This window comes from Eulemur rufifrons, chromosome 14, assembly GCF_041146395.1.
Source record: "Eulemur rufifrons isolate Redbay chromosome 14, OSU_ERuf_1, whole genome shotgun sequence".
NCBI classification, from domain to species: Eukaryota; Metazoa; Chordata; class Mammalia; order Primates; family Lemuridae; genus Eulemur; species Eulemur rufifrons.
Window position 1 is genome coordinate 8,513,635 of NC_090996.1, and position 278,952 is coordinate 8,792,586.

The 278,952-nt window shown below is 52.6% G+C and overlaps 9 protein-coding genes across 15 annotated transcripts in view; 7 read left to right on the forward strand and 2 right to left on the reverse strand.

The window, feature by feature from the left end:
* Nucleotides 1-4,994: 4,994 nt before the first annotated feature.
* Nucleotides 4,995-21,771, forward strand: MDH2 (malate dehydrogenase 2). 2 transcript variants are annotated; one of them, XM_069486371.1, is made up of 9 exons: nucleotides 4,995-5,138; nucleotides 10,332-10,500; nucleotides 11,941-12,024; nucleotides 12,537-12,646; nucleotides 14,610-14,735; nucleotides 17,991-18,068; nucleotides 18,969-19,068; nucleotides 19,384-19,535; nucleotides 21,468-21,771. In XM_069486371.1, exons 1-9 carry the CDS (start codon nucleotides 5,073-5,075, stop codon nucleotides 21,597-21,599), a joined length of 1,017 nt encoding a protein of 338 aa, XP_069342472.1. In that variant the 5' UTR covers nucleotides 4,995-5,072; the 3' UTR covers nucleotides 21,600-21,771. The 2 variants fall into 2 exon arrangements, with proteins under 2 accessions (XP_069342472.1, XP_069342473.1); XM_069486372.1 differs by lacking the exon at nucleotides 14,610-14,735.
* Nucleotides 21,772-41,270: 19,499 nt separating this feature from the next.
* Nucleotides 41,271-92,997, forward strand: SRRM3 (serine/arginine repetitive matrix 3). 2 transcript variants are annotated; one of them, XM_069486625.1, is made up of 15 exons: nucleotides 41,271-41,452; nucleotides 60,609-60,880; nucleotides 66,824-66,925; nucleotides 73,814-73,942; nucleotides 74,025-74,105; nucleotides 74,753-74,782; nucleotides 75,219-75,281; nucleotides 75,405-75,440; nucleotides 76,782-76,832; nucleotides 77,362-77,466; nucleotides 77,831-78,008; nucleotides 88,300-88,661; nucleotides 89,197-89,421; nucleotides 89,526-89,663; nucleotides 91,422-92,997. In XM_069486625.1, exons 2-15 carry the CDS (start codon nucleotides 60,648-60,650, stop codon nucleotides 91,648-91,650), a joined length of 1,962 nt encoding a protein of 653 aa, XP_069342726.1. In that variant the 5' UTR covers nucleotides 41,271-41,452; nucleotides 60,609-60,647; the 3' UTR covers nucleotides 91,651-92,997. The 2 variants fall into 2 exon arrangements, with proteins under 2 accessions (XP_069342726.1, XP_069342727.1); XM_069486626.1 differs by lacking the exon at nucleotides 41,271-41,452 and adding an exon at nucleotides 90,066-90,144 and having other exon boundaries at nucleotides 60,648-60,880; nucleotides 91,422-91,565.
* Nucleotides 92,998-101,786: 8,789 nt separating this feature from the next.
* On the forward strand, nucleotides 101,787-103,240 carry HSPB1 (heat shock protein family B (small) member 1). The gene is made up of 3 exons (XM_069485805.1): nucleotides 101,787-102,295; nucleotides 102,763-102,826; nucleotides 102,930-103,240. The coding sequence occupies exons 1-3, from the start codon at nucleotides 101,929-101,931 to the stop codon at nucleotides 103,117-103,119; spliced, it is 621 nt and encodes a 206-aa protein (XP_069341906.1). The 5' UTR covers nucleotides 101,787-101,928; the 3' UTR covers nucleotides 103,120-103,240.
* A 12,005-nt stretch (nucleotides 103,241-115,245) lies between these two features.
* Nucleotides 115,246-145,535, reverse strand: YWHAG (tyrosine 3-monooxygenase/tryptophan 5-monooxygenase activation protein gamma). The gene is made up of 2 exons (XM_069486377.1): nucleotides 145,257-145,535; nucleotides 115,246-118,661 (listed from the first exon to the last, which is right to left on the reverse strand). The coding sequence occupies exons 1-2, from the start codon at nucleotides 145,341-145,343 to the stop codon at nucleotides 118,005-118,007; spliced, it is 744 nt and encodes a 247-aa protein (XP_069342478.1). The 5' UTR covers nucleotides 145,344-145,535; the 3' UTR covers nucleotides 115,246-118,004.
* A 19,897-nt stretch (nucleotides 145,536-165,432) lies between these two features.
* Nucleotides 165,433-174,139, reverse strand: SSC4D (scavenger receptor cysteine rich family member with 4 domains). The gene is made up of 10 exons (XM_069485758.1): nucleotides 173,974-174,139; nucleotides 172,481-172,516; nucleotides 171,939-172,244; nucleotides 171,181-171,258; nucleotides 170,262-170,576; nucleotides 169,061-169,138; nucleotides 168,416-168,490; nucleotides 167,989-168,300; nucleotides 167,121-167,198; nucleotides 165,433-166,455 (listed from the first exon to the last, which is right to left on the reverse strand). Exons 1-10 carry the CDS (start codon nucleotides 174,137-174,139, stop codon nucleotides 166,139-166,141), a joined length of 1,761 nt encoding a protein of 586 aa, XP_069341859.1. The 3' UTR covers nucleotides 165,433-166,138.
* A 16,817-nt stretch (nucleotides 174,140-190,956) lies between these two features.
* Nucleotides 190,957-198,755, forward strand: ZP3 (zona pellucida glycoprotein 3). The gene is made up of 8 exons (XM_069485759.1): nucleotides 190,957-191,281; nucleotides 193,104-193,222; nucleotides 194,135-194,238; nucleotides 194,315-194,492; nucleotides 194,593-194,710; nucleotides 197,890-197,981; nucleotides 198,065-198,201; nucleotides 198,550-198,755. The coding sequence occupies exons 1-8, from the start codon at nucleotides 190,970-190,972 to the stop codon at nucleotides 198,753-198,755; spliced, it is 1,266 nt and encodes a 421-aa protein (XP_069341860.1). The 5' UTR covers nucleotides 190,957-190,969.
* A 21,932-nt stretch (nucleotides 198,756-220,687) lies between these two features.
* On the forward strand, nucleotides 220,688-254,890 carry DTX2 (deltex E3 ubiquitin ligase 2). Of its 4 annotated transcripts, none has more exons than XM_069486388.1 (11): nucleotides 220,688-220,801; nucleotides 221,936-222,100; nucleotides 232,878-233,233; nucleotides 235,171-235,807; nucleotides 241,966-242,066; nucleotides 246,770-246,910; nucleotides 249,496-249,569; nucleotides 250,949-251,107; nucleotides 252,031-252,192; nucleotides 253,415-253,504; nucleotides 254,246-254,890. In XM_069486388.1, the coding sequence occupies exons 3-11, from the start codon at nucleotides 232,966-232,968 to the stop codon at nucleotides 254,471-254,473; spliced, it is 1,860 nt and encodes a 619-aa protein (XP_069342489.1). In that variant the 5' UTR covers nucleotides 220,688-220,801; nucleotides 221,936-222,100; nucleotides 232,878-232,965; the 3' UTR covers nucleotides 254,474-254,890. The 4 variants fall into 4 exon arrangements, with proteins under 4 accessions (XP_069342489.1, XP_069342492.1, XP_069342491.1 ...); XM_069486391.1 differs by having other exon boundaries at nucleotides 235,171-235,348; XM_069486390.1 differs by lacking the exon at nucleotides 246,770-246,910.
* A 2,486-nt stretch (nucleotides 254,891-257,376) lies between these two features.
* On the forward strand, nucleotides 257,377-261,221 carry UPK3B (uroplakin 3B). Of its 2 annotated transcripts, XM_069486393.1 has the most exons (6): nucleotides 257,377-257,540; nucleotides 257,716-257,865; nucleotides 258,149-258,374; nucleotides 259,464-259,543; nucleotides 260,342-260,471; nucleotides 260,935-261,146. In XM_069486393.1, exons 1-6 carry the CDS (start codon nucleotides 257,450-257,452, stop codon nucleotides 261,092-261,094), a joined length of 837 nt encoding a protein of 278 aa, XP_069342494.1. In that variant the 5' UTR covers nucleotides 257,377-257,449; the 3' UTR covers nucleotides 261,095-261,146. The 2 variants fall into 2 exon arrangements, with proteins under 2 accessions (XP_069342494.1, XP_069342493.1); XM_069486392.1 differs by lacking the exon at nucleotides 259,464-259,543 and having other exon boundaries at nucleotides 260,935-261,221.
* A 16,251-nt stretch (nucleotides 261,222-277,472) lies between these two features.
* Nucleotides 277,473-278,952, forward strand: part of UPK3BL2 (uroplakin 3B like 2) — a 3,946-nt gene continuing 2,466 nt past the window's right edge. The window contains exons 1-2 of the mRNA XM_069486400.1: nucleotides 277,473-277,557; nucleotides 278,875-278,952. The exon at nucleotides 278,875-278,952 is cut by the window's right edge and continues 75 nt beyond it. Coding sequence (XP_069342501.1) covers nucleotides 277,476-277,557; nucleotides 278,875-278,952 — 160 coding nt within the window. The 5' untranslated portion in view covers nucleotides 277,473-277,475. The remainder of the gene's footprint in view (nucleotides 277,558-278,874) is intronic.

Here is a 278,952-nt window from a genome sequence, read left to right on the forward strand (position 1 = left end):
GGTACAAAATGGTCAGTGTATGCAGGTGTGTGGGGCTGGGGTGAGGAGCATGTGCTAGGGTTGGGATGTGGTTTGTCCCCACCAAAACTCATGTCAAGGCTTGGTCTCCAATGTGGCAGCATTATGGGGGTGATGCCTTTAAGAAGTGATTAGGCCGCTAAAATGGATTAGTTCTCAAGAGAACAGGTGTTATAAAACAAGGTCGCTGTGTTTTGCCCTTTTACACGAATTCCCCTTTCAATTCTCTGCCATGTCATGACGCAGCATGAAGCCCCAGCCAGAAGCCACCCAGATGCAGCTACTCAACCTTGAACTTCCAGCCTCCAGAACTGTGAGCTAGATAAACTTTAAATAACTTCTTTTTTTTTTCTTTTCCTTTTTTTTTTTTTTTTTTTGAGACAGAGTCTCACTCTGTTGCCCAAGCTAGAGTGCCATGGCGTCAGCCTAGCTCACAGCAACCTCAAACTCCTGGGCTCAAGCAATCCTTCTGCCTCAGGCTCCCAAGTAGCTGGGACTATAGGCATGTGCCACCATGCCCAGCTAATTTTTGTCTATATATATTTTTAGCTGTCCAGATCATTTCTTTCTATTTTTAGTAGAGACGGGGTCTCGCTCTTGCTTAGGCTGGTCTCAAACTCCTGACCTCTAGCGATCCTCCCCTTAGCCTCCCAGAGTGCTAGGATTACAGGCGTGAGCCACCATGCCCAGCCTAAATAACTTCTTTCCTTTAGAAATTACCCTGTTTCAGGTATTCTGTTCTGGCACCAAAAATGGACTAAGACATGGTGTCAATGTATTTTACATTTCATATGCAGTGAAGAACAGATTTATGGTAATAGAAATCAGGAATCGGCTGTCTTGGGAGACTGGTGGGAAGGAACATTAGGGAACTTTAAGGAATGATGACAATGTTTTATAGTTTGTTTTGAGTGGTGGTTACAAGGGTAGAAATTGTCAAAACCAAACTGAACACTTAAGACTAGTATACTTTACTGTATGTAAACTGTGCATCAATAAAAAAAATAAATCCCCTGCATAGATCTATGTATGTATGTGTTCCTGGATGTGAATATGCAGGTGTATGTCCATGACCTTGGCATGGGGTCTGGGCTGTCAAAAACCACTTGGACACACAGCTAATACACACTGCAGGATGTCAGCCTGGCCCTCGCAGCCACCAGCTAATCGCTTTCTCGTTTTTCCTCATTTGCCCAGCATTTTCCCAGTGACCACAATCGTTATCCAAACCTTCTCAACCATCCTTGGAGCATCTTCTCTCATTTCCTAGCTCTGGCCTGGGCGTGAACTGTCTTCCCCCACCAACTGCTCCCTGGATGCTCTTCTGTGCTTTCTCCCAGACAGACGGATAAGCATCCTCTGACCTCATCCTCTCCCGCCTAATCACCTCCTCTTCTTTCGGCATCTCAAAGCTCTCCCCCTCTGTTAGCAACTTCCTTTCTGATTTCAAACATTCACAAGTCTCGGCTTTCTTGCATCAAGTCATGAAACCATAAGAAAACCCCTAGATTAGCTTAGCCTGTGCTCTTTGGAGCTTGTGCAGGCACAGAGGCTGGTGCTGGGTCCCGGGCTGGAGAAGTCTGCGGCTGGCCAGCTGTTAGCAAAGCAGTGAGAGGGAGCTGCACTCGAAATAACCTTCCGGCCCTACCCAAATCCACTGGGACAAAGGATGCCTACGTGTGAGTATAGACCCTATGTGGGCCACGCAGGAGAGGTGGCCAACTAGAAGCCATCTTAAAGGGATTTTGCCCAAGAGGGCCACCTAAAGGGACAATGGGCCAATCGCAGGTAGTGGGGGATTCTAGAATCCAGGGGCAGAGGGAGGAAATGAAAGCAGCAAGACAGATGGGCACCTGGGCAAGGAAACTGGTAAGAAAGGTAAGAAAGACCCACAAAAGCACTGCATGGGAGAGAGAGTCAGCCACAAACTCCCCAGCAAGCTCAGAATGTACTAAGGCCATATGACAAAAGGCACCTTTCTTGCCCCGTCTCTACTTTCTTACAAGCTCCCTCCACCCTCCACTGGATGGGTGAGAAGCCACAATCTGCCTGCGGTGGGAAGGGGTTGGGGAGTGAGGAAGCAAGATAAACAGAGAAGTCAGCCATTCTCCTCCCCAAATGTGGGAGCTCAAAGAAAGCTTGAAAGGGGAAAGGGACAAGCTTTAACTTTGAATTAAGTTCAGAGTTTTCATTATTAACATGAACTAGACTGTAGTAAGTTTGTCCTGGTAACCAGATGGAATCCAAGAGCAAGCGAAGGTTTAAAGAAAGAGTAAGGGTGAAGACAAGCTGTTTCATGATTGCATTCCGCTTCCTGCTCTGCTCGTTCACTGTAGCAGTTACCCTTGCAAAGCACCAAGCAGTCAGTGCCTACAACACAGTTCAGTGCTAGATACCGCAGCTGTTAAGACTATCATTAATGATCTTGGGATCTAGAGGGAGGCAGATAGATGAAAGTGAGGCGTTTCTAATAGTCATTTGGGAGAGCCCGAGTAGAGGACTTGGGAGGTAGTGAGTTCCTTCTCCATGGAGATGCTGACTCGGCAGGGATGTGGAGGGGATTGAGCACCAGATGTAGGAATGAGCCTGAGAATCTGGGATTCCAGTTTCTTGCTCATGGCCTCAACTCTCCCCTCTATAGGGATGACTTCAGCCCTGGATTTCAATCTTACATTTCCTCTTGAAGTAACTCCCCATCTGCCCACCGATATTCCTGTATGGACAACTCACCATCACTCCCAGTGTAGCCCATCTAAAATGGAGCTCATTATTTTTTCTCCAGCCAGCTCTCCTTCCACACAACCCCTGACTTCCCTCTTTTTATACACATATACTTCTCTCAGCCTGATTTTCCACATCCCTTTCATTCATTCCTCAAATCCAGATGGGCACAAAATCTTATCCACTCTTCCCTTGAGACCTGTCCCCCACTGGCCCCACTCTTTCCATTTCTGTGCCGCCACCAAGACTCAGATCTTTATCATCTCATAAGATAGCCTCCTGATCAGTCTCCCTGCCCTCCAATTTCCCTTAGGAATCCTTAACATGCGAAGTCAGTCTCACCTTCCTCAAACACAGCTCTCCTGGTGTCATAAAAGCTTTTGATAAACACTTGTTTCCCAGGGAATAAAATACAAACTTCACAACTAACATTCATAGGCCCTGCACAACCCAGTTTTTCCAACCTGCTTTTTCCAGCCTCCTCTAAAACCACTCAACTCTCCCAAAATTCACTGAGGCCCACTCTGGGACCGGTCACATGTTAGATAATAAACACAGAGATGAAAGACATAGTCCCAGACTCCAAAGTGCTCTCAGCTCTGGTGGCAAGATAACGGGGTAAATAATTACCAGAGACAGTGATAAGATAAAGGACACGGCTTGTTCTAATGTCCCCACTCTAACAGAAATGATCTCTTCACTGTCCCCCAGGCCCTATGCTTTCCTACCTCCAGGTTTTCTCTGGGCTCTTTTCTCCTCCTTTCCCCTATCTAAATATTTCCCGTTGTTAAAGGCGCATTCCTAGCACCCCTTCTCTGAGAACTCCAATTCCTAGGCAAGGGATCTCTCCCCCCTCTGGAGTTGAAAGTTCCCAGTGAGTGACACCTAGTCTTCCCACATGTCTCAGCTTAGATAGATCATTTTCTGGAACATCCTCTCTCACATGTCCCCTACTCACACCACAATTCTGGGTTAGATGCTCCCCACTCTGTGTTCCCACTGCACTGCACAATTCTACTGTTGCCCATATGGTGCTGCTTGCAATTTACCTGTTTCTTCCACTAGACTATGAGCTCCTGGAAGGCAAATACTGTGTGGATCTTGTTCACAGTTGAATACCCAGCTTCAAGATTGGACTGGCCTATCTCAGTAGCTCAATAAACACACCAAAGGGAGGGAGGAAACAGTAAAGCCGTCATCATGAACTCCCTTGTACTGGCACGTTCTTTAACACTTGTGCTGTTATTTTCACTCCTGCTTCCCCAACCACTGTCCCCAGGCAGAACTATAGTCATTGGTTCCCCCCACGGAATTTGTACGTTCTTTTATCAAGGCAGCAACGTGCAGCTCCCTCTACCTGCCCTGCTCGACTCTGAACATTTTGAGGGCAAGGACTGTGTCTGAGCCATCTCAGAAAATGGGGGGGGGGGGGGCGGTAATGAAGATTATAATTTATAAATTTAAATGATAAACTCTTTGTGAGCAGGAAACCCTCATCTCTACTTTCTGTTTGAGTAAACTCTGAGCAAATCCACTTCACCTCAGCCAGTGTCTTCGTTTGTAAAGCAGAAACAGTGGGACCGTGTTCACAGCATCCTCCCTAGACAGGTTTCTTCATTCGTAACACAGGGCTGTGCTCCTGTGAAGCCCACAGAACAGTCCCTAGCGCCGTCGGGGCCAGTATCAGCAGTGGTGTCTACAAAGCTTTGTAAACTAACATTAAGGGTCTCTGCAACTTGACGGACGACGCCACTGGCGGCTGCACGGAAGCGAACTGATGAGATGGCCCCTTCCTCCCACCCCACCCGGGGACTCTCAGCCTCCCTTGACCGCCCTTCCTTTCCAGAGCTCGGAGGCCCCTCCCGCCTCCAGGGGCAGGAGAGGTGGGTCAGGCTGGAGTCGAGGGCTTGGGACCGGGACCCATTCCGCCAGACCTGCTGCGCGACCGAGGCCGGGCTCCCTGTCAGAGCTTCTGTCTGGGGCCCCACCTGGAAAAGGGCTCCTCTAAGGCGTTTCCAGCCTAAAGCCCGTCCTCTTCCACCTCTCGGGTGCGGACTCTCCCTCCCACTCTGACTGCGTCTCCCCCACCGGCTCAGGGAGCAGCCGCGTTAAGACCCGGTTGCCAGGCGCACCCCCTGTCCTTCCTTCCCGTCCCCAAGAAGTGGCCTTGATATCGCGAGATCTGGGGGCGCGGGCGGGGCCGGAAGCCCGGCTACTCTCGCGAGGCCACGGCGAAGCGAAGCCGGGAGCTCTGTGCACTGTGGAGGTCGTAGGAGTCACTTGCCGGCTGCCAGCACCGTCACCTGCCGGTCCGCGCCCCGCCTGCCCCAGCCATGCTCTCAGCTCTCGCCCGGCCCGCCGGCGCCGCTCTCCGCCGCAGCTTCAGCACCTCGGCCCAGGTAGGCCCGACGATGGGCGGCCTGCAGGCGGAGGCCCCGGCCCGGGCCACGTGTGTCCCTGGCTCGCGAGCAGCTCTGACCCCTGGGCGAGCCTGGACCGCAGGATTGCGCGGCACTGGCCGGAGGCTGTGGTGCCCTGGGCCGGCCCTGACACCTGGCAGGAAGTGCGGGGGAGAAGGCCGGAGAGAGGGGCGAGGTGGCCCAGCTCTGGGGCTGGTGCACTTCGCAGAGCTCCCCGAGCTCGCCCCCCAGGTCCCCCGGAGGGCCTGGCCTTGGCCTGCACGCCTTAAAGATTGAGAAGCCACGGCTCTAGGTCTGAAAGGAACTTACCTTTTTATGTAGCTTTCTTTTGCTTTGACGAAACTAATCTTGCAGCATCCGTGTGAGTTGTCCGTGAATAAGAGAAATAATGTGTAATTTTTAACTCCATGGTACAAACCGAGGCACTGAGTATACAGCACTGGGCCAGGGTTACTCAGCATTTAGCCAGAGGATTAAAATTCACTCCTGACTGCGGTCAGTGGCTTTAGTATCAAGCCTCTCCTCTAAGAACCTGAAGACTCTGCTTCCTCTTTAGAACCTTCTTGAAGGATCTTTTCCGCTGTGGGCAGAACGAGCCTGCAGCCAGGTGTCTTGACAGTGCATGACTTGGCCCGAGACCACTTAAGCCTAAGCTATTTTTAGCCATCTTCTAGGCTAGTTCTCACACTGCATGCATCAGAATCACCTGAAAGCTAATAAAGAACAGAGCCCAGGGCTTGTTGAGGGAGCATAGGGTCTCCACCTTGGTACTTTTACCAGGTGCCCCGAGTGAATCTAATACAACCAAAGTTTGAGAACCCAGCAGGTGCCCACATTGCTTTTTAAGTCCCATGCCCAAGAGGGATATAATTATTAAAGAGAATTCCAAATTTATTGTTTAGGTTACATCCTCCCATTTCCTGTACATCCAGTTCATTTGAAAAATAAATGCAAATGCTCCTGATAGATGAATTGATTAGGTGATTAGGACTTAGGTTTTGGGGGAGGATGGTTTAGAGGTGGAGCTAAGTACCTAAGATAGTTAATGTAATGGGCAGAGAAGATGTTTGAGACAGCAAATTCATGATCTGACTGGGTGTCTGATAAGGGAGAAGGAAGAGGCAGAAGATGGTTCTACAAGTTTACATTTGGCAGAACTCAAGTGCCACTTGGGACCAAGGTTAGGCGGGTAGAGAGGATAAATGGACAATTGAGTTTGTAGGACCAGTGGAATGTCTGACTGAACTGGGAATACAAGTTGGACTTTGGGAGTCCCAGAGACCAGAAACAAGACGTGGGAGTGATAGTGAAAGATCCGGAAGTGGGTGTGATTGCCCAACCTCAGGTTCTGGGTTCATCTGGCTAGTTAAGTTTTCTGGGAAGTCAAGGGTCCCCTAATTAAAGCACCAGTAAAAATTAATAAAAAAACCAAAAGCCTGTTTGAATTCAAATCTTGGTTGTAGCGTATGCTTTTAGCATTTACTTTCCTAAGCAGAAACCCACTGTGTTTGGGGTTGTTTAGTTTTGTTTTTTTATAGTCAAAGCTTATCATCAACTAGCATCAGTTACTGTAGAATATAATGTGTAGTGATAATGTCAGGACCTGTTGTAGATGCCTGCCTTAGACAACCACACGCAGCACTTTGAGTTCTTGTGTCTATTTTCCCGGTTTGTCTCCACCCTCCATGGCAGCTGCCTTGGCTGCCTGCCAGGAATAGGCTCTCCTTCTCATTTGTGAGTTTAGATTAGAAACTAGCTCACTGAGGTTGGCTAGAATTTTGATTGGGCCTTGAATGAGACCTAGAGGGGAGGTGCTTTTGAATAATGGGAGTGAGCTTTAAGGTAGAACTTATTTTCTCAAAGACTTTTTCCTTTTCTTAAGCCCAAATTCACGAGTCAAATCGCCTGTGTTCAGCTTGTGCCCCAGCTTCATCACTTGCTATCCATGTGAGCCTGAACGTATTGCCACTTCTGTATGCTTCAGTAAAATGGGTCTGTTCATATTACATGATAGAGTTGTGAGAATTAAATGAGTGAAGACTTAGTTCAGTGCCTCACACAGAGCAGACCCTAATGTCAGCTGTGACCATTTTTCTGCCAGTGTTCCCAGTAAATGAGGTTGCTGACTCACTTATTGGATGACTTGGCTTTCATGCAAGGTATTACTAAATAATAAATTCTGTCTCTCCTAGGAAAGGTCACCAAGACACAGTCATTAAATTAGTTCTCAAAAATTGCTCGGGTGGAAGTGGCCTAAAGTGGCAGTTTTTCCAGGCTCTTCTTTCTCCTCCCACCTCTTAAATGCTGGTGTTCACAGGATTCTGCCCTTTGTTCTCTTCTCACTCTGTGTTCCCTTTTGTGCCTTGTTCATATCCAAGGCTTCAGTTAATCCCAGAGCAGACACTAATGACCTCTAGGCCAGGCCCTTTGCCTGAGATCTGGAGTCCTTTATCTTGGGACCCACTGGATACATGTGTGTGTCTAGATGTTTCAAGTGACTCAAACTCAACATGCAAAACTGAATTCAATCATTCTTCCAAACCCCTTACCCTTCCTCAGTTCCCTCTATTTAAAGGCAACATTATCCACTCAAGCCAGAAGTTAAGTCGTCCCAGATTCCTCCCTCAGCTCACCATTTGGATGGATGAGGAAGGGGAAAGGGGTTACCTGAATCTGTTGATGCTGTTTTACAGATCACTCATAACCCATCTACCTTGCTGCTGTTGCCTTTTTCGTACCCTGGAATCATGCTTGGACTATTGCAGTAGTCTCCCTGCCTCCATCTTGTGTCTGTCCAATCCTTCTTCAGCTCTGCCTCATATCTTTCTAAAACATATCTGGTCACGTTGTTCCAAGCTTTTGAGGCCCTTCAGTGGTTCCCCATTGCCGACAAGGACCAGACCTGCTGTGCTAGGCCTTCAGCTCTGGTTTCCTTCCTCCACATGTATCCATTGGTGCTCAAGTCATAGAGGACTGTTGGAACTGCTTGTCCTCCATAGGCCTCACTCTATCACATCTCCTCCTGCTCCCAGCATTCACCTGGTAAACTCCTACTCATCCTTCAAAACCCTCTCTAACAGTTTCTTCTCTCCTTTGTGCTGCTGCTCTTTCTAGTATCTGCCTCCATGGCATTCATCACACTAGATGCTATTTTGTGTGATGTGCATGTCTTTCAGTTTGCAAATCTTGTCAGTGCTGGCAAGTCAGTCCCAAATGTTCATCAGTGGATAAATGGATAAAAAAAGTGATATACAATTGACCCTTGAACAATATGTGGGATAGAGGCACCAACCCCCACATAGTCGATAATTTTTGACTCCCCAAATACTTAACTACTGATAGTCTACTCTTGACTGGAAATTTTACCGATAACAGAAACAGTTGATTAGCACATTTTGTATGTTATATGTATTATTATACTGTATTATTTAATATAGTATATATTATATATACTGTATGATATAAAATATATACTGTATTATATATTATATAATTTATATAAAATTATATAAAATATATACTGTATTATTTAATATAAATTAAACTAAAAAATGTTAAAATCATAAGGAAGAGAATACATTTACTGTTCATTAAGTGGAAGTGAATCATCTAAAGGTCTTCATCCTCATGGTCCTCACACTGAGGAAGAGGAGGGGTTGGTCTCACTGTCTCTGGGGTGGCAGAGACAAGAACATCCATACAAGTGGACCTGCGCAGTTCAAGCCTGTGTTGTTCCCAGGGTCATCTGTATTTTATGTTATTCATCCATGAAAAGGACTCGAAGCTACAACATGGATGAACCTGGAGTACGTGCAGGGTGAAAGAAGCTGGCCACAGAAGGCCACATACTATGTCCTTCCATCTACATGAAATGTCCAGAATAGGAAAATCCATAGACAGAAAGTAGATCAGTGGTTGCCGGGGGTGCAGGGAAGTGGGGAGTGGCAGCTAATAGGGGTGGGGTTTCTTTTGGGGGTGATGGTTGCACAGCTCTGAATATACTAAAAGCCACTGAATTGTACATTTTTAATGGGTGAGCTGTATGGTATGGGAAATACATCTCAATAAAGCTGTTTTTATAAAACAAAACAAACAATAGGATCAAGTGGTGGCCAGTTGTTAGATACACTTAATTCTGAAGTGCTTGTTGAAAGTCAAGTCCTTTGACTTTAGTTCCAGTAAGTTGACTAATACGTTGATATAAATTTTTCTAGCTCAGCCTTTTAGCTATTAATGAGGCCATCTAGTCTCTCCGCACCCACCCCACCCACCACCCTCCAAGGAATTCAACCTTATCTCTTTTCTGTTCCATGCCGAAATGCTGGCAGAACAAGCCAACTGCTGCTTGTTCTGATTAGGTTGGGTTGTAGCAGTGATTCTCAAACTCTGGTTGGTATCAGCATCACCTAGGGAACTTGGTAGAAGTGCAAGGGCCTAAACCCTGCCCTACTTCAAGAAGCCTGGCCCTCTTGGGTCCTCATTAGCACAGGAGGGGAATCTGACACACACCAAAGTTGGAGAACAGGTATGAGATCCTGGAGTCTGCAACAAAGGAGCCTTTTCAAATATACGTTCTCCCTTCCACCTCTTGCTCCTGGTCCTGCCTCAGGCCTTAGCCAAGAGCTTGTGCCTAGATAGGATCTTCCCTGGTTCCCCGGGCCCCCAGACAGTGGAACATGCCCCCTCTGCTCTTTCCCACAGGGCTTCTGTGACAGCTCTTTTCCCTCTACGCCTGATGCATCTGGTTATTTGTTCTCTCCAGAGCTGGCAGGGGTCTTCATTCCTGCAACCCCAGTTACAATGAGGGCGGGTTGCTAGGCACTCAGTAAACGTTTATAGTTTTTAAAGCTGCAGGTTAAAGATAAGGCTACTGTTATCAGTCTAGCTGCTTGATCGAGTAAAGCTTGTTCTTGATCTTTCAGAAGGGTTTTTGGAGTATGACCCTGAATATCACAACCTCTATAGATGTAAGTTCTCCCCATTTGAAACTGGACCTTTGGAATGAAGGTCCAGAGTTCTACCAGAAGGAAACTGGTAGAAGTATGGCGATTGTATCTTGCTTTGGCACCACTGCAGTAAAAGAGGCCCGGTGCGATATTTTTGCAGGATGCCATGTGGATCCTTTTAATGCTGACTTCATCCTAAGAGTTCTTTCTCTGTGCCTTTTTTTAGAAAAATGCTAAGGTAGCTGTGCTAGGGGCTTCCGGAGGAATCGGGCAGCCCCTTTCGCTTCTCCTGAAGAACAGCCCCTTAGTGAGCCGCCTGACCCTCTACGATATCGCTCACACACCCGGAGTGGCCGCAGACCTGAGCCACATCGAGACCAGAGCGACTGTGAAAGGTACTGGGCCCACTGACCCTGGAGACTTTACATCTCTTCTCCCCAGTAGATCAGGATCTGAGTTTTGAGTAAGATTCTTGGATGAAACTAGATGTTTAGAGACTTGGGGTTTCCATGTTAGTTTTAGAGTTAAATTCTACGAATGGTTACACCCTTTGGGACTTGGGTCTATAAAAACTTAAACAACTGTATCTTTTAGAAATACAAGGTAGCCTAATCTTGCCATGTTTTACTTTTCTAATTTGAAAAGTAGTATGAGGATGGGGGGGGTGTGTGTCAGAGCCTCTGATGGGGATTTGGGGACAATAAGATGTGTTATTCCTGGCGTGCAACTGGCTGCCTTTCTGCCAGCCTAGGGTTACCCCGACCAGCTTTTCCAAAGCACGGCCTCTTGGGAAATCCATAGAAGGCAGTATCTAGGCTATTTGGTAAATATATAAATTGTAATATCTTTATCTTTGCATCTTTTTCTTAGGATACTAAAAATAGAACTATTGGGTATAAATATTTTGAAGTTTTTATTATAAAGTACCAAATTGCTGTCCAGAAATGTACTGATTTCTTCCCCTACTGACAGTGTATGAGAATATCGTGTTTGATAGTGTTTTACATGAGTCTTCAACTGGCATAAATGGTTCAGGAGGCTGACTATCAAGTCATGTCTCTGTGCCTCCCATAGTTCCTCTGAATTGGTTTGCTCATTTTCTTTTGGGCTACATATTTGAGTTTCCGAAGGCTCCTGCAATAAGGAAAAAGTCAAAATCAAAGCAGATTTTGGGCCCAGTATGGTGGCTCATACCTGTAATCCTAGTGCTTTGGGAGGCTGAGTCAGGAGGATCACTTGAGCCCAGGAGTTTGAGGCTGCAGTAAGCTATGAATGTGCCACTGTGCTCCAGCCTGGGTGACAGAGCGAGACCCTGAAATGTTTGAAAACATATTTTTTTTTTCCTGAGATGATAGGAGTGAACAAAGTAAATACTAATGTTGAGAGTCCTTGTTTATCAGCACAGGGCCTTCAACGTGCCTTCTAATCCGACACTGTAGATCTAAGGGCTTTTGTTGGGATGATAGTGAAGTGGAACGAGCAGCTAATGCTGCTAATTCTAGCTGGAGGCCGGGAGTGACATACGGTGCCAGCAACAAGCAAGTGACTGGGCTTGGGTCGTGGAGACCCGGAGCGCCGAGCCATTCTACAAGGGGCCTGGGCAAGGAGAGGCTGGAGGAAGATAGTGTCCCACCACCTGGGATCTGTCAGCTCCCAGGGCAGTAATTGTCAATGGAAGGAAATCACTTTACAGGTGGGACCGGCTGTCCTTTCCTGAGATGTTTGATTGGCCTTGAGCCCAGCTAGGGCCCGTCCTTCCCAGGCTTTGTCCCACGGAGGTGGCAGCCTCTCTGAATCAGAAAGGGTGAGATTTCTCTTTGGGGTGTTTTTTCTAGGCTACCTCGGACCCGAACAGCTGCCAGACTGCCTGAAAGGGTGCGATGTGGTGGTTATTCCGGCCGGAGTCCCCAGGAAGCCAGGTGTGTCTGAAAGCCTTGCCCAGCATCTCCCCAAGTGAGAAGGTAGCTTTCCATGTAAAGTGAATTTAATCCAGTCTCTCTGCTGCAAAAAAATTCCACAGGCTCCCTGTTGCCTGTGGGGTAAAGATCACCTCCATTGTCCTGGCATTAAAGCCCTCAATGTCTGTGGTGTGTCTCCCCTGTCCCCGATGTCTTGCCATTCCCCGAATGTTTCACCCTTGTGCCTCTGTGTGTGGAGTGCCCCTCCCTCCGCCTGGCTCCCCCTTGGGCATTCTGATTAATCCTTGGCAATCCCTCTCAGATACCACCCTCCCTGCTCCACCCCCACAGACCTGTTCTGGCACTTGTCACACTGGACTGTTCTCCCTACAAGAGAGATTTACTTGAAACAGGGACTCTGTCTCGCTCGTGGTTAAATTTCTTATAACAAACAGCGAACACACACAGCACTTGGTACCTGTTTAGGAATTCGTTGTGTTCTTTGTGAACATCTTGCATTGGATCATTTCCAGGCATGACCCGGGATGACCTGTTCAACACCAATGCCACAATTGTGGCCACCTTGACTGCTGCCTGTGCCCAGCATTGCCCTGAAGCCATGATCTGCATCATCGCCAATCCGGTGAGTGTCGCTGGGCTCAGCTCTGACCGCTGCGGCAGGCGGTAGGTGCCGACGCTGTGGAAAGCTCACAGTTAACAGCAGAAGTCTGCAGCGGTGCTGGTAGGGAGCAAAAGCAGAGTGATGTGCTGAGATGGAGAAGTGGGGTGCACTAATAAGACGTCCTTACATTTATTTCCTAAGGATTCCTTCTGAACTAAATGAAAGTTTTAACCTGGTTCTTCCACCAACTAACTGTGCCTTTGGGCAAATCACTTCTCTCTGTATCTCGGTTTCCCTACCTGAAGATAAGTCCATTCTTGAGGCTTCTTTCAGCCGTGATTGTGGTAACCCATCTGCTCCTGTTTTGTTATACAGTAGTCTCCCCGTATCCTCGGGGGATACGTCCCAAGACCCCGGTGGATGCCTGACACCATGGGTCATACCAAGTCCTATGTATACTGTCTTTTCCTGTACAGACCTACCTATGATTAGGTTTAATTTATAAATCAGGCACAGTAAGAGATTAACAACAATAACTAACAATAGAACAATTATAACTATATACTATAATAAAAGTGGCTTTTTTCTTTCCTTAAGTCGAGAACTTTCACCTTTTCACTTAAAGGAAGTACTTTACAGCTTCTTTTTGTCGTGTCTAAATTGTCAGCGTCACTGCTCTTGTACTTTGGGGCCATTATGGAGTAAAATAAGGGTGACTTGAACACAAGCACTGCCGTAGGTCAACAGTCGATCTGATAGCCAACACTGCTACTGAGAGGCGACACTGCTACTGAGAGGCGGGCGGGCGGGTGGCGTACAGCGTAGGCATGCTGGACAAAGCGATGAGTCACATCCTGGGCGGGATGGAGCGAGATTTCATGCTGCTACGCAGAATGGCATGCAATTCAAAGCTTATGAATATTCATTTCTAGAATTTTCCATTTAATATTTTCAGACCACAGTTGAGCGCAGGTAACTGCAACTGCAGAAGGTGAAACCATGGATGAAGGGGGGACTATGTGTTTTCTGCTTGGGGATTGCGATTCCTGGTTCCCTGTTGTCCCCATCTGCTCACACTGAGACACACAGTCTAAGACACACAGCCACCGGGGCCCTGCTCACTGGTCTTTGCAAGTAGCTTATTCTTCCGCTCAGAAACTTCAAGCGAGGACAGCTGTGGTTCCCCGGCCTGACCTTGCAAGGCCTTGTGTTGCATTTAACAGCAACCCCGGCGTTCCTCCTCCTGGTTGAGTCTGGGTCCTGGTGTCTGAGTGTGATGAGGATCTGTGTGAAGGTGCGGTGACAGTGATGTCACTGAGGGACATTGCTGTTGATAGAGCCCAGAGCTTGTGCTCACAGCCTCTGAGAAGAGGATCCTGCCTTCCCTATGAGCAGTTGGTTAAAAGTAGATAGTAGCTGTTTCTTTGTTGGGGAGCTAACTAGTGCCCAATACAGACCTTCCTGTTTTGTTTTTATTATCTTCCTGTGCACCAGGTGATGTGTTAAGCACTTACCGTATGCTAAGTCATTTATCTTCACGAAAACTTCATGAGTGAGTTGTCTGTTTCCCCCATTTGTAGATAAAGAAACCAAGCCTCTGGGTTATTTGCCCAGAGTTGTAACACAGAGGGACGGAACTGGGATTCGACCCTACTTCATCTGCGCTTTTAGCCGCTGTGCAGGGCTCTTGTATCAGGGATGGCCATCCAGGTGTAGGCCCCAGCCGAGCAGGTGACCAGGGGAGCCATCATATTGATAGCTGATAGGGAATAAGCATCCCCGCAACGAGGGGTTTCTTTGTTTACATGGTGTGACCTGTCCTGTCTGGCAGGTGACTTGCCTGTACACGAAGTTATCAGGCAGGGCAGTTTGAGTTGGCACCTTTGGACTTGTTCATGGTCTCATGAAAAGATTTTGTCCTTTTGTTGCTTGGCCCTGCTCTCAGAATGCAGGGAAAAATATGCCTGTCTCTTGCTTTTACTAGGTTAACTCCACCATCCCAATCACAGCGGAAGTTTTCAAGAAACATGGAGTATACAACCCCAGTAAAATATTCGGTGTGACAACCCTGGACATCGTCAGAGCCAACACCTTTGTTGCCGAACTGAAGGTAAGGGCTGCATCAGGTGTGGCTTGAGTCTGTCCCTTGCTGAACTTTCCCGGTCCCCCACCCTTGCTCATTTGCAGGCATAGAAGATACCAGGGCACTTACAGGTCACAAGTGACTTCGGAGTTTTAAATGTTTTTATGGCTTGCCCGTTGGTGGAAGCAGCCCTTGTGTTTCCTTACGGACTTCATGCAGCAGCTCCCTGCGGGTTTAAACGCTGGCCAGCTTCTGTCTCCACTCGGCTCACTCTGTCTTTTACTTCTCCCTGGGAGTATCGAGAGTTCAGACGGTTCCTAGGTTTCTCGGTGGCTGAACTTGAATTATGCTCCCCCAGTCCTCCCCTTCTCACCCCTGAAAACTAGTCCTAGCAGGATTTGCCTGCTGTTCATTAGACACAGGTGATAAAACTAGGAAACATGAAGAACTTAGGAAAGTTCCAGAAGCGCTGAGATACCAGAATTGTCGGCCCTGGTCTGATTCTGACTCCCTTTTGGGTTGCCTGCAGTAGCTCGCCCCGGGGAGTCCCGGGCTGGCCAGAAGCCTGGCTCTGCTTGCGCTGCCAGACTTGTCTTGAGGCAGGGTTGGTTTGGCACCAGCGCCGAGCCTGGAGTCCTCGGTGCCTTTCACAACCTGCTTTCTAATTGTTTTAGTTGTGGATCCAGCGGAACCACTTCCTCTGGCCCCAAAAAGTGTCTTTCTGGAGCTTCAGGCCATTTTGTCTGGCTTTGCAGATTTGAGGAGGCTTCTCAGAAGCAGGCCCCGACTTGTGCACACGGCTTGGTGAGCAGTGCACGCGCAGGGCCATCGGCCTGTGTTTACCTCCCCTGCACACCAGACAGCTGCTTCAGGAGTGTCGGAGGTGCCCCACTGTCATTCGTACAGTTCGCACGGCAGCACATCCCAAGCGCCTGGTGCTCGGGGTCCGTTCTAGGCGAGGGCGTCACAGAGGTCGTAAGTAGCCCCAGGCCTCGGAGACTCTGTGGAGGGGAGAGAGACGCTTTGATTCAAGAGATGATTTAGGCCGGGCACAGTGGCTCACGTCTGTAATCCTAGCACTCTGGGAGGCCGAGGCAGGAGGATCGCTTGAAGTCAGGAGTTCGAGACCAGCCTGAGCAAGAGCGAGATGCCGTCTCTACTAAAAATTAAAAGAAACATCTGGACAGCTAAAAATATACATAGAAAAAAAAATGAGCTGGGCATGGTGGCGCATGCCTGTAGTCCCAGCTACTCGGGAGGCTGAAGCAGTAGGATCACTTGAGCCCAGGAGTTTGAGGTTGCTGTGAGCTAGGCTGACGCCACAGCACTATAGCCCGGGTAACAGAGCAAGACTCTGTCTCAAAAAAAAAAAAGAAATGATTTAATTGAGTGACCAGGTCAGCACAAGTGTGTGGGGTGTGGTAGAACCTGTCGGGAAGGAACAGGAGCATGCGATTGTCTCCGAGTCTGAAAGTGGACAGGACCGGCTGGCGGCGCTCCCTCCAGCCTGCGGGGGCGCGATTCCCAGGCCCTCGTCCTGCCCTGTGCTACAGTAGCCACAGCTTATGTGTGGCTATTGAAATTAATTCAAGTGAAATAACATTAAAATCGTATGCCCTCCGTTGCGTGAGCCACACGTGACTCCCATATTCTCACAGAAAGTTCTGTGAGGCAGTGCTACCTTAGCCTAGATGCTAGGCCCTCGAAGCTTCGCTGTTTGAGGTGGGGGAACAGGATCTTGGCCCTTGCAGAAAAGCTAGTGCTTGACAGGCTTCTGTTAAGTGAACTGCCATTACCTCAAGCTGCCTGACATTCTGGAAAATTCCCAAATTATCTCAAAAATAAATCTCAGTCCTTAATACATTAACTGCCATGTGAGTTGTATTTAACTCAGGCTAGTTTTGAGCCCAGGGCCCTGTGAAGCGTATGTAACTCCCACGTCTCTTTACCTTGGGAGCCGCATGAACTATTTTCCAAGTTGCATATAACTCACCACAGAAAACAATAAGAAATAACAAATTTTTCGTTAACTCATAAAGGATCATTGTGTTTTCAACGTTTTTATTCTATTTTTGTAATAAAACACCATGGCCCCAAGGAAAAAATTTTTTTTCTAATGCAGCAATGTGTTAAACTTAGCGTCTGGTTCCTCCCAGTAGTCTCCAGCCCTTTTGTGACACCCGTGACCTTCCTTCCCTTTCTGACCTTCCTTCCCTTGCTAAGTGGCTTGCAGCAATGTCCTGTCATTTGCGTGTTATGCCCTGCTTTCATACCCCCGTGGCTTTGCTCTTCTGTTCCCTTTGTCTAGAATACTCTTCCCTGGGCTGCCTCCTCCCGTCCCCCAGGAAGCCCTCTCCCGGGCCAATGCCATGCTCCTGTCTGAGCACATGGCGTTGGGACGTTAGTGTGCATCGGTCTTTCATGTTAGACGACAAGCTTCTGGAGAGCAGGGCTGTGTCCCTGGTGACCACACAGTGCCCGGCATGTGTGTACTCACACGCTTTAACCTCTCAGTTCTACGACTCCTGCTGTGTGAGGCTGATCCTGCCTGCCCTGCCCCCTCCTGAGGTTGACCCTCCCTTTCCTGGGCAAGGCTTGTTCCTAACCCAGGCCGGTCTCTTCAGCCATGGCGTTTGGGGCAGCTGGCATCCTCTTGGGAGCTGCTCGCCTCCCTACCATAACTCCTATTGGTTTGGAGTTTGGGGTTTTTTTCTGTTTTAAGAAATCCTAATCCACAGATTCTTCAGTTTAACAAATGAGTCAGCCTCTCCTAGCGAGTGCCACTAACTGGAACCATGGCGTTTGCCCCGTTACAACCCAGTTTTGTTCTTTCTGTCCCAATCACCGTTTCAGGTGCCAGACTTCTCACCCCTCAGTTTCCTAGAATAGGTTTGAATTTTGCTCTGCAATGAGGGAAAGGGAATTTGACTTGTTCTCTGTGACAGTGTGGGGACGTGAGTCTGGGCTTGTGCATGGGGAATGGCATTAGCTGAGAGGGTATCAGGCCGATGGGGGACTCTACGGAGGCAGTTCCGGCTCATTGTAGAGGAAGAACCTGTGGTGGCCTCTCCAGACAAGCCCGTCCTCACCACACCTGCTCAGCCACCTGGTGGGACTGTCATAGGAGAGCTGAGCACGGCTGGAGCAGGACGGTGTCTCTTCCCTGATTTCTTTGTTCCATTCTGAGTTCTGTGGATTTTCCCATATTGGTGTTTTAGGGGTGGCTATGACATGTTTTATACTCAGCCGGTTAACAATCAAGCTTTATACTTTGGTGGCCAGGGTTTGGATCCAGCTCGAGTCAACGTCCCTGTCATCGGCGGCCATGCTGGGAAGACCATCATCCCCCTGATCTCTCAGGTACGTGTGTGTGACGTTGCAAGAAGCTTCCAGATCGTGAGCCCCTCTCCCAGGAAGCCCAGCTTTGAGGCAGTCCAGACGGACCCGAGAAGACTTGGCTGTCCCCTGTGTTTTGAAAGGATTCCTGCTGAGGTCAGAGGTGCTCACAGCAGCCAGCTCTAGCACACAGTGAGGAGCCCGTTGGAAACATCACTGAATTCCCGGTTAGGTTAAAGCGGGTGGACGTGCTTTGTTTAAAGATGAGTGGAGACAAGGCAAACACCACGAGAATAAGATAGATCAGCTTGACGTCATAGCCCTTGACTATAGTGCACTGAGGAGGACACAGTATTTGTGGTATTCTTGTCAAAAGCATAACTTTATAAGAAAATCATGAAGAAGCATCTCACATATCCAAATTGGTGGACATTCTACGAAAGGAATGGTCAGCACTCATGACAAATGTCAGGAAAGACAGGAACCAACAGGAGACGGACTGAATGCAGGGTGGGGTCCTAGCTGGGCACCTGGAACAGAAAAGGGCCAGTGGTGGGAAAAGTGGTAAAATTTGAATAAGATCTGTAGTTTAGTTAATAATATTTATATTCATTTCCTGTTCTTCATGATCGTGCTGTGGTTGTGTGAAATGGTAGCATTAGGCTAAGCCAAGTGACAAAAATCTTTATACTAATTTTATACCTTTTCTCCAAGTCTAAAATTAGTCCAAAATATAAGAAGTTCTTTTAAAATGAGTAGGGGGCTCACTAAGCTTCCCAACAAAGTTGATTTGTCTTTGTCATTTTTCTATAAAGAAAGTCTTGGTTTCCCATGTGGTGGTGGTGGGTAGGGAGTGGTGGCCGGGAGGCTTTGGGGACCAGGACGAGCCAGCAGCTGCTCAGTGACCCACGGCTTGCCTTGTAGTGCACCCCCAAGGTGGACTTCCCCCAGGACCAGCTGACAGCGCTCACGGGGCGGATCCAGGAGGCTGGCACGGAGGTGGTGAAGGCCAAAGCTGGAGCAGGTAGAGTCCCCAAGGCCATCCCCTGGGCAAGAGCCTGGGCAGGAAGTGGATAGTTTTCTGTGTTTCGTTCGCATTCATTGGTAAGAAAGCTCTATATGAGAGGGCAGCTCCGCTTGCTTTGTGGGGTTAACAGGCATTTTTGAGGTTGGCAGGGCTAATTCCATGCCATTCGTGAACAAGTAAAATTAAGGGATGCTGGCCAGGATTCTGGACTTGTTAAGCTGGAAAACTTGCAGGTGCCTTCGCTGGCGGGGCAGGCTCAGCTGGACTTCACGGCTGTGGGGCCGGCGTGCTGACCTGCCTGTGCTCCCCCAGGCTCCGCCACCCTGTCCATGGCATACGCCGGTGCCCGCTTCGTCTTCTCCCTTGTGGATGCGATGAACGGAAAGGAAGGAGTTGTTGAATGTTCCTTTGTGCAGTCACAAGAAACGGACTGTGCCTACTTCTCCACGCCACTGCTGCTGGGGGTGAGTATCTGACCGTGGAAGGAGGGGAGTCACCGCTGTGTGGGATCCAGGAGCTCTTCCCTGCCCGCTTGCTGCGCAATTCAGATTTCCTCTGTGCAGGAGCTGCACACCCCTGCCTGGCGTGTGCTTGGGTTTTTGAAGGTAGAAGCACATCACAGAATTAAGAGCTGGGAGACGTCGCAGGCTGTGAAGTGCAAACCTCCCAGCACGTGAATGTCGTTCCCTGAGGATTTGACAGCAGCCGCCCGAGTGTGATCGCTGATCAGATGCTCCTTCTGTCTCAGGACAGCTCAGACAGCCCTAAAAGCAACAGCCTTCCTGCACCCACCTGAACACCATCACTGTGTAGCTTGTGTGTTCATTCTGTTTTATTTCAATAGATTTAGGAGTACAGGTGGTTTTTTGTTATATGGATGGCTTATATAGTGGTGAAGTCAGGGCTGCTAGTGTACCTGTCACCTGAACAGCGTGCATTGTACCGATAGGGATAGGTAGTTTTCGATCCCTCACCCCCTCTCACCGTCCCTGTATGTGTTGGTTCTTGTTCTGACTTCACATGCTACAAGGCCTAATCCCTCTTCCGGGCAGGCCTGCTTCCTTGTTCCACACCCCGCTGGCTTTCCTTCTTGGGATGTGCATCTAGGGAGGAACCACGTGGTCACCTTGCTGGCTTCGGCGGGCTGTTTGGGGTTAGCTGTCTGGTCTGGTTGACACTTACTGAGACTTCAGCAAGCAGAAACCCTTAGGTCTTACAAACCAGCCAGCCAGGTTTCCGTTTCTCAGCTGTGGGCAGCTACTGAAGTCGGGCACGTGTGTGGTTGGCTTCATCACATGTGCAGAAAGGAAGTTCATGACTTGCTGGGCTACCCCCAGGCCTTTCCTGTAGATGCTCTGGTGCTCAAAGATCCTTAGACAAGGCCCCTGGCCTTGGCGGAGAGAGACAGACGCTCAACAGTTTGGTTCATTGCAGGTGTGTGCAGAGTGTGGCAGACCTGCAGGTGAGGGACACCCAGGTCTGATGGTCCTAGAGCCAGGGAAGGCTTTAAAAGGAGGAGATGGCATTGAAACTGAATCTGAGGCTACTGGGGGACAAATGATGCTCAGTTTCAGGACATGAGACAGTGGCAGAGACACCTGTTGTTTTGCTAATGTCAGGCATTTATCTACTTAATTACATTTGATTCAAGTGAATATTAAAATGTTGGCCAGGCCCAGTGGTTCATGCCTGTAATCCTAGCACTTTGGGAGGCTGAAGTAAGAGGATCACTTGAGGCCAGGAGCTCAAGACCAGCCTGGGCAACTTAGCAAGACCCCCATCTTTACAAAATAAGAAAAATTAGCCAGGTGTGGTGGTGCATGTCTGTAGTCCCAGCTACCCGGGAGGCTGAGGCAGGAGGATCACCTGAGCCCAGGAGTTTGAGGCTACAGTGAGCTATGATGATGCCACTGCACTCCAGCCTAGGCAACAGAGTGAGACCCTGTCTCAAAAAAATAAATGTTTCTTCAGCCCTTTACCAACCTGAGAAAGAGGCTAGAACCCAAAAATAGGCTCCATCAAGGAGATGCTGTTAAGTGCTCCTGAGGGTTCAGTGCCAACCTCTGCCAAGTCGTCCTCATGCTCACTCGCAGCCTCCTTGGGGGTAGACGCTCATTAGGAAGCAGATTTAGAATGTAAGGAATCATCCAAGGCACATGCATAGTGAATGACAGAGGCAGGATCCCAGCCTAGGACTGTCTGACTCTGAAGCCAGAGCTCCCGATGGCAGCTCAGACCCACCCGTCCTGGGTCAGCGCCGCACACTCAGGCCGCCCAGAGCCTGCGGGTGTAAACGGTCTCGGCAGAGCTGACGAAGTTACAAGTTGGGTTTTCTGTAACAAATTCTTTTGTGGAAACTTCACTTTAAATTTTTACCACCTCCCTCTCTCCTTCAGAAAAAGGGCATTGAGAAGAACCTGGGCATCGGCAAAGTCTCCTCTTTCGAAGAAAAGATGATCGCCGAGGCCATTCCTGAGCTGAAGGCCTCCATCAAGAAAGGGGAAGACTTTGTGAAGAACATGAAGTGAGAAGCACTTGAGCAGCCAGTTTCCTTAATTTATTAAGGCATCATGTCACTGTAAAGCCACGTCAGATACCTTTGTATTTTAATTCATTTCGATGATAATTATTAATGTATCATCCCTTCCAAATCATGGGTGGGTCTGTTGGTGTGTCAATAAAAGCAGTCTTTGATTTCCATTTTCAAGGCCCCTTCTATACATGGTGCACTTTGTCCCCCATGAAAGCTGGCTTCAGTGTCTGTCACCCCTCTTCATTACAAATCAGAATTAGATATTACCTAACTATCAGACCGAAGCATGGTGGTTTCTTCGGTAGCTTCAAGAGAGTCTAAGATGTTTATTTCTGAAATAAGACAAAATATTCAGTTTCTCAGTCCCTGCCGCTCCCAGGCCCTCTCCCCGCACCGTTGCATCACTCAGGTGTGTAAACTGGAAGGGTCAACTCCTGAGTCCTTGTTGGGGTCGTTCACCCTCGTGGGGTCATAGTTCAGCAGTAAATACCCGGCAGCCATTTTCTGTCCCTAATTTTGGGTTGTGTTTTCTGGCTAAGCAAATAGCTGCCTTGGCTGACCTCTGACCCCCTCTGAATTTCACCTGTGACTGAGCTGCGATGTTCAGTGACAGAACTCACAGCCGGAGCTGCGAGGAAAGCGGGCGGGGCTGCACGCGGACACCCAAGGCTCGGAGTGCTGCGTCAGCGCTGTGCTATCTGCCATAGAAGGGGCAGTTTTCTTCAGGGGCCACAGAAAGGACTTTGTTGGACTGAGGGGTGGGAAATAGAGATTGGGCTCCCTTTCAGGGCAGTCTGTTCCCCAGCTGTGGCCTGTGGAGTGGAAACTATGCCTGAGAAGGAACTTTCCAGCGGCAGGTGGTGTATGGTGGAAGTGGGAAGGAGGTGGCGGTTATGCCCAGTGGATAGACGCTGATTTACCCACAAGAGCTTTTTTTTAAACTAAAACTGAGATGAATTTTACCATAAAGGATGACATTGTTGTTTTCTTATAAGAATAAACATGTTCATTGTATAAAACCTGAAAGTAGCTAAAAAAAAAAAAAAAAAGCAAGAAAGTAATCACTGCTAATATTATTCGACCTCTTGCATACTTCACTAGTAGAGATAATGTAGCCTGCTCTTCTGGTTAACTATTACTATGTAGCAATTTCCCCCTCCTTGATTTAGCTGCTTTCAACAATTTTTATCTCTGTACTGACAAGGCTCAGCTGGGTGGTTCTTCTCACCATGTGCCGTCAGCTGGAGGCTTGGCTGGCCTGGAACATCCAGGCTGATGGCTGGTGTTTGGGAGATGCCTGGAGAGCTGGACTTCTCCCCATGGTATTGGGCCTTTCATTCCTCCACAGCAAGGTGGATGGGTTCCTTGATGGCTCAGCGTTCCCGGAAGTGTGAAAGCAGAAGCTGCCAGGCTTTAAGGCAGGCTCAGAACTGACACAGCATCCCTCGTGCCACATTCTCTTGCTTAAAGCAAGTCACAGGGCAAGCCAGGTGCATTGTGTGTGGGAACCACCCACAGCCTGGCTACCAGGAGGCCTGGTTCTTTGGGGACCACCTTTGGAGAGGAGCTGCCACAACTGGGATCCCTTTACTGTGACTATGTAGTCACCCTCGTCACTTTTTCAGTAACTGGATAATCGTTAGGGTGAACATGTCTATAATTAATTCCACCGTTACTGGATAATTAGGCGATTTAGATTTTCACTACTATAAAGAGCACGACCCTGAACGTCATTGTACTTTAGACTGTTTCCTCCTGGTGGGTCTGCAAGCAAGGCACTGTGCCAGCTGTGAGGCGCACTTGCTATTTCATGGGATTTTTGTAGCAGCCCTAACAGGCAGGACACAGGACACAAGAGCCAAGTTGTGTCTTGGCCTAGGCTAGTCACTGCTCATCTCCATATATCAGGGTTACCACGCAAGAACCTCTCGAGGACTTTGCTCAAGGATTCTGGCCCCACCCCTCCAAAGTTTAGATCTAGCAGTCCTAGGGGAAGGGCGTGGAACCTAAACTATTCCAGATTCTTCCAGATTATGCTGAGGGGATGGGGATGCTCTTTTGACACTACGGGCCTGCTCCTCCCTTCTGGGGCTCACAGATGAGTCAGGGCTCACAGGTACGGGGACGTGAGAACCCGCAGAAAGAAAAAATGCAGATGAGGTACCATGCGACTCCAAAGGAGGATGGGGTTACTTCTGGATGTCTTGGCAGAGCAAGGATCAGGGAGGACTGCCCCATGGAGATACTCGGAAGGGAAGAGGGGGAGGAGGTGGCATTTGCACTGGCCATGCAGGCTGGGCAGGGTTTCAGCCAGCAGGGAGGCAGGTGGGCGCTTCAGGCAGCAGCAGGAGCAGGCTGGCATGAGGGGCTGGGTTCAAGTTCTGAGGATCAGCTGACTGACTTGCAGCCTGGGCCGATGCAAGGGGAGCAGGGCAGTGTGGGGAGAGTCTTGACTGCCAGGCTGAAGCTCTTGGGCCTCATCTGTGGATAGCAGGGACAGGGTGTCAAAGGTGCTGGGAAGGATGGTGACACGGTGGCCCCAGCTGCTCAAACTCCACCAACAGGGGTCTTGTTGCCACACACATGACCCAGGAGCCTAGGACGGGGCCCAGATGCGGCATTTGGGGCCAGCAGCACGCCACACTTGAGGGAGGAAAGATGTGGTGGCAGGGACCACTGGGGACGCTGAGGGCCAGAGGTAGGGTGGCAGTGTGGGCAGGGGTGTGGCAAGAACAGGGAGGGAACACATCAGCATCTTCAGCCCCCTTTCCGCCACCCCGAAGGCCACCAGCAGGTTGTCACCAGCCGGCTGTCAGAATGGGTCAAGCCAACCTCACCCCCCACTTCCGAGAGAGTTCCGATCATCTGATTATCGCCCTCCAGTGCACGCAGGGACTGCCAGCCCCACTCCCACCCCCGTCCCCCTCTGCGAGGAACAGAAGGCCAGGGATTGCGTGCATGGTGTTAATGACCAGAACGAGGTGGCTGAGGCCTTTGCCTGGGGAAGCTGAGAACCAGCCTTTGAAGAGCGGAGTGTGGGAGCAGCGGGGCGCCCGCAGGGAGGGCAATTAGGGAAAGAGTTAGTCCTGTAAAGACGCTGCCGCTAAGCCCTGGGTCGACACAGTCACGCTGAGTAATTACAAGGAAAGCGGAGTCTCTGTCCCCTCTGCGAAGGCGGAGGGGCTGAGCAGCTTAACCTAGAATGACCCTGACCTTCGCTAGCAGAGCCCGGCTGGCGGCAGGCCAAGCCTCCCTGCAGTTTCACCCACCGCCTGGAGAGGGAGCTGGAGGCTGAGGCTGCTCAGCGGCTCCTCTGCCCGCTAGGTCACGGTCAGGGGGTGAGGATTAGCATTCCCGAGCCAAATCCTGCTCCCCGCTCTGTCCGGGCGGGAGGGGGCAGCTGCCTTCAGACAGGGATGGGGGAGGTGGGAGTGGATCCAGGCAGGGCTGTGGACACCGGCTGCCAGGTTGGGACGCAGGCCCTGCAGGCACAGCATCAGTGCAGGAAGTGGGGTGGGGTGAGGTGGGTCTTGAGAGGACCCCCTAACCCTGTCAGCTGTGCCCGAGAGAAGCAGGGCACAGGCCCACAAGAGGAGCTGGCAGAGCAGCTTCCGTCAACCAGGTGACCTTGGTGTCCTGTCCCAGCGCCCTGCGTGCACAGCAAGGACAGGCCATTCCTGCCCACCACCTGAGGGTGGGGACTAATTACTACAAGCCCAGGGTGGCAGAAACTGCTGGGTGACCAGGAGGGAGGGCCCAGGCCTGCCCTGATGCCACCGTGGGCAGCTGCAGCACTCTGCGCAGGCAGGCGCTGGCAGCCCTGGTCTGGCCTCTGGCCCCCTGCGACAGGCCCTGCCGGGGGCTGGGGCTGGGGTCTCCCAGTGCTGGCCTCTCTGGGTTCCAGGTCCTAATCCGCTAGGGCTGGACACGGATCTCTTCAATCACCCACTTGAAGCGGCCACCCACACCCTGGCCCCTGCCCGTGTCCTGGCCCGGTGGACTCACGGCCTGGTGCAAACTCCCTCCAGCGGCCAGAGCTGACTGATCAGAAATTAATTCTTTTTTTCCTCCTCTTCATTTTCCTCTAGTTGCTTAAGTTTCCTCCCAAAGTTTAATGGGGTCATTCGGGGGCAGGCAGAACCCAGTGCTGACAGGTAAGACCAGGTGGGCCGATTTGGGGCTGGTTTGCACCAGGACAGCTCATCTGGTTGTGAGATAGAGAAATGTCGGAACCGGCTAGTCGGCAGCTGCTGTCCCAGTCTATGGCCCCTCCCCTGAGACCCTGGACACCCCCCATGGAAAGGGGGTAACACCTGGCAGCATAGGGTCTCCCAAATGGATTGGCCAGTGCCCAGCTGCTTCTGGTGGTTAAATATTGTAACACCCAGTGGACTGGCACCCCCTCTGCAGAGGAGCTAGAGATTGGGGGCCGAGAACAAGCTACCTGCCCCCAACTCTGCCCCCAAAGCCACAGCTACTAAACGAAGTACTGATCTGACACAAAAGCTTCTCCCCAGCCTAGCAGAAGAAAATAAGTGTGTATTATATTATTCCATATATGGGGGGAGCCTTCCAAAACTATTTGCGGTTGAATGTAAATGCATAGAAAAAGGTCTTGAAGGACAGTCTTCTAGAAAGGGGAAGGAAATTGCCTTTGGAATGTGTGTTGTGCTTAGGATGCTCTCAATTTTTTACTCTACATATTTTGTGTGATGGGTTGAATTGTGTCCCTAAAAATTCATATGCTGAAGCCCGAACCCCCAGTTCGTTAGAATGTGGCTTTAGTTGGAAACAGGGTCTCTGCAGATGGAACTCGTTAAGATGGGGTCTACTGGAGTGGGCTGGGCCGCCATCCAAGGTGACTGGTGTCCTTGTAAGAAGAGACAGAGACAGACACACACAGGGAGAAGGTGGCCATGTGACAACAGAGGCAGGATGGGAGTGATGTTTCTACGTGCGAAGGAGCACCAAGGATTGCTGAGACCACCAGCAGCCAGCACAGAGGCCTGGGACAGATCCGCCTCCGGCCGTCAGAAGGAACCGACCCCGCTAACACCTTGATTTTGGACTTGTAGCCTCCAGCAACGTGAGACAGTGAATTTCTGCTATTTAGGCCACTCGGTTTGCGGTGCTTTGCTATGGCAGCCCGGTAAACTAATATATTAAATAGTTTGTGTATTAAATGATGCACAATGAGTATTACTTGTGAAATTAAAATTCAAATATGTATCTTTAAAAAGCATGTCACCGAGCTAACCCCACACTCTAACACTGCTCCCCATACTTGTGTCTTGTCATTTAGTGCAGCAGCCATGACTGCCCCATGTTAGGGGCAAGGGCGACTTGCCCAGGCTGCTGGACTCCAAGCCCGGGGCTCTTTGTGCTTCCCGGGAGCCAAGCTGGCCTCTAACCCATCGTGCTCACCCACTGGCAGCTGTGGCAAGCACAGAGGCACTTGGGGTGCAGGGGAAAGACCCCTGGACTTGGAATCAAACGTTCCTGGATTCACATCCTGGCTCTGCTGTTTACACCTGTCTGACCTTGGGGCAAGCATCATCTCCTGCTGAGCCTCAGTTTCCCTGTCTTTGACCTCATGAAAAGCCCTTTGCAAGCTAAAGAGCTGTACACCCAACGGGGAGTTGTTGTAATGTCTCTGGTACCTTATCCTGATGTCACTTTCGGCTGAAAACAAGGCCAACTTTTCCTGACGGCAACGGGAAACCTCTGCTCCCTAAACCGTCCTCCAAATGTGGAAGCAGCGTCTCCCCGCCCAGCTGTGAGCACTGCAGCCTCCTTTCATGTCTGCTGAGTACTCGCTACGTCCCGAGTCCCCTGGAGCTGGGCAGAATAGTGCACCCGCCCCCACCCGAGATGTCCACGTCCGCATCCCTGGACCCTGTGAATAGGTGCCCTCATGTATACAAGGGACTTTGTGGATGTGATTCAGTTAAGGACCCTGAGATGGGGAGCGGCTCCCAGTGGCCCAGTGGAATCACCAGAGCCCTCATCAGACGGGGCAGGAGGGTCAGACGCAGGGAATGAGATGTGACGACAGACGCAGGTCAGAGAGAGACTTGAAGACATTGCACTGCTAGCCCGGAAGGCGGAGGAAGGGCCCGTGAGCGGGGCAGTGCGGGTGGCCCGCAGGAGCCAGAAAGGGGCTCTCTCGCCTCTAGAGCCCTGCCACCTTGATTTTATTATAGAACTTCTGACTTCCAGAGCTGTTAAATAATAAATTTATTACTTTAAGCCTAGTAATTTGTTGGTGGCCACAGGAAACAACTAGTACCCTCCCCCACAGTTATTTCCTTTAATCCTAGTCACAACCCTCTATAGTGGGTACTATCAGCATCTCCATCCTATAGCCAAGGGAGCTGATGCCCAGAGAGGTTGAGTTATTTGTCTGACGTCACACAGCAGGGAAGGGGAGTGGGATTTGAACCCAGGCAGCCTTGCTGTGGAGCCTTCCCACTTCGGCCAGGTGCTGCATGGCTTCGGGGAGCTCAGGGCTGCCTCTGGGCCTCTCAGTGCTTCCCTAGTAGCCCCCCACCATGAGGCAGCCCCCTGTGTGGGTTGGTTCTGGCTCCTGAGAACAGAGTGCTGGGTCCCTTGGGTTCCTGGCGCACCTGGCTCTGATGTCTCATATGTTTCCAAATCTTAGGACTGGGGTGGGAGCCGGTGGTGTGGGAGGGATCCTGCTATGTCCCCTGCTGGGAGCTGGCACCCTATAGAGGTGGGGGGTGACCCCAGATGGGGGGCCTGGATGGAGGGACCAGCCATTCACAGGGGGCTGCCGTGCCCCAGGAAGCCTCAGCCCTGCTGCTCCCAGGGGCCTGATGGTGCAGCCCCCCCACCCTCCGTGTGTGTCTGTCTGTCTCTCTGTGAGTGTTGGGAGGGGCAGTCAGGTCCCAACAGAGCCTTCTGCCCATTTCAGAGACATCTCACCCTCCCCTGCTGCCCCCCACCCTGAGCCCCCCCGAAACCCCACTGCATGCTCAGCCCAGCAGGGACAGCTTGGGCCAGAAGCCCCAGCAGGTCCCACTTTCCTGCTCTTGGGCCCTCCCTGACTTCATGGGAGCCCCAAGCTGGCCTGGTCCCTCTGGGGAGAGGCCACACCCAGGGTACCCTCTCTGTCGCCCTGACCTGAGTCCCCATCACTCCGTGAAGCCCCGTCTTCCCTGAGCCACCAGCTCCATGGCAGACCCCACCTCACTGCCTAAAAATAACTCCCCTGTTCCTGCCGGCTCAGTATCCTCCCGCCAGGCTGCGAGCCGGCTGCTGTGCCAGGCAGACTGTGCCAGGAATTAGGTTAACTCTGCTGCAGCCCCCAAGGGGGGGCCCCCTGGTGAGGCCAGAGCAGGGGGCATGGAAATGCTCCTTTCATGGGGTGGGGGTGATTCTGCGTGTGAGGCGTGTGTGCACGGGGCGGGGGGGGGGCGGTTTGGGGGCGTGCTCTGTGACAGCGGTGACTGATGCCAGGTGTACCCCAGGCTGGGCGAAAGGTCCAGCTCAGGAAGGAGAGGGCCTCCCAGCTCCTGCCACTGCCCATTTGGAGCAAACCTGGGGAAGTGCCTGCATGCAGACACCTTGTCCTTGCCCAGAATGTTCTATCCACCAGGAAGGTCATTCACCCCAAGTTACAAAGGGGAAAGCAGGGAGGGGCTGCCACAGCCAGCCGCGGCCACCTTCATGGGACGGCTACACTCTGGGCATGGGTGTGAGGTGGGGGTGGTTAGCAAACTGGGGCTTGGAGTGAGGAGGAGCCGAGGTCACAGGGCATGTGAGTGGCGGGTGGGACACGAATCCTCTCTGAGCCCTGAGCAGTCCCTGTCCCAGGGGGTTTTACCAGGGAAAGGAGTGGGGTCACCGGCCTGGCTGTCGGAGGGGGTGGGACTGTCCCAGCAGCCATGGGAGGGCCAGGCCTCTCAAGGGGAGCCAATATGACTTGGGCACATTTACCATGTGGATAATGAGTCATGTGTGTATCAGCCATGTTGGAAACCAGCCCGGCGAGCCCACCACTCCCCCGGCTGCAGGCAAGGGAAACACAACACGGGTAGGTTTAAAAACAGTTAAAGGGGAGGTACTGAGTGGAGTGAAGATGTGGACATAGAACATGAATTACTGAAGTTTCGTTATAAATGGCACCATCCTACATTATAAATTTGACTCCACGCTTCCCGGTGCAACAGAACCTTCCAGAAGGAAGTGTCCAGCTGGCCTGCAGTAGTGCAGAAGGACATCTTGGAAGATGAGGTCACTGAGGGCCAACAAGAGGTCACCTCACTGCAGACCCCAGACCTTGCTCTCTTCCTGTGGAGTGTTGAGGAAATTACCTAACCTCTCTGAGCCTCGGATTCCACACCAGTAGAATGAGATGGTCACGCCCATCCCCCAGCTTGCTGAGCGGATCACATAGACAAAGCACACAGCACATGGGAGGTGCTCAATAGATGGTGACTGTCCTTGTGATCGTCCTCACTTGGGGGCCTGGACCCCCCTGGGGCTCGAGGGAGGCTCCCACTGTAAGGGTGGGGGCAAGGGCTTTGTCTGAGCCGGCCTCTGGCTCAGGAAGCAAATCCAGCCTCTCCGGGGTCCTGGAGGAGTAATTAAGCAGGGCCAGTGGGGAGAAAGGGGCCCTGCCGCCGCCAGGGCGTTGGGAGGCTTTTTGCTAGCGTGCAATTAAACACACTGTATTTATAGCAGCCGTGCAGTGCACACCACGCGCGCGCGCACACACACATGCGCACGCACACACACACGGGCCTGTGCCAGGGACCCCGCTCACTCCCTGTCCCACATTCACAGCCTATCTCAAGCAGCCACCCTCTGCCCAGAACAAGGCTGCCAGTGAACAGGCCCAGGGTACAGTCCAAGGACCCTGGAGCCCCCCCGGGGCTCCCTCGGGCTGTCACCCCAACTGGGGCAGGGCCTGGGGCTCTGGCAAGATCCCGCAAGGACATGCAAGGACATGCATTATCTATCCCTACATGGAAGGGGGGATTTCTGCTGCTCAGGGAGGGCTTCTCTGGGGCCCCCTCGACAGTCAGGGAAGGCCTCACGGAAGAGATGGGGGCCCAGGCTAGCACCCCATGAAGGGACCCTCCCTCCGTTGACCCCTGTCTCTGGGTACCTGGGGCTCAGGGTCAGAGTGCGTGTGCTCCTCTCCCCGGCAGGCCATCTCCAGCTCCCTCTGTCCCGGGGTCTAATGTGTTGGTGGGTGTATTTGGGCATGGTGCACTTGTGTGGGTTGCCGTGTTCACGTGGGAGAGTGTGTGCGCTGTGTACCTGAGGAGCTGCGTGGGGTGGTGTGTGTCTGAGGTTTGGGTCTGGCAGGGAGAAGGAGGTGTGGGCGTGGTCCTGCAGGTGTGCGTGGAGGGGTGGATGCAGCGGGTGTGAAGAGAGTGCATCACAGTGGGTGGAGGGGCATGTAGGAGCATGTGTGGCACATATATAAGGTATGTGGCAGATGTGTGTGAGTCTGACACGTGTGTGTGTGTGTGTGGATGTGTGCGGTGGATTCAGGTGACTGAATCTATTCTGTTGGCAGACGGATGCGGTAGATGAAACTGGGTCACATTCTCCAAGGCTGCCTCAGCTGCCATCTCTGCTGCTGCCCTGTCCCCAGTCGGAACACGTGGACCCAGGTATGGTGCTCCAGGCCTCCAAGGAGAGCCCATGGCACACTCCTTGGGAGTGAGGGTCCCCAAGCCAGGCACCTGCCCAGTGGACCTGGACACAGTAGGTCCCCAGTGTGGGGTAAAGGGGCTGCAGTGGGCAGGTGGTGACCAAGGAAAGAGAGGTACACCCCAGGCCACAGCCATGGGTGAGGGGCAGAGCCACCCTCTGCCCTCTGCCCCCATTCCCTCCCATTCCCATCGTTTTCCTCTCCTCACCCTAACCTTCCCTCTCCTGGGTGTTTTTTGCAACTTTGATTGAGGTACATACAGAAAGTGCAGAAACCGTATATACAGTCCGTGAATTTTCACAAATTGAACACAGCCATATACCCAGCACCCAGCTCAAGAAACAGAACGTGACCAGCCTTCCCTGTGCCCCTTTTGGGCAGCACCCCCTGAGGATAACTACTCTCCTGACTTCAGACACTACAGATGAGTTTTGTCTGTGGTCATTTTTAACACCAAGCCCTGAGTCCCTCCCCCCTACCCGGGAGCAACATTAACTCCTCCCTGAATCATGACAGGGGAGAAGAGAGGGCTGTGAGGTGATGCTGTCTGTCCCCCCAGCTGGCAGGCAAAGGATGAAGGTCCTGATGGGCCCCGGCCACAAATGACTGTTGAGCATCTCCATAGCCCCTGCCTGAGTGATTTCTGGGCTAAGTTCCTTGGCCCAAGCCTATAGGGGACCTCTGCCCGAACACAGCTTGATGACAAATAATTAGTTTCTGTAAGTGTGTTACTTGGGGCAACACTAGCAGCTATAACAAATAAACCCCAACATTTCAGGGGCTTATCATTACATGTTCTTTCTCATTCCCTAGCAGCCCTAAGTTGATGCTCCTGGTCAGCAGGCAACTCTCTTCCATGTGATGACTCAGGGACCCAGGCTCCTTCCATCTTGTGGCTCCCCACCCAGCCCAGGGCCTTGGAGTGCACTGGGCCAGCAGCCTATGGGAGAAGAGAGAGTAGAGAAGGCATGTCTGCTTCCTAGGGGCTCTTCCAGGAAGAGGTCACTTCTGCCTCCATCCCATTGGTGAGAATTAGTCACATGGTCCATCTCCACATCAACAAGGCATGCTGGGAGATGTAGTCCCTGGGTGGGCATTCTCATCCCACTGACAACTCTCCTCTCTGGAAGGTGGACATGTCTGTCACAGTGGGCCTCATGGAGAGGGAGGGTTCAGAGAGGACATGGTCTCTTTGCTCCTGCCTCAGCCTTGCCTGGCAGGTGAAGTTCACTAACTCAATGCTTTTCACTTATTCATTTGAATGAATCCTCATTCATTCATTCATCATTCATTTACAAAATCATTCATAAGTTTATTCTCACTCATTTTTCCCCATGCCCCATGCACACACTGTGTCCACTCACCTGTGCACACACATTCATACACACACCTGCACCTCCCATGAGACCCATTCAAGGCCTAGGGGCCTGTGCAGAGTAGCTGGGCCAGCCAGGGTCACACACCCACCATGTGGACGGCTCAGGGGGGTTCAGGCTCCAGGGTTCCGAGAGGTCCAAGGAAGGAGGGGAACCTGCTGAGGAGCCAGGAAATTGGTGACCTGGTTCTGGGAGGTCTGTCCCTCCAGCAGGGCCCACTTATGAGGGCCTGGGTGGGTTCCAGGCTTGGGAAGGAGGAGGAGCTTTGTGCCCTGGTCAGGACAGGGGCCTGGGCTGCAGGCCTCAGGGAAGAGAGATAAAGCAGTGCAAGACCTCGAGACCAGGGGTTCAGGGGCAAGCTTGGCTTTGGGTCAGACAGATGGATCCTGGCTCAGTCACTGCCCAGGTCGTATATGCACTGGGTGACTGTGGACCAGCTATGAACCGTGCCCATCCTCAGTGTTCTCATCTGCAGGATGGGACAATGATCTTCACCTCGAGGGCTCACGGTGAGGGTTGGAGGTAATGAGAAGGAGCACACTGGCTGGGCCCGGCCTGAGAGGGGACTTGGGTCTGCAGGGGACTTGATTCCAGGCCCCCCAAATGGGTGAGGCCTAAGCTGCTGCAGATAGCCATCCCCCTGCAGCTAGGGTGATGTCAGGCTGGGATGGGGGCTGAACCACTGGGACAGTGCGAGGCCTTGGAGGTGGGTGGGGGGTGCGAGTAGGGGTCCCACGTGAAGCTCTGAGGCAGAAGTGGGCAGAGCCCACAGCCCTGTGCTGCCCCCTCCCCTCCTATACTACATCCCCAGATCCCAACAACAGCCTCCCTCCCTCACATTCCCACATCCCAAGGATTTGCACCCTTCACAAGGACCCTAATGAGAGCCATGCTGAACCCGGAGCCACAGCCCCTCACGGTGGATTTGCAGGCAAAGGAGAGAAGAGGGGAGGCTGGGAGGGAGGAGGGAAGTGCAGGGGGCGAGGGAGCAGGGAGCTGCTGCCTCTGCTCATTTTTTATTAAAGATCCACTTCAAGGTCAGTCCTGCCTGTCTGCCACAAGGGACTCCTCAATTTCCCAGGCTCTGCAGAGAGGACGAGAGATGTGCTGGGGGAGGGGAGAAGGCAGGGAGGGGGAGGCCTGGGTGGGCTCAGAGTGGGCCATCGTGGCCCCCAGAGCCCCCAAATACAGCGTATACCCAGCAAGGTGCTGAGCACTGAGGGGACACCAGGGAGAAGGGGGGCAGGCGAGAGAAGGGAGGCCGACAGCACTGGTGGGCCGGAGCAAAGGGGGGGCGATAGAGGTGTCAGGTCAGGGAGGGACCCAGAGGTCCATGTTCGTCACTCTCCTAGATAAAAGGCACCAAAATATCACTGACCTTCCACCTGCATCACCAAGTCCCTCCAGGCTATGACCGTGGGAGGATCTATAATAATTAGAAAAAGAGCCTTGTTTGCTGGGGGCCTCCTAACAGCCCTCAGAGACAGGTGTTATAAGCCCCATTTTACAGGTGAAAACTGAGGCTCAGTGAGGCTGAAATCATTTTCCCAAGTCCATACGGCTAATAGGCAGCAAATCTGGGCTCGGGGCCGGGTCTGCCTCCAGACCCCCTCCTCCCACGGAGTCAGCTGCAGCTTCCCCACTGTTTGGGCCGGTGTAGCTTGAGACGCTCCCTCCAGGAGCACCTCCCAGACTGCGGGTCCCATAGCCTCCTTGGAGGACGTTTTAGGCAACTTGATCCATCTCCCATGTCACCTGTGTCAGGAAGGCAGTGGCAATGCCTTCAGAGTGCCCCGGTCCACAATCAGCCAGGAAGGCATCAGGCACTCACTCATTGTCACTTGTTGGAGGGTCAAGGCCAGGAGGCCTCAGACCATTCCCTCTTGTCCTTGATGTGCCCTGATGGCTTTTGCACAAAGTTTCAAGGAACTATTTTTGCCTTGCAGGCTTTTCTCTGCAGTGAGCACAGGATCAAGCAATAATTCAACATCTACTGCGTGCCTGGTGCAGAATCTTTGGCAAATGCCTGCTGGAGGCTCATGCCTGAATCCTGCCATCCTCCTGTGTCATACCCACATGTCCCCACAAAAGTATCTGTGTGTAGCTTCAGGGAGGCTGGTGAAGGAAGGGGCCTGGCGAGTGACTGTTGGGGAACAAGACAGCATCTGAGCCCTTGGCGATGGGGCCATGCGGCATGCTGGCCAGCGGACAGCCTGGGCAGGAGAGCCTGGGCGCGAGGGCAGGTGAGGGCCAGAGCACTGCGTCTTCAACCTCAAGGAGTGTGATTCAGTAGGCACGGCAGATGAGACAGCCACCAACTCCTTGGCCTTCCTCCCATCAGGAAGTGAGATCTGTGTCCTCCACCTTTGAATACTGGTAGGGGAGCGCTGGGTTAAAGGGAGCGGGCTCTGCAACTGCTTTGACCAACAGAAAATGGCAAAAGTGTTGTCGTGCCAGTTTCTGAGCCTAAGACTTGAGAGTTGGTGACATCTACTTCCTCTCTTTTGGAATACTTGCTTTGGAGCCCTGAACTGCCATAGAAGAAGTCTGACTCCTCTACTGGAGATACCACATGGACAGGCTGAGACTCCCTGGCGAGGGGGAGAGATGGAGCGGAGCCCAACCCCCACAGCCACCCCCACCAGGGCCCTGGACAGGTGAGTGAAGGCACCTTGGGCCTTTCAGCCCACAAGCCATCCATGATCTGAATACCAGCAAGGGACTCCCATTTGACAGCATGTGGAGCTGTGGAGCTGAAGAGTCACCCAGCTAAGCCCTGAACAAATTTCTCTGTTTTTAATTTTTTACTTTTCTTTTTGAGACAGAGGCTCACTCAGTTGCCCAGGCTGGAGTGCAGTGGTGTCATCATAGTTCACTGCAGCCTCCAATTCCTGGGCTCAAGTGATCCTCCTGCCTCAGCCTTCCGAGTAGCTGGGACTAGAGGTGTACACCACCACGCCTGGTTAATTTGCTATTTTTGGTAGAGATGGGGGTCTCACTCTTGCTCAGGCTGAACTTTTAATTTCTGTGGATACATAATAGTTGTGCATATTTATGGGGCACATGTGATATGTTGATACAAAAATACAATGTGTAATAATCAAATCAGGGTAATTGGAATATACATCACCTCAGGCAATTATCATTTCTTTGTGTCAGGAACATTCCAATTCCACTCCTTTACTTATTTTGAAATATAGAGTAAAATGTTGACTATAGCTGCTGTATTGTGCTACTGAACACAAGATCTTACTCCTTCTAATGTATTTTCATTCCCATATAACCACCTCCTCTTCTTCCTCTGTTCCCACCACCCTTCCCAGCCTCTGGTTACCATCATCCTACCCTCTATCTCCATGAGTTCAATATTTTTTAGCTCCCACATATGAGTGAGAACATGTGATATTTCCCTTTCTGTGTCTGGCTTAGCCCTGCACAAATTTCTAACCCGTGAATGGTGAGATACCATGAAAGGGCAGTTGCCTTAAGTCATTAAGTTTTGGAGCACAATCGTTGTCACACAGCAATACGTAACCACCACAGTTAAGTCTCGGGGAGGCCCAGGCTCCATCACATTTCACAGGCACTTGAGGTGGTTCTGATGCACGGGCCCAGGAGACACTTTGAGAAGGCTGGGAAGACGAACTGACTCCAAGGCCAAGTGCCCCCAAGGTGCAAGTCTATATCACATCATACGGGAAGACAAACGGGAAGAGACAAGACAGAGCCAGAGAAAAAGACAGCAGAGTATATTGAGATGGAGGAAGTGGCAAAAGAGGGGAAAAAAAGGAGGGAAAGGACAGAGAACAGCTTGGAGGCAGAAGAGGCAGAAAACCCAACAACTCAATTCCACGAGCAGTGATTCTCGCCTCCTCTGTGCGGGTGTGGGAGATACGGAGATAGCACAAGCCAGCCCTGCCTTTGTGAAGTTCATGTTCTAGACACAGAATGGCACAGTGAGAGGGTGACAGAGGCAGGGCAGAAGAAGAGAAATAGGGCAGGGCCAATTCTGAGGTCAAGGCCAGCCTGGGCGCTCTGGCGAGTGAAGGACGCCAGCCCCACCTGGCCTCTCATCACAGGGTCTTTCTGGCTCTCCCCTCTGCATGAAGCCCCCCAGAAGGGGAGGTCACCCTGTAAGGGAGAGTCAAAGGACAAGGGACATAGAGAGAGGTGTTGCAGGAGGGGAACAGCAAGGACAAGGACCAGTGGGGGGTGCAGGGCTGGGGGGGAACAGACGGGGAAGTGGGTAAGGCCAAATTTAGCAACAGGTTGAAGGCAGGTGAGTCCAGGTATGGGGCAAATTGGAAAGCATGAATCTGCTCCAGGCATAGGGCTCTGGGTCAGAATCTGGGTCCCACATCTTCCTTGGAAACGCTTATTCGTGGCACTGTTGTCCTCGTAATACAAACGGCAGAATATGACAGACAAAATTTTGGCCTGGGGGGAGGCTAGGCAGAAGATGGTTTGAGAAGACCTCAAAGGAGATGTTTAGATATTCAATCAACAAACACTGATTACACATCTACTATGTGCTGGGACTAGGAATACAACAGTGAGCAAAGTCACTCGTGGAGCTCAAGGTCTAGAATGTGACAACAGAACCAGACCCAGAGGATGAGCAGTGTGACAGGTGGGGATAAGATGAAACTAAGGGCGGGGCCTCCCCAGGAGATAGACAAATGGCCAATAAGCACGAGAGAAGATGTTCAACTTGACTGATCATTAGGGAAAGGCAAATAAAAACAAAATGAGATCCTATTTCACACCCAGGATGGCTGTTATTAAAAAAAAAAAAAAAAAAACAGGAAATAACAAATGTTGGTGAGGATGTGGAGAAATTGGGACCTTTGTGCATTGCTGATGGGAATGCCCAATGGTGTAGCTGCTGTGGAAAACAGTATGGCAGTTCCTCAAAAAATTAAACAGAATTCCCATGTCATGCAGCAATTCTACTTCTGGGTATGTACCCAAAAGAACTGGAAATAGAGTCTCAAGATATTTGCACACCCGTGTTCAGAGCAGCATTATTCGCAATAGCTAAAGCACAGAAGCAACCCAAGTGTCCACTGACAGATGAATGGACCTTGTATGTATCATACGTGCAATGGGACACTCTTCAGAAATCCTGTCCTATTGGATACAACATGGATGAATCGTGAAGACATTATGCTCAGTGGAATAAGCCAGTCACAAAAGGATAAATACTGTATGATTCCACTTATATGAAGTCCCTAGAATAGTCAAATTCATGGAGACAGAAAGCAGAATGCTGATTGCCAGGGGCTGGGGGAAGGAGGAGATACATGGTATTTAACGCAGTGGTCCCCAACCTTTTTGGCACCAGGGACTGATTTCCTGGAAGATAATTTTTCCACGGATGTGGGGAGGCCAACAGGAGGCAGAGCTCAGGCGGTGATGCCAGTGATGGGGAACAACGGCTGTAAATACAGATGAAGCTTCTCTCACTGGCCCCGCAGCTCACCTCTTGCTGTGCGGCTCAGTTCCTAACAGGCCAGGGACCGGTACTTATCCTCGGCCCTGGGGTTGGGGACCGCAGATTTAACAGATACAGATTATCAATCTGAAGATGGATGATGGTGATGGTTACACAACAATGCAAAGTATACACTAAACTGTACACTTAAAATGGTTCAGATGGCAAATTTTATGTTATGCATATTTTACAATAAAAAGTTTTTTAAAGAGAGTAAGAGGGAAAACTAGCGCTGAGCAGAGAGATGCTGGTTTAGATGGCGAGGGAGGTCTCGGAAGGGTTAGCTGGTCAAGCGCCATCTGGGCAGAGATGTATGTTCAGAGGGAGAGTGACTGGGGAGGGGGAGGGCACTGGGCAGGGGTTCAGTACCTAGGCCTGGCCCAGGCAGACATGCTGGCAGTGAGGAAGAGGGGACAGTTCCAGGAGACAATGATCTGCAGGGAAAAGGAGGGATCTCATGGACCCACAGGGCTCCGATTTAGAGACCAGACTTGGGGGAGGGCAGGAGCATGGCTCAGGGACCCAGGATGGGGCAGACAGCACCTTGCAAAGGTTTAACTGAAGAGAGCTTGCTGAAGGGATGCTGCACAGAGGAGAGTGGACCAGCAAGGGACAGAGAAGCAGCCAATGACTTAAAATAGTGGGAAGCTGTTACCACCTCTAGGCCCCAGTTACTACAGAGCTGGGCCAGAAAGAGAGGGGCTGGAGAGAAATTCAGCAAGGGAATAAACACCTGACCGCCCTCACCCCACCTCCCACCCTCCATTCTCCGGGTGATGCCTCCCCTTGGATGACCCCAACCAGCCGCCAAGAGTAAGGGAGGCTGGGTAACCTGTCTATAGAGGCAGCCTCCCGAGGCCCAGAGCAGGGCAGAGAAGGGCGGAGAATGGACCCAAAGGAGCAAACAGAGAAAAACCAGCACAGATGGTGACACCATTTGTTGAAATGAGTAACACAGGGGAGGAACACTTTTTGGGAAATTAGCAGGCTGGGAAGGCAAACCAAGGTAGAGATCTGTCCCTATGAGCCAGGGCAAGGGGGTGCAAAGGGCAAGGGGGGATATTGGGACCGAGAGGTGGCCCAGACTGCCAGGGCTCCCCTATCCCAGGTCTAGTAGAATAGAGTGCCCCAAGGCCCCTGGGGGAGACTGCTTGTAGCCAGCGTGCAGCCCCACCCCCTTCTCCCCTGAAGCATCTCCCATTGTGAAACCAGGGAGGCAGGGGCTGTATGAGGGGAGGGCAGGGGGAGGTATGCCCAGCTGGGGCAAAGTGTTCCCAGGCACTAATTCCAAACAGAGTTGAGGCCAGGGCTAATTAGGAACCAAATCAATGTGGTGAGGTTTCATAAAGCCAATTGCATTTAAGGAATGGGCTTGGCTCTTTGAGATGACACCATGTCCCTGCACCTTGTCTGGTCTCCCTCCGTCCCTGCCACACATCCAGCCATGGCTCCTCAGGCCAGAGGAGGCCTGCAGGCCCCCAGGGTCTCTGTTAGCCTTGATCTGCCTACTCCCTGCTCTGCCGTGGGAGGCCCAGCCAGGCAGAGGGGCAGCCCTTCCCTGGAAGCAGAGCGACAAGACAAGCCGACTGGTGCTAGGCCAGCCCAAAGCCCCAGCAAATGAAATATTCATGCAGCCAGAAGGCAGGAGACCAGCAGAGGGCTCGCCCCTGGGGCTCTGGGGCAGCAGTGCTGGCAGCAGCAGCTGTAGCCCACCCCTCTCCCCTTCCTCTACCTTTGTTCTGCAAACAGTGCAAGAGCCTGAAGATCAAGGTTCTACACACACACACACACACACACACACACTTCAAAGACACGGGGAAGAGAGGAAACCGGGGGAAAGGAAGAGGGGAGGGGGTGAGGGCACACACAGTCACAGAGTCCAGAAAGACATGGACACAGAAGCAGACCCACAGACACATATACACAGATGGGTACATACACACATAAACCCACACGCAGACTCACAACAAACGTACACACAGACCCTGGGATGACTCTTAGTGTCATGTAAATGCTTCTTAAAACCTGCACCCCAGGGCTGGGACCAGTGGCTTATGGCTGTAATCCCAGTGTTTGGGGAGGCCAAGGTGGGAGGATGGCTTGAAACGAGCCAGGGCAACATAGGGAGACCCTGTCTCTACAAAAAAAATTTTAAAAACTTAGTCGGGTATAATAGCTGCACCTATAGTCCCAGCTACTCAGGAGGCTGAAGTTCAAGGATCACTTGAGCCCCCCTGCAGTGAGCAATAATTGTGCCAGAGTGCACTCCAGCCTGGGCGACAGAGTGAGACCCTGTCTCAAAAATAAAATAAAATAAAAAATAAAAAAAAAAAACACCTGCACCCCAGGCGTCTCATTTGCCTCACCCTCTGTCCTGCCTGCTCTGGCACTTCCAGCCCTGCCTCCTGAGACAGCTACCGGGACACCGGGACATCGCAGACAGGCTTGAAGCAGGGGCCTCCGCGCTCCTGGCTTCCAGGGAAAGGCCTCTGGGCTCCCAACCCCGGCCCCGCTCCTGAATTAATTTCCTCCTCTCAGCCGCTCACTGAAAGGACGAGGTGGGGGGGGGGGGCGCTCTACAGGACGGACAAGCTGCCCAAAGCCACCGAGAGTAACCAAAAGGTGACTTGAACTCCTGGCTCCAGATTCCCAACCCAGCAACATCGAAGGCCCAAGGATTCCGTTCTCGTTGGGATATCTCTTTCCCTGTTGGGATATCTCTCACCCTCTCACCCCTCCCTGCCCGGCCTCGGTCCGGCCACCGGAGGCACAATGACATGGGCATCCTGGGGTGTCCCCCAGCCGACTGACGCCCTCTTAGACACTGGCTGCGCGGATAGTGTCCTGGCGAGGACTCTGCATATTGAGTGTCCCTCCTAGATCCAAACTAATAACCTCCCTTGTCCCAGGCGCCTCCTAGGGCCGGCGTGCCCCCCGCCATCCGCAAGCTGGGGAACAGACGTCCCAGCAGTCGGTTCTTCCCCGACGCCCAGTCCCTCGCCTCCGCTGCGGGCGGCCCTCCAGGCCTGCGGAGGGCGCTGTGGGCGCCGGGGCCGCGCCGCTCTGGCCGGCGGGCGGACGGGGAGGCCGCCTCCATGGTGGTGCGCTGTCCAGCATTTCAGCAAGCGGCGGCGGCGGCGGCGGCGGCGGCGGCGCCCGCGGGGACGGAGGGCGCGGGGCCGCGGGGCCGCGGAGCTGCCCGGCCCAGCTGCGCCGAAGAGGCGGCCCGGACGAGCGGGACCGGAGAGCCTGGCTCCAGCGCCCGGCAGAGCGCGGCGGTCAGCGGGGAGGTGAGAGCCCCTGCTGGGGCGGGGGCATTTCCCACAGGGGCTGGGGCTGGGTGGAACCTCGGGCCTCCCCAGCCGAGCCGCCGGAGCCCCAGGCCCCGGAGCAGAGGGGCGGTGTTGCGGGACTGCTAGAGTGTCTGTCCGGGCGTGCGAGGCACCCGGGGAACAGAGATGAGGAACGTTATTCATTTCACCGAGAGGAATGGAGAAAGAGAGGAGCCTGCGGGGTCGCGGGCAGGACTCCCCTGGGCATCAGTGACCATGACCCGACCTATGAGGGTGCCGGGGAGATCCTCAACCACGGTGCAATTGCCCTCCCCCGCCGAGGAGAAGGACCTGCTCCCCAGGGAACGGGGAGACCGACGCAAGGACCCTGTGGAGATGCTGGTCACTGGTGTGGTGTAGGGAGCAGGCCCCCACCTGGATGCTGCGCCTCTGTCCAGCAGGGGGTGCCGGCATAGGGGACAGTCTGGCCTCTTTCCCAGCTGCCCAAATGCCCCTGGGGAGACAGGAGCTGGCAACGAGAACTGGGTCTCACACAGGATGGCATTTACTCTCACACTGGGAAGAGGATGAAGGACACAGAAGAGAAAATAGCTCCTACGAGTTTGGGGGGAGGTCTCTGCGGCCCCTTTGGGTGCCCAGAAAGAGTTTCTAGAGCCCAGAGTGGGCCCAGCCCCAGAGCGAATTCCTGGGGAAGAGGAGAGCTGAGGAAAGAGACGCAGGCTCTGCCTTGCATCCTCCTCCCCCTCCCTCCCAGGGCTCCTGCCTGGACGATGTTGAAGCCTCCTGCAGCTCCTGCTCGGTGGCAGGTCCACTGTGGGGATGGGCTTGGGGTGAGCAAGAGAAGGGCACGGAGGTCTGACCTGGTACTTCAGTGCCTGTGCCCTGTCCCAGCCGTAACTTCTCCCTCCCCTAAGGCCTCACTCACTCTGGCATCAGAGGCCTGAGCTGGTCTTTTGTCCCATGTCGAGAGAAAAGGCAGGTACACTACTTTGACAGAGAGCAGGGCAGTGGCTGTTGAGTGCCTCTGTCCGGGGGGCATCTTAAGGTCATGGCCCCAGCTTGTGCCAGATTCTTCCTCAGCCAGAAATAGGACCAAGCTGGTGAGGAAATTGCTCCCACACACTACCAGCGTTTTGGTTCCTAACTTGATGCCCCGTCCCACTCTCCTGTGGGGTGGAGGAGGTAGTCTTAAGGAGAGACTAAAGAGTCAACTGGATTTTAAGAGGTGGAGGTGGGTGGGCGGGGGGACCTCATGGACTCTGAAGTCAGAGAGACATGGGATGTGACCTCAGATAAGCCACCTGACCTTTCTGAGCCTATTTCCAAATCTGTAAAACAGGTAGAGTGTTAACAATATCTACTTCACGGTTGAAAGAAATAATCCAGGTAATGGATGGGAAACTACTTTTAAGCTATATAATTCTGGATGAGTGTTAGCAAGTAGATACAAGTAAGACTTTCTTAAAGAGGAGCTGGATAAAGGTGGACAGACAATTGTTCAGCAGTGTTTGAAGCACGTCTTTCTCTTCCTAGAGGACATTCATTGGTCGAGGGCCATGTACCAGGCTCCATGCTAGGCACATGCTACAGTTGGCTCAGCTAATCCTCACAAAAGCTTCACACTGAAGGTATCATCATCCCTATTTCATAGCTGAGAAAAAAGGCTTGAGTGACTTTCCAAGGTCATGAAGCCACTCGAGCTGTCTTCCCTGGGGCAGGAGTGTTGCGGTACCTGTCTCAGCCTCTTGATATCAAGGCCCAGTTAGGTCCCTGTGTCTTGATTCATGATGCCAGCTTTACAGGTGGGGAGCCTGAGGCACAGGGTGAGGTGTGCAGTGCAGTAAGAGGTGACTCCCCCAAGGTCACTGGGATATTTGGAGGTGGACTGTGTTTTGAACTGACCAGCTGGATGCCACCACCACTGTCACGCCTGCCAAACAAGGAGTCTGGGTCTGACGGGCCCATCTGCTCCCTGCCGCACCCTCTTCCCGTCTCCTCTGCCTGCCAGCCTCTCGCTGACCTCGGCAAGCCGGTGGCCTCCTGTTCCTTTCTGAGTGGTTAACTCTCACCTCCTGAGATGGCCCGTGCTGCTAGCACTGCTGGGGTCAGCCTCCCCCACTGACTTTTCTCCTCCTCCCCCCACGTCTTATTGCCCCCATGGACAAGATCATAGCTCTTCGTGTCCCAGCGGCCAGCCAGGCACTGAGGAGGAGGTCAGGGGGGCCCAGCCTCTTCCTTAACTCCTACACACACTCTGAGCCCCTGCCTGTGGGCCTGTCACTTCACATGCATGGTCTCATCTTATCTTCATGTTACCTGGTGCCAAAGGTGCTGCGGTCTCCCTCTCACAGAGGAGCAAAACAAGGCCTGGAAGTGTGATGTGACTTTCCCAAGGTCACAGAGCAAGGTCTTGGTGCTCCCGAAGCCCACTGCCTTGAGGGCCCAGGGTAGCTTCCACGACACCCCTCTGCCCTCAATTCTCCATGCTCTCCAGGGTGAGGGTCTCCCAGGGCACAGTGGGCCAGCAGGTGTCGGGGGGTGGCATGTGGTAGAGGCAGCTGAAGGACTCCAGGACAGGAGTTCAAGGACCTTCTTTCTGGGCCCTCCTCTGATTCCGGCTCCTTGTGTGACCTTGAACAAGTCCCTTCCCATCTCTGGGCCTCCGTGTCCCTAACCATGAAATGATGGGGTTTAATTAGATGACCCCCCTCACCTGAAGGCCCTGTAAGCACCACATTTTAAAATCTCTCTTCCCTCTAAGTGTTGGGAAGCCTGTGATTCCATCAGCAGAGATGGAAGTCACTTGTGGTGTTTCAAGCTTTGAAAGGTTAGTTGGAGCTAAGATTTCAAATTCACCTGTCCCTTCCACCTACAGACTTGGGGTCTTAAATAAAGGGGAAAATATGGCTTAGAGAGGCCCTGTGGCTCACCTGGAAATCCCAGGACTCTTTGGCTGAGCCAGGATTAGGCCCTGTGGCCCAGAATTTGAGGTGACCAGCAGGGACACTGAAGATGCCCTCCACACACCTCCCAGAGTTGTTCGCCAGAGCACAGGCCTCCAAGGCACGCACACAGGTCCAGGGAAGCAGCAGGGGTGCAGTGGTTGAGGCTGATTCGTGGAGTTTGGGGGAGAAGAAGGGGTTTTGCAGCTGGTGTTCTACAGAGAGGAGGCAGGGCCCAAAGGAGACTCGGGTCGGTATGGTAACTGGTCCAGCTGAGAGGGGAGGAGCGGCAAGACACGGAGGAGAAGTTCTTTCTCAATTCCAACTCCTTGGCTCGGTGAAGGAGAGGGCAGCTCAGCGAGAGGGCAGGGTGTGATGGGGGGAGGGGATGAGGAGGGCCTCACTGGGTGAGGCTCAGTGAGGAGGAAGGGGCTGGGGTGGGGGGTGGTGCTCAGAGGAGAGCAGCTTTCCTGTCCAGAGATGGGAGGAGTCAGAGGAGCGGAAGGCGTTTGGCAAGGGGGGGCCACTTGGTAAGGGGCAGTGGGTTCAGAGAAGAGGAGGGGGTGGTCAGAGAGAGAGGAGGAGGCCCAGAGGAACAGAGGGGCCTGTGACAGGGAGGGTCTCGTTACCAGCCACAACAGACCCCAGCCTAGCCCAGCCTATGTCTTCACTGTGGCTTAGCACCTGCTGACCCCTCCAGACTCCTGCCCCTCCACCCTCTTCAGGTCATGAGCACAGGAGGAGGACGCCTCCATCCCGAGGCTCAGCCCTGGGGGTCCCTTGTCCTCCAGAACGGGGGTATTAGGGGGCCTGGGCAGGTGATCCACTCCCAAGTTACCCAGGCTGAGAGTCAGAGAAAGGCCTCAGTGGCCTTGTGTGCCTTGGCTGCAGAGCAGCCCCCAAGCCCCAAGGACTCTCCCGTAGCCTAGAGCCGCCAGCCCATCCGTCTGCGGCGCTGCTTCCTGGGCAGTCAGCCTGGCCTCAGCCTCTGCCGCCCCCGCCCTGGCCTCCTGCCCACTGCAGAGCTGCTGTGCTCCCTCAGCATCCTGCCGGGGCCTCTGAGGGCTACTAGGACCCCAGGGACCAGGCGGCTTCCTCAGTCGAGGAGCTACAGCACTGAGCCCCCTCCCCGCCACCGTTCCCCAGAATGTCCCAGGTTGGAGATGGGAAAGACCAAGTTGTACTGAATTCTTTTGATTTCAAGAATGGCACGGCTTCACCGTACAAGGCTTGGGAGATACCGAAACCAGGGAGAAAATAAAAGCTCCATTGGTCCCACCACCCAGCGATGACCACTGTGACTCTAGTGGGGTGTTTTCCATGTGTTCACAGACGCATAGAGTTAAATAACCGGGAGCGTGCGGCTGGGGGTCTGCATCCTGTCTTTCACTCCGTCATGAGCATTCTCTGATGTCCTTAAAGATTCTTCAAAAAGCATCCTTTCAAATGGCCTTATAAAGACTGGGCATGGGTGGGGCTGCTTCCTGGGGAGCCAGTGAGAGCAGCAGAGAGCGCCTCCCCCTGCCCTGCCCCTCTTGGGCGGGCACACCATTGGGGTCTGCTGGTGTGGGATTCCCTTGGCAAGGATGGCTTTATGGTGGGGAGCAGGTTTTCCAGAACAGAGCGTGACATCGACCTGCTTCCTCAGTACCCCCTCTGCCAGGGGCTGAGGTGGGGCGTGGCCAAGGCTGCTGGGGAAGGAGGGCCTGAGAGTGTCACGTACCCCCAGGGAGGGCGAGAGCCTGGATCCAAGCAGACCCCGGGAGAAAGCAGAGCGCTCGGAGCCGGAATCAGGTGATTCCCAATCTCCTGCGCTGTCATCTCAGCTGGGCCCCGACCTCCACCCTCGGGTCTATTTCCTCTTCTGGAAAAGGGGCATCATAATACCTGCCTCCAGGTGTGATATGAGAAGTGACTCCGATTACGGGTTTGAAAGCACCCAGGAAACGGTAAAGCCCAGTGCTCTCCTGCGAGACAGCAGTCACTGTTTGAGTGGGGAAGACTGTACAATCGACATTTACTCAGTGCCTCCTATTTTCTAGCCCCAGTAGGAGCCCTGAGGACACACAGGAGAATCAGCCACTGATTCAGACCTTGGTGGGCTCCCGGACTGGAGGGAAAGGAAGGCAGTTGTGGGAAGTGACAGTGACGACCCACTGAGGTTCGGCTAGAACTAAGTTGTCCAAGGTAATGTTGCAGCCAGAAGAGGCTTCTGAGAGAAGTGACATTTATGTTGGGCCTTAAAGAATGACAGGGTGTCAGACAGAGAAGGCAGAGGATTGGCACTCCAGAGAATGGCACGAGCAACAGCACAGAGGTGTGAAATGCCCTGGCTGGATCAAGGGGATGCTGAATGATCTCAGGTGGACACAGCACAGAGGACAGAGGGTGTGCCGAGGAACGGAGGGCAGTCCAGTGGGAGCGGTCAGTGGGTCAGGCCTCAAAGGACTCTGAAAACCACTGTAAGAGCTGGGAATGTATTTGGAAAGCAGTGGGTCATAGAAGGCTTTGGAGCAATGTCATGAAATGGTCAGATTTGCTCTTCAGGAAACCCACTCCGGCTGCAGTGGGGTGGGTGGGGGAGGGGGAGAGAAAGAGACCAAGGGCAGAGAGGCCAGGGACATTGCATTCATCTGGGCAAGAGGTGATGGTGCCACTGAAGAGGGGACAGGTACTGGAGACGCACTTCTGGGAGATTTGACAGTAGAGTGTGTGTGTGTGTGTGCTGCAGGCTCGGCTCACCCAGGGAGACAGGGAGAGGTGGGCATGCCTGTCCCCAGCTGATGGCACAGGCCCTGTGTTGAACAGAGAACCCTAGGTTGGAGGAGGGGGCCTCAGGATCAGCAGGGCCATTAAGCCATTCTTTCCCCCATCAGGACACCAGGAGGGCTTCTGGGGAGGGAGGGAAGCTGGGACACTCAGGGTCCTGCCTCTAGGCAGTCTTGTGTTCCCTCCCTCTCTGGCCCTGTCTGACACATGCTTCTTGGTCCTTGTGACCCATTCATTAGTCTCCCCAGAACACCTCCTCTTCTCTGCCTCTTGGATGCTCTCTTCCTCTGTCCTCTGCTCTTCGGACATCAGAAAGTAGAGATGGTCATTCATTCATTCATCAAACACTTGCTCAACAGCTCCTCTGAACTTAAAATCTCCATTTGTATTGTCACCCCCAAGCCCTGTACTAGGCATTAAGAGTCGAGCGTGGTGGTGTGCACCTGTAGTCCCAGCTACCCGGGAGGCTAAGGCGGGAGGATCGCTTGAGCCCAGGAGTTTGAGGCTGTAGTGAGCTGTGATCGTGCCTGTGAACAGCCGCTGCTTTTGAAAAACGGGGGCGGGAGAGGGGTCGGGGGGAGCAACACAGTCCTTGTGTCTGAGCAGCCCTCAAAAGAGCAAGGCCCACAAACAGGGGATGCTTTGGGACAGACTAGGGGTCACATGGTGCATCCCAAGGGCTGCCCTGGTGGAAGGAAGGCCTGCCTGCCTGGCTGGCTTTGGAGCTGGCCTCGCAGATGGGCCTCACAGAATGAGTGCAGGTTTGCCAGGGGGAGGGACAAGGGGCAGGGCGTTTCTGGCAGGAGCAGAGAGGAGCAGAGAAGAGGAAAGAGCGCCAGGTACTGGGGAATAGGGAGGCTAGACAGTCGGGGCTAGAGAGAGAGGCTGGCTGGAGGGGGCCTCCGTGCCAGGCGAGACAGTCCGGCCTTTCTCCTGTGGCTGGCGGAGAACGCAAGGAACGTTCCCAGCAGATAAGCGCACAGCCAGGGCTGTCTCAGGAAGGTCACCCCGAAGGGCAAGCACAGTTGGACAGATGGGCCTGTGGTGTATTTTCAGGACAGGGGTCACACGGTCTGGGGCCCCTCCAGCCCGAACACCTAGAACCACTGCCACCACGGTCCCTAGGTATAGAATACCTGCTCCAGGACTTCTAGAATGGTCCATGAGACGCAGATCCTAGGACCCACCCAAATTACCGATTCTGAGTGAGAGGCCAGGGGTCTGTGTTTGTTGTATGTCCCAGGTGACCGTAGGTGTGGAGTTAAGAACCGGGGCCGAGTTGCTGTGCACACGCGGTTCCCTGTGCCTGGGTGTCCTTCTTCCCTCTGCCTCTACCTCCTTGAGCTTCAGGCTCTGCTCAAGGGCGACGCCTTGTTCCAAGCTCTCCCTTCTGTGTGCCCAGGTGCCCGGTGCTGCTCCTCTCTGGGCCCCACCTGCACTCCATCCTGACTGTCGTCACCCTCTGGTTCATGTGGCATTTCCCACGTGCCAGGCCCTGCGGCATGTATCAACTCCTTTAGTCCCCACGACCTCCTATGAAGTAGGCAGGTCGTAGCTGAGGAAACTGAGGCACAGAGAGGTTAACAATGTCACCCGCGTCACCCAGCTAAAATGTGGTAGGACCCCAGAGGCTGCACAGAGGTTCTGTAAGGCCCCTGACTAGATGCTTGTCTTTGAGGGCAGGGACCCTGTGTGACTCAGTGTTGCGGGTCACCAGTGCAAGCACAGGCCTAGCATCTAGTGGGTACTCAGTTTCCTCATCTGTAGGATGGGCTGAGGGTGGCAGGTCCCTCCCAGGGCTGCTCTGCAACTTGGGGAGTCCATGGCCCTGGGCAGGACTATAAAGCTATGAGGTGCTTGGTCTGGGGCAGGGTTAGGGTTAGGGTTGGTTGTTGCTGGTGGCAACAGAGACAGGGGCCCCTCTCTGGGACTTTGGGTGGAACAGTTTCCCAGACAGGAGGTCTTTTCACCTCCTCAGCTACCATCCCACAGAAATCAGACCCTCTCGACCCTGGCCTGGGGCCGGGGCTGGGCTTGCGAGTGGATGTCCCGATGAAGATTCCAGGGTGACGTGGGGCAGGGCGGAGACCAGGAGAGGCTGCTGCACGAGAAGCTCCCGCTCCCAGTCTGACCTTAAGGGGCTCACCCCCAGAGCAAGGAGAGCCTACCCCCTCTTTCCTGCCTCCCACCCGGTGTCCCTCAGGAGCCGTGGGTTATTGTCAATGATGTTGTTAATCAACTGCTTAATTAACTATTTAGGCTAATCAGATTAATTGACATTAATTGGCTACCATTTGTCAAGAACCCTGAAAAGCTGTGCTTCCCGGAGTTGAAGTGTATGACTGGTGCCGGGCAGGGGACTCGGGGAGGGGCTGTCACTGCACCGCAACGCACAGCTGGAGGTGAGCAGGTGGCAGGCAGTGGCAGGTCCAAGGGCACCAGAACTGCTGCCCAGTGGCTGTGCACCTCTGGGCAGCTCATAGGGAGCTTTGGACTGCTGAGTTCTGGGCCCTCGAACCTGAGAAGTATCTCACCTCTTCCTCCGCCTTGGTGGCACAAATAAGGGTTTCACAGATACCAGGGGAAGAGTAAGAAACTTTCCTTCGTGCATCTCCAACGGCTGTAAAGACCTCGGAGGGGGAGAGACCTTAAAATCCTAAATAAGCTATGCTATAAGTAGGTCAGCACATAACTACTGGGATGACGCTCATATGTTTAGTAAGAAAAAAAAAAGTGAAGATGAGCAGTATAAAGTAGATAAAAATATGCAAAATATTAAACTGTGATAAAATAATCAGATTTGCATTATTTAGTCTATTACAGCCCCCAAAACCCACACTACATTTTTATGCCTGTTTTAAAACACAACTCACAGTTTTAAATTATGGCACTTGAAACAACAACAAAAAAAAACTACTATGAAATGCATCCTACGTTTCAGGAGAAAAAAAAGCCAACCCACTCAAAGATGGGAGTGTGAATTTGTCTTCAGAGCCATTCTCGCAAGATCAAATGGCTCCCGCATTTAGTGCAATGCTGGGCTGGGAGTTGGGAGGCTGCTATCTTGTCTTGACTTTGGCACTGACCCTCTGAGGGTCCCTTCCCATCTCTGGGCCTCGGTTTCCTAAATGGTGACTCCCTGGCCCGTCTTCCTGAGATGGTGCTTGTATGGAGCAGGGAAGCGTGGATTTCAAGTATATAGGAGGCGCATACAAATGTGAGGAAGAAAGGGGTCCATTTAGGTGGGAGGATCAAGCCCCCCAAATGGGGGGTGCTTTCTGGAGAGAAGAGGCTCCTGGCTTGGTGACAGAGGTTTCTAGCTTGGTAAGGGAAGAAGACATGGGGAACGTGGGGTCTCTCCTTCTCCCTTTACTGCCCAATCCTGCGGCCCCTGGGGGAGGAAGGACAGAGAGAGACTGGAGGCTGTTGCCTGGCAACGAGAGGCGCATCTGGATCGATGGGAAAGGCAACGATGCTCCAGCCCCCAGCCCGGCTCTCTTTGATCTCAGCCGGCCCAGCAGAAACCTGGGGGGATGCCCCGGGCAGCCTGCCTGATTAGAGCTGAGTCAATAGAGGGAATTTTCCATAATGAGATTGTGTGGGCAGCGGAGGCAGCTGCCCCTGGCTTCTCTGTCACCCTCCCCAGTGGGTGGAAGGGGCCTGTCTGTCTGTCCAGCACACACCCTTCCTGCTGACAGGTCTGGAGGGGGACACATCACCACCCGATTTTCATTGTTCTCAATCTTAGACTACCAGGGACTCAGAACACAGCCCTACGCTGACCCTGCTAGGACCTGGGTCCCTGACACTTGGTCCAGATGAGGGAAACTGAGGCCCAGAAAGGAAAAGAGATCTGGTCGTACAGCTTCTAGCGCATCTTGTCTTCCTTCCCCCAGCTCCCTGGAGTGAGCCCAAGAGGGGCTGTCTGATCCTGGGGGGAGGAGAAGGAGGTGTTGGGAGCTGGGGAGAGCACACAGGCTCCTCCGACTTTACTGCAGGGTCAGCCCTCGAGACCAGCGTGGGAGGGTCCTTAGAGGACATGGGGTCCTGACACACAGGTGGCTTTCCCCACGACACCTCCCCAAGGCCTCCCCAGGACACAGAAATCACCACCTCCCCAGCAGCCCAGCCCATCAGTGACATCTCAGTGTGAGACTGCTCTTTCTCAGGCTGAGCGGAAGCTGCTCCTTTGGAACATCCCCTACCCCCACCCCAAACCTCCATCTAGCTCAGGCAACCGCAGGGACTCTCTTCCCCAGCTGGATGGCCACAGCCTCCTTGAAAGCCATGAGGACCCTGACAGGAAGCAGGTGGGCTAGGTGGGGGAGGGACTCCTCTGTTCCACTGGAGCACAGGGGAGGGGACACGAAAACACCACTGGCATAGTTGGTATCAGCTCTGGTCTAAGTATGTCTGTCTACTGGATTGAACTGGCCTACTAATTCAGCGGCCAGTATTACCTGTTCTGATCCACTCCGCCGGTCTGTAACACTGCTGTACAGGGTCCCCACTGTCCTCTGCGCATGTAGCCAGTCTGGGCTCCTGGTTTGGCTGGGTCTGTCCCATTTACAAGGTTCTGTATGGCCTGTCCTGGGCTAGGTCGGTCTGCACTGTTCCCACCTGGGCTGTCTTATCTACCTGTACTGTGGGCCTCTCTGCAGGGAGCAGACAGCTGAGGCCTCCTTGTTCCTGGGGACCCAAATCAGAGCCAACAGGGATACGGGCTCTGGGCTGCTGGACAGGAGCCTGGGGCCAGTCGAGTCCTGCCTGTCTGTTCAAAGACAGAGCTGGACACCAGGGCTTACAAAGTGGGTGACAGTGTGGCCCATGCAAATGTCAGCACACACAGAGTCTGGGCATATTGAGAGCAGTGACCAAGGACCTTTCCCACTGAAGTCCCTGGAGATGGCAGTGGTAAGATACAAGTAGTGAGCTCCCCATCAGTGCAAACACAGGCTGGATTTCAACAAACATGCACATGAAGATGGATCAACCCAGTCACTGCCCGTGGAGAGCCCTCAATTGGCCAGGGAGCTAACGGTCACGACAGAACGAGGAAAGCTCTGAGAGCGGTAGCCAGAGGGTGACAGCAGAGGCACCTCCCCCAGGACAGCCTTCCAGGAGATCAGGAAAGGCCTTACAGAGGAGGTGACACTTGAGCAGTCTTGTGGGATGAACGGAAGGGGAAGGGCGTCCGGCATGAGGAGCAGCAGGGCCAGTGTGTTTTGGGGAGGAGCAGAATGCAGCGTGGCGCAGGGACCAGCCTGGGCTGGGCACCAGCTAAGCTGCCAGGCTTCCTCTGCAGCCAGTAGGCTTACTCTCCCTGCCTTGCCTGCCCTGGACACCCCATCTTAGCCCTGGGAACTTCACCAGCCCAGTCGCCCCCATTCCATGGCACAGGCCGAGACTGCAGGGAAGAGGACGACCCAAGCCCTGCCCAGGCATCACTGGACCTGGTGCATGGCTGGACAGGGGAGGACAGGAGAGGACCCACGAGGGCTGTGGCCAAGGCTCAGAGCTGTAGTGCCAGCACCCCCACAGGCGAGGCCACCTGCCCACCTGGAACCCTCTGGAACCAGCCCTCCCACCCCCAGCCAGCCCCAGCCAGCCCCAGCCAGCCCCAGCCTGCCCCAGCCTGGGGGCTCTGGCCAAGGCCTTCCTCTGGCTCCAGCAGGGGTGGCAGGAAGCTCCCGCTGCTGAATAATTGAAAGGAAGGAAGGCTTTCAGCGGTTCTCCCTCCCCTCCCCAGCGTCTTCTGGAGGGTTGGGTAACAAACAGCAGCGCCAGCGCCTCCCTAGGGAGACTCCAAGGAGGCAGGGAGGAAGCTCGCTCCCCTAACCCTCTCGCTGCCGGCTGCCTGAGCCGCCTCCTCCCAGGCTGACCCCTGCGCACTGGTCTCTCTGCGGGTCCATGAGGGTTGGAATCTGTGAAATGTGCCGTTATTGGGCTGCTAGTCTTCATAGGTTTGTACTGGTTTGGAACAGTGATTATGAACACATCTGTCCTGATTTGGTGGGATCTATGTTTCTTACTGGTCTATCTTGTGCCTGCAGTGGTTTAGACTGGTTGGCATGGTTTACATGTCCAGTTTGGTACCCGGGCACTGCACCGCACGTACGTTCATTCCTTCACTCCTTACAACCACCCTGAGAGGGGGGTGCTTGTACTAACCCCATTTTATAGATGAGGAAACTAGCACTGAGGTTAAGTCACTTAAGCACACATAGTAAGTGATTTGAATGGCGGGGGAGGTGGGGCTGGCTCTTCTCCTACCTGCTGATCTGCACAGGTTGTCCTGGTTAACATAGACGGGCCTGACCTTGAGGATTAGGTCTTTCTCCAAAAGGCAGGAGCCTGAGGGCACCAGGCTGCAAGAGACATCTTTCCAAAATGCAAATCTGATCATGACCTCCCCAGCTCAACACACTTCACTGGCTCCCTATTGCCTGAGGGGCACGGTTCTAGCTCCTCAGCCTGCCCCTGAAGGCCATGGCAGCCTGGTCCTCGCTCTCCTCCTGGCCCACTGGGCTCAGCTGAGCACAAGCCCCTGCTCTTCCCTCTTTCCTCTCTAAGCCTTCTTTCTGCACGCCCCCACACTCTGACAAGGACATCCTTCCTCCCCGTCTTTGTCCTGCCAACTCCTACTTATGCTTCAAGATCTCTCCTCCAGGAAGAACTCCCAGCTGTGCTCCTCCCCACACGACCCCAGCTCTGTTAGATGTCTCTGCCGTGCGTCCTCTATTCCAGTGTTATAGGCATCAGTGCTTCTCCCCCACACTTCTCTCTCGTCTTCTCGTGGGCCCCAGCGTAGCCAGTCAGAAATAGCTGCGAAGTGAGTGAGTGACTCAACCTTGGAGCCAATAAGGTGTCTCTCACCCTGTGGCCATCACTCCGCAGCCCCACCTTCCAATTTGTCGTAGCTACTGCTTGATGTAGCCACTGTTTGCCAGGGGCAGGGGCAGGGGAATGAATGTTGCCCCCAGGGCAAGTCTTCTGAGCCCCAGGAGCAAAGGGGACCTCCAGGTTGGCAGTGTGGGTGCCGTCCGTGGTGCTGGAGGCCTGAAATGCTGCCAGAGGGATGGGGAGCCGGGAAGAGTTTACTGAGGCCAGGAGGGGGTGAGAGGAAAGTGGCCTAGGTCACACCACCAAGTTCCTCCAAATGATGCCTTATCCCCCGCCCTGGGCTCCGGCCTCTGCCCTCTTCTCCCTCCACGCACCCTTCTCAATCAACCTTGCTAGCTCTCAGGTTTCAGTCTGCAGCTATATAAGGATGATGCCCAAATCAGGCCCAGATCTCAGTTTCTCGAGCACCAGACCCATGAGCTGCGGCATCCTGGACATCTTCCCCTGGAGGTCTAGGGACTCGTCACATTCACCATGTCCAAAACAGGACGGTCACCACTGACAAATAATAATAATGATCACCAGTGCCATTTATGAGACATTCATTGCACACCAGGCGCTGCGATGACATTTCACATGCATTAGTCCTTTACAGCAAACCTATGAGGAGGATGCTATTATTAGTTTTGCTTTACAGGCAAGGAAACTGAGGCACAGAGAGTTTAAGTCGAATGCCCAAGGTCACTCCTCTCATGGATTCCCGAACAGCACAGCCCTGTCTCCCCATCAAATCAGGGATCCCCAGGGCAAGGCTGGGCCTCCCCCTCAGACCCACCTGCAGCCTGTCCCGCCCCCCAGGCCTGGCCAGGGCACTACTGGCCTGGGCATCTTCTCCCTCTGAGCCCCAGGGTGAATGATGGTCTCATTAGCTGAGAGGTCTCCATGCCTGTCAGCAGCTGAGTTTCTGGAACAGACTAGACCCTGCAGTACAGCTGGGCTGTTTCACCTTCAATTAATCACCAGCAGGGCTGGACTTGCAGGTACCAGCATCCAGTCTGCGGCCCCTCCTGTCTGTGGCCAGGCCTGCTCAGGACACCCACGCTTGAACCTGTGGGAGGCAAGCAAGCCCGGGGACCCAGCCACGAGGCTTGGAAATCAGGCCTCTGGCCCTTTAACCGCTTCCTGGCTGGCATAAGAGGGGGTGGCCCCTGTTGGCAGGCGTTAAATTAGAGCTTCCTGACTTAACCTGCAGGTGGGTTTCTGGCTCCAGCATCGGGGCTTGCCCTTGGGAGCTGACCGAGTGCTGAGGACAGCCTCAGCTGAGCTCCGGGAGTGGCCGGCGTGGCAGGAAGGGCGGGGCTGAAGGCTGGTGGTGTGCACGTGGCGTTAGTGCTACCCAGACTTCCAGAGCAGGAGAGGGGTTTTTGAGTTGGGTTTTTGAGTCCAGCCCCCTCTTTGTCAATGGGGAAAGAAAGGACCAGAGAGGGGAAGGGACTTATTCAGGGTCTCTAGCCAGTCAGTGATAGGGAAAAGATTGCCCATTTGCTCTTCTGCCTCCAAAGAAGCGCAGTGTCAGTGCCCCCGAGGACCAGAACAAGTTAGGGTTAGGGCTAGGGTTATGGCTCTAGACTCCATATCTGCCTGCTTAACCCCCACAAGCCCCTCACCCTCAACACACACCCAGTTTTCCCTGTATCTTCCCCATCACAATAAATGGCTGCACTATCTACCTAGTCCCTGAAGCCAGAGTTCCAGAGTCATCTAAGACACCTCCCTCACCCCACATCCAGTCAATTATGAGTCCTGCCAAGTTCGCCCATTTAGGTTTTGGTACCTGCTCTGGCACCTGTCTCCTGCTCACTCCCACCTGTGCTGGGAAGCCTGTCCTGACCACCCAAAGCAGGGCGACAGACACTTCTCCAGTTCTGTCTCATCACACTACACCGCTGTTTACTTGTCGGTCTCCTGAGCCCCGCTGTGAGCTTCCAGAGGACCAGGGTGGGGTATTGTTCATCTCCAAATCTCCAGCCTTTAATAAGGTGGGGTTGACAGTAGATGCCGGGTGAGTGTTCGTTAAGTGAATGAGTGAATATAGTGTAGTGTGTATCTCCTATTTGAACAGCTGCTGTAATAGGAGCTCACTCATCCTGGGATGAACTGCTTGGTTTGTAAAGAGTTTTAATGGTTATAAAACAGAACAAAATAGACAACTCTTTCTTGGACTGAGCTGAAGTCGATGCTACAGGAATCTTGGCTTTGTCTTCTGGAGCCACCTAGACTGGCTGGGGCTTCATTTCTCTTAGTGTGATCCAAGGACCAGCAGCATTGCTGTTACTTAGGAACTTACTAGAAATGCAAATTCTCAGGCCCCACCCCAGATCTAAACTCTGGGGGTGGGACCAGCAATCTGTTTGCACAAGCCCTCCAAGTGATTCTGGTGTCCAGTAAAGCTTGAAAATTGCTGCTCTAGACCACAGCCCCCCAACTGCTGGTCCATAGATGGGCTATATCAGAATGACCTGGGGAACATTAACGATTTCATCTCTAGAGATTTCGGTTTAGAAGATCTGGGATGGGTCCCAGGTAGGACTGACATGTAAAATATAGGACAACGAGTTAAATTTGAATTTCAGATAAAAAAATGAATAATTTCTTAGTAGAAGTATGTTCCAAATATGAAATTCAAATTTAATTTAACTGGGGATCCTGTCTTTTTATTTGCCAAACCTGGCAACCCTAGCAGACATCTCTACTTTTAACAAGCCTCTTGGCAGAACCAGCCAGGTTTGACCTACATCCTCCACAGTCCTTCAAATATTTGAAGACAGGTATTCTGGCCACCTGTATATTCTCAGAATCCCCCCTTCTTGACATCATATTTTTGTTGATATGCCCTAAGATAACACCCACTTTTGGCAGCCACATCATGATATTGATTAAAATTGAGTCTGTGATCATTGAAAATCCCCAAATCCTTCCTCAATATGCTGCTTCTAAACTGTCTATCCCATTCCTATTTTAGTTTGGGACCCAGCTTCAGAAGGTGGCATTTCTCACTATCTTGTTTCTCCTTCTTAGATTCTTCCATCGTCTCAGTCTGGTGAGTCCTTTTAGATTCCGGCTCCGTATTTATGGGCAGGTTGTGTCCTCAGTGGATCTGACTATCAGGCTATCCGTGTTATCCAGTCACTAGTGAACATATTAGAGCAGACATGGGTGAGGACAAAGCCCTGTGGTTCTCCACTAAATAGCTGCATCTAATATGACATTGACCCATTAATCAGCTCTTTTTGTGTATAGGTCAATTAATCAATCAATTACAACAGTACAGAACATTAGCGCCCACCAGCACCATGTCTCCTTATGAAATCTCACGATGATTTCTTAAAAGATAATGTCAGATGCCTCACAGAGAGACCCTGTGCCTGCTGTAACCCCCCTAGTCCGCTGGCCCAGCAACCGCAACTTGGAAGGAAGTGGGCTTCGTGTGCAATGACTCGGGTCACTCTGTTTATGACCGGCCTCGGATCCCTGCCTGGTGCCTCTGCAACTCGCCAGGTGAAAGTGGTAGAATCCACCATCTGTCCTAGCGAAAGGCCATCCCCGTCTGCCGTCTCCTCTCTTCACACCACTCTCCCTTCCTCCTCAAGCCTTTCTGCAAGGATTACCCTAGCGAGCTAGCAATGGTACCCAGGCATTCTCCTAGTGCTGGGGCTGGAATTACTTGGAGTTTGGAGTTCTGAATGCCTTCAGAACTACCCCCACCAGCTTTCCCTCCCTGCCCTCCAGGAGCTGGGGCCAAGTTCTAGGCTGGGGAGCCTCGCCCGGGTCCGAGGGAAGAAGTGCAGAGCAGCATTGCTCAGTCCCCGCTCCAAGAGCTCTCGCTGGAGCTCAGTGCCTTCTCTCCCCACCCTCAGAGCACCTCCTGCATTGCCTGGTGCTGGCGAAGGCTCTGAGGAGCCAGGATGAAGGGACGGTCCCTTCCCTCAAAGGGCTCACAGTCTATAATGGGAGTCAGACACAAATGACAAACCGAACCTCAGTATCTAAATGTCATGTCAAAGAAGTGTGGACAAAAAAAAACTTCAGGAGCACAAGGAGGGAATGACTTATCCTTCCCGGAAGAGGGGAAGACTTCCTGGAGGAGGTGACTTTGGGGCTGGGCCCCAACCATGAGTTGAAGTTCCCGAGGTGGAGAAGAGGGGAAACCACATGGGCAAAGGCACACGGGAGGAAGCGAGAGCACACGTTTGGGGGAGGATGACTGAGGCCGACAGGCTGGGTGTTGGCTGCAGGATGGAGTGCGGCGAGGGATGAGGGATGAAGTCGAGAGACAGCATACGCCAGACTCGAGGGGCCTCGAAGGCCATATTAAGGACTGGGCCATGTATCCCTCTATCCTGCCTCCTCTGTAATTGTCTTTGATTGGTTCAGCCTGCGTTCATTGACCTCCACGTCCACTGGGCACTGGGCTGCCACTAGGAGTTGAAAGCTAAGCTGCCCTCAGCCCAGCGGGAGCCAGACCTGTGAACCCACAGTGACAACAGCAACTGGCAAAGCTCTGGGAGGGTAGCACCAGACACAGGGGAAGGTGATTATGCCTGAGTGGTGACTTTGAGGACAACCAGGAGTCGGGGATGAGCATCTCAGGGAGAGGGAACAGCGAGTGGGTGGAGGGGGAGGAGGATGGATGTGGTGGGGCTGGACTGGGAGGAAGGGCCACCTCCCGACTTACGCCAAGGTGTTGGAAGTCACAGGAGGCTGTTAACCAGGCATGACATGGCCTGATTTGCTCCTGGGCTGGTCTGCCAGGCTGCTAGTGGAGGATGGAGGTCCGAGGTGAGGGAGGCCAGGTGCGAGGATGAGGCAGTAGAGGGAAGGGCTTGGATGGACAGGGGGAGGAGGTGGATAAGTGTGAGCGATGTTGAGAAGAGGGGATGAGGGGCCAAACGTGACCACAGGTGAGCTGCAGTGGGCCAGGGCATGAGGGTCTCCAAGCTCCACACATGTCCCTGGCTCAGGTGACCAACAGATGGAGGGGTCACCCTCAGGCCAGACACCATGGCCAAGGCTGGTGGGAAGCAGGGATCCCAGAGCTCTGTGTGGGGTGTGGGAGTGGGCGATGCTTGTGGACCGTCCCAGGAGAAGGCCTGACGGAACCCGGGTACAGGGCTGGTCCAGGGACAGAAGCGGGAAGCTGGCAGGGTTTGGGGTGCAAAAGGAGTTCGAACGGCTTTGATCTGTAAGCCCCCAGGAACTCCCTTCTCCTGAGGAGTCTGGATGATGCTCCCAGGCACAGGTAGGGATCAGAGGCTCAGAGAGGGGCAGTAACATCCTCAGGGTCACACAGCAAGGAGTGGAAGAGCCCAACCTAGAACCCAGGGACTTGGGATCCATGGGGAAGGACATATGAGAGGAGCTTATGTTCTCATCACCACTGTCACCTCCTGTCACTCTGTCCCCTTCAGAGCCTCTTCTGCCTCTCACAGTCACTCTCTCTCTTTTCTGCCTTCCAGTTTCTTGTCTCTGAACACCCCCACTCCATCACACTGAGGCCAGAGAGGGGAGGGTGTATTGGGGGAGGAGTTGCAGGGAAGGTCCCATCCAGGATGCCCAGGCAGGCCCAACCCCTTCTCTTCCTACTTCCCTCTGCTCCTTCCCTCCCTCCCATCCCACTCCCTGGGAAGGAGGCCTCCCTGTTGCTTAGCAACTAGCAGAGCCTTGGAGAAAGGAAATGGAAATAGCTCAGGAGGTGCCTCCCCTCTGTTAAGATAGAAGTCCTTGGGGGGGGGTGTCTGCTCTACTTCAGGGGGCGCAGGGTGGAGTCAGGGCCTCTTACGTCTAAGCCACACTGACTCCCACCTCACCTTGAGACTACAAGAGGACATGGCTGCCTGGAAAGCTAATGCCAAAGTCACCTTTGGTCACATCATCAAAAACAGTGTTTCCAGAAAAAAGGAGGAGACAGCCCTGTGGGCCTCAATCTGGGCGAGACCCCCGGCTGGAAAGTTGGCTCTGGAGATGTTAGCCAGATCACAGTGAGAACTGAGAACTGCATCTGGGGTTGGAATGGAGTTGAACTTGGAGAAAGCTCCGTCTTCCTCTCTCTGCAGGGCTGCCCCGGGAGCAGACTGGGAGGCAGGAGCATGTGTGGCCTGTGACCTCCCTGGACAGAGGCAGCCAGGACAGTGTGTGTAAACGGTTTAGAAACACCACTGGGGAGTTAGTGCGGTGTGCAAGCGGCACGTCCCAGCCCAGGCACTCACACGAGGCAGACAGGGGTGTCCCAGGGAGTTGCTAGGTCCTTGGAGATGACACGATGCCAAGCCAATGGCCCTCACCGGCCATCTAGTCCGGCCTGCATCCACCCACCTTACAGACAGGGGAAAAAAGCCCAGTGTCCAACCTCCCTCATGCCCTGAGGTGTGACCCAAAGGTGCAAACCTGCTGTCTGCCCCCCTCTGTAGCATGAGGGGAAGCGGATTAGAGCCGTGAGTGGGCCCTTAAATCTCCAGGATTAACTCGCGCACACAGGAGCTTAGCAGGTGGCCAAGAAGTGACCATCCCGCATCGTGTCTGTGTCTGTGTCTGTCCTGCAGGGCCGGCGGCCGAGGCCAGCGGCTCCGGGGCCAGGCGCCATGTCCTCCACGGTCAACAACGGGGCGGCCGGCATGCCGTCCCCGCCCGACGCCGCGAACGGCTTCCCGCAGCCCGGCGCCTCCTCCGGGGCCTGGCCGCGGGCGGAGGACGAGCTGCGCGCCGCGGAGCCGGGCCTGGTGAAGCGCGCGCACCGCGAGATCCTGGACCACGAGCGCAAGCGGCGCGTGGAGCTCAAGTGCATGGAGCTGCAGGAGATGATGGAGGAGCAGGGGTGAGCGGGCCGGGGGCGTGGCGGGCGTGGTGGGGGCGTGGCCTGACGGGGGCGTGGCGGGGCCGCAGGCGGAGTCGGGCGAGCGCGGGAGCCTTGCCCAGAGAAGGGGCCAAGAGTCTGCACTAGTTGGGGCGGAACCGTTGCAAACCCAGCCTACTTTTCATTTATTTATTGGTTTATTCAATCAATAAGCTGTCTTTGACCGCCTGCTCTGTGTCAAGCTCTGAAGTGGGTTCTGATTCAGTCCCTGCCCTCCAGAAACATCCAGTGAGTAGGGGAGAGAGGATTGTAAACATCAGTGACAGCTGGAGCCTGCTGTAAAACGCGTGGGTCACCCTGCAGAGCTGGTACTGCAGCCAGGCGAGAGCGCAAGGGGCCCTGGCTGTGTGCTGAGGGCTGCCCGTGGTTTCTGCACAGGCATCGCGGCCGCCACGCCCACAGGCTCAGGCTTCACCCTGTCCTGTTCAGAACCAGGCACTGTGCTGGACCACGCTGGGACCCAGAACCGGACTGGAGCCACTGCCTGTCCTCAAAGACCACCCTGACCCCACCATCTCAGAACAGAAACAAGCATGTTAACAACCAACTTGGTCACAAAACAGATTAGAATCATGGTGACAGGACAGGGCAGGAGAGGGCTGAGTGCTTCAGGAACTCAGAGCAGGGATTCTGAGACGGGGAGGGAAGGCTGTTGGAAAAGACACTTGAACGGGCCCTGAAGGATGAGTAGGAGTTTGTCAGACTGAGGAGGAGCGGGTGTGGGTGATCCCCAACCACTCAGTATATCCATCGGTCAGTAAGGGTTTAGGGACCCCCTCCCCAAATCTAGTGGAGACAAGACAGCCCTCACACAGGGAGCTGGAGCAAACAGAGAACAAGTCTGCCCCACGTGTGCAGCTCCAAGGAAAGCTGCTGGGTACCCGAGCTCTGGCATCTGCCCCGAGTGCTTTGAAACCAGTGGGCTGGCTGCTGAGGGCGCCTACCTGGGGGCAAGGCCTGCCCGTCAGGCTTGCACTGTCAGGAGGCCGAGAAATCAGAAACTCCCTGCACATGGGGTTGGGGCCTGGAGCCACACGGGCCGGACACAGCCTGTGCACAGCAGTCGTTCCAAGCCACACCTCTGCTTGCCCTCCGAGGCCTGCTGGGCTCCCCAAGACATGGGCCATCATCTCTGTAGAGCTCAGGAAAGCACCGAGGCTCAGACAGAGACAGTCACTTGCTGAAGGCCACTGGGAAGGCGAGGCCAAGGCTGAGCCTGGATCCAGAGTCCCGGCTGGCTGCCGGCAGGGCTGCTTGCAGGGGGAAGAAAGGGACACAGGGACCTAGTACTCGTGTCCAGCTGGGGACCAGGTAGGGCTGAGGAGACTCCATGCAGAGAGGGATGGATGGGCTGATGGGGGGACACTGAGGACAGAGGAAAAGGAGGCCTCTAGCTGGCAAGGAAACATGTTTGATGAGCCACAGGTGTGGGAAGAGGAAATGAGACTCCAGGGTTGAGCAGGGCAGGGAGGGGGCATCTTCCTGCAGGGAGCCCCCCAGGACCTGGATGGAACTGCAGGTCCCGCTGCTGGGTGGGGAGACTCAAGGAGTGAGGGGGTGTGGGTGGGGACAGGCAGGGATAGCCTTCTGCACTTTCCTGCCCCCCTCCCCATACCCCCCTCTCCCCAACTCATCCCCTTCCTGAGCCCGTCTCCCCGCACAAAGCCCCCTCCTCTTCACTGGCCCCCATGGCCCCTTCCTGACCATGCCTCTCCCCTCCCCATGCAGAGGGTAATGGCATTTGGCCATGTCCTGGGTGTTAGACCCCCAGCGTCAAGGACCCCGCCTCTCTAGGAAGCACCCACTAGGTCTCCAGGTGCTGGGTCAGGTCCCCTTCCCCACCCCAGCCCTCACTCAGGTCGTCCTGAGCCCGGAGCCTCCCCAGGCGGGCCCATGAGTGACCACCCCGCCCTCCCTGTCCTTCAGCGCAGCCACGCTGAGACCCAGCAATCCAGGCTTCCAGCCCTAGCCTGACATTGGACAAGCCACAGTTTACCCACCTGTAAAATAGGGACACCTGTCTTCTGGAGTTGTTCTGAGAGTCCTTGGACGAAGGCGCCAACAGGGCTGCCCAGCCCCCAGCCAGTCCCCACAAAGTGCTCAATAAACACAGGACCCTTGCTCTTTTATGAAATCAAGTCATTAATATCTGTTTCTAGAAACACTGGTTTGTTCACTTTTATTTACTGCATTCTCTGGCATTTGACAAATATTCCCACCAGTCACAGGGACACACGCTCTTTGGCCCCATTAAAAAGCAATCCCTTTCCTTAATATTGATGGATGGCCGGTAATCCTCGGTGACTGGTGGTGCACTTGGAGTCACCTTCTCAGGCAGCCTCAGCCTGCAGTCACCGTGGGGGCAGGGACAGAGCCCCCAGGCTTGGTGGCGTGAGGCTCCCACCTCAGCCCCCAGTGCCCAGCCCCAGGCCCCCTCCCCACCTTCTTGCCACGCCCCTTCTTGCGAGGACACAGGTGAGGTGACAGAGCAGGTCTCTGCCCCTAGCTAAGCTTGGAGCTTTGAGCCCTCCCCTCTCCCTGTTCTGTTGGCTCATCTGTAAAATGGGAACAATGAGGCCACTGTCCCCCTCACAGCTGTGGCGAAGAGAGCAGTGACCCAGGAAATGCTGGGTCTGGGCACAGACAGGGAAAAGCCAACATTTCCACTCCAGGAGCCTCTGAAAATGTGGTGCCCTGTCACCGCACCTCTGCCCCAGAGACTGACCCAGGAAGTCCCCAAAGCCACAATGAATTTGGCATGTCTTTCCCTCAGGGCCCATAGAATGGAATGAAGACCCAGGGAGGCAGGAGGCTGGGATCACTGGGACAGACATCATTGCTCCCCTACTCCCCCTCCGCTGCCACACGCACAAGCCCTTGACTTTGAGTCTGAGGCGTAGCCATGCCAGCCAGGCCTCCTGCATGGCCTTGTTTGAGGGCTCTGCCACCTCCCCAAGGAGTGAGCAGTTTGGGTAGCAGCATGCCCCTCCCTCTCAGCCTTTGCCTCCTGGGAGAGCAGAGAGAGGAGGCCCAGGTGATTCCCAAAGCCCGAGTACCGTGTTGACCTGGCCGGGGTCTCAGGAGGGAAAGGCAGAGAGCCTCTGTCCCCACTGCTCTGGGACAAATAAGCCTCAGTAGCCACCATTTACCGAGCACCTCCTATGTGCCAGGCACTGTGCAAAGTGCTATAAATGCATCACCTCCCTGAATCCTCTGACGACCTAGAAGCAGGCCGTGTTCCCATTTCACAGCTGTAGATGCCAAGGCAGGGACAAGCGATGGACTCGCCCCAGATCACAGAGCTGGGAAGTGGGCGGTGCCAGGGTTCACAAACAGGACTGGCCAGCTCTCCCGCCTCTCCCCTTCATCACTGTCCCCCATGGCCTCAGTTGAGAGGGTTGACCCCGAGATAGGTGAGGGGAGGGAGACTCCGAGGTGGTGGTCATTCTTCAGACTCTTTGCCCAATAGCCAAATGTCATCTCTGGGTGCCCAGCTTTGCCCAGCAAGATGCCCTGGGGCATAGAGGGCCCCACCCCAAGCCTCTGAGTCGGTTCAGTCTAGCACCCGCCCTATCCAGCCAGCTCCCAGCAGGCAGGTGCTGGAGTTGGTCAACTTGCCTCGGCCCTGCCGGCTCGGGAGGAGCCCTCTGCCCTGCAGGCCCTGCATACGTGCTGCCCCAGGTCTCCGGGAAACCCTGGGGTCTGCTCCCACCTCCCCATCTTCACATGTGCCAAGACCCCCACGCACAGGGCCCAGCCAGTCTCTGTCTCCCTCCCAGGGGTCTGTGAGCCGGGGGCTGGGCAGGGTTGAAGGGTCTCTTCTGTGTTTGTCTCTGTGCTGGTGACAATGTCAAGCTAGTCTCCAGAGGAGAAGGTGAGGTGGGAGCAGCTGTTCTGTGCCAGGCCTGCCCAGTGATTGCGGGTGCCAGGCTGAGAGCCGGAGCCCCAGTCCACACAGGGGCCGAGGTGGACACTGAGGAGCCAGGGCCCGAGCTTGGCTGCCCTCACTCCCACCAGGCCAGGCCCCAGCCCTCCCCTCGGTGGGCTACACAGCAGCCCGAAGCAGCAGAGTCAGACCCTAGCTGGCATCAGGGGACACCTGGTTAGGAAGTAGGCAGCGCTCCTCATCCAAACATCCCCCTGACTTATCCGACGGGTCCCCAAGTCCTAGCCATTCTCCCTCCAAAACCTCCTAGATGGTTTTTTGCCCATTCCTTTCCCTCCATTCCAGGACCGCTCTCGCTCTCACGACACCCTCTCCTCCCGGACCCCCCAAGTGGCCCGGCGCTGGCCTCCCTGCTCCCGGCCCCTCTTCTCCCACGCACAGCCTCCAGCGCATCCTCCCAAAATGAAAACCCAACCTGCAAACTCCCCAGTGCCTCTCCATCACCAGTCACTCATTGACCAAAAATTTTTGGATGCCACAATGTGGCAGACACTGTGCCAGGTGCTGGGTCCACCGCTGCAAACCAGACAGACCAGGCCCCTGCCCTCAGGGAACCCCAGGCCAGCGCAGGATCCAGACCAGTCACCAGATAATTACTAGAGCATGAAGCACCTGCCAGGAGCTGAGAGGTGCAGGTCGCTATGGAAACGCAAGACTGGCATTGAACTCGGGGGGGGGGGGGGGGTGGGAATCTATCGTGCTGTAAACATCCAAGAAACCAATCTTTGTGCTTGGCTGTGATTCTTTCCACAGGGTAAACCTGGAAGTTAATTTTTGAGTCAAAGGATGTGTTCATTTTTTTAAGGCTTTGGAAGAGAATTGCCAAGTTGCTCTCCTGCAAATGTTTGTTGAAGGAGTGGAAGGAAGGAGGGAGGAGAGGGATGGGATCCCCGAGAAGGAACAATGTACCATTTTCTTGGATGGCTGAGTGGGAGGGCTGGGCCTGCACTGGGGACAGAGCGGACGGTGAGCAGAGACAGAGATAAGACCCTTGTTCCTATTCTGCCACCATGTCTCCTGTCCAGGACAATGACCTACAGCCCAGGAGGGGCAGAGAGAGGGGTCTGGGACCCCAAGATTGATTCAGTAACAGCCACTGGGCACCTGCTGTGTGGCAGGCACAGGGCCAGGGGCTGTCTGAGCAAAGACCCTGGAGGGGCAGCGTAGACACTGGCTGGATGGGGAGAAGCTGGAGGGAAGGGGAGGCCGGGCAGCCGCTGTCACAGTGATGCAATGAGAGAGGATGATGACAGACCCCAGGTGTGGGAACAAGAATGATGAGCAGATAATTCTGGACTTTGGTCCCTGGCCTGAGACTGGGCTCAGGGAGGGAGGGAGGGAGAGGAGAGGAGAGAAGTCAGGAGGTTCCCTGGGGGCCCAGACTTCATCCACCCCCACCTGAGCCAGCAGCAGAGGGGAGCAATGAAAGCAGCCCCGGGACCCCAGGCGAGCCACTTGGCAGCCTTGCTCCTGCAGACATGGGGGTGCTTCGAGGACGCCCAGGCTGACATCTGGCCCAAGGAGCACATATCACTGAGGCCGGGAAGGCAGAAAAGGCCGTGTATGTCTGCAAGCCAGGATTCTCACTTCTCCCCTAAAATGTCGCAAAAGAGTGACTGCAGTGTGAGCGTGGGAGGGAGGCTGTCCCGGGGTGGAGGAGGGCAAGGAGGAGGGGCTCAGCCTCATCTCCTCTCTCCCGCCTCTCACCTCTCCGAACAACTCTTCCGTTTGGTCCTCTGGTTGGTTGGTTGGTTGGTTGGCTGGGCTGGTATAGAATGGGCAGGGCTTGAACTTCCTCTGTACTGAGAGCCTGGCTTGGTCTGTGACCTTGGACAGGTGACTACAAGCCTGAGTGTGCACTTGTGACCCAGGGCTGAGGGGCTGGGCTGAGCCAGGGTGCGGGTGGCAGGAGGGAACCAAGCCAGGAGACAGCCCTCACTTTCCCTGTGCCACCGCAGGTATTCGGAGGAGGAGATCCAGCAGAAGGTGGGGACCTTCCGGCAGATGCTGATGGAGAAGGAGGGAGTGCTCACCAGGGAGGACCGGCCTGGGGGCCACATGTGAGTGCTCTCCTGCGTGGGGGTGGGGGAGAGGGGTGCAGGCCTGTCCAGCTGCTCCCTCAGGTGGTTGGGGCTGGACTGGGGCTCAGGTGAGGAGGTGGGGAGGAATAAGAGGAAGAGGAGGAGAGGAAGGCCTACACCCTGCCCACTGGAAACTCTGGCCTGGCCCAGCGCATGAGGCAGGGGTACCTGGACATCACCGCAGGCCTCTCCCACCCACTCTGGGCTCTATTTATGGTTCGGAAGTGGGAAGGGTGGGTGAGAAAGCTCAGATCTCAGCACAGGGAGTCCCGAAGTTCAGTCTGCGTGATCTCTGCTCCTCTCTGGCCCCGCGGGGAGGGCCCAAAGCTGGTCCCCACTAACTCCTTCTCTTCAGCCTCCCAGAACTCACAGCACCTCTCAGCAACTCCTGCACCACCCACCTCATTGAGGCCCCAGCCAGATCCCCACAAGAGCAGGGCCAGCGTCTCCCTTTTCAAACCTCCTGACAGCAGATTCTCTCTGCTGCTACTCAAACCACCTACACACCCAGGAGGTCCTCGCTTTCTGAACCACACCCTCTCAAATAGCCCCCGAGCTTCCCCAGGAAGTCACCCACCCTTTCCTCTTCCACCCCGTGTGAGGGAGAGAGGCCGTCTCTGGATTCTCCTTTGCCACCTTCTTGGGGCCCCTTCAGCGACAACCGCCTCCCCCAGCTCAAGCCTGCACTGCTTCCCTCTGCCAGGTTCCTTCCTCTTAACCTAATTCCTGTCCTAAAAAAGACGTCCCTCCCTCAACTCTGCTTTCTCCTCCAGCTACCATCCCACATTTTTCTCTCCTTTCTCAACCAAATTTCTGTGAAGAGTGTGCAGCACCCATGGCCACTGCTTCCCTAAGCCATGGGGATCTGGCTTCCTCCCCCACAACTCCCATGACCTGCTTGGGCCATGGTCACCCAGATGCTATTGACCACAGCCGATGGCTTCTCTGCAGGCCCTGGCCTCTCTCTGGCATCTGCTGTCATTGTGTGTTGCCTTCTAGAAGCCTACTTTTCCCCCTGAGTCCCAAGATGCAGTTCTCTGTGAGTTTCTTCCTGTCCTTCTGACAGCTTTTGCTGTCCACCCTCCTCCTGCCCACTTCCCAGAGGCTGGTTTTCCCCAAGGTGCTGCCATGTCCTCAGTTCTCTCCCCCATCTCTGCCTCCCTTTGCCCTGGGAGATCACATCCGTTCCCCAGCTGGACCTCTCCCTTGAGTGGATAACTCTCAGATCGTTTCCGTCAGTCCTGATCTTCTCTTTATGTGAACAAATGAATGTGATTTTAAGAACCAGACCCATTGGGAAATATGGCATGGAGAGATTGCAGTGCCTCCATCATCAGCAGAGATCTCCTTCAGTGTCTGTGCTGCCTGCCTAACCCCGTGCTCGTGCTCATAGGGTGGGAGGAGAGGAAAGGAAGACGTGATACCTGCTTTCTGGGTGGAAACACAAACCTCCAATCTAAAACCAGGAATTACTGGCAACTTGTGACAAGAAGAAACAGCATAGCCACTCGCACTGCTTGGTCTTCACACCCTGTGCATGCTAAGTTGGGGAAGAGATGGGGACAGACTTGGGCACTCAGTCAAGAAGGGCTTCCTGGAAGAGGCAGTGCCTGGAAGACTCGATGGTCAGGGAGAATTTGACGATCAGGGAAACTTGATAAGATGTTCTGAAGACAGGAGATAGGATAGACTTAGTAGGGGCCTAGGATCCCACTAGAATGTCAGTTCCATGCGAACAGGATCTTTATTGGTGTTGTTTACTGCTGTGTCCCTGGTTCTGGAAGAGCGTGGCCTTTCCAGTTTTCCCAAAAGCCTCAGTTTCCCTGTTTGTGCAATAGGGAGTTGAACCAGAAGACTTCTTCTAGCTTAGGCAGCCTAAAATGGTATGAAAATCCTACTTCAATGACTGCAGCAAGCTAAAGAGGCTGATGGCTGCCTGGATTAGGCAAAGGCTTGGGAGCTGTTCTTGGTGCTGAACCCCAGGCTGCCTTGGCCTGAGGCAGAGGTGGGGGAGGGCTGGCAACAAATTGGTCATGTTCCTTCCTGTGGACCTGGCCTCTGGCCACTTCGGTGGTCACCCCAAGATAAAAGTAAACTCTTCTCCTCTCTGGAGCACATACGATGTTTCCTCTACTTCTCATGACCGCCATCAATTCTTTTTTTTTCCAGTCCAATAAACAACTTTTAAGAATAATTGTTTCCGTAGTTAGAAAATGTAACAAAATTGGCCAGGTGCGGTGGCTCACACCTGTAATCCTAGCACTCTGGGAGGCCAAGGCGGGAGGAACACTTGAGGTCAGGAGTTCAAGACCAGCCTCAGCAAGATCAAGACCCTGTCTCTACTAAAAATAGAAAAAATTAGCCAGGTGACTAAAAATAGAAAAAAAATTAGCTGGGCATGGTGGTGCACGCCTGTAGTCCCAGCTACTCGGGAGGCTGAGGCAGGAGGATCGCTTGAGCCCAGGAGTCTGAGGTTACTGTGAGTTAGGCTGACGCCACGGCACTCCACCCAGGCAACAGAATGAGACTCAGTCTCAAAAAAAAGAAAGGAAGAAAGAAAATGTAACAAAATGTTTGGGAGAGAAGGTTTGTGGAAAACAATATTCATGAACAATACTTATGAAGCTACTTCCTAACACAAACACAGTGAGCAAATTCCAGCCTTTTTTCCCCTACATGCCTAATTTTATACATAGTGTGACCTCGCTGTGCCTATGGACATATTAATGATATTAAGATGAGAATATTATTGCTAATAGACAATGTAGTTGACAGAAATATTATTTAAAAAATTAAAATATATAAAAGAGAAAAGAATTTAAAAAATAAACAAAAGGTGGGAATATTAATGATATTAACAAGCCCCCCCCCCATCATAGGCTTGTTTTGAGCCTTAAATGACTAAATAAGATAAATACATGTAAAGTGTTCAGAATAGGAGCTGGCACATGGGTTAGAAATTATCATACTATGCCCCATGTCGTATTTTTGCCCTGCACTATAAGGAGCGAGGGGAGGGGCTCCAGGCCTGATTCATCCCTTTCCCCTCATCAGTACCCCAGCCCAGGGCCCCTGGAAGGCCCGTGCTGGTGCTGGCCGAGTGAATGAGCAGAGAGGGCAAACCCTTTGCTTGGGATCCCACCCCCTCCTCTATCTGGACCCATTCATCTGTCAATTGGCCATTATGTTCCTCGTTAATGGGAAACAAAACCAGTTAATTAGTAAAACTGCTGGCATTTGAAAGCGCATGCCATGGACAGTCGTCACCAAGGTCAGAGCCGCACCCGTGGCAGCTGGTCCAGCATGCATCCTCTGTGGTGCTCTGTGTTCCCTCTCAATATGGTCTTTGTCCCTCTGCAGCAGACTCTGGATGCCCTTTGGCCAGCTCTGTGGGGCTTGGTTTATTTTCATGGGGGCGGGGGGCTACACCTCCCTAGCCTACTCCACAGACATGGTGAGGAATAAACTAGATAGCAAACATGAATTTAAGAGCATAAAATGTTTTTTTGTTGTTGTTGTTGTTTTTTTTTTTTTTTTTTGAGACAGAGTCTCACTCTGTTGCCCAGGCTAGAGTGAGTGCCATGGCATTAGCCTAGCTCACAGCAACCTCAAACTCCTGGGCTCAAGTAATCCTACTGCCTCAGCCTCCCGAGTAGCAGGGACTACAGGCATGTGCCACCATGCCCGGCTAATTTTTTCTATATATATATTTAGCTGTCTATATAATTTCTTTCTATTTTTAGTAGAGATGGGGTCTCGCTCTTGCTCAGGCTGGTCTCGAACTCCTGAGCTCAAACGATCCGCCCACCTCGGCCTCCCAGAGTGCTAGGATTACAGGCGTGAGCCACCGCGCCCGGCCTAAGAGCATAAAATGTTAAACAAATCTAGAACTCAGAGCACACAGCCACAACGGTGTCTATAAAGTAAGGAGAGGGCGACTCAGCTAAAAGACCTAACTTAGCTAACATCTCCAGCAGGGAAGGTGAGACAGCCAATTCAGGGCTGTCCTGTTTGCACATGAATTCTCAAAGCCAGCTGTATGGGTGAACTTACACGCCCTACCCAAAGGTCCCAACACTATAGGGAATGTTCCATTCCTTCTCTGGGCCTCAGTTTTCTCATCTGTAAAGTTGGGGGCGGCAACTTCTGTAAATCAGGAACCGGCTATGAATGGCACTGTGAACTCGGAAGCACTATTTAAACACTGGGGAACTTTCTCTTTCTAAGCCCTGGGAGAGCCTCAAAAGCAGATGTCATGGTACCAGCAGCACAGAGCCGGCAGAAAAGGCCTCAGCCAAGGTCCATTTTTATCCCTGGAACTCCCAGGACAAGGCTCATCAGAAGGCTCTGAGACTTTGGCCTCCCTCTGAGCCTGCTGCTCCTACCCTGTACCTATCTTGCAAATGCTCCCAGCAGACAAGATCACAAATGAACCCCTCAGCAGGGACAGGAGAATGAGAGGGACTCTCTTGGGGAGGGCAGATGGCAGGAGAGCAGCTAAAGGAGGGTGCGGAGGTCTGTCCCCAGGACAGAGGAAGGAAGGATGCCTGTTGGGGTGCAGCCAGTGAGGGTAAGGAGGTACAGGAAGAGAGGGGGGTTCATAAGAGAGGAGTTTCGGAAAAGGCCTGGACTCAGTGGCTAACCCAAGCTGGGAAGTTAGAAGGAAAGAGGGGATCTTGTGATACCCAAACTGAGCTATTTTATTTTGTAAATAACCATCATTTTTTGTGTCAGTATCAGCTGAAGCTCCCTCCTCCCACCGGCTCACCCACACAATATTCGAGGTGCCCTTCAGTTTTGCTGAAGATTATGTTTTGTGTGTCAGGCGTGTGTGTGGCTGAGAAGCCACGTAGGGGATGATGGCCCCTGGGAGGATGTGGGGGCCAGACAGGCTGAGGGAGTTGGATATTTCAGGGACAGGGACAGGGACAGGGACAGGATTTAGGAGGCCACTGGCTTCAGGAAAAGGAGCAAGGGAGAAGAACAGAGAGGTTCCAATGAAGGGATGTGGGGGTGTCTGGCTCTGCAGGGGCAAGGGAGTGACATGAGCCTCTCCTCCTTCACCCCAGAAAAACCGCCCTCCTACCTGTGCGACTTTAAGGCTGTCAGGGTCACCTTGACATTTGGGAATTGAATGGCATTCTTGGGAATGGCCTCAAGACTAGCTAACCCTGTCATATTTGGTTATATTCTTTTTTTTTTTAATACAAAATTAGTCTTCAAATATCCATTAGTGGGTTCCCTGGAAATTCTTCCCGCACGCTATAGCTATACCCTGCCTCCCTTCACTCTGTCTCTTTGTCATACGTCACAGCCTCTTTTCTCCCCAGAAAGGTGTGGGTGTGTAAGCACCAACAGAGTCCCCTCTGTCTAACAGGGCTACCTGGGGGCCAGACCTCACGTCAGGGGCTTCACAGACTGAATCTCACTTAGCCCTCTCCTCAACACTGGGATGCTCTTTTCCTGGTTGTATAGACAAGTACTCAAGGCTCCCCGAGCGTGGACCTTCCTGGATTCAAATCTGTCTGTGTGAATCCAAAGCTCAGGTCTTTAGTGCTCTGCCATGCAAGCCCCGGCCTCCCTTGCTCTGGGTGGGCAGGGGGTGAGCCAGGAGGCCGGTGCCCGGGAGTGAGGGTACTTCTGCTGAAACCAGGCTCAGCCTCACCTGGGAGGGCACTGTCTGAGCCAGCATGGATGAAAAATGGAAGGTGGGGGCCACAACCCTGGAGCCCACCACCCTGGAGCCAGGCCCCTGGAGGGGCAATTCTGGGCTTGTTCAATAACCAAAGAAACTGCACAGCACCCATGGCCTCGGCGAATTCTCCCAGCAGCCGGGAACATAGTTATCTGTCTCAGCTTGGAGAAGAAGCTCACAGAGGAGCAAGACAGGCCACGGGTCACACAGCGACTCAGAGACAGTGCATGATGTGTGCTTGTCTGGGGCTTCAAAGCTGGTGCTCTTGCCTTAAGCCCAGCTGCCTCTAGGAAGAAGAAGCGTTGGGAGAAGGGCCCGCAGGAACAAGTGTCTGCGGCAGAGGACGGCTGGGGGCTCCACAGCCTGGAGCAGGGACAGGATGCAGCCAGTCCCTGCTGAGTGAAAAAGAGAGTTCTGCAAGATGGATGGGGAGCATGGCAGGCCTGCACCCTCCACCACCGGGCTGTGATTGATGAGGACAGCCAAGCTCGCGGGAGCCAAGCAGCGAGGCCTCCGAGGCTGCAGGGGGGCAGGCGGCGGGGAGAAGCTATGAATATTTCAGAGACAGAGGCCAGGGCTGGAGGAGAGGAGGGGAACGGGGGAAGGGAGGCATCCAGCAGGGAGGGGGCTCAGGGAGTGGGCCAGGGAAGGAAAGACAGAGACCAGTGTCCGGGACTCAGAGAGTGGGGAGCTAAGTCAGGGGAGGGGCTCTTTGGGAGGGTCAGTAAGGGAAACGAGGGGCGGGGGAGGGGTTCGGGAATAGGACAGTAGGGTTAAGGGGCACAGGGATCCACGGTGGGGGTCTCGTGAGGGGGAGGGGCTCAATGAATGAGATTCAAGGACAAGGAGGGACGCACTGAGAGGAGAGAACTTAGAAGAGTGAGGGCTAAGTACAGTGCTCCACGCTCTTCTTTCTCTTTTGCAAAATATTGCACCTTGAGGCCGGGGACCTGTAAGGGACCCGCCCGGTGCGTCCCTCGCATCTCCGCCCGGCCCTCTAGGGGCAGGGGCCGCACATCCCGCCGCCGGGCCGCGCGGTGACCCGCCCCCCAGCCGGGCCGCAGCCTGCGGACCCCGGGACCCGCCAGGCCCCGGCCCTGAGGGGCTGCGCCAAGGAAGGGGCGGCGGAAGGCCGTCGGGAGGCGGGTGGTGAGCGTCCCTGTCGCCGGCAGCGTGGCGGAGACCCCGCGGCTGACCGAGGGCACCGAGCCGGGCCTCGAGTACGCGCCCTTCGACGAGGACGACGGCCCGGTGGACTGCGACTGCCCGGCCGCCTGCTACCGCGGGCAGCGGGGGTACAGGTCAGCGGCCGCCGCGGCGGGGGGGCGGGGGTGGCCGGCGGGGCCGCCCCCGCTCACCGGCCTCCCGCCCCTTCTCGCCCAGGACCAAGCACTGGTCCAGCAGCTCGGCGTCGCCCCCTCCCAAGAAGAAGAAGAAAAAGAAAGGCGGCCACCGCAGAAGCCGGTGAGAGCCGCGCCCGGACGGAGGGGACCGGAAGGGGTGGCGGGGCCCCTGCTGGGGTGCAGTCCCTCCCTGGCACAGGACACCCACACCAAAGTCGCCTTCGTGAGCCCCGCCCGCTCTGAGCCCCTCTACCCTTACTGGATCCCTCCCCTCACCGTGCCGCCCCCAGCTAAGTGCCCTCCCCCTCAGGACCGCATCCCCTTCGCCAGACCCCGCCCCTCACCGAGCCACTCCCCTGGATCAGACCCCGCCCCTCTGCGAGCCCCTCCTCTTCACCAGACCCCGCCCCTTCCTGGCCTCTCCTCTTCTCCAGGCTCCGCCCCTTCGATGAGCCTCTCCCCTTCACCAAGCACCCTCCCCTCACCCTTCCCCCAAAACTGGACCCACTGCCCCAGCCACTGTGCTTTCCTCACCTGCTGCCACCTCCCCTCTCCCCTCCCCCAGGGGTCTGCACCCACCGCCAGGGTGAGTGGCCCAGGGAGGAGGGGCTTGGCTGGGCCTCATCTGCCATCCCCCATTTCCATGTCCCCCCTCTCCTGTTCTGAGTGAGACCCTCAGTCTGAGTGAGACCCCCAGTGGCAAGCGTCTGGGGCCCCAACTAACCCCGTCCGACGGTCTGTCCTTCTTTCTCCCTGGCATCCCCTCAGCAAAAAGAGGAGACTAGAGTCCGAGTGCAGGTCAGTGAAGAAGGCCGGCAGGGGCTGGCTGGGCTGGGGGGTGGTCTGTCTGTGGGTGGGAGAGACTCCAAGGCCCTCCTCCAGAGGCAAGTGGCCTGGCACCTCAGGGCCTGGGCCCTGGACACCGCCAGCATGCCAGCTTTGCCCCAAAAGGCCATAACCCCCACCTTTGGAGCCTCTGGGTTTGAAACCTCCTCACTTATAATGCCAAGGGGTCTGGAAGGGTGACGAGGGGAAAACAGAGGCAGTGCCATCAACTACCCTGAGGGACCTTGGCAACCCTCAGGGCCTTGGGTCACTCTGTACAAGGGGCAGTTGGACTTCATGGCCTAGAGTCCCCTCTCCAGCCTCAGTGCCCCAGGCACCCAGGCCTCTCCAGCCGTTTCCAGCCACCCTTCCCCACCCAGCTCACTAGAGCCCACCCCTGTGTCCACAGCTGCGGGAGCTCATCCCCCCTGCGCAAGAAGAAGAAGAGCATGAAGAAGCACCGCCGAGACAGGTACCCTCACTGTCCCCAGCCCAGCTTCCTCTTACTTCCGTGGGGCCCAGGCCCTGTGCCCATCGATAGGTGTCCCCTGGGCCACCCAAGGCAGGCTCAAGAGAACTCCTTTATCACCTACAGGTCTGATTCTGGGTCCCGGAGGAAGAGACGGCACAGGTGAGCGGTGCTCTGCGGAGGATGTGGACAGAGGCTAGTGATACCTTAAGGGGCCAAAGCCCAAAGGAAGCAATGATGGGGGGGATTATGAGGGGCCTCCCTGGCCCCATTCTCCAACTCCAGGGCCTCCTGCCCAGAGCCAGGCAGGGTGGGAGACTGGGTGGTGGGGGTAGGAACAACCCTCAGCTGCCCCATGAGTCAGCCTTGTTGTGGGGACCCCAAGAATTTCAAGAAAACATGGCAGGTCCAATGCCCAAGGGGTGTGTCCTAAGCTGGAAAAGCAGGAGCATCAGGACCCAGAATTTGCAGGGAAAGGGCTTACCAGGCAGAAGGACCTCCGTGACCTGGGAAGGTTCATGGGTAGGAGTCGGGGTGGGTGGGCTGTGGCTGGAGGTAGAGTTTCTGGGGGGCAAGTCTGACTGCCAGGTTATGGAGCTGGCCTCCACCTGGAGGGCTGGGAGCCAGCATGGGGCTCTGAGTAGGGCAGTGACCTGTTCAGGCTGGGAGGGGAGAGGGGACAGGAGGAGGTGAAAGGCAGGAGCCCTGTAGAGGCAGCAGTGGCCCAGGGGGAGCAAAAGTTTGCTGAGAAAGTAGAACTCTCAACACAGAGGGAAGGAAGTCATAGGGCAGTTACAATGTCACATCCAGCAGCAGAGCCGGACCCCCTCCCAGCAGCCCTGAGGAGGGGCACAGTCCCTGTCCCCAGGAATTTGCCCAGGGCCACTTGCCAGGTAGGGGAGGAGCCTTAATAAACACCTAACCCACCCCTCCACATTTCCCCAATTTCCTATCTCCCTCTGCCTGCAAGCGCCTACAGGACAGTGTGGGCTCCACTGCACCCAGTGGTCACATGAGCTTGCACCCTCTGGCTAGCTCACGTGTCCTTTCTTCCCTAACTCCCTGGTGACTGGCCAGGGCCAGGCCACAGTCTGAGAGCACGGGAGGCAGTGGGCACAGCAGGCACAAATGCGGTGGCTCATCAGGGGCTGGCCCTGAGACCTATGCCAGAAGGCCAGGGCAAGCCACCCTTTCCACCTGGCCCAGACCTGAAGCCCGAGGCTGCCAGACCTGCAGACAACACCTCCCTTCCTTCTGGGGCCTGGCCACACACCTGTGCCACTCCCAGCGGGGACTGCAGTTGGGGCCCAGACAGGAGGTGATCATGGGCCAGGATTTACAGGACAAGGAAGGACCGAGGCAGAGTGAGAGGGGCCAAAGCAGTGGCATGGGATGAGCAAGTCCTGGCCATCCGGGCGGCTCATGCCGGAGAGGGGAACAAATTTCAGGTCCACACCCAACACAGCTGGGCTGCACCATCACTGTGGTCTCTGCTTTCTGCAGATCTCGAAGCCCCAAGAGCAAAAGAAAAGAAAAGAACAAAGAGAGGAAGAGGTGAGCGTCCTCCCCACTCTCCAGGCCCCCACCCCTCCGTCAAAGAAAACCTGACCTTTTAGAGTCACACAGTCAGGCCCTTAAAAGTAGTTCACTCTGTCTCCCTCGCCCAGATGGAAAAATTAAGACCCAGGGAGGAAGCCAAGAGCCCTGGGTGAGTCAGAGCTGGGACCGGATTTGGAGGCCTCTTGCCTCCCAAGCCAGGGTCCTTCCAAGCTCAGTCCTTGTGACTCCCCCGCTCTCCTTTCTCCCCCACCCCCCACCAGGTGAGGGGTGAGGGAGGTCTTGGGGGACTGGGGCTGTCTAGAGAAAAGGGGGCAATTTCCTAGTTCTCACAGATGACCCACACAGACTGGCTGCACCCAGCACCGACCGGCTGATGTTCTTTGTACGAGACGGGTGGGGGGCGGGGTCAGCAGAGGTTTTCAGCAGCCTCCACCGGGATCCCTGTGGGGAGGGTAGGCAACTAGGGGCCTGGGGTGTTGGGGGCAGAACTTAGGTACAGACTGATTTCCCTCGCCCACGCCAGGCCTCACACGGAGTCCCCAGGCCGGAGGTCCCACCGCCACAGCAGCGGCAGCTCTCACAGCCCCTCCCTCTCCTCCCAGTACAGCGATTCCAGATCACCCAGCAGGTAGGCCTGGGCGCTGGGAGGGCTGGGGTGTGGGGTCGCGGGCTTTCTCTAGGGGGGTTGAGGGGCTTGCAGATTAAACACTCCCAAGGGCTGGAGAGAGGGCTGGTGACAGTCGGCGGGTAGAAGTTTACCACGGGTGTGCTGGCGCCCACCTGGAGGAAGAGCTGTGCGAAGGCGCCCCAGGCCCGGAATTGGAAGTCGAGGCAGTGCGGAGCTGGCTCTCTCAGGTCCAGTCTGTCCAAGCGGAAGAGGTTCCCGCCCAGCCAAAGGGCGGGTGGCAGGGAGACCCGGTGCCGGGAAGCTACCGCTGGCAGAGGGGGCGTCCCACCCCGGCTCCCCCATCCTCCCTCGCCCCCCACCGCAGGCTGAGCCCCAGGCACCGAGACGACGGGCGGAAGACGGGCAGCCAGCGGTCCAGCGGGAGCCGGTCGCCTTCCCCATCGGGTGGCAGCGGATGGGGGTCTCCCCAGCAGAACGGCGGCAGCAGGCAGCGGAGCGGAGCGCACGGGGGCCGCCCCGGCTCGGCGCACAGCCCGCTTGATGTACGTACGCTGCGCTTCGCGTAGGGTTCCCGCGCCGCGGGCTGCGCCGTGCGGGGTGGAGGGCAGGGGGCCAGGAGTGCGTCCGGGGGGCTGGGGCGCTGCACGCCTCCCTCAGGGTCGGCCGCTTCCTCCCTCCCCTGTGCCCGCTCCCCATACCTCCGCGGGGGGCGTCATGGCACGGGAGCCGCCGGGAGTGCGCTCGGCTGTTGCGCCCACCTGGCCCTAGAGTCAGGGTGAGGGGGACCTGCAGACTTGGGCCACCCTTGAGCTTGGCAAACTGAAGGCCAGAGAAGGGTTGACCACCCGGGGCGCTACAGAGCTGGGGAGGAACCGAGGTCCTGTTCGGGTGGGAGGGGCATGGACACTGGTAGGAGTCCCAGTAAGGAACAGGATTCAAGGGACAGGAGCTCCCCTTGGGCATCCCCTGGGCCCCTGAGCCTCCCTCTCCCCACCAAGCCCTCGCCCCTTCTCTGAGCGCCCTCCCCTCCCTCAACCCCTCACTAGCCCCTCCCCCCACAGATCCCTTCCCCATCTAAGCTCCCCCCTGCTGCCAGGGGCTGCAGTTCTGCAGTCCCTGCTCCAAGGAGAATCTGCCCTTTGCCAGGCACTGCCCGCACTTGGACAGGTGTCTCAAACCCGCGGGCTCCACTTCCCATGGCTGTCCCTCCAAGGCAATCCCAGAGTGCCCACTCCCATCTGAGTCCATTGCTCCCTTAGAGAACCCCCACAGAGACCACCCCCAAAACTGTCCCCACCCATCCTCCAGGACAGGCAGGTGTGTGGGGGGAGGAGGGTCCTGGCAGAGAAGTCAGGCTTCTCAGCCTTTCCCCAGGTGGACAGGCTGGGCCAGGGTGAGGGGTTCTCCCAGACCTGGAGAAGGTCCACATCCCCCTTTGTTGATCTGAGAGCACAGAGGTGAGGCCCATCAGAGAGAAGGGGCTGCAGTGCTGGCAGGGGCACTGGGTGGGCACGGGGACGTGGGGTGGGAGGCCTGCAGGTCCCTCCCCAGGCCCGAAGAACTACCCCAGAAGCCTCAGCAGGGAGGGGGACAGCTGCCCTCCCCAGACCTCAGGTCTCAGCAGCAAACATGTACGTGTTGGTCAGTTTCATTTTGATTTTTGGCTGTTTCCTTTCACTCCCTTTCTTTTCTCAAACACTCTTACTCCCATGGCCTCAGAGAGGAAAGTCAAGGGCAGCTGGAAAAAGGCTCTTGGTCTCAAGGTTAATCTTTATTTATGGACATTACCTGTCTCTAGACTGTCCCACCTGAACAGGGCACCAGGCCCCTGGGATCCAGGGGGCATGGTTGGGCCATGCTGGGAAGGCCACATTGATGTCCCCAGATCTGCCTTGGGAGTGGGAGAGAACACGCAGAAGTAGCTGAGGGTAGCCATGGCAGGGGCTGGAGAGGATGGGCAAACCCAGGTGACAGGCATCCACCACCCACCCACCGTGGGCACAGAGCTCTAAGGGCACAGGGCCCCAAGCACCTTGTCAAGAGCTTCACGTCCTCCTGGGGCCTCCCCAGAGACACAGAGACACGGGTTCTCTCAAGCCAGGGCTGAATGTAGGTCCCTTCTTACTTCCGGCTCCCTCTCTGGCCCCACTGGCCTGAGCAATTACTCTCCCTGCCCCCCCAAAGGGCCCTGGGCATGAGCAGACAAAATAGCCACAGCAACTAGGTAGAGTCCCCATAAGAGGGCCCTTGGGGAAGGGGACCTAGCCTCCAGCCTTGGGGAGGGAGCCTCGGCAGCACCCCAATCTTGTCTCCCTCCCAAAATCGGACTCTATTTTGGCATGGCCCTGGGAGTTTTCTAGGAGACAGCACTTTGTCCCTCCTTTCACCGGGCAGCCCCCCAAATCCTATCCCTTTGGGCCCTGGGAGATCTGGGGCTTCATTCAGAGCATCCCAGGCCTCTAACCCATGCTTGGGTCCCCTCTTTGCCTGAAAAGACTTTCTGAGGAGTTAAATGGGGCTAGTTCTGGGCGGGGCGGGGTCACAGACTTTATGAACAAAAGATGTCTCTGGGGAAAAGTACTGGGGGCGGTATTCTTGGATGCTACCTTTAAAAAAAGAGAGAGAGAAACGAAAAAAAGAAAAGCTCAACATTTTTAACCCCGTCTATGTTTTTGTTTGTTTTTTAGCCTCCCATTTGAAACGTGGTAATATTGTGATTCCATTTCTTGTTTAGCTGGCAAGGGAAGAGGGTGGGGAAGTTTTTGTAACTTTTTCTGTTATTTTGTTTTTGTTTGTATTTCTTTTTCCTTTTATTATCTTTTCCCTTTTGTAATGTACAGAAATGCAAACTATCTCTTGGGTTTTTTCCTATCTTCTATGTTGTTCTTGAATTTTGCTTTTGTGTGTGTTACTATTGGAACCTTTCCTCCTAATGCAGAGATGGTTTCTGAATTTCAAGTGAACATTAATATATACATATCTCTCTATACTTTTTTCCTTTATAATCTGAATTTAAAAGGGAAGCTAACTCTAAAAAGAAATGACTCCCACACCTCCAGCTCCTGCCAAATCACCAGCACCAGCCAGCCCTCAACCCCGGGCAGGCGCTGGAACTCTCCCAGCTTTGAAATTAACCACAGTGGTGCAGGCTGTGCTACTGTGTCCCCGTCTATAAAGAACCTTGGAGAGAGGCTGGGAGATCCAGGGAGGGGAAGACACTTGTCCTGAGTCACCCAGAGAACTTCCCAGAGCTGGCTGTGACTCCTTGGTTCAGTTTAGTATAACATGGTTGGGCATGCTGAGGACAGTGTTGGGGACAGGCCACTCAGCACTGTCAGTGTCAGGCCTCGGATCCTTAGGAAACCTGGAGGAGGGGTCTGAAGGCACCCGAGAGAGTTTAGCTCAGGTAAATGCTTCAAAGCCAGACACTCCATCTTGGTCTTGAGACTGAGGCCAGGCGGGTGGTGGCTCCCAACAAATCTCTTTGTTGTCCCATCCCAGGCGATGAGATTTGAATGCCAAAAGGATTTCTGGGTTCTGCTGCTTACAGAAAGAGAAACTGCAGCTCAGAGAGGTCAAGTGATCCGCTCAAGGTCACACGGCTTTTTAGAGGTAGACCCCAGCCCCTGAGTCTGACCTCAAGACCCCTAGCCAAGCTGTGGAGAGGGCGGGAAATGGAAGGCACACTCCAGGAGCCCTGAGCGGGTGGAGGAGGATTTGGGAGGTGGATGCCGACTGCCTTCCTCCTGCAGACCCCTCCAGGTATCTACTTCCAGCTCTCTCCACTCCCTGGGCTGGGGTCTGCCCACACCTGTGGCCCCCACATTACAGAAGCCCATTCTATATGATTGCTGCGTCAGCGACTCAGCAAACCCTAAGTCCTCACTGGTCACATACACATGGGGAAATAAATAATGATGCACAGAGAGGGCAGGGAGCCACTCAGGGTCACACAGCATGGAAGGGGAGAATAAGATGCTGAGCAGGCGACCTTATGGGACAAGCCCTTCCATCCAGTCTCACCTGGTGCCTTCACCGGCCTCCCACCAGCCCCTATGAGCATGGGTTGGTGGTAGCCTTGCCCTCCCAGAAGCCCAGCACAGCAGCCAGAAAGGGTGTGCCAAGTTTTTGGTCTTAGAAGTGGGGCCACCTGCCTTGGCTCCGCCTGTCTCTAGCATTAGAGGTGTCAGGGGAACCCCGGAGGTGGCACCTGCTGTTTGGCAAGGGTGGCAGAGAAGGCTCATGAGCATGGCCCTGAGCTCTGAGCTCCCTCTGGTGTCTGCTCCTGGCCCCAATTTTATAACATAATGGGTGACCCCAAGAAGTACCCCAGCTGTGTCACTCCCTGACCTGCCTCACCCAGGCCTCCCTTCCACCCACCCTCAGGAAAGAGCAGTGACTACGGCTGCAGAGGGGGAGTCACAAGAGGAGGGGACAGCTTGGCGTTTCTCCCAGGATGTTCTTCCTGTTTCCCAGGGCAAAGCCAGGGGGCGAGAGGGATGAGTTTTGCTAGAGTGACACCAGAGCCAGGGGGAAAGGCGTGGTGCTGATCCACAGCAGGACTGGCAGGATCGCTCCCCCAAATTGGACATGTGGTTGTCTTCCCTTTTAAATGCACACGTCACCCCATCTGTCCTCCCTGACTGGCCTTGTTTAAACTGCTCTTCTCTCTTCTTTCTGTCTGGGTACACCTTTCTCTCCTCCTTCCTGCCTCTCTGTTTCCTTCTGTCATTGTTTCTGTCTTTCCGTTTCTCTTTCTCCCTTGCTCCCAGTTTCTGTCTCTGTCTGTGTGTCTGTCTGTCTCCTGTCGCTTTCTCTCTTCCTCTCCATCTCTGTCCCCTGACATGGGCCTCTCTCATGCTGCCAGCCCCTCCGTAGCCCACCATGTGGTTCTGCGCCCATCCGCTGCCTCCTGCATGCCCTCTGGAGGTTTTCTGTTGTTTAAAGAGTTAAGGAAAGCTTGGCTAGTAGAGCCCTTGGTTTAAAAAAGAAAAAAAAAAAAAAAAAGCAAACAGAAATGGCTGGGCAGAGCCCGGTGCATCCCTGGGACTAGATCGAAAGCCACACCGCACACTGGCTGCCCATCTGCTAGCTCAGAGGGGGAGCGGAGTTCAGGGTCACTGTCTTTCCCCATTCTGCATTCCCAATGCGGAGACCTTCTTTTCTTTTTTATTATTGCATTCCTGTCCCTGACCACTGAGAAGGTAGGTATCCCAGCTCAGCTGTGCGCTCGCCCCCTCCCATCTCCAGATAAGCCCCGCCACTCTGCTTGGTTTGAATGTGGTTTTCTTTCTCTCTCTTTCTCTCAATCTCGCTCTGGTTGGTTTTTTTCCTCCTCCCTTTCCTTGATTTATTTCAGTGACTACTCATTTGTAACTTGCACTTTCTTCAAATGAGCTGCGAAGCTGTGTTTCCTGGTTTGTCCTTTGGTTTTCTTGACTTTCCCCTGACGACTCTTCTGGATCATCTTCCCTCCTTCCCACCCTCCCTGCCCTCCTTCTCCCTCTTCACCCCCCCATGCCCAGCCCCGACTCCTCCTTCACTCCCTCTCTCTCTCATTTTGTTGTCCGAATGCATTTCTGTGTGGTTTAGCATTCCAAGTCTGTGTTCCCTTCCTGAACTGTATGCCACAGTCGAGCCAATTTGATTTCTGTTGTCTGGATAGCTGCTAAGCCCCTCACCCTGCATCCCTGCCAGCCCCTGGGGCTTTGGCCACCCCACCGGCCCTCAGGGCCCACTTGGGCAATAGGCAGTGGTGGAGGGGCCTGCGCTGGGCCTCTCGGCTTCCAGATCCTGGAGGAAGTTCTGGCTGAGGTCAGGCCCAAGGGAAGAGCCCCCATCCCACCCTCTGGGGCCTGCTGGGGTGAAACAAGCTCTGGGCTGCCACAGGCTCTTCCCTGGGAGAGGACTGAGCTTTGGGGCAGGAGCTGCCAGGCTCTGGGGCAGCAACTGGCACCTGGGCTGAACCTCACAGCTCCATCTTTTGGGTGTGATGACAGATTAACTGTGGGGAGTGAGCTGGCCAGGAGCAGGCGCTGGACTGAGAGGGCCTACTTAGCAAAGTCTCTGTGGGGTCATTTGGGGAGTGGAGTGGATGCTTAGCTCACTGTCCCGTGCCTAGGCCACAACCCAACGCAGATAGGAGCTCCCTCAACCCCCCCACCCCGTGTCATGCATCTTCTGAATCTGAGCAGCTTAAATGTGGTCTCTCAGAGCAGAATGATCCAGAAAGGACAGTCAGTAGGGGCCAGGGTCCCTCAGAGTGTTGAGGTAGAACCAGGCCTAGGTCCTAGGACTTGTGACTTCTAGCCCGTGCTCATCCAGCCACACTGAGGGTTCTGGAGTCAGAAGAAGGCGGCCCCCACCTCCCCACCCCTGCCCTTTAAACTGCCTCCTCTCCCACCTCAGGGCAGGTGCAGAAGTTCAGCCCCCCCAACCACTGTGAGGCCACAGTGGGCCCCCATCTTCAGCTTTGGAAGGAGAAGGCCCCACTATTCCTCCCCACCCCCACCCCGGGTTTATCCCAGGGGCAGGTGCTCCTGACCTCAGCCGCTCCAGCTGGGTGGTGCCGGGAGGGCAGACAGGAAGTGGTCCTTCAGTGAGGGGGAAAGTGCTGCTGGTCTGACAGTGGAGACTGTCCCAGCCTGATGGGGGAGTGGCCGCTCCACCCATTCCTGATAAGACAAGGGACCCACCATTGGGACCTCACATACTGAGTTAGAGGCGGTGGTTTTCTGAGCCCTTGGGGGATGCCTCCCAGGTACTTACCTGTCCTTGTCCTTCAGAGACCTGGTGAGCACCCAACCCTTGCCGCTCTCTTCATTGTCTTTTCCCCTGGGCCCTCAAAGATTTCTTACATGAGCAAAAGAAAAAAGTGTCAGGGAGCAAGTGGTACCAAGGAGCAGAAGGGCTCGCTTCTCTTCTCGGAAGCAGGGCTCGGAGGCAGGGGAGGTCCCTCTTTCTCTCATTCACTCACTCTTCATTCACGCACACACTACGCAGATGTGTGCCGAGTCCCCGCTCTGCGCCAGGCCCCATCTGGGTGTCCATGCCAGGAGAGAGGCAGGCGGACCTGGGTGTGCGGCCCTCCTTCTCCCCAGGCTGGAGGACTGCCAGAGATCACGCAGCATGATGAGAGAGGAGAAGCTGAAATGTGGGTGGGGAGCTCGGCACGGTAGCCCCAGCCCTAGCATGGGCTGGAGAGAGGCCACACCGAAGGAAGGGACAGGTTCTGTGGGATCATAGAGGAGGGTGCCTGACCCCTGACCCAGCCTAGAGGTTGGGAGAGGCTCCTGTAGGAGGCACCGGAGCGGAGGGTGGAGGAGCTGCAGGCATTAGCCAGGCAGGGGGTGGCTGGGCAGAGAGGAGATCCAGGCAAGAGGAACAAGAGTCACAAAGAGCAGCTTCCTGGAGGAGATGTTTGGAGGTCTCTGGCCACCACAGTCCTGCCCAGCTGTGAGATCCCATAGTGTTTGGCCGCAATTCCTGGGAAGAATGAGACCCAGCCAAGGTGAGGACAAGGCGCAGCCTCTGGCAGGATCGTGGTGACTGTTCCCGAGAACTTCTGGAGGAATGGGTGGAGAGGGACATGAGGTTGGCCCTATCTGCCACGCTACCCAGCAGCACCTTCCTCCCATTCTCTGCCATCCTGTCCCTTAGGGGACACCACATGGGGCCCAGGCCTTCCCGCACTGCTCCAGCCCTGTCAGTCTGTGAGGGGACCATGAGTCAGTGCCCTGAAAAGAACCTTCTGGCTCCTACATGGGCCCACCCAGCAAAGACTTCACTTACTGCCATTTTACCAATGGGGAACCTGAGGTCTCCAGAGTTAGGTCACTTCCTTAAGGTCTCAGAGCACACTTGCATCAGGGCTGATTCCAGAATGTTCTACCTTGCCAATTACTGTCATCTACGGCTATGCCAGGCCAGTAGCTTGGAAGAGATGAGAGGGAAATGGGGATGAGGTTGGATGCCAGGACAGATACACCAGGCAGGAAGCGTCCAGGCCAGCACAGGGGACCCAGGCCTGGCTTGGACCTCCATGTTTGGGGAGGCACCGTGATGGAGGTGGGCAGCCATGACCCAGACCCTTTGTGTTCCTAAAACTCCCACCCCACTCCCAGCCCCACAGTGGGAAGTCGACAGGGCTCTGCAGCGTCCGTGGGAAGGAAGAGCATGGCCCCTGGTCCTCCTCCCCTGCTGCCGGCCCCTTCCCTTGAGTCAGAAGTAGCTGGCGCAGATCCGGGTCCTGATTCCGAGGTCCAGTGCTCTGCCCACTGGCCCTGCGGGCTCCCCTGGCCAAGGTGGCAAGCAAGACTTCTCAAAGGAGGGTTCAGTGGCAATTTAAGTTATGGGTCACCGTGCCTTGGCTCCCAAGGCTCCCCTACCTGGTGTCTGTCCACCTTACACTGTTTGACAACCCAGGGCACAGGCCAGAAACTGCAAATACACAGCTCCTGGAGACTTCCTCCTTATTTGCCTCCTCTTGAGGGAAAAGAATGCTGAATGACAGAACCCAGCGTGGAGGGGGTATGTGCCAGTGCAGCCAGGGGTCTCCTGGTGATGTCTACTGGGAATGGAACTGCCATCTAAGACGGACCATGGCTGAACGACCCAGCTCCAACTCTCCTAGCCTGGGGTGAGGGGTGAGCTGGTGATCAGGAGAGTCAGGGGGGCACAGAGGGGCACCTCAGTACCAGGAGATATCCACTCTGCCCCAAATGGAGCCACCAGGCTCTCCTAGGAGAGGTCTTCATGGCCCCCTTGGCTTTGGGTAGCTGCTCTCACCCATGGTGGCTGTTGTTCATTGGCTGCTTCAGGCGCCAGTCCTCCTGGCCCCACCTCCACACCTAGGCTCAGATCCAGGCACCACCTTGCCCTCTGCAGGAAATCCCGGGGCCATGCCAAGGAAACCGTGCTCCTTCCAGTACCTGGCAGCAAGGTGCCCAGAGAGGTGGCAGCAAGTTTTGTCCTCTCATCCAAAGAGCCTGCCAAAAAAGCTTGATCCGGACCCCACCCTGTTTCTGGAACTCCCCAGGTGGCCCTGGCTCTTCTGAGGGCATTGCTTCCTTCCTCAGCAAACCGTTCTTACTAGTGCCAGGTTCTGTGATACAGACTGAGGTTGCAGAGCTGAATCGGACACCAACTCTGCCCTGGAGGTCACACAGTCAAGCTGGTGGTGGTGATTGAATGGCTTGGGGACAGGAACAGACCTATAAACAGACAAGTGCCATCAGCTGCTACTGCTGTAGATGGAGGCCCAAGGACAGGAGAGGGGGTCAGCTCTGCTCAGGGAGGGGCATCGGGAGGGTGGCCCGGGGACACACAGAGAATCCTAGAACATTCGCCCTGGAAGGGACATCAGGGACCAAAAGCTAGCCCTCTCATCTCATAGACAGGGAAACAGGCCCAGAATGGGGAAGTGACTTGGCCAGGGTCACTTGGTGAGGTAGCCACAGGCTCTCAGATTCCTGGTTCCCAGCCAGGCCCCTTTTGACGTATCAGGTGCCCTTTCTGGTTTTTCTGTACCCCAATCTTTGTGTCCTGCCTCCACTTTTGGAAACATTTGCCATCTCTATCCAGCGGTCACCCAAGAGGTGCCCATTCAGGAGCTGGGCGCTGCCAATCCTTCCTCCAGAGGCGGCATGGCCTCCTCTCAGGCCTAGAATGGGGTGGTTGCGTTTTTTCTCTCTCTCTCTATCTCTCTTGCATTTTTGTGAATCTAATGATGAACTTATGCTACCACACTTTTCCCTTCTCTTACACACCTTACCTACTAAAGGAGGAAGTGCCACTTTATTGGTAAGTGGACGTTAACCAAGAGGGACTTAAAATCAGAACTTAAAAAAAAAAAAAAGAAAAAGAAAAAAAAAGAAAAGAGAGAAACAGAAAGACAGTCGGGTGCTACTGACAGCTCCACAGCTCTCTGCAGGGCCGGAAAACAAAGAAAGAAAAGTATTAACAGAAAAATGGCAGGTTCCCCAGGAGATGAGACATTGTTTTTGATTTTGGTATCTAATGACATTTGTGGAATTTGTTTTTTATTTCCGTTTTTCCTCCCTTTCTTCGGTTCAGTTTTGAGTTCAGTTGTCCCCCCCTCCCGCCCCCACCCCATCTGTGTGCCGTGTGACCCCTCCATCCCCTGCCCACCCCCCTGCGCTGGGGGCCCGGCCTGGTGGGCTGGCCCGGCCCCGCCCCCCCGGTGCCGCTCTCTCTTCTCTCTGCCGGGAATCGTCGGTCCCATCGTCCCAGCCGGGGGGCAGTGCTAGCCCCGGTGCCTGTCCTGGAGCCCCTCCCTTCCAGCCCCCGCCCCCACTGCTCCGTCCCTCTTGTGTTTTGCATGCCGAGAACCTTGCATGAGCTGCACTGTTGAGGCCAGAAGGTGGACACTCAGGAGAGGCAGAGGCAGGGCAGGCGCGGGGACCGTGTGTGCGATGCTCCGGGACTGGCAGCCCTCGGCGGGGCCCGGTGAAAGCCCTCTCTCCTTCTCTCCCCCTCCCCACCCGCCCGCTCTCTCGCCCTCGCCCCTCGCTCCTCTCGGCCTGTCCTCTCTCTGCCTCTGCTCTCGTCCTCTGTCTGCCTCCACTTTTCCCTCCCTGTTCCTCCGAACTTCCCCTGACTCTGTCCCTGTCTCTCTCCTCTCTGTTTCTCCTCTGCCTCCTCTCTGTCTGTCTCTCTGTCTCTGCGCGTCTTCCTCTGCCCTCCGATTTCCGATTTCTCTGCTCTCTCTCTGCCTCTCTCTGCTCCCACCTGTCGCTGCTGTCTCCCGTCTCTGGCGCTCTCTCCGTCTCCCTCTCCACCCCTCCGTGCCCTCTCTGCCTCTCTCCCCATCAGAAGCCCAGCTCGCCCTCGCCCAGGGCCCGCGACAAGGCGGCGGCCGCCGCACCCACGCCGCCTGCGCGGGGGAAGCAGAGCCCGAGCCCGCGCTCGGCGCCGTCGTCGCAGGGTCGCGGAGGCCGCGCGGCGGGCGGGGCGGCCAGGCGGCGACGGCGGCGGCGGCGGCGGCGACGCTCGCGGTCCTCGGCGTCCGCGCCCCGACGCAGGGGCCGCCGGCGCGCCCGGCCCGCGCCCCCCCGGGGCTCGTCGCGCTCGCTCAGCAGGGCCCACTCCAGCAGCGACTCGGGCAGCGGCGGCGGCGCCCCTGGCCCCGGGCCTGAGCCCGGCTCCGAGCGAGGCCACGGCAGCCACGGGAAACGGTGAGCCTGCCCCCCACCCCACGGAGCTCCCCTGCACTGATACCCCCGCTCCCTCCCCCACTGGTCCTGACCCTCCCCATGGAGTATTCCATTCCCTGTGGCGTTCTTCCTTCACTGATCTCCCCATGGGGCTCCTTCCCCTACTGATCCTGACACGCCCCCCCAGTTCCACTTCCCCTCACTGACCCCCACCCCGCCACGGAGCATGCGCCACACCCCATGGAGTTCTGCCCCATTGATCCCCTTCCCCCCACAGATCACTCCCGCGACGGGACACCCTCTCCCCTCCTGGACTCCTCCTTCACTGATCACTCTCCTCCATCCCCCACTGAACCCCAACACCCTCCCCTTACTGAGCTCCCTACACGGATCCCCTGTCAGTGCGCTCCCTGCTCACTGATCACTGTCCCCACCAACACACACCGGAGTCCCTCCCTGACACCCCCCATTAGCTCCTACCCCATAGACCCCTTCCCTCCCCACGCTCACTTTCTGCGTCGCTGATCCCCACCCCCTGTTCCCTGCCCTCCTCCAGGGCGAAGGAGCGGCCCCCGCGCACGCGGCCCGCCAGCACCTCGCCGTCCCCGGGCGCGCACGGCAGGCGCGGCGGCCCGGAGGGGAAGAGCTCGTCGCGCAGCCCGGGCCCCAACCCGCGCTCGTGGAGCTCCAGCCGCTCGCCCTCCAAATCGCGCTCGCGCTCCGCGGAGAAGAGGACCCGCAGCGCCAGCCGCTCGCCGTCACCCAAGAAAACCCTCGGCCGGTGAGTGCTCGCCCGCCCGCCCAGCCGACCTCGGGACCGCGCGGAGGGGCGGGCTGCGGGGCTGGGTGGCCAGGCCGCGTGCTCACCTGGGGCCGCCCCCGCAGGGACAAGGACGGCGAGGGCCGCGCGAGGCACGCCGAGACCGAGGCCGCCCGCGCCCGGCGCCGCTCCCGCAGCTACTCGCCCATCCGCAAGCGGCGCCGGGACTCGCCCAGCTTCATGGAGCCGCGGCGCATCACCAGGTATGGAGGGCCGCTGGCCGGCTCGGTGACCAAGGCCTCGGGCCCGGGGCCCTTCTCAGAGGACCGACTGAAGCTGGCGCGGGGAGGGGAGGGGGTTTCGGCAAAGGGAGCGGGGAGCTGAAGGGGAGCGGGTGGGTTCCTGTCCAGCGGGGGCCTGAGGCCTCCCTCATTGAGGGGGCCAAAGTGGGGGGATCAGAGACAGAAGTGGCGGAGGCCTCATCAAGGCAGAGGTCCCCAGTGGAGGGGTCCATGGAGGGGACGGGGGTCTGTACTTGGGTCTGGGTGGGCAGCAGCAAGCACGGAGTTCAGCTCTGGAAGATTCCAGCCACCCTTCCGAAGCCCCGCCCTTCCCCACACATCCATCACCAGACAATGATGTCTCCTTTTCTCCTTCATCTCAAGGTCCAGCCTGCCGAGTGGCCTGTGGCCAGCCTGGGGGCCAGGTGGACCCCTGTGCACAGGCTGCCGGGGAGATGCCCATGTGAGCTGGTCTGGCTCCGGTCAGCTGTCGTCTGTCTGCCTCTCCTTTTCTCACTAACCCCGGGAATTGGAGGAGGGGGCACAGCAGTGTGGTCTCTGGGGCAGCAGTCAGAGGAACCTGTCCCCCCACTTGCCCCACACAGCCAGGGTGCAGCTGATGTGGCAAAAGCCATGATCAGGGCTTCTCTGCTAGGACTGGAGGGGTCTGGGCCTGGGTCTCCAGGTGAGATTATGGTCTGCCTTCGTGGGAATCACCCTGAAGCCCTACACTACCCTGGCAGGGAGTAGAGGGCCACTAAGTTCTGAGCCCAGTTCTGCCACCGCTTTGCTGGGCAGCCTTGGAAGATCTGTGTGTCTCTCTGGGTCCCGGTTGCCACATCTGTACGATAAGCAGGATGCCCTGAGCATCTGTTCGGCTCCAGCAGGGCATGATTCTCAAAGTCATCCTTCCTCATCCTTGGTGATCCTGGTGGCCGAGGGAGGGGAAGGCCCTGCCTCCTCCCCTCACCCCAGAGCTGGAGGCCAGACCACCAGGCTTGGGACACACCCGCAGACAGGTCACACACCCCGACCATAGGCTGGGGGTCCTAAGATGGCCAGACACCCCCCACACCTTCCACCTGACACCTACTCAGCCCCTCTCCCAAGCTGCCTCCTCCTCCCACTAACGCACACCTGTTTTCTTCCTCAGAATTAACCCCGCGGTGGGGCGCTGTTGCCCCCTTAACCACTGTCTTCTCTTTCCTGTGGGTCGTAGCCTCCTGGCTTCACACTAACTCCGGGCCAGCGGGAGGTAGCTGAGTGTGGAGTGGGGCCAGAGGGACTGGACGGGCCTCGGGCACCACCAGCAGTGGCCAGGGGTCTCTTCCTTGCACCCTTCCAGGGACCTAAAAAACCAAAATCCTTGATTGCACGGGTGACAGGCGAACAGAGACGCAGGGCTGGGCCATATTCCCAGACATTTCCATTCAAAGAAGCCACTGCTTAGCTTGGTTGATGTGAGGCGGCCATATGTGTAAGTTTCATTCATTCAACACATACCAGTACATACTCAGATTAGGAGCGTTCTGGGCTCCTTTCCCTGCAGACAGGTGAGAAAACAAAATGATCAATATGGAACTGGCAAGTGACCACTGACTCAAATTCTGTTTGGGGGTGGGGGTCTCTAAGGCCAGGGCTCAGGGGAAACTGAGGCAGGAAGCCCTGGTCACTGCTGGGATGGGGCTCGGGGCCTGAGTGAGGGCCCCGATGGCCTGTAACGCGCTTTTCCTCCCGCAGTGCCCGCAAGCGTCCCATCCCGTACTACCGGCCCAGCCCCTCCTCCTCTTCCAGCTGCTTGAGCAGCGACTACTCCAGCCGGAGCCACAGCCGCAGCCCCAGCCCCGGCCACAGCCACGGAAGCTACAGCAGTCGCAGTCGTGAGACCCGCAGCCATACGCGCAGCCCCTCCCGGACCCCCAGTCCCAGCTACCACAGCCGGAGCAGCTCTGAGAGTGGGGGCTTCTGAGCCCACAGACCCAGCTTGGTGCCCCCTGGCACAGGGAGAGGCGAGGGGCAGGCCCCAGGACCACAACGTGGAGGTCCCCATGGCTACAAAGAGGCCCAGGGGCCAGCGCGTGGGCAGATGGGACCAGGGAAGACTGAGGGTGGGCACCCTGCAGCAAGGAGCAGCCAGATTGTGCTGCTTCTCAAGGGTGCCCGCCCCGCCTCCTGCCTGCCCACCATGCCCAGGGAACAAAGAGCCGCTGCGAACACAGGGAACGCCATGTCCCCCTTCCTGTTTGACGCCAGCTCTCCAGGCTGGGGACTGCTGCTGGTGGTTGGCACAAGAGTCCACGGTCTGCTGTCACTTCACCTCAGTTCAGTGCACCCAGGGACACCTCAAAAGGTGCCAAACCTGGGACTCTCCACTCCTATCACTGGGAGGACGAGGAGGTGGTACGGCAGGCAGGATCTACGCTAGACAGAAGGAAGGATGGCCTAACCCGGGTGCACCGCCATCCGCACTGGGGAGCTGTGTCCTTCTGAGCTGGCTGCAGGAGGACCCTGGCTGAGGGGTGGTGGCCAGCCCCGCAGCCTCCCCAAGCCCTTCCTCTGGCCCAGGAGTACCCAGATGGAGTGGCCCCCAAAGCCTCAGCCTGGGGAGCAGGGGAGCTGACTTTTGGTCCCACCTCTGCAGGCCAGGCTGTCCCCTCCAGCCCTCACCACATGCCCTGGGCCAGGGCCACACCAGCCAGGCCTTCTGCATGGCAAGAGGTGAGGGATACAGGCCACAGCTGCATCGGACCCTGAGGTCAGGAGGTAGAAGAGGAGGCGGGTAGATGGAGGTGGCATCTGTGAGAAAGAGAAAAAACCACGCAGTCCAATGACCAAGCAGGCCCAGGGAGCAGGGAGAGGGGGACAGGTCAGCAGCACCCCAGCCCCACCAGAGAGAAGGGCAGCCTGTGCTGGGGTCTGGGACACGGGCCTGATGACAGCCCAGGGTCACAGGTGTAGGATAACATGTGCCTCTGGGCCTGCCGAGGGAGCACCTCCTCCGGGGGTTTGGGGGGGCCATGGTCAGCCCGGGTTCCCCAGGGAAGGGTGGTATAGCCCTTGGAAGGGAGGGGAGGGCCTTGGCCCGGGACATTGACAGGGAAGCAATGCCCCCTCCTCTTCTGCTGCTCCCAGCCCCCTCCTCCTGGGGCCCTCAGGGATCTCACAAAGTCTTCCTTGGCCCAACTGGGCAGATGCCCTGGGCTCTGGGGGGAGGGGGGCTGGGGTCTGGTCCGGGTTCCCCTCTCTCTATTTCCCCCTCCTCTTTCTCCGCGGTGCGGATAAAAATTGAACTCTAATAAAACCCTCGGTGCCCGGATGGCGGGTGGTGAGACCAGGCCTCTGTGAATGTGGCACCCAGGGAGACTCCGGAGGGCGGGGGTCTGGGGTTCTTCCGTCTGAGGAATAAGAGGGGCTCAGACTCCTCCTTGGGACCCCGAAAAGAGCTGGCACCGAGGAACCAGGGCCCAGCATGTCTGTCCCCCATCCCGAACATGGGTCTGTAGAACCTTCCTGTGGCCCGAGTGGGGAGGAAAGGGACCCAAGGAGACCTTCCTCCCAGCCCAGCTTCAGCAGTGTCCTGGGGACAGGGCAGACCCACAGAGGTCCTCCGGACAAGGTGGCCTGTTCCAGAGTGGTCAGGACACAGCTCCGAGCAGCACTTGGCTGTGTGACACACAGGGCTGGAAGAAGGGGAAGTGAAATATCAGCACGGCAGCTGGCATAGGCCAGGATTCAAGATGGCCACTTAGGGACAACACTGAGTGCCTGGCCCTGGCAAGGCTGGAGGAGAGGAACTGGCCTACAGCATTGCACTCCATCTTTTTGTTTTTTAGAGTCTCACTGTATCACCCAGGCTGGTCTTGAACTCCTGGCCTTAAGGGATCCTCCTGCTTCAACCTCCTGAGTAGCTGAGTAGCTAGGACTGAGCCTGAGTAGCTAGGACTACAGGCTCAAGCCACTGTACCCAGCTTCCCATTGTATTTCTTTTATTAGATTCAAAGAAATACACAAATTCTCCTCTTCCTCCCCTTCTTTCTTCTCTCCTTCTCTTCCTCCTCCTTATTCCTTTCCCTTTCTTAGAGTGGTGGATTATGGCCTTGTTTTTTTTTTTTTTCCCCCTTGTTTTGTTTTATTTTTTTATTTTTTTTTTTTTTTTGACAGAGTCTCACTCTGTTGCCCAGGCTAGAGTGAGTGCCGTGGCGTCAGCCTAGCTCACAGCAACCTCAAACTCCTGAGCTCAAGCGATCCTCCTGTCTCAGCCTCCCGAGTAGCTGGGACTACAGGCATGCGCCACCATGCCCGGCTAATTTTTTCTATATATATTTTTAGCTGTCCATATAATTTCTTTCTATTTTTAGTAGAGATGGGGTCTCGCTCTTGCTCAGGCTGGTCCCGAACTCCTGAGCTCAAACGATCCGCCCACCTCGGCCTCCCAGAGTGCTAGGATTACAGGCGTGAGCCACGGCGCCCGGCCCCCTTGTTTTGTTTTAAATCATGTCCTTTGAGAATCTGATGAAGGCTGAGAACCCTTCACCAAAAGAATGTGCACATGCCCACGATTTGGCATGTGACTTGGGATCTCACAGACCCTCTGAAGCCCTTTGGGGCCCTGGAGGTTCCCCCTCTGCTGAGGGTGCAGCCGACATGGCCCAGGCTCCCCTCTCTGTGGGAGCCATGACATGGGAGGTGTCCTCCATCCAGTCCCCAGAGCCTGGGGCTGTGCCTGCACACAACCCACTTCCGGTTCCTCTTCCCCCAAACTAGAAGGGGCACCTGAGATGGCCTTTGGCCAGTGGCTCTGTTTCTGACCCGAGGAAGCTGTTCAAAGTAGCCCTGGTGATCTCTTTAACCCTTTAGACAAGTTCAGCAAAACTGGGCCCAGGCAAGGGGTTGGGGCTACGGAAGGGCACACTTGGCCTTGCTCTGGAGATGCCGTCTCCGGGGGCCATGAAACACCCAAAGGCTGGCACACAGTTCAGCCTGTCTCAGCATTGGCCTCGGGGCCCTGCTGTCCTGCGCTGTCCCCCATGCCCCAGCCCCTTCCCTCACTGCCCAGCCCAACGGGCTTCCTCTTCCACACCCACAGCCAGGCTACCCCCAGACAGGGCCTCCTTCCCCTCCCAGCTCAGCTCCTGGCCCCACTGTCACCCCCACTGGTGGCCACCTCCATCTTGCCCTGTCTAGTCCTTCTCACTAGCTCTAAATTGTGAACCTGACCATTCATTCACTCATCCCACAAATACTTCACTGAGCACCTACTATGTGCCCAGCACGGTTCCTGGCTCAGAGGACACAGTATTGAATGAATGAAACAGAACCCCCTGCCTGTGGACCCTGCGTCCTGTGACCATGTCCACCAGCTCGTGGGCCTTGGAAGGCTGTCCGAGTGGCTCCACCTGGAATTTGCCACCCTGGCTCCTGCTGTTTCTCCAAGCTCGTCTCTCGTCACTGCCCTTGACTCTAGCACGTCCCAGCCCAGCTGAACCCCGTTCATGTCCTTGCCACCTCCACGGGCTCAGGTGCACTCACAGGTTGAGGCCCAGCCCAGCTACCTTCTGTTCCAAGGAGCCTTCCTGATCCCCCCACTGTGCTGAACCCCATCACTGGGCCCCTCTGGGAGCCTGTGTTTGGGGCTGCAGTCTGCGTTCCAGCCCTTTCATTATTAGCATGTCTCTCTCTCCCCAAATCTTGGAGCTTCTGGAGGCCAGGCCATGCCTGCTTTATCTCTGCGTCCCCCAAATAGGCCCCTTTGAAATGTTTGTTGAATGAGTAAACGAGTGAATGAGGGAGCCAGGGGATGAACAGTTCCTGAAACCTTGGGAGAGGCCTGAGACCTGAGGCGAAGTGTGGTGGCGGCAAGAAGACACGAGAGGGCGACAGAGAGTGAGGAAGACGACACTGCTGGGACCAACAGGCCTGGACTGAGCCTAGCTCCCCGGGGAGGGTCCGTCTCAGCCTAGAAGCCCCAAGCCCTCGTCCTCAGCGCCCGCCTGGCTACTTGAGGAAGGGGTGCCCGTTCCCCAGGGAAGGGTGGGGAGAGTACCAGGCCCCTGGCCCTGGCACAGACTGAGGGCTCAGCTTGAACTCTGCCCGAGAAAGGGAAAAGTACTACCAGGAAGGCAGCCAGGAAAACAGGAAACTCCAATCCCAAGATTGGAGCTTGGGACCCAGGACAGGGGGATGGGGGCATTTCTCGCCCAAGGAGCCTGGGCGTACTCCTCTAGTTTGGGGATGTAGCAGGTCCTCTCCTAGTCTCTCACTCCTCAGAGGGGGCCCCCGGGGAGCACCTCCCACGCTCCCAACACACAGCAGCTGGGAGGCCGGACAGGGCTTTCCCGTTTCCTGTTTTCCTGGCTGTATTTTCCCCTTTCTCCGCAATCAGTCTCCTACAGCCCCAGACCCAGGGCAACAAGCCACATGCACATGCCCAGTTTGGGTGTCCCAGCCAGTGTCCCCCATCCCCTGCCTCTCTGAGATGCTTCTGGAAGCCCCTGGCCTCCTGCCTGCCTCCCTCACCTGAGGGAGTATTCAGCAAACCGGGCGCTAGGACTAGACACCTGCATGTCCTCTCAGGAGACCCAGGACATGGGGTGCCCCAGCCTCAGGGCCGCGTACTTCCACCACCAGCACCCACTTTCTAGGGCTCCCAAATCCATCTCAGGACAGGAACCCCTATCTCCTGCAGGTCTGGGGGGACTTCTGTCCCCGCCTATCCCTTTTCTTCTTCTTTGATTTTTAAAGCAGCCCCAAGTCACGCCCAGGCTTAGCCGGCCAAGAGGAAGGAGATGTCCATTTCTCAGGCCTGGTGAGTGTCCCCACATCCTCCCCTCCCCTGTGCCTCCACTGTTAAAGAAAACAATTACTCAATGACACTTGTTAAAGCATGGTAAGGACAGGACCAGCATGATCGGCACAGGGACCACTGCGATGGGATTTTGCAATGGGGGAAAGAGAGTGGACTGAACTCCAGGCATAGCGTGGGCACCTGGGAATTTACAGCCAAGGAGCCGGGGGGTCAGCGGGTGGACAATGACTAGGAGGGGACATCAGGGCTAAGGGGGATTCTGGCTAAACCCACCTGGCAGGATTCTAGCTGAAGGCAGCCAGGTGACCACACATCCCCCGGGGGATGGAGGAGGATGAGGAGCCCCATCAGATCTCGAGGGTGGTCAGGTCTGGAGCGTGAGGGGTGCGGGGAGTTAGCCACGCTCCCAGCAAAGAATCGGGTCCCTCAGGCAGGGGTTGTCGCAAAGGATGAGGAAATAACAGAAAATAGAAAATTACAGAATATAGAATATAGATTTATAAAAAAAGGGAGGGGCTTGGGAGTCCCCACAATATCCCCATAAATTGTGGAGCCCCGAATGAAGTTTTACCTCAGTATTTATGGGTGCAGTGATCGGTTGCCAGGGGTAACAGACTTACATAATAACAGGTAGTTCAAAAGTTTTAGGTTCAAAGTCTCCCAAAAGGCTTCTATAGATCCCTTAATTAACTCTGTCTACACGAGCAAATGGTTACAAAATCTTTCTAGGCCAAACTTCTAAGTTCTAAGATAAAACTATCACTTTAGCAGAAAAGCTAAACAGAGACGTAGTGGCTCCATATTTCTTTATCTGGTTATTGTGGATTGAGACAGGTAGTCAGGAGTCCAGCAGCAGCTGTCCCTTGGCCAAGTGCTGTTAGCCACAGGTGTCTGTCTCTCCAGCGGCACTTCTTTGATCAGCTCCCATCCCCTGGCTCCATGCAAACCTGCTTTGTTGTTCAAAGCAGGCAAAAACCACAAGTTTGAGACCGCAGCGTCACCTTGGAAAGCAGCTGCTACTGACCACTGAGACGCCCTCCTGAGGCCAGGCAGCTTTTGATATGCGAACTAACAGGTTCACATATTCCTTCAGGGCAAAGCCCTGCAAAACTCCTGAAATCATTTCTGTCTCTAATATTATAGGGGGCATTTCCATAAATCAATATTTTTTTAGGAACAACAGAGGGGTTCTTGCAAAACCGACTCAGCAGACTTCCTGCTAAAACTGGACTTCACAAGGAAACACACAGAGGAGCCTAGGAAGAGGTCCCGGAGGCTGACTAAAGTTTGGTCAAGCAGAGAATCTCTGTCACTAGTCCCCGACTGCAGCGTTTAGGCTCGGGATGGGTGATGCAGGGGCCGTGGGAAGGAGGGGAGGAGAGAAGGAAGAACTGTTGATTCATGGCCCTGGAAGGAGTCTTACAGAACGTCCAGTCCAATGGTCTCATTGTGCAGATACAGAAAATGACTCACAGGAGCCAGCCCCTGGCCAAGGTTGCAGAGTCAAAGACATCCAGGTCCCCAGACTCCCAAACAAGACAGATTCCTTCTGCTGGACAGCCAGGGCGGGAGGGGGACGGCCCCCTTTCAGCGGTGATGGGGGTGGGGTGATCCCCAAGACCAGCCAGAAACCAGAGGTCTAGGGGGTGGGGCAGGCTGGACGTGGGCTTTTAGAAATGGACTCCCAGAGAGGCAGTGTCTAGACGTTTCCAGAAAGACTCAGTGCCCCCCACCCCATTCTCTCTAATTAAGGCTGCCTACATTTTCAGTTCCCAGCAGGCCTGGGGGCTGGTGCAATCCATCAGCTGTCAAGCCTCTCCAGGGAGCTCGGGCAGCTGCCAGAAGGCTCTCGCGCTTTCTCTGAGACTGGGCCAGCGAGGGCGGGGCTGGTTCAGCTGCAGTTGGCAGCCGCCTGCCAAGGGCGTGGCTGGCGTGGCCAAGGCTTCCTGAGCAGTGTGAGGAGAGGAGGGTGATCTTGGGGCTACTGTGGAGCACCCCAGACTTTGGGGCCAGGGATGAGGGTGGGGGCCCTCTGATGATGAAATCCCCAGACCCTTCAGTGGGCAGTGAAGGGGGTGGGGCTATGACCTGTTTCCCATCCCCCATCCCTGGTTCCTGGGAAATCCCTGGGGATAGAGTTGTCCCCTTTATCCCAGAAGACACCCCCCTGGCAGCTCAGTGCCTGGGATGCCAAAGCCAACCACAGATTGTCAAAGAACACTGGGCTGGTGGGCGAGTGGGAGCTGCCACCCAGCCCTTGCTCTGCCTGCCAAGCTCAGTTGCTGGGTAGGGAGTGCCGCCTCCTAGAGGAAGGGCACCCAGCAGGGCTGGAAGGGACCCCAGAGAGCCTGGCCAAACCCTCCCTGGCCTGCCAGGGAACACTCAGCTGCACTCCTGCCCCTGTGGCCCGGGAGCCCACAGGCCTCCCTGAACTGCCTGGGAAGTGGCTCCCTTGCTGGAGGGAGAATTGGAGGCCTGAGACCCTTACTGGCTTTGTGACCTTGGGGAAATTCTGACCCTCCGTTTTCTCATCTGAAAAAAAAAATGGGACTCTGATAAGATACTTCGATGTTCTAGAAAGGGTAATTCTCATTACTCTGAATCTCAGTGTCTGAAATTAAAGGCCTTCATAACAGTGCGCACTCACTGAGCGCTGGCACTTTCTGCACATTAATGCATCTGAGACTGACACAGCCCTGCACATGGGCGGTGGCGTTGCTAGCCCTGGTTGGCAGATGGGGACATGCAGGCTCAGAGATGTCACCAGGCCACTGAACAGCAGCACCCAGATTCAAGCCCAGCCCTGTCTGACCTCAAAACCCAGTTTCTCCCTCACCACCACCACCGCCATCTCATCACGCTGCCCAGAGCCACCCAGGTCCCCTCCCTCGTGATTGGCAGGGTGATCTACGAGTCGTCCCTCAGGAACTGACCCCTTGAAGATGAATGTGAATTCTGACTGAGCGAGCAGGGCACAGGGGTTTGCTGTGCCCTGACTTGCAAAACCTCTCCTGGCGTGGGCAGCAGGGTGCACCTGCCCCGCCTGGGTTCCAGGCAAGATGAAGGGAGCTGTGAAGGCATCTGTGTCTACAAAGTGCAGGCAGCCAGGCAGAAAGCCCCCACCCAGAGCGTGGCCGGGCCGGGCAGGGCCACACTTGAAAGCATTCATAACCACACCTGACAGCTCCCACTGGGGTGGGGCACCCTGGGCTCCAGTCTGGGCCAAGATGGGCAGGCAGGGGCGGATGGAGGCCCTCCCTGGCTCCTGACCTCACCTTGACTTCATAGAGTTGGGGATGGGGCAAGGGTGTGGGAGTGCTGAGACCCGTGGGGAGGAGGGGGGTCATCCAGGAGCTCCCAACTGAGACCCACTGGGCTCACGACATGACCCTGCCCCAGCAAGGAAGGTGGGGCAGAGAACCCCAGGAGCTCAGAGGCTTTGCCAGGGGTGACCTCAGATTCATGGCCCAGACCCGGCTCTTCCCTGACAAGCAGCAGGTGGGTCAGAAAGAGAGGCATCTAAGAGCTCTCTCTCAAAAAGGAAACTGAGGCTCAGAGAGGGCATTGGACTTGCTGCTACCCCCAGCTCATCAAGGCGAGTGGCCTGGAGTATGGCTTTCAGCCCTGCAGGTGTCCCCAGAGTCTGGGCCTGGGCAGGGCGAGGCCTTGTGGCCTTGGCCGCTGGCAGAACTGGCAGGAGTAGAGCCTCAGCCCCAGGACAGGGCAGCAAGCAGAGTGGGACTGGGAAAGCGAGGAAGTGGTGACCCCTGGGGACTAAAGCAGCAAGAGACTGGCTCTGCGTGTTTTCCTGGAGACAGCGGCGAGTCACCTAATCTCTATGAACCTCGGTTTCCTTGTCTGAAAACTAGGGCTAACAGGACCTAAGTCCTGGGAGAAGGAAGCTGGAAGGGTCCTGCCTATGAAGGCAGGAGAAAGGGGATGTCAGGATCACAGCAGCAGCCGAGGGCAGCACGCTCCCTCCGAGTTGGAAGATGGGGGCCTGGATCCCAAGGGTGGTCAGATGGAGGGGTGGGATTGGGGACGAGCGTCAGGCTCCAAGCAAGTTTGTGTGAGCTGTGCCACCTGGAGCTCCCCTTTCCCTGTGTCCCTTTGGAATGATAAACGAAACCAGCTTAGAGATCATAGTCTGCACAAAGGGAAACTGAGGCCTGGAGAAAGGAGGGGCTTTGCCGCAAATCACATAATAAATCAACAGAAAAACCCTCACTAGATTCGAGTTTGCTGCACTGGAGTTTCCTGGTCAAGGTTTCTTAAAGAAAATTAGATACAATGGAAGACGTAACAGAAACCTTCCTCCTGACCCGTCTCAGCACTGGGTCTCGGGGCTTCTGATCTGGGCCAGCCCCACTGCCGGGGGCTGGGGGAACATGGCCAAGCCCCACCAACTCTCCTTCCCCTTCCCTCTCTGCAACTCCAGGTAGATAATAATATCAATAATTACGACGTGCCAGGCCTTGGGCTAAAGTCTTCACTTGCATGAAGTCACCGATCCTCGGGCCAACAATTAGATCATGAGTCATTTAACAATGAGGATAGGTTCTGAGAAATGCATTGTTAGGCGATTTCTTCCTCGTGGGAACAGCCCACAGTGTACTTGCAGAAACCCAGATGGATGGTACAGCCCACTGCACACCTAGGCCATCTGGTCCGGCCTGTTGCTCCCAGGCTACAAACCTGCACAGTGTGTCACTGTGCCGAGTCCTGGAGGCAACTGCACCACAATGGTAAGTATTTGTGTTTCTAAACATAGAAAAGGTACAGTAAAAAGACAGTATTATAATCGTAAGGGACCACCATCCTGATACAGTCCCTCCTGAAAGCATCTTTATGTGGCTCAGGACTATTATCATCATCATCTCCATTTTCCAAATGGGGAAACTGAGGCATGAAGAATCTAGCTTGCACAAGTTCATCTGCTTAGTGACACAACCAGGACGTGTGGGCTACGGAGCCCACACTCCTAAAGACCACAACAGGCTGCTTTATATATCACATTCCATCTCAGAGTCCTGTGGTTCAAATCCTGGCTTGGACACTTCCCAGTTCTGTGGCCCTGGACAAGTAACCCAACCTCTCTCAAAGGGCGGCACTGGCCGCAGGCCACGGCCCACAGCGCTTTAGCTCCCAAGCCTGCGACTGCCCTGACAGTGGCACTACTCCAACACCGGTGCTCCAGTCATTTGTTTTCCTGAACAAGAGAAGGTTCCAGATGTGGGCAGAACCTTCCTCGCCCCGCCCACGGCCCCTGTACGCAAGGGGAGGAATGCCAGGGGAGGAGCAGCCCCCAGCCGGTCATTGCCATTAATAGAGCCCTGAAACACCGCCTGCTAAAAATACCCGGCTGGAGGCCCATAAAAGCGCAGCCCGCCGGCGCCCGCCACTTCTCGCCACCGCCAGACCCCAGAGCAGAGCAGAGCCAGCATGACCGAGCGCCGCGTGCCCTTCTCGCTCCTGCGGGGCCCCAGCTGGGACCCTTTCCGCGACTGGTACCCGGCGCACAGCCGCCTCTTCGAGCAGGCCTTCGGGGTGCCCCGGCTGGCCGAGGAGTGGTCGCAGTGGTTCGGCACCGGCGGCTGGCCGGGCTATGTGCGGGCGCTGCCCCCCGCCGCCCCCGCGCTCGAGGGCCCCGCGGTGCCCGCCTACAGCCGCGCGCTCAGCCGGCAGCTCAGCAGCGGCGTCTCGGAGATCCGGCAGACGGCAGACCGCTGGCGCGTGTCCCTGGACGTCAACCACTTCGCCCCCGAGGAGCTGACGGTCAAGACCAAGGACGGTGTGGTGGAGATCACCGGTGAGCCCCCGTCCCCGCAGGGGACGAAGCTGGCGCGCGATTGGGGCTGGGGCGGGCCCGGGGCCCTGGGGAGTTAAAAATTAGCCGAGTAGCAAGAGCCCGGCTCCCTGGCCGCCTTCCCCTGCTCACCCCTAAAGGCCCCTTCGGCCCTAACAGCGCTCTGTGAAGGGAAGAAATGCGCCTTTCGGCCCTGTCTCCAAGTCAGCAGGTCCCCTGGCGCTGTCCCTGCCGCCGCCGCGCCCCCACCCCTCTCAGAACTCTGAATCGAACTTTCCAAAAGTTTCCAAGGGCCAGGACAGTCGGGCACCGCCCCCCCACCCAGCTCCCTCCCTCTTAGGTGTCTGCCTTGAGTCCTGGCTACCGCCCCACCCCCCAGCAAGTGGCTGGGCCCCTGGGCAGCTGGGCCTGTTTGGACATGGGCCCCTCCCCCCCCAGCCTCTGACCCTGCTCTTGCCTCCCCCACCCAGGCAAGCACGAAGAGAGACAGGACGAGCACGGCTACATCTCGCGGTGCTTCACCCGGAAATACACGTGAGTCCCCCTGAGCCAGGTCCTGGGGGGTGGGTGAGCTCAGGGAGGGGGCACAGTGACCCACCTGACGGGTAACTCTTGCTCTCCCTCCTTGCATGTCCAGGCTGCCCCCCGGTGTGGACCCCACCCTGGTCTCCTCCTCCCTGTCACCTGAGGGCACACTCACCGTGGAGGCCCCCCTGCCCAAGCCAGCCACGCAGTCGTCGGAGATCACCATCCCTGTCACCTTCGAGGCGCGTGCCCAGCTTGGGGGCCCGGAAGCCGGGACATCCGAGCAGTCTGGAGCCAAGTGAAGGCCTCAGCCCGGCTGCCCACCCCGGCGGCCATCACTGGCCATCCCCCTCTCTTACATTTGTGTTCTTTTGATACGTTTCCCTTCTGTTTTTCTCAAATAAAGTTCAAAGCAACCGCTTGCCACTGCCTCAGAGCCTGGTGTTCGTGGAGGGTCTTGCCACAGCCTTGGGTGCCTGTGTTTGCTGGCTCCCAAGCTGGGCCCCAGGGGTGCGGTGTCATAGGTCGCCGGGGACAGCCCTGTCCTCCAGCCTCACATCCATTAAGGGAGAGATCACGATTGTAACCTGGCAGGGACGCCTAGGCTGGGACCAGGCGACGTGGGACAGAGGTGATTGCACCTCTGCGGTGCTGGTGTTAGGATTACCTTGTCAAAGGCTTGCCGCCAGCCGTAGCACCCTCCAAAGGCACCATGCTGGACCTGGTAGGCTCAGGATCACTGTCTCACAGCCACACCCCCGGAGGCCAGGGCATCCCTATTGGCAAGCCACAAGGGAACTGGCAAGCAGAGCAGGTGTGAGGACAGAGTCTCAGGCCCGGCAGCTGGAAGGGTGGGGAGACTGGAGCACTCCGACCCACTGATGGGCTCAGACTTGACCTTCTGGCTGGGGCAGTGCAACTCTTGTTACATGTGTTTATTTCCCTGTTGGCCTCTCTCCAGGTCCCGCCAGGCCTCTGAGAGCCCTGTCCCTGTCCCTTGTCTGCCCTCACCCTACCCACCTCCTTCTAACCAGGCTCAAGGAGGGAGGTAGAAAGCAGATGGGGGCTTTGGAGCTCAGTCTCAAGGTCTCCAAGAATTTGAGGGACCTAACACCATCTGCCCCTGCAAGGACTGATAGCTGTGGCAAGATATACGCCACGTTCTTTTCTAAGCCCTATCTTTCTAAGCCCACAGCCCTACTTTCCCAGGGTGCCTGGGAGGAGTGGTACCCCGCAGGGAAGGGCCTGGAACAAGCACGTGCCCCCACACAATATTCCCCCCCCACACCACCCCACGGGCTCCCTGCTGTGATCCCCACATCTGGAGCAGGCCAGATGCCATAGCAAGTACAAGCCCTTGGCCCAGAGCTTGGCCCAGATGTGGGTCTGGGGTAGCACCTCTGGGCCAAGGGGGCTCGGGCTGGCAGGGCAGGGTTGGCTGGCCCAGGTCTGGGGTCTCCGCTGGGCATCGGGAGACCTGGTGGGCGCCTGTGCTGCTTATGTGGTGGAGGACACTTCCAGTCCTCTCCCGGCCTGTCCTATCTTTTCAGTGGGTCCATCTGTAAAGGGCTCTGATGTCCCTCAGGTCTGTGGACTCTGACATTGGCCTTGATTCAATGCATGGTAGCCTCCGGGCCCCTCTGCTCAGCCTAAGGGCATCTGAGGGGCGATGCGGGCCGGTGGCAGTGGCCAGTCCCTGCCTCACGGACCTCAGTCTCCCGTGGCTGCTGCTCATGATTGACTGGCTCCCCCAGGCTCTGTGGGCTGCCCAAGCCACCCCCAGCTCTGGGGTGATCCCTGGGCCTCTCCTTTTCTTTCTCCCCCTCCCAGTGGTGACATCTGCCCTCCCTACTGGCACCACCTCCGGGTCCAGGACCCCGCCAGTCCGCCCAAATGCCTGCTCTCAAGGGGGCAGGTGAAGGAAACAGCTCAGTGACAAGCAGCATCACGCCATTCGAGAGGGCCAGGACCACGTTAGTGGCAGTGGGACAGGCAAGGCGGGAGATGAGGGTGAGGAGAGGGACAGGCTGGATGTGGGGGCGCAGGGGGTGGGGGAAAGAAGGACTCAGCAGAGGCCCTGAGCCTTGATGGCCACAGTTCCCTGCTTGGGGCCCACTGACCTCACGGTCTATAAGGTTGGGCAGCCCCCAGGCCTTGGCTGCTGGGGAGTGAAGTAGGAGTAGGTACTGCCATCTCCCCTGCTCTAGACCCAGGGCTGGGCAGGCGCAGACTTCCACTCTCCACCGAGGGGCAGGGAGAGGAGCAAAGGCTGCCCAGAGAAAGGCTGCAGAGGACCCCAGTGCTGGCTCCAAAGGGCCTGGCCAGAGCACCTTTGTCACAGGGAGAGCCAACGAGGGAGAAAGGAAAGGAGGGTCTGGCAGAAGTAGAGCTCCTGCCCAGGGACTGGTCCCAAACCAGTCTGTTGGCAGCCACCCAAGCCCCATGCCACCCTGGCAGGGCCCAGGGTAGTGCAGGGGTCAGGCTGGCCAGGGTCCCATCTGCTGGCCTCATCTTGGACCCCCGTACGCCTCCCCTCCCTCCCACCCCCACAGGCATACACTGGGACCTGGGGGTTTGGGCACACAGCAGGGGAGGGGAGGGAGGAGGCAGATTGGCTGAGGGAGGTGGGTGAGGCTGGTCTGGTCTTAGCCAGTCTGGCACCGGCCCCTGAAGCTCAGAAGCCCTGAAATGGGGGCCAAGCCCAGCCCTCATGCTGCCCTCCCAGGGAAGTGGCCCCTGGGAACGTGGGGGGCCCTCCTGCAGATCAGCCTGGAGCCCCGAGGGCATATCAGGGCCTCAGGGGTGGCGAGCAGTTATGAGAGCCCCTGATCTGTAAATGTCTAGTGCAAATTACAAAAAGGTGCCCCCTCCATGCCAGGGCCCAGGGCTTGGTGAACCCCAACTCACCCCTTTGCAGGGGGTGCTTTCCCAGAAACTGGCTGGCTCAGCCCCTCAGCATACAGAGGGGACCGTGAGCCCCGATGAGGACTGCACTTGCCCAGGGTCACCCAGCAGGTCTGGGCAGAGCAGGACATGATGTGGGACCTAAAGCTGCTCCCCGGGGTGGAGGAGGCCCAGCGTGTCCCTCCCTCCCCAAGTGTTTGCTGTTCTACCCATCAACCCATGCCCGGTGCACCAGCCCGAGGAATGCAGGGTTCCACGGGAAAGACTCGTCCCTGAGCGGAAACCACTCCCTTCCTGGCACGATCCTCCTAGTCAAGGGCTCTGGTTCTCATCCCTTCCACCTCACCGGGTGACTCTGGATCTCACTGTGCCCATCCAACTGTGCCTCCTAAGGAAGGTCCATATTCTCTGAGCTTCTTACAAGAGACAGCGCTGTCAACCGCCACTTGGTGCTGGGAGAGTTGGCGGCATGACAACTGCTGGGACTCCCAGGCGTGGCTAAGTAGGGGCAGCTCTGGATCAGTAACAGACTCTCAGAACGGCCTCAGGCAGGAGCCAGCAAGGGAAAGGCAAGTGTCCGGCCAGGGCTCCCAACGCTCAGCCCAGAGAGAAAAGAGCACGTCTGGGGACCCTGGGGAAAACAGACCAGCCCTGGGGGGGTCCCTGCAGCATAACAGCCCCTCCTGCCCTTCCTTCCAGCCTGGCACACCACCTGCCCAGCCTAAGGTGGCCGCGATTGCACCAACATGCAGCACTGGTGGGAAGAAATCTGCCCCCACTCCAGGGCTGACAGAGGCAGAGCCTGCCAGGGGGGCTTGGGTTAAAGAATGGATGGAGGAGGCAGGGGCAGCTCTGGGTTCAGGAAAAAATCACTGGGCGGGGCCCCGATCTGGGTTTAGGCCGACTCTGCCCCCGTCAGAGGCATGGCCTGGGTTCCAGCCCTGCTCTGGCCTCTGAGGGGTCTGGGTGGCCTCCGATTGTCAGTCAGTGTTGTCAGTCCCCTGCAGGGTGAGAATCAAAGGGTAACTGGGAAGCTTGGAGGCTCCCAGCTCTCCTACAGGAAGACCGAAGTCCTATAGGTGCCCAAGGACACGCAGATGGCTCTGTGCAGCATCAACAAGGGCCTGGCATGAGAAAGGCCTCGGTCTTGCCCCTGACCCCAGGGTGGGCTCTGGGTAACCCTCCATAAGATGGGCTCCTGCAGGATGGCTGGGAGAGTCTGCGTGTTCCGGCTGGGGCACAATATGACAGGGGGGTTAATAACTTCATCAGGTGGATGGATGACAAAGGGTCCCTGAGCCCTCTCCCCACCAAGCCTCCTCCCTCCTGAGTTCACCCATCTCTCTCGGCCTTCGTGCCCTCGCTGGGCACCTTCCGAGCTCCTGTCCTGCCCCCCAACCGCCCCCCCCCCCCCCCGCCTACCACCCTCTCTGGCCCTTCATCTCCCTTCCTTACCCCCAACCACGGTATCCCCCCAACACCAAGCCCCCTCTTGTATACCGCGGCCTCCTTTCTTGGAGGTCTCCCATCTTTTCTGGACCCCACCCCCCAAAGCACTCCCTCACTTCACCCAGCCCCCCTCCCTTCCTCAAGCCACCCTCCTCTCTCTGAATCCCATTCCCACCTCTCTCTCAGCCCTGCTGCCCAAACCAGCCTTTTACAGTCCCTTCCATGGCCCTAGTGAAGACCCTCTTCTCCAGGCTGGCCCAGCTTGAAAGCCTTGAACCCCCGGGGTGGTCCCACAGGCCGATCCCTCCGTGGGGGTTCTGGAGCCCTAGGGCAGTGGGGTGGGAGGAGGAGGGGTTCCGGAAGAGGAGTAGTCAATCCTCACCCACCAGGCTCAGGCCTGGCTACACTGGCCAACTCCAGGCAGGAAGCCTTGGCCCCACCTGCTCCAGGGATGGAGAGGTGCCAAGGCAGGCCCTGACACTGCCCCCTACGGGACGCCCTTGGGCTGGGCATCCCCATTGCCCCGCCCCACGGGCCCAGACAGGACGGTAAGCGACTGCCCCCTAGTGCTCTCCCAGACAGAGGCCTCTCAGATATCTGACACTGCCCGCCCCAGAACCTTAGGGAATCTGTGCCAGGTTCTGGGCCCTGCCAGGCTGGGAACAGAAATGGGGACGAGAGACCCTGGCTTGGAAAATGCTGACACCCTCCCTCCATGCCTTTGGTCCAGTTCTCAGCTCTGGAGCCTCCAAGGGCCCTCACTCCTCCCAGAATTTCCCTCCTGGAGGGCCCAGCTCACTCTCTTGGCTGCCAGACCCTGCAAAGGTAGAGTGGGGGGCTGGCAGCCAAGGCCTGGGGCCCTGCCTCGCCCTGTTGCACCTTTGCTGCAGGGGTGCTGATCCCTGTTTCTGTTACTAATCAGAACTGGCACGGACTGGGCATCTGCCGCCAATCACTCGTTCGAGTATGAAATCCTCATAGCAACCGTAGGCCACTGAGAGGCAGCAGAGGATCGCAGTTATTCTTCCCGGTACTAGTGTCCCACCGCCAGGGTTCGAGCCCCACTCGGCCACTTTTTAAGCTGTGGGGCCTTTGGGCAAGTTACTAAGTCTCAGTTTCTTCATCGACAAAATGATGCGATTACATGAATTAATATGTGTGAAGTCTGCAGAACACTGCCCGGAACAAGCAGTAAGTACCCCGTCACTGCCAGGCATTTTATGAGGCAGACTGTATTATTGCCACTTTACAAATATGGAAACTGACCCTATGGAAGGCCAAGGACCCTGCAAGGTTATGCCACCTAATGAGGATGTGATGGGATAGGAATTCAAACCCTGAGCTCTTAAGCTTTCTTCCTCCAACAGCCCTTTATTCAGAAAATGAGACTGCTGCGTGACAGAAATCTCACCTTTCTAAACAGTCAGTAGTCACACTGCCGCTGATCTTTAATTTCCTTTTTTTTTTTTTTTTTGAGATAAGAGTCTCACTCTGTTGCCTGGGCTAGAGTGCTGCGGCATCAACCTAGCTCACAGCAACCTCAAACTCCTGGGCTCAGGCGATCCTCCTGCCTCAGCCTCCCGAGTAGCTGGGACTATAGGCATGTGCCACCATGCCCAGCTACCCGGCTAATTTTTTTCTATATATTTTTAGTTGTCCAGCTAATTTCCTTCTATTTTTAGTAGAGACGGGGGTCTTGCTCTTGCTCAGGCTGGTCTTGAACTCCTGACCTCAAACGATCCGCCTGTCTCGGCCTCCCAGAGTGCTAGGATTACAGGTGTGAGCCACCGCACCCGGCCTGATCTTTAATTTCTGAATCCAGCTTTGATGGTGACTTGAGCGAGGCACCTCCCCTCTGGGGACTTGAGATCATACAACTCTATGCTGGCAGGTGGGAAGGGAAAGAGGGGTGTCTGTGATCCGTTCTATTTCTGGTATCTTTCCAGAAGCTTCAGGAGAGCCCTGGCCTGGGCTGGCCGCTATTCAATTCAAAGTTATGAGTGTGTGTCAGGAGTGTGGGGAGGAAAGGGCACTCGGGCGGAGGACCTAGCACGAGGAGCAGTAGAATGAAGGGTCTGTGACACGGGCTTGCGGACAGCGGGCTGGGCAGGTAGGTTAGGAGCTGGCTGTGGAGGCCCGGGAATGCCAAAGAGAGGCAGGGGCTGCCTCAGTGTCCCCAGGACACCAGGTCTGCCGCCCGCTCCGCTGCCCCACCAGGGGGCCGGCATGTAAGGGGATGGAACCCGTCAGACCCAAGCTGCCCCTCCCCGCTTTGAAACCTCCCAACTGTTGGAGCAAGGCGCACAGAGCCCGGGTTCCTACTCTACGATACGGGAATAACGTAGACCTCCTGCAGCTTCTTCTAGAATGAGAGATACGTAGGTAAGAATCTCTGGCCACAGAACAGCAAACCAGTACAGGACACGAGCGATCACGTCACTGTTCAGAGGGGCAGCACGGCAGGCGCGGGGTCAAGGGCCTCCCAAGCACGCGCCTTCCACGGGCAGCGCCCGCAGAGGTCACTACCGCCCTGTGAGGCATTATAATGCCCTCCACAGCCACACCGGGCTACTCCGGTAACAAAGGCGCGAGCGGAAGACAGAGGGCAGAGATGCGGGAGAGAAAGGGAGGTGAGCGGAGAGGGAGGAGAAACGAGGGGATAAAGCTCCGGGGTGGCAGGAGGGCGGAGTCCAGAATGTTCCTGGGGAGGAGGGGCCTAAGCCCTAGCAACAGTCCGGCCATTGGCGGAGCGGAGACAGACTGGCCTGTGATTGGCCTTCGCCGTGCCCGCGCCGGAAGGTGGTGCCTCGCGGGGCGGGGCTGCAGACAGAGCCGCGGCCCCGCCTGGCCCACATCCGGGCCTCTGGGCTGCCCGAGGCGCTGGTGCTTCCGTCGAGGAACCCTGGGGTTGGGGGCTGCACGGCTTGGCGCATGGGAAACCGGCCCGCGGGGGAATGCAGGCTGCAAAATCCCTTGCCCCGAGCCCAGGCATTTGGGGAAGGGAGGTGCCCAGGGGGAGGCCCGAGAATGGAGCTCCAGATTCGTGGAGCTGGGGGTGTCTGGGCTCGAGGGCGCTGCTGCTGTCCGGGATCTGGTCCCAGCCAGGTGGCGTGAAGGCTTGAAGGAGGTGGAGTCGGGCTGAATCTTAGGGCCTGGGGGGAGGAGGGGGCGGCTCTTGGGAGGGCCAGCTGCAGAGCCAGGAGGCGCCCACCGGGGGGCAGCAGAGGACGGGCCCGCAGGAGCTCCTGGGTGGGGTAGGGGTGCACACGTGGGCGGGCTGGGTGCGGAATCCCCATTCCAACTCCCGGGCCCTGCAAACCAGCATCACGGCAGCATTTTGTAGACCACGTAGAGGGGCAGGGGCAGCCAGACCAGTTGTCGCTGGTGCATCCTTGGGTGCCGAGGCCCTGAGGGACTGGGCCAAGGCTGTTTTGTTGGGTTTTGTACCTACCGAGTTCCATTTTGGTCCTGTCACCACTAGGCTAAAAGAAATCTAAGTCCTACTATACCACGGGGAGAAATGAGTATTACTCTTTGCTTCTGCCCGGCACTGGCATGTAGCATGTTTGACCTCAGGGATCTGGACGTTATTTAGGGAGATTACGTGGAAAAGGACTCACCCAAAATGCTTGCAGCCGGTCATAAACTGCCCCCTCCTTTATACCGTTTACCCAGTCTTTATTTCCTAAGTTTATCTTGTCTCTGTTTCGAATGTTATCTGTTTTAGGGCAAGAGAATATTTTTCACCTGGTCTGCCCACTACTGAACCTTCTGCAACCTAGAACTCATCACTGAGGGGCCACACCATTCCTAGCAAGGAATGTTTTAGTTTTCAAACTTAGCAGGAAAAAAAGTCCTGTAAACCACAATAGAAAAAAATCCATCTTTTGGAAGGCAAGGACTTTAGGAAGGCACTTTGCTTTGATAAACCTAAGGGAATACCAGATGAGCTGCTCCCTCTGGCTTTAAAGGACTGACAACCATTGAAACCCCATCCCTAAAATCTGGCGTCAGGTTAAGAATAAAAGGAGATAGAGGGCTTTGACGTCTCTTCTCCACCCCCATCTAAGAGCCAGTAAGTAGTGGGGTAATTTGTCCATCATGATGGGAAGAACCAGCTTAGCACCAAAGCTGATTCCCCTAGTGTAGATCCGATATGAAGGCAACTTCGCGCACACACTTGCCTGTTCCTGAGATAACTTCTGTGAATAAGGTGGGCTGCACTGTTTCCCCACCTCCCCCAGGATGGGGGCAGAACAGCTGCAGACCACCAGGACTCACCAGGCCAGTGTGCACATGTGTGGGGCAGTTTGCTAATCAAAGCAAGTGCTTACCGAGAACCTACCTAATACTGTACTCTTCCCATCCAGGGGAGGCAGAAGAGGATGGTGAGGAGGCAAAGCACCCGAGCCTAGAAGATTTCAGTCCAAAAACAACATGGTTCCCCTGGGTGGTGGCCCATCCCTCTGGTCTGTCATTCTGAGTGGCAGCTTTGGCCTTGTCTGCTTAGGTAAGAGGCCCTGGTGCTGGCTGCTGCTAAACAGCACCACGTGAACCAGTGACAAGGCCAGATGGAGGATAGAGCAAAATCCTATGCAAGACAAAAAGGTGCCCCAACAGGGATGGGAAACAAGCTAAATGACGCAGGAGAGAACAACTGGACAAACCCAGAATGGGGGACATTCTGTAAGACTGTCAAGTAGCCTGGGCTCTTGAGAAAGTCAATGTTGAAGAAGTGGAAGGAACAGAGAGGCTAAAGAAGCCTAAAATGAAATGCAATTAATGAATCTTAATTGGATCCCTGTTGGTGTGGGAGGAGGGCGTAAGAGCTATCAAATGCATTCTGGGGATGATTTGGAGAAATTTGAATATGGGCTGATAATTAGAGAATTATTGTTGATCAGTATATAACATGGCAATTATATTAATGTCCTTATTTTTTGGAGAAATATGATGAACATAGGGAAGAAAATGACCCGTGGCAATTTTTATTTCCAAGGTTCCACAACACATAAATTTACCTGTTACCGAGTAGTGGGTATGTAGTTAATCACTGTACTGCTCTTTTCAACTTAACTGTGTTTGCCATTTGTCAAAATCAAAGGTTGGGAATAAAGTGCCCCAATATCTCCTAGCTACCCTTTAAGTGGGGTTAAATATTCTAATTCAAGATGTACTCGTGTATGTGAGACCACCAAATTTTAATTTTCCATATTTAAAATCACAAGGCATACCTTTTATGACCCAAGTCACGTCAGTGCTCAAAAGCGCCAAAATCTTATCTCAAACAGCCAGATCAGGAAGAACGGAGGACAGTGTGGTTACCCCTCAGAAGGGCAAAGAATGGGTGGCAGGTCACAGGCATGGGGGGAGAGTTGCTGATAAACCAGGGTCAGCAAACTAGTAGCCACATTAAATATTTTAAGCTTTGTGGGCCACATGCTATGTCCTTACACTTTTTCTTTACAAGAATGTAAAAACCATTCTTAGCTCGGAAGCAATACAAAAGCTTTAGACTGGCCAGGCATGCGCCTCCTAGCACGTTGGAGGCCCAGGCAGGAGGATTGCTTGAGGTCAGGAGTTCGAGACCAGCCTGAGCAAGAGTGAGACGCCCGTCTCTACAAAAAATAGAATTAGTGGGTGTGGCAGCATGTGCCTGTAGTCCCAGCTGCTCGGGAGGCTGAAGCAGGAGGATTACTTGAGCCCAGCAGTATGAGGTTGCTGTGAGCCATGGTGATGCCACTGCACTCTAGCCAGGGCAACAAAGCAAGACTGTCTCAAAAAAAAAAAGTTTAGACTACACTCTTTTGTATTTTGCAACATACACATGCACTGCCAATTCAAAAAATAAAAACCAAAATCTCAACCTTCCATATCGTAACATGGACTTTCCTCCCCAATGCTATGGTCATGGAGTGCCAAGTCAGTACCTTAATCTGGGAAGTCCTGATTCACTTGTTTTGCCAGTGTGATCTGGCCACTCTCACTCTAACTCCTCTCTGATCACAGTATCTATGGTTAATGAGAGGCAGGGCTGTGGCCATTCAGATGTAACGACATTCATCCACACCAAAATTAGAAAATTCAAGCCAGCACAGGCTAATTAGCAAGCTGGAACACATTTTAACGTTCTGATTAGGCTAATGACCGCTTAATGTCAACTCCTAGAAATAGAGAACAGTGTTACCTAGTGTTCGGAGGGCTGCTTCTCCAAGCTTGCTTTGAGAACTGGGCACCAGGAGGGAGCTGCCATTCTTAGCCACTCAGATCACCCCGTGTGAGTCAATACGCAGTTTCAGCTGACCAGTGCAAAGGCCAGTGCATGTGGTAATCGCACATAAATAGAGGGCGGGAAACTGCACTCGTACTAACAGCAACGTATTTGCTGTACTAGAAGGTCCCCTGCCACTGAATGACCTAATTTATGGCCTCTCACTCCACCCCCAAAGTTCTTGGAATAAATAACTCTGCTCCACGGATGCCAAGCAGAGTGGAATATTCACTGCCCTACCCCTATCACCTTTATTTTGTTTCACACCATCAGTTATTTTTAAAATTCTGGAGTGCACTGAACGAAGAGGCCCTCTTTCCCACTGGTGCCTAAGCCAGAGCACTAATTTAATTCAAGTAGTATGTGAATTTTCTTAACCTTCCTCTACTTTGGCCATTCAGCCTCAATTCTTCAGGGCCATTCTGTTCCAATTACTTATCTGTGTGATAACAGATTCTTTCCAGTACTTCATCTCAGACAGCACATCACAGCAGACTGGATGCGTAAGCAGCTATGACAGTCCAGGTGACTCTCTACTAAGAGATCTGCAAAACAGTAAAATAATGCTACTCCTGTCCCTATAATGGGACGTTACACTGAAGGGACAAGGGTATAACAGCAGCAACTTTTAGGAGCTCTCCCTTCTTTCTCCCTCAGTGACCTGTCTGAACAAGCTTGACTGTTCTGATCATTTTCACATCCTCAGTGACTGCCACACTAAGAGCCCAACTGTGCTGACTGGCTGGCAGCGGCTGCGCAGAAGCTGTCTGGTGTTAGCAGACCAGACTCCGGAGGGCCGAAGATTTGGGTTATCAGTGAGTTGTGGGACCTCAGGCCTATCAGTCACTTCTAGCTCCACAGCCACACGTACAGTGGCACTCTCAGGGTAGTTCTGGGGATAAATGAGCTAACACAGGTGAACCCATTTAGTATATGGTGACAGCCTATTCACACAGTGCTGTCATTCCCGAAATGTAATTCAGATTTCTCAGAAAGTGAAAAAACTTTCTTCCTGTACCGTGTGAACCAATGCCCCTGCCCTTTGGCTGAAGCGTGCACAGCTGATGTGAGGAGAGCATTCACCCGGAGTCCTGCCTGTGGATAAACCCCTCCTTGGTTAGTCACGACAGAACATCCCCCACACCCGGTGATGTGACTCCCATCAGCCACACCCGGTGATGTGACTCCCATCAGGGGCACATTCTGCCACAGCTGCCTTCAGCAACAGCAGGCTGCTGAGAGCTCCGGCCACCCCACCTAAAGCTGCCGACCACTTTAGAAGGCCTAAAAAAAATCCAGGACAATTTATTTTTGAATATTTTTAAGTGCAATGAACCACTCCATCTAAGACTCAATGAAATCTCCAAGAATCCTGGGAACCTAACTGACAGGTACTGACCCAGGCACGTGATCCAGTTTTCATTTAAACCTATACTCACCCCCAACCCAGGCTCAGAAGTTCAGTCATTTGCCCAAGGACCCAGAGGGGCCAGGATTCAAATTCAGGTCTGTGTTTCTCACCAGCTGCACCCCAGGAAGGTGCTCAGAGATCCAGTTGAATAGGCTCGTTTTGTAAGAGAAAAGTGGAGCCCCAAAAGGTGCAATGATTTTTTTAAGTCACCAAACCCAGGTCTCATTCCTGGATATAGGAGCTTTCCAGTATACACTGTCTGGCCCCTTCCCCCAACCCAATCTCACTCCTTGGGAAGGGGATTGAGGGAGAACACCAACATCCGATCAAACCTTCAAATGCAAAGGCAAAGTTAAACTCATTAAATAAAACTAAGGAGCACTGACATCAGATCTGTAAGTTTATTTGCTCAATGTACGACAGCTACATAATGACTCACATTCATGATATTCCATCACTGAGGAAAACTGCTAAGAATGGTCCGTGTGTGAAATAATTCCTTAGAGAAACACGGAGTTGGAAAAATAATCACTGATTAGACCTTAAAAATAGTTCACTGCATAACATGACAAAAAGCACAAAGGCTCATTCAGAGAACATACTCGTTGTTCTCTTACACTGTAATAGTTATAATTTCACCATGACAAACACCAGACATTAAGATTAAGCTAACACTGGTGTTTCTTTTGCTCCCCCCCTTTTAAAAACAAAATATATAACTGCATGTCACTATAGCAACATCCAAAACAAATCAATTTGTTACAATCACTATTTGGTAGAGCAAACTTTACCCCCAAAAGGAAAAATTAAATTAAAAAAAAAAACTTTAAAAAATTTGAAGACTTAATTTTTTTTTGTCATAGGAATACATAACACCTACAGTATAAGTTAATAAATTTCAAGCTACTGTATAGAAATACAACACTAGCATGCACAATATTGTATCAGTGGAGTAATGGAGGCGTAATCATTTCACTGGAGAGACAGTATCATAGGCAAGTGCATTTCTTTTAAAATAAAGAAAAGAAAAGAAACCATTCAAGCTGCTTAAATATCAAGTCTTCCATTCCCTCGTCATTTTTAGCCCTCAGGTATGATTTGATCTTGCATTATTCTAAAAAGCAGCCAGAGCCAAAGCTGAAATTTAAAGGAAAAATAGGTTTTGTAATTCCAGTAAATCATTTCCAAATGCTACAAGGAAGGACACAACACTGCTCACTGGACATGAAGATAAGTTAGGGAAAGCCCCACCTACTCGCCCCCTCCCCAAATCAGCAAAGCTTTCTTCAATTAGCTCTGCCGGTGGTCTTCTTTGCTAGGACTTCCGCTCTAGCTTAAGGAGGGGGCCTTCTAAGGAAAGTCATGCTGGGTAAACTGTGCAATGTTACAGAGCATATTGATTCTATGGTCATCACCAGTCTTCTATCTTCACTGTCACCTGTATCCTGTTACACATACTCAGTTCATAATTGTAAGCTCAATTTTGGTATTAGCAAAAGCATCTGTCAGTTTTTCCTCCATTATTACTCACACCTCTCCTTGCCTAAATAAAAGAACAAACAAAAACTAGTCTGGGGTCATTACCATCTCGGGATTTCTCACTGTTACTGATTTTATTTAAAAAAAAACAAAAACAAAAAACCTGAACACACATGTAGCAGGTCATGTTTACAGATAGACAGATTTATCCAAAATGAGAATGAGGTACCTACCCCTAAGACTAACTAAAAACAAATGTGTGGAAATAGCAATGTGATTTCCGTCAATTCCAAAATCTGCACTGACTGCACAAGAGAGAAGTGAATCTCCAGTTTCTGTGCTTTCATTAAAAAGAAAAAAAAGAGAGAGAAGTAGTTTTGGTCAAGTAGGAACTAAGTATTTATTACCTGGTAATGGTTTTAGTTTATCTTCCTACAACAATTACTCGGGGAAGTAGTATTTTCAGAGAGGAAAAACCGACATACTTACAGGGCTCCTGAAATTTGACAGAATGCTTATGAATATAGCTCTTCCTTTTGGATTTTTCTACCAGTAAGCTTCTAGCACCTGAATTTTCACATGCTGCACCACAAACCTTCTCAAACGACCACCCAGCTGCTGCCATCCGCGGCTTCTCGACCCGACTGCTCGCCACCAGCACGAGGCACAGTGGGGAAGACCCAAGTGAAGCGGGAACGGCAGTGTGATCCCTGAGGAAGGAGCTGCGGCAGCTTCGAAAGCAGGATATTCTCGGAAAAATACCAACACGATAAATGACATACAGACCTGAATTTTCTCTATTTTTGTGGAGTTTAGCATTTCTAGTAAAATGGTTAATTACTTTTGTGGTGGATTTAAGTTAAGAAGAAAGAAGGACAAAAACCCCACAGCCACCTGCCAAGCACCTGTTAACCAAAACCTAAAGTAGCTTTGATTCTCCTCAGGCAAGTCTTTCAGCCTAGGAGACAGAGACAGCAAACCCAACCTGGATAAGGCTGAAGAAGGATGGAAAGCCAAAATAACTAGCAAAGAAAAAGACACGTCAATGGCTTGATGTCACATATGGCTGTAATGTAGAGATACTGTAAACTGCAATTTAGTGTTAATACTGTCAACGAATCAGAGACTTCAGCAACCGGCAAGGCCTAAACCATAAGGGTGAATGTACCTTACGTTCTAAGTCTGTCAGTGTGGGACCTGAACTGTTCCATGTGTGGTGGAGTACACCCTGAAAAAAACGCACAGCTACAACAGATGAGATAGAAAGGACTCAGAACTTAGGACAAGAGCATATGTACATAAAAATCCTTACTGGAACCACAGAACTTACTGAATGAGGGCCATTCCATTTAAGTTTTCTTTTCATCTTAAAACCCTATTATCTAGCAATAAGTTAAATTAGAGACAGACAGCTCCACTTGCATTAATCTACAGAACAGTCCATACGCCAGTGTGAGGCTGCTATTCCAATTCCAGCACAGCTAGCCTGACTTTCCACTAGTGGTATTTTGGCAAAAATGTCAAAGAGGCGATCAAAGACAGGACAGGTCGTGGGTTTCTCCCTGGGAAGGTCATCCCTCCCTTTCCCTCCCCCACCCGACCCCCAACTCATGGGAAAAAAATAAAGACTGCAGTAGTAGCATCAGCGTGCGCTGCCAGTCCACCTGGGGGCCTTAATTGTTGCCTTCTCCGCCATCGTCGTCTTGCTGATCGCTTGTCCAGAGCGTTAGGTTGTCGCGGAGGAGCTGCATGATGAGAGTAGAGTCCTTGTAGGAGTCCTCGTTGAGAGTGTCGAGCTCAGCGATGGCGTCATCGAAAGCGGTCTTGGCCAAGTGGCACGCTTGCTCCGGGGCATTCTGGATCTCGTAGTAGAAAACGGAGTAGTTAAGAGCCAGGCCTAACCTGATGGGGTGGGTGGGCTGCATGTGCTCCTTGCTGATCTCATGGGCTTCGCTGTAGGCCTTCTCAGAGGACTCCACGACAGTCGCCCGTTTCTCTCCAGTGGCTACTTCGGCCAGGTAGCGGTAATAGTCCCCTTTCATCTTCAGGTAAAACACTTTGCTCTCGTACTGGGTCTCGCTGCAATTCTTGATCAGGTAGTTATCCAGCAGGCTCAGCACATCCTGACACACAGCTTCCAGCTCCTTCTCTATTTTCTCGCGGTAAGCACGGACCATCTCTATCTTCTTCTCGTTGCCATCTGCAGATGTCTTCTGCTCAATGCTACTAATGACCCTCCAGGAAGAACGGCGTGCCCCAACAACATTCTTGTAGGCCACTGAGAGGAGGTTTCGTTCTTCATTGGACAGCGGCTCATTCAGCTCTGTCACCTGTCAGGAGGAAAGAATAAAAAGTTGTCAGGCCACTAAAATCCAACGGATCTATCAGCTGACTAAAGTGATTAGCAGGGAGTTGTGCTGTGTGGGTGCAGGGAAAGGGGATGGGTGGACCAAGCACAAAGAAGGCAGAACGACGTAGCTGACCAACGGCGTCTGAACCCCAGCTTCCTCGCTAGAAAAGGACGCACGCTATCACACACTGTTCCGTGAAAGAACTGTCACGTCTAGGTCTCGGATGCTAAGCTTTGGTCTCAACTGCAAAAGGTCAACAGTTCTCTCACATAACACTGCATACATACCAATCCTAGGGACTTTAAGTGCAAATGGCTCACACATCTCAGCAACTTTTTAGTAAAACAAAATGAATGACAGATTTCTCCTCATCCTGCCCTGTCTTCCAAACTTGGTCCCATCCCTTCCGGGGGAGAGTACACTGAGTCAACTTCAAGTTTACTCCTGAGAAACAAGGAGGCTTTTCTGCTCATATGCTAAGGCGATGTGAATTGCAAACCTCAGAAACGAAGTCAAAATTAGGGGCATGGGATTGAGCCTGAGCACTGTGACATTTTAGTGACACAGGAACATATTATTGGTGGCACTGTCTGGCTGAATACAGTTAGCAACCCCAAAGAAAGGAGAGCCAAGCATGGCACTTGTGAGCTGAGGAGGGCAACAGCAATTAATGCTCTTTCAATACGGGCATTTCTAACGTTCCTGTCTTCATCGTCCCAAAGACTTATCAATGAGGAAGCTAAAGCAACATCGAACCAATGTTCTCTATTTTTATGACTACCGAACAACTGCTGATAATTAAGAAATTCAGTCACTCACATTTAACATTACACATCTATTTAATTTACCCGATTTCTGTAGTATCAGAGCTATATACTACTCCATTAACTATCTGACAACCCCATGAAATAGATTATTTTACAAGAAAGATAGAGCTCTTGCTTTTCTCCTATTCTGAGGTCACATACCATTATTTGTCCAGTTAACTACAGCTTCTATTGCATCTAAACGTTCGTATATTGAGCCAACAGCTAATACATCAGGAATCCCAAGTCTGGCCGGGCGCGGTGGCTCACGCCTGTAATCCTAGCACTCTGGGAGGCCGAGGCGGGTGGATCGCTCGAGGTCAGGAGTTCGAGACCAGCCTGAGCAAGAGCGAGACCCCGTCTCTACTAAAAAAAATAGAAAGAAATTATATGGACAACTAAAATATATATATACAAAAAATTAGCCGGGCATGGTGGCGCATGCCTGTAGTCCCAGCTACTCGGGAGGCTGAGGCAGTAGGATCGCTTAAGCCCAGGAGTTTGAGGTTGCTGTGAGCTAGACTGACGCCACGGCACTCACTCTAGCCCGGGCAACAGAGCGAGACTCTGTCTCAAAAAAAAAAAAAAAAAAAAAAAAAAAAAGGAATCCCAAGTCATTCCTGATTTTATATATCTTACAGAAGACCAGATATTTCCCAATCCTCAAGCCTCTCCTGTACCTGTGTACTGTTCATTGCAAAAAACTTCATACTTCTGTCCATCTGTCTGTTCTGCTCCTGCCTAGAACATTCTCCAGTGTTACTGCCCAGCAATCCACAACTATCAAGAATCAAGTTACTACTCACTCTTCCTCTATGGAATCTTCCCCAACTCTCCTCTCCCCGCCCCACATCAATCGGCTACACTCTGTCCTTTGGGCACTCAATGTTCCCTATGTATACTGACCACGGCATCTATGTAACATCATGAAGGGTAGGGAGACGACAATTTAACAGGATATGCTAAACTACTGGGGGTGAGGGGGCTACCAAAAGGACTTCTTCCTATGTTTGAATAATTTATATTCAGTATATATTCCGCTTTTATAAATGGGGGGAATATTTTTAATGAAACTGGTTAAAGTCACTACTTCAAATAGCATGTACTCTGACATAATTAAATGAGAATACAAACCATATCATATTTACTAGTTTACTGTAAGCAATTCATTTTTTAAATGAATTGATCAGCAAATGGTATATACTCAAATACTTCCTAAACAGTTTAGTAGCAGTTTTTCTCTCCCCACCCCCCGCAGCCTGTTGCAGCCTTTTTAAGAGACAGGGGTCTCACTATATTGCCCAGGCTGGTCTTGAACTCCTCCCGAGTAGCTGGGATTACGGATAGGCGCAAGCCACCACTTGGCTTAGTTTTTTATTAATCTTTTACTACCCATTACTGATTCTCCATTATAATGCTAGAGAACGGTATTTCTACCAGACATGGCTTAAGTGAAACAGACTGAAGAGCAGGAAAAAACAGTGCTTTGGTACTACTGGAATTCAGAGCCCAAGGAAACCAAGAAAGACGTTTTTTGCTCCCCAAGTTCCTTTTTTTTTTTTTTTTTTTTTTTTTTTGTTGAGACAGAGTCTCACTTTGTTGCCCAGGCTAGAGTGAGTGCCGTGGCGTCAGCCTAGCTCACAGCAACCTCAAACTCCTGGGCTCAAGCGATCCTACTGCCTCAGCCTCCCGAGTAGCTGGGACTACAGGCATGAGCCACCATGCCCGGCTAATTTTTTCTATATATGTTTTTAGTTGTCCATATAATGTCTTTCTATTTTTAGTAGAGACGGGGTCTCGCTCAGGCTGGTCTCGAACTCCTGACCTTGAGCGATCCACCCGCCTCGGCCTCCCAGAGTGCTAGGATTACAGGCGTGAGCCACCGCGCCCGGCCCCCAAGTTCCTTTGCCACCCCCTCCCCTTGTGCAAACATCACGTCTCCTGATCTCATCTCACGTCCAGTTCTTTATACAGTGACTATTTCTCCCCGCTCCCTCCCGTTGAGTTCTGATGTACATACAAGTAACCCAGAAGACTGGGGCTTTCCCAGGCCCACGGTTTGCTAAGTGATGAGGGGGGCACGCCACCTCATTCCTCTGGGTCTTGGTTTTCTTATCTGCAAAACAGGGATTTCTGCCTCTTTGCTAAGTTTATTACACAGCTGTATCAGAGGAATCATAAAGTGTTCTTGGTACAGTAAAGCACTACAGAAAATGTGAGCGATTACTTTTGAGAACAGCTTGAACAATTTTCCTTCATTTTAGTTCCCACCACAGGCAGTATCTACATTTCTTGCAAAATAATCTCCTAGCTTATCTTCCTGTATCGAGTGTCTCTTCTCCATTTCACCCTCTTCCCTGTTCTAAACTGGAACTTCCCGAGCTACCTTACGTCCGTACAGCCCGAAACAAACTCCCTGACTGGCTGTGAAACACACTGAAGCCTCGGGTGCTCCTGCCACAAGCCTGTCAGATCGTCACTGAATGTGCAGACAGCGCAGACCAGCCACCCTCCGGCGCGACCCAGCAACTGTCTCCGCTGCGAGGAGAGGCTAGCGTGCCGAGGGCCACTGAGATCAAGTTCTGGCCTTTCCCCTAAATCATGCTGTCCTTATTTCAAGAGCCAGGAACTATTTAAAGCTCCGATTACTTCACCAGCACACTATACGGTTAAGTTTCCTGCTGCAAGTGAAGTCTGGCTGCAGAGCCCCGGGGCAGCAATTTGCTCTTATGTAAAGTTTGTCTAGTTGCCTCAGACAAACTGGAACATGGAGATTACGAAAGCCCAAATCACCTTTAGATGCAGTAACTCAACCACATTTGGAGCATACCCAGATGGCCTCTGACAGTGAAAAACTAAGTTAGAAGGAAAGGCTTCAGCTCTAAAAAGTCTGCTCAAAAGAAAGAAAAAGTTTCTCTAAAAACCTTACATCAGAATTTTAAAAATCCTTTAGATTAAAATGACTTGTGTGAGAATTAATCTTTCTTTTTATATTAAAATAAGAGATCCCAACCATACTAATTTTAAGTCAAAAGATATTTTTCTTAAAAGGACAAAAAATTATTCCAATAGTGTCCAAAAACGTTTAACCAAGACAGAATGACTATTCAGCATGGGAAGATAGGAGGTATGTAGCATTTGGGAAGAGAGGTAACATTTTTCACAACAGTCATAAAACTGCTTCTAAGAATGCAACACGTGTAAATAGGGTCCCCAAAATTTACTGTCATGGTTGTTGGAAAATACAGAAAGTGTAAGTTTGTGTTCTCCAGAGTTGTATGTTCTGCTTAAAAACAAAATTAAAGTTTCTCCTTTCTCAACTCCTCCAAGCTGAAGTTCAAATTTCTTTTGATGGCTTAAAGATGTTACAGATGGAGAGCTACCAGTAAAAGGTCAGAAAAATCTGTGTTATTCTCACCAACAATTTAAAACACAGAACCCAGTCAACTGTTCTCCTCTCAGAGTTGATGAGAGAAACCTTTTCTACCTCAGATTAGCAACTCTTGAGATCCCTGGAAAGCTACGTAGATGACTTGCTGACCTTAAGTCTTGGACTACCAGGTCATTCACAATTTCTTTCACTTATCTGCCAAGAACCTTAAATTGTAATGAATGTAACTTTAAAATTTCAGACTTTTTTTTTTTTTTTGAGACAGAGTGTCGCTTTGTTGCCCTGGCTAGAATGAGTGCCGTGGCGTCAGCCTAGCTCACAGCAACCTCAAACTCCTGGGCTTAAGCGATCCAACTGCCTCAGCCTCCCGAGTAGCTGGGACTACAGGCATGCGCCACCATGCCCGGCTAATTTTTTCTATATATATTTTAGTTGGCCAGATAATTTCTTTCTATTTTTAGTAGAGACGGGGTCTCGCTCTTGCTCAGGCTGGTCTCGAACTCCTGACCTTGAGCGATCCACCAGCCTCGGCCTCCCAGAGTGCTAGGATTACAGGCGTGAGCCACCGCGCCCGGCCCCAGACTTCTTAAATAAGATAGATATTCAAAACAATCTGATAATTAATTCAAGATAAACCTTCAATTAATCTTACTTTATTTAAAATGTATTTCTAGGCTGGGCAAGATGGCTCACGCCTGTAATCCTAGCATTCTGGGAGGTCGAAGCAGGAAGATTGCCTTGAGGTCACGAGTTCAAGACCAGGCTGGGCAACATAGCGAGACCCATTTCTACAAAAAATAGAAAAATCAGGCCGGGCGCGGTGGCTCACGCCTGTAATCCTAGCACTCTGGGAGGCCGAGGCGGGTGGATCGCTCAAGGTCAGGAGTTCGAGACCAGCCTGAGCAAGAGTGAGACCCCGTCTCTACTAAAAATAGAAAGAAATTATATGGACAACTAAAATATATATCTACAAAAAATTAGCCGGGCATGATGACACATGCCTGTAGTTCCAGCTACTCGGGAGGCTGAGGCAGTAGGATCGCTTAAGTCCAGGAGTTTGAGGTTGCTGTGAGCTAGACTGACGCCACGGCACTCACTGTAGCCCGGGCAACAAAGCGAGACTCTGTCTCAAAAAAAAAAAAAAAGAAAAAGGAAAATCATCCAGGCATGGTGGTGCACACCTGTCGTCCCAGCTACTTAGACGCTGAGGCAGGAGGATCGCTTGAGCCCAGGAGTTTGAGGTTGCTGTGAGCTCTGCTGATGCCACTGCCCTCGTGCCCAGGCAACAGAGCAAGACCCTGTCTCCAAAAAAAACCCCAAATAAATAAAATGTATTTTTCTATCTTGCAGAATCTTGTGTAAAAGTTACAAAATGGTGGTGAACATAAGATGCATTGATTTAATAAAACTGATAATCTCTACAAAGAAAGATCATACATAAGTTCACATCCAAAAACTAAGCTAGGATAGATGAATAACAGATAGAACACAGAGGATTTTTAGGACAGTGAAAGTATTCTGTATAATATAAATACCATAATGGTGGATACATGTCATATATTTGTCAAAATCCACAGAATGTACAACGCCAACCGTAAACTGTGGACTTTGGGTGAAAATGACACATGGTTATTGGGTGATAATGACAATGTAAGTTCATCCATTGTAACAAATGCAACACTCTGGTGGGGGGTGCTGAAGTGAGGGAGGCTGTACTCTGTGCAGAGGGAGGGGGTATAGAACTCCACTCAACTCTGCTGTGAACCTAAAACTGATCTAAAAAATAGTCTATTTTTTAAAAAAGCTAACAGACACCAGGTGTACTATTTGGCACCATCATACATTTTCTGTCCTCTTAGGATTCTCAAATTCTATCACCTGAAAGGGCCAAGAGGCCATGAAAAAGGTAAATGCAATGACTGCTATATACGAACATTCCACCCTAAAAACAGAAGATAACAGATGACAAGGTGCGAGTCGTGCATCCGTGCTCATGTAACGGACCCAGTATCTATTTATCATGTGGGCAGTGGAATAAACCACTGCAAATGGATGGGACACGGGTCAGCTTGATTATAATTAATTGTGTATTCTAAAGCCAACCTATTCTTCTAAATAATAAGCTAAAAATTTTGAAAATAATGTTTAGTCATATCTGGCATATCTGAGTAAGATGCTTTAAACTTGAATTCTATCCCGTGTAGGGAAGAGTTTTAACACAGCAGGCTTGAGACTGCCGGCTTTAGAAAGGCCACGTGCAAGGCCGGCCCTTGGCTGGTACCTGAGAATCTGGACACAGGGCGGGTTCCCGCCATTCCCAGATAGCAATGGCTTCCTGTCCTTAAACTGGGCAAACAATGTGGTTTGTGCTAAACACCTATTTTCCAACTGGGAAGAAGCAGAAATTTTGGTATGGGCCAGTAAGCAGAGGGTAGCCTACACAACCACCCCAGTAAAACCTTTGGCCATTGAGTCTCTAACAGGCTTCTCTGGTAGACAACATTTCTCACATGTTGTCATAACTTGCTGGAGGGGGTGGGGGGGGGCAATTAAGTGCATCCTGTTTGACGTCCCTGGGAGAGGACTCTTGAAAGTTGTGCCCGGTTTCCTCTGATTTTCATTCCATGCACCTTTTTCCCTTTGCCGATTTAGCTTTGCATAATTTCACTGGAACAAATCATGGCTGTGAGTACAACTATATGCTAAGTCCCAGAAAATCACTGAACCTAAGGGACCCAGGTACTCTTGGGGACCCCCAACACAAATTCATTCTAGAAAACTTGATTAACATGTCCTATAAGGTCTGATGACAAGGCCACTACTTATCAAATAATTCACCAAGCATTCATGGAGCATCTAGTAAGTATGTCACACAGTACAACACTGTGCTGAAGGCAAATTAGTGAGACATACATGCTCAAGGTACTCAGTCTACAAGGAGGACAGTATCCGTCACAGAGGTATCTTTAAGGTAGCAAAGCTGTCTGGAAAGCTTAGAGGAAATTTTAATTAGAAAGTAAACTTTAGCTCAGTTTTCCCAGCAGCAATTGCCCTGGATAAAAATTGCACAAAAGGGAAACTCCAGGAAGAGGAACATCCTGTAAGAATCAGGAAGCATCCACGGCATATTCAGAGCCAAGCTCAAGGTCCAAGGTGAGAGAACTGGGTGAGAACCTGGGTTTTGCTGACAGCCACCAAGTCTTACCTTCTCTTCACAACTACCATATTCAAGGTGGGTATTACACTCACAGGCATGACTCAGAGGAATGAAATGACTTTCCCCCAAAGTCACACCATAAACACACAGCACAGCTGGGAAACAAACTCGACCGCTTTGGCTTCAAATCATGTACTCTTTCTCCTATGCTGAGTCTCTGACGATGTAAATACTGCAACATCGCAAAGAAAGGGCTAATTTCTCTAATATATAAAAACCTCCAAAGAATTTATAAGATCAACCAAAACAGAAAAATCGGCAAAAAGAATGGGCAGTTCAGAGAAAATAAAAATAGAAAAAATGCCCAACCTCATTCACTACAAATGTTAATTTTTCTCCTATTACATGGCCAAAGTTTAAAGTCTAATGACTCACTCACTGTGAAGATAACAGTGTGCATAAACAGGCACTCTTATCCATTGTTGGAAAGTGTAAATTGATTCCTTTTTGGAGGACAATTTGGAAAGGACTATCAAAATTACAAATGTTCAAAGACCTGTGGACCCTGCAATTCCATTTCTAAGGATTGCACTGCATTATTTTTAACAGCTAGTCTGGAACAACCTAAACAATCTTTGATTTATGGGGACTAGTTAGATGATTTATGCACACCACGGAATTCTAGACAGCCATTAAAAATTACATGTAAGGCCGGGTGCGGTGGCTCACGCCTGTAATCCTAGCACTCTGGGAGGCCGAGGCGGGTGGATTGCTCAAGGTCAGGAGTTCAAGACCAGCCTGAGCAAGAGCGAGACCCCGTCTCTACTAAAAATAGAAAGAAATTTTCTGGCCAACTAAAATATATATAGGAAAAAATTAGCCGGGCATGGTGGCGCATGCCTGTAGTCCCAGCTACTCAGGAGGCTGAGGTGGTAGGATCGCTTAAGCCCAGGAGTTTGAGGTTGCTGTGAGCTAGGCTGATGCCACGGCACTCACTCTAGCCCGGGCAACAGAGCGAGACTCTGTCAAAAAAAAAAAAAAAAAAAAAAAATTACTTGTATATTCAGTGTACTTCTAGGAGGGTCTGAAAACAGGCTGGGAAGCAGTCAAGGTTGATTGGGTTGAATTTTGTAGCAGGTACCAATAGCACCTATTCAAATAAACCCTTTCCACAATTCACCCTGTTATTCATACTCACAATTAAAGTTTAAATCCAATTGTGAAAACCAAGTTTTCAAAAAAAGTCCAAAGCCAGCAGTTTTATGTAAACAAGTTTATGGGCCAGGCACATCCTAGGAAGCCAAGGCAGGGGGATCGCTTGAGAACAGGAGTTTCAGACCAGCCCCGGCAACATAGTGAGACCCCGTCTCTACAAAAAACAAAAAAAAATTAGCTGGGTGTGGTTCTTCACACCTGTAGTCCCAGCTACTCAGGAGGCAGCTGAGGCAGGAAGATCACTTGAGCCCAGGAGTTCAAGGCCACAGTGAGCCTGGGCGACTGAGGGAGACAACCCTGTCTGAGGAAGGTAAGACAAAACAAAACACCCACCCCTACCCAAGTTTGTGGATGTATACAACTAACTCAGACCCACACTTTTCTGCTTTGTGCTCACTACTCAACTTCCATAAAAAATACCAATTTCTGGCCGGGCGCGGTGGCTCACGCCTGTAATCCTAGCACTCTGGGAGGCCGAGGCGGGTGGATCGCTCAAGGTCAGGAGTTCGAGACCAGCCTGAGCAAGAGCGAGACCCCGTCTCTACTAAAAATAGAAAGAAATTATATGGACAACTAAGAATATATATAGAAAAATTAGCCGGACATAGTGGCGCATGCCTGTAGTCCCAGCTACTAGGGAGGCTGAGGCAGTAGGATCGCTTAAGCCGAGGAGTCTGAGGTTGCTGTGAGCTAAGCTGATGCCACGGCACTAACTCTAGCCTGGGCAACAAAGTGAGACTCTGTCTCAAAAAAAAAAAAAAACAAAAAAAAAACCAATTTCTTTAAACTCAGTTATATAAAAATCCTTCATTATATCCTTACACAAATTAGGGCTGGTTTGGCTGGGCACGGTGGCCCACGCCTGTAATCTAGCACTCTGGGAGGCTGAGGTGGGAGGATCACTTCAGCTCAGGAGTTCCAGATCAGCCTGAGCAAGAGCAAGACCCCGTCTCTACTAAAAATAGAAAAAATTAGCCATGTGCGGTGGCACGCGCCTATAGTCCCAGCTACTCGGGAAGCTGAGGCAGGAGAATCGCCTGAACCCAGGAGTTTGAGGTTGCTGTGAGCTAGGCTGACCCCATGGCACTCTAACCTGGCTCAGGCGACAGAGCCAAGACTCTGTCTCAAAAAAAACAAAAACAAAAACAAAAACAACAACAAATTAGGGCTGGTATATAGAATATATACTGCACAGTTGATCCTCAGACTGCATGGGTTTGAACTGCACGGGTCCACTTACATACAGATTTCCTTCTGCTTCTACTATCCAGGACAGCGAGACCAATCCCTCCACCTCCGCCCACTCAACATGAAGACAATAAGGATGAAGACCTTTATGATGATCCAATTCCACTTAATGAAAAGTAAATATGTTAATAGTTTCTCTTCCTTATGATTTTCTTAATAACACTCTTTTCTCCAGCTTATGCACGTAACATGCAAAATACGTGTTAATCAACTGTTCGTGTTATCAGTAAGGCTTCTAATCAACAGTAGGCTATTAGTAAATTTAGGAGGAATCAAAAGTTATATACTGGCCGGGCGCGGTGGCTCACGCCTGTAATCCTAGCACTCTGGGAGGCCGAGGTGGGCGGATCATTTGAGCTCAGGAGTTCGAGACCAGCCTGAGCAAGAGCGAGACCCCATCTCTACTAAAACTAGAAAGAAATTATATGGACAGCTAAAAAAAATATATATATATAGAGAGAGAGAGAAAAAATTAGCCGGGCATGGTGGTGCATGCCTATAGTCCCAGCTACTCGGGAGGCTGAGACAGGAGGATTGCTTGAGCCCAGGAGTTTGAGGTTGCTGTGAGCTAGGCTGAGGCCACGGCACTCACTCTAGCCTGGGCAACAGAGTGAGACTCTGTCTCAAAAAAAAAAAAAAAAAAAAAAGTTATATACTGATTTATGACTGCGCTCCTCACCCCTGCATTGTCCAAGGGTCAACGGTACAGTTCAGCCCTGTTTTGGTGAACTAACAATTCTAATATTTTCCCAGTTTATTCTCTTATGGTTTCCAAATATCACTTGTCCCTTCCTGTAATTATACCTCTTATACCTGTATCACATCTTACTACATGGACAATGACCATGTCAATAACACTTTTGCTTATGAGCATTTTTGTTTTGTTTTGAATTTAATGGGACTATTTCCAGTGTTTCCTTCTTAAATATTAATTCTTGGTTTAAACTGTATTTTTCTCTATCTTGTTAAGTATTCCTCTATTCCATAGTTTTCTAATAAACTTTTGTAATCAGAAATGGATTCTTCAACAAAATTATAATTCCTCTTCTAACCCTCCAGAAAATCATTTATGATTAAATATTATTATTCCCATTCTAAAGATAAGAAAATGAAGGCTCAGAGCCCAAGAACAGAACCCAAATCTATTGGCTCAACACCCCACATGCTTTCCACTATACAACTAGTTCTCAACAAAGGAGGGGAAGCTTTGTATAAAATACTCTCCCAGGCAGCTCTGCCCCTTGAAGATTCAGACCAGTACGGCATGGGAACCACACGTATCTATTTCTCCAGGTTAAGAACTATAGCATTGTTCTTCAAAATGCTGAGTTAGCATATGACTCAGTAATTCCACTCCAAGGTACGTACAAGAGAAATGAAAACATAACATCCGTACACAATCTTGTAGATGAATGTTCATAGAATCATTAATCATAACAGCCAGGAAGCAGAAACAATCCAAATGTCCATCAAATGATGAAGGGATAAACACAATGTAGTGCCAGCCATACAGTGGAATACACTCAGGCATAAAAAGAAATGACGCACTCACTGATACATGCTACATGGATGATCTGGGAAACATTTTGCTAAATAAATGAAGCCAGTCAAAAAAGACCAAATATTTCAAGATTCCAGTTATATGAAATGTCCAGAATAGGCAAATCTATAGAAAAAGAAAGCAGATTAGTGGCAACTTAGGTCTGGTTTCTTTTTTGTGGGGGATGGGGAGGCAGGGTTTCTTTTTGGATTGATGCAAATGTTCTAAAACTTACTGTGGTGATGGTTACACAACTGAACATACTAAAAACCATTAAATTGTACCCTTTAATTGGGTGAATTGTATGGTATGTGAATTATATCTCAATAAAACCATAAAAAATTGCTGCCCTATACTATTGTTTATATAGCATTTTCACACATACCAACGATTATATTAGCTCATTTGTTTGATGAGTTCAGAATTCCAAATATTTCATGCACTTACACAAAGAAAACCCACTATAATAGAACACAGACCTCTGGCTCTTGTATTTAATTCTCCCCTTGTGACTTCACATAAACATCTATGTAGTCTAATGTAGGTTATATTTCTCAATATCCTCTCCAAAAAGGAGAACAAGAGGGACTTTTTCCATTTATTGCATGGGTGTCAAAAAGCAAAGATGAAAAAAAAAAAAAAAGAGTAAGAAATTTACATCCCCCACCGTGGGTATTTTTCAATACCCAATGGAAGCCTTCAATCCTACCACTATCTAAAAAAGAAGAAAAACATACTAAGATAACTCACTCTCCGAAATGCAATCTACACACATACACATCCCCAAATCAGCACTTCCTGCCCTCTTACCACCTCTTAGTGAAGGTCTTTGACCCTCCACCTGCACACCTGCGTGAGAACTCAGCCACCTTCAGAACTCATTCCACCTTCAGAGATTAATAAGTATTTGATTTCACAGTAAGGCAAAGTTTATCCCTACAACTGCCATTTGCCAGCCTTAAGAATTTTATCCCTTGAAGGCCAGAATCATTTCTTGAAAACTGATGAAGTTAGTTCAACATTTCCCTGGGTCTTCTCTAATTCTACCATTTCTATGACCTGGTTACAAGTCCCCACACCACCCCGACTCTTCTCCACAATGTGCTGCAGTTTGTCAGAACCCTTCAGCCTGCTATTCAGAATATCACTTCAAACCTCAGCCAGCTATTTTCTGAACTCATCAAACAAATGACCTAGTATTTATAATTACTAGTTTTATCATGGATCTGTTTTTGGGGGTGGTGGGAGGGAGGATTTTCCTACCAGAAAAATTAAACAAGCGGCTGTGTGTAAAAATTGCTGCATAACCTACAATGTGCACTCTGGGAGGCCGAGGCGGGAAGATCACTTGAGCTCTGGAGTTTGAGACCAGCCTGTGCAAGAGGGAGACCCTGTCTCTACTAATAATAGAAAAAATTAGCCAGGCGTGGTGGCTCGCACCTGTAGTCCCAGCTATCCGGGAGGCTGAGGCGGGAAAATCGCCTGAGCCCAGGAGTTGGAGGTTGCAGTGAGCTATGATGACGCCACTGCACTCTAGCCAGGGTGACAGAGCAAGACTCTATCTCAAAACAAACAAAACAAACTATGTTGTAGTGCTGCAGCTGTTTTTAAAAACAGCTTTACTGAGATATACTTTATTGGGTAGAGGCCAGGGATGCTGGTGAAGATTCTACAATGCACAGGACAGTCCCCCAGCAATAGCAAAGCATAATCTGGTCCAAATGTCAATATTAGAGGTAGAAAAATCCTGCTGCAGGTTATCAATATCCAGGTCATGATACTCAAACTCTTTCTCCTGTTACTTATCTCCCTCCCTGCTTTTTCACATTTACACAATGCTCATACGCTACCCCTATAACAGAACTCAGACATGTGAATCACCAATGAATAGCCTCTTCTGAATGTCTGGTTTTTTTTGTTTTTTTTTTTTGAGACAGAGTCTCGCTCTGTTGCCCGGGCTAGAGTGAGTGCCGTGGCGTCAGTCTAGCTCACAGCAACCTCAAACTCCTGGGCTTAAGCGATCCTACTGCCTCAGCCTCCCGAGTAGCTGGGACTACAGGCATGCGCCACCATGCCCGGCTAATTTTTTGTATATATATTTTTTAGTTGTCCATATAATTTCTTTCTATTTTTAGTAGAGACGGGGTCTTGCTCTTACGCAGGCTGGTCTCGAACTCCTGACCTCGAGCGATCCACCCGCCTCGGCCTCCCAGAGTGCTAGGATTACAGGCGTGAGCCACCACGCCCGGCCCTGAATGTCTGTTGAGTGACATGAATCTATACATGATGTACCCAGCCTAGACTGTTTGTAAAAATGGCTCTGATAATTCCTCCCCACTTCCCTTCCTTTTCAATATGATTTTGCTGCTGCTTCCATCAAGAGGTGGAATGTATTTCTCCACCCCTGCAATCTGAGCTTGGTCATGTGACATGTCTTGGCTAATGGAACCTTGGCAAGTACCAAGCAAGCGAGCCTTGTGCACTGGGACTTGCTGCTGGGAACCTTCCACCACCACACAAAGCAGCCTGGGTTAACCTGGAGGTGACAGACTATGTGGGTGAGGCCACTACAGTTCATCCAGCCCCAGCGGAGCTGGCCTAGAGCAGCTACTCAGCCAACCTGCTGAATTGGGACAAATAACAAATATTTCTTTTGGGTAGTTTGATACAAGCAAAAATTAATGTTAACTAATATACTTGTTTTAAACAGTGTGTTTCACAGCTCCAAAATCAAATGACTTTTGAAAATCAAATCATACACAATTCCTATTGAGATGTCAGTCAAAGCCCTGTATCTATTTTCCCCCACAAGCGCTATTGTTAAGTACCATCTACACCAATGAAATGAACAGCTGAACTGTGGGACCAAGGTACAGGACTTTAAGCAAAAATAAGGACATTTTATTTGCCCAGATTCACCCACTGCTCCAGTCTGATCTCACTTTTAACATTAGGAATAGGGTACAATGTGCATTACTTGGGTGACAGGTACACTAAAAGCCTTGACTTCATCACTAAATAGTTCATCCATGTAACAAAAAACCGCTTGTACCCCCTAATCTATTGAAATTAAACAAAACAAATAGGAATATGGCAAAGCTCTGCAGAAAGAATCAAATGTCTTGAAAAACTCCAGATAGACTATGTTTTAATTCTCCCTTGGCTAGTCAAATAACCCTATTCCAAAATTAGTTAAATCAAAATTACTCAAAAATGTTCTTAAACACACCCATACTGACTTCTTCGTAACAAGCTCCTTTTTCAGGTCTTTTCTTTGCTTCTACAATTTCTTGTGGAATCAATGTCATTTTCACTTTCTATGGAATTGTTTACCTGGTTCCAGACCCCTGGTTCTACTTCTATTATACCAAGGGTATTCTCAAAAATTAATTATAAACATTAGTTTAATGAACTCATCAAATCTGACAACTCACCCCAAACCACACCCTTGACCTTACTCAGAATCATCGCTTTTAAAATCAAACTCTTATAACTTCCAGTAGTTATAGTGGGCAGTCCCCACTTCTGCCTACTGGACTCACTCTTGAACCCTACATCATGCTTCCCCCAGCCTGTTCCCCCAAGCTTTATTCCTTCCTTCCAAGGTTCATCAAGATCCATCAATTCAATTATTAATATCAACTTTCTTGTGCTTGTCAGTCTGCTACACCACCCCTAAAACACTCAAATGCCCAAGATCTAGGGGAGCGAGGGAGGAAGAGAACTACATTTGGCGTCACTACAAGCTGCCTGACAATCCTAGGTCACTCCTGCCTCTTCACAGAGGAACGTGGTCACTAGTTAAGCCAATTTTAAGGGGTTTTGTCCACAAATAACTACACCTAACACTGCCTCTTCTCTGAGGGCCAAAAAAGGTGTTTCTTCCCTGTGTATTCCCATTGGTCATTCTCTTTCCTGTATTCTCCCCTCTCCTACTCTTTCCTCTTGACATACAGTCCACCTTCAGGTTTAAAATAAACAATGCCTTTTGATCCCATCACTTCCTGTTTCCTTCAAAATCAAGGTTCTGGAAATAATTCTAAACTTGTTACCATCTCTGCAATCTTTTACTGACTCCTCACTACCACTGTAATCACTCTAAAGTCATCAAATTGTCTTCCTATGCACGAATCCAGCATTCTTTGTCTTCACCTTAAATCCTAATTCACAAAATAATCTAACTGATGACCACGCTCCTCCTCTTTGCACATTCTTTCCTGTCTTTTCTTCCACATTCCAGCCACTACTTAAGTGCCAACCGTTCCCCAGGGCTTCACATTCTGAACTCAACTCTACATTTTCCCTAGGTGATCTTATTATGCGAAAGCTTTCAACTGCCACCGACAGAAGATTCCCACTAGAATGTCAGTTCCATGAGGGCAGGGGGATTACATTCTCCAGCTCTCAGACCAGCCCGGTTATTAGTGGGTCCTAAATATCTGTTTACTTAATGAACTAATAATAGGTAATGCTGAGTACTTACACTGTGCCAGATTGTCCTAAGTGCCTTTCACTGTAGCCAAGTGAATTTGTCTCCACTTAAATGTTTCCCCAACCTCAACATGACCACAACTGAATTAATCTTTTCCATCACTTTCCCTCCTTTCTGCCATCTCCAGCCATCCATGTCTCCCACTCAAACCTACCCTCTAGGTCCTTGTCCACGTACTCAGCCCTGCAATCTTGAACTCATCAGTCTCCCTCCTGGACTGCCTCATTGTCCGCTCCTATTCAATTTCCACATTGCTGCCTGTGATCTGTCCAGAACAAAAATTAGATTATGATCCTCTTTAGCCTAAAATGACTCTCCATAGCTTAAGGAAAAACAAACAAACAAAACTCTACAAGGCCCTCCACAAACTGGTTCCTATTAACCTCTTTTTTTTTTTTTTTTTTTTGAGACAGAGTGTCGCTTTGTTGCCCAGGCTAGAGTGAGTGCCGTGGTGTCAGCCTAGCTCACAGCAACCTCAAACGCCTGGGCTTAAGCAATCCTACTGCCTCAGCCTCCCGAGTAGCTGGGACTACAGGCATGCGCCACCATGCCCGGCTAATTTTTTTTTTCTATATATATTTTAGTTGGCCAGATAATTTCTTTCTATTTTTAGTAGAGACGAGGTCTCGCTCATTGCTCAGGCTGGTCTTGAACTCCTGACCTCGAGCGATCCACCCGCCTCGGCCTCCCAGAGTGCTAGGATTACAGGCGTGAGCCACCACGCCCGGCCTATTAACCTCTTTAGATTCATTTACTGCTACCCCCTCAAACGCACACCACTGCAGCATCCCCTGAATGCAACTGACAGTGGATAAATGAATCATGCAAAAGATTCCTGCTCCTTCTACATCCTGAAATTAAATATGCTATTCCAGCTTGTGCAAGAGGGAGACCCCCATCTCTACAAAAAGACAAAAACAAAAACACCTTAGCCCCAGCTAAGCATTGTGGTGTGCCCAGCTACTTGGGAGGCTGAGGCAGGAGGATCACTTGAGCCCAGGACTGTGAGGTTGCAGTGAGCTATGATTACACCACGGCACTCTAGCCCGGGCAACAGAGCAAGACACTGTCTCAAAAAAAAAAAAAAAAAAAAAAACCCACAAGAAAACGATGCTATTCCCTTCGCCTGGATATTCCTTCCTCCAACCATTCCCCCTCCCTCAAACCCCAAAAAAACACACTGCTCAGGCATCACTTCCTCTAAGAAATCTTCCCTGATGCCCAGTGTGAACTGAATGTCCCGTGATTCACAGCACTCTGAAATTACCTCCATTTTTTCAGTGGAATATCCCCACAAATGTTCAACAATACCCACATCACAACTCTATCTTCTCTATGTGATTTTAAATCAATATCATTCATTTCTCCCACCTCCCTGGAATGTCTACAAGATATTCAAATGCCTCCAAAAATATTTTATATAAAATATAAAAATTAGCCTCTTTCTTCCATTCACCTTCACCTAAATCCTCTCAAAACATGTTCCATACTCCAGCTTGTGAATTCCACACAAAACCATATTGCTTTTGCTATACAAAAAAGTTATTATCTTCCTCCCAGATCTATTTCTTGAGTGAGGTGTAAGCTTCCATTCAGTTCTGAGAGCCATCCTTTCACCTCCTGGCAATACCTGGAACACTCCAATAGCAAAACCACAGCACTTACCTCCTGTTAAAAATTTCAAGTACTCCTTTGTTAAATGATACTTAAAACATACTGCAATCATGAGATCAAATGACGTTTTCTAAAAGAAACCAGATTACACTTATATTGAGTAATATATCTTAGGACTGGGTCTAAAGGAAATTTGTCCTACTGTATCTAAACCTAGACTACACACCACTGTCTCAAGGTCAACTAAATGGAAAATTCATCAAATATACCATAGCTTGAAGGATTTTCCATGCTTCTGCAAACTGAACATATACCAAAATTAATAAAAATAGATCAATTGAGACCACAGCTAAAACATCCACTTTACCTGTGACCCCTTTTTGAAAATTAAAAAAACTTTTTAACAAGAACCTTAGATTTAGGGGAAAAAACACTTTTACCTCAAGCCTTAGGCAAATCAAACCGTTCTACCTATAAAATGGGAATAATATCACATTATAAAACTGTTGTGAAATTAAATGGGAAAAGTATATAAAAGTGTTTCCCAAGGTGACAGCATATGTCAAACTACATTGCAGTATTTTATCTAATAGTGTGTAATTCAAAATCTTCTAAAGATTTTGGTCAGTGCAGAAATTTCCAGAACAAACGTTAAAAAAAAAAATTTCACTAAAAAGTACGCTAAGTTTTCCATTGTGGCCCCAATACTTAAGTGAACTCATCAACATTTTGGAGTAATGCTATGCTGCAACAGCTCAGTAAATAATGGTACTGACTTAAATTTTTACAACAGATATCAACACTTGCTAAAGAATCTTTAGTCATCATTTATTAATTCTCACACACACACACACAGCCAGATGAACAGAGAAAACCCAGATCAAAACACAAGGCACCATAAAACCAAAATAAGAGCTAGTCATAACTCATTCAGCCAATGTATTTGAGGATCTATGTGCCACAGTTCTAAATAGTCAGTAAAAATAATATTTTAAACTATATTTAAAATATATTTTTAAAATTTAATCTGTTACTGTAGCTCTGCTTGAAGTTTACCATATTGTTTTTCCTTCCTCAATAATGGATCTAGTTCCAAAAATCTAGTCACTTTCTGCAAGATCATCAAATCATGAAAAATCATTAAATTGGTCAGCTCTACACTTCTTAACATGGATTCAAACCTGGGCTGTCTGGGCCTAGACTATGTATATTTATTTACACATACACACAAAGCATTATTTTATTTATATATGTACACACATGTTTAAACTCTATGACACAGTCACAGAGTATACTACTAAGGCAAAAATTATTTTTTAAAAAATATTTGGGGCTGGGCACAGTTGGCTCACACCTGTAACCCTAGCACTCTGGGAGGCCAAGGTAGGAGGATCACTTGAACCCAGGAGTTTGAGGTTGCAATGAGCTCTGATGATGCCACTGCACTCTAGCCTGGTGAAAGAGTGAGACTCTATCTCAAATAAAATAAAATAAAATAAAATGAATTTAAAAATAAAGTGTTTGGCAGGCAACAAAACCAAACTGGCTTATTCACACAGCCCCCAACAAAAACTGGGTGTTAGCTCTTCTATCAAATTAGTGATTATCAAAAGCAACAGAATTGCCTGTTAAAAATGGGGGGGCCAGAACAGTCCTGTGATGGTAGCAGAACTCTTCCTTTAACCCACGAGTGCAACACCATCTTTTCTCTACCCACTCACGACCCGCCACCTTTTGTCCCCCCACGGAGTCAAGGCTGAGGGAGGCAGTGCTCGGCTATCAATTTAAAGGAAGCGCTCCTTTAAAAATCAGGGAAAAAACTGTTACCAGCCATCTGGATTAAATAAATGCTTATGCAAGAAACTACACTTTGAGGTTGCCAAATGTGAATGTAAAGAGATTTTGCCAGTAATTTGAGCATTTGTGGCCAATAGGAATAACTTTAGGTAGATAAAAAGTCATCTTCCAAAATGGTAAATTATCCCAAAGGAGGCAAGAAGAGTAGAAAAGCATTTAAATACAAAAACTGGCCAATATGCTGAAAAAACGGTGAAACTGGGTATACGGAGATTTATTGTATTATTCATCCTTATTTTCGTATGTTTGAAAGTTTCAGTAGTAAAAGAAAAAGAAAAAGCAACCATTCCAACCACAAGAAAGAAACAAGAGGGAGTTGGGGGCCTTGCCCACGTAAGCTAACAGTCAACCTCCGCTCTGCTTCAATGTCATCTTTCTAGAGTAGAAAGGGCAATGGGTGCCTTTCAAATTTTAAACCATTTGTATGTAATACCTATACAAACAATTAAATTTTTCCAAAAAATTTTTTTCTGGGAGGCCGAGACAGGAGGATTGCTTGAGGTCAGGAGTTGGAGACCAGCCTGAGCAAGAGCAAGACCCCATCTCTACTAAAAATAGCAAAAATTAGCCAGGCAACTAAAAATAGAAAAAATTAGCTGGGCATGGTAGCTACTCGGGAGGCTGAGACAAGAGGACCACTTGAGTCCAGGAGTTTGAGGTTGCCTGAGCTAGGCTGACACCACGGCACTCCAGCACGGACGAGAGATGCCCCCCCAATTTTTTTCTTGGTAGAGACAGAGTCTCACTCTGTCAGCCAGACTGGAGTGAAGTGGCAGATCATAGCTCACTGCAGCCTCGAACTCCTGGGCTCAAGAGCTCCTCCCTCAGCCTCCCAAAGTGCTGGGATCACAGGCATGAGCCACCACGCCCTACCTTTTTCAAAACTTTTAAGAGACAGTACTCAGTACAAGTGAGAGCCTTAAAAATTATCTATTTTTTCAATAATTCCACTTTTTAATGTGTCTTAAATGCATAAATTGTGTTTAAAGCTTTAGCCACAAAGATTCCAGATGCTCCTCGACTTAACAATTGGTTTATAGGGACATAACCACATCGTACTGGAGGAGCTTATTGAATGTCTATCACTTTCCAACCATCTAAAATTTGAAAAATCATCACAAATAACCCTCTGCATTGATATCAATATTTATAAATGTAGGCCAGGCGTGGCGGCTTACACCTGTAATCCTAGCACTCTAGGAGGCCGAGGTGGGAGGATCGCTCAAGGTCAGGAGTTCGAGACCAGCCTGAGCAAGAGCGAGGCCCCGTCTCTACTAAAAAATAGAAAGAAATTAACCGGACAACTAAAAATATATAGAAAAAATTAGCCAGGCATGGTGGTACATGCCTGTAGTCCCAGCTACTCGGGAGGCTGAGGCAATAGGATTGCTTGAGCCTACGAGTTTGAGGTTGCTGTGAGTTAGGCTGACGCCACGGCACTCTAGCCCGGCAACAGAGCAAGACTCCGTCTCAAAAATATAAATAAATAAATGTAAATTTGGAAAACATCCTAAATGCTAAATAAAAAAATTAAATTATGACACATCCACAGGATTATTCAGTCACCAAAAATACTAATGACAGAAGAAAATATTGAAATAATGTCAAGTGAAAAATGGCAAGGTATAAAAGCAAACTAAAAACTGTAGAAAGAGACATTATGGAAATATTCCTGAATGTTAACCATTTATGGTGATTCTTGTCATCCCCCTACCCCCAAATTTCTAGCATCCTAAAGGCACTGACATTTTTGTCTTCAGTAATCCTGTTGATGACACCCTTCCAAAAACCAGACTCCCTTAGACAAGCATAAGCACTCCAACATCCAAGATATTCTGGAATATTCCTTTCCTACTCACTTGTCCCCACTAGCTTTCCTTGCCTCAGAACGCCCTTTTCCATTGTTCTTATCTTCCTCTCCTGTTGTCTTTGCCCTTCTAGACAGGGTCATTTTTTTTGAACCCAGTAGGAAAGAAACTAGTCTCTACTTCTATTATACGATGTAGTTAGACCAGATGTAGGTCCTATGTGAAGAGTGGGGTATGACTCGAGAACAGTATCCACCCACTATAGCCTAACCATGCCAGGCAGGCCCTCACATAAACGCACACTGGCAGGGAGTGCGGGGTTATGACTTGCGTGGCTGCTATCCATGCTGGACCTCTGTGCAAAGACGTGCTCGCTATTTCATGCGAGACTGCTACAAAAGGACTACTGCATAGAACAAATTCAGTCAAAAAAACTTCAAGCTTAGTTCTACATCTGTAAAGTACTATACATCATAGGCAACTTTGTTTCCTAGGTCTAGGTTTTTTTTAAAATGGTAGCTTAATGTCGTATTAATAATTCCTTTTAGTAAGCTAAAGCAATTTAAGTGACCTCTATGGCTTCAAAAGAAACCCGCCTTTTTGAAGCCTTCCCCTTGCTCCCTCTGCCATTCCTCACTTCTCTGCCCACTGCAGCTGCTCTTCACGCTCCGCCTGTGGGGGGTGATAAGTGACTCCTCTTCAGCTACTGTCATTACATGTTCAGCTGGTCACTGCTGTCACTGTCATTTTCCCAGCCTGGACACACTTGTTCAGAAGGGGAAGCTGGGTACCTGGGTCTCACTCACCAACACTGGCTTTAGATCGAGCCAAAAATGAAGATGACCAATTATTATATTTGGAATTTTATTTTTAATGTGATGTTAAAAACCTACATTTGTAAGAACACTTTTTCTACTTACCTATTCACAACCAAACTTAATGTATCTCTTTCTGTGGGACACACCCTTACAAATGAAATGCTGATGGTAATTTGGCTTAGACTTCACCAGTTCTTTGAAAAGAAAGACTCATGCAAATGGTCTCTAAGATTTATAATATTTATTGTTTCTACAAAATCATGGCTATCAAACCAATTATGTAATGATTTATCTTCGAATTAAAGCTTTCTTTGGGGAACTTTTTTTAATCACTTTTCATGTAACTAGTTTTCTGCCACTCAAAGGTACAAATAAGTTTAGCAAAATAACAAAATTTCCAAGATTTCTACAAATGCCAATTTAAAGTAAGATAATATGGGTTGGCAGTTAATTACATAGGCTGGAATACCTGGTAAAGCGCTATGGAACGGAGCTTTAAAAACGCAAAAGAGAAAATACTGGTTTATTAAACTAAAAGTGATTTTTCCCTTTGACTATTACACATATAAAGTGGTCCTTGCTTCTTCTCTTCCATGTTCCATGGAATCTGGTAGGAAAACAGAAATAATCCTTGCCAGATAAAAGGTTAGGGCCGGTGATATTGGGGCTGAGAATAAGGGAGGATGGTAACTCTCATTCACTTTTTATTCAGCTCCTGACAACAACGGATTTAGGATCTTATACAATGGTGTCCCATCAGTTTAGACCACCATGCTGGAATAGCTCACCACTCTTAGTACCGCATAGTGTTCATCAGAGCACAACCACCACACAGGAGGCAAATCATTTAGAATAAAGTCAGCCTTGGGGCTGAAAATGAGTCATGAGAACACCAGCAAAATTTCCATCATCTCCAAATAGTTAATGGTTTGCTCAGACATCACATAAATTACTTTTATTTATTTGGGTGAACATTATATGGCTTTTGAGTTCTATAACTTTTTAAATGGAAATACACAACAAAGTTAGCTAAAGCTAAGTCCCTTTTTTCAGTTTATGCTGAAAAGGTTGAGATGTTAGAAAACAAAGACAAAGGGATAAACAATTATCATTGGCTGTGAGCTGTTGTGGGTACTTCATTATTGACACATTCCTGAATTGGTAATTGTGTTTTTAAATCCAGCCAGCCATAGTCCAGACCAGCGTCACTTTTTTAAAATCCCATTTTCTCATTTTTTGAACTAGACAGAGGTGATGGCTGCACAACATTGTGAATGTACTAAACACCACTCGAGTGTACACTTGAAATTTTATGTTATGTGACTATGTTAAGGTTATGTTATGTGACTTCTACCTCAATAAAAACAAAATCATTTATAATAATTTAGAAATTGGCCTCATAAATAAATAAGGCTTCCCCAAGTACTAGAGATGAAATCCCACCCAGGGTGTACCATTAATCCAGAGGACTCTAATAAGGATGCATGTTTAGCAACATCTTTTATCGCAATAGAATTCAAAAGACACATGAGATTTTCTAAATTAGAATAAGCACTTAATATTCATTTCAATTATTTCGAAGGATAACACATACAAAGCAAACTGTTAGCTGTATTCTTTCTACCCCAAAGAGGAGAACAATTCAAACCACATGACTTAGAATAATGGTTGGCAGAACTCCACCTCTGAAGGGCCCGCAGAGGTGTCATTACTCCATTAGCGATAATGGCTATTGATCTAGCCTCCTGGAAGAGCTAGCAAGAAAAATGGAATATTTAAGATAGTAAGAATTTTAAAGTCTATTGATTTCAGTAAGAAGATTTATATATATACACACATATATAAAATTACGATAGCCTTTTGCCACCCATGCCCGCCCCCACTGAGTTAAATTGCTTAACCCAGTAATTTCAACAAATTTAGTAGCCCAGAACCTTTTTCTCCCCCCTGAGGCAAGTACCAGTAGCCTACTTAGAATATTAACTTCTCAAGAGGCTATTAAAAAGCCAAAGGACAAGCCATATTGTCTAACAAGTAGGAATCATCTAGGTGTTCACTCTCTAGTTAAATGCAAGACTAAACATTTGTCTTAGAAGACCTAACTTTTCTCCTTCCCCCTTTTCAAAATACTGCATTAATTACAGTATTTCTGTCCTGGTCACCTACATACAACAATCCCTTTGCACAGATCCCAACAGTGCCATTACTAGGATAATTTCCTTAAATGCAAATAAATTTTAATCTCTTATCATCAGGATGATTTCAGCCTTAAGAAAGAGCTCACTTGAACGGTAAGACTGAGTTTTTTCTTTGTAGTTTCCAAATCCTCCATTATGACTTTCATAAACAAGAGAAGAAATAGTTTAACTAGTTACTGTTTTGGAGAACCGACTACATTCTTTATTTAATCCCTACAACTTTTTCAAGTAGTTACTGTCCCATTTTATAGATGAGGAAAATGAGGGTCAGAGGGAAGCCTATTTCTTCAAAGTCACAATAAACAAGTTTGAAAAGGGTTTTTTATTTTACAAACTGTTCTTTTCTCAGTTCTTCTGTTCTTCTGTCAAGAAGCAAAAGCACAAATATAGTAAAAGACAACTTTCCCAAATCCTGACCTAAAATGTTTGCTTAAAATTTGTTTTTATTCTATCATTGTCCAATATTTTAAATAAGTGAGATGAAGGTTTAAATATATTAAGGCATCTTATAAACTTTTGTGACAAAAGTAGAAATAGGAAGGTGAATAAGGCCTATCTAGAGGTCACTGATACGCATGTCTAAAGGTAGATGAAATTGTTATTTTTTTGATCAACTCTTATCTGAAGGAAGATGAAGTGCTCAACTCCACCTGGCTTATCAGCTAATTTCTGCATTACCTTGGACAAATGCCATTTGCAAACTCCCTACCAGCCCTTAGGTGCATTGCAGCCTCTGTGTCATTGTGTGTGACATCACTGGGTTGCTATGGATATAGGTGCGAGGTCACTCGCTTTCCTGTGGAACTAGAAATATGGAAAAATTAGAAGAATCTAAATAACACAAACTAAAGATATTTCCAATATTGATACCTATTAAAAGTGCAACTTACATCATCTGAGCATTAAAATGTAAGACAGCAACTGTGGCCACCTATTAATACAGCAGTATTCCCAATTTCAGAACCATTTCTCTTAGTAAAATAAAAACCTCTTTTTGTTAATGTAGCTGGTTTAAAATATAAAGGCACTATCGTCTTTTGAGAACTAGCAAAGTTATTCAAGAATTGATCTGTAATACCTATACTACTTTATTTAAAAGATTTTAACATGCAAGGTACACTCCTGCATCCACTTCACACTGGAGATGCATTTTAAAACCTTTGTTACATAAGGCAGGAAGTCAAATATTAAGATCGTGGGAGACATAAATCATTAATTTTTCTACCTTTAACAAATGTTCAATATTTCCCCCCTCTAATATTAAAACTGGTTGACAACCCATTAGATAAATGTAGTATTAGTGACAAAATGGTGCAACACAAGCAGGAATCTGCATCCCAGACAAAATGCGACAACTGGAGATCAGTATTCTCTTTTCATCAGCATGGGGATGCACTACCTTTTTTAAAAAGCCTGATATATCCAACAAAACAAATTTTTAAAAAAGACTTTTTCCCCTTTAAAATAACTCCTCCCAGCCTCCACCCAGTCTAGGCTCTCTGCAATATGACAAATGCAGAATCTTCTGGAATGACTTGAGACTGCCTCCCACCACCGCTTTGTTTGCAATATCAGATCAGACAGAATATTTTTTTCAACTTATAGGAATTTCAACAGACGCGTGCCTGTATTCAAAAAAGAAACAGCATATGTCACAAATTGAACCAGTCAGCTAAATTCACAACCTTTATTTTAAAGGCAATACCTACCCTTTTCAATACAAAAGCATTAGAAAAAATGGAGATGACATGTTGAGAACAATCAATGAAAACGCTAGCGAGACAAACGTTCCCCTTTCCTAAATGCCTGAGGACTTGCTTTGGGGAATGGAGAAAGAGGAGCCTTTTGTTAAGAAAAACGTGAGCAAAGAGGTTTCGATTTTGCACCATTAAGCCCAGGTTTTCAGGAGAGCCTACATTTTTCCTGGGGAGGTTCTAAAGGATCTGTCAGGAGAGACAGTGGAGAAGATTTGGGGGTGGGGGGAGGTGTGGAAAACCGGGAGACCTGCTGAGTGAATGGGAAAGGCGCCGCCCAGACACCAGGGAGAGAAAGAGGAACCGCATCCATGCGGTCCCCCGCCCCCACGCCTAGGCTGGGAGGAGGGGAAGTGGGGCACAAAGGATGCGCACGGCCCCCGCTCAAGTCCCCTGCGGACCCGCAGAAGCGGGGGTCAGAGACCCCGCTCCAGAGACCAGCCCAGCAAGATCCCGCCCCAACCCGAGCCCGCGGAGGGCCTCGCGGAGGCTGGAGAGAGCCCGCGTCACAACCTGGGTCCATATCACTATCAGGACCCTCCCCAGCCCCTCACTGAGAGTGATGGGGCGGCCACCCTGCAGTAGCGACAGGCGACTAGCCCCTGGGCCTTCCACGCCAATGTCCGCGTCTCTGGAGGGGCTGGGGCCAGGCGGGGGGAGGGGAGGAGATACTCACGTTCTTCATGGCCGCGGCCATGTCGTCGTAGCGCTCCGCCTGCTCGGCCAGCCGGGCTTTCTGCACCAGTTGCTCGCGGTCCACCATTTTCGCGGGCTGCGTCGGGCCGGAGGAGGAGACTGGGGCGGCCTGAAGGGCTTGGAGGGCGGCTGCGGTGCGGCTGGAGCCCGTGTGCCGGAGGGACCGACCCACGAAGCGAGCTGCTGAAGCGACAGCGGCGGCGCAGAGGAGGCGGCTGGAGCTGCGACCGCGGGACCGGGCGCAAGGCGGCTGCGGCTGCTGTGCGTGCCGCGGGCGGACAACCCCCTGCAGCCCCGCCCACGCCGCGTGACGCGAGCCGGCCCCGCCCGCTCGCCCGCTCGCCCGCGCGCCCCGCCCAGGCCCCGCCCGGGACCAGCCGCAGCTCGGACTTCTGCTCCTCAACGTGGCTCGCCCCCGCCGGCTTCTGAGAGTTCCCCCTGCTTTCCCCAGCGCCCCCCAACACTCCCCTTTCTTCACTTTACCCCCGGCCCTTCGCTCCAGCTTCTCCGGGCACCCTTCTGCCCTTCCCCCTCACGGCCCCGCCCTGCTAGGCCTCCGGCGCGTGGGCCCCTGGGAGTTGTAGTTCGTCCTGCGGCGGGCTGACACGTTGAGGAGACCAAGGACAAAGGGGCGGTCAGGACTACAACTCCCAGCGGACGTAGCGCGCAGGCGCAGGAAGGATGGGGGGGTTCTAATCCGGAGGCCGCTGGAGACCCCTGGCGGGGATGAGGACTGCATCAATCTGAGCGAGTGCTGATTCACGGCCCCGCCCCATATTCTCCGGGAAATTACGAGAGGAGGGGCTGGGGCCTCAGTCCTAGACCGTGTTTCCGAGCTAAAGTAACAGGTCATGGTGGGGGACGGGCTAGGGGAAGGAGAGGAGGCATGTCCACTGTGGAACCAAACTGTCAGGGTGGGGCCCGCCCGCGGAATGGCCGAATTACGGAGCCAAACCCTGGGGACTGACAGCCCCTCCACCCACAAGGGTCCAGTTCCCCACCCCACCTTGAAGTTCTTGGGCCTGACTAGGTGAAAACATGGATGGACAAATATCGGCTGGCCATACTGGTTTAATTTCCGGAAAGGATGCAGCTGTCTGCAGGCTGACCCTGAAGAGCCCCTTCTTCCTCTCCAGGGTGGGGTGCTAAAGATTCAGTTCAGATACCAAAAGTCTACCCCATGCCTAACATTGGGTTGTGCCTAGAGGTTGTTGGTTATCCAACCCTTGCCTCCCCACTTGAGACACACATACTGAGGTCATAGTCTTGCATTTTCGTGCTCATAGGCTTCCTTGTTAGACATTCCACATAGCTCACACATCTCATAGTTTTGCATATTTTATTTATCTCATTTATTCAACAGTTATCTATTGAGCACCTGCTATGTTCCAAGCACTCCTCTAAGCAATGAAGTACAGCAGTGAGCAAAACAGACAAAAAGCCCTGCCCAAGAAAATAGGCAAGATAAACATGTAGGGTATGTTAGAAAATGATAAGTGAAAACTAAAAGAGGAGATTATGAAGTGTGTGTGAGAACTTAGAATGAAAGAGTCTCTGTAACGGGATATTCCAGGCTGTATCCTAGATGCTAGAGCAACCCTGTGCTCAAGGAATTCAGAATGTGTTAAGTGCTGTACATATTTTGTCCAAAGAAATTCTTTCAGGATGAATAGGAAGAGGTTCTGAAAAGCTTCCCCAGGGAAGTTGGTACCATTTCCCACCTAATCCTTAAAGGATTGTAGGATCTGAAAGCAGACAGAAGGCACAGGCAGGACTCAAAGGTAAGTTCCTTCCTGACTTACCTATTCATTTACTTATTTTTTAGAAGTGGGGTCTTGCTGTATTGCCCAGGCTAGCCTCAAACTCCTGGGCTCAAGTGATCCTCCTGCCTCAGCCTCCCAAGGAGCTGGAACTACAGGTGTGCGTCACCATGCTAGGCTTCCCTGACATGTCTGTTGATAGGCAAAGAATCTGATTTATCTCCTGTCTCAGGTGATGGGTAATGGGGGTGGGGACGGACTCAAGAGTCAGAACATGAGGGGCACTGAATGGCAGGCTAAGGAGTGAAGCTATTATTTTGAAATAAATAGCAAGCCTGTGAGAGATTTTACCAATGGCAGAAAATGATCAGATTTGTGCTTGGTCGTCTTCACTATTACCATCACCACCATACCTGGCACATGGTAAGTACGTAGAACAAATAAAGGAATGAATGAGGGAAGGAAGGAAGGAAGGAATGCACTTTAGGGAGACTGCTCTGGCAGGAGTGTAGGAGATGGACTGAGTGGGGAGAGAGTCTAGAAATAGTTTTCTCCCCCTCCTCCAACATAGGATCTGGCCTGGCCCCTCTTCTCTTACCACACCACCCAGCAAAATGCAATCCTGCTGGTGAATAAACCCTCCCACTTCCTTCTGTCTCTTGCATGAGTGTTCGCCAAGTCATTCCTCTTCCTTTCTCTTCCTCCCTGCAGGGCAGGCCTGAACCACTCTGGCCTGGGCATCACAAGTCCGTGGGAATGAGCCCTTACAGCCAACCCCTGGTTGTCCACATGCGGATTAAACGTGTCAATGATCCAGGGCCAGATGCTAAATCTCAGGAACTCTCTCTGACCTCTCCACCTCAGTTCCTTCCCCCCCACTGCCCCCCCCAACCAGTCTAATGCAATGAAAAAAAAAAAAAAAGAAGGGAAAGAAAGAAAACAAAACAGCTCAGGCCAAATCTGTTTGGAAAAAGTAAAGCAGATGCAAAGAAAAGGATGTTCCACAGCCAAACAGGAATGACATCTGCGGTCTCCACTTCGAGACTTTCCTCCAGTGGTGCAGGGAGAGCTGGCCCTGCCTTCCTTTCCCTTTGGACTGTTTAAGGCTCTAGGCTTAAAGCTGTAGCTGCCCAGCGGCCCTGGCTGTATAGAGGGCTGCTTCAGAGGCGTGACGACATTACACAGAGCAAATGGCTTCAGATTCTGGCTTCCTCCTCCACTGCCTGATAGTGCTGAAAGAAACCCGGAGCAGGGAGGTGGAGAACTAGTGTTCTGGCTTCTGCCTGGCTCCCAGCTCTGTGTGCAAGGCCTGTCCCCTCTTGGGTCTCAATTTCCCCACCTTGAAAATGAGAAATTAAACCAAATGAGCACTAGCTGCCCCACCCAGCTGTGATGAGTCATAGTTCTAGATTTGGCGTGTTCTTCTTCTGAAATGGAAGGTACTGGCATTCTTTAGCTGTGGAAATAGGGAGTCTGTGCTTGCAGAGTTGGAAGATAGTCGAGGCCCAAAGGACAAGAGGCTCAGAATCATCCCTGTTTTTTAGACAAGAAAGCTGAGACACAGAGAAGCTGTGTGACCAGCCAAAGGTCACACAGCCAGTGACTGACAGAGCCTGAATTCAAACCCAGGCAGATCTTCTGACTCCCAGTAGCAAGGCGCCCTTTCTTGCCCAGGCCACAAGGATCTCCTTGGCATCTGCTCAGGCAAGGAGGGCCCTTGCCCTCTGATGACTGAAAATGACACAGGGGAACCCTCCACCCCCTTCTCCAGTGCTGGAGGACATGACCTTTTAAATGCATCCTCCCTGGCTGAGTTGGTAGACAAGAAGGCCAGCCAGGGACATTGTTGTCCTGCTGTTTCTGTGCAGTCATAAATCACCACAGCCCCATCCCCTGGCTTCTGGCCTCCTCCTGCGGCTGGAAAGCTCCCTGATTAGTGTAGAAGCAGCAGCAGAAGCATCTTCCAAAGCCAACCAGCAATGCTCCCTGCCCTGTCCTCTGGGAACACGTCCCTGTCACTGCCCTAGCAGGCTGGCCTGCAGTAGGGGCAGAGAACACTACAGATTGAGAAGCAAAGGATGATGGGCAATCTCAGTTGTCTGCCTCTCCGTCGGAGGATCCTGGGCCAGTGGAGGAGGCCTGTGCTGGGAGGCAGGATCCACAGGTTGAAGCCCTGACTTCGACATTAATCCTGCTGGGTGACCTTGGGCAAGTCACTTTACCTCTCTGCACCTCAGATTGTACATCTATAAAATAAAGGAATTGGACGGATGCTTCTTAAGATGTTCCAGGCCCCACCAACAGCCTTTCAATTAACTGCTCTGTCTTAGCATCTTCCCATCCGCCCCAGTGAAAGACCTGAAAGATCTTTCTGAATGTACATCTGATCTCCTCCTTCCCTTGCTTGGGCTGCACCATGCGTGCCACTTCTGTTGCACATGGGGCCAAAGTCCCTACTCTTTAGCCTGGAATTCAAGGCCTCTGCTGAGGGCCCCAGCCTACCTCTCCACCTGCATGTCACACACGGTAACTCAACACACATTTCCCAACCACACAGTGCCCTCTTCTAACCCTGGACCTTTTCAGAAGCTGCTCCTTCTGGTGGGAACTCCTCCTACTCTCACCTGCTTTGGCCCCTACCTGCTCATCTCTCAGGCACTGTAAGTTGAACTAACTGCTCCCTCCTTGGTCCTCGAAGGCTCTCATGCTATGTGCCTCAGAGCAGGGCCTTGACCACCATATTGCACTTATATGTGTATGAGCCTGTCTTCCCCAGGGTCATACAAATGGATTTCTCAAAGACAGACTCCATCTGAGCCAGCTCTGATCTCTGAGCCTAGCACAGAGCAGGTGCTCAGGGAAGTTTTGTTCAATGAAAGAAACTCTCTGCTTTAAGAAGGGAATCACCAGGCCGGGTGCAGTGGCTCACACCTGTAATCCTAGCACTTTGGGAGGCTGAGGCGGGAGGATCATTTGAAGTCAGGAGTTCAAGACCAGCCTGAGCAAAAGCAAGACCCCATCTCTACAAAAAATTAAAAAATTGGCCAGATATGGTGACACACACCTGTAGTCCCAGCTACTGGGGAGGCTGAGGCAGGAGGATCTGGGCTTGAGCCCAAGATTTGAGGTTGCAGTGAGCTATGATGACGCCACTGCACACGCACTCTAGCCCAGGAGATGAAGCAAGACTCCGTCTCAAAAGAAAAAAAGAAAAAAAAAAAAAAGAAGGGAATCATCTTGGTGATGGTCTTACCTCTTGAGTGAGGAGGACTTGAAAGATTTTGTCCCAAAACAAACAGCCCTGGCCAAGATGCAGGAAAAACCCGGAAAGGCAGAAATATAGACAATCCGAGGAGCAAATTGGGTCACAGCCAGAAAAAAAAAAAAATGATCTGGAAGAAGATCCAGACAAAAGATTTTGAAGAAAGGCCTGTTGACATGGGGCTGACAACTCACAGAAATTCTCTGCTCCAAGGCACTGGGGCCGACCATTCCTCACCGAACCAGTTTCTCTAACTCTAGGGCCTCACTCTCAGATCCTCTAAAACTGACTGGGCTAGAGAGAGGGAGAGATTTAAAAGTCTAATACATTTTTGCATTTTAAGTTTTGCATTCTACTGAAAAGAGCCAACTTCAAAATTTACCCCACCAAGAGAATGTGTGTCACCAAAAAAACTGGGCCACTGTCTCAAACACAGAGACAAGCCATAAATTCTCAAGAGGCAGAGGAGTCTGGGCTAGAATCTTCTTCCGAAACCCAGCTGTGTGAACTTGGGCCAAATGCTTCACCAGTCTGGACCTTAGGTCCCCCACTGAATCGTAAAGAGAAATCTACATCCTGCCCTTTGAATCGGACTGTGGAATGAATGGCGGTATTCTTTGACTTGGTAGAAGGGTCTGGAGTGACTGTTTTGATACTTGGAATTCCGATAGAGGGCAAACGACTTACAAGAGACCCACAGTGATGGGGCTGGTGGCAGCCTGCTCATCACATGGGGTGAGCCAGGTGTTTTGTGTTTTTAGAGGACTCCAAGCTGCAGAGAGCCCACCAATTTCAACTCAGTTCAAGGAAGCATTTTTCTCCATCAGCTGGAGCTGTCCGGTGATGGCATGGGATTCAGGGGCCAGGGACCCGGGGATAAACAGGGATAGAAAACCAGCCACTCATGGGTGATGCTGAGCAGTGGTCCTCAGCCTGTCTGTGCATCACAATCTGCCTCAACACTTGGGGAGAGCTGATGTAGAATAGAGTCCCAGATGCAACCCAGACATAGTAGTTCAGAATCTCCAATGGTGGGGTCTGAGAATCCGTATGTCTTCAAAGCTCTCTGGGGGATTTCTCCACCACCAGTGGTCTGCTGGGGTGACCGCAGAAGGTTCTGGTAACTCTGAAGGAGGCCAGCCTGGGTTGCCTGAAAAAGAAGTGAAGTGGCCATGAGGCCATCCGGGAGCAGGTTGGAGTGGGTGGAGGAGCTGGCATTTTCTGGTGTTGGCCATTCTGCCAAGTCAGCCCAGCACTAATGCTTCGAGAGTGCAAATCCCACTTGGTCATGTCATAGGAACGCTGGTGCTGACACAGCCGGCAGACAAGCGCCCAGGCTGCACCGGGGGCAGGAGGTAGGCAAAGACACTCAGCACCAACTCCTTGCTCTGCACCTTGGGACAGGCAAGGGCAAAAGGCACCCTCTCCAGCCCAGCCTTCAGTGACTCAAGGTGACTCAGGGGCATGAAGCCTGCATTGCCTTCTAGCTCAGAGCCAGCCAGGTGCCCTCCCTGTCTACCTGGAGTCTGGGGTTGGTGACCTAGAAGGGACGGCAGAGAGACTCTTTTTTGTCCAGTAATGGGAATCCCCGATGCAGCATCCCAGCTCCTTGCTGTCAGCCTTTGCTAGCCCACCCCCAGCCACAGGTGATTTACCATTTCCAGAGGTCCCCCCGCCACGGTGGGACAGCCCTCACTTTCCCATGTCCTTTTTCTACCTTCTGGTGTTAAAAGAAAAAGCATAACCCTTCTTCTCCCCAGCAGCCTTTTGCATATGAGGTCAGACTGTGTAAAGCCCTCTTGTGTGCACATTGGACAGCCCCCAGGAATAAGTTTGCACTGGGTGCTTTTCTCCTCCATAATGCCCGGTGCATTATGGGAATGGGAAGATGGCCAAAGACATGCATGGCCACGACATGGGGTTCTCAGCTCTTGACACCACCCCCCTTTGAGATGTGTGTGCTGAGAGCATTATGCAAGGCCTAAAAGCACTTTATGACAAGTGAAGGTTTGGCCTCCAGCCCCAGGGCCACCACCTAGAGGGTGGGCTACATAAAAGGTCACTTTGGGGTCTATCATCAGCGCTCTGTCATCTTTCTCCCAAGTCCTCACCTCAGTCTGTAACGCTCAGATGGTGAGAAAAGGCCAATAAGTGAGAGGAAACAGGACAGCAAGTGTGTTTTCCCCCATGTCCCAGTGGACAGTAGGGAACCACACTACATATGAGGAATCCAAGGCACCGCAAGGCAAAGTCACCTGTCCAGGTCACACAGCTAGTAAGTGGAGGGGCCAGGTCATAAACCAGGTTCAAGTGTCTCCCTTCCTCATCCCACCTTCCAGAAGCACCACCTCAATGGAGGGAATTTCTTCTTCTTTGTTGGCTTCTTTCAGAACCAGTGAAGGCAGGCCCGACTCCCTCCACACAGTGGGGTTTATAGATAACCCCATCTATGGCAGGATGCAGAGAAAGGTAGGTAGAGGTGGGAGGGGACACAGGGAGGAAGTGAGTGACCTGGTCCCTCCCAGGAATGAGAAGGAGTGTGGTCTCTGGGGACAGGGGGTGAGTCAGAGCCAAGGCCCTACCAGAGAAGTTGGAGAGAAAACAGCTTCCAGGTGAACTCCCCAAGGCTGCAGCCATCCGCACTGGATTCAGAAGCCCGGGAGACAGCAGACGAATACTGGAGACCTGGTTCCACTGATAGCTTGCTAAATACGCTTAAACAAATTCCTTCTCTTCTCTGGGTCTCTGTCCCTCCTATGCAAAATGAGGAAACAGTGATCCATCAGCCCAAAACAAAATGCTTGGGTTAGTACTAAAACCTTCACATTTTCTTGGCTTTGGTGAAATTATCTGAATTCTAGTTATCCTGTGCAGATCAGAAGTGTTCAGTGAGTTGGACACAGTGCTTCATGCCTGTGATTCCAGCTACTCAGGAAGGTGAGGTGGGAGGATCACCTGAGACCAGGAGTTTGAGACCAGCCTGGGCAACATAGCAAGACCCCATCTCATATAAAGAAAAAAGAAGAAAGAAATAGAGAGAGAAAGAAAGAAAGAGGAAAAGAAAAGAAAGAAAGAGGCCGGGCCCAGTGGCTCATGCCTGTAATCACAGCACTCTGGGAGGCCATGGCGGAAGGATCACTTGAGCTCCGAAGTTTGAAACCAGCCTGAGCAAGAGTGAGACCCTGTCTCTACTAAAAATAGAAAAATTAGCCGGGCATGGTGGGAGCACCTGTAGTCCCAGCTACTGGGGAGGCTGAGGCAGGAGGGTTGCTTGAGCCCAGGAGTTTGAGGTTGCTGTGAGCTAGGCTGACACCATGGCACTCTAGCCCCAGCAATAGAGCAGGACTCTGTCTCAAAAAAAAAGAAAGAAAGGGCTCAATGACATTTTGGGGATTTCCTAGCCATCAATGACATCATGGGGCTTTCCTGGGTTCTGGGGGTGGGGGAGGGGAGGACAAATAAAAAGCTGCTCAGAAGCACCAAGGTTGGGAACCTGAGGATGGGCTAGATGCTGCCCATCAGATTCTTCAGCCAAGAGGGATTTTAAGCAAAGGAGAGATGCGGTCAGATTTGCATTCTAGAACAGTCACTCCAGCAGTTGGGGTAGAGGGTGAATTAGATGGGGAAGAGACCAGAGGACTGTGGGGAAGTTTCCTGTAATAGCCTGGGTGAGAGGGTGGGGGCCGAGTTGGCTGTGGGAGGAGGCCAATGTCCTGATGTCTAGGAAAAGGGTGGGTGGGGACAGTCCCATTCTCTGAGATAGGGTGGGTTTAAGGGAAAGACAAGGGGTTCAGTGTGGGAAGTGCAGAGTGTGAAAGAGTATGCAGGAGGGATGCCCAGGTTGGGGCTGGAAACAGGAGCTCGAGTTCTCAGTGGGAGGAAGAGTCTTGGGCCCCAGAAGAGTGTAAATGAGAAGGGGGTGGCCATTTTGGGGGGGCAGCAAAGATGGGCCCAGAAGGAGACCTGGGGTCCACGTGTCACAGGGATCATGGGAGGATGTGGCCCACAGCACCCCACCACAGCACCAAGTTCCCCCAGAAAAGCCACGCAAGGACAGAAGAGAGGGACTTTTCATGCGTTGGGGCATCTTTGTTGACCTTGGCAAGTGTGGTTTGGAGGGGCCCAATTATAGTGGTTCAGGGTGGCAGGGGTAGAGAGGTGAAGGATGAAGATTTGCAGACGACTGTTTTCTACCATCATTTAATGGTCAGATGAAGGAGGGGGGAGCTGATATCGCGGTGGTTCAGGGCAGGAGGAAGAGGAGGGTTTCCTTAGGCTGGAAGAGGCCTGGGGTGGTTTAAATGCAGGAGCCTGGGAAGAGGGAGGCCCGAGAGTAAGGGGTGGGGTGGAGGGCAAAGGTGGGCACTTGTGGTGAGGGAGGCCAGGGGCACTGGAGGAGGGTCCACTGAGGTGGGAGGTGGGTGGATGGACTTCTGAGCAGAGAGCAGGGAGGTTCCTGGGACCCTGTTTCTCTGACAAGCAGAAGCTGAAGTCATCTGCTGAGTCATGGGAGGAGGAGGGGAACAGGCTGGAGCACAGGCTGGAGCCTTGTAGGAGCCTCCGGAGAGGGTGGGGAAGCGAGCTGGGGAAGGACTGGTCTGTCAAGGACCAGCTGGGCCTGGAAGCCACGTGCCTAGGGGCGCCCCCATCTGCCCAGCCCCGCTTTTTCTCCTGTAGCTCTCAGCAGTGTGCACCGGGAGCTGAGAAGGTCAAAGTCAGACCACCTAGAGCAGGCAGTGGTTAGCTATGGCCCAGCGACCAGGGGATAGGGAGCCCAGGATGTCAACAGAGTGAGTGCCTGGATTGGCCGAGGACCAGGCTGGGGTGGAGAGGGAAGGAAGAAAGGAGGTGGTCAGGGGCTAGAAGCCTTGGAGACACAGGCAGAGGGGACAGCAGAGCAGGGTGCCAAAGGATCAGGAGAGTGGAGTGTCGTGGTAATGGGAGGTTCCCCAAGACCCACAGACACCCCAGGGACAGGGGTACTGATGTAGACTGGAGCTGAGCCCCAGGTTTGAAGAGGTTCACACTGCGATGCTCTGGCAGGGGACACTGTCTGTGCATGCTGGACTCCCCCAGGACGAGGAAGGGCCTGGGGAAAGAAGAAAGCCACAGTCAGGGGTCAAAGGCCTTGAGACCAGGCCATTTGGGTGAGGGGACAGCTCCCAGACCTGAGCCTGAGAAAGAGGGTTTGCCCAAGGTGTCTGGGAGCAGCAGCTTGGCAGGTAGGCAGCTAGCAGCCTGGGCTTCCACACCTTCCCATTCTGCCTGGGACAGGGGCCCTGCCACCCTCACATCTTTCTCAGTAACTCTGATCTCTGGGTGGCACTTCCACTTCTGTAAGACGGGGACAATTTGGGACTCTTGGGCTTCATAGTGAGGGAAGAGGAAGCCAAGGGCTTGAACAAATTAGAGCACAACTGTGGTATTCCCCTCCCTTGTCATTGTTTCTTATCCACTCGCTCATGCAGGTGACTGGGGAGAGGCACGAGGCAGGGCGGGGGCAACTGTGATTCCCAGAGGTTCGATGTCCTGAGGTTACTCCTGGGACAGGGGAAAGATCAGGGTGGAAACCCCAAGGCAGACAAAAAACACAAAACAGAGATGAGAAAAGGGTGATGACAGAGAAACAGACACATGGTGGTGGAGACATAGCCCCAGAGAGAGACTGAGAGAGAGAGAGACAAGGATCTGACAGAGGGACAGACAGGGAGACAGATGCTTGAGACAGACATGGGGAAAGAAAGTGCTGAGCAGCCTGGCCAGGCGCCCGAGACTCATCCCGGAAGCTGCTGGGCTGGGCCCAACCAGCACAAGATGGATGGCTGCTCTGGGCAGGCAGAGGCCACTGGGCCAGGCAGCAGGGCCGTCTCTTCTATCTGCACAACCTGCTGCAGAAAGTCCAGCCCAGTGACCCTGTTTCCCCACAGACAGACTGAGGCATGCACCTGAGGTTTCCTCAAGGGCAGAATGAGGTCACAGAAGGTGTTGCTTTGGAGGCACCGACCCCAGTCCCGCCTCCCACAAGCTGTGAGGTTTGGCAGCCACTGAGCCTCTTGCAGTCTTCATTCTCATCTCCCACCCCAATCCTCAGTGATCCTGACATGTCCTCATCCACCCCACAGACACATGGACCTAGGTGAGACTGGGGCACAAGGGTGTCCTTTAGGTCCAACAAGAACTTGGAGTTAACAAATGCCTCCTGTACCCAGCATCCTTTGGGGAGAGTTTCAAAAATCCAGCCAAGCAGTTTGAGCTGAGGGTGGTGAGTAGTGAGAGTAGGTTGTGATCCCAGCTCCCAGAGCTGCACAACTTATAAAGATGCCACCAATTAAGGGCTCCCATCCACCAGTCCTTTGTCCCCAAAGCCCAGGACTGAGCCATTATGCTGGGTGCCAAGCCCTTCTGCAGTAAGAAAGAACATGTTTCACTGCTGTGTCCTACTCATCCAAGGGATCTACCCCAGATGGTGGCCCCCCACAAGTGGGCTGGAAGAGACCCTCCTGATCACCAAGGCCACCTGTGACCTGTCTTCATCCTGCCTCTGCACCATTCATTTGCCCATTCATTCATTCATTCAAGTGTTGAGTGTCTATGAGGTGCACAAAGTCTGGCAGGTGAGACAAATAATGACAAGCGATGAGAGAGCAAACCCAGGGAGGGGACATGGCGGGAGCCCATCTCCCCATCCCCACCCACCATATCCATGGCCTTCAACCCAAACTAAATGCTCTCTCTTCCAGAAGGCTTCCCAGAACTTCCACCAGGCATGACCTTTCTTCTGCCTCCAAGGCCCACAACATTCCTCCTCTAAAGCCCCCAAGCCTGGGGTCTTATACAAGAGTTAGCAATGTATACGCATTATATCCCTATAGACTGTCTCCTCTTTGGGGGCAGAGCCCATATCCTGTTCATCTTGGCATTCTACAGAGCTCAGCACAGCAGCAGGTGATCAGAGTTCCGAGGCTATATATTATATGTCTTTGAACCTCAACGTAGTTCAACAAATGCATTATAATTTTAAGCCTCAGTTTCTGCACTTGTAAAGTAGGGACAATAATTTTTATTTCCCAGTGTGGCCAGGTGGATCAAATGAGATATTGCACGCAAAGTCTCTTGGCAAGCTGCAGGCTGTTAAGCTCTGCACAAACGTGGGTTGTTACTAATAATATAGCAATCTTGAGACCGGAGCTGGACTGAAAGAGGCAGGGAGCAGGCATCCCTCTGTCTGCAGCTTCTCCTCTCCTGCCTAATAGTGATGCAGGGACTCTTTGAGCTAGAAACAACCCAAATGTGGGCAGCTGGACTGCAGAGGGAAGAGAAGCCAGTGAGACCCCAGATACCCAGGTTCCAAGTCTGACTCTAGCTCAGAGTGGGTGACCTTGGGTGGCAGTCCCTTCTCAGAGCATCAGTTTCTCCATCAGCCAAGTAGGAATAATAATGCCTTTCTGGCAGTAATGAGATGAGGCGAGGCCCTGGCGAGAACAGGAACCCCCACGACAATGTCCAAATATTGTGCAGTTATGGGGCCAGAGTGAAGTCTGCAACAACCTCTCTGCAGACATCACCCTTTCCCTCCCACCCCCTCACTGGGTCAGGCAGCAGGCCCTCTCCCTGGAAGACTGGGCATAATTTCTGGCCCAGAGTGGTGCTCAAATATTTGTTGAATGAATGAGAGAATAAATGACCAAATAAACAAATGGGGCCTCAGGGAGGGAGCCTGAGCATTGGAGGTCTCTACGGACAGGCCGATGATTCAACAATTCCTCCTCTTCTTGCTGTCTCTACCATAACCACCACAGTCCAAACCATCACATCTCTCCTTTGCATTATTGCAGCAGCCTCCAAACTGGTTCCCTGCTCCCAACTTATTTCCCTACTGTCTCTTCATAGGACGCCTGATCTTTTTAAAATTCAAATATTTAGTCTGTCCTCTGTTTAAACTGTCTAGTCAGTTTCCTAGTGCACCCAGGAATTATCATGTCCATAATGTCTAATGAGCCTACATGGCTCTCCTCCAATCTCAATCCACGATCTCCCTTGAACTCCTCTAGCCATGTGATTCTTGTTCCATTACTCCATTGAGTCCAGGCTCCCTTTTGCTTCATTAAAAGTTTACTTTCTTCCAAAAGCAGCCCAGTACACTAAATTAGGGGCCCCTGCGACTTGCCCCTGGTTTAGCACCCTCTTCTCCACTGCAACTTTCATCAGGCTTTGATGTAACCATCGGTCTGTTTCCCGGCAGGACATTAAACTCTAGAAGAGCAAGGGCTTGGGGAAGAGCAGGGGCTTGGCTTGCTCTGGGACTGGCACAGGGAAGGGGCTCAAATACAGGTTGAGCAGCTGAGCGAGCTGGAACGGAAGAAAGCCTGCAGGAGTCTTTGAGAGTTAAGAAAAGCTCAAACTGACCAGGAAACATCAGGAGCAGAGGCTGTGGGGATGGGTGGAGAGGGGCAGCACCCTGTGGAAGACAGGGCTTCAGGACTAGGCGATAGAGAGGCACCACCCAGGAGAGCACCTTCGTGGATGGCTCAGCAAACCTCTGAAGTCCATAAACTACCCTCCTTGCCTTGCCTACGCCTACCTCTCAAAAGCCCTCCCGGCCAACTCCACAGACCACACAGGCGACATCCTCACTGCGACCCGACCCCGCACCCCCACGCCTCTGCCGGGGTGCCTCTGCGCAGCTGGTCGTGTTAAACTCTGTCTAGGGCGCATGTCTGCAAGTGTCCAGGGGCCCCTCCCTTTCTAATCCCGGTTTTATTGCAAATTGGCTTTACGATATCAGCAGGCCTCTCTGGGTTAATATTGTCCTCTGAAAACAGGAGTAAAGACCACAGCCCAGTCCTATGAATGGGGTGGGAGGAGACAAACGCTCTTTGTAAGCTGCAATGGCCGCATGGACTAATAAGGTCGCCTTCACGCCAGGCTCTCGGGGGCCCTTCCTGACCCTTCCTTCCTGTCCCCGCGTAGGCCGCAGGGCTCCACGCCCAAGGTCGGGCTAGCCCCGCCTCTCCAGTCGCTGGGCCCGGGGTGTCCCCAAAAGCCCCGAGGGGCGCGGCAGGATGGGCGGATTCCCGAGAGGAGGAGGCGACGCCTTCGCCTTTGGCTCCGCCCCACCCGAGCCCTGCAGCTTGCTGTGATTGGCCCTGCCGATCTCATGCTCTCCAATCAGAAGGCAGCCTCGGGGCCCGGGGTGGGGCTTCGGTTCCCACGCGGGGCGGGCTCCCCCTGGCCGTCCTCTCCCGAGCCCCGCCCCCGCCGCGCCGCGCGGAGGCCGTGACTCAGCAGGAAGGCGCGGCCGCTTGGGCCGGAAGGGCCGAGTCACGCAGCGCCCTTCCCAGTCCTCGCGGGTCTACGCCATGGGTTGGGGCGGATTTGTGGGCTGAGGTGGGGGGGGGGGTCCCGAAACTTGTCCCTGATCTTTTTGTGTGACCCCCAAAAAGGCCTGACCCTTCTGAGGCCTTTAGTTTCTCTTCTGCACAGAGGAGATAAGAATAAACACTTCGTGGGAGGTCATGAGATAAGACAGGAGGAGGAGCTTTGGAGTTTGACAGTTCAGGGTGCAAATCTCAGCTGTATCATCCTGGCCAATCCCTCAAACCTCATCTGTAAAACTGGAGAGTGATTTTGCCTCATCTCTCGGGCTGTGTCAGTGAAATGAGGTGGTGTACACAAACAGAGAGGGGAAACAAACCGACTTCGGTTCACAGGTGGCTGCAGGATGGGGAAAGACAGCTTTGACTAGCGAAATAAACAGGGCAATTTTCAAAGGCTAGTCCTCCCAGGCGCTGAACAAGACAGTTAGACAATTCTGCATTTTAAAAAAAGAGGAAAAGTCCTATGGATAAATCGTCAAAGAACTTGAATAGACTATTTCTCCAAAGAAAATAAACAAATGGCCAATAAGTACATGAAAGGATTCTCAATATAATTAGTCATTGGGAAAATGCAAACTAAAACCACACCCACTAGGATGGCTAGAAGGAAAAAAAAAAAAGGAAAATAAGTGTTGGTGAGGGTGTTGGAGAAATTAGAACCCCAGTGTACTGCTGGTGGGAATGTAAAATGGTGAAACCACTGTGAAAAACTGTTCAGCATGTCCTCAAAATGTTAAAACAGAAGCAACTATACTCCTAGCTATATACCCAAGAGAACTGAAATCAGGTTCTCAGACAGATACTTGTACATGAATGTTCATAGCAGCATTATTTGTAATAGTCAAAAGTTGGGAATAACCCAGTTGTCCATCAACAGATGAATGGATAAAACGATTTGGTAAATCCATACGATGGAATATTATTTCACTATAAAAAGAATGAAGTACTGATACATGCTACAGTGTCGATGAACCTTGAAAATATTCTGCTAAGTGAAAGAAGCCAGACACAAAAGACAACATACTGTATGATTCAATTTCTATGATATGTCCAGAATAGGCAAATGCATAGAGACAAAGTAGATTAGTAGTTGCCAGGGGCTGGAGGTAGGGCAGAAAAGGGCGAGTGACTGCTAAGAGGCATGAGGGTTTTATTTGAGAAGGGTGATGAAAATGTTCTGGAATTAGTGGTAATGGTTGCATGACCCTCTGAATATACAGTTGGCTCTTGGTATTCGTGGGTTCCACATCCTTGGATCAACCAACATGGATCAAAAGTATTTAAAAAAGGCCAGGCACAATGGCTCACACCTATGATCCCGGCTCTTTAGGAGGCTGAGATGAGAGTATCACTTGAGGCCATGAGTGGGAGACCAGCCTGGGCAACATAGTGAGACCCTGTCTCTACAATAAATAAAAAAAATTAGTGGGGCATGGTGGCAAGCTATTAACAATACGATAATACAAATAAAAACAGTACAGTATAACAACTATTTACATAGCATTTACATTGTATTAGATGTTGTAAGTATTCTAAAGACAATGTAAAGTATATAGGAGGATGTTCATAGGCTATATGCAAACACTATGCCATTTTATGTAAGGGACTTGAGCATCCATATATTTTGGTATCTGAGGATGGGATCCTGGAACCAATCTCCTACAGATACCAAGGGACAACTGTACTTAAAAAAACCACTGAATTTTATGTTTTAAAAGGGTGAACTTTAAGGTATGTGAATTATATCTTAATAAAATGGTTTTTTTAAAAGCAATAAGCAAAAAAGTGAGAGTCAGAGAGTTTACAACTAAGGAGGAGAAGCAGGGAGGTTGTAGGAGAGAGGGAGGGTCCCAGCCCTGGGGTAGGAAATTAGGGGTAGAGAATAGAGAGGGAAATTATCTGGGAATGTGCATGTACGTGCCAGGGTCCGGGGCGATGATGGTGGTATATGTGTGTGTGTGTGAATATACAAGGGCCTTTTAAAAACAATCTCAAATTTTCAATTTTCAGTTATTTGTTGGGCCCTTGTTCCAAATCATCAGCCAAGTGTGCTATACACCCGACCTGGAATTTGTGGTCCTTTTGGAGTAAAGGGCTCAGCTTTTTCCTTGAACAGGAAAAAGGAGAGTGAGAGAGGAGGCAAAAGCAGCAAGAGACTTAGAAATCAGCAAAAGTCAGGGGTGCGTAGTAGATCCTAAGCTCTCGGAGAATTCCTGAGATTTTTGGTAGGAATGCTGGGTATTTTATTGAGAGATAACTTCAATTACATCTTCAGGGGCAAGGTACACTCATCAAGTTGAGAGATGAGAGGTATTTAAGAGGCTGACATTTGAGGTACCTGTATCACTTACTTTCCAATGGATTGTCATCACCTTTAGACTAAAACACCCCCCCTCCCCCATAGCCTAGAAAGCCCTGAGTGCTCCAGCCCTTACCAGCAGCCCTGACTCGTCTCTTAACACGTTCCTCTTTGCTCTAATCACAAACGCTCTTCTCTCTGGTCCTTCTGCCAGGCTAAGTGTCCACTGAAGGACCTGGAATGGTCCTTTCACAGCCAAAAAGTTCACGACCAGCTCCCTCTTGCTGCTCAAGCCTGGCTCAAACCTCACCTCCTTAGGTGCCTTTCCTGACCACCCAATCCCTACCACAACCATCTGCTTCGTTTTCTTTCTAGCACTGATCACTAGCTCAGATTATCTTGTCTATTTGTTCAATGGCTTGTCATTCGTCTTCTCCTCTTGAAGGTCACCTCTGTGTCACGCAAACAGGAAACCTGGTCTAGGTCTCTTCTTGCTCTGTAGCCCCAGAGCCCAACACAGTACTTGGCCTAGTACCCAGGTGCTCCAGAAATATGTACACCTGTAAAGGCTGCAGTCTGAGACACAAGGGTGAGTGTGGTCACCAGGGAGGGTCAGGGTGTGGAGAAGACTCCCGGTTCAGATCAGGAGTGGGTGTTCATGAAGGCCTTCTAGAGAAAATGAAAGCTGAGCCTTGAAGCTAAATAAGAGTTGGCTAGGGGGAAGGGGGAGGAGAGAATGATGTGTATTCCAGGCAGAGAGAACAGCATGTGCAGGGGCCTCATGGGAGGAAGCCCAGACATTAGAGGAATTGAAAGTAGTCCATCCTGGCTAGGTCCTGGAAGCAAGTGGCTGAAAACACAAGCAGAGCCAGACCATGCAGGACGTTGTAACCTGAGCTAAAGTGTTGAGGAAGTGCACTGCGGAGCTATGGTAGGGGTTTGAGCAGAGGAGTGGCACCATCAGATTTGGAAACATGAGGAAGCTCACTGTTCCTGTGGTTTGGGGAATGGGTTAGACAAGGAAACAGTGAAGAAGCCATGGTTAGAAATGTAGGAATGGAGAGAAGGGGACAGATTCCAGCAGGGCTTGGGAGATAAAATCATTAGGACTTAGTGATTAATTAGTAGTTGGGGGTGGGGATTATTGAGGCTAACACCCAGGTTTCTGGCTTAAGCTAGTGGTTTGGTAGTGCTACTTAGCAAGCAGGGAAACTCAGGTTTAGGTGTAGGTGACAAAGTTATGAGTGAAACAGGCTGAGCTTCAGGACAGAGCAGGGCACTCAAAGTCAGTATTGGACTAGTAAACAACCCCCAATTTCAGCATCTTAAACAACAAAGATTTATTTGTCTCTCACTCTATTTATCCATCTGGAGTCAATGGAGGCTTTGCGGTGAACTTCGCTCCGGGACACAGGTTGATGGAGCTTCCACCGTATGGAATGTCACTTGATTACCTTGAAAGAAGGGAATTTGGCAAATTGTGCATTTCATTGGCTGAAGCATGTCATAGGGCCAAGCCTCACTCCAAGAGGGCTTGGAAGTGCAAATCTGCTACATGCCAGCAGGGAGAACTGGTGATACCGGTGACCAGTCTTAATGGGCACCAAGAAGCTTAGGTTCCAGTCCTGCTCCACAGTGCAAACTTAGACAAGTCATTTCCTCTCTCTGAGCCTCAGTTCTCCCTGCCTGTAAAATGGGACAGTAATACTTCCTTCACAGGGCTGCCATGAGGATCCACTGAGGGAATGTTGAAGAAAGTATACAGATGGCGTTTTGTGGGTTCTGCATCTGTGGATTCAACCGTGATTGAAAATACTTTTAAAATAAAATGGATGGTTGCATCTGTACTGAAAACGTAGACTTTTTTTTTCTTGTCATTATTCCCTAAACTATACAACTATTTATATAACATTTAAATTGCATTAGGTATTATAAGAAGTCTAGAGATGATTTAAAGTGTATGGGCAGATGTGAGTAGGTTCTATGCAAATACTACATCATTGTCTGTAAGGGACTTGAGCATCCTTGGAGTTTGGCATCCTCACGAGACCCTGGAACCAATCCATCATGGATACCAAAGGACAACGGTACTTTGCTTAGGCAGGGAAGGGAGTCCAGGGGTGGGAAGCTGTGATGTTTCTCAGGACAACAGAGAGGCACAGTGGTGGCTGGAGTGGCTATGACCACAGAAGTGGCGGAATCTGAGTGCACTGGTGACCACAGGGCAGCTAGAACATCCCTGTCCCCCTGCCCCAACTCTCCGAATTCTTACACTTCCATACCTTTCATCTCTCCAGCCCTCATCCTTTCAATGACTCGGTGAGTCTCAGAGAGCTCCCTGACAAATGGAGACAAAGCCATTACTGCCAGGAGTCCACAGAACTGGGAGCCAAAGTGTCTGCCTCACTCCTTGGCTGAGAACCAACCTCACTCTCAGGTTTGGAGCCTGTTGGAGGCAGAATAATAAACCCCAAAGATGTCCCCGTCCTAATCCCTGGAGCCTGTGAATATGTTACTTGACATGGCTAAAGGGATTTTGCAGATGTGATTAAGTTAAGGACCTTGAGATGGGGGATTATCCAGGATTATCCAGGTGGGCCTAATATAATCCCAAGAGGCCTTAAAAGATGGAAGAGGAAGGCTTAGAGTCCAGATGAGCTGACGGAAGCAGAGGTCAGAGTGATGTAATTCCCGGCTGGATGGAGGTCACGAGTGGGCGTGGGGTGGGACAGCCTCTAGAAGCTGGAAAAGGTAGGGAAATGGATTCCCCCAGATCCCCCAGAAAGAACACCGCCCTCCTGACACTTTGAATCTAGCCCAGGGAGGCCCATTGCCAACTTGTGACCTTGAGAACTATAAAATGACAAATCTGTGTAGTTGTAAGTCACTAAGTTTGGAGTAATTCGTTACAGCAGTAACAGGAAACTACGGAGCCTGCAGGCTGGACCTAGCAGGAGGCTTGACACTGGACAGTTGACACTGGCAAGTCACCCAGCCTGGGGCAGAGAAGGAGGATCTATTGCCCACTTCTGGGGTGAGGCCTGAGCAGAGGCAGAGTACGTGTATGAGGGGCCCCAAGGGCAGCCCTGGACGCCCCAATGCTGGTTTGTCCTCCTTCATCTCCCTTTCTAGAAGGCTCCTCTCCGAAATTTTTTCCCTTCAATACCTTGCCATGTGACCTTGAACAAACCCGTTCCTTTTGGTGACTCTAGATTTCTGTATATGTGAAGGAAAGGGGAGATGGGTTAGAGGACTCTCTGGGTCCTTGGAGGCCTGACACTGTGAGTCAGTGTTTCCAGGAAGTGATGAGCCTGCTGAGAGCTCTCAGATGATGCTCATGGACTGCCCTCCACCCCAAGCCACCTTCCTCCAGAGAGTCCTGCCCAGAGCCTCTCCTGCTGCCACAGAGAATGCATTTATGCTCAAACACTGACTTCAGTTACAAGACAGGGGGACAATGGTTTATTGACTTGGCACCTATGAATGGGTGGCTACAGGCCCCCAGGGTTCTTTGCTACTGCAAAGTGGAGGCTGTGTTGTGGGGGCAGCTTAAAGCAGAGATGCTGGTTCCAGCTGCAAGGAGGGGCCACTGTCCCTGCTTTGGCCCCTCCAGTCCCCTTGTCCAGCCGAGCACCATCTGAGTCCAGGCCCTCACAGAGCAGGGCAGGGCAATGACCCAGGTTCTTCTGCAGCTCCTGGGAGTCTAAGGGAAGAGCTGTATGCCCCTCCTGCCTTCCCTCTTCTCAGGGATCCCAAAATGGGCTGGGGGCAGGGCAGATACCCGCCATTTACAAAGAAGCCGCTGAGCCTCCTGGAACTGGGTCGAGGAAGGCGTTGTCAGGGGTGCCGTAACAGGAGCCCCAACAAAGAGAAGAGTTAGGAGTCATTTTCCCTCCCCTCATTTTTGTTTTGGCTGAGCAAAACATGGGAGCTTTCACTGAACTGGGCCGACAATAGCTGATGACAGGCTGAGGTCACACAATAGGTTGAAGCGGGTACAGCCAGGCTGTCCCATGCAGGACGATACTGGGCAGGCTCTCTCCCAGGCAAGGGAAGGGAGGGGTAGAGTGAAGTGCAGTAGTCACATGAGGAGGGCTTCCTGGAGGAGGAAGGGCAGGTCACAGAAGACTCCCGAAGAACAGGTGGTCTGCACAGCAGGCTGGGTCATGATGGCCGGCACAGGACACTGGCATCCTCACTGTGGTCACAGTTGTGGGCATCCCAGCGAATGTGAGAGCAGAGCAACAAGGTACTCTCGTCCCCACGACACTTGACATTGTCCAGGAGGATGGGGCCTCGGCCTGGGCCAAAGTGGGCCTCGCCAGGGGCTGCCAGGGCCTGGCCACAGCCCAGCTGGCGGCACAGGACACCAGCTGCCCGCAGGTCCCAAGCGTCATCACAGACAGTACCCCACCGTTGCCCTAGGAAGAGCTCTACACGACCTTCACATCGGTGGGCTCCATTGGCCAGACGTAGGTGCCCTGTTGGGGGACAAGGCCTAGGACTAAAGGGGCTGGCCCATGCCAGGCCACCCCCAAACTGGGCCAGGTCAGGGGTCGATAGAGGAGGCAAAGGGTGGTGGTCTGAGACACAGCATTGCCCTAGGAGCCACTGGATGAGGGCAGACAAATGAGATTAAAATAGGATGGGAGTCAGTCCAGACTACCGTCTCAGGACTGGAAGAAACAGTGCAAACATTTGTTGAGTGACCCGTGTGCTGGGTGCTTTGTGTCTACTCTCTCCCTGGTCCTCTGTTAATAATCCCAGTACCTCAGCCCCAGCCCAGCTGTTTGGAAATTGTGATTATGTCCTGTGTGTCCCCTGAAGGTCATCGTCATCTGCCCCCAACCCAGACTTCCTGAGCTACATTTGGAATTCTTTCATTGCTCTCCTCAGGACACGATCCTCATCCCCTCATTCTGATAACCGCCTCTAGAAACCTCTAGATTTCTCTAGCTTAAAGCCCACCTCCTTTCTGGACACCATATCCCTATTAATGAGGCCTGAAACCAGCATAAAAGGACAAGGGTTCCAGGACCAGGTACAAATCTGCTTAGCTTCATAACCCAGGCTGTGACCTCCCCCAATCCAGGTCCTTGCTATCCTGGTGCCTCCACCTCACTTTCAGGGAGCTATGGGCACCTACCGTCCCTGGGCCGAGGAGTGGGCACCCGGGTGGTCTCAGAACCGTCCTGCTGGACTTGCAGTCCCAGCTCCTCTGGGCCTGGCTCAGTAAGAACAGAGAAAAAGAGGAGGCTGTCACACTGGAGAACACGTTGTTAGGGCCAGGTGGCATCCTACCCTCCCCAGGGAAGCCTGTCCCAAGGACTGAAAGGACTTCACAGGATCCTGAACTGCTCCCCGCGCCTTGGGTCAGAAATGGGGTCGTGCTTCTTTGACCCGGGGGCCCTGTGTAGCCTGGCCCTTTGTGGCCAAGCCTACAGGAGGGGAATGTGGGCCTGCTAGGCTGGGGGCACCAAATAGGAGTGAAGATATCAATTCCCACAGCAATCAATGAACAGTAGCATTAAACATTTTACAATGTCCTGCCAGACTGCAAACACCCCCTTCCCTTTGACTCCTCCCAAAGGTCACACGCTAGCTCTGGGAAGGCAAATCCACTCTCTCTCCTTAGAGCTTTGCGGGGGCCTGGACTCAGCAGAGAGCAAGTGGCCTGACCCTTTACAGACGCGACCTCAGACTTCATCCCTCCACAGAGCTGGGCCCAGCTTCAGACAGCGCCTCGGGCCCCACCGCTCACTGCCGCAGCGCGCGGCCCTCCCAGGCCCCGCCCACTCGCCTCTGCAGCGGGCACGCCCTTCCGGCCCCGCCCTGCCGCGCAGCCGCAGAGCGCGTCGGCCGGCAGGCACTTCTTCTGCGGAGTGCGCGTGCTCCCCCAAGGCGCGCTCCCGCTGCAGTGCCGCAGAGAGCCCGCCCGCGCGGCGCGGCCCCGCCCGCCCGGGCCAGAGCCCGCCCGGCCCCCGCCGCAGTGCGCGCTCCCGCCGCGGCCCCACCTGCGCAGAGCGCGCCCGCGTCCTCGTGGTGGCCGCAGTTGTGCTGGCCCCAGCCCAGGTGAAAGCAGTCGCTCAGACGGGCCTCGGTGCCTGCACAGCCTACGTTGTCCAGCAGCACCGGGCCGCGGCCGTAGCCGAAGTGGCCGAGGCCCGTGGCGCCCAGCGCGGGCCCGCAACCCGCCTCGCGGCAGGCCACGCGCGCGTCCGCGAAGTCCCAGTCATCGTCGCACACGGTGCCCCAGCCCCCGGCGTACAGCACCTCCACGCGGCCGCGGCACGGACCGGGGCCGCCCACCAGCCGCAGCCGCCCGCCTGCGGGGCGCACAGGCCCGCGGCCAGAGGGGCTGGGCTGGGGCGGCCGGCTCCCAGGCAGAGCCCCGGCCCCACCCTCTCCCACCCCCCTCGGGACCCGGGCACCGCCACTTACTTCGCTTCCCCGCGGGCCCGGCGGCTGTGGTGGACAGGGCCGTCTCCCGGGAAGGCCGGGCGCCAACTCCTGTAGCTGCGGAGACAGGGCATCTGGAGTGTTTGGAGGGGACAAGAGGCCTCGACCCTGCAGCAGGGCACGGGACGCCAACTGAAAGACCGCAACTGTACTACACCCACGCCCACACTCAGCCGCGATCCCAGAGTGACCACGTTGTCTGGCGTGTGTTGGGATCTCCAGGAAACTTGTTTGGAATGAACCGAATCCTAATTCCAGGTATTATTATCCTAATTCGATTCCAGTGATAGTTCCAGCCCGAATTCCAAAGGCACTTCGAACCTCAATTCAACCTTCACCTCAGTCAGCCCCCTCACAAGGCCTCTCAGCTCCCAGTCTCAGCACCATCCCAAATTTTACTTCATTGTTTTGCAGAAACCTCTGACTACCTCTTCCCACCCCAGTGAACTTTCCAGACTCTGGGTTTCATCCTTGCTCCATCTGTTCGTCGTTCCCTCACCCACCCCTGCACCAGCTGGCCAAAGCCCTGACCTGCTAGTCAAGGTCCCCTCCTGTGGACCAGGGCAGCCTCGCCCAGCCCCGCACATTCCCCCCTACCATTCCAGCCTGGAGGGCTGGGCCCGTTACCTGCTGGCTCAGAGTGCCAGGCCCAGTCCTCTCTTGTGGCTGAGGGTGGCAGTGCTGAGAGAGTTGGGAGCCCCAGGGCTAGAGCAGGAGAGAATGGGACAGGGTCAGAGGCTGAGGCTCTGGTTCCCAGTCAGCCATGTGCTGTCAGGGGAAGATAGGAGGGTCTCCCTGGAGAAGAGACAGATTTCACTTTCAGGGCCGGGGGGCTCAGCCCCAGCTGGGGTCCAAGGAGGTCTGCCCCACTTTGACAGCAGCTGTAATTTACTTGTGCTGCACAGGTGTACACTTGACGGTTTATACAGGGCTCTCACAGACGAGCTTTCATTTCTCAACAATGTCCAGTGTTCTGAGAATCCCGTTGTGTCTAAGACACGGACAAACCGAAGGCCTTGCCCATCAGGGAGGGCCATGCACAGTCCTGAGGGGCTTGCAAACAAGACTCAGCCCCCTCTTACAGATGAAACAGGGCTAGAAAGGACAAGGCGCACGCTCAAGGCTGTGCAGCAAGGTGGCTTTGCCAGGGATAAGGCTGTGCCTCTCAGGGCCTTGGTTTTCCCACCTGTGAGCTGGGAAGCTAGCCTTGGTTCGCTGTGAGTTAGGAGTCATGGGCAAGCACTTTCTATCTTATAGAGTGGAGTCCATCTGTGAAATGGTGTTATTGGCTCTATTATTTCTATTTGCCGAGACCTCCGAAATTGGAGAGGACCCAGGTGGGGAGAAAATACTGTTATTAGAGCATTAGGATTACAGAGGGCCGTGCTAGGTAATTCTGCTACAATTCGAGAATTCTGGTGTATTTCTCAGGCAATTCTAGAGTGTTATTTCATTCTGAAATATTCCATGAAGAGGACTTGGAAAATTCCTGAAACATTCTTATGGTCCCGCTACGTATTTCTGGAGTATTGATGGCACGATAGTGCAGTATTGTTACATAGCTGTGGAGCGTACCTCAAGGAGTCCTGGGATAGTCTGAGGCACTTCTAGAGCAGTGCTGAGATATTATAAGGAATTGTGGAGCCTTCCTGGAGAGCTCTGGGAAGCACCAAGGCAGCCCACTCTCCCCACCCACCACCTGCCTAGGTAGGGCTCAGCCTGCCTTTCCAAGCGCCCGACAGGGCCCGCCCCGCCCGCCTAGCCCCGCCCCCAGCCTAGCTCCGCCCCGCTCCCAGCCTCGCCCCAGCCCCGCCCCCGGAGCCGGCACCTGCGCAGAGCGCGCCCGCATCCTCGTGGTGGCCGCAGTTGTGCACGCCCCATCCCAGGCTCAGGCAGGCTGCCAGGTGGGGCTCGCCGCCCTCGCACTGCACGTTGTCCAGCAGGATATGCCCGGTGCCAAAGCCGAAGAAGGCGTTAGTGGTGGCAGCCAAGGCTACCCCGCAGCCTAGCTGGCGGCAGACCACGGTGGCGTCCGGCAGCCCCCAGTCATCGTCGCACACTGTGCCCCACAGGCCGCCGTGCAGGATCTCCACTCGGCCCTGACACGGGTTCGCGCCCCCCACCAGGCGCACGCTGCCCTCACCTGGTGACGGGGACGGAGGCGGGGCCAGGCGTGTCTCCCACAGGGCCTCCCCTGTGGGTGCGATGCCACCCACCCCCTCCACAGTGCAGCAGGCCCTCCATACACCCACAGTGCTCGGTGCCCCAGGTCCTAAAACCAGAAGCACCTGCTCGCCACCCTACCCCAGGGCACTGCCTCCTCAGTCCAGATTGGGGGCGGTTTATGGGGTCACCCCTGCCTAAAACCACTCCCTTCCCATGTCCCTCTCTCCTAGCAGCCTAGGATGTGCTACTTCCTCTTCTACCACTGCGGATGAAACCCTCACCTTTCAGAGTGCGGCTCCCAAAAGTATCAAGCCACTCCCCGCCCCCCACCCCCGATCTGAAGGCTGGAACGCTCTTCCACCTCTGGACTTCCTTGTTTCTGTAGCTGTCCCTCTTTTAGCGCACTTTTCATTTTCTTGTCTACATCATGGTCGTCATTCTTGTGCAGGTCTGACTGTCCTCGAAGATTAAACTCCGGCCCCTACCCCCACCTTGCTCACTTGCTCTGGCCTTCAACTTGCCATCCTTCTTGTCCCACTGCCTAGGGTGGGTGCACGTGGTGCCCACATGACCCTACTTACCTTTCCCATTCTGAGGAGTTGTAGGGGGCGCTCTGCTGGTTAACACCTTCCTTGTTGGGGGCTGCGTGGGCAAGAACTCTGGGAAGGAAACGGGGTGGAAGGGAGGATACAGGGGTATTTCTGTTCTCCATTGTCACACCCATAGAGTGTGTGAGGTGGCAGGTGCATAGGACCCTAAGGTGTCTGCCCCCAGGACCACTAGCCACACAGAGGGTCACAGCCAGGAACCCTGGGTTGTGAGAGGGGAAGGGGCCACCAGAGTCCTGAACCCCTCTAAAGCATAGGTCTCAAAGCAGTTGATGTCCGTTGGAAACTGTCAGACATGCACATTCTCAGGCCCCACCCCAGACCTGCAGAATCAGAAACTGGGCTGGGGCCACAAGCTGTGTTCTCATGAGCCCTCCAGGCAATTTTCTTGAAAACTAGAACCACTGTTGTCAAGCTCAGAACTTCTCAGGGTATCTGTTGCAGCTCTATGGCACGTGGAGCTTATAGCCAGTGTGACCCTCATCATCTGGTTTTAGAAATGGCAGGGGGGCCCTGCATGGAAGCAGTGGTGCTGGCTTTCTTGCGCAATGAGCCAGAGGCACTGCTGCGACCCAGGCTGGGACTCTTCCCTGCACCAGGAGATGCAGCTTGTGGCTCAGTCTTCTGCACAGAACAACATTATCCCCAGGAAGTCCCTCCAGTTATTTACCCTACAGTCCTGCTGCCTGCCACAGTCTACCTGCCCTCCCGGGTCTCAGGTCTCTGCTCACCATCGCACAGGACGGCCACATCCTCGTAGTGAAAGCAATTGTGGACACCCCAGCCCCGGCTGCCACACTCGCTTAGCGCAGCTTCCTGCCCACGGCACTCCACATTGTCCAGCAGGATGGGGCCTCGGCCCTGACCAAAGGCAAGGGGCTGCGGCACTGGCAGTGCCAGGCCACAGCCCAGCTGACGACACACCACGTTGGCGTCTACCACGTCCCAGTCGTCGTCGCAGACGCTGCCCCAGGAGCCGCCATGCAGGACCTCCAGGCGCCCTCGGCAGCGGCTTGGGCCCCCCACCAGCCTCAGCTCTGTGAAGAGGGTTGAGCTGGCACCAGGGGGATCGCTGGGCCCAAACCTATGGGATGCCCACTTTGCCATGAAGCCATGGGAGCCTTGGGATCATCCCTTCTGCAAAATGGGGAGACTGTAGCAGTCCCTCTGGGTGGGGGCATCTAGAGTCATGGAGGGCTGGTGGTCTTCTGTCTGAGCGGCTGGAGCACCTGAGGGGCAGGTGAGGGTGAGGAAGGGCGGGGTGGGCACCTACCTGGAAAGGGCAGTGCAGTGGGCTGTAGGGCACTGGCTGAAACAGAGTGAGGAAGAGCGTCCGCCCCTCTGCCCGTGCCCTTGGTTGCCTGGTCCCAGGAACACAGCCTCCCTCCCACGAGGTCCTCACATCCCTCCCCTTGGACTTCCACTGCGCCTGCTTTTCCACAGCCCCTCTCTTTCCCAGCCTGTCCCGACTGGCATCCCAGCATCTGCCCCTTGAGCCCAGGCCACCCAGAGAGATTTGCCTGAGATAGACCTGCATGTCTCACTCTACTGCTAAATCCCTTAATGACTCCCTGTTACCTACAGGAGTCCCGCCCCGAGCTTGCTCTACAAAGCCTTCTAGAATGTTCTGACCAGCTTGAGCTTACTTCTTAATCTCCCATCCATCTTGTCTCCAGGTCTTTAACCAGTTCTGTTCTGGCTTCCCTGCACATTCCAGCCCTGCTGATTCTTTAAGACCCGGCTTGAAGCCTTTCCTCTGGGAAGCCCTCCTAGAGCCCTCAGCCAGATGTGCTCTGTGTTTCCTGTGAGTCCCTGGGCACTAGGTACACGCCTCTTTCAGGGCCTTCTGCCTGGTAACATGGCCATGCCTGTCTCATCTCTGTGTCCACCAGGGCTCCCTGCTCAGAGCCTGGTACCCGGCAGATGCTCAGTGGCTCCGCCTTGAATGTGGATAAATCGGCTTTGGGATTCATTGTGATCTGCCCCCACCCCCACAAAGATTGACCTATACGAGTCCTGCATGTGTGTGCTCAGTGCTTTCTGTTGACTAACTCACTTCATCATTAGGACACTTGATGAGTTAGGTAGGAGTTCGTGGGTGGGGCAACTTCAGGTTTAGGGAGGTTAGGGAACTTGCTCAAGGCCACAAATAAAGTGTAGAGCTGAGAGACCACCCAGACAGCCACACTCTTCTTCACCACAGTTCTGAGCACCAGGCCTGAGAAGGGAGGTGGGGAGGAAACAGGGAAGGTAGCCTAGCAGGGAAAATTGAAAACCCAGAAAAAGCCCCTCACTTGTGCCCAGGGTATTATAATTATCAGACACTTTCACAGACATTACCTCATAGAATCCTTACACCCACCCTCCGAGGCATGTACTAGTGCACCCATTTTACAGATGAAAAAACTAAGACTCCGGTTTTTTGTTCTTAAATTAAGATAGTTCCCTTGGTCAATTGATTTCATCTGTTCTACTAGCTGCCTTTCCAATGGCCCCTATTGGTGAGCCCACCCTGTCCCTTCTTCCCTGTGCCCACTATTCCCTAACTGCCCACTGCCTGGGTACATTTACCTCTCACCTCCAGTACTGAGCTCTCCACTCCCCAAACTCAGACTCTTAGCTTTCGTCAACCCTGGGCAAATGTCACAGCTGGAAAGAACCTCAGAAACCAGCTCATTCATGATCCCCCTCATGCTAGAATTTTATAGCTGGGACAACTGAGCCCCAGAAGGAGGAAGTAGCAGGGAATGGCAGGGGTGCACTCACCCAGGGGCAGGAGGAGGAGGAAGGACAGGGCTGGGGGGAGGGGGGAAGGGGCAATGCTCCCTTCTCCCGGCCTCCAGCCCCTGCCCTTCTCATCCCGCTGGAGACCGATTGGCATCTCTGCCTCCTTGTGCGTCCAGCCGGTGGAGGGTCTTTCCGAGGGTCCCATCGAGGGGCCAGGGAGAAGTAATAGCTGGAACATCTGGAATTAAAGATCCCAAGTGTTTACTGCCAGCCAGAGGGGCCAGCTTCAGGGGGAATTGACATTTCCACTTGAGTTTGGCATTCTGAGTGGCGGCAGTGGTGGGGACAACAGCTGGGAGGTGAGAATGATGGCGCGTGGACAGAGAGGATTGAGGAGTTGGTTTTGGCTGGAGCTGAGAATATGTGAAAAGGCAAGGGGCGTCCAGTTGAGAGGGTTGGCTGGGCCCAAACCATGACCGGCTCAAAGGCTCTGGGTTTATCCTCCAGGGCTATGCAAAGGTGGTGTTGGTGACACTGGTAGCAACCCACTTAATTGTGGGGAATATACATACACATTTTTTGTGTTATTCTCATTGATTTTTTTATGTACTTTCTATTGGGGCAAAGGACTCTGGCTTTCCATTTATTGGAACAATATAAAGTTTCCCTTTAAAATTAATTTAAATCAAAAGAAATGAGTCAATTTAAGGAAACAAAAATCGGAGTTCCCCTGCCTCACCAATATGCAAAAATGGTGCAGGAAGGTCTGAGAGAGTAAATGTCATGTGGGGTGCTCTGCCCTTTTAGGACGAGAAGCCCTTGACTTTTTAAAAAAAATTTGGATTGAGGTATAAAAGCAAAAAAGTGGGCGGGGTTATGGTGGCTCACACCTGTAATCCTAGCACTCTGGGAGGCCGAGGCGGGCAAATCGTTTGAGCTCAGGAGTTCGAGACCAGCCTGAACAGGAGCGAGACCTCGTCTCTACTAAAAAAATAGAAAGAAATTAGCTGGACAACTAAAAATATATAGAAACAATTAGCCAGGCATGGTGGCGCATGCCTGTAGTCCCAGCTACTCAGGAGGCTGAGGCAGAAGGATTGCTTGAGCCCAGGAGTTTGAGGTTGCTGTGAGCTAGGCTAATGCCATAACACTCCAGCCCAGGCAACAGAGTGAGACTCTTTCTCAAAAAAAAAAGTGCATGAATCGTGAGCACAGAGCTCAAAGAACATTCACACCATGCAACCAGCATCCCAGAAGCTCCTGCAGGGGCTCGCATGTCCCCTTCCCTTGCAGACTCTGGCTGGAGGCTGACACAGGGCATGGTGGATGGCCACACCTGGGAGAGATGGGAGGCTGGTTAGAGGCTGATGCAGTTGTCCAGACCCCAGGCCATGAGTGGCAGAGAGGAAGGACAGGTGCAGAAGCTATCTGGGAAACTGAGCTGGCAAGACTGGTCTTCTCTTGGTGGGGGGCGGAGACAGAGGTGCATCCAGTTGCCTCCCAGCCCCCTGATGGGGACTGTAGGAGGAGGCAGTGGAGAGGGTGGTTCTGTTTGGGATATACTGAGAGTGAGGCACCCAGGGACATGGGTGCCCGTCCCAGAAGGAACTCCCCGTCGCCCACCCACCCCCATCTCTCCCTGGCTCTGCCTCTGTCCTGGCATACAAACAGTCTGGTTGGGGAGAGGATGAAAACCTATCTAGATGCAGACACAGGGTTTTCAATACTCCATTCATGGGGCCCAGTACAGCCCCCAGTGGAATAATCAGCTTTTGTCTTCCCTCTGCCTGAACTGGGGACAGCTGGGAGATGGGAGTTTAGCATCGTGAGGAGGGGGAGAGCCACAGTCCAATATTTGCTGGGCGGGGGACACATAGTTATCCGGGCCTCCCCCTACCTCCTGGCTTAGGGGCCACCCACTTCTCAGGCTGCTGGGACACTGGCCCCCCAGGTCAGATCAGCCCCCACCCTGGGAGTGTGAGGACAGACAGCTCCCAGGGATCCTGCCAGGAATCCTCAGGGTCCCCTACTCCCTTCCCTGCCACCCTGGCCCAGGAGTGGGGAAGAAGAACCCTGACCCCACAGACCTCCAATGCCAGCTGACCGCAATGCCCTCCACCAAGCGTGCCTCACCCCCCAGCTCCAAGGTTGAGCCCCTCCAGCCTGCTCCTGCCTCCTGCCCCGGGGACCCTGGCCAAGATGAGACTTCTGCCTTCCCTGCCCTGGGTGACTAGGGCTCTCGAAGCTCTCACGTTCCCTCTCCACCCTTTGTAAGTGCAGCCATCGCTGGCCAGCACCACACAGTGTTTAGAAGCATCAGCTCCACCATCTACCAGCTGTGTGACCTCAGCTCGCTAAGCCTCGCTGTTCTCATCTGTAAAGTGGGGTTAGTAATACGCTTACCTCTTATAGTTGTTGCTGGGTTAAATGCGCTAATGTCTGTACAAGGTTTAGCCCAGTGTCTGGTGCATCGTAAGTGTGGTGGCGATTGCTATTACTACTGTCTCCCTCTCTAGACTGTGGACCCTTGAGGGCAGAAGCCAGATCTTATTGAATGGTATCACCTGGCACAGGGTCGGTACTCAGGAAGTGTTTGTTGAATGACTGAATGAAGTTTATGGCTGCAGAATCATAGAATGAAGCAGTCGAGGGGGCCCAGGAGATTATCAATGACAACTTCCCAACTGACCAGTGGGAAACGGTTGTCACACGCACATACACACACACACACACACACACACACACGACTAGCAAAAGTGAAGGATTCATACCTGGGGGGATGTTCTGGGCTCTTTCTGTCCCTTCTTCTACAGTCAATCCAAGGTTGAATCACTTTCTCGGCCCCTGGAAGTTTAGGAGGGGGAGGAATCTTCCAAATACAAATCAACACAGGATTTTCTTCTTTTCTTTCCAAAGCTGGAAGGTGAGCAGGGGAAAAGTCCCTGTCCATGAAGCTGGCTGGTGGCCCCAGCCTGTCCCCATCCGACCTGAGGGGCAGAGGGAGGCAAAGGGAGAGTGGAGGTGGCCAGCACCACCTAGAGTGGCCCCAGAGAAAGGGCACCCAGGCAGAGGAGGAGTCACATGGCGGGGCACGGCCTCTCCCTTCCTCCCCCAGCCCAGGGCTCAGGTTTCAGAAAGGCCTGGACAGTCTCCACCCCTTTGAAGAACAGCCAAGCATCCTGATTTTCTGAGAGGGCCCTGATCCAACCTGGGGAGTCCCCTTGGTTGTGTCCCGACCTGTGCCTTGGCTGGGGGTTTGGAAACGATCACAGGAGCTACAACGTATGGGGTGGGCTTCCCACGTAGGCAGGACCTCACGACCTCACTCAAGTGCTGCTGATTTTGCCTTACTATTTGGTTCTTCTTGAGTTCTGGTGCCTCTGAGCTTTTGTAGTTATAGGTGACAGGAAGTGACCGGTGGCTTATTCTGTAGTTTGGAGCTACAGTAAAGTGCTGTGCTGGGATTCCGCATCTTCTCTCTGGAATGACAAACTCTCTGGGCCTCCCCCCACCTCCCAGCCTAGGGGCCACCCACTTGTCTGGCTGCTGGGACACTGGTCCCCCAAGTCAGATCAGCCCCCGGCCTGTGAGTGTGAGGACAGACAGCTCCAGAGACCCTACCAGGAATGTGGAGGAGGGCCCCTTAGAGCCCTTGCAGGGCAGTTCCCAAACCTGGCTATGCATTCTCGTCACCCCAGGGGGCAGGGGTGATTTTAAAATACACACAGTTTCCTGTCCCAGGGATTCCAATCCAACAGTTCAGGCGTTGGGTCCCCCTGAAAGTGTATTTTTGAAAAGTTCCTGGGGGGGGATCACACAAGTTTGGGAAGAAGTGTGGTCTAGTTTAAGGTTTTTTTTTTTTTTTTTTCCTAAGACAGGGTCTTGCTCTGTCACCGGACTAGAGCGCAGTGGCGTCATCATAGCTTGCTGCAACCTTACACTCCTGGGCTCAAATGATTCTACAGGCACACGCCACCACAGCGGCTAATTTTTTCTAATTTTTGTAGAGACCAGGTCTTGCTCTTGCTCAGGTTGGTCTCGAACTCCTGGCCTCAAGCAATGCTCCTGCCTCGGCCTCCCAAAGTGCTAGGATTACAGATGTGAGCCACTGAGGCTGGCCCTAGTCCAAGCTTTTTATGTCTGGTGCAGGTGGGAAGACAGAGGCCAAGAGAGGAAAACAAGTGGCACAGCCCATGGGCCCCACGGGACTCAGGTTCTCAACTCCCAGGCCTGATCTTCTCTCTTTTTGAAAAAAGAAAACTCTGAAGGGAGGTTCCATCACCCTGCCACCAAACCTACACTCTAGGAGCCTCTGTCCTCCCCTGGCCTGCAGAAACTGCCCCGTGCAGTGCAGACTCCATTCCTTCTCCTTCTTAGGAAGCTTCGCTCCATCTACACATCTGTCCCTCATTCAACTGTCTTTTCCCAGCTGGATTTTTCGTATCAGACTTCTAAGCATGCTCTGGTCTCTCTCAATAAAAGCAAAAAGCAGCAAAAAACCCTCTTCCCCTGTGTCGGCTGGATCCTCAGGGCAGACATGGCCAGGCCCTTGCATCCCTACCCAGTGCTCACCTCCACTCTACCTCTGCTGCCCAGCCCAGGAGTGAGGCAGAGGGACCCTGCTCCTGCCCCTCACGGACCCCAAATCCCAGCTGACCCCAGAGCCCTCCAAGAGCCTTGTGATGTCTGCCTCAGCCCCCAGCTCCACGGTTGACCCCTCACGCCCTGGGGACCCTGGTGAAGATGAGGTTTCATCCTTCCCGGCCTGGCTGGGTTGCCCAGGAAGAAGGTGGCCTCGGCTCGGACGCTGCAGGAGACCCCAAAGGCGCCACAGCTGGAGGCTGCCAGCTGACTGCGCTCCTCACAGATCTTCCATCCATTCTTTCTGGAAGAGAGATCTGAGCAGGGCATCTCCACGGTTGTCACGAGACTCCGCTTCCCTCTTTGGCGAGTGCTTATCCCTCCTCTGTCCTCCCCATTGCAGCCAAACTTTTCCAAAGAGCTGTCTGCACACACATCCCCATTTCCTCGCCCCTGCCCACTACCCAGCTGATGCCAATCTGCCTTCAGTCCTCACCAGGGCACAGGGGCAACTTGCTGAGGTCACCAGTGACCTCCATGTCATGAGATTCAAGGGACATTTTTCATTCCTTAGTTTGGTTAGGATACAAGCCCTGATGTTAGAACAGAGGGCACGTGTATTGGTCAGCTTTTGCTGTGAGAACGTGCATAACAAACAGCCCCCAAATCACAGTGGTTTACAACAAACACTTTTCTCCCATGGTTCTGCACGTTTGCTGGTTGTATCTCTTTCAGGCTCTGGGTGCGGTTTGGGTCTGCTCTATGTGGCTCTTATTCTAGGACTTGGGCTAAAGAGGCAGCAGTTACCTGGGGTATGGTCCTTCCAGCATGGCAAGCACAAACCCCAAAGACAAAGACAAACCACGGAAGCACTCTGAAAGCCTCTGTTTGGGCATGACATGTATCCAATCTGCTCATGTTTCATTGTCTAATTAAAGTCACATGGCCACTCTTGTCTCTCAGTAAGGCAGGGGAAGCATACCCCTCCCACACAGGGGAAGAGGGGAGAGAGTGAATATTTGCTGAACAATAGTATAACCCACCAGAAAATATCAGGGGCTTAAACAAAATCCAAATTTATTTCTCTCTCTGACCCACAAGTCCTGGTAGGAGGTCTGGAACTGGTATGACAGCTCATGATTGTTAAGGACCTGCATCCCTTCTCCTTAGTTGCTCGAGCCATCCTTAACACAGGGCTTCCTCCTCATGGGCCAAGATGGCTGCCCCAGCCTCCACTGTCATACTCTTACTTCAGCCCTGGTATTAGTCTGCTCAGGCTGCTATACAAAATACCACTGCCTGTGTGGCTTAAACAACAGAAATTTATTTCCTCATGGTTTCGGAGACTGGAAAATCCAAGATCAAGGTTCTGGCAGGGTTCAGTTCCTGATGAGCATCCTTTTCCTGGCTTGCAGATGGCTGCCTGCTGAGCCCTCACATGGCAGAGGGAGGGAGGGGAAGAGAGAGAGAGAGAGAACAAGCTAGCTCTCTGATGTTTCTTCTTATAAGGACACTAATCCTACTGGATCAGGGCCCCACCCTTATGGCCTCATTTGACCTTAATTATTTCCTAAAGGCCCTGTTGCCAAATATACTCACAGAATATATATTCAATTCAACATATGAATTTTAGGAGGACACAAACATTTGGCCAATGAAAAGGGAAGGAAGGGAGAAACAGAGGGCACACTCCTTCTATTAGAGGTCATGACCACATTCCTTTGCTCATACTTCATGGCTAGAACTTATTCTCATAACCGTAGCCCAGCTACAAATTCTTTTGCTGCCTACAAAGGAAGAACAGATACCAGGGACAACTACAGTTTCTGCCATAGTCCTTGTGTTACTTGATATCTCAGCTGCCTTTGGTACCCTGTCAGTTATAATACTTGGGCTGCAAGTAACAGAAAACGCAGATCAAAGTGTAAGGTTTTTGGATGGTTGGTATTAGAGAAAGAAAGATGAGTAGAGTTGAAAGGGTTAAGTAAAGAGGTTTTGTTGAAGTGTTTTAGGGAGAGGGTAATGAGTTTTAAGGGAGAGACCTGGGTGAGGTTTTTGTGTCTTGGGAGAAATTGGGGGTTTGGGAAGTTGTAGTTGTTTGGGACTGAGGTAAGGGTATTTATATGTGGTGAGGGGTATAAGTGGAGGGGTATTTGTTTTTTAGGTGTTTTTTATAGTGGATTATTAAGTTTTTAGTAAGTAAGATGTCTCTGGGGCTGTAATAGGATATTTTTAGGGCTGGGTAGACAGTGTGGGGGCTGGGTGTGCTGCCAGTCATAGGATGTGGCTGGGCTTAGTGAGGCCAGGTGTTTGTTCAAACAGAAAAGTAGAGCTGACTCACTGTTTAGGGCAGAGGGATTTGTAGCAGGGGAGGGGCTACACAGCCCCCCCCCCCCACCAACTTTACACAAAGTAGCTCAAAAAGCAGAATTTTTATCACTCTAAACAAGATGCCCAGAGATAAATGGAGTGGTTGATTCATAGAAATGATGATATCATCAGGGACCAGGTCTCTCCCCATGGGGCATTTGCCATTGTCGGTCATCAGCAGGTTGGCTTTTCCTCTTGGCTGGCTTGCCTCGTGACTCAAGATGGCAGCCTCGATTCTAAGAAACTCATGTGTATAACAATGGTCAGAGCCCGAAAAGGGAGGACATACCTACTTTGTGTCCCCCCACCCTTTTTTTTTTTTTTTTTTTTTTTTTTAGCAACAGGGTCTCACTATATTGCCCAGGCTGGTCTTGAACTCCTGGGCTCAAGTGATCCTCATGCCTCAGCCTCCCATGTAGCTGGGATTATAGGCACACAGAGCTACACATGGCTGTGTGTCCCTTTTTAAAAGCTAGGAAGACTTTCCCAGAAAACCCCCAACAAACATCAACTCAAGTCTTTTTTTTTTTTTTTTTAAGACAGAGTTTTGCACTGTCACCCAGGCTAGAGTGCAGTGGCATCATCATAGCTCACTGCAGCCTCAAACTCCTGAGCTCAAGTGATCCTTCTGCCTCAGCCTCCCAAGTAGCTGGGACTACAGGTGTGCACCACCACGCACCCGGCTAATTTTTTCTATTTTTAGTAGAGATGGGGTCTCACTCTTGCTCAGGCTGGTCTCGAACTCCTGAGCTCAAACGATCCCCCACTTTGGACTCCTAGAGTGCTAGGATTACAGGCATGAGCCACCATGCCTGGCCACCCCTCAAGTGTTCTTGGCCCAAATCCAGTCACTTACTCATTGCAAAGCATCACTGGCAGGTGGAAGGAGCCCTGTGCTCTCTCCTGGGCTGCCTTCTCCATCCCCACACTCCCTTTCTAGGAGACCTGGGACAAGCTCAAGGTATGTTGATTTTTAGTATGCTCAGACAGTTGTACAACCAACACTGTTATCTAATTCCAGAACATTTTTATCACCCCCAAAAGGAACCTGTGCCCATCAGTAGTCACTCCCTATTCCCCCTCACCCCAACCTCTGGTAGCCACTAATCTATGTTCTATCTCTGTGGATTTGCCTATTCTGGACATTTCACATAAATGGAATCATACCATATGTGGTCTCTTGTGTCCAGATCCTTTCCCTTAGCATGTTTTCAAGGTTCATCCATGTTGTAGCATGTATTAGTACTCTGTTCCTTTTTGTAGCTCAGTAATACATCACTGTATGGATAGACCACCTAGGTGAATAAATTCCTTCTAGAATATAAAGAACTCTCAAAACTTAACATTAGGCTGGGCGCAGGGGCTCACGCCTGTAATCCTAGCACTCTGGGAGGCCGAGGCAGGCAGATCACTTGAGCTCAGGAGTTCGAGACCAGCCTGAGCAAGAGAGAGACCCTGTCTCTACTAAAAAAAATAGAAAGCAATTAGCTGGACAACTAAAAATATATTAAAAAATTAGCCGGGCATGGTGGTGCGTGCGTGTAGTTCCAGCTACTCGGGAGGCTGAGGCAGGAGGATTACTTGAGCCCAAGAGTTTGAGCTTGCTGTGAGCTAGGCTGGCGCCATGGCACTCTAGCCCGGGCAACAGAGCGAGACTCCATTTCAAAAAAAAAAAAAAAAAAGAACAAAAAGATAAAAAAAAAAACTTAACATTAAAAAAAATCAATACAATTAGTCAATGGGCAAGACATGAAGAAACACTTCACCAAAGGGGACACACAGATGGCAAATGAGCATGAAAAGATGTTCAACATCACTAACCATGGGGAGATGCAAATTAAGGCCACAATGAGGCCAGGCATGGTGGCTCCCACCTGTAATCCCAGCACTATGGGAGGCAGAGGAAGGAGGATCTCTTGAGGCCAGGAGTTTGAAACCAGCGTGAGCAACATAGCGAGACCTCATCTCTACTAAAAATTGAAAAATTAGCTGGGCGTGGTGGTGCACACCTGTAGTCCCAGCTACTTGGGAGACTGAGGCTTGAGGATTTCTTGAGCCCAAGACATTGAGGCTGCAGTGAGCTATGATGACACCACTGCACTCTAGCCTGGCTGACAGAGCGAGATCCTGTCTCAAAAAAAAAAAAAAAAAAAGTGTCACCACACACCTACCAGAATGGCTGGGAGGGAAAATAGTGACAATACCAAATACTAATGAAACTGTGGAGAACCTGGACTCCTCATATATCACTGATGGGAGTTTAAAATGACCCTGTTGCTCTGGAAAATAGTTGGGCAGTTTCTTAAAAAACTAAACACTAAACAAACACTTACCACATGACCCAGCAGTTGTACTCCTAGGCATTTATCCCAGAGAAATGATAACTTACACGTGCACAAAAGCCTGCACGTGAATGTTCACAGCAGCTTTCTGTGTAATAGCCAAAAACTGCAAGCAATCAAAATGTCCTATAGTAGGTAAATGGGTCAACAAACCACAGCACATAAGCTATACCATGGGTGACTTCTCATAAAAAGGAATAACTATGGGTACATGCAACAACTTGGATGGATCTCAGGGGCATTATGCTGAGTAAAAAAAGCTAATCTCTAAAGGTCGCACACCGTATGATTCCATTTATACAATGTCCTTGAAATGATTAAATTGAAGAGATGGAAACCAGATTAGTGATGTGCAGGGTTTAGGGATTGTGGACTGAAGGAGAGTCGGTGTGATTATCAAGTGGCATCACAACAGAGATCTTCATGATTCTGGAATAGTTTTGTGTCTTGATTGCATATGATAAAATAACAGAGCCATACATACGTATTGTATCAATGCCAAGTTCCTGATTTCGATATTGTGTTATAATTATATAAGGTGTCATCATTGAGGGAAACTGCGTGGGAGGTACCCGGGACTTCCCGATACATTTCCTTGCAACTTCCCATGAATCTATAATGATTTCAAAATCAAACTTTTTTTTTTTAAGTCTCAGTTGATTTACAAGAACAAAACAGACTCACATCTAAAAATGAAAGGAAACGATTTTAACATTTCTCTAAATCACCACCTTGAGGTGTGAAAAATGGATTCTGACAAGTGGCTTTTCCTGGTATGAGAAGCTGCAGGTGCCCAGGGTTGATTTACTGATTTACCTTCTCAAAGATGCTTCGGAAGCAGCTGAGCTTGGTTGGAGAGTGGGGAAATCTGGTGTGTGGCGGGTGAGTTGCCACCGGGCTTCCACATCATGGGGTGTGAGCCCCTTCAGCACTTCCGCCCCTGGGAGGCCACTAACACTCAAGTGCTTTGATGACTTCATTTAGGTCAGTGATGAAAAGACCTCCTCATGCACGACCAGGCACTTCTAAGCACTCTCCGTATGCTCAGGAAATTTGTTTCACTAAATCTGACAAGAGCGCCTCCGTCTCCCTCCCTTCCTCCATAGCAAGATGGCGATGTGGTCATTCACTTGAGACCTGGTGTTATAAAATGAAAATCTCATTGTGAAATTCATTGGCAATATCCATAAATGCAGCTTCCACAGAACACACAAAAGTGAAATCCAGAGGATAGAAGAAGAGTGCCAGGTACTTCCCCTTTGAGTCACAGAAGCTTCCTTCTTCAGCCTTTCCATAGACAACTGCAAGGAACGTGCTCTGCGAAGCACCGGGGTGAAGGAGAGTTTCCTGGGACCAGAGCCAGGGGCCACTATGTTTGTCCAGCACTTTCTTTCAGAAGCAGCAGGCCCAAGGGCTGCCAAGGAGGAAACTTCCCAAGGGAAAGAGCTCTCATATCCACCAACCAAGACTCGGAGGAACCTTCTGGTAGCATCTGCCACATTCTGAGAACTAGGCAGACCCTTCCGGCCAGAAAATTGCCTTTTTTTTTTTTTTTTTTTGCTTGACTGCAATGTCTTTATGTTTTTCAATTTTATGTGTGTGGTAAAACATACATACATAACATAAAATTCACCATCTTAACCATTTTAAGTGTATAGTTCAGTCGTGTTAAGTATTTACATATTGTGGTGCAACTAATATTCAAAAACTTTTCATTGTGTGTCTTAGTTTGTTCAGGCTGCTATAACAAAATACCATAAACTGGGTAGCTTATGAACAATAGAGATTTATTTCCCATGATTCTGGAGGCTGGGAAGTCCAAGATCAAGGCATATGTATGTTCAGTATCTGGTGAGGACCCGATTTCTGGTTCATAGACTGCGATCTTCTCACTGTGTCCTCACATGGTGGAAGGAGCAAACACACTCCCTCGGTCCTCTTATCAGGACGCTAATTCCACTCCTGAGGGCTCTGCTCTCAGGACCCAATCCCCTCCCAAAGGCCCACCTTCTAATACCATCGCATTGGTGATTACATTTCAAGACAGGAATTTTAGGGGAACACAAACATTCAGACCATAGCATCTTACAAAGCTAAACTCTGTACCCACTAAACGACTCCCCGTTTTCCCCTCCCCCAGCCCCTGGCACCCGCCTTTCTACTTTCCGTCTCTGTGAATTTGACAAGTCTAGGAACCTCATATAAATGGAATCATATAAAATAATATTTGTCTTTTTGTGACTGGCTTATTTCACTCAGCATAATGTCCCCGAGGTTCATCCGTGTTGTCCTATGTGTCAGAATTTCCTTCCTTTTTAATGCTGAGTAACATTCCATTGTATCACGTGCCCCATTGTTTCTCCATTCAAGTAATTATTAATTCTGCTTTTTCTTGCATCCCACTAGCAGCATCTATTTCATCAGCAAGTCTTCTCAGCCCAGCCTTCAAGATACATTCAGAGCCTGACTTCTTTTCTCTTCCGCAATGTCTGTCTAATATAGTAAGACATTTCTCAGTGGGGTGATTTTGTCCGGAGGGGGATATTTTGCAACATCTGGGAGCACTTTTGGTTGTCACGACTGGGAAAGGGGCAATGCTGCTGGCATCTAGTGGGTAGATGCTGCTAAACATCCTCCAGGGTACAGAGCAGCCCCCACCACAAAGAATCAGCTAGCCCAAAGTGTCGACAGTGCCGGGTTGCGAGACCCTGCTCTAACGCACACCGCCGTCATACCCTGCCTGGACCGCCCCCTGACTGGTGTCCTTGTTCCATGCCTGCCCCTCTAGATGTGTTCTCTCTGCAGTGACCAGGGCATGCTTTTGAAAGGTAAGTCACATCCTGTTTCTCTCCTGCTCTCAACTTCCCATTAGAGTGAAAGCCCACAGGGCCCTTTGGGAATTGGCCGCAGCTGCCTCTCAGCACTCACCTCCCACCCCTCCCTCTCTCACTCATTCTGCCTCAGCCACACTGGCCTCCTGGCCATTCCTGGAACATACTGAACCTGCTGCTGCCCCAGGGCCTTTGCATTTGCAGTTTCTTCGGCCTGGAGCTCTCTTCCCCCAGATATTTTCATGACTCCCTCCCTTACCTCATTTAAATTTCTGCACAAATGTCACCTCCTCAGAACGTCCTTTCCTGACCATTTTCTCCAAAGTAGCAGTGCCCATCACTTGCCACCCCCACAATCCTGTTCAAACAGTCTGATGCTCCTGTGGACCCCAGAGCCACAGCCCTGACTGTAGAGGATGAGCAGGTGGTGTAAGCACCAGCTGGTCAAGTGCACACTCAGGCTCCTGCAAAGTGTTCACGTAGCCCTTTCCTTCTGGTTCAAGCAATGCAGAATGTGCACTTTGACCCCAAGAAAGGCACACGGTCATGGAGCCTTTGTCCCAGGTCTCACTGTGACATGGCCATACCCACAGATGGCAGAGGATGTGGCCACATCCTCTTTCCTGAGCCCTCCCGGCCCCACGCCGGCACAGCCCTTCGATCCATTTAGTCCCTGTCACCCCGGCCCCGGGGCCCTCACCCTCATGTGTGCAGTGTATGGTTGAAGCCTCAATTGTCCGAGGCTTCAGCTCCTGAGGTTGGAAGAGAGGAAAGTCTTGGGAGAGAAGGAGAAGGCAGCCCCACCCTTCCCAGTGGGAAGGTTAACCTTTCGTGCTAACGGGGTGTCCTCACCTTCCCAGCCTTGAGTTACATTCCCTAACGTCCCCTTCCACTGCCAGGCACGGAACACCTGTCCCTCCATCCTGTCATTGCTGAAGACTGATCACACTCTGTCCTTCGGGGTCCCCATCAGCTACCCTCTGGATCAACTACAAATTGTCTGGCTTCAGGTCCTGCACCATCTGCCCCTCACTGACTCGGCCCGTGTGTCCCTGGCCCGTTTCTGCTTTCTGTTGCAGCCACAGGAAATGCCCCACTTGCAGTTTCCTCCGTGCGCCATCTCTCATCCCCCTCGGAGGGGTCACTCAGCCGGTCCACCAGGTCAACTTCCGCCTCTCCTCTAGGCCTCGGCTGGGGCTGCCTCCTCCAAGGCTCTCCTGCGCCCCGACTGCACCAGGTGCTGACCCCCTGCCACCAAGGCCCTCTGAGAGTGAGCTGCATTTGTCGGATATCTCTGTCTCCTGTGAGACTGGGCGCACCTCCAATTGCTCTGGGCAAGACGGGGAAGTGGGGTGTAGTGGAATCATCCGAAGCCTCTGCCCAGGCAGGTCTGGCTGTGACTCCTGCCTGCGTCAGGCCCTAGCCACAGGACCCTGCAAGACCCAAAGGTGTATCACACACCTACTCTGTTCTAAGTCACAGTAGGTGCTCAACTTCCATTTACCTCCTCAGAGCTGCAGTGTCCTCACATACAAAGTGGAGCTGCTCCTATGGGTTGAATTGTGTTCCCCTAAAATTTGTTTGTTGAAGTCCTAATTCCCAGTACCTCAGAATGTGACTTCTAATTGGGAATAGGGTCATTGCAAATGTAATTAGTTAAGCTAAGGTCATACTGGAATAGGGTGGGCACTTAATCCAATATGACGGGTGTCCTTATAAGAAGAGGAGAAGGAGGCCATTCACCGTGGCTCATGCCTGTAATCCCAGCACTCTGGGAGGCCAAGGTGGGAGGATCACTTGAGGTCAAGAGTTCCAGACCAGCCTGAGCAAGAGCAAGACCCCATCTCTACCAAAAATAGAAAAATTAGCCAGGTGTGGTGGCGCACACCTACAGTCCCAGCTACTCGGGAGGCTGAGGCAGGAGGATCACTTGAGCCCAGGAGTTTGAGGTTGCAGTTAGCTATGCTCTACCTGGGTCGACAGAGTAAGATTCTGTCTCAAAAAAAAAAAAAAAAAAAGAAAAGAAAAGAAGAGGAGAAGAGACACACAGGGAGAAAATGGCCATGTGACAACAGAGGCAGAGATTGGAGCGATGCACCCACAAGCCAAGGAATGCCAGCGATTGTGGCAAACCCAGAGACTAGAAGAGGTAAGGAAGGACTCTCACCTATAGGTTTCAGAGGGAGCGTGACCCTGCAGCCACCTTGATTCCAGACATTTAGCCTCCAGATCTGTGAGACAATACATTTCTGTTGTTTAATCCACCTAGTTTGTGGTCTTTGTTATGGCAGGTAATGTAGGTAAGGTCCCCTTAGTCTATGAACTTGGTGAGTTAGGGGCCATGTGTGCTTTTTTCGTTACCGCATACTTGATGCCTGGCAGCTAGTAGTGTATACAAGAGTGACATTTGGAAAGAATGTGCCAGTTGTCCCTATTCTGTCCTCTACTGCAGCCTTCCCTCCCCAGTTCCAGGAGCCAATCAGGGTTGAGCGTTTAGTTGTCACAGTCATGCCACACCCATCTACTTTGATCTTTAGCCTTTTTCTTTCATTCTTCACACTATTGAAGAGTAGAGGCCAGATGCTTTGTAGAATTGCTTGGCTGACGGCTCCCCATGATTAGATTCAGCTTAGGAGTGTTGGCAGGAATCCCACAGAAGTGACTTGGGGTCCTTCCCACTGCCCCCCACCAGGAGTGACGTGGTGTCAGTTTATCCCACTAATGGTTACATTAACTTTGATGACGTGGCTTAAGCGGTGTCTGATAGATTTGGATTCTTATTTTATTCCACGTGTAGTCCATTATTGCCATCATTTATTTTGATGCATGGTTGTCCCCAGTTTGGCCACTGAGACCCCCACTCCAACTGGCTTCTGTGTTGTCTGGTCATGTCCCGATCAGTTTGTGAGCATTTTTTTTTTGGCATAAAAAGACGTTCCAGGTTTACCTTGTACTTTCCTGGTCCTAACTCAAAATCAGCCATTTCTCCAAGGAGCCCTGGGTCCAGCTTTTAGAGGGTAATAGTACAATATTTAGCAATCGATACCTGGGTTCTAAGAAGTTTTAAGGAAAAGGCTTTGGGTGGACATTCACACTGTTGGTGCATTCTGGCCACCAGGGGGCAGCACATTTCAGAAAAATGCAAAAGACCTAGAATCTGGGCTGCACTGGGCTGGGGCTAGACTGGCCACACCCCCTCCACCCAGGGGTCTCTAGTCCTCCTTCCCGAAAAAGGGGACCATAGGCCCCATCCATACACCCCATGTGCATGCAGACTCTCCTATCCCCACCCCACCGGTACATGCCTTGTTCCTCGGAATCACTCACTGAATCTTCCCATCTTGTTTGTCTGAAGCCCTCTGGGAGGTTAGAGGGATAGGGGTGATAAGAAGCTTCCGAGAGGCCCTGATGTCCCATCCACAGCCCAGCGCACTCTATCCCCAGCACCGTCAGCCACACAGCTGTGGGTAACACGCACACAAAGGCCCTGAGCTCTGAGCTCCCACCTGGTTCCCTCTGCTGGCAGGCCTGCCCCACCCACCCACGTCCATCAGTCAGAGGAAACTGGGGGAGTCATCTCTTCCCCCCATTTATTTACTTTCCAACAAGTAAACCAGAGTAGTATTCAAAACAAAAATGCCAGGGAATGTTAGGCAACTTCAATGTATGGTTCAATTACTTTAGAAGAAAACATTTGCACATGAAGGTACACAACTGCCCCTAGGAATTAAATGCTATTGATTTTCCTGCTCTCCCAAAGGAGTTTCACCTGGGCTCCAGCACAGAACAGGCCATCAGTAAGTGCTGTGGCTGTCAGTCCTTCACCATCTGCTGCCTGGACTGTTGCAGTAGACTCCTGACTCTTGTCGTCGGTCCCTTTTCCCAGCCAGAGCTGAGCAGCTCATTCACCTGGTTCCATACCCTTCCCTGGCCTTCCTCATCCCCAGGGCAAAGTCCAGCATCTCAGCCTGGCACCTTCAGGACCCTGCCCTGCCCACCTCCCCAGCCTCGTAAACTGCCACTCTGGCCCCAGGGACCTGAGGCTTCGGCAGTTCTGAGCTCCATGGGCATTGCCCCAGCCCCCTTCCCCCCAGTACCCTTTCTTCACCTCTGTCCACACAGCTGCCTCTGCCTGAACTGACCTCCCATCCCTCCACCCCCCCATAAAATTGGGCAGAGGCCCATAAAATTCCTCTTGTCTCCTAATGGATACCTCCTCCTTGTTCTTGCACTTGGAGTGAGCTCCCTGCCATCTCTGATCTAATTCTTCCCGCCCTTCAATAACTCTCCTGTCTCCCCCACAGACCTGTGACCGCTCTCCCAGGGTGGGAGGATGTGCGAGGTGGCTGGTGGCAGGGAGTGTGGCCACAGAGCCTGTGGGAGGTGGAGTTGGACAGGGAGGTGACGTGGCTGAGGCCCGAAGCTGGCCCTGGGGACCTGGGCAGGGGGCAGTTCCTGTCTCTGGCTGCTGAAATTGGGCAGGCAGCATAGAGTCCCGAGGTGTCAGTGTGCATTGAGCCAGACCAGACACCCCCACTGTGACTCCTGTGGGTTTATGACACACACAGGTGTGGGCGACAGCACAGCCCTGAGCTATGAGCTGCCTAAAGGCAGGGCCAGCAAAGGGCGGGCATGGAGGGCAGGACGGATGGGGAAGGGGTGAGAAACTGTGTCTGGCGAGGCTGCCAGCCCATGCTTTGCAAACTTTAACGTGAATACGGATCACTTGGGGATTTCCAAGTTGAAAACCAGGTCCTGATTCAATCGGCCTGGGGTGTGGGCTGAAGTTTGCATCTCTAACGAGCTCCCAGGTGTCGCTGATGCTGCTGGACTGGGGAAGGGAGGCAGGTGGGGGCATCCCAGGGGGTATAAGATAGCGGGGTGGTGGCCACCCACCACTTTGCAGGCATCATGGAGCTGAGCTACGGGCTCTTCATCTGCTTCCTGCTCTGGGGCTGCACAGAGCTGTGCTACCCCCAGCCCCTCTGGCTCCTGCAGCGGGGAGCCAGCCGCCCTACCCCCTCTGCACCGCCCGTCATCGTGGAGTGTCTGGAGGCCCAGCTGTTGGTCACTGTCAGCAAAGACCTTTTTGGCACCGGGAAGCTGGTCAGGCCTGCTGACCTCACCCTGGGTCCTGAGGGCTGTCAGCCCCTGGTCTCTGCGGACACGGATGACGTGGTCAGGTTCGAGGTTGGACTACACGAGTGTGGCAACAGCCTGCAGGTGAGGCTTGGGGCCCCCCAGCTTGGGTGGGAGGATGTGCGAGGTGGCTGGTGGCAGGGAGTGTGGCCACAGAGCCTGTGGGAGGTGGGGTTGGGCAGGGAGGTGGCGTGGCTGAGGCCTGAAGCTCGGGACAGTTCCTGTCCTGGGCAGGGGGCAGTTCCTGTCTCTGGCTGCTGAAATTGGGCAGGCAGCATAGAGTCCCGAGGTGTCAGTGTGCATTGAGCCAGACCAGACACCCCCACTGTGACTCCTGTGGGTCTATGACATACACAGGTGTGGGCGACAGCACAGCCCTAGAGGGTAGCCCAGGCACTTGCTTGGGGCATCAGAAACTCGTTCTGAAGAGACAGACTTCTGATATCTTAGAAAGCTCAGAAGCAACTATCACAGGAAACACCCTAGAATCTTAGCCTCCCTCATTCATGTTCAATGGCTTGAAGCTTTGACGAAAAGTGGTATTGGGGGCGCACAACGTTGATGTTTGTATTGAAGACTTCACAGGCTTCAGCTGAGTCCCTTGGGGCAGCTCCAGGGGGTTAAATGGGAGGCAGGTGCAGGAAGAGACCTCGGGCAATCCAGGCCAGACTCCCCACCAGGCCAATGGGAAGTGGATACTGAGACTGTGACGAGGGCCTTCCAGCAGCGCAGGGCTAGGACACAGCCCCCTAGCTTGTCCCTGGTCCCCTGAACCACGTTCCTGTTGCTCCATGGAAGGCCTGTCCCGTTCTCCAACGTGGAGCCCTGGCTCCTGCTCCCCTGGCAGTAGACTGAGTAGCTTGGCTGGGGTGAGGGCAAATCCAGCCCTAACGCCCTCCAGCTGGAGCTCTGGTCTCAGGTGTGGTCCCTAGAGCTCACCTTGAGGACTCGGGGCCCTTGTTTCCCTGGGGATGGAGGCCAGAGAGCTGCAGGAGTTATGTGAAGAATTATTTGAGCTTAGTAACTCCCAAGCCTTATACATTAGAGTCACCTGGGGAGCTTCTAAAAAATCCTGTCCACGCTGTACCCACCACTAAATCGGATGGGCGTGGGAGCCGGCCATGGGGAATCGTTGAGGATCCCAGGTGACTCCAATGTGGAGCAAAGCCTGGCAAGCCCTCCTCTCCGAAGTGTTTCTCGATCTTGCCCAATAAAAATCACCTGGCACCAGGGCCGGCTTCCTAGCCCTGCCGCCTGTGCTGTTCTGCGGGGCGCCAGTCTGAAATCCATGCTAACTTTTGAACAAGGGGCTTCACAGACCATGCTGCTGGTCCTGTTTGGCGCATTTGCTAATAGATCTAGGACTGTGCCCTGGAGACCGAATCGGGACAGGGCCAGGAGGCCACCTGGGCCCCAAGTGGGGTCCCCTAGGCAGGCCCCTCCGCCTGCAACCAACCGGGAGCTGCGAACCTCTCTCATTGCCTCACACAGCCAGTTTCTGCCATGAAGTGGGCTTCGGAATAGGTCAGAGGGTGATAAATGCTAACTGCTGTGCAGTAAGTTAAAGTTTCTGGCACTTTCTGGCTGCTTCTGGGGCTTTCTCGGCCCCAGGCCTCCCCTGAAGCAAATTGTGTATGTACTGGGGGAGGGGGTGCGGGAGAAGGGGGTGCACGTGCTGATGTCCCCGGTGTCTGCCCCAGCTGAGCCAGACCCCCGTGGCGCTGTCAGCATCTCGGGCAAGGGCACTGCGGTGCAGAGGGAGCACCTGTCCGGGCCCTCCTTACTGCCAGCAGCTGAGCCTGTGCTCTTGCGGCCCCCAGCAGGCTGCCTGGCTGTACCCTCTTGGGAGTCGGGCACACCTTGAGCAGGTGACACTGGTGAGGTTAACCTTTCACCTGTCCTCCAGGTGACTGCCGATTCCCTGGTGTACAGCACCTTCCTGCTGCACGACCCCCGCCCCGTGGGGAACCTGTCCATCCTCAGGACCAACCGTGCTGAGGTTCCCATCGAGTGCCGCTACCCCAGGTCAGTGGGGGTGGGGGTACAGCACCTGGTGCAGAGGCCACTCGGCCGTGGCTGCGGGCAGGTGGGTCAGCTAAGGGCAGCAGCTGTGAGGGGTGGAAGTGCCTGTGGCTGTGGTTATTCCTCCAGCCCTGGGTGGGGTTGAGGGGGGCCTGCTGAGTCTAGTCTGAGCCCCAGAAATGCGTCAGGGGCCCAACTGTCTCTCAGTGGAAGCTGCAGAGCCGCCCGGCCTTGGGTGGTGCTGTGCCAGCCCAGGCCCTCCTGGGAGCTCAGAAGCAGCCTTTCCTTAGTGCTGTGGTAGGTTCTGGGCTCTGAGCTGGGCTGTGGCCACCTGCTCTTTCCTGGTGGCCCTGGAGCCCCTGGCGCATCAAACATGTGCCTGTGAATTCAGGCACCGAAGTGGAAGGAGAGTGACCGTGTCTCTAAGACAATGCTGGGTCCGGTGCCAGGCGCACGCAGGGTGTGTGGGCTTTAGTCCCTGCCCTTGAACCGGTCTGGGAGGAGGTCGGAGAGGTGAAGTGGGCAGTGCTGACACCAGGACACAAGGCAGGAGCCGGTGTGCCTGGGCACAGCCACCACACTGCGGGGTGCCCTGCAGGGGCTGCTGCCTCAGACCCCGAATCTGAGCCTCCAGGGCGAAAGTTAACAAGGAACAGATCTTAGTCTAGAAACCAAACTTCTAACGTCAGATGTACTTGTCTTCACGCCGAAGCCCAGATGTCGTCACGGCTGGGCTGGCTGTGCCACGCACAGGTGCAGAAGTTCAGGGGCGCAAAGGGGACTGTCTGTTCAGCTGCCCCGCTGGGGCACAGCTGCAGGCTCTGCAAGGGGGTGGAAAAAGACGTCCCCACCAATGGGGGCCCAGGTGCGGTGTGCCCCTGGGGCAGGTGTGAGCAGCTGCGGTTCTCCTCCCAGGCAGGGCAATGTGAGCAGCCAGGCCATCCTGCCCACCTGGGTGCCCTTCAGGTCCACGGTGCTCTCTGAGGAGAAACTGGCTTTCTCTCTGCGCCTGATGGAGGGTAAGCAGGGAGGCCTGGGCCGGGCAGCTTCGGGGGAAGCGCTGGGCAGTCTCGAACCCCTGGCCATCTCTTCCAGAGAACTGGAGCACTGAGAAGAGGTCCCCCACCTTCCACCTGGGAGACACGGCTCACCTCCAGGCAGAAATTGACACCGGCAGCCACGTGCCACTGCGGCTGTTCGTGGACCACTGTGTGGCCACGCCGACACCAGACCGGAACGCCTCCCCTTACCACACCATCGTGGACTTCCACGGGTGAGGGCCGGGCTCCCTTCCTAGGGAACCTTCCTATCCAGGTGGCCCTAGAGCCACCTGCTGGCCTTCTAACACCATCCTTCACTCGTTCTCTTCCAAGTTGTCTTGTCGATGGTCTCACAGACGGCTCTTCTGCGTTCAAGGCCCCCAGACCTGGGCCAGACACTCTCCAGTTCACAGTGGATGTGTTCAGCTTCGTTAACAACTCCAGAAACGTGGTAAGAGCTCCTTTTAATTAGCCTGGAATGAGGCCGAGATTTTGGTCTTGTTATCCTACTGGGGTCACTTCCTAGCTCTCTCCTTGAGCAAGTGACTGATAGCTCTGTCCCTGTAACACAACAAACCTACTTGCAGATAAAGCTTTGGGCTTTGGAGAGCCCTTCAAGGAGAAGGATGGGTGACACGAATCCCTAAGGGGTAGGTAGAAAACCCACGCTGGGTGGGGAGAGTCGGGGGTCCTAGAAACAGGAAAGACCAGGAAAACACAGACCTGGGAGATCTAGCTGACGGCTCAGATAAGACCAACAACAGCTGGGTCTCATGACCAGTTGCTGACCTTGTCCTTGATGAGGACCCAGATGAGTTGAATGAAGGAGTTGACAAAAAGCAGGTGTCAGTCTTCCTGGAGGCTGTCTCTAGGGGCAAAGAAAGCAGGTATGAACTTCCTAAACAGGGTAGCCTCTTGAACTTGACCATGGGCAAGGCCAGTGATTCTGAAGGCAGCATCACCTGGAGGGCTTGTTGGAACAGACTGCCGGGCCCCTCAGGTCCAGCGTGGAGCCTAGAATCTACATTTCTAACAAGCGTCCAGGTGACGTTGGTACCACTGATCCGGGGCCCCACCTTGACAGCCACTAAGCTAGAAAGCCCAAGTTGAAACTAAGGGGGCTGGAGGAGGAGGGAATAAAATGCAGACTGTTGCTGATGGCTGAGCAGGGGTGGGAAGCACAGGTGGCGGGACTGATTGCTAGCCAGAAAGTGGGTAGGCTCTCGGGAGTAAAAAGTCACTTTTAAACTCCCTGAGATGGGAGTGGGGGCATAGTGAAGCTGAGAATAGCTGATCAGGAAGGAGAAATCACTAAAACAGGTGTCTGTCAATGCTGGCTCTATATTCATCACCTGGAAAAAATCAAATACTGGTGCTTGTAGATAATCCTACATATTCACTTAATTGGGATACTGGCACCACCTTTTTCCAACACATGAAAATCTTGAGTTTTATAGCAAGCACCTCTGTGCCTACCATCTGGGTTCTACCGCTAGCACTCTACTTACTCTATTATCCATCCACTAGACCATCTTGTTTTACTTGGAATTGCATCAAAAGCCACATAAGCTCCCAGGTGATTCTAATAAACAGGGAGGTTTGCAAACCACTGAAGCAGAGGCTTGCGTGGCTGGGCAGTGCTAAGGGCTGAAATAGGAGTCTGGAGGAGACTGCATGGACGCAGCCCTACCTCTTCTAGCAGCCTTGTGAGAAGAGAAAATCCAATACAGATTAGCAGATGGCAGGAGGGGCAAGAATCTAAGATGATAAGATGGCCTAAAGCTCCTTTTTTTTTTTTTTTTTTTTTTTTTTTTTTGAGACAGAGTCTCGCTCTGTTGCCCGGGCTAGAGTGCCGTGGCATCAGCCTCATTCACAGCAACCTCAAACTCCTGGGCCCAAGCAATCCTTCTGCCTCAGCCTCCCAAGTAGCTGGGACTATAGGCATGCGCCACCATGCCCGGCTAATTTTTTCTATATATATTTTTAGTTGTCCAGATCATTTCTTTCTATTTTTAGTAGAGATGGGGTCTCGTTCTTGCTCAGGCTGGGGCCTGAAGCTCTTGATGGCAGGTTCTAGGTTGAATGGGGCTGGGGAGAAAGGACAGACTTGGAGAAAGGCCTGGTCCCTGACCGGTGACCTGTGGGTCCTGGGGTAGAAGATCCTGGTGGGGTAGAGTCGATGTTGACTTCAGAGGTGGTCCAGTCAGCAGGAAGTTGGGGATAAGTCTTCATGGGAGAGGTAGCCGTCAGTACAGGTGCAACTGAGCTGCCTTCTGCATCTCCAGGGACCGAGAGGTAACCAAGACCAGAGGACAGCACAGCTCGGAGGGTGGTCCGAGCCCTCAGAGGGCTCCCCCTCGGCAGACTGGCCCAAGGCTCAAAGGAGAAGGAATGGTCTTAGTCAAGAATGACAGGGGAACCACCCAGGGATTTTAGGTTCCAGTTAGCACAAGAATGTACTGGAAGAAGCTAAAGACAAAAGCCTTTCTCCTTCCTGGGATATGGGCTCTAAAGGGCCTAGACCACTTTCTCTTGCAGGGCCGGTGGACAGAACAGGAAGCTGAGAACATTCTGGCTTCTGGAAAGGTCTGAACTTAAATGGCTTCCGAAGTGGCTTCCCTGCTGGTACATTTGGCCACTAGGTGGTAGCCAAGGCTCGTGGCTTTGCAGGAAGCTGCAGCTTTGTTGGGATTTCCATGTCCTTCCAGAGTTGAGCAGGGAGACACTGAAGCCCTGCCTAGAACAGGAAGGGAAACTCTACCTGGCAATAGGCCAGGACCACACTGAACCCTAGCTCTGCCAAAGTGACCCCTCCCTGGGTGGTCGGATCAGCCCCTTTGGGACTAGAGGGCTGAGGGCAGCTGACAGCTCAGCTAGACACAGGGCCTTCTGTTTCCAGCAGGGGCTTGTGTCACCTTCCCTTAGCACATTGTTAAATGAGGGTGGGCAGGCAGCATTTCCCAGGGCCTGGGGCTGTGCCAGGGCACCAGCCTGGGGTGTCCTGTTCTCACATCACGGACAGGTGACATAGGAGCCTGATCTGGGACAGACAGACTGATGGAGCATGTGCCTAAGGAAGAAGAGGGTCAGGGAAGCTTGCCCAAGGAAACAGCCAGAAAGCTGACTCTCAAATCTGAGATGGGAGCTCCAAAGGAGCTCGTCTAAAAGACCTCGATGTGCCTGAGGACCTCAGGTCACAGAACCAACTTGCCTCCTCTCCCCAGCTGAAAGAGGCAATACCCAATAACCACATCTGACAGGAAGAGTGACTTGTCAACTAGTCGGGTGCAATCTTGGAAGCCCAGCCAAGCTGCCTGCTAGTAAGGTGTCCACCACCTCTGTCACCTGAGGGTAGGTGAGGTCATTTTGCAATGTTCCCTCTCTAGTTACATCAGAGGTTCTGACTTCACAAGCCCAGGTGGAGCATGCTCAGTAACCAGGCAAGTTTGGGAAATGGGACACAGGTATGGATTCCAGTCTAGAACGAGACTTGCTGCCTGCTCTGCAGCTTTGGGCAAGTAAACGTCTGGACCACTTCAGAGAGCTCTTCCCTCCCTGCCTTCAAAGGGTTATCTGGAAACGAGCTTAAACTCCCCGGCACAGCCTGGAAATAACTGTTATTACTTCCAGGTATATATCACCTGTCATCTGAAGGTCACTCTGGCTGACCAGGACCCGAACCAACTCAACAAAGCCTGTTCCTTCAGCAAGCCTTCCAACAGGTGTGTCTGTTCACCCCAACATACTGCAGCGAACAGCTTCCTGCAGATGACAAAAGCCTAAGCTGCCTGTCTTTCCTTCCCAGCTGGTCCCCCGTAGAAGGCACTGCTGACATCTGTGACTGCTGTAACAAGGGTAACTGTGGCATTCCAGGCCACTCCAGGACACAGCCCCGTGTCATGAGCCGGTGGCCCAAGTCTACTTCCCGCAAACGCAGGCACGGTACGTCCTAGAACAGCCCCTGCTCAGTCCTAGGTGCCTGCTGTCACTTAAGGGTGGTAATTCTCTCCCTGTGTCCCCCGTGCAGGCTGTCTACCCCCAGGAGAATGCAGTTTCGGGCCTTCTAAACCCATCTTGGGGCTGGGTAGGAGGGGCTCCAAGCCCCCACCCAGTGGCAGCCGGGGTGGCTCAGCTATCATCCCGGGCCTTAGGCATGACGTGGCACATGGGAGAATAACGTGGCTGTCGAGACAATCCACAGCCTCAGCCCCCTGAGCCCGGGTAACCTGATTCCTGGTTAGGGACTAAGGTGACCCTTAGGTGTTCTTTTTTTTTCCTCCTCCCCTACAGTGGCAGATGAAGCAGATGTCACTGTGGGGCCGCTGATCTTCCTGGCAAAGGCCAGTGACCATGACACAGAAGGATGGGCTGCTCCTCGCTCCTCCATGGCACTGGGTGGAGGCCTGGCTGCGGTGGCATCCCTGACCCTGGCCGCTGTCGTCCTGGCTTTCACCAAGCGGGGTTCTCTTTCCCACACTGTGTCTGCTTCCCAATAAAAGAAGAAAGCGCTCTCTGGGAGTGGTGCAGTGACTGGATTAGAGGGTCAGAACTGGTAGTGGTGGCCTGGGGACAGGAAAACTGGGCCGGGGACACATGGCATGATCCGGCAAGTCCTGCTGCGCCTCAAGCCCGCTGTCTGCACAGTGGGGAGGGTGCATTTCCCCAGGGGCAACTGTAAGGACCTAGTGCCTCTACAAGGCCAAGGTGGAAGCTACTGGAGCCAATGCAGGCTGGGCCCAGCCAGCCTGACTCCTAGGCTAGCCAAGAATCTTGTCTCTAGGCCCCACAGATCTGACCCCTTCCCTAATGGCGGCAGGCAGCAAGCCGCGTGGCCAGATACTAGAAGCACAAAGGCCGGTGGCGATTGGGTCCCCCCAGCAGGGCAGTGATCTGAGTTCTGCTTCTTGCCTGGTCTCGGGCCATCACCTTGACCTGAAGCTGCCCTTGAGCATGCCTGGGGTGTACGCTTGCCATAGCCACGTCGCTGCTCTAAGGTTGGGTGCCTTTTGCTTCGGGGAGTAGGAGGCAGGAAGCTGGGACCTGCTCTGGTCTCAACGTCACAGAGGGGAGCTGCGGCCCAGCCTCCCCTGACCTTCATTCTCCCCCTACGAGCTGCCTGCCCCTGGCCCGAGCCATGCCCCCTGGAAGTATTTAATAAGTGAATGGTGCTCTGGGGGTACCCAGGGAGCTATGACCCCTTCTGTAGGGGGAGATGCTCATGCCATGCTCCCTTGGGGGGTATGAAGGCCCCCCAGTTAGGGGGACCCTGAGCTGGCTCCAACCTTGCCCCAGACCCAGGCCACTCTGCTCTCATCGGGTGAAGTTCACCTTCACTTGTAGCATCGCAGCTTGGCTAGCTGTGGGCCCGCCGGTCCTCAAGGGCAGCACAGGGCAGGTAGCTGCTGGGCAGGGTTGTCGGACACAAACTGACTGAAGCCAGAAAGCAGCCACAAGGATGTCTCTTTGTCTCTGGCCTGGCATCTGGCTGAGGGTAGGGGTTCCAATGTGTTGACTTGAGAAGGCACAGATGTCTATAGTGCATTCAGAGCAAGGTGTTTGTGGTGTGCGTGTGTGTGTGTGTGTGTGTGTGTGTGTTTGTTTTGTTTTGTTTTAAGACAGTCTCATGCTGCCACCCAGGCTGGAGTGCAGTGGCATCGTCATAGCTCACTGCAACCTCAAAGTCCTGGGCTCAAGCGATCCTCCTACCTCAGCCTCCTGAGTAGCTGGGACTATACTGCAGCGAACAGCTTCCTGCACTCACCACCATACCTGGCTAATTTTTCTATTTTTTTTTTTTTTTTTGTAGAGACAGTGTCTTGCTCTTGCTCAGGCTGGTCTCGAGCTCCTGAGCTCATGTGATCTTCCTGCCTTGGCCTCCCAGGGTGTTCAGAGCAAGGTTTCATGTGGTTTGGGGGCCTACTGAGAACAGGAAGGCCCTGGACATGCCAAGTGTGGTCTGTAAACACTGTTGGCATCACCTGGGAATTTGTTGGAAATGCAGAATTTTGGGTACCATTCCAGACCTAAAAATGTCCTGTATCCCTAGGTGATTCAGGTGTGTTAAAGTGTGCTGAGAAGGAATTGTTCAGAGCCCATGCAGGTTCTAGTGTGCTGTATAGGGGAGCAAAAAGTTGGGAGGAGGGCTTCCTGGAGGAGGTGGTCCTGGGCCAAATCAGGACTATGGGGGAGGTGGGTGTGGGGCCACAAAGAAAGAGAACCTGTGTCCTAGGGGTATGGAGGACCTCGGTCTCCAGTAAAAGATGGGGCTTGGGCTGGGAGGGAGGCTTCCTGGGCTGGATGAGGGAGCTGCTGAGGGCCCCCTGAGCAGGTGTGGGCCAGTGGCACGTGTGGACCTTCCCTGTCAGGAAGACAAGCTGGAAGCGCAGGGCGTGGCTTGGAGTCCGGAAGAAGTCCCTGGAGCCAGACTGCTGGGACTCAGTTGGGGTTTCCTGCCACTTCTACCTTGGCAGGTAACTTCACCTATAAAACGGGGACAAGACTTTGGGGGATTGAATTAGTAGAGCACTTAGTAGACTCATGATTCATGCGTCAGGATGCTGGCAGAGAGCTCCGGGCTTGGAGTCGGGTAGCCAGCCCTACCCCTGACTGAGCCCGCCACCTCCTCTATGTGGTGACGTCTCAAACGGGGGCGTTCTTTCCATCAGGGTTGTAGAGAGAATCGGTCTCCATGTGATGCTGGATACCCAGCATGTGTTCCTTTGGAGCTGTTCTAGAAGCCAGTGCTGCTACTTGAACACACTGTGGGACTGTCCCTGTAATGCAGCGGTCCCCAACCTTTTTGGCACCAGGGACCAGTTTCACGGAGGACAATTTTTCCACGGGTTGGGGCAGGCGGAGCTCAGGCGGTGATGGGAGCGATGTGGAGTGGCTGCAAATGCAGCTGAAGCTTCCCTCACGCGCCCACCACTCCCCTCCTGCTGTGTGGCCCAGTTCCTGAGTTTCATGGAAGACAATTCTGGGGGGGGTGTTGGAGGGCAGAGGGGGCACGGAGCTCAGGTGGTGATGCACGGCCCGGTTCCTAACAGGCCACAGACCAGTATAGAGTTGTGGCCTGGAGGTTGGGGACCGCAGCTGTAATAGACAACCATCTGTTCCTTGTCCTCAAGTTCCTGGGTATTGCAACATCCTGGAAACTTGTCCTCCTTTCAACTTCTGTCCTCAGCAGAAAGAGGAAGTGGCTGTGTCTGGGAAGGGGGGGAAGTGTGACTAGGATGTGACCCTGAATGTTAGCTCCAACCAGCTCAAATGAGCATCAGCTCAGCAGGAGAGCTTCCCCCACCTCTTGCCAGGAGAGGCAGCCTCCAGCAGTAAAGCAAAGCACCCAGCCTTCCTGCCTCCAGGTGGAGCTAGAATGGAGAGCAGCCAGCAAGCCATTACTCAAACCGCCTCTTTGCCTAGTGTTTAGTGCATCTTCCTATTACATTGGAAACTCCGTGAATCAATACTCTGTGTGTGGGTTTAAAATTTTGCCTCTGTGCTTCCTAGTAGCCAGGGGGAAAAGGGAAATGAAGTATATTAAAGGACAACGAATAAAATTATACAAATGTACAATTAAGATGTCAAAGATCTTGTTTAACTCACCTTTTAAACATCTTAATTGAAACTGGTTCAAAGGAGACTCCAAAAATTAATTGCATCTCTATTGAAAAGAATCATCTGCATTACCATAAGTTTTCTACAATTTAGAGCTGCTAGATACTTTTGACAAATACAAGAAGTCAGACTGTTATAGACCAGATAACCTGGAAGGATGCTAGAGCACACCCAGTAATCCTTTTGCCTGTTTCAAAATCTTTCACAATTTTTCCTGACAGGTGTTAGAATACATTGCTAAAAATAGCTGATTAATCTAAAATGGCTCCTACACGATAATGGAAGTCTTCAGAGAGATTGGATACCACCAAAAAGGTAATGCCGTGCCTCCTGTCAAAAGACAACATTAAACAAATTTAAAGATCTAAATGACTTTTATTAGCAATGCATGAATTGGGCAGCATCCCATCTAAGGGCAAGGCCCTGTGCTTTGCATGGCAAACGGTTGGCATTTATAAGATAGCTTGAGTAGGAAAAAGGACACAACATAATCCAAGAAGCAGGTTACGTGAGGTTACCTTCCTTGGGCCAAAAGCCAAAACAGCAACAAGCTTAACACATTAACTGCCATGAGAGTTGTATTTAACTCATTCTAGTTTTGACCCTGGGGCCACATGAAGCAAATATAAAATCTTACTTGTTGTCTGGGCGCGGTGGCTCACGCCTGTAATCCTAGCACTCTGGGAGGCCGAGGCAGAAGGATCGCTTGAGGTCAGGAGTTCGAGACCAGCCTGAGCAAGAACGAGACCCCATCTCTACTAAAAATAGAAAGAAATGATCTGGCCAACTAAAAATATATAGAAAAAATTAGCTGGGCATGGTGGCACATACCTGTAGTCCCAGCTACTCGAGAGGCTCAGGTAGTAGGATCGCTTAAGCCCAGGAGTTTGAGGTTGCTGTGAGCTAGGCTGACGCCACGGCACTCTAGCCCCGGCAACACAGTGAGACTCTATCTCCAAAAAAAAAAATCTTGTTGATGTTCTAATTGTTACAACTAATATTGAAAATTTAATTCTAAAAATGTGGATTAAATGAATAGAAGTCAATAAATTTCATTGTTCTATTTATGTTTACCTTGAAATTACATTCATGGTTTTTATTCTATTTTCATAATAATGCACTGTGGCCCCAAGGAAAAGTTCCTGGTTTTTTTGTGTGGCAAAGATGTCAATTGTGTTAAAGATCTCAATTGGCTTTATTTATGATTCTAGAATCAGGCAACACTTCATTCCATAAAATAAGAGCTCTGATGGGCTGGGCAGAAGGGCTTGGCTTTATAGACTGCTGTGGTTTGGATTTTGTCCCATCCAAGCCTCACTTTGAAGTTTGATCCCCAATGTTGGAGGTGGGCCCTAACGGGATATGTTTAGGTCCTGAAGGTGAAGGTCTCATGAATAGATTAATGCCCTCCCTGGGGGTGAGTTCTCACTCTACTAGTCCCCGTGAGAGGTGGGTGTTAAAGAGAGCCTGGCACCCCCCCCCCCAACTTCTTGCTTCCTGTGCCAAATAAAGCTCTTTTCTGTATAAACTACCCAAGCCCAAGTATTCTGTTATAGCAACCCTAAAAGGACTAAGATATAGAGAAGGGCTGGAGAAAGTAGAAGCAAAAAACAGAGCATATTAGTCCTTTCATATTAGTCCTTACGACTTCTGTCGTAAGGAGGGGATGGGGAGACAGAATAATAGAATAACAACTGATTAAGCTGGGCCTGGTGGCACATGCCTATAGTCCCAGCTACTCGGGAGGCTGAGGCAGGAAGATCCCTTGAGGCGAGAACTTTGAGGCTGTAGTGAGCTATGATCCCACCTCTGAACGGCCATTGCACTACAGCCTGGCCAACACAGTAAGATCCAGTCTTTAAAAAAGAAAAATAACTCATTAGTTAACATCGGGTTATTTCAGGATAGCCTTTCCGTGTAAGGATGAAAGCAAAGAGAACCTCATTATCAAGCTGATTGAAGATTTCAGCTGGCCTGTGTGGGAAATTGACTATCATCTCTCTTATTTCTCAGGTCAGATGACAACTTAGTGTGGGCTTAGGGATGTGGAACTTTAGCATGGACGACTCTGTTTTGATCTTTAGGCTGGTCTGTTGGAACCTAGCACAGAAGCTTAGCCCAAAACAATGGCCTCCTGTCATTTTTATTTGAAAATTCCCGCGTTGTGGTCAGGCTGTCACCTAGATGAGAGTGTGACCGAAACTTAGGGCATCAGTGCTGTCCTCACACACCCATCGTTCTGGGTTTCCGGGCTCAGCATGCCGTCTCGAGGTTACAGGATCCTCACCACCGCGCGTCTCTTTGAGTTTTGTTGTTCCAGCTGGAGACAGACCAGTTGACATGTCTGTATGGGGACGTTTAAAATGTTGAGAGGCTAATATTATGGCCGTCAGGAAGATAACACCAAGAGTTTGGATAGAGTGTGCTCCTTAGCCAGGGTCCCTATGAACTGAACAACTAAAATTGAACAGCCAAGTGAGGGATCTGTTTTAACCAAGTAATCTGCTCTATAATACATGTGGAGTAGATGTGTCTATCTATGTGCAACAGGAAGTGTCAACTGCACAGATTCCTCCCTGTTAGTAGGTAATCTAGCATCCCATGACTGGGTTAAATTAAAGCAGGGAGTGAAAGTTACAGAATCTGCTGGTTGTGTAGCCAGGCATGGTGGCACTCACCTGTAGACCCAGCTATTCAGGAGGCTGAGGCAGGAGGATCGCTTGAGCCCAGGAGTTAGAGGTTGCAGTGAGCTATGATGATGCCACTGCACTCTACCCAGGGCAACAGAGTGAGACTGTGTTACCAAAAAAAAAAAGGAATCTACTGACTGTGAAATTTTAACTCAGCATTATCCTGCCAAGTAAAAGAGGTATGTATAAGTAAGGAAAAATTGAGGTAAGAGTCTTTTTTGTTTTTTTTTTTTGAAAGAGTCTTGCTCTGTTGCCCGGACTAGAGTGCCGTGGCGTCAGCCTAGCTCACAGCAACCTCAAACTCCTGGGCTCAAGGGATCCTACTGCCTCAGCCTCCCGAGTAGCTGGGACTACAGGCATGTGCCACCATGCCCGGCTAATTTTTTCTATATATATTTTTTTTAGCTGTCCAAATCATTTTTTTCTATTTTTTTAGTAGAGACAGGGTCTCGCTCTTGCTCAGGCTGGTCTCGAACTCCTGACCTCGAGCGATCCTTCCGCCTCGGCCTCCCAGATTGCTAGGATTACAGGCGTGAGCCACCGCGCCCGGCCTAGGGGTAAGAGTCTTACCATGATAGGGAGTCTTGTTCTAGCAGTCAGGAAAAGGTGTCCACTGCACGGAAGTTGTCAACTTCTTGTCCTCGTTCATAGTTTGAATGTCTCGGTTGCGGCTTTGGACATTCTAATGAACTCTGTGTCCCACACATCAGGCGTGAGACTTGTCCCTTGAAATATACATTGAGTTGTTCAGTTTTGGCGTACAGGGCTTCAGGAACTGAATAGTTCTCATTCTTCATTGGAGAGTTGTAGCCAGACATTAGAGAAAACTAGAAGGCTGCAGAACCAGTCCGGTCTGCAGTAAGATAATTAAAACCTCCAACAATGAAGAGGGCTACAATCTAATAACAGGTGTTCTATATTTTCTTTTGAAACATTTTTATTTCTACGGTCAGCTGTATTTCTTCCAAAGGTAATCATGGCAAGATGAATTTTCCAATTATTTACATAAATGCAGCAAGAATAACCACATAGGCTTTTTAAATTTGCTAAAAATTTTGACAGGGAATCTCAGATTGGACTTTAAAAACCTCTTGATGCCAGGAAGCCAAACCAAGGCAGACATTAGACTTTGCCTTTGCTTGCTATAGTATCTTGATGTTCCTAGGCCTACCAGGAAGTGACAACTTTTTACTCACTGACTATAAGTCTAGGAACCCTTGAAGCCAGGCATTCTATGCACATTCTCAAATATTCCAATCAAAGCCGCGGTAATATAACCAATATTTCCAATTGTATCCTGTTAAAGAGAACAGACTGTTATTGGATTTATACAAATAACCCTATTGCCACAATTTGCAAATTCTGGAGGGATCAGGTAGAGAGGAAAACCAAATGTTTCAATTTTTGTTTATAAAAGCATATTTCACCAAATTGCTATAAACTGTTGCTTAAAAGAAAAAAGTCTCCTTAAATGTGGAAAACGGATCATTTAGAAAAAACAGCAATGTTTCATTCAGTCTCATGTAATTAATTCTTGCTCTGATCTTGGTTGGTGGTTTCACAAATCCATCCATTTTTGCATTAGAGTTTTGGAAATTTAATCTAATGATATGAACTTGAAAGTTATCAGAAACCTCTACTTGTCAGAATTCTTTTCATTCTTCTCCTGGACCCCCTTGAAGACGTGACACTTTTGGATTACAATTGCTTGCAAGAAGCTTTCAGAAAGGCATCAGAATAAAGCAGCTGTGGACATCAAGACTTAAAATGGCCACGGTCACAAACCTGATGACAGTCCATTATGGTAATGATGTGATTGACAAGGAAGTGTCATTTATAAAACAAAACTATGACTGATAGCATTTATAGCAAGAAACATTAGATTTCTAGGAACTTTATACAATGTTGGAATACATATTAACATCCACATAAATATAACTCAAGGTTAAACACCTTTCCTTATTTTGACAATGTTTCCCATGTAATTTAACATACCAGATAAACACAAGTGGTTTGATATGTGTCTTGCAGATCCTTTGAGAGGTTCCAGGGCCCCCTGGAACATCCCAAAGTTAGTTTGAGGTGAAAAAGACTTCATGTTTTTTGAGAAGTTTGTCAAGTGTCAAAAATTTAGAACACTTGGGTGGGGCACAGTGGCTCACGCCTGTAATCCTAGCACTTGGGAGGCCGAGGTGGGCGGATCGTTTGAGCTCAGGAGTTCGAGACCAGCCTGAGCAAGAGTGAGACCCCATCTCTACTAAAAATAGAAAAAAATTAGCTGGACAACTAAAAATATATAGAAAAAATTAGCCGGGCATGGTGGCGCATGCCTGTAGTCCCAGCTACTCCGGAGGCTGAGGCAGGAGGATTGCTTGAGCCCAGGAGTTTGAGGTTGCTGTGAGCTAGGCTGACGCCACGGCACTCTAGCCTGGGCAACAGAGCGAGACTCTGTCTCAAAATAACAAAACAAAACAAAATTTAGAACACTTGATCCAAATAGGCTCAAAGGGCACTGTGAAATAAAACCAAAGTGACAAAAGATTTCATAGGCACAAAGCACAAGAAATTATCTTGATGAAACATGGAATCTGTGTTTCCTAGGCTACCTAAATGTTAAACAGAAACCTCTCACAATTTTCTGTTAAAAAGCAGATCAATGATCCAAGAACCCCCTGTTGTTCCAACACAGGAGCCCATACTCTGGCTTTACATCAATGTATTTTTGATATTAATGCTCAATGTTTAGCAAATCTTATTTTTTTTTATTTCAGCTTATTATGGGGGTACAAAAGTTCAGGTTATAAATATTGCCCATGTACCGCCCATCCCCCCCAGTCAGAGCTTCAAGTGCATCCCTTCCCCAGACAGTGCGCATTGCACTCATCATGTAGGTATACACCCATCCCCTCCCCCCACCCCCCACAGCAAATCTTATCGATAATCTCCTTCTAATTTTAGCCAACTCGACCACAGACAATATTCCTTTCATGAGATTAATCTTCCACAAACCTTCTACAATTTGCTTAAAACTTCAGTTTTGTCCTATATTTTCTTTTCTTTATTTTATTTTATTTTTATTTCAAGATATTACGAGGGTACAAATGTTTGGGTTACATTTTATGTCTTTACCTCACCCAAGTGAGGTTTAGAGGCTTGCCCTTCCCCTCTACAATGCTCACCATGTCCGTTAGTTGTGAGTTTACTCCCTAATCCCTGGAGAATATTACTACTATTTTCTTTTCTTTATTTTGACATTCTACCTTAGGACACAAATTTACTTTCCTTTCCCCATTATCATTCTGACCACACAAAAGTTCTCTCTTATGCAAAACAAAAAATTACTCTCTCTTTTCAACTTTATCAAAAATACATCCTCATAACTTATTTTTCACATCTCTCCTACTTACCAGGTCCTCCCGTCCTTGTTTCTATTTCCTTCCTAAATCCATATTTTGAAACAGTCTTCAAATAACCTCCAAATTAAACAAAGTTGCTTTTTAAAAAAAAAAAAATCTCATGTCTTTTTACGATTTTTCTCACCCAAAACCACATCTTTCCTCATACACTTTGCATGCAGAATTGTTTTCCTTATTTCTAGTAGTTTTTCTAGTGGGAAAAAAACCCAATCTGTACGATAATTTAAAGAGGTTTATTTTTTTTATTTTTTTGAGACAGGGTCTCACACTGTTGTCCAGGCTGGAGAAGGAGTGCTGTAGCATGATCATAGCTCACTGCAACCTCGAACTCCTGGGCTCAAGGGATCCTCCCAACTGAGTGAGAGCAAGACCCCATATCTGATAAGTAAAACCCCCATCTGTTACTTGGCAGCGGCGCATCAGCCACCTGAGACCCCCACCCCTCCCGGAAGACCCGCATCAGCATAATGCTAACCTATTACCTTAGCCACCTGAGACCCCACCCCCAACTTAATAAAAGTGGGAGAAATCGGGTAGACGGGGCTCAGAATTTTGCTGGCGAATAAACCTTGATTCTCCGACTCTCCCTATGCTACTTGGTTTGTCCTCGGGACCACCCGGTGTAACACTTGCTGTAACGTTTCAGTTCCCTGACCGGGAAAACCAACCGCCATGGCCCCTTGAAGCCACCAGTTCGGGGACGGGCACAGTGACAGGCGGGACCTCGGTGACAGAAGCGAACCGGTGCCAACCACCATTTTGCGGAATATCTTCTCTCCTCGGGAGCTCCCGCCAGCTGCGGGGTCCCGAACTCGCCTGGACACGCTGGAGGGATGGACCAGGTAAAGTCCCGGGACCGTCCGAGTCAGGCCCGTCTGATGACGGAAGAGGAGCTTGATCACCTCCTGAGCGCAGGGAATTCCCAGGGCAGGAATGTGTGACCTCTGCCTGTCTGAGTGAGCGAGTGGAGTGTGACTGTTTGTGGTTCCACGGCTATGGCCACGGAGCCTGAGTGGGTCCTCACCTGCGGTTCTGTGGCGGCGTCGTATGGCATAACGGTGATTCACTCCCCTAAAGGGAGCGACCAGGCCCGGGGTTTATACGGGCACACCTTTGCCAAGAGGCGCCTAAGTTCCCGAGAGGGACGCAGCCAGGCGGACACCTGAGAGAAGTGCCCCCCCCACCCTTGTCTGTTAAGCTGCGACACCTTTCAAAGGTCTAGATTGGGTAGCGTAGAGTCTAAGCCCACAGTCCTTAAATGCATGTTAAAGAACTTTAAAAAGGGTTTCACGAGAGATTACAGGGTCACTCTGAGTTCTAGTAGACTTAGGGCCCTCTGTGAACACGAATGGCCCACATTTGGGGTTGACTGGCCTGCGACAGGAACCTTAGACCTCCCTACCATGTGAGCAGTTTGGAGAATTGTGACTGGGACTCCTGGCCACCCCGACCAATTCCCTTACATAGCTTCATGGCTAGAGATTGCTCAGATCCTGCCCCCTTGGGTCCGGTTCTATGCTAATAAGGGACACAGCAGGATTTTTGTGGCCCAGAGGACCAGAGATTCCAAACTGTACAAACCCACCCATCAGGAAGCTCCTGAAGAGGAGCCACCACCGCCGCCCTACAACCCTACCGTGACACCTCCAGAAGTGCCCCAGAATCTACTAGACACCCCGCCACCGTCAGTCTGCCTGCCGCCAGTTCCAGACCAACCAGATGCCGACACTCCCATCACCCGCCGGCTACAGTCAGCTCAGGCCTCAACACCGGCCCTCCGGATGCCCCTGCATGAGGTGTGAGTTCCGATGCAGGTCACAGAAGATGGGTCTGTTCAGCCAGGGCAGCCAGTCCTGTACTACCAGCTCTTCTCCACCACTGACCTTCTGGACTGGAAGCACCACACCCCGCCATACTCCAAAAAACCTCAGGCCCTTGTTGACCTCCTGGAATCCATCTTTCAGACCCACCATCCCACTTGGGAAGACTGCCGCCAGCTCCTTCTGACCCTTTTTAACACGGAAGAGCAACGCCGCATTGTAGCTGGGACCCGGAGGTGGCTCCGGGACCAGGCTCCAGCAGGGACCTTGGACATGGAGCATTGGGCACAGAGAGCAGCACCCAAGACCAACCAAGATTGGGAATTCAACTCCCCGAGTGGACGAGAGGCACTCAGAAGGCATCAGGAAGCTCTCCTCCACGGCATCCGGGAGGGAGCCAGAAAACCAACCAACGTGAACAAAGTTGCTCTGATCACCCAGAAGCCAAAGGAATCACCGAGTGAATTCTTTTTTTTTTTTTTTTTTTAATTTTATTTGAGACAGAGTCTTGCTCTGTTGCCTGGGCTAGAGTGCCATGGTGTCAGCCTAGCTCCCAGCAACCTCAAACTCCTGGGCTCAAGCAATCCTCCTGCTTCAGCCTCCCAAGTAGCTGGGACTACAGGCATGTGCCATCATGCCCGGCTCATTTACACATATATTTTTTTAGCTGTCCATATGATTTCTTTCTATTTTTAGTAGAGACGGGGTCTTGCTCTTGCTCAGGCTGGTCTCGAACTCCTGAGCTCAAACAATCCACCCGCCTTGGCCTCCCAGAGTGCTAGGATTACAGGCATGAGCCACCACGCTGCTTTTTTTTTTTTTTTTAGACAGAGTCTTGCTCTGTTGCCTGGGCTGGAGTGCCGTGGCATTAGCCTAGCTCACAGCAACCTCAAACTCCTGGGTTCAAGCAATCCTTCTGCCTCAGCCTCCTGAATAGCTGGGACTATAGGCTTGCGCCACCATGCCTGGCTAATTTTTTTTCATATATATTTTTAGCTGTCCAGATCAAGCAGCCAAAAATGCAGCTTACAGGCCACAGAGCTCAGGGAAAGTAGAGTGCATGAACCGGACCCTCAAGACCACTCTAGCGAAGCTATGTCAGGAAACACAATTACCCTGAGTAGACATGCTAAGCCTAGCCCTGTTCAGAGTCAGGTGCACACCGGGGCCCACAGGATATTCACCCTTTGAAATCCTGTTCGGTAGACCTCCCCACTCATCAAGCGTTTAAGGGGAGACATCAGACAACTAGGGGAATTGACTATAAACACACACCTCCAAGCCTTAGCCAAAACTACGCGCCATATCCACCACACAGTCCTAGAAAAAACGCCTATAACCCTGGGTCTCCCTGTCCACCCCCACCAACCTGGGGATCTAGTCTGGTTAAAGGACTGGAAAAGAACTCCCCTAGAGCCCACCTGGAAGGGTCCCCATACTCTGATACTAGTTACTCCCACTACTGTTAAAGTTGCAGGTATCACTTGGTAGATCCATGACTCCCAGGTGAAAAAGGCTGAACCAGACAATGAAACTGATCTCTGGACTACACATCAGGACCAGCAGAACCCACTAAAGTTCCAGCTTAACTGTCTCCCAACAAGGACAGCCACACCCAGGACTGAACAGGAGTAAATGGGACCACTGGCCCTGGCCCTCACCGGGGTTGTAGTGAATTTACTGAGGATTGGACTCTTCTTGGTAGCTCCAGGAGACTGGACTGGACTGCAGAGGGCGTCTCTAACTGTGGTATTTTGGCTCATTACAGGATGTCTACTTCTGCCTCAGTCCCTACCGTCCTCCCGGTTGGGGCACTCGTCCTAAGGACTACGGCAGAGAAACCCTGCCCTGAGGCTTGTTATGCTAGGACTTGGATTCCCTCCACTAACGGGATTACTCGAGGCTTCTGGACCATGGGAGTTTTCACAGTCTGCACCTACATGCCAAAGACATGTTATAGTGAGGCTCTAGTGTGCCACAGCGTGGGAGAGAAATACTGGACTGGCACCGTTACAGGTGAAGTTCGAACCTGTATGGCCCCAAGGGGCAAACCAGCTTGTTGGACTTACTATACCCACTGGGAGATGTCTGATGGGGGAGGAGTCCAAGACCAGGCTAGAATCCAACATGTCGAAGACACAAAGGCTCAGCTAATTAAGACAGCCTCAGTAACAGAGTCCACTTGTAACAGGCCAGATCTTACAGGCGTATGAAAGATCACTGAACCCCTGGAAACCTCTCCCCTAATAACTCGGTTCTTCAGTATGACCCTCCAGGCCCTACCCAACCATACTTAATGTTGGGTCTGTTTACCCCTCCAGAAAAGGGTCTGTGTTGGGGTCCCTGTGCCTCCGGGCTGGAACTCCAGCATCTTGATCCCAGGCCCAAACAAAACATCCCTGGTGGGGCCAGTAGCATACAATATCCGCCTAGCCATAACTTCCCACCTGAATGTCACTTGCATTACTAACGCAGAAGAGAATGAAATATTGGGATTCATACTGGGTGAACTTTGCACAAATAACCAAATCTTACCCAGTAATGCCACTGCCACCTTCTCCCGGGATGGCATATTCTTTATTTGTGGAGACATTGCCTACCTCTGCCTCCCAGGAAACTGGACCGGGACCTGCACCCAGGTCTTCCTCACCCCAGATGTTTCTTTCTTTCTTTTCTTTTCTTTTTTTTTTTTTTTGAGACAGAATCTCACTCTGTTGCCTGGGCTAGAGTGCCGTGGCGCCAGCCTAGCTCACAGCAACCTCAAACTTCTGGGCTCAAGTGATCCTCCTGCCTCAGCCTCCCAAGTAGCTGGCACTACACGCACACGCCACCATGCCTGGCTAATTTTTTTCCTATATATTTTTAGTTGTCCAGCTAATTTCTATTTTTTTTAGTAGAGACAGGGTCTCACTCTTGCTCAGGCTGGTCTCATACTTAGGTGGCCTCCAGTGATCCTCCCGCCTTGCCTTCCCAAAGTGCTGGGATCACAGTCGTGAGCCACTGTGCCTGGCCAAATACTGTATTTTCCATCCATGTTTGGTTGCAGAGGTGGACACAGAGAGCTGACTGTATTTACTGAAAACAAATCTCAGTATAGGTGTACCTACACAGTTCAAATCCATATTGTTCAAGGGCCAACTATAGTTTTTTTCTCCCCGTTTAACTATCAGTCTTCTAATTACTTACTCCATCGCCCTGCAGAATTGCTAGCCAGGTAACTCTAAATTAGCACTTCCAAAGGGATGAGGCCCAGATGAAACAAAGCAAACAATTTACAGAATTTAGATCTAAACACTATTACTTGGCAAAACAAAGAAAGCTCAGTGGAGAGAAGATGGGTAGGAAAAGCACCTTAAACAAAGGTAAGCTTTGTTATTTAATGTATGAACTTTAAGTCGACAACATCCCCCATAGCAAAAGTTTCCAGTGGTTTAGGTACAGAAAGGGAGACACCCTTACAAATGGAGATTCCCTTTATAGATGTAAATTTCTTTTACAAGGAGTTTTTAAATAGCTCGCTAAGGGTTGAGAAGCTGTATGTTGGAGATCATTTAGTTTGACAGGCAATCTTTTCAACTTTATTTGTTTCTTAGATTACTGACTTCAGGCGAGGGCCAAGAATAACCAGTAGAAACTTACCAGAGTTCCCTGGGAGGTCCTGCAGTCCCGGTGGTTAACCAGGAGATTATTATCACAGGATGGGGAGTCCGTTTTTTAGAAGCTTTCCTGTAAATCTTGGGGGGCAGTCCCTTTTCCTATGTCTTGGCCATTTTCACAAATGGCAACAAATTTTTGAAAACTGCTATTTTAGGGATTGCTTATTGGAGAAGCAGGTTGCCATGGAGCTGAAACACTGGGAATGGCTTTCAAAAGGTCATTTGTGAGCTCTAAGTAGGCCAGGTGGGGCTTGTCACTTGGGTCCTTGATGTCCTTCTCAGGAGAAAACCATTCTGCCACTTTTATCCATTCTGGGCCTGCCCAGGTCCCACTGACATGTGTGTTAGGTGGCAGAATTCAGGTACCCCGGCCTCATGAGTGACAATAAAGACCTTGATTTCTTCAGAAAACTTTTGAAAATCTTCCCCAGGTTTAGGAAAATTTTAAACTATTCCTCTGAGCCCTGTATTTTGTCCACAGAGTGTAAGTCAATTGGAGATTATCTCCTGAATTTTTTGGGTGGTTCCATCTATAATAAGGAAACCGTTTAACTTTTTTTCAGAGAAGAAAGACAATTTAGACAGTGTTAGTACACCGGGAATATTCAGGCAAAGTGGGACAGACGGGGGTGGCAGGACTCATGGTGGTTCTCTCATCTTTGGTGTGGGGAATATCTTGCCTTTTTAGCCTATGATTAGCTTTCTGCAATGAATCTTTTTAAAAGCTATTTTAGAATCCAGTTGTCTCTTTGAAGCCAAGAAGAATTCCATCCTCTGTTCTGAATCCAAGAGGCCTGGGATTCAAGTGCACTCATTAGGTGAATGGTCTTGTTCATCTGGAATGTTCCACATCATGGACATTGTAATTCTGAATTGTCTTTAATAAATATTTGTAGCTTCCGGGGCCAGAAATTTTATACATGTAAAAGACAGGTCTCCCAGAAGGTGGAGTAGGGACGCCGCTTTTTTGTGTTGGATCTTGTCTGTCTCAGAGTGCAGACGGCTTTGGCTCCCAGATCTCCTTGACCAACTTAATCAGTGATTTTCCAGTTTCTATCTGACCCAGTTGGATACCTGAGGCCTCCCTCACCTAAGCGTGCAAGAACACACATGCCTGTGAATTCTGAAATCTAGAGTTCACACACCCTGTGGTAATAACCACTCACTGCAACTGCTGTGTTACCTCTAAAATTGCAGCCTTGGACAGGCCTAGAGGCTCAAGCCTGTAATTCTAGCACTTTGGGAGGCCAAGGCAGGAGGATCGCTTGAGGCCAGGAGTTTGAGGTTGCAGTGAGCTGTTACCTATTTCTTTTGATTGCTGAGAAGGTCAGACAACAACTTAGTTTGGGGTTGTGGATGTGGAACTTTAGCATGGGTGACTCCATTTTGAGGTTTAGGCTGATCTGTTGGGACCTAGCTCAAAAGCCTGAAACCCCGGTCTCCTATAAAGTTCAGTCGAAAACAATGGCCTCCCGTAATTTTTACTCGATACTTGTAAGGTTTAACGCGAAGCGGGGCCGGGCCTGGTGGCTCACACCTGTAATCTGAACACTCCGGGAGGCCGAGGCAGGAGGATGGCTTGAGCTCAAGAGTTCAAGATCAGCCTAAGCAAGAGTGAGACCCCCGTCTCTACTAAAAATAGGAAAAATTAGCCAGGCAACTAAAAATAGAAACAAAAAATTAGCTGGGCGTGGTGGCAGGCACCTGTAATCCCAGCTACTTTGGAGGCTGAGGCAGAAGGATCACTTGAGCCCAGGAGGTTGAGGTTGCAGTGAGTTATGGTCATGCCACTGCACTCTAGCCTGGGTGACAGAGCAAGACCCTGTCTCAAGAAACCCACCCTCCCCCCCCAAAAAAACGAAAACAAAAACTCTAGCATGAGTAGCCGAGTGCTGTGGCTCACATCTGTAATCCAAGCACTTTGGGAGGCTGAGATGGGAGGATCGCTTGAGCCCAGGAGTTCAAGGTTGCTCTGAGTTGTGTACATGCCACTGCATTCCAGGTTCGGCAACTCAGAGAGACCCTGTCTCTAAAAACCCTTAGCATAAGCAAGTCCATTTTGGTTTGGTCCGTTGGAACCTAGTACATGAGCTTGGCCTGAAACCACGGCCTCCTATAAATTTTATTTAGCATTCCCAAGGGGCCTCTTGCCCTCAGCTTTAGGCCAAGAATCCTGGCTTGTCCACAGGCCACAACAGGCCTCAAATATCCCAAATATCCCAAACCAGGGCACCAGAGTATTTCTTTACAATGAGAATCATAACTGGGGGTGTGGGGTGGGTAGAGCGTTGCTGCCTCCTGTTAGAACAAACTTCTCAGATGAATTAACTGTGAGCACACATTCCCTATTGCAGACTTGTCACAAGGGAACCAGTGAAAAGGATGAGCCCTTTCAAAACATGTTCCAAGGGACCGGGACTTACATAAGGTAATGGTTTGGGAGAAAGACTAGTTTGCTCCTCAGGGCTGCAAAGCCCTCATGCTTCTGTGGGCTGTGTAGGTCACACCTGGGTCCCGAGCAGGCACAGTCGCTGGGAGATGCCAGGTGCTGTCCATTCATCAGAAATAATGAGCAAAGCAGCTGTAGCTTCTAATCAGACAATCCCTCCAGAGTGTCAGATGGAGGCCAATTAACTGCAGCACCGAGCAACAAAATTCTGCCTTTCCAAGCAAAACATCAGAAAATGCCCGAGCCCCTTAGCATCGCTGCTGGGGTGCAGTGTTTCCCTCTTTCTTAAGTTTGCGTTGATCGTTTCTTGCTCCTGGCTGAGCTGGGAGCTGGTTCCAGGATTAGAACCTTCAGAGGCAATAAGAGCTGCTATCTGAAGTGGAGTTTAAGGACTTTTTTTTTTAAGTTTCTTTCATTAACACCACTCCCCATTCTGTAGCCAACAGTCACATTCTTTCTTGGACCAACTCATTCATTCTCAGTTGCTTGGGGGCACTTGCAGACCCTTGGGCTGGCCACAAAAATCCCAGCCTTTGAGGGGTTTAAAAAAGAAAAAAAAGAGGGACCAGCTCTAGGCAGAAAATTTAGGATAAAGATCCCCTGCTAGGAACATTTCCCTGTGCCTTTGTCCAAGAGGCAACCTGTGCAAGAAGCAGCCTTCCCTACTGTGTGTTTGTGTTTGGGGTATGTTGGGGGGGTTGGGGGGGTCCGCCCTAGAGGAGGGGGCTCTTACAAGAATGTAGTAAATTAAAAAAAAATCCTTAGTTCATCCCTTACCTTCTGGGAGCTTCTTGGATTTCTTCCCAGACACTTTCTATGTCTGCAAGCCTGTGTATGGCATGCAATTAAACACACACACAAATAGGTGCATATTCTATTCTGAAAGTTTCTTTTTTACTTAATAATAGATCTAGGCCACCTGTTCCAATCGGTGCCTAAGAGTTTTCCTCATTGTTCCTAAGGGCCACCTAGTGCTCCAGGCTAATTTAGCCGCTCCCTCCTGCTGCCAGTTCATTGTCTCTGGTCATTTCCTATGTATATTAGTTTAAAGTGCAGTTTGCAAGTGGCCAATCCCATTTCCCTCATTTCCAGGAGCCTGAGGGACATCCTACTGCAGTTTCAGGACTCTGCACACTCAGCCCCTCTCCTACCTAAAAAATAAAAGTCCACCCCCCCTTGTCCCCTTGCTGTTGCCCTATTTTGCTTCTATTCACAACCTGCACTCTTCATTTTTCCCACATAAAAATAGTCTATCTTTTCAGGTTATAAAAATGGAACCCATTCATTGGGGCATGCTCAAATGAAACAGGAAAAGTACAAAGAAAGTTAAAATCACCTGCGATCCCACCCCTTGGATGTTCCCGTGTTGGCTTGTGTCTGTCCACAGCTAGGGCAGGGCAGCCTGATGGAAGTGGTGACATTATTCCACACGTGTGGGTCTGTCTTCTACCTCTCTTCTCCCACCATATTGTAGAACACGATGATTTTTTTTTTTTTGGAAGAGTTGTCTCCTCTCCTAGACTTCACTCCTAACATTCACAAGCCACAAACATCTGCTCAAGCCCCTACCTCTCAATGGAAACCACCCTATGGGTCACCAATGGCCTCCCTGTAGCTAAGTCAGAAGTTTGGGAACTTTCTTGAAGTCACTTGGTAGACTAAAAGATGAGACAGTCCTGGACTAGGAGGCAGGACCCTGGATTTTGGTATAAGTTCCCCTCTCAGGGGACCAGCTTGCTGGGCCTCTCAGGTGTGTCTGACACCACTGACCACTTTCTTCCTGGGTCACTCCCCTCCTGGGTTCTCTGATATCACGCACACCAGGTGCCTCCCAGTTAAGCCACCCTCCAGCTACCTCTCCTTCCACCTTCTCTGTGCTTCCAGCGTCAGTGTTCTTCAGCCCTGGCCTTACATTTTCTCACCCTCTGAGGTCTTCTCATGCTATGGACTGGATGTTTGTGTCCCCCACCCCCCAAACTTCATATATTCATATGTTGAAACCTAACCCTCAATGTGAACGTCTTTAGAGGTGGGGCCTTTGGAAGGTGATTAGGTCATGAAGGTGGAGCCTTCATGAATGAGATTAGGGCCCTTATAAAAGAGACTCCAGAGAAATCCCTTACCCCTTCTGCCATGTGAGGACACAGCCCAAAGACAGCCATCTGTGAACCAGGAAACAAGCCCTCACCAGACACTGAATCTGCTGGTAACTTGATCTTGGACTTCCCAGCCCCTGGAACTGTCAGAAATAAATTTCCATTGTCTGTAAGCCACCTAGTCCCTGGTATTTTGGCATAGCAGCCCCAAGGGACTAAGACACCCTGGGTGAGCTCCATCTCATTGCCTGGGACTCCAAACTTCTCATCTCTAGCCCAGATCTCTCCAGAGTTCACACCTGGCTGTCCCCCCACCCCTCACCTCATGGGCCTTGCCCCTGGCAGCCACACTGGTCCTCAGTCTTGGCCTCCCCAGCCAACTGGAACTGGAACCAGAGGGCCTCAGCAAGCCTCCCAGAGCTCCAGATCCTTCAGCTCTCTGGGTTGGGAGTCTCCCCACTCTCCCCAGAGCCTAGGTGCCAGAACTTTTCTAGCCCAGCCTCCTACCGTTGTTCTATCTGTTTGAGTCTCTAGGTGTGTGCACAGTGGAATATTTAGACAATAACCATCATTTCAGCATTTCACTGAGGAAAAAGGAAGCACTTAAGAAAATGCCTCTTGAATGTCTTTTATACTGCTTCAGACCATTTCATTTACAGCCCCACTCCAGCCCACCCCAAGAGGCCAGTCATCTAGGAGTACTCAAGTCTGGAGTTAGACACCATCTGGATTTAAAGGCCAGCTCTACCAGGTGCCAGCTGTGTGAACTAAGATACATTGCTGAAGCTCTGTGCCTCAATGCCCTCATCTTTAAAATGGGGATAGCCATAGGCCCTACCCCATTGACAGGATTCAATGGGGTTATGCATGGCAAGTCCTTGGCATACATCAAGTGCATTAGGAATGTCATAGATGCTTATGGCTGAGCAAATTGTGACATAGAGGGGAAGGGAAATGTCCCCATCCTAATCTGTGGCTATTGCAGTTAAAAGACTATACTTCATTTTTTTTTTTTTGAGAGTCTTGCTCTCTTGCCTGGGCAAGTGGTGCAGTCGTGTCATCATAGCTCACTGCAACCTCAAATTCCTGGGTTCAAGTGATTCTCCTTCCTCAGCCTCCCAGGTCAGGTGTGTGCCACCATGCCCAGTTAGTTACTGATTTTTTGTAGTGATGGAGTCTCACTATGTTGCCCAGGCTGGTCTCAAACTCCTGGCCTCAAGCGATCCTCCCTCCTCGGCCTCCCAAAGTGCTTACAGGTGTGAGCCACCGTGCCTGGCCTACACTTCATTTTTTGATGGAAGGCTAGCTCTGGGCATGATTGGGTAAATCTGATTTTGGTGCCTCCTCAGATGGAAGGCCTGTGTTCTCTAAGTCAGCTCTAGGTTGTAAAGAATCCCCACCTGGGGCACCAGAGACTGGGCTTTAGGGTTTCCTCTTCTTTCACTAAATTTGGGCAAATTACTCCCCCTCTCTAGTCCTTAGTTTCCTCTTCTGTAAAATGACATTTTTTAACTGAATGGGACTGAATGATGGGGAAGATCTCTTCCTCCAAACTCCAACTCCAGATGTCTGAATCTGTCTTAAATCCCTGACAAGGGATCAGTGACATTACGACAATGTCACTGTAGTTATGTATCCTTAACTGGATACTTGGTCCTCCAAGATTCAGCAGCCCCTGATCTCCCTGAAACTGTCTGCAAAATTGTCAGCATAGGTAACGTGTGTAGACACATGTGTGAATACTCACATCTGAGCATTTTTCTGGGAATAGCTTTCTTACCTTTGCAAAGGAGGTCTGTGATCACACACGATTAGCCACCAGCCTGGTTCAGGCCCCATCACCTATCTGGACTACAGCAGCTGCCTCTAAACTAGTCTCACCTCCTTTTTCTTTTCCTGTAATGTATTTTCCACTGGGGTATCTTCACAAATTTTGATGCCAACTGTCATTCCCCTGTTTAAATCTGTCCATTGGATCCAGTTGCTCAAATTCTTTGCAGAGCATCTAAAGTCCATCATAATCCTACCCAGCCTTCTTCCATACTCCTCATATTCTGCCATGAGCTGGCCCATTTTCTCCCTCCTCACCCCCCCATGTGCCCTCTGTCCTGGCCACACGGAACTTTTCACTGCTTCCAGAATGCATTAGGGTCTTTCACATCTCTCTTCCTTTGAAAGGGCTTCCCTGTACTCCATGTGGCAAACTCCTCAGTAAGCTTCAAATTCCCACCCAGGCAGGTCATCTCCCTTGTGATGTCTTGTCCCCAGCCCCCCGCCAAGCTAGGCACACCCTTCTTTGCTCTCACTCCTTTAGTACAACAATATCCCCCCCATATAGTAATTGTGTGTTTTAAGTGCCAGTCTTCCCAAGTAGATGGGACGCTCTCCCAGGAAAGAAAGTGTCTGATTCACCTTTTAATCCCCAGTACACAGCAGCACAGGGCCTGGCACCATGTATGTAACCGTAAAAACGATTTTAAATGAGTCAGTAATTAATGAAGGGGTAAGTCAATGAGTGAACAGGCCGAGTAAGAATAGCTACACCTGACCACCCGACGCGCATTGGGTTCCACACCTCCCCCCTTCGCCCCCGCCCCCTCTGCTCCGCGGGAACTACATTTCCCAGAAGGCCCCGCGTCCTGGGCATGCGCAGCGGTGCGCTCGGAAGCTGCGACGCGGAGTTTCACTCTGCCTTCTTCAGAGAGTCGGAGCCACAGCCGGAGCCCTCCCCAGGCCAAGCTGGAGCTGTAGCCCGAGCGCGGCGGTGCCGTCAGCCTGTCCCCTCGCCCTCCTCAGCTTCGGTGAGAGGGCGGGCGGGCCACCTGCTCGTCGCCAGGGCAGGGGTCCCGAGCTCGGGGCTGGCGGGGGGAGACCGAGCCGAGCTGGGGCCGGAAGGGGGCGGGCGGCTGACGAGGCACGGGGTCCCAGGGGAGTGGGACTACCGGCTCCGGGCCCGAGGTCCTGGAGGCGGGAGTTGGGCGACTTGGGAGGCGCGGGGAGTTTAGGACAGGACCGGGTGCTGGCTGGGAGGGTGGAAGCTGACTGAATCTCAGGGGGAAGGGCGCCGCTCCGGGGAGTTCGGGTCAGTTGGGAGGCGTGTACCTCTTCCCACAGGACCTGGGGGGAGCCGGTGGTGATCCTGCCACCCGGCTACCTGGCGAGGACGTGTGTTCTGCTGGGTCTGCCTCCAGGGGAAGGACTCACTGGGCTGGGGGCTGTACTTTGGAGGAGTTTGCCCGCTAACTCTGCTTCACTCAAGTGGGGTCTGCCATCCCGGAAGCTCTTGTTTCCCGGGGCTCTGCGTCCCTTCGGGGGGGTGCGTGATGTGTGCTGAAGAGGATTTAGAACTGTTCCTTTTTTTTGGAGCTGCGCTCTCATGATCCCGCCTTTCTCAGTCAGCCGCGGAGCTCCACGCTGGCTCCACTTCCCTAAGCGCGATGGAATTAGGATGTGTACAGACGCTTGGGCCCGTGAGAAACTCAATTCAAAAATATTTCTGCGTTCCATCGTAGCTTCTCTAGAGTTCTAGAAAGTAGATTTTCTGGTAGCCAAAATCTTACTTAAGCCACCCGGATAACTAGGCCTTTTGTTCATTTGCTGTGTGATCTTGGCCAAATATTTACCCTCTCTGGTGTGTCGATGTCCGAGATGCCTGCACTGCCAGACTGGCTTATGAAGTCCTTTTAGGTCTTTCTGTGAAAGGGCTCCGTTTCTTTTTTTTCTTTTCTTTTCTTTTTTTTTTTTTTTTTACCATCTCCTCGATTAAGTGGGCAGAGGAAGACTATTGTAGTTTCTGCTCTGCCCAGGCTGTTGGAAAATAAATCAGGTTTCAGTCCCCAGCCTACGGCACGTGGATCCAACATCTGTGCACTCGTTTTTTACTAACTGCTGTTTCTCAATTTAAAATGTGATCATCTTCTTCCTTGTTGGCAAAGGTGCCTTGGAATTTGTGTCGCTGAGTCAGCAAGCCTTTCAGATTTGCCTGGTTTTTGTTGTTTGCGATTTATATCAAGATGGGAACTCAAACAAGTCATTCCTCCTAAAGATCTGCTGTCTCCATCAAGAAGGGACAGTTTGTGCCAGTTCTCCAGAGAGAAAAGGTGAGAGCCATGGGGACTTGCCCTTGCTGCCTTGTGCATCTGGTTTTCAGTAGAGAAGATGGGGCCTGGGGAAGGTGGAATTTGAGGTCTCCAGGATGAAAGTGAGCCCTGGGAGTTGATTGTTGATTGCCAACTGTCTCAAATAAATTCAGGTGGCTTCTTGCCAACTGCCTCTCCTGTTTAACCAGTCTTAGAGGTTGCTTTCCACATGGTTTTCACTTTAAGACATGCTCTATGGGATGAAGGACACAGGGCATATTTCTGCATTTGGACTGAAAATTTTCACTTTTGTTGCATAAACCTTTACCGGGCGCTAGACAAGATCTCTTTCTTCTGGGAGCTTATCATTTGGTGGAAATGATAGACAAACCACGGCCAGTGACAAGATGTTGTCAGTGTGATATGACTTAGAAAGTGGGGCAAGGTAGCCTGGCAGAGGAGTGAGCATTTGCAAAGTCATGAAGCCACCAGGACACAGCTGGGCTACTGTAAGTGGCTCAGTGTGGCTGGGGCAACAAGGGGGGTAGGGTAGTGGAGGCCGGTCCTGTAGATAGAGGGCTGAGTGTGGAGGGTTTTGTGGGCCCTGCCAAGGTTCTGGGGAGCAGGAGGATTTTAGCAGAGTTCCTTGATGAGTGTTTTAAAGGAGCATACTGGCTGCAAAGTGTGGAATGGATTAGATTGGATTATTCTCTGCGTGACTGTCCGCTTACACCATGCCAGCTTCTGGTAGAGGAGAAGTAGATGAGAGATTTTGCCCTCGGTTGCTCACAGTCTAATTGAAGAGATCAAATGGACATAGAGAACTGCAAAGGACAGACGGAATGCTGTGGAAGTTAAGAGGGTGTTTTCCTTCTGTGGGGCACATCAAGGCATCACGGTGGTGCTGTTTAAATTGGGCCTTAAAATGTGGATAAGGTAAGGGTAGGGGGCCGAGTGGGTGGGGTGGGAGGTGGAGCAGAGACATGGAGGTGGGGAAACCCTGGACTTAGATGGGAGTAGCAGGTCTAGTTACTTAACTCTCAGGTGGGGGGTATTGTAGAGAGGAGGGTGTAGGTGAGAGGGATTGGAGGGAAGCGCATTGGTATATATTGCTGGGAGGGAGGGACCATATTGTGTTGGTCTTTGACTTGTTGACCAAAGGCATTGGAACTTTATTCTGGAGAGGTGTGGAAGAGACAGGATCAGAACTGTGTTTCAGGGAGCTTAGTCTTTTACCCATGTGTGTGTATGAGGTGGACTAGGAGGAGAGATAAGAGTTGGAGAACTCTTGGGGAGGGAGTGCTTTATTAAAGCAGAAAAGTCCCCACCAAATGCTTGCAGTGGGGGCTGAGGAGGTGAGGAGAGAGCAGGCCAGGCAGCTGCTGGGCTGTGGGGAAAGTTGAGGAGGAGTGGGAATCTCCGGTTTTTCTCCTGGCTGCCTGGGGCAGAGTGGAGCCAGGTAATCAATCCAGGGACAAGGACAATTAGGGAGGAAGGTAAGTTTGGCTTCAGATGTGTTGAAGGTACTTACTTGAGAGGCCATTGAAGGTACTTAAGAGGCCATGAGCTAGGGAGAAAAGACATTCCTTCCACAAATACCTCCTGAAATTCTGTGTGCCAGGGCTCGGTTTGGCACTTTGGAGTACAAAGATGAATTCAGCAGTCACTTTGGTGTTTGCTTTATGAGAACTAGATTAATACACACTCATCAGTGTTCATGCATGGCCTACTTTTCTTTATTTAGTAAGTAATTTTTAATAAATGTAGTAAGCTCTGGCTGTCCAGCCACCCAAAACAAAAGCTATACATCTAATCATTCATTTCATTTGGTTTTTCTTTCTGTTCTCATCCTGAGGGAATCAGTATCCCCTCATGTTCATTTTTACATAGTTTTATCATACCCATGTATTTCTAAGGAAAATAAAAAATTTTATGTTAAGATTTATCTATATTATTTTCTGTCATCACATTCATTTGTTTCGACTACTGAATAATATTCCATGGGGTGAATGTACCACAGTTTATTCATCTGGTATCCATGGATGGGCACTTAGTAGTGTCCAGGTTTTTATTCTTGCGAGCGTCCTGCTCTGAACATTTCTATGCATGTCTTGTACATATACAAGAGAATAAACTTAGGGGTGATGTTTTACTGGATCATAGGGGGGTAAATAAGTGTTCAGCTTTCATAGATATTGCCAGGCTGTTTACTGAAGTGCTTGTTCCAATATCCACTTCCGCAGCAGCGATGTGTGGGCCTTGCAGCTGCTCCAGTCTTGTCATCATTTGCTATTGGCATATTTTTTGTTTTGGCTAATTGAAGGGATATAAAGTGGGATCTTTGGGATCTTGGTTTCTGGGTCACTGAGCCCTGATGTTGAATGTCTTTTCTGTGTTTATTGGCATATGTGTTTCTTGTGAAACATTCATGTCTTTTGCCAATTTTTCTGTGTTCTTGGTGCTTTTTATTGATTTGTAGGAGCTCTTTATATATTTATTTTAATCCTTAGGATATATTGTGAATATCTTCTCCCAGCTCATAACTTAATTTTTCCACTTTAAGGTGTCTTTTGTTTATCAACTATTCTTAATTTTAACATAGTGAAATGTGTTTTTTCATTTATGCTCAGTGTTCTGTGTCTTTGAAAAATCTTTTCCTGAATGTAATCCTTGCCCTTAAGAAGCTTATGCTTTCACTAGTGGAGGAGTGAGATAGATAATTGCACTCAGATGTCACATGGGCATTGATCGTTATAAGTGGCCGTTTCTGCCTACAGAGCAGGAGTGAATGTAGGAAAGATTTCATAGAGCAGAGTGTCTTAAGCTGGCAATTAAGAGATGAGTAAGCAGATGGGTGGGATGGACATTCTCAGGGGGTTGGTAAAGGGCATGAAATGGCCTTGCCCATTTTGAGCTCTGCTAGGAGGTCCAGATGGCCGAGCCGAAGGTTTGAGGGGCTCAGGCAGGAACATCATGAAGACAGATTTGGGTGATCTGGGGATTATTGAAGCTATGGGATCAGTTACTCAGAGTCCAGGGGGAGTGTAGAGAGGGAGGAGAAATAGGTGAGGGCCTGAAATCCTGATGCAGAGAAAGTTGTCAATGCCTGATGTGGCTCCTGGGATCACTTGGGGTTCCTGGGTGTGGGCCCTGATGCCTGCTGTGCTGTTGGATGCTATATTTCATCCTCGTATTGGGCAAAGGCTGACCTATCGGCAGAAGGCAGGGCGTATTATTAGTGAGGCTAGCCAGAGCCGTAAGGGCTCTCTCACTTACTGATAGAGCCATGGGTTCAGAGAAGTATTTCTCAGCTACAGGAGAGTGGAAGCACAGTGATGGGTGTTGGGAGGTGGTAGGGTGTGGGCATAGGACATAGCCCATGGGCCAAATCCAGCCCACTGCTGTTTTTGTTCATAAAGTTTTTTTTTTTTTTTTTTTTTTTTTTTGAGACAGAGTCTCTCTCTGTTGCCCAGGCTAGAGTGAGTGCCGTGGCGTCAGCATGGCTCACAGCAACCTCAAACTCCTGAGCTCAAGCGATCCTCCTGTCTCAGCCTCCCGAGTAGCTGGGACTACAGGCATGCACCACCATGCCCGGCTAATTTTTTCTATATATATTTTTAGCTGTCCATATAATTTCTTTCTATTTTTAGTAGAGATGGGGTCTCGCTCTTGCTCAGACTGGTCTCAAACTCCTGAGCTCAAACGATCCGCCCACCTCGGCCTCCCAGAGTGCTAGGATTACAGGCGTGAGCCACTGCGCCCGGCCTGTTCATAAAGTTTTATTGGAGCACAATCACTCCCATTGGTTTACACGTTTTGCCTTGTTTTGTTTTTGAGACAGGGTCTCAACTCTGTTGCCAGGGCTAGAGTGCAGTGACATCATCATGGCTCACTGCAACCTCAAACTCTTGGGCTCAAGTGATCCTCCCACCTTAGCCTCCTAGATTAGTTAGGACTACAGGCACATGCCACTCACTATGCCTAGCTAATTTTTCTATTCTTTTGTAGAGATGGGGTTTCATTCTTGCTCAGGCAAGAAAACTCCTGACCTCAAGTGATCCTCCTGCCTGGGCCTCACAAAGTGCTAGGATCACAGGTGTGAGCAATGGCATCCTGCCAGTTTGCACATTGTTGATGGCTGTCTTTGCGGTATGGTGGCAGAGTTGAGTAGTTGCAAAGACTTCTTTGGCCCTTTATAGGAACAGTTTGCTGGCCTTTGCCATAGGGAGTAGTGGTAACTGTAGTTACATAGAGAGTTACTCAGAGAGTATGTTCCAGCCACCACTGTGGTTCAGCTGGTTTTTACTGGGTGGATCACAGATCTAGGTCTGGCCTGCAAATATTGCCATCTTTTCTGATTTTCAAGAGAAGCTGGAAATCTAGATTTTTTTTTTATGGTAGATATTCCAATTTTTAAATATAAGGTCAATTTATTTTTTTGGAGACAGTCTCGCCGTGTTGCCCAGGCTGGTCTCGAACTCCTGGCTTCAGGTGATCCTCTCGCCTGGGTGTCCCAAAGTGCTGGGATTACAGGCATGAACCAACATGCCCAGCCACATCAGCTCAATTTAAAAAAGCAAAACCTGCGTAGGCCAAGCAAAACACACCTGTGGGCTGGTTGGAACACTGATAAGGTACTTAGCACAGTGCCTGGCACTTGGTAGCCATTCTGTTATTACTGTATCTACTACTGCATCCACTAATCCCATTTTGTCCCCTTGGTAGGCCCTTAAACCAGAGCTCCACCCTCTGACTAGCTGCAGGTGGTCAGGTTGCTCTTGGCCAAGCAGGAGCCAGCAGGTCTTTGTTCTGGAGGGGGTGGTTGCCCAAAAGGGAATTGTAGGTTGCTGGGGCCTGTGCCCTTGTTACCTTGTGGCTTTCTGAACCTCATTTGGAAGGTTCTACTCTGACCTACCCCGGAGGGCTCAAGTCAGGCTCCAGCCAGAAGAGCATTTGTCACTTCCCTTCTAGCCATCCTAGTGAGCAAGGGACAAATCACATGTTAGTTTCTCACTATCTCTCAGAAACCTAGTAAGGACTGGGTAGCACTGGCTTGAGTGATCTTTCAAGACAGCAACCCCATCTCGCAGTGCTCACAGGACCGCTGTAATAGTTAGGCACCTGGATGGTTTGTTGTTTGCATTTTCTTGGAACTCAGCGTTGGGGGATGTGTCTGTTGGCAAGGGGGTGCCAAGGTAAGTTGACAAGGCCTGTTAGTGAAACCCCACTGGGGTGGTGGCAGCCATTTAAAGTAATGATGGTGCTGGGCGTGATGGCTCACACCTGTGATCCTATCTCTCTGGGAGGCTGAGGCAGGCGGATCGTTTGAGCTCAGGAGTTCGAGACCAGCCTGAGCAAGAGCGAGACCCCGTCTCTACTAAAAAAAAAAATAGAAAGAAATTAGCTGGACAACTAAAAAATTTATATATATATATATGCGTATAATATAAAATGAGCCAGGCATGGTGGCGCGTGCCCGTAGTCCCAGCTACTCGGGAGGTTGAAGCAGAAGGATTGCATGAGCCCAGGAGTTTGAGGTTGCTGTGAGCTAGGCTGACGCCATGGCGCTCTAGCCAGGGCAACAGAGTGAGACTCTGTCTCAAAAAAAAAAAAAAAAGTAATTATGGTAAGTAACAGAGGGTCGTGGTGCTTTGGTGTATATTTATGATCTTTTAAAAGTGTTTGGCATTTTAAAGAGTTTTCTTCCTGGTAACAGAAGTAATGCTTCCTCACTTTAAAAAATATAAAAAGTTCAGATATATAAGGAAGTCAAACAAAAGGTCTCCTATAATTTTTCCACTCAAAGGCAGCCATTGTTAACATTTTATTACATTTCTATTGAGTTTTCTCTATGCTTCTCTTTCACGTAGTAGAAATAGTGCTATGATGAATATCTTTATGTTGAAATTTTTCTATAATCTCCTTAAGATAGAATCTTAATTATTGGATCAAAGGAAGTGAACATTTTTAAACCTCTTGATACATATTACCAAATTGTTTTCCAGAAAGGTTTTATCCTTCCCAGCAGTGTGAAGTCTCTAATGTTACTAGCACTGCGTATTAAAATTAAGTTTTTATTAATTTGATAGGCAAAACATAATTGTCCATTGTTTTTTAACTTGTATTTTTTTAAACAAAATTTCTAGTAAAGTATAACATTTCTTTGATGTGTTTGTGCTCAAGATTGGACTTTCCAAGGTCTTGGAGAGGCTTTCTGACAGGGCCCCGGGTGGCCATCTGCACTGTGAGGTCTTTGAAGATCATTTCTAATTACAGGTTAAATTCACTATGTCAGCTGGTGGGGTGTGAAGTTTTAGGCCCAGGCTTCTTGGAAAGTTCCCCAAAGAGAAGCAGCTTAGAAAATAGGACTTGAGCAGTGAAGTGGATTGAGTTTGGAAAATTCATCCTAGGTTGGTGGAATCGGAGCTGGGAAGAAGTTCTAGAAGTCACCCGGTCTCACTGGTTTCCAAGCCACGTTTCTCAGAACTTTCGTATTCTGTAAAGGAGCTTCGTGGGCCTCTTGAGGAGAAACAAGAGAATAGAGGCTACTTCTGTGTTAAAAAGACACCCCGTGTTTCTGCATTTTACATATTGATGGGCAGTGTATGACCACGTTTGGAAAAGGGTTTCTGCTTCTCAGGAGCTGGAAACCCCATCCAATCCCCGAGTCCAGAGCCTAGAGAATGGGCCGTAGCCGCCCCATGGTCACCAAGTGGCCTTCATCTCCACTAGGGACAGCAGAGGGAGGACAGCCACTGCACTAGCGAGGATTGAAGGGTGGCCTGCCAAGCTCATGGCAAGCCGTAACAGATTTCAGTAGGTTTGGGGGGATGAAATGTGTGTCTCACATGTTGGCAAGTTGAAAATGGCTCGGCCTGAGTTGAATACCCATTTAAAATCACACTCAGGGCCTACTTCCCAAGGCCACAACTGTAGTGGGGTCCATGTGTGTGGCTTTGCCACCCCAAGGCTCACAACTAGGCAGGTTGATTTCCACTCAGATTCTTGTGCCAGCTCAGATCTTGTCCTAAAGCTTTTCTAAGTCCTCTGTGAATAAAAAGACCCTTGCATGCACGTCTCTTTTTTATTTTGGATGAAAATTTCTCTCCAATAGAACAGCATTCCTCAGTGCCTGAGCCGTGGTGCTATGGACAGGGATTGGCAGCTAGGTCTGATAAGACAATGCAAGGGCAAAGCAGGGTGGTGTTTTCCCTGGTCAAAGTTGTTGATATTTTAAAAAAAACAACAACTGTGGTCCAATTGTAAAAATGAATATGACCATTGTAGAAGATTTGCAAGTACAGAAAGAGGTGAAGGAAAACAGTCCATAATTCTAGCATTCCAGTTATATTTCAGTGTTCTTTCAGCTTCCTTAAAATTAGCTTATGTAAAGTAGAAAGAACATGGCCTTTGTGGTTTGGGTAAATACTTAGTTTCTTTGGGCCTTAGTTCCCTTGTATGTAAAATAAGGATAATTCCTACCTTTGAGGGTAGTTGAGGATTGAGAGAACTAGATGACAGAAACACCAAGCAGAGTGCCTGTCACTTAGGTGGTGCTTGGTAAGTGGCACACCCACCCACCCGAGAGCTTAGGTAGGATGTGTGCAGCGGTTACATGTCCGTAAGCCTTTCTTAGACATTTTTAAAGACTGATTGGTATTCCATCATTAGGATGTTCTATACTTCATATAAGAATTGCATTATTGTAAGGTGTTTAGGTTGCTTCCAGATTGAGGCTTTTTTCCATGGCTAATCATAGTAGTAATAATTTTCATAATTAAGCACACCCTAAATAGCCCCCATCATTAGGAGCCGAAACAAATTAGGTTTTTGAACTGCAGCTTAGTAATGGCTGAGGCTGTTGCAGAGAATGGGTGCACTGACATGCTGTTGTATTGTGCATAATTGCTGAGTTCAAGTGGAACGCCAGTGGGCGTTTCTGGGCAGCCACTCAAACGTGCCTGTGCCCCTGGAGCAGAAGGTTCTCCCCTCCTTTGTCCTCTGGTGTTTCAGACCCTCCCGGATATTGGGCATCTGAAGAGCTGCAGCCCCAGCTCTCTCTCAGGGAGTTCCTGTTCCAGTGGAACCAGTAAGTGCAGTTGCGTTTGGAGAAGAGGCCTGTGCGGTGAAGACACGCAGGAGGGTGGAGTCGGCCTTCTCCAGTGAGGGTGTGGGGCCCAGGGCTCAGGAGAGGATGGCCGCAGTTGGGTCTGGAAGGATGGGCATGTTTGCTTGGGGGCTTGTATGGAGGGAAGGAGTCTGGACCTCTGCACCAGCAGGCTCAATGGCCGAGGGGTGGGAAATGGCTTGGAATGTTCTGGGACTTGCTAGAATTGGATGTTGTTGGACATAAGGTACCAAAGGTGGAGGGCTTGGTATGAGTGGGACAGTGGTTGGGCATGGAGGGATTGTGTGCCTTGTCGTTTCCTCTGGGGTCTCCAGTACTCCGGCAGGGCCTGGACCCATGGTGGGCCCTCTCTGTGTGGAGGCTGCACACCTTCATGGAAAGCTTTAGCTGAAGTTCTTGACTGTATTTCTCAGGCTGCTTCGTGGAGCTCTGTAAGTTGGTTTGTCTGGGGCTGTATGGACATGCTGGGACACACCCTGTGTGGTGAAGATAAGGGAGGCCCCAGCTGCCTGCAGGCTGAGTGACACCTCAGGAATAATTGGCTTGGAAACCAGTCCTCTGATTTGTACCTCAATGTGGTTACAGAAACTTCTAATTGCAGACACTGAGCTAAGCCAGCCAGCCCACCCGAGGGCACCCCAGGTCTCATCCTCCAGGGCGGGATGTGGGCTTTTGTGGAGGAGTGGGCAGGCTGGCCCTCGCAGGTGCGTGCAGTTACTGCAGGCCTGACTCACCTTTGTTCTCCTGCTGTGTACTCAGCGCTGCCGCTGCCCTTTGCCGTTGTTCCTCACCCAGGCTGGAGGGATGGGCGTGAGGGGGTGGGAAAGGAAGGGAAGCCAACATTTGTGGAGTGTCTGCTGTGTGCCTGATGCTGTGTGGGTGCTTTATACATACCTGTCTGCCTTAATCCCCATGAAAAGCACTTAGGAGAAATGTTGATATCTCCATTTTCTGAAAGAAAGTGAGCTGGGAGAGCTTGGGTACTTTGATTAAGCCTGTAGGAAGAGTATGCAGCATGTTGATGCCAGAGCCCACGCCTGCTCCATTTCACCGGCTGCTGCAGATCTGTCTGCCTTCTAGGGCAGCTGGCCTTGCCCTTCTCGTTGAGCCTTCATGGTTTAGTGCGGTCTAAGGGACAGCATCGGAAGCCCAGGGCCCCAGCCTTGTCACTAGCCTATGATTGTGAGCAAGTCACTGCAACTACTGGGTCTCAGTTTCCACACCTGCCAAATGGGCATAAAATGTGTGTGTACTTACAGGGGTGGTTGTAGGAATGAGAAGACCGTATGAGTGGGGCCCCCATTAGCCCAGAGCTCTGCATAGACAGGTGTGCTGTAGCAACCGAGGATGGGTAGTGCTGGAGACGTGGGTCCCTCTCTCCCTTCCTCCCTCCTCCCTAAGTAAGGCCTGTGAGTGAAGCCTAAGGCAGAGGTCAGGCCGAGCCTTCGTCTCTCAGAAAATGGGCCTCAGAGCCACATTGATCTGGGTTTGTTTTCTGTGCCACCACTTTTAGTATATGTGTGACCTTAAGTAAGTCCCTTGACCTCTTTGAGTCTTGGTTTCCTGTCCATAAAGTGGGAGAAGTGTCACTTTGTCAGTCTGTTAGGCTTAAAAGGAGACAAGTACGTTTGGTGTTGGTCGCTAAGCGTTGGACCCTGTTCTTGTACGCTAAGAGCTGGTGCACCGGGGTGTGATCTGGTGCGTTTGCAGACCTTCTCACTCAGACACTGCGGTGTGGAGTAGAATCATCATCTATGCTCATCAGCCGTGTTCTAGCTGTCTGTAAGGGGACTTGCCCCAGGGCATGTCCTCTGCTGGGCGCTGACGTTAAACAGCTGTGAACAAGGGTGGCTTGCAGGTTGCTGCCATCTGGTGGGACAAAGACACGGAACCCACACGTGTGTGTAGGTGGTCTTTGGAGTTCTGGTTGGTGCTGGGAAGAGCGCAGAGGGCCACGAGCGTGTGTGATGGGTGCTCGTCGGACAAGACTTCCTGAGGACACAGGCTGAGTCTAAGGATGCAGAGTGTTCACGAGAGAGGAGGGGTGCTACGGGGAGCCCTGGATGTGAGGAAGAGCTCTCCGGACCTGGTGGCTGGTCAGCAAGGCCCAGGCTTAGGGAATGGAGTGCAGAGAGGCCGAAGGGGGGTGTTCATTGTTTATCTAGGGGTCATGAGGCTTAGAGGGCACCCAGGAGACATGGAGGAGCCAGGCCCTGTGTGTCAAGGCCAGCTCTGCCACTGTCCCCTGCGTGTCCTTAAGCCCCTCGTCCTTTCTGAGACACAGTGTTTTCTCCTCTATAGGAGAGTATGTGTTAATACTACAAACTTCACAAACAAACCTGCTTTGGAAACTGGAGAGTGTGAAAGGATAAACTAGGTAGCTGGGTCAGAGGGAAATTATTGGTAATGAGATAGAAGCTGGGCTAATGATTAGCACCCGGAATTTACTACATCATCCTGAACATTTGCAGAGTTAGGTAGGCTGCAGGATTGACTTTGAACTCTTCCTGGCTGCCAGAGCAAAGAGACAGGATCAGGTACTTGGTTCGTGATGCTCTTAAGGTATTGGGGAAAAGCGGCTGTGGAAAGCATGACTCCCCTGCACAGAGGCTGCCTCTGGCAGGGCTGCTGGTGCACATGGCTGACTGCTGGCCTCTGTCCTGTTCACAGGTCTGCCGGAGGCGCTGGGCAATGAACCTGGGACTCCAGGCCAGAGTGGTCTGAGCCATTCGAGAAAGCGGAGGGAGTCCTGGGGAAGATGGCCATGGCCCCCAGCCCTTCCCTGGCGCAGGTGTACACCAGTCCTGTGGCGGTGGCCGTGTGGGAATGGCAGGACGCGCTGGGCATCTGGCACCCCTACAGTGCCCCCGTCTGCAGCTACATCGAGCAGCAGTTTGTCCAGCAGAAGGGCCAGCGCTTTGGGTTCGGGAGCCTGGCCCACAGCATCCCCTTAGGCCAGGCTGACCCCTCACTGGCCCCGTACATCATTGACCTCCCCAGCTGGACTCAGTTCCGCCAGGACACCGGTAAGACACTTCCTGCCTCTAGCACACATCTGAGCGCCTGCTTTGGGCCAGGCAGTGTGAGAGTTGTTGGAGTTACTGGAGTGACTTGCAAAGCTTCTTCCCTGCCCCTGAAACACGTGGTGGGAGGTGGGTGCTGTGAGTGAGAACAGCCACCACGCAGGGTGAGCGTACGGTGTAGTAGGAGCGGTGCTGTGGGAGCACATTGCAGAGGCCCTCCCACCCCTTTCCCCTTGTCTCCCAAACCAAAAATGCCTGCCTCGACCTGCAGAGATTCAAGGGTCTCTCTGGCAGGCAGGCTGGCACAGAGGTGGCACCATGGTCATTCAGAGGGTCTGGCTCCACCGCTCAACAGCTGTGTGACCTGGGCAGGCTGCTGCACTCTTCTGTGCATTTGTGTGTTTGGTTTTTTGTTCTGCACTGTGTTTTGATCAGTATTATCGAGAATGGGCCACCAACTTCCTACTGTAATCTATCAGCAGCATCCTAGAGTCTATGAAAACTGGTTCCCAGTCAGCCGGATGCAGATGAAATTCCCTGCCTTCATGGTGTGTGCAGTCAGCTGAGAAAGACAGCATACAGGATACACAGCAATTGTGTCTTGCGATGGAGAACAATAAATGTCAATTAGGGAAGGGAAGTGTCAAGTGGTGGTAGGGGTTGATTTGAAGGTTGAGCTCAGGTGACAAGGTCACTGAGAAGGGACAATGACAGACCTGATAGAAGGGCAGGACAGAAGACCAGGTTCTTTGGGGGTGGGGTTTAGTCAGTAGAAGGGGCTTTGGCTTTTATTCTGAAAGGGGCACTACAGAAAGGGTTGGGCGGAGAAGTGCCATCATCTGTTCGAGGGGCGAAGAGTGTCCCCCTGGCTGCTGTGGATGGAAGCAAGGGCTGAGGTTGGGAGAGCAGTGAGAAGGTAATTGCAGTGATCCATCTTTGGGTAAGCACTACTGAAAGTGTAGACCAAATTGATTTTTTTCTTTTTCTCCTTAATCTTTAGATTTGGTTTATTAAGCTTAGGGCCAGATGCAGTGGCTCATGCCTGTAATCCCAGCACTCAAGGACGCCAAGGCAGGAGTTTAAGACCAGCCTGAGCCAAGAGCGAAACCCCATGTGTACAAAAAATAGAAAAATTAGCTGGGCATGGTGGTGTACGCTTGTACTTCTAGCTACTCGGGGGGCTGAGGCAGGAGAATCCCTGGAGCCCAGGAGTTACGAGGTTGCAGTGAGCTATGATCGCACCACTGCGCTCTAGCCCAGGCGACTGAGCGAGACCCTGTCTCAAAAATAAGTAAACAAATAAATAAAAGACGATAAGGTAAAGATAGGGTGTTCCGCAATAGTTGCAACTTGAGAAGTCAAAGAGGCTGGTACATCCATATAAGAGAATTACATAACAATAGTTTTATTTTTGCTTATGGCATCATATAAGAAAATAGGAAACACTTTCATTCTGTCAGCTCCTTAAGTACACATGCCTAGAAGACTAGGTGGGAAGAAATGTATTGCAATGTAAATTGTGTGCTTTCCTCTTGGTGGCTGGGTTGAGATCATTTAATTTTCTTTATACTTTTTTGTTTTCAATTTTTAAAAATAAGGCTACATAGCCTCATTATTAGAAATATTACTTGAAAAGCCTCTTCAAGTCTGAGCCATATTCTTTGTCCTAAGCTTCTGACATCCCCTCCTGCCCAGCATTGTGGGTCCCCCTCTGCCACTCCATCCTTTTGGACCACAGTTTCTTTGCCTAGAGTATCTATACTTCACCCCCAAATCTGGACAGAAGAGCCAGTGCTGGCCCTTAGATGAAATAGCAGCGTGACCGTAGACCTACAGTGATCATATTTGCTTATTTTTGTTGTTGAAAAAAGAATTTGAAAGTCCCCTGTGTTTCGGGGGGTCTGGTAGATTAACTATGTGAAATACTCCTTTTGACACAGGCACCATGCGGGCTGTGCGGAGGCACTTGTTCCCCCAGCACTCCGCCCCTGGCCGCGGCATCGTCTGGGAGTGGCTGAGTGATGATGGTACCTGGACCGCCTATGAAGCCAGCATCTGTGATTATCTGGAGCAGCAAGTGGCCAGGGGCAACCAGCTCGTGGACTTGGCTCCCCTGGGGTACAACTACACCGTCAACTACGCCACACAAACGCAAACCAACAAGACTTCCAGCTTCTGCCGTAGCGTGCGGCGCCAGACAGGGCCCCCTTACCCAGTGACCACTGTCATCGCTCCACCGGGCCACACGGGAGTTGCTTGCTCTTGCCACCAGTGCCTCAGCGGCAGCGGAACTGGCCCTGTGTCAGGCCGCTACCGCCACTCCATGACCAACCTCCCTGCGTACCCTGTCCCTCAGCCCCCCCACAGGACTGCCGTTGTCTATGGGGCCCACCAGGCCTTTGCCCCATACAACAAACCCTCCCTCTCTGGGGCTAGGTCTGCACCCAGGCTGAACACCACCAACCCCTGGGGCGGAGTCCCTCCCACCTTGGGGAGCCAGCCCCTCTACCACTCCAGCCTCTCCCACCTGGGACTGCAGCACCTGCCCCCAGGACCGTCCACTTCCAGTGCAGCCAGGTATTGTGTGTCCCTGTTGGGCATCTTGTCTGCCCATGTGCCCTGTCAGCAGACTGGGCTTTCTACTCTTATGCAGCTGGGAGGACTCACCCAAATACCTGCAGCCTGGGCACCTGTCCTCTTGTTTGTTCCTGCCATGTTGTCCCATTTGTGTGTACCACGTGGGTGCTGAGGTGTCGTGGCCATCCCCAGCCCTGTGTCCCCCAGAGTCTTATTTGACCTCTGGTACTCGAGTCCTGGTAGTCGCCACACAGGTTAAAAGGTACAATCCTTTGGTTCCTTATGATGATGAGGACCTCTGTGTGCAGCAAAGTTAAAGACTTTTTGCCTGTGCATGTGGCTGGTGCTGTACCTGATAAGATGTCATTGACTCCTGCTCTGTGCCAGGCACTGAAGATGCGGAGACGAAAGCTACAGCTCCTACCCTTAAGCCCACGGTCTAGTACAGAAGAGGGCTCTGAGCACTGTGTGGGGACAGAGCAAAATGTTGGGTCTGTGGCAGGTGGCCACAGGTGGCGTAGGTGACCTAGCCCAGCCCAGGGTGTCTTGTAGAGCTCTCAGCTCCTTGAGAAAGATGATGAAATCATGGGCCCAGTCCAGACCAGGTGGCATTTAAAGTGAGAAAATCTGCTGGATTTGGCCAGTGGGTGAACATCCCCAGCTTGGTCATAGACCTGCGACTGGTCCAGCTGACCAGCGGACTTCATTGTTCCTCATCTTTGAGGGTGTTGGGCTTGGAGAGCATTTTAAGAATTCAGAGTGGTAGCTGGGACGGGAGTGTTTTCTGGGAGTACCCTGGGGGGTCATGATGGAGCGTGTTGGCAGGTGGCTGCCCTGGTTTCCAGGGAGAAGAACGTCTTGTTATTGGGACTGACATTGGCCAGTCGGACTCTCACTGCTGCCTTGCTCACCTGTCCCTTCATGCCCACTGCCCCATGTTGAGGGCTGAAGCTTCCCACTGTGACCGAGACCTCCCTGGCAGCTTCTTGGGCCTCTAGTATTTGTTCAAATTGGGTTTCCGAGGACTCTGCCAGCTTGTTGAAGACACAGAGCAACTCCCATTCTTGAGCACACATTATATGCCAGGCCCTATTGAGCAGGTGCTTTCGCTAATGCTCGTGTGATCTTAAGGTGGGTAGTGTCCTCAACTTATAGGTGAGACACTGAGGTGGCCGTGCAGCCGACAAGTGGCAGAGCTGGGATTAAACCCAGGCCCCAAGAGTGGGACATGTGATGGGGAAGGGAATGGTATCTTGAGGAACTCTGGAGGATTCTGGTAGATGTGGGGTGATGGGCCTTGGATGGATCAGGGTTTTTCCTGGGTATATTCTCCTTCCAGGGGTCGGGACATGTGGATCTGAGGCCTTTCGGGGAATTGGGAGTACAGGGAAGTGTCATTTGGTGCCCCTGTGGCCTTTCATGTAGACACAAGCAAGCAGGGCTCAGGGAGGTGCTCTCCCCACCTCCCGTCCTCAGTATGGGGGTCCATATTGTTCTCGTCCGGAGAGCAGTGTGCTCTGTCTGCCAGCCCAGAATGGTTATTGGCAGTGCTGGAACTTCTGTGGGATCTGCCTCACCCAGCCTCCTGGGGCTTCTTAAGTTCTTAGGAATTATTTTGAGACACATTTCTAGATAGTGCTAGAGCTGGGATTCTGAGATTAAGTCAAGTGATTTAGCTGGGCACGGTGGGTGAGGCAGGTGAGCTGTGATCACACTACTGGCTTCCAGCCTGGGCAACAGAGTGAGACTCTTGTCTCAAAAAAAAAAAAAAAAAAAAAAGCCACTTAAGGGGGCTTTGTTTCTTTTTCCTGGTATGAGGCTTCCACTGGTCTCCCCTAAACCATCTCTCCCCACAGTATTTCTCTGGGGTCTCTCTTCCCCAGCCTGATGCGGGCATTACTGGTACAGGCCAGGCAAGTTACAGAAAAGAAGGTGGCTAGGCCCCATGCGTGCTGCTGCTTGCCCCTGCCCTTGCCCTGCGTGTGAGCCAGCAGGGAACCGGGCCAGCCAGCTTTGTTAGTTAAAACAACCTCAAAGGGGCCTGCCTCCTGGGCTGGGTGTGAGGCCCTATTCCTCTGGCTTTTCTGGAGCTGGTGTAATTCATTTGCATGGGTCTAGCCAGGGTTTTCCCACGCCTGATTTGTAGTGTGGCACTCCTAAGTTAACCCTCCTCTGGTGGTTGTAGAGCCAGAGGGGGCTTAATAAATACCTGACCTTTTAACCCAGCAGGTGCTGGGAGAATTTGAAAACACTTGGCACCTTGTTCTCCCTAGGGGCTGCGGTAAAGTCCTGAAAGCCAAATAAATGTCAACATCATTAGGTGAAAGTTAGCATGTATGCGAGGGAGAAAGCTGGGGCCAGGCAGTGCAGGTCTGAGGAAGCCCAAGAACCAGCTCCCTTTACTGGTAGCCATGGGAAATAGCATTCGAGCAAGTGAAATCGAGAAGTTTCGTGGAACCCATGTGTGTTTGGTTTTGCTTTTGGAAAGCGCGTGGTTTTAAATGACTTCTTGCTCAATCTGGGTAAAACATTGGCTGAGTGATTTCCTTGTGCCCCCTGGGAATAAGGCAGTAACACTTCGAGGAAGTGTGTCATCTGTGACTGAGCTGCTGGGTGCAGGTAGGTTTCGTAGTAGCTGAAGTTTATCCCTTAAGCACCCAAACTGGTGTTTTAATGATGTCGGATGGAAAACGTTCTAAAACGCGGCATGCACACCCTTGTCCTCTTTAATAGAGGGTGTGACACCTGGCTTAACATTTTAATGACTTGGGGTGGTGGTTAATGCCGGCTGTCTGTCACAGCTTAGTGCTGTGGTTAAGCCTGTGGATGCTTTGCCCTGCACTACATGGCCCTACGAAGTGTTTCTCCTTGGTGGCTTTCATCCGCTGTGCTCTTGCTGCTGCTCTTCTCACCTCTAGAAGGACCCCACCTCCTCCTCCTCCTGCTGTGTGCCAGGCTGGCTTGGCAGCCGGCTGTCTTTTAGCTTGTGAGACTGGAATCACGGTTCCAGGCGGGGCCTTGGTCAGCCCTGGTCATTTTCCTCTTTTGGGCTGAGGGAGTTGGACTGGTCAGTTTCTGAAGACGCCACTTGCTGTAATATTGCTTTGGTTTTGAGGATGTCATGAGGGCCCTGCAGGGGAGTCCCTTTGCCTCCGTCTGCTCCTCTGAAACTGGGTCCCAATGGACATTTGTACTGGGCCTTACCACCACCTTGGGGCCTTTGGGAATTATCATCATCTTAGAAGTTGAGGCTCAGGAAGGGGAGGGGCTTGCTCCAAATGAAACAGTGTTTGGTAGAGCCAAGACCTCAGTCCAGGTGTCTGGGGCTCCCAGCTCTTCTTCATGGCATTATCAGGGACCCCTAGGTCCACTGCCGTCCTTCACTTTGGGCTGGGAGTAGATGAGGCCAAGAAGCTGCATTTTGAGTAGCACAGCCACACAGGCGAACCTGTTTGGGAAGAACAATCAAGAAACTCAAACAAAACAACCTCTCTCTTCACCCAAGCAAATGTTGGGGCACCTGTTCTCCATACCCTGTACGAGGCCCTGGCTGCCTCAGCCCCGCTGGGTGTGAGGTTTCCTGGTTCAGATGGGAACCAGCTAGCTCCTCTGCATCAGCAGGATCTGTGACCTGTGGCTGGTAGTGGGGAAGGATCTGGGGCAGCCCGGGGAGGCATCGTAGGCAGTGCCTGGTTTGCAGCAGCTGTGAGGGTAGCACAGTAGCCTGGAGCTGTCCTCACCTCCTGAGAACCTTCCCTGGTCCTGGTCTGGCCTAGGCCCTGTCTTGGGGAGCGCCAGTGCTGGGCCTATGTGGGAGGGTTTCATAACCTTCATAGTCCATCATTTAAAATGGGCAGGGATGGATGGGAGGACCCAGGAACTGGAAGGAGGAGGAGCTGGCAGGAGGAGGAGCTGGCAGGATCTTGGCTACCTGCACCAACTGTTTTCAACACAGGGCTCCCTCCCAAACCATAATGGCATGCATTTGTTATCATTTAAAAATACATGATGATGTAAAACCTAAGGGCTGGCTTGAACATAGTCTCTGTGGGAAGCAAAACCCTCATAAAAAAAAAAAAAAAAAAAGGCCAGTACAGTGGCTCAGGTCTATAATCCCAGCACTTTGGGAGACTGAGGCAGGAAGATCCCTTGAGGCCAGGAGTTCAGGACCATCCTGGGCAACATACCAAGACCTCATCTTTACAAAAAAAAAAAAAAAATATTAACCAGACATGGTGGTGGGTGCCTATAGTCTCAGCTACTCAGGAAGCTGAGGTGGGAGGATCGCTTGAGTCCAGGAGTTCAAGGCTAAGTGAGCTATGATCCTGTGCTCCAGCCTGGGCGATAGAGCGAGACCCTGTCTCTAAAAAAACAAAACCAAACCAAAAAAGACCTTTTATTTTGTACTAATTTTAGATTTCCAGAAAAGTTATAAAAATAGTAGAGTTTCCATATCTCCCTTACCTGACTTCTTCTAATGTTAACATCTTTCATGCAACATGGTACAACTGTCAAAACCAGAAAATTACCGTTGGTACAGTATTGTTAACTAGAGACTTTTTTTCATTGTTCACCGTTTTTCTATTCCTGTCCTTTTTGTGTCACAGGATCCTGTCCAGGGCCCCACTTTACATCCAATTGTCATTTCTCCTTTCTCCTCCAGGTGGTAACAGTTTGTCAGTCTGCCTTCCTCTTTCATAATCTTGCCACTTTTTTTTTTTTTTGAGATAGGGTCTCACTCTGTTGCCCAGGCTAGAGTGCCGTGGTGTCAGCCTAGCTCACAGCAACCTCAAACTCCTGGGCTCAAGTAATCCTACTGCCTCGCCTCCCAAGTAACTGGGATTACTGGCATGTGCCACCATGCCCAGCTCATTTTTTTCTATATATATTTTTAGTTGTCCATATAATTTCTTTCTATTTTTAGTAGAGACAGGGTCTCGCTCTTGCTCAGGCTGGTCTCGAACTCCTGACCTCAAGTGATCCTCCCGCCTCGGCCTCCCAGAGTGCTAGGATTACAGGCGTGAGCCACCGCGCCTGGCCCATAATCTTGCCACTTTTTTTTTTTTTTTTTTTTTTGAGACAAGAGTCTCACTCTGTTGCCCAGGCTAGAGTGAGTGCCGTGGCGTCAGCCTAGCTCACAGCAACCTCAAACTCCTGAGCTCAAGCGATCCTACTGCCTCAGCCTCCCGAGTAGCTGGGACTACAGGCATGCACCACCATGCCCGGCTAATTTTTTCTATGTATATTTTTAGCTGTCCATATAATTTCTTTCTATTTTTAGTAGAGATGGGGTCTTGCTCTTGCTCAGGCTGGTCTCGAACTCCTGAGCTCAAACGATCCGCCCACCTCGGCCTCCCAGAGTGCTAGGATTACAGGCGTGAGCCACCGCGCCCGGCCTAATCTTGCCACTTTTGAAGAGGTCTTTTGTTGAATAATGTCCCTTAATTTGGGTCTTTCTGGTGTTTTCCCGTGATTGGAATGAGATAATGCCTTTATTTATTTATTTATTTATTTTGAGACAGCATCTTGCTCTGTTTCCCCAGGTGGAGTGCAGTGGCATCATCATAGCTCACTGCAGCCTAAAATTCCTGGGCTCAAGTGATCCTCCTGCCTCAGCCTTCTGAGTAGCTATGACTACTATAGGAGCGTGTCACCACACCCAGCTGATTTTTTTCTATTTTTTGTAGAACCAGGGTCTCACTCTTGCTCAGGCTGGTGTCAAACTCTTGATGTCAATCGTTTTGAACTCTTGACATCAAGTGATCCTCCTGCCTTAGCCTCCCAGAGGGCTAGGATTACAGGCGTGAGCCACTGTGCCCAGCGAAATAATGCATTTTTGACATAAATCCCACAAAATGCCCATCTCAGAGCACCATATCATGGGGTTCAGGATGTTGATTTGTCCTGTTACCAGTGATGTTGGTCTTGATCACTTTGTTAAAGTGGTTTCTGCCAGATTTCTTCTCTGCACAGGTACTATGGGAGCCCTTGTTTTAGGATTGTATTCCGGGTCTCTTTGAATTACCCAGGAAAACAAAACAAAAGGCCTCCTTCACACTGGCAGCCGTGGAAAGTGAAAGCGCAAAGGAGCCTCAGGGGCACCGTGTTTCTTGGTCTTCTCTCATTTCCGCTAAGCTTTGCTCTCTTCTTTCCCCAAGTGCCTCCCTCCCCAGCGGTCCCTCCAGCAGCCCCGGGAGCATCCCTGCCACTGTGCCTGTGCAGATGCCAAAGCCCAGCAGGGTCCAGCAAGCGCTTGCAGGTAGGTGCCCTGCTCTTGGGTTCCAGAACAGATTATGCCCCACGGGACTTGGTGGGAAGGAGACTGGGGGGTGGGGGTCTTGTCACCCTCTGACCTCAGGGAAACCTGAAGGTGCTCCTTGGGAGGAGCTATACCTCTTGTCGGTGATGGTGTCCCCTCGGAGTGAGCCTGGGTGCCCCTTCCTTTGGCTCTGGGGAAGTGGGGCCTGATGACTGTGGGGCCTGGGTGTGGTTCTTTCACAACCTTTTAAATTTTTGCATCAAATTGAATTATAGTTAAAGAGTCACTTTTCTGTCCTTATATGCTTGAAGCATTTCCATAAAGGGCCCCTCTGGGGAATTCCTGGAACTGTTTGTGGCTGCGGTTGACATCTTGTCTTGAATAAGCATCTTTGGGTCCAGCAAGACCTTTTGCTGCCCATAGGTTTTGGAACTGTTTTTAAAAGTCTTTTTACAGGTGTTGCGGAGCCCCTGGGTTTACACTGCTGCTAGGGTAGGGGTGGGAGTGGGGAGTGGGAGCCACCAAGGCTGCAGAGCCACCCGGGTGAGCTTTGGCAAATGCAGAGTGTATAAAAAGGTGGACAGAACAGGATAGTGTGCCTGCATCAGTCACAGGTTGAGGCGGAGGACTTACATAGCCAGAGTTGGTGTTTTAAGTGAGTCACTGTCATAGCGCAGGGTGGCTTAGAGGGAACAGCCCTGGAGGCAGGGAAGCCCGTGCAGGGCCTGACCTCACACTTCAGTGGAGTGACTAGGTTCATGGCAGTGGGATGGAGCGCGGGGGGCTTGGCTTGAGACATTCAGAGGTGAGAGCCTTCTGCCGTGGCAGCCGGGTTGGCTGTGAGAGAGGATGAGGGGCAGGGTGAGGCCTGCTGTGACCTTGACGTGGTGCTCTCACGGCGTGGAAATCACTCAGGGCTCTGCAAGTGTGTTGATTTGTTTCATCCCTGAATAACTGTGAGGTGTGGGGGCTTTTGTTTCCATTTTAAATTGGAGGAAGCTGAGGCTAAAATTCTCTGGCAGCCACATGGTAGAGCTGGGACACAGCCCAGGCATCCTGGCCTCAGATCTGGCTCTTCCTCATCACTGTTGGGTGCTTCTGAGTCTGGTGGGAGCATTGGAAGGGGGCGATGGCTGCGATGTGGCAGGTGTAGCTGTCCCAGGGCAGTGGGCATTGGATGTGCATCTCAGAGGAGTATCTGGGGGAACAGGTACCCTTGGCGCCCCAGGGGAGTGTGTGAGCCTCCAGAGACCACGGGCAGCGTGCTGGGAAGAGGAGCTCGTGAGGGACACAGGAGGATCAGCCAAAGAGGTGGGGGTGGGAAGCCTGGGAGGGAGACCCTGCCCAGCAGGCCTTCTCGAACCTGCTTCAGCTGCCTGGGCCGAGAGAACAGAGTGAGCAAAGATGTGCTGACTGGAAAGTTCCTGCTCAGTGGAGGTCGCCTCGTGGCATTGGGAGTCGCAGGGAAGTCAGACTGCGTGTGTGTACATGTGTGGTGGTGTTGGAGAAAGGTGTGCTGGTAAATAGGCGGGGCTCCCCACGGCCCAGCCCCTTCCAGCTCTGGGCTCTGGGGCTTTCTTGAGCCTTTGTGGGCCTGGCGTGGGTAACCTCTGAGGCTGTATGCAGATGTTGCAGTGACCTCTCTTAAGCGAAATGGCTTCTCTCTCGGGTTGCCCTGGGTAGTGAGTGGCACCTGCTCCCTTTGCTCAGAGGTTGAGGACCCTCTCCAGCCTGTCTCCCACATTGTCCTTCATGGCCCTGTCACCCTGGCCCTCAGGGCAATCCTGGAGCTAGGCAGATATCGTAACCTTTTATTCAAGGGAGAAACAGCCCCCAAAAGTTCAGGAACTTGGTCCCAGCTAGGAGATGAGAGAGACTGGAGCCCGTGGCCAGACTGCTGTCTCCCTGAAATTCGAGGCTCAGTGATTGGGACCTATCGATGGGACTGAAGTCTGGGGCCCCAGGGAATGAGAGGAGCCTGGCCAGCCCCTGGGAAGCCAGAGCTGGACAGTGTCCTGTCACCTGGGGCCGTGACCTCAGGGAGGTGAGCATTTGGGCACCGGGTTTACACTGCTGCAGGGGTGGGGTGGGAGTGGGGCTGGGGGTGGGGGGTTAGCAGTCTGCCTGAAACAGGGTGAGGGCGGCTGCCTGAGCCCAGGTTGGGGAGGCCAGAGTGGAAGGAGGGTGGGCTTGGATCTCAGCCCTGGTCAGTAGATGAAGGACTTGGCCCTTCGTGTCAGAAAGGGGGTGCTTGAGGCCGGGCGTGGTGGCTCACGCCTGTAATCCTAGCACTCTGGGAGGCCGAGGTGGGCGGATCGTTTGAGCTCAGGAGTTCGAGACCAGCCTGAGCAAGAGCAAGACCCCATCTCTACTAAAAATAGAAACAAATTATATGGACAGCTAAAAATATATATAGAAAAAATTAGCCGGGCATGGTGGTGCATGCCTGTAGTCCCAACTACTCGGGAGGCTGAGACAGGAGGATCGCTTGAGCTCAGGAGTTTGAGGTTGCTGTGAGCTAGGCTGACGCCACGGCACTCACTCTAGCCTGGGCAACAGAGTGAGACTCTGTCTCAAAAAAAAAAAAAAAAAAAAAAGAAAGGGGGTGCTTGCAAATTGGGAGATGAGGGTCTGAGTGGGGCTTGCCTCTCGGGGCTCTAACAGTGGGAGTCCTGTCCAGTAAGTGAAGAAAAAGCTGTGGCTGTCCCAGCTGTTTATGTGATTTGGGGGTGTCGGGAGTTTGGGGCTGTCCCTGAGCCCTTGCTATTGAGGAAGATGATGGTGAACCCTTGGTGGCCCCCACCCGTCCTGCCCGTCCGATGCTGCTTTGTGGGTGTGGGTGGTGGTCGGGCTTGTTTGCAGAGGCGACCCTCGGCAGAGGGGCTGCTTTCCCTCCCGGCTTCTGGGCTGGGACTTGTGTGTCTGTGGCTCGAATTCCGGGAGTGGGTCCTGTGTTGAAAAGGACAGGAGTGGTGCTCGTGCTGGCCTCTTGGGGGCTGCTGATGGCGGCCTCGGGGACGTCTTCATTCCTCAGCACACGTGGACCATGGGCCTCAGCAGACCGGGCACTGGGCACTGGAGACAAAGCCATGGGCAGAGTCCTTGCGTCACAGAGCTCGTGCTGAGGGAAGACGGCAAGAACAGATGTGCAAGTGACTCGGGCGGGAAGAAGGCAGAGGGGCTGGAGAGGCGGAGGGAAGTGGCCATTAGAGAGGGTGTTCTCGCAAGCTGAGTGTAGAGCAGTTGACTGCAGAGCGTGTTCAGGGAAGGCCTGCCCAGCAAGGTGACGCTGGAGGAGAGATGGGGGGCGGGCAGCTGGTGGGGAAGGCGCGTTCCAGTCAGAGGATGTGGGCAGTACAAAGGCCCCAGGTTCTTGTAAAGAAAACCGCACCTGTTCCTGTTCTCTCCCATCTTTCTGCCACCTGTGCCTGCTTGTCGTTCTGTCCACCTGACATTTAGTTTCCAAGAGAACTGCATTTGAGCCCAGGAACAACCTTGGGATGTTGGTGGCATTGCGTTAACTGACGCGGAGTCCAGGCTGGAACCTCAGTCTTCTGACATGCGCTTCAGTGACTTGTGCTGAGCGGCCCCTGCACTCACCCTGTGTGACTTGGCTGTGCTGCCCAGGCTGGTGGCTGGCCTCTTCTTCTGTCCCCTTCTGGGCATATTTGCCAGAATGAGTGGCTTTGTTCTTCTAGTGGAGGCCCAGTGGCCAGCCTGGCTGCCTCCTGCCCCTCTGAGTCACCTCTGGGGATGTCCAGCAGGAGGACATGCTGTGTCCCAGGGAGTGTTTGATCATCAGTGAGTGTGGAGGGGTCCAGCCAGGACACCTGTGGGGCACCAGGCTGAGGAGCCAGGCCTGCCCCTGCGGGCACCAGGCAGTAGTGAGCTCTGGAAGCAGAGGCTGTCCATCTCGGCACAGCTGCCTGCTGTGGGTCCACCCTCACTTGAGGGCACCAGAGAAGGAAGCACAGCCTGGGGCCTTTGCTGCCCCAGCAGAGCCTCCCAGGGATTGTGGGGCACCTCAGCATGGCAGCCATCTCAAGAGGCAGTGGTCCTGCTCGCCCACCCCAGTGCTGTCCCTGTAGGCCGTGGCACCTAGATCAGCCAGATGGGGCATGGAAAGCAGACAGCGCCCCATTGGAGGCAGAGTGACCTGGAGCCAAGAGGGCATGGTCAGGCCAGGGGGTTCTAGGGGCCTGGGGAAGGCTGAGCCCTTGAAGCCAGCCCTGCGCAGGTGACCCCATCTATGCTTCCGGAGCTTGGCTGTGCCCTTCCACGTTGCCCCTTCTCCTCCCTTCCCTGCAGCTGGCACAGGGGACGCCACCTTGAACTTCACAGACAGCTTCCTGGGAGTGGTGTTCTGCCCTCTGCTCTCTGCTCTCCTGAAGCAAATGACCGCTACCACCTGCACGCTCTGGGCCCGGGCTGATCCGTACAAGCTTGTGCGACCTGGGGCCGGGTGCAGATGAGCCAGGCCGTTTCACGGGCCTTCTGGTTCCTGGCCTGGAGCTCCATCCTGCCACCCTGGGCCGGTCCTGGCAGCCTCTGGAGGGCGAGATTCCCCAGGGAGCTTCGTGGGTCCAGTGGCCATTCACGGAGCTACCTCCTGGTGTCAGCAGAGTTTGTTGACGTCGAGTGCCAAATGACTCCTTCTAATGTTTCTCCCCATCTCTGCATGTCTGATCTCACACCCCGTGTAGGCATGACGAGTATTCTGATGTCAGCCATTGGACTCCCTGTGTGTCTTAGCCGCGCACCCCAGCCCGCCAGCCCTCCCGCCTCCTGTCTGGCCTCTAAAAGTCACAACTCAGTTAAGAGATTGAGGAAAATGTCCGTGAAAGGTAGTTCCTATTCACAAATGCTCTCTGGCCTTTGCTAAGCCTCCTCCAAGTCTTGCTGCCTCTGCCTCTCCATGTGGATGGCTCTTCCTTCTCTGCTTCCTGTCCCCTGGGGGGATGGGCTCTGTGGCCCTTGCTCAGCAGCAGAGGTGGGGCCTGGGAGCTGACTTTCCACTCAAGACCCAGAGTTCAGCTTCTCCCTCTCTCCCTGGCACAGCTGGGATGAGAGGGGCTTGTTCTTCAGACCTTGTGGCTTTGTAAACACCAAAGTATAGGCAAGGGGCAGGGCCTGGCTCGGGATGGGGACACCTGTCCCTTCCAATGATGCCAGTGTCTCAGGAAAGACCCCCAAAGAGCAGCCCAGTCATGTTGCCCTGGCCTCCAGCCCTGTCTGGCTACACACGTGGGCTACTGGAGGACCCCAGTGACCACCGCCCTGCCTGTCGGTGGTCAGGGAAGAAGGGATTTCAGAACCACTGCAGGTGTTAGCTGTTTTAACAAGACTTGTGTGGAGAAGCCTGTGGTAGTAAGTTCTGGATCTTTGTTAACCTAGTGGTGGCTGTGCCTCCATCACTGGGCTATAGAAGCACGGACTGTGGTGAGCCCAGTGTGGTGGCAGGGAGGGGGCCATGGCTCCACCAACGCTCCCTGCTTTGTGATCTTACACAGGTCCTTTCCATTCATGAGCCGGTGCCTCCCACTTAGCAGATTGCTTGGTGAGGAGCAGGAAATAGACACAGGAAGCTCCTGGCCCGTGGTGACAGTGGCTGTTCCAATCGTGCCCATTGTCTGGTCCAGCCCCTGCCCCACAGGCAAGGAGCTGGGCTCAGGGAGGGGCGGGCCTAGGAGCCCCTGACCCCAGCAGGGCTCTGCACGCTCTGCTGTTACCCTGCCCTGGAGGGTAGAGGTGGATCTGTGGCAGGCCAGGCTGGCAGCTGCCTCTGGCACTTGAGTTTGCCTGGGAAAGACACAGGCTCTTGGCCTACCTGGGCTCAGATGTCCCTTTTGTGTGAGTCCCTTTTGACGTTCACCTGGCCAGCTCCCTTCAAGAAATGTGGCTAATGAAAAGCTCCCTTGGTTCTGAAAGGCTGCCTGGGCTGGGGCGGGCAGGGGAAACGGATGCTGAGCCGGCCGTGGCGGGGCAGCAGTCCCAGGCTCACCTGGAGACGGGCCTGGAGCCAGCAGGCTTTTCAAAAGAGGCTCCGCCAGCCTGAGTAAGGTGTCCCAGCCATCAGGACGGCCACCTGTGCCCGTGGTCAGTGTTCTGGTCTGGCTTTCTCCCCATAGCACCCAGGGTGTGGGGCCTGGAAATCTGTTGGTGTAGATGGGTGTGGGTGGGGTGGGGCTGTGTGTGGTCTTCCTTTGCCGACAGCTGCCTTTCGGGTGATAACAGCTTAATGCCATTACAGCAGTGACAGCTTTGTTAGGTATTAAGCTTTCACTTTTGGTGGTGTGATTTGGTCCTAGCAGCAGCCAGAATCAAACTCGACGTCCCTCTGCTCCCTTGAGCCGCATCCCCGGGTCGCTGTCCACCTGGCTGCCTCTGGTCTAGGAGGAGTTCAGCGTACAAGTCTCTACAGCCCCAGGCTGATGGCTGTGAGCTCAGATTCAAACCAGAGCCCCCCTGGTCTCAGAGGCAGGGCCCAGCAGCCCATGGCGACCTGAACTGGAGCCCCTGCCACAGTCGCTCTCTCGGGGCTGCCCTGTTCTTCCCGGTCCCTCCTTTTGCTCCCCCACGGGCTTGGCTGCAATTCTCCAATTCTCTGATTCTGCTGCTCCTGCTGCCTGGAGAAACCCCAGGCCGTGCCAGTTCTCTCTCACTAGTTCTGGGAGTTTCTTGTCTTTAGGTGGGACCTCTTTGGTGCAGAGTTTGGTGTTTATAGAGACACAGCGCCTGCCCCCCCAGCTAGCTGTGCGCATGTGTGCATAGACAGGAGTAGGGCAGCCAGGGGGTACTCCTGCATCTCGACCCCTCCCCAGAGTCGCTTAGCTTAGGAACCGGTAGGCATGTGACTGAGGCCCCCACGGTCAGAGACAGGCTGTTTACCACAACAGGGTCAGTGTGGCCGGTGTCTGCAGTCAGCGTGCATGCAGGTGCCGGCGTGGAGTAGGTTCCTGGTGCACACTAGACTCAAAACTTTCTTCTCTTGGTGAGAATAATGAAAGTTGGATAAAATGATGTGGCCAGAACATCCTCTTGAGTAGTTTGTTCTCAAAACTGCTCTCTGACTTTCCTGGGCGTCGTCAGAGCCCAGAGCCTGGGTCAGGCCTCCTGACTGTGTGTGTGCTGGGATGCAGCTCCCAAGAGACGTGCGCTCTGTTTCTGCCCTCTTCTGCCTCCTCCAGGGCTCCTGGGGCTGGGCCGGGCCCCCACGCGGTTGGGCCTGGACGGGGCTTTGTCTGGCAGAGCTCTGGAGTGTTCTGTGCCTGGCGCTGAGGCTCTCCTGTCTTGCACACTAACCTTCCCCGTCTCAGCCCTTCTAACGTTTCCTCCTGGCAGCTTGGACTCTCCCTTGTCTTCTTTCCTCTCTGGCATCCTCTGCAGTTCATACTCTTCGGGACACTGCTTATGTTCTTCTCTCTTCTAGGAGGGTCTCCAAAGCCAGAGCCAGAGCAGGTGATAAAAAACTACACTGAAGAGCTAAAAACACCCCCGGATGAGGTACGTGTCCTGGGAGCCAGGCTGCTTTTGTTTTTGTTTGGGAAAAGGGCTGGCTCCAGATGGAAAGGACATCAGCCCCTTCTCTGCTTGAAGGGCACTTCCCAGGCATCCCTGGGTGCCAGGGCCGTGCTCCAGGCCCTTTGGCTGAGTCTTCTAGCCTCCTGCAGGTGGCGGCCACGGCTCCTGAGCCCACATCGTTCTGGTCTGAGCTTTGCCACTAAGGAGCTGTGGTCGTGAGCCGAGCTCTCCCCTCCTGGCTCAGGCCTCTGTGTAGCCTGAGGGCCATCCCGGGCCCGGGGGTCCTGGAGACAAGAGTGGGGTATGTCTACTCTACCCCTGGGCTGACGGTGGTGTAGAAATGAGGTGGCCTTGTCCAGGTGGCAGCCCTGCCTCTCTGGCTGTTGAGAGAGCTGGTCGTGGTTCCTGTGATTAATAGGCCCCGCCAAACTGCCGTAGCTTCAGTAGAACCCACACCCCTCTGCCGAGCCATGTTTTGGGGGCTGCAGCACCACTTCTCCGCATTTGAACGGAGAGTCCTGGAGATACTGGAGGGGTGGGTTAAAGGTCAGGTGTGCCCATGCAGAACCGAGGACCCCGTCCACTTGCATCTTTCTCCTGCAAGCTGAGTCCGTGAGAGGAATCTGGCTAGTACAGCTTTGGACAGAAGCCTGAAAGTCCTCGTGACATGTCCCACCCTTCCTCACGCCCTCACCATTTTCCCCCCCCCACCCCCACCCCTGCACTCAGATCTGTCTCTTTGTACTTGTGCCCGTCTGACATAACCGGGCTGTTTGGCCCAGGTTTCCCTCCTAGCTGCCATCTGCACAGCCAACCCGCAGCCCGGCTCGTGGGTTGCTCCCTGCGCAGTGCTCCTCAGCAGGGTCCCTTGACTCCCAAAATAGGCCCCAGCTCCTGAGCGTGACCGTCAGAACCTTCCAGGATCCCGTCCTCTGTCAGCCCTTGTCTCATCTCCCACCCCCATTCAGGCCTTGCCCCCTTTAGGTGTCCACGAGCTGATTTTGTGTTTCAGAACATTCTCTCCCTCTTCCTGGAATGGCCGTTCTCTGCTCGTCCACCTGGCAGTTCTGCCTCCCTTGTAAGGCCTGGCTCGGGGGGCCTCTCCCCTGAGGAGCCTGCCCTCTTCTGCCCTCCCCCTTTGGCTGTTCCTGCTGCTGTCTCAGGCCTGCGCTTCTGGTAAGCCCTTCCTTCGAGGGCACAGGTCCTGGTGACTCATCTGTGTTCCCAGCCTTTGGAACAAATGACTACTGAATTGACTTTGACCGTAACTCTAGCATCTCAGCAGATGAAGGCCTTTTTCTACAAGACTGGCCTGCTTCAGCCCAGCTGACATTGGAGCGCGCCCTGTGTTCTGTCTCCAGGACTGCATCATCTGTATGGAGAAGCTGTCCGTGGTATCTGGGTACAGTGATGTGACTGACAGCAAGGCCATCGGGCCCATGGCTGTGGGCCGCCTCACCAAGTGCAGCCATGCCTTCCACCTGCTGTGCCTGCTGGCCATGTACTGCAATGGCAACAAGGTGTCCACACTGCCCTGGGGGTGGGGAGCACGGTGGCCTGCCCCACGGCCCTGAGGTGTCGTCCTCAGTCCTGGCCCTGCAGCAGGGTGAGGGTCCTGAGGGGTAGCTGCCGGGCTCTGGGGACAGCTGCAAGATGACTCCTCCAGCAAAAGATGAGCGTGGGCACGTAGAGCCAGTGTGGAGACCTTGGTGGCCCAGCTGGCTGTCTTAGGCTTGCCCCATGCTGTAGGAAGGGAGGCCAGTGGGGCTGGTTCCCCCGACCCCTCTTGCCAGGCCTGGGTCTCCTGGGCTCCTGAGGAGCAGGGCGCCGTCTTGCCCTCAGCCACTTAGACGCACTCACTCCTTCCTTATAATGTCCCTGTGCCGTCAGCACGGTACTGACGAAGAGGAAGCCCCGTGCCACCCTCCACAGGGAGAGTCCCACTCGAGCCCTCAGCAGCTGACACCAGCTGCTCTTCCTCCAGTGGAGTTTAGCCAGAATAGACAGAGTTTGGGAGGATGAGAGAACCAAGTCATGTGACAGCCGTTCCGGCCTGGCTTGGCCTCTCCCCAGTACCCTTTGCTGTCCTGTGCCAGCCAGAGGCCAGCACCAGCAGGTCAAGAGCAGGAGTTTCTGTTTGATGTTTAACATGATTCGCCTGTGGAGACTGGCTCATGAACCCACTTTCCTACTTGATGTCATCTCCTGATGTCTCACCCCCGCTGATGAACATTGCATAACTCATTTCTGGTGCAAAACTTAGCTTTCTAAGGAAGCTGTTGGAATCCAGTTCTGAGAGGGGAGGCTGCCGCAGAGCCGGGCCATCTGCCAGCGACTCTGTAATGGGGTTGGCCTGGTCCTCTTCCCATCTAGACAGGGAGGTGACTGTCCAGGCGTTTTCTCAGGGCCACTGGCTCAGTCTGTCGCATGTGCCTTATCCCAGGATGGGAGCTTGCAGTGTCCTTCCTGCAAAACCATCTACGGAGAGAAAACTGGGACCCAGCCCCGGGGGAAGATGGAGGTGATGAGGTTCCAGATGTCGCTCCCAGGCCATGAGGACTGTGGGACGATACTCATCGTTTACAACATTCCTCACGGCATCCAGGTAAGGGGGACCCCGCACAAGAGGAGCCTCCTGGGACCTTTCTGGAATCTGTCACTCCTGGGCATTCCTTTTCCTAGCCCACCCCTCTCTCAGCGGTCTGCACCCTGGCTCAGGCGCGAGGACGCCTGTACTGCCACACTCAGGCTCCCGGTTCCCCTTCAGGCCAGAGCTGGGGAGGGCCAGGAACCCGGGGCAGTAGTGCTGGGAGTTGGGGCAGGCTCTTAGGCTGTGGAAGCGAAGAGGAGGCCTCAGCCCTTACCTGAGCCAGGGAGCCTTCCTAAAGGAGGCAGCTGGACTTACACTGGGCAGCTGGGGACCCACAGGCAGCGTGTGCAGTGAGGAGCCCTCTGGGTGGTAGAGTGCAGGCGGGAGGGGCTGAGGAGCCCGGAAGGACCCCTGTTCTTGAGACCCAGGTTTGGGTTGGCAGTGGCAGGGCCTGGTCTGGGTGCCAGGAGCCGAAGCACAGGTCCAGGGTCCTGGTGGAGACTGAGGTAGGAGCCCTGACCCTCCGGGTCCCGTGCCTGGGGCCAGGGGGGAGGATAGGGTGGCAGCAGGCACCAGGCACCAGGTGCCAGATGGGATTAGTCTGTCCTATTGAACGACATGCCTCTCCCCTGGTTTCCCTTCTCCACAGCTCAGGGAAATTTAGAAACACTCCAGACGGGCCAGCACCTCAGGGCAGAGGAGAATTTCCAGTTGTGCACAGACCTGTCCCTGAGTGGCAGAGGGCAGGGAGCAGGGGCCATGGGCTGTCCCAGTCCCTCACCTGTCCAGTGAGCCACTGCTGTTCCGGGGCCCCTCCAGCCCGTTCTCAGGGTTCTCAGGGCTGTGCAGCCCGATGTGAGAGCAGAGGGTGTGGCCCGTGGTGTGTGGGGGGTCACAAGGAAGGTCCTTCCATTCAGGCCAGAGAACCCTGTGCCCCGAGGGTCGCCAAAGAAGTAGGGGAGTCTGTCCCTGCCTCTGAAGGGTTCCCAGTGTCATCAGGGAAAGAGAAAGTTAGGGGAGGTGTCTCATGCCAGGCGGAGTGGCGCAGGTTCTAGGGAGGGCACTTGTGGGTTGGGGGACCATGTGCACTTTAGGTCTCTGAGGGGCGGGACTTATTTGGTCACTTCAGCACAGGAATGGAACGCTGCCAGGAAGGCCACGGGGGGAGGCTGGGTGTCCGTGTCCTGCAAGCCTCTGCACCTGGTCGCTCCCATCCTCGTGCCTGTTCCCCTTGCAGGGCCCCGAGCACCCCAACCCTGGAAAGCCGTTCACCGCCAGAGGCTTTCCCCGCCAGTGCTACCTTCCGGACAACGCCCAGGGCCGCAAGGTAGGTGCCCTCCACCTACTCAGGGCAGGGAAGGGCCCCGCCTGTGTGGCGGGAGGGCAAGACACAAGGGCTGGTGTTTGCTGCTCCTTCCTGAGGACCCACTGTGGGTGCAGGGAGAGAAGCCCGGACAGCACAGGGCCCCCAGCAACCTGCTAGGCCGGGTCACGAGCTCTTCGAAGTCAGATTTGAAGGCGGGGATAGGTGACCCAGCATTGCCTGAGGAGTCATGTCCGCACTGAGACCTGGATGGGGACTTGGCAGCTACAGGAAGGTCAGGGACAGGCTGCACAGTGAGGGCTTGTGAAGGCAGGGCCAGCCCCCAGGCCCACCCTAGGAGTGGGGTGAACCTGAGCACCCGCGGAGCCTTGGGGTGGTGGAGCTGCTGGCGTGAAGTTCGAAAAGCTCCCAGCCGGCCAGGCCAGGAGGCAGTGAGGGAGGGAGGGAGCTCGCCCAGCATGGACTTGGGAAGCAGGAGGACTCAGGGACACCATCAGGGTGTTGGCCTGGTGACTGGGCCCAGGCTCATGTGGGATCTTTTTGGGCTGTGCAGGTGGCAGTGCTGGGGTCCCTGTGGATGGAGGACCAGGGCTGGGTGAGCCCACCAGGAGGGAGCCCACACTTGCTCACTAGGCCTTCCCTCCCTCCTCCCTCCTCCACCACCTTCTTCCTTCCTCCTCTTCCTTCTGTTGTCTCCTCCCCTCCCCCTCCCCTTCCCTCCTCTTCCTCCCCCTCCTCGGGCAGGTCCTGGAGCTCCTGAAGGTGGCCTGGAAGAGGCGCCTCATCTTCACCGTCGGGACGTCCAGCACCACGGGCGAGACCGACACGGTGGTGTGGAACGAGATCCACCACAAGACGGAGATGGACCGCAACGTGACAGGCCACGGCTACCCCGACCCCAACTACCTGCACAACGTGTTGGCTGAGCTGGCCGCCCAGGGGGTGACTGAGGACTGCTTGGAGCAACAGTGACCTGCCAGCCTCCCACACCTGCCTCTGGTGGCCGCCCCATCCCCCCTGCTGGCTGGGCTGCCCCTGGGTGGGCAGGCGGGAAGGGGCCCGTCCTGAGAGGCTAGAATGTGTGTTGGGGCGCAGGGTGGAGTGTGCACCACCTGAAGCCAGGGCCTCTCCCGCCTGCCTCTTGCCTCCCCTCCGCACGGATCTGCGTGGGAATCGGGTGTCCCTGGGCAGTTGTACTCATGGGGGCTTAAGATGCAGCTACCTCAGTGCGCAGGGCCCTTCTGTCCTCCGGGGGCTGCTTTGGGCCCACAGGACCCAGGGCCTGGTGTGGGGTGAGTGGAGACTGCCCCAGCCTGGGCGGGCGTGGGTTCTGGATCAGCTTCTTATACCTCAGATTTTGTTTGCAATAAATAAGTATTCTGTAGCCAAAGCCAAAAGGCCCTGGTGTGTCGTCAGTGCAGTGCGTGTGGTCTGAGCCCCGTGCAGAGGCAGCACACGCGTCCAGCTGCGTCAGGGCAGGAAGCCCCCATCGCACCTCTGTGTGATGAATACAGAAACAGGCCTCGGTGGGGCTGAAGCCACGTGCTGCTTCTGCGCCCCCTCGCGGATTGTGCCGTGTGCAGTCACCAGCCTGGGCCAGGCCTGCTGCCCCTCGCATTTGTGTCCCCAGGGTTCTGCTTTCCAAATGCCTTTCACACAGGGCAGGTGCTGCTGTATCCATTTTACAGATGAGGAAATTGAGGCTCAAAGGTGCAGTGAGTGGCCCGAGGTCCCAGGCTAGTTAGGTGGTAGAGCCAGGGCTGGAATCTGGGGCAGGGTTGGTCTGATGCTGACCCTCCAAGTTCTAATTCTAGACCCTCTTAAAAGGAGGATCGGATATTCCCAGTCAAGACCTTGCTGCCACAGGATGGAGCAGAGCCACAGCGTGACAGTCATGGCCAGAGGCAACTTTGCCTTTGTGAGCCCATTTCTCCATTGAAAAACATTCTGTTTATAATATGTTGGTATAAAGATAAACAGGGCTGGGTGTGGTGGCTCACGCCTGTTATCCTAGCACTCTGGGAGGCCGAGGTGGGAGGATCGCTTGAGCTCGGGAGTTTGAGGCCAGCATGAGCAAGAGCAGACCCAGTCTCTACTAAAAATAGACAAATTAGGGACCTCGTCTGTACTAAAAATCGACCAATTAGCCAGGTGTGGTGGGGTGCACTTGTAGTCCCAGCTACTCAGGAGGCTGAGGCAGGAGGATGGCTGGAGCCCAGGAGTTTGAGGTTGCTGTGAGCTATCATGACACCACTGCATTTTAGTTGGGGTGACAGAGCGAGATTGTTTCAAAAAAAAAAAAAAAAAAAAATAGGGCTATTTTCTTTCATGTAAAAGTTCATTCTTTTCCTTCTCACCTTAAATCAAAAACATTTTTGTGGGCTCCTATAAGTATTGTGGGCCTGCGGCACTGTGTCGAGTGTTAAATCGGAAAGGGCAGTGAGGCCTTGATAGAGAACCCCAGCTTGGCTGGACCCCACACCTGTTCGCTTCCACATTCGAGACTCGCCCGCCGCCTCACACGGCCTCCTCTGAGCGTGAGAGGCTGCTGCCCTTCTAGGCCCCCCGGACCTCAGGTGTGTCCCCATAAAGGGTACTAAGACTCCAGATGGGAGAAAATACTCGAAAGTCATATACCTGGTAAAGGTCTAGGATCCAGAACACACGTATATTTTAGAGATAGGTTCTCGCTGTCACCCAGGCTAGAGTGCAATGGTGTCATCATAGCTGACTGCAGCCTCGAACCCTTGGCTTCACGTGATGAGAAAATAACCACTGTGGAGAGGAAGTGGAGAGATTGGACCCTCCACCACTGCTGGTGGGAGTGTAAAATGCAGCCTGCAGCCGCTTTGGAAACAGTTCCTCAGAAAACAGAGGTAGCCTGTGACTCAGCAGCTCCACGGCTAGGCATGCACCCAAGAGAGCTGGAAACTTGTCCACACACAAACCTGTACACGGGTGCTCCTGGCGACATCATTCATCATAGCCCAAAGGTGGAAACCACCCAAATATCTGTGGGCTGATGGCTCAAAAGTGTGGTCTGTCCACAGGGTGGAACGTTACTCAGGCGTTAAGGAGAATGAAGCACTGACAAGCCACGGCATGGACGCACCTTGAACACGTGCTGAGTAAAAGCCCAGACACGAAAGCTTCATCGTGTGATTCCTTTCTAGGAAATGGCCCCATGGAGACAGTAGATTGCAGCTGCTGAGGGGTGCAGGGGATGGGAGTGATTGTACTGGGTGCAGGGCTTCCTTTGGGGGGGATGGGAAGGCTGAATTAGTGGTGATGGTTGCACAAGGATGTACTAAAATCCACCGAGCTGTGAATTTCATGGTGTGTGAGTTATATCTCAAAAGTCCACGTACTCCGCAGTGATAGTGTGCGTGGAAGGCCGGTCAGCTCTCAGGGGCTCTGCAGTCCTTCCTCTGAGTCCACAGTCTTCCTCTGTACAGGGGAGCAGGCTGTGAGCTGGGAGGCTGTGGCCTGGTGGGGGCAGGGCCAGCAGGGCTGGAGCTGGCGGGGTGGGGCTGCCCTGGGTGGGGAGGGAAGGCCAGGGGGAGGCTCCTGGCACCTGGGGGGCAGGAATCTCAGGCATGTGGCCCTGAGCCTGTGTTTCTAGAGGCTGGGCCTCCTCCCTGGGGCTGGGAGGCTGGGAGGACCCCAATCCAGACGTTGGACCTTGGGTGGCTTGGTGGGCATCTGAGGGTCCAGTGGCCACTCTCCCTCAGCCCTGGCTCTGGCGGTGGAGCCAGGCACGGGCCTGCCCCACACCAGAGCCCACCCAGCCCCCTCCCTGTGGATCGCAGGGAGGGTGGAGGGGAAGGTCGGGGAGCGTTTACAGGTCTTTCCAGCTGGCAGCCTGACTAACCAGCTCCTCCAGGCTGGGGGTGGGGTGCAGCCCCGGGCGCAGACCAGCCCCTGACCTCTGGGGTACAGGCTGGTGGCATGGGGCTCCTCCAGAGGCAGCCTCCCCTGGGGCCAGTGCTGCTCCTCATCCTCTCGGTGCTGAGCCGTCTTGGGCCCAGCCTGAGCCTGGGTGAGTGGGGTCCAGGGTGGATGTGCCTGGCCAGACCCAAGGGACTCGGGCACCCCCTGGAGTGGGTGGGAGCCCTCCCCCCTGCCACTGGGGGAGACAGCCGCAGAGGCAGCGGCCGGCCCCTATGCCTGTCTCCAAGGCCCCCACCGCTCACCCTTGTGCCCTGTGCCCACAGATCTGATCCCCTACACGCCGCAGGTGACAGCCTGGGACCTGGAAGGGAAGATCACGGCCACCACCTTCTCCCTGGAGCAGCCTCGCTGTGTCCTCGATGGACATGCCGGTGCCGGAGACACCGTGTGGCTGGTGGTGGCCCTCAGCAATGGTAAGGGGCTGCTTTAGGGCCTGGTGAGTATGGGGGCCGAGGGGCGCGGTGGCCCGAGAGTCCCTCACTAGAACCTGCCGTTTTAGGCCTGCTGGGGGCTGCTGGGTGGGTGTGGATTGGGCTCCAACCCGACGGGGCTCTTAGAGGGTGACCAAGTCTGATTTGTGTCTGGACTGTCTCTGGGGGTCTGGGCTGGAGGGTGGCAAACACAGGTCCCCGGTCGGCATGACAAGGCCCCTCTCTCCCCCCGACATCCCCATCTATCTGCTCCTCCGTCCTGCAGCCTCCAGAGGCTTCCAGAACCCGCAGACCCTGGCCGAGATCCCGGCCTCCTCACAGCTGCTGACTGACGGCTACTACATGACGCTGCCCCTGTCCCTGGACCAGCTGCCCTGTGAGGACCCCGTGGGGGGCAGTGGAGGTCTCCCCCTGCTGCGGGTGGGCAATGACCATGGCTGCCACCAGCCGCTCTACTGCAACGCCCCCCTCCCCAGCCCTGGACCGTACCGGTGGGTCGTCCCTCCAGGGCCCTGGGAGTGGGCTGTGCACGGTGGGAGGGGGCTCTGGGACCCGGGCTGCACCCCCTGCCCCGGCATCTTCCCAGGGTCAGCGGAGCAAGCGCAGGCTCCTTCCTTGCAGTGTGGGCAACAGCGCCCATCCCAGTGGGGGCCCAGGGCCCAGGAGGAGGGGGCACCTGGACAGGTGGGGACTTAGTCAAGGTGGGAGGGGGCTTAAGGCTGCAGTCAGGGCAGGAAATGGCCTGGGGGCTGGGTTCAGACCCAGTCCAGGGGGTGTGAGGCAGAGAGCAGGAGAGATGGCTCCCGTCACTTTTACAGATGGAGAAACTGAGGCACAGAGTGCCAAGTGGCCTGTCAAGGTCGGGGTGGAGCCGGGAGGGGAAAGCAGGTGTCTCCCAGTGTCCCGATCACAACTGTCCGGCCACGGAGGAGGGCAGGCGTCCTCAGGGTGACAGGGCCTAGGGGAAGCAAGAATGCAGGGTGGGTGTGGCTGGAACCTCAGAGCCCCAGCCCCCTCTGCCCTCTCACCCACCCTCCGTCCCTCTCCCCTCCTACGCCGAGCCCTGGCTCTGCTCCAGCCCCGCCCCACCCAGCCTGCTGCGTCCCTCACTGTGCTCAGACCTCCCAGGGCTCCCGCCTCCCACGCTCTTGGTGCGGGGCCCTGCCTCCCTCCGTGCCCCGCCAACCCCCTACTGGCCTTTGCCAGTGTCCTTCCCCATCGGGGCCCTCACTCTCCTTCCGTGGTCTCAAAGACCCCTCTGGGCCAGTGCTGCTTGTCTGGGAGGCCTGGGGCACCCCGAGTGCCACGTGCCCCGCAGGGCTGCCTCACCCTGCTCATTCCGTATGTGACATTTAGTAACAGGGGCCACTAAACCAGCGTGCCCAGCCCAGACTGAGTGTCTGGAGAGGGACTGCCAGGGTGGACGGGGGCTGCTGGTGCAGGTCACCTGGCGGGAGGGGTCTCAGAGGGTCTCAGAGCAGGACTGGCAGGTCCTTCTCTGGGGCCTGGCCGCAGGGGTGGGGGCACCTAGTTGAGTGTCTGAGCCTCACCCCACCTCCCCGACCGCCTCCTGCCTCCAGCGTGAAGTTCCTCGTGATGGATACCAGGGGCTCACCCAAGGCCCAGACCAGGTGGTCGGACCACATCACGCTCCACCAAGGTAGCGCTGGGGGGAGGGGCGCCCTGGCTTCCATGGGCCGCGGACTCACCTGCTTCTCTCTGCACAACCGTCATGCGTGGCTGGCCCTCCTCTGCTCGGTGTCCAACCCCTAACAGAGCCTGGTGCTGGGGTGGGCCACTGGGTCAGCCCCATCGCCAGGGGCACCGGCTCCACCCATCCCCAGTGCTCGCCAAGCCTCGGGTGTCCTGTCCCGGGCAGAAACACGTGGGCCCTCCCACGGGGGACCAGGCCCGTGCCAGCCCCTGCTGGGTGGGAGGAGAAGGGCATGGAGGCCAGAGTCAGGGTCCGGGCTGGCTGGGAGGACAGCGGTTCTGGAGGCTTCTGTGAGGAGAGAGGTGAGCACGAGTCACCAGGCCGAGGAAACTGCACTTACAAAGGCCGGAGTATCGGGTGTGGGGGTTGCCTGGGAGACAGACCAGGGGTGTGGGGTGGGGGTCTTGTCATCGAAGGCCTTGACTGCTGGGCTCCAGGGAGCTGGGCGCTGCCCCGCTCAGCCCTGAGGCCTGCAGCACCCTGCCTGCCACGTGCCGGCAGCGGGTGGGTGGGCGCATGGTGGGAACAGCCTAGAAGGCGAGACCCGAGGCAGCCGAGGGTGGCCCAGGCCGGCAGAGCACAGACGCTGTGCCGTCCTGAGACGGACAGATGAGCGGGTTCAGGGGCCTGTCTGGGGACACGAATCAGCCAGGCCTTGAGGTATGAGCGTGGGTGGGGAGGGCAGGAGGTGACAGCCGGCCTTGGGGTCCAGGGGCAGCCTCCCAGCAGCCACTGTGTGTGCAGGGAAGGCCCCAGGCTCCATCGACACGTGGCCAGGACGGCGAAGTGGCGGCATGATCGTCATCACCTCCGTCCTCTCTTCTCTGGCCGGCCTCCTGCTCTTGGCCTTCCTGGCAGCCTCCTCCGTTCGCTTGTGAGTGGCGACACCCCCAGAGCCCCTTGCCGACACAGAGCGCCTTCCCTCTCCCAGGCCCCAGCCTGGAAGCCCTCCACTCACGCTGCCATTAGAGCTGGGCGGTGCCCTTCCCAGGGACTGTGTCTCCCCTCGGGGGTCAGTGAGGTGGTCCCACAGCCCCGCTGAGGGCAGGTTCAGGGAGGAGCCGCCTCAATCCAGCCTGTCCTCGATGTGTCCTCAGCCAGGGCCCTTCTCCTCCCAGGCCTTGTCTTCTCCCCATGGGCCCTCTAGAGAGTTCGTGACCTGACACCAGGGTAATCAGGGTGGCCACCTGGAGGAGGCGGGCCTCCAGTTGGTTCTAGAAGGGAAGAAGGTGGGATCAGAGGCTGCAGGTGAGGCAGCTGGGAAGGGCAGCCAGCCTTGACCTGGCAGCTTCCCCACCTGGCAGGGACATACACCTCCTCTTCCTCTCCCTGTCCAGCTCCAGCCTGTGGTGGCCCGAGGAGGCCCCCGAGCAGCTGCGGATCGGCTCCTTCATGGGGAAGCGCTACATGACGCACCACATCCCGCCCAGCGAGGCCGCTACCCTGCCCGTGGGCTGCGAGCCTGGCCTGGACCCCCTCCCCAGCCTCAGCCCCTAGCCTGGCCCAGGACACAGCACTCATTCCCTGCCCTGCGCCCACGTCCCCCAGGCCTGTGCCTCTCTCCCCAGCACAGCCCTGTCCTGCCTGGACCCGCCCCAACCCCCTCTTAGCAGCCCTACTTCTGGCTTGGCCGTTTCTCTCCCTGTCCAGCACCTGTAAGTTGCCATTCGGGAGAGTTTTGGGGAGGGCCGTCCCCATCTCTGCTCTGCCTGACCTGCAAGCAAGGCTGGAGCAGTGGACAGAAGCTTCCAGACCCCAGGAGGAGGCCTGCCGAGGACTTGCTCTGCCCGGTGCAGGGTGCTGGCTCGTGATGGGACATATGAGGCCTGAGCCACCCTCTGTCCCTGGCACAGCCCCTCATGAGGGGGACCGGCCTGCCGGAAGGTCAGATGGTGCAGATGCACATTTTGACCATCTGCTACCGATTCTGGCCACCACTTCCAACCCCCTCGTGCACACGGATGGCTCACGCGCTTATCCACTCACTTCACAAGCATTTATTGAGCACCTGCTGTATGCCACACAGTGTTAGCCATGGGGCTTCAAGCGTAGCCAGTCCTGACCTTGGGTGGCTCATCACTCTGGACCTCAGATGACCACACGTCCAGATGTGACCTGTTACTGTTGGGGGGCTGTCGCACCCTGGACTGTCAGCCCAATGCGCTCGTTGGGGCCCACGAGCCCCCGTCACCATCACCAGGAAGGACACGCTCCAGACCCCCAAGCGTCCATCTGTCCGCAAGGCCGGTGGTTCCCACCATCGCCACACGGGGGCGCCAGGGCGCTGCAGTCAGGCCGCCGCACGGCCCGCGAGCATGCGCGCTCCTATTTCTGGCCCCTCCCACCCCGGGCTGCCTAGAGTCGAGCCCGCGCCTCTGCGCGGGGTCTGCGGAAATCAAGACTCCAGGCCACCTTCTGCCGAGCCACAGAGGGGTGAGCAGTCACGCTCCCGCCTGAAAGCCAACTGTGTACCGTCTGATCCATACAGCCGCAGCGATTTTCTAGGTGGAGAAACTGAGGCACGGTGACTTGTCCGCCGCACTCTGTCCACTGCCACCGCACTCCGTGCCCCTCTGGGCCGCCCTCCCAGGTCCTCTGGTCTGACCACACTGCCAGCATGCAGGCCCTGCCCGCGAGGGGCAGCCGGTGGGGCTTTTGGGCTGCAGCCCTGTTTGGAGGTGAATAAAGGTGGTCTGGCTCCTCCACCGTGGCCCGAGTGGTGCCCGCACTAGGACGGGGGCGTTGCACCGAGAAGCCAAGCCGCCCTGTTCAGCCTCTGCCCCCAGCCCTGGGGCTGCCCTGAACCTGCCCCTTGACTGGTGTCCCTGCTTACTTTGGGGCGTCCCCATCTCCTAACTGCCCCCAGAGAAAGCCACTCACACGTTTTGGGCCCGGAAGCCCGCGACCAACACAGTGTATGTGGATTCAGCAGTGCTTCCTCCCAGGCAAGCACTTTACTTTCAAGCCTTTGAACCCCTCCTCCCTGGAGGTCTCTCCCTGATCCTGCCTGCACCCCTCCCAACCAAAATACCCCTTCCAGGAGTAGACAGAAGCAGATTCAGTCATATGCTTTGGTGTCCTGGGTGACATCTGACCATGGGAACCAGCCCTTTGGTCAGCCACTTTTAAATTCCATTATGGAGCCCAAGTCCCTCTCTGCCTCTTGGAATTGGGAGAGGGTTAAATCCCCACCCCCATTAGCTGCCCTGAGCAGAGCCTTCTCACATTGTCTTGTCCACACCCCAGACACCCAGCTAGGGGCCTGGCCTCTTGACCTCCCTGGGGAGCTGCTCTCACCCCCTGGGCCTCCTGGGGGCTGGCCTTGGAAATTGCCTCCAAATAGACATGGCAACACTATGCTGTGAAGACTGAATCATAGCCCAGGGGCCATGGGGGCCCAGGGGAGGCTCCTGCCCCCAAGCCAGGGTCATGGGGGTGATTTCCAAGCTGATCCTGGAAGGGCTAGTGGAAGTCAGTCAGTAGAGGAGGAAAGAAGGAGACAGGAGAGGGAGCTCCTCAGAGAGACCAGGTGTGTTACCAAATTCACAAAGGGGTCCTGGTCTAGGTCTGTTTGCTTGCCACACAGAAAGCCAGTTACTGAGACGACGAGGATTGCCAAGGAAGAAAGGGAATTTACTATGGTTGATGTCAGCCACGAGACAGAACTGCCTCAAATCTGTCTTCTCAACCAAGGGCAGGAGTTGTTATAAGGGGCTGAGGAAGGCAATTACATGCTTTGGGGCAGGTTGTGCTGAAATCAAGGTGCGCAGAAGTCTAATCCAGAAGTCACAAGTTAAAGATGAATGGTGAGTCTCAGCATTATTACCTGTGAAGAATTTGCCAATTCTTGGAAATAACTCAAAAGGTAAAACGTTTAGCTAAATAGAAAGATTGTAATGTTTTGGTCATCCAGCCCGACTGGCCTGGGAATCTCCTGGGAATCCTACAGGGATAAGAAAGCTACAGGGACAACATATACGGGAGGGTCACTTTGTGTTTGTTCATGGATCTGTTTACAGCTTCCCCCTTCTTTTTGTTCCTTCCTCAATCTTGGGGAATCAGATCTGTCTGTCTGCTTCCTGCTGAGATGGGGCGTAGTTGGGGCATGAGGAGTGAAAATGCTGTTGAGAGTACTCGTGAGTCCTAAGTCGATGGTTAGATGTCTCCAACATCGTTACTTGCATGCTTTCATCTACTGTTTTATAGCAACATTTTAACTCACATTGGATTAATGTATTCACTACCAGGTAAATAAGAAAAATAATTAGTAAAAGGGAAAGACCAAATTTTAGGATCCCAGAAAGAAAAGAGCAAATTCCCTGAGGAATCTGAGTGAATAGTCCTGAGAACCAGTCTCCCAGCCAGGGTCCATCCTCTCCTGCATGTTGCGTCCAAGAAGCCTGCAGTCTGATTTCATCAGTACGTGCTTTTACTTCTGCTGAAGTATGTATATACCTGTAGCATGAGGAGTTATCCACAACACAAACACCACCTTGTTCTGCTAAGATATAAGCAAGAGCTATGCGATTATCAAGAGCCACTCAGTCTAAAGAGTCTAATGACTTTTGCCGGGCAGCTGTTGTAGCTGCAGTTTCATTAGCAGTTGTCCTCAAGGTTATAGATAGGTTGTTGATCAGCCACCACCCAGCAGGGCAGTAGGGTAGACCCAAAGAAATATCCGTCCCCATCTGGGATCCCTCCCAGGAGATACTGTCCTGGTGTTTCCCCAGATGGAATCTCCATCCAAAATTCCCCTAGTTGCCCATGAAAACAATTTTGTGGAAGGGGCCCAGTTGGTATCTGAGTCATCATGTACAGAGAAAGGAGCGATAGAGTAGCTTAATAAACATTGACCTTCATCTCCCTCTTTAATGCACGCGTAGGCCCAAGGCTCTCCTTCTTGTTGAAATATAAAAGCACATCCCTCTGGGGCACAAGTCATAAAGCCATGTGACTGATAAGCTTGCAGAGCTAACCAAGGGTCTGTGGGGGCCAAGCCACAGCCCTCTAGGGGAGATCTGTCCCAGGAGTCTGGGCAGGGTCCAACATTTGGCTACAGGGCATGTTATCTGGATCCCCATTGGGGGAATGTACTTGTTTCCCACCACGCTGATTCGGAGGGTTTGTAGGGACCGGATGTCCCCATCAGGAGGCCAAGAAGAAATGAGGGGGCTTTTGAGTCCCGGTCGTTGACCAAGGGAGTCTTACTCAGCATTCAGTTCTTTTAGGATTTCAAACGTGTTCAAAGGTACATTTGGGGACATCAGAAAAGTTGTACACTAATTGAGTGAGGGGATCATGGTGGTGTTGGACCAACTGGGGTTGCGGGTGGCGTATCCAGCATGTGGGTAGATTAGCCGAGGAAGCGAGGATCTGAGAGATTCAAACTAATGAACTGTCCTTCCAAGCGAAGGAGGACAGGACTGGCAGAATAATTACAATTCCAAGTTCAGGGTTCCAGTGCATCCTACCTGCTAGTGGGCTTAGCCTGAAATAATAATCTGAGATCACTCAGGCACTCACCAGCCCAATCTGACTCCATCCTTGGTTTAGGTTCAGGGGAAGCAAGTTTTACCCGAGTACGATGAACCCATGACTTCAGTCCTGCAAGCTTGACTGACGAGTGAGTTGCCAGAGACACCTCAACAGGGCCTCTGCATGGTGGCTTTGGGATGCTGTTTCCGCCAAGTTTTCAGCAACATCTTGTCTCCAGCTTGAAGCAGTGGAGGGACACATCCCTGGGAACTGGAGCCTGCTGGAAGCAAACTCAGAAATGCTAGTTAGCATATTACCAAACTGTTTTCCATGTGAACGAGCCTTCATTTCTAGGGGCAAGTGATCGTTAAGCCCTGATTGGAGGCTCTTAGGAAAGGTCCCCATGTAAAATTTTGAAGGGGCTAAGTGCCAACTTACTTCTGGGGGCCACCAGAATTTTCAACAAGGCAAGGGATAACATTTTGTCCCACGTGAAGTTAGTCTCTTGACAAATTTTGGAGGGAGTCTTTTTCAAAGTTCTATTCATCCACTAAATTTTTCCTGAACACTCGGGTCTCCATGATGAATGTACCTTCCAGTCAATCCCTAGAATTCGAGATATTTTTTAAATAACTCTGGCAACAAAGGCCAGAGTTAAAGGAAGTCCAAACCTAGGAATAATTTCCTTTAAAAGGGTTTTAGTGACCTCCAAAGCCTTCTCAGTCCTGGCTGGGTGTTAACCCATCCTGAAAAAATGGCAACAAACACTAGTAAATACCAAAACTTTCTAGGGACTCTTGGCATCCTGGTGAAGTCTACCTGCCAGTCTTCCCCCGCGAGGGTCTCTCTCTACAGCATTCCTTGCTTTAGGGGTGGCTGCAGCCCCCTGAAGGTTTTGGGTTATTTTCCAAGCATGTGGGGCCGCTTTGGACTACCACGGTTCTCTGCAAGACAGGCCCAGCCCCACGAGGTCGTGTCCACTGCAAGGTGGCATCTCACCCCAAATGGGTGCTTTGGTGAACGTGCTCAAGCTCTGGTCTGAAGGGAGGAGGATTTTTGTGTCTATGTTTGCAAGCCAATGTTGATCATTATATTTAGAGAATCCCCAATTTTTTTTAGCTCTTTCTAAATCCTTTTCAGTATATGAGGGATTATATTTATCTAATTAAAGTCAATTGGCAATTCATTTGCCAGGCTGCTTTCTTGGCCACCACGACTATCATAGTTTTTTTTTTTTTTTGGTGATATGAGTGTCCATCTTTTGATGTCCCAGGCAGCCTCTCGAGGCAGAAAAACTGCTTTTAATAATTCAAAAATCTGTGGCCCATATTTAAGTTCCTTCTTTTCTTTTCTTTTCTTTTTTTTTTTTTTTTTTTTGGAGACAGAGTCTCGCTCTGTTGTCCAGGCTAGAATGCTGTGGTGTCAGCCTAGCTGCTCACAGCAACCTCAGACTCCTGGGCTCAAGTAATCCTCCTGCCTCACCCTCCCAAGTAGCTGGGACTCCAGGCATGTGCCACCACGCCGGGCTAATTTTTACTATTTTTAGTAGAGACTGAGTCTCACTCTTGCTCAGGCTGGTCTCAAACTCCTGGCCTCAAGCAATCCTCCTACCTTGGCCTCCCAGAGTGCTAGGATTACAGGCGTGAGCCACCGCACCCATCCTAGAGGGTAGGAGGTTTTATAAAGGGGTTCAGGAAGGCAGCTCCATGCTTTGGGGCAGGTTGTGCTGAAATCAAGGTGCGCAGGAGTCTAACCCAGAGGTCACAAGTTAGTGATGAATGACGAGTCTCAGCATTGTTACCTCTGAAGAATTTGCCAATTCTTGGAAATAACTCAAAAGGTAAAAAGGTTAGTTAAACAGAAAGATTGCAATGTTCTGACCAACCGCCCCTCCTGGCCTGGGAACTCCAAACATAGGAAAGCTACAAGGAGAACATATATGGGGGGGTCACTTTCTGTTTGTTCATGGATCTGATTACAACTCCCCCTTCTTTGTCCGTTCCTCAATCTTGGGGAGTCAGAGCGTTTGGGGCACAGGTGGGGAACGAGGAGTGCAAATGCTGAGCCTGTTGCGGAAAGCACTCGCGAGTCCTAAGTCGATGGTTAGATGTCTCCAACATCAGTGCTGGGGTGCTTTTGGGTGGCGTGATGGCTGACCAGGGGGCTGGGAGGAACCAGGCCTGGACTGGGGCAGACAACGGGTGGGAGAGGAAGGGGTGGGTTCCAGAAATATTTGGGAGGCCGCCGCAGGATCGAGGGATTGGGCTTGTGTTGCAGGCCTGGGTGGAAATGTGAAATCCAGGCTCTCTGCTCTGCGCAAGTGGTCGTGCCACCCTCGCTGGCTTTCCTGCAGATCCCCAGGAAAAGGGGCTCTGGGGACGTCATCTTAACAGCAGGTGTGTCCCACAGAACGTTAACGAATTGTTAATATTCTATGAAGCCCCACCCTGGGTCAGCCGGAGTCACCTTGCGAGGTGCCTGGCTCTGGCTGCTGCCCCGGGCTGTGCTGGCCACCACGCCAAGATGTCACAGAATCCACAGTCACCGCCCCGCACAGGCACGGTCACACTGGGCCCATGCCAGGGCGTTCTGCCCCAGCGTCACACTCAAGACAGTCATCGGCCAGCCCCCAGCCCCACATGGGCCCCCTCGTGACAGCCCTGAGAGGAGCTCGGGGGCAGAAGCACCCTGTGAAGAATCTTTTCTTAAACGGTGTTTTCAAATTTCCCCGGGACTGTACATGGGGAAGTGCCACGAAATTCACTGGCCCGTAACATAATGGCTCGGTGGTTAAAAACAAGTTCATTGTTAAAAGGGAAAAACAGCACCGTGGTGGGGGCGATGGCTTGCGGTGATTCATCAGGCCAGAAATCAGCGGAATCAGGTTGGCAGCAGGTGGAAACGGCGCCGCCCTCGCTCTCACTTCTGCGTTCGCTTCGCCTCCCCAGCGGCTCCGACCCCCGCTTCTCGCCACCATCCCCGTGACCCCACGCCCACTGCCTTGGCCTCTCTCTGGGTCCCCCCTTTCCCTGACTCCCATCCCGAGGGACCAGGTTATAAACCTGATCACGTCGCACCTCTGCTCACAACTCTGAGGGCTTTCGTGATGCAAGAACAGAATCGAGATCCTTCCATGATCCACCCATTGCTCTCTGCGTTCCAGCCACACGGACCCTTGTTTACCCCTCCTGCCGCAGGGCCTTTGTACTTGCTCTGTCCCCTGTGCTGTCACTCTGCAGAGCTCAGCCCTCCTCACTGTCCATACGGGGTCACAGCTAGAGCACGGAGTGGGTGTCTCCAGCTCCTGGCCACGCTGCTGGGCGGTGGACACCGACAGCCCAGCCGGTGGCCTCCCTGGAGCCCCTCCTGTCCCTGCCCGCAGGGGCCTGGGAAGCTGCCCAGCCTGTGGTTGAGGGCGGGTGGCACCACCTTCTCGGGAGGGGCTGGCAGGAAACGGGAGCCGAGGGCCACGCCTGACTGCTCACGCTGCAGCCTGCGCCCGCGCCCTCCCCTGCGGCACCCGCTACCGGCCGGACGGCAGGCCTGGACCCCCGCCCCGAGACCCCATGGGCCCAGCAGAGCGCTCGGATCCTGTCCCTGTCCTTAGAGAGCATCCTGCTCATGGGGAGGCACCGCCACTGTTACAGCCTGGATCGTGTCCCCTCAAAACTCCTGTGTCACAGTCCTCACCCCAGAACCTCAGAATGTGGGTGTTTGGAGACAGGGCCTTTGAAGGGGTGACCGAGTTAAAATGAGGCCATCAGGGTGGGGGGTCCTCATCCAATCTGGGGTCCTGGTAAGAAGAGACACAGGGACACACGTGCACAGAGGGAAGGCCACAGGTAGAGGCAGCAAGATGGCCGTCTACAAACCAACCACAGGAGATTGGCCTCAGGAGGACCCAGACCTGCTGGTGCCTTGATCTGGGACTTCCCGCCTCCAGACCTGGGAGGACACACACGTCTGTTGCTGTAGCCGCCCGGTCTGTTGTACGTTGCTATGGCGGCCGGAGCTGACTAATGTACCCCCGTGACAGCCTGGTGGGGAATGAGTGATCTTGGAGGTGGATGCACAGGGTGGGTGTCAGTGATGGAGACTGCGGTTAACTGAGAGCCACAGGCAAAGAAGAGGGCCAGGACCTTCCAGGCAGAAGGAACCCCGTTCGCAAAAGCTGAGAGTCAGGAGAACAGGGCCTGGGGTGACAGCTGAGCAGGTTGCGGCCTTCAGGATGAACTTGGGCGAGTGCAGGCCGGAGCCTGCCTGCTCTCTGGGCCTGGCCTCCTCCCCCTGCTTCCTCCCTGCGTGTCCTAGAGGGGCCAGAAGCCACAGGCCCTGCCCTGGCACTGCCCGTCCCCTTCCACCCCCCTTACTGCTCCCAGCCTGGGTGTCCCTCCCTCCTGGGAGCCCAGGGTCCTCCCTTAGCTTCATTGGCCGTGTGAGCCCCACCAGGCTGTCTGCCTGTCTCCCTGGCCTCAGTTTCCCCTCAGTTAAGCAAGTGTTGAACCTAGAAGATCTCTGAGCTCCCTTTGGGCTCACGCTCTGCTCCAACCTCCCTGGAACCCCCTCCCTGTGGGTGAAGCAGGCCCAGGTTAGCCACGGGGAAGAATGTGTTGCCCTTGACAACCATTCTTCCCCCGGCTTCTCTCCCTGAGGGACAGAGAGACTGTCCCATTAATCATCCCGTTAATCATCCGGCCTCTCCCTCCCTCCTCCTGCCCCGCCCTCCCTTCCCCTGCAGAGGTGGCCCAAAGGCCCCAGGAAGCTTCATGGAACCTCGGGGCTCAGACCATCAGACTTCTCTGGGTGCCTCTTCCATGGCAGGGTGGTGGGGGACAGTGGGGGGGCCTCTGCCAGGCAGAACTGAGGGCCCCGGCGGGACCTGGCCTAGGAAGCGCAGTGTGGGGGGAGGAGCTGTGACGGGGCTACCTGGGCGGGGTGGGGGGCCCAGGGGAGACACCAGGGCATCTGAGCTGCAGCCCGGGTCGAGGGTGGGGAGAGGAAGGCAGGGAGTCGGGCATCGCAGAGGGTTTATCGAGCGGCTCAGCTGGCCAGGGTGAGGGGGGTGTGGGACTGGGGTTCAAGAGGGTGAGCTTGGCTGGCGTGGTGGCTCATGCCTGTAATAGTCCCAGCACTCTGTGAGAGCAAGGCGGGTGGATCACTTGAGGCCAGAAGTTCAAGACCAGCCTAAGCAAGAGCGAGACCCCATCTCTACAAAAAATATAAAAATTAGCTGGGCGTGGTGGCACGCACCTGTAGGGCAAGGCGTGGAAGGCCCTGAATGCCACCCCCAGGGGCTGGGCAATGCAGAGGGTGTGCAGGTGAGGTGGGACAGACTGGGTTTAGGAAGACCTTCAGTCGAAGAGGTGGGCGTGAGCCAGGCCTTGGGGGACAGTGTCTCCCATGAACACCCCACCCAGCTGCTCCCAGGGTCGGGGCAGGGGAGCCAGGGTGCCTGGTGGGACTTGGGCTCCACCCTCTGTCCCCCGACAGCACCTCTTAGGCTGCAGCACAGAAGGCTTCAGGACGTCAGGAAAACTTCAAGCCATGGAGCCCTTCTCTCAAGCTAGGACTTCTGAGCTGGGGACATCTGGGCCAGGAAGATGGGACCCAGCAGGGAAGCTGGCTTCTGCTCGGAAGCTGTGACATTCTGGTCATCAGCCTGATACTGAGACAAGGTGGCACCTGTGGACCACCAGGCCAGACACACAGAGCAGGGAGGTGTCCCTAATGTCCGTCAAAAGTAACTGTTGGGCACAACTATTGTGCCAGGCCCAGGGCCAGCGCTGGAGATACAGTGTCGGAAGTGAACAGACCCAATTTCTGCCCCTGGGCAATTACAGTTTTGTGGAGAAAAGAGGCTTTGTCCAAAGAATGACAAACCAACCAGTGACTTACAATCGTGACAGAATAAAACACATTGTAAAGCTGCTGTGAGCTACGATGACGCCACTGCACTCTAGCTGGGGAGACAGAGCAAGACTGTCTCAAACAAGAAAAGTACTAAAATTAAAAAATAAAAAAAAAAAATTAAAAAAGAGAAAAAAAGAAAAGGACCGTGCATGACCATAGAAAGACAGTGGCCGGGCTCCTGCAGGGTCGGGCTACGGTCCCACTTTACATGTCCTGCTTAACAATCCACCCCCCATTGCTTGCGGGACCACTTTTAGGTATCACGTTCTCATGCACAAATAGGCCTGTTTCCAAGCCTCTCTCTGTCCCACCGCTCTGTGCCTGTCCCCATGCAGGTCTGGAGACCTGAGGTTTAAGCTTCACAGTGAGTCTCACTCTGGGAACTCCTATAAGAAAAAGACCTAAAATCTCATTTAAAAATAGTTCTGAACGGAAAAATCATGGAAACACAAACTCCAATGCTTGGCACATATATCATGAGATGTTTAATCTCCCTAGAAAGCCGAGACATGCAAACAAAAAGTGAGATACCGCTTTACTTCCGTTAGATTGGTAGAGGTTAGGAAGGGGGATGACAAGTACCGATGAGAAGGTGGGGAACAGGGACTGTCATGTGTGTGTCACTGCTGGGGAGGTGACCTTGTGTTTCCCCGCCAGCAACCAGGCTGTGTGCCTGTGCCCTGTCACTTAGCTGTCCTCCTCCTGGGTAAAAGTCCCAGAGAAATCTTCCTACGTGTCCTTAAGGAGACACACATGGAGATGCTTTCTGCAGGGCTGTGTGTGGCACAGGGGACATGAGAACATCCCCGGGGGATGGAACTGTGGTACATAGAGCATGTTCACCACGGAATTTTATCAGAGAAGCAACTGATTCAATACACGCACGTTGGAGCTTAAATGATATTCAGTGAAAAAAGTAAAAAACAGAATGAAGCCTGCAGCACAGAACCCAGAGACACCCAAACAACCCTGCCGATTTTGCAAGACGACACACATATCCCAGGACTGTAGCAACCAGCCTCTGATGTGACCCTGCTGTTCCTGGTGCCTGCTCGTCACGCCCTGGGATAGGCCCCTCCCACACTGCATGGGGGTGTGGTCTGGGTGATCAATAGAATTCCGCAGAAGTGACGGTTTGCTGCTTCTGAGGCCGGGTCATAAAAGACATGATGCTTCTGCGGCGCGCTCTCTCTCTCTCTCTCTCTCTCTCTCGGATCACTCACTCTGCAGGATGCCAGCTGCCATGTCGTGTGTGGATACTCAGACGGCCAAGAGCCACCTGAGTGAGCCATCGTAGAAATGGCCCCTCCAGCCCCAGGCGAGCCTTCAGATGACCCGGCCCTGGCCAACCGTTCGACTGCAACCTCATGAGAGACCCTGAGTGACCACCCAGCTAAACTGCCCCCAGCTTCCTGACCCTCAGAATCACTGAGATGACAAATGTGTATTATTTTAAGCTGCCAGTTCTGAGATAATTTGTCACAAAGCCGCAGGTGACTGATACAAGCACATATACCGGGCTGGAGGACAGAGCATGAGTGGGATGAAGATGAAGACAAAAAACAAAATAAATCCTGGCTGGGTACAGTGGCTCACGCCTGTAATTCCAGCACTTTGGGAGGCTGACGTGGGAGGATCATTTGAGGCCAAGGGTTGAAGACCAGCCTGGGAAAATTAGCAGGGATTCCATCTCTACAAAAAGTAAAAAGTAAAAAAAAAATGAGCCAGGCATGGTGATGCTCGCCTGTAGTCCCAGCTACTCAGGGGGTGGGGGGGAGGCTGAGGCAGGGGGATCATTTGAACCTGGGAGTTGGAGGCTGCAGTGAGCCATGATGATGCCACTGCATTCTAGCCTGGGTGACAGAGTGAGCCCCTGTTGGAAAGAAAGGATGGAAGGAAGGAAGGAAGGGAGGAAGGGAAGGAGGGAGAGAAGGAGGGAGGGAGGGAGGGAGGGTGGGCCTTGTGCAGAGTGGGGAGGGGGCTTGTACAGAGCCGTCATGAAATGTGCCACAAACTGAGAAGTCAAACGAGTCCTTTGCTCCCGCAGACCCCCAAATTCAACACAGATTAGTAAAAAGGAAAAGAGAGAGTCCTGCTTGTTGTAGGGGGCCTGGGGCTGCTTCCCAGCCCTGCCACTGACCCCGACGGGGCTGCAGGAAGTTCCTCTCTCTGCTGGGCCCAGTTTTCTGGTGTGCATGAGATGAGTCACATGCCCGTCCTGCCCACGTCTGAGGACCAGTGGGGGTGATGAGTCGATGGGCAAGAACGTGGTTTCAGAAGGGGAAACGAGCTCTTCCCATGTTCCCCGGCGTCTGCTTTCAACTGCCTTTCAAGAGGGAGAGAAAGGAAAAAAGTATGTTGTATATATATGTGTGTGTGTGTGTGTGTGTATACATGTACAGTTATGTGTTGCTTAGCAACAGGGATACATTCTGAGAAATGCATCGTTAGGCGATTTTGTCATCGGTCAGCGCATCGTACGGCGCACTTACTCCAGCCTACACGGGGTAGCCTCCTGCGCACCCAGGCTCTCGGGGCTGCCTGTTGCTGCCAGGCTACAAACCCGCGCAGAGCGTTACTGCACTGGACGCGGTAGGCAACTGTAACACAAACCGCTAGGCGAAAGGAATGTTCCAGCTCCATTCTGATCTTATGGGACCACCGTTGTATACGTGGTCTGATGTTGGCTGAAACGTCGTTACGTGGTGCATGACTGTACACGCACACACACAAATATTATATCTCTATGTATCTTATCCATGTATATGAAGGAGAGGCCAGAGAGCAAATACAGCAAACTGTCAACAGCTGTTGGGCCGGGCGCGGTGGCTCACACCTGTAATCCTAGCCCTCTGGGAGGCAGAGGCGGGTGGATGGCTTGAGATCAGGAGTTCGAGACCAGCCTGAGCAAGAGCGAGACCCCCGTCTCTACTAAAGATAGAAAGAAATCATCTGGCCAACTAAAAATATATATGGAAAAAAAAATTAGCCGGGCATGGTGGCACATTCTTGTAGTCCCCGCTACTTGGGAGGCTGAGGCAGGAGGATCGCTTGAGCCCAGGAGTTTGAGGTTGCTGTGAGCTAGGCTGACACCACAGCACTCACTCTAGCCTGGGCAACAAAGTGAGACTCTGTCTCAAAAAAAAAAAAACAAACAAACAAAAAACAGCTGTCAAGCCGGCTGGAGACTGTATCTAGGTGTGCATTGCTCTAGTCTCTCGCCTTTTCTGTAGTTATGAGCGTTTGTAGAATAAAAAGTTGAGGAGACGGAAAGAAAGCCTTTGCAAGGCCCAGCCCGGCCCGGACTTGCCCCGGCCAGACCCACTGCCACTCACGTCCCCCCTCTTCTGCCTTCGTGCCTGGGCCCGGGCCGAGGAGCTCTGCTCTCTCAGAGGCCACCTGGCCGCCTAAAACTCTGCCGATCTGACCTCTGTGTCCTGTGACCAAATGCTGATTCCAGATGACCTGCGTCTGAAGCTGCCGGCAACTGCCAGGGAGCTGCAATACCCACTTTGTGGGGGGCCCGTGTGAGACCCTGGGAGCCCCCAGGCTGGAAAGGCCGGTTCCCGCCTTCATGGGGTTTTCAGCTGGAGGAGGGGACAGACGTCGGATGTGCATGGAGCGAACTTGATGTATTAATGAATACATTAAGCATATTACAACAGTTACAAGCTGGAGGTGCCTGCGGGGTGCTGGGGGGCATTTGAGGGCGTGGACACGAAGCCCAACTAGGGGGTGATTTCTGGCAGTGCCACCGCCTGGGGTGTAACCAGAAGAGGAAAGGTGGCTGTGTTTTGAAGGATAGCGAGGTGGCAAAGGGGCAGAGGTGCGAAGCAGCGAGTGCACTGTGACAGGCCGTCTGGTGGCCTCTGGCCGGGGCTCACCCAGGCACACCAGGCCTCACCTGCCCCACTCAGCGTCCCCGCAGGCCCAGCCCTAACCTCACCTGCCTTCCTGAACCTCGGCCCTCGTTTCGGCCTCCGGTACCCTTGGGGCTGAGTCAGTCACTGATGAAACAGAGTCATTTTACTCGGAAAATCTGAAACGTTCTGCTAGCATGTCTGAGTACAGAGCTGGTCACGAAAGCCTGCTGGGTAATTATGCCGTGTTGATTCACATCCAGTATTTTTCATTTTTGAAGTTCACTGTAATAAACAATTGGCACAGCTCAAGTATTTTTGGAAAGAAAAATAGCATGTGTGGGCTGGCCATCAAGCAGAGTGTAAACGCATCATACTAACCAGAGGACATTTGTGGTTGTTTGGAAATTTTAAAACCAAGGACTCCCCAAAGGAGGGAATTGGTGCTCAGCCAGCGTGGGTGCCGGGACCAGAGCCACTGAGACCTTGATGAGACCCTGAGACCCAGGCCAGGGGAGCTGACGGTGGAAACAGACGGAGGCGAGGCCAGAAGGTGTAGCAGGTGATGAGCAGGTGTGGAGGGAGTCTGGGATTGAGGGGTCGTCAAAGGCCGGTCACACAGGATGATGGCGTCGCTCTCTGCAGAACATGCCCTTGGCGTGGCCGGGGATGTGTGTTGTCATGGCGATGGGTGCTTGTGAACCAGAAAAGGACTATGGACTGTTGCCATGGGGAAGGGCTCTTTGATCACCTAGTTGTAACTAGCTTGGTCACGATGTGTCAGGCCATGTTTGAAACCAGGCTGGGGGCACGGATGGTCCATTCTTATGAAGAGCAACAGCGCTCAGGCTGGAAACCACGCTGCCTTCTCTGTGCTAACTCACGGCTTGGACGAGACAGGGCTCCTGGGTCCTACGACAAGGACAACTCTCTGACAATGGTCAGCAGTAGGGCTTGAATGTTTGTGTCCCCCCCCCACCAAATTCATGCATTGAAACCTAATCCCAATGTCATAGTATTAAGAGGCGGGCCTTTCGGAGGTGTTCAGGTTATACATGGGATTAGTGCCCCTGCACACGGGACCCCAGAGAGCTTCCTCGCCCCTTCTGCTACGTAAGGACCAGAAATCAGGTCCTCACTAGACACCAACTCTTCCAGTATCTTGATCTTCAACATCTCGGCCTCCAGAGCTATGAGAAAAAATATCTGTGATTTATAAGCAGTCCATGGTGTTTTGTTATAGCAGCCTGAATAAACTAAGGCAATCAGCCTCCCACCTGCCCCAGAGCAGGCTGGGCCCCAAGAGGGTGGATGGCGCGTGGCTGACCGGTCCTTGAGCAGCAGGAAGGACACTGGTCTGTACAAAGTGCCAGGGCAACACTGAGAAAGAAGGGAGTCACTCTGGGGGTCAGGGAAGAGGCTGGGTAGTGTCTGGGAAGACTTTACGGAGGAGGTGATATTTGAACTGGGTTTTGCAGTAGCGGTAGAAGTTTTCTCCTTGGGGTGGAGGGGATCCCAGGCAGGGGAACAGCACACGCAAAGGCTCAGCGGTGTGAGGGAGCACTGGGTGCTCTGAGAAGGAAGCCAGGAGCAGTGAGGGAGGCTGATTGGGAAGATCGTGAACTTTAAGTACCTGGGGGCCAGCGATTCTCAGCCTCTTCCCACTGCGATGCACTGGAGGTTTCCAGTCTGTCCTGCTTATAACAGAAGTTCCTTCCAGAAGTTTTTCTTGTGAGTTGGGGTGGACATCTGAATCTCCCCGGGGAACTAAGATGTGTCTTATTCAGGGGAAGCCCCCTCTTCACCCAGGAATGGGGGCCACAGGTGATGACAATCTTGGATTTTCAGCAGAGGAGACACCTGGCATGATTGGAGTGTTAGGGGGGTGGCTATGTCCAGGTGTGGGGGCCGGGCTGAGGGGAGCAGGTGCTGCAATCTAGGTGAGAGGCCGTCACCATGCTCTGCCCACCTGCCCTGGGCCCCATCTGGTAACTTTCTGTCTGGAGGAGGGACTGCCCTGCCCTGGCAGGGGCTGGGGATGGGGCAGGAAGAGAGGGCAGGTCACCTGGGTAGAGAGATGAGGGAGGGAACCCCCTCCCCGGGCCAGGCCACAGGTTAGGGGGGTGGGCTGTGCGTGACCTGATCCCAGGCTCTGCCCTGGCAGCCTGGGTGCTCGGGGACAGGCCCCCTGCCCTGTCCATGCTAGGAAGTGGTGGTAACTCCCTTCCCCACAGGGGCCTGTGAGGAGCTGCAGTTGCCAGGCTGGGGACTGTTTGGATGAGGAGATGCCATGGAGTGGGTAGGTGTGGCAGGACTGTCACTGGGCAGCCTCTGCCTTCCGCAGCCCCTCCCTGGCCAGGCCCTCCTGGGTGGGGGTGGGAGTGTCCAGGCTCATCTTGCAACGATTGTTCTGTTCAGACCCTCCCTGGTGATGCTGAATCCACGGGGACTGCAGACTCTGCCCCAAACCTGTCTGACCAGTTGTTTGGGAGGAGGGGGCACCGGGGAGGGGCACTGGAGATGCCAGGAGCAGCCTCCCCCAGCCCAGCACAGGCAGAGGAGCCTCCGGGGCAGCGGACACTGCAGACAGACTCTTGGACAGACCGACAGACTGCTGGGTGCTTGGCCTGGCCATGGGACACAGCTGGGGACAGTCCCAGCTGCTCATGCCGCTGTTGGTGCTGTTGACCCACGTCCAGCCCCGGCAGGGCCTGGGTGAGTGCGGGTGGGCGCTGGCACAGGGCTGGGGACCGGGCCCAGGGTGCGTCAGAGAGACAGCCCACCACAAGCTGCCACAAGACAGACACCTATCCCCCCGCAAGCCTGGGGAGCCATAGTGCTGCCTCTTCCTCCTTGGGGTTCTCACCCCAGTTCTCACACGTGCCTGCCCTCCCTGCCCGCTCGTTCCCCGAGGAGAGGGTTAAAGAAGTCCTGGAGGTCATTGCTCGCCCGGGAAGCTCTCTGGTGGGGGCTGTGGGCATCATCTGCTCTTAACTAGATGGGCTGAGAGGTACAGCACCCCCATCTCTGCTGCTCCCCTCCTCCTTCCAAACATTGCAGAGTGCCCTGGGCCTCGGAGACAGGACTGAGCCACCCATGACCCGCAGGAAGGTTCTAGCCTGAACCTTTGGGGTTGAGCTGAATTCAGTGGGAACGAATAGGACTGAACTGAAGGGGAGAGTGTGCCTGGCCCCAGTATTGGGGACTGGGGAGAGGAGGACACTGTGGCCCTGTTTCTGCCCTCAGGGGTCTCAGGGAGGAGGTAGGGGGTCCGAGTCCCCTCTGGCATATGGCCCCGGCTGCTTGTCCCTGCCCTGTACCCTTTCCCAGGGGAGGTTGTGAGGACCTGAGCAGGGACAGGGTCCTGAAGGGGGAGATGTTTTGGGGCTGGGGTGGGAGGTGGCCCCAGAGCCCATGGTCCCCTCTGCGTGGTCCATGTGCAGGCCTGGGGTCTCAGTCAGGGGACCTTCCTGTGTCATTCCCCGCACCCCTCCCAAGCCATTCATTCCTCTCATTAAGCAAACCAACCTCACGCAGGTGTGGGGGGGTGCAGAGGGACTCAAGCTCAAGGTCACTGGGCATGTCAGGGTTCAGAGTCCAGCCAAAGGTTCAGGTTTCTCCCAGATTCAAGTCCCATCCCAGCAAGGTCCAGAAGAAGGTGCCTGCCACCAGGGCAGGGCCTCCCCTGCCTCCATGCCTGCCCTGCCCTGGGAGACCCCAGTGACATGGGGGACCAGGGCAGAGCCTCCCCCTGACCTCACACAGTGCCCACCCCAGCAGCCTCCCAGGAGAGGGCCAAGGGCTGGACTCAGGCCACCCGCCCATCCCCCATGGGGCACAGAGTCACCAAGGAGATGTCCGATAACACCTGACCCGACTTCCCAGGAAGTTCCCCTAACGCCTCCCTCAGACTGGGGCCCCCAAGATGGGTCTAAGTCTCCCCCCTCAGACTGGGCTGGGGGGGACCAGAGCCTGCAGGAGCTTGTTGCCCTGTTCAGCCTCTGCCTCTGCCCTTCCCCTCCCACCCCCCAGAGCGCATGGATTATGTGCCCCGGCTCTCCAGTGCCACCCTGGCGGGGAGGCTCACCCAGTCGACTTTCACCCTGGAGC

Bases quoted from the DNA above. Each gene is read 5' to 3' on its own strand.
- MDH2 (XM_069486371.1), top strand. From the start codon at position 5,073: ATGCTCTCAGCTCTCGCCCGGCCCGCCGGCGCCGCTCTCCGCCGCAGC. The intron at 5,139-10,331 runs GTAGGCCCGACG...GCCTTTTTTTAG, and splicing joins GCTTCAGCACCTCGGCCCAG to AAAAATGCTAAGGTAGCTGT. The intron at 18,069-18,968 runs GTACGTGTGTGT...CTTGCCTTGTAG, and splicing joins TCATCCCCCTGATCTCTCAG to TGCACCCCCAAGGTGGACTT.
- SRRM3 (XM_069486625.1), top strand. From the start codon at position 60,648: ATGTCCTCCACGGTCAACAACGGGGCGGCCGGCATGCCGTCCCCGCCC. The intron at 77,467-77,830 runs GTAGGCCTGGGC...CCCCCACCGCAG, and splicing joins GATTCCAGATCACCCAGCAG to GCTGAGCCCCAGGCACCGAG. The intron at 89,422-89,525 runs GTGAGTGCTCGC...CCGCCCCCGCAG, and splicing joins CCCAAGAAAACCCTCGGCCG to GGACAAGGACGGCGAGGGCC.
- HSPB1 (XM_069485805.1), top strand. From the start codon at position 101,929: ATGACCGAGCGCCGCGTGCCCTTCTCGCTCCTGCGGGGCCCCAGCTGG. The intron at 102,296-102,762 runs GTGAGCCCCCGT...TCCCCCACCCAG, and splicing joins CGGTGTGGTGGAGATCACCG to GCAAGCACGAAGAGAGACAG. The intron at 102,827-102,929 runs GTGAGTCCCCCT...TTGCATGTCCAG, and splicing joins TGCTTCACCCGGAAATACAC to GCTGCCCCCCGGTGTGGACC.
- YWHAG (XM_069486377.1), bottom strand. From the start codon at position 145,343: ATGGTGGACCGCGAGCAACTGGTGCAGAAAGCCCGGCTGGCCGAGCAG. The intron at 118,662-145,256 runs GTGAGTATCTCC...TCCTCCTGACAG, and splicing joins TGGCCGCGGCCATGAAGAAC to GTGACAGAGCTGAATGAGCC.
- SSC4D (XM_069485758.1), bottom strand. From the start codon at position 174,139: ATGGGACCCTCGGAAAGACCCTCCACCGGCTGGACGCACAAGGAGGCA. The intron at 172,517-173,973 runs GTGAGTGCACCC...ACTCTGTTTCAG, and splicing joins CCTCCTCCTCCTGCCCCTGG to CCAGTGCCCTACAGCCCACT. The intron at 167,199-167,988 runs GTGGGGCCGCGG...TTACTGAGCCAG, and splicing joins CGCGGGCGCGCTCTGCGCAG to GCCCAGAGGAGCTGGGACTG.
- ZP3 (XM_069485759.1), top strand. From the start codon at position 190,970: ATGGAGCTGAGCTACGGGCTCTTCATCTGCTTCCTGCTCTGGGGCTGC. The intron at 194,493-194,592 runs GTGAGGGCCGGG...TTCTCTTCCAAG, and splicing joins ACCATCGTGGACTTCCACGG to TTGTCTTGTCGATGGTCTCA. The intron at 198,202-198,549 runs GTACGTCCTAGA...CCTCCCCTACAG, and splicing joins TTCCCGCAAACGCAGGCACG to TGGCAGATGAAGCAGATGTC.
- DTX2 (XM_069486388.1), top strand. From the start codon at position 232,966: ATGGCCATGGCCCCCAGCCCTTCCCTGGCGCAGGTGTACACCAGTCCT. The intron at 233,234-235,170 runs GTAAGACACTTC...CTTTTGACACAG, and splicing joins TCAGTTCCGCCAGGACACCG to GCACCATGCGGGCTGTGCGG. The intron at 242,067-246,769 runs GTAGGTGCCCTG...CACCCCGTGTAG, and splicing joins GGTCCAGCAAGCGCTTGCAG to GCATGACGAGTATTCTGATG.
- UPK3B (XM_069486392.1), top strand. From the start codon at position 257,450: ATGGGGCTCCTCCAGAGGCAGCCTCCCCTGGGGCCAGTGCTGCTCCTC. The intron at 257,866-258,148 runs GTAAGGGGCTGC...TCCGTCCTGCAG, and splicing joins GGTGGTGGCCCTCAGCAATG to CCTCCAGAGGCTTCCAGAAC. The intron at 258,375-260,341 runs GTGGGTCGTCCC...CTGTGTGTGCAG, and splicing joins CCCAGCCCTGGACCGTACCG to GGAAGGCCCCAGGCTCCATC.